This window comes from Manis javanica, chromosome 6, assembly GCF_040802235.1.
Source record: "Manis javanica isolate MJ-LG chromosome 6, MJ_LKY, whole genome shotgun sequence".
NCBI classification, from domain to species: Eukaryota; Metazoa; Chordata; class Mammalia; order Pholidota; family Manidae; genus Manis; species Manis javanica.
The window spans coordinates 11,870,882-12,114,674 of NC_133161.1; the positions used below are offsets into that span (position 1 = coordinate 11,870,882).

A 243,793-nucleotide genomic window follows, 5' to 3' on the forward strand; every position below is an offset into this window, starting at 1 on the left:
GCAACCTATGGATTGGAAAGGTGCTCACCACCACTCACCATGAGGGAGACACAGATCAAAGCCACAGTGAGATGTCACTCATGTCTATTAGGGTGGCTGTTACCAAAAAGAAAAAAGAGTAAGTGCTAGTGAGGATGTGGAGAAAACAGAACCCTCATATGCTTTTGGTGGGAATGTAAGCTGGTGCAGCCACTATGGAAAATGGTAAAACAATAAGGAGTTTCCTTAGAAAACTAAAAATAAGAATATCCTATGATCCAGCAGTCCCTCTTCTGGGTACATGTCCAAAGGAAATGAAATCAGCACCTCAGAGAGCTATCTGTGCTCCCGTGTTCACTGCAGCACTACTCACAATAGCTAAGATATGGGAACAACCTAAATGTCCATTAACAGATATGGATAAAGAAATTGTGATACACACACACACAGTACCCAACTTAACACTGGTTCAATCTATGATTTCATAACTTTACAATGGTGCAAAAGTGATAGGCATTCAGTAGAAACCATACCTTGAATTTTGAATTTTGATCTTTTTTGGGGCTAGAGATATGCATTAAATACTCTTGAGATGCTGGGCAGTGGCCGTCAGCCACACAACCACTAAGGGAACAACCAAAACACCTAAAGCCATTTTGTACCCACACACCATTCTGTTTTTCACTTTGAGTACAGTATTGAATAAATTACATGAGATATTCAACACATTTTTATAAAATAGGCTTTGTGTTAGATGATTTTGCCCAACTGTAGGCTAATGTAAGTGTTCTGAGCACATATAAGGTAGGCTAGACTAAGCTATGTTTGGTAGGTTAGGTGTATTACATGCATTTTTGACTTAGGGTACTTTCAATTTATGGTAAGTGTATCAAGATGTAGCCCCATCACAAAGTGATGAAGATAATGTATGTATGAATGTTACTCAGCTTTAAAAAGGACATCCTGCCATTTGAGCAGTATGAGTGAAGCTGGAGGACATTATGCTAAGTGAAATCAGCCAGACACAGAAAGAAACAAATGCCTGATTCACATATATGTGGAATCCAAACAAGTCACACATACAGAAGCAGAGAACAGAATGGTGCAGAGATGGGCAGGGAAGTGGGGGAAATGAAAAGATGTTATGTAGGATGAATAAGTTCTAGAGACCTAATGCTCAGCATGATACCTACAGTTAATAATATCACAATGAACACTGTGTGTTCATCATACACAATAAAATGGTAACTATGTGAGATGATATATTAATTAGTTTGGCTGCAGTAATCATTTCAACATGTATATGTATATCAAAGTATCATATTGTACACCTTAAATATATACAATATGAGTTTTGTTTAAATAAATACAAATATAAATATATTAAAACAGAAAGAAATAAAGAACAAGCATTGGTTTCAAAGACTCAGGTCTGACACTTTTATCAAAAAAATGCCCTCCCTCCACCAAGTTGCCTGACTAAGCACAGATCCACCCCCCCGTTCTACATCTGTCATATCTGTGACTCAATTTAATTCCTGCACACAGGCAGCCCTTTTCAGTGCTTCCCAGAATCATGCCAACTTTGCCACTAGATGGCGTCGAGGCAACTCCTCTACAGCAGTTGTTAACCTGTGGAAACTACTTCTCTCCATGACCTGTATAAGGCAGAAACGCAGAAACTGAGCAGATTTAGCACACTTAATAAGCATGTGTAATGAAACCAGGAATTATAAACATGTGAATATTCATAGTATTTCCAGCTACCCTCCCCACTACCTTATGAAGAGATGGGGTTCTTGTTGATGAGGTCAGCACCACCTCGTGGGTCTGAGATGGAGGTACTTGGAGGGAGAAGGAGAAGGGTGTTCATGGCCTGCATGCAGCACGGATGGCAGACTTTGAGGAAGATTATGATAAAAACCAGCAGCACTGCTACAGCAGAGAAAGTGGATGGAGGAAAAGCACAGCAGTGAGAGGACTGGGCAGATGAGAGCGCAGGAATGTTTTTGCCCAGGAGTATAAAAATCAGTAGGCAAAATTTGGGAAACCTTCTAGGAGGCAGGACTTAAGTCCCCTTCCCTTGAGAGTGAGCTGGCCCTGGAGACTTACTTTTAAACAAGAGAGTCTGGAAAGGGAAACAGGGGAACTGGACAGTGGAGAAACCTGGCAGACACCACCTTAACCATGACCAGTCATGGTGACATCGTGAACACCCTGATGCAACGTGATGAGAAGGGCACCTCACCTCTGCTGTACTCTCCCCAAAAGACCCATTGCCCCTGTCTAACTATGAGAAAAACATCAGACAAACCCAGACTGAGGGACATTTTACAAAATGCCTTAAGACTAATCTTCAAAACCTTCACGGTCATGAAAAACAAGGAATGATTGAGAAACATCACAGACAAGAGGAGACTATGGATGCCTGACAACTATATGCAGTGTGATATCCTGGATTGGATCCTGCAACGGAAAACGTACATGAGTGGGAATACTGGTCAAGTTTGATGAAGTCTGTAGTTTACTTAATAGTTAACATATATCAGTGCTGATTTCTTAGTTTTTTAACAAACTAAGTTTTTTAACAAATACCTATAAAACTACAAGACCATGCTAAGAATAGAGCCAAGCAACAGAGATGGCAGACAGGGCTTTCTGGGTATCTGCTCAGCCAAAGCTAAGTGCTCACAGGTTCATAAGAACACCTGCCCTCAATGGGACCCAAACCTCACGAGTAGCTCCTGCAAGGGGAATTTACAAATGAGACATGTGTGGCCATTTGTTGAAAGGCAATGTGCTTCAAAGACAGGCAGATTTGGGTATACCTCCCAACTCAACGAATTAGTAGCTGTGTCTTTAAACAAGTCAGTTAACCTCTCAGACCTTCAGGTTCCTCTTTACAAAAATTATAATAATAATGTTTGCCTCACGGGGCTATTGCGATGATAAGAGAACATACAAAATTACTTAGCCTGGTGCCTCAAAAGAGTATTACCTAATTAATGCTATCTTTCTTTCCTTCCTTGGTGATTTCTCCCCACAATCACTCCTTCAAGAAATCAGGACAGCATCTAAAGTCTGCTATTATTCACAGTATGCAAATGCATAAATTGAGTTGCTACTTCTAAAGGAAGTGCTCAGCCCTGTAAGGTTCTAGAATCTCTGGAAAGCAAGAATAAAAATGGGGGACTCATTACCTCAGGCTTTTAAAAACACGCACAAAAGTCAAAAGATAAAGAGGGGTAGGTAAGAGTTAGAGAGCTTTTCTGAGTAATGTCAATATACTTAACTCTTTCTTCTCTTGAGATACCTGAATTCAGATCATCATTAAATAGTCATTGTTCCAACTATGAAAGCAGCAATACTGAGACTAATAATGTTCCTGTATTTAAAATGTCAGTAATGTAATCAAATCAAGTATGTACCTGTGTTTAGACATCTCATTTGCAAGCAAGCCGTACACATACTGAGTCACTTAACCCAGAGCCTCCAGTTCCTTCCTACAGACAGAGTTAGTCATGAGAATTTCCAGATCCTATAATAATAATCAGAGAACAATCCAGATGTCCCAACATGATGTTACTACTGACACCTCCCCCAGAAGACTAACCTCCCACCCACCCCACCCAGCTGGGGAGGACAGGGTGCTCTCTGTGCCCTCCCCCTGCTGTTGTCCTCACCCTTTACCCTTTACCCTCCTGCACCCCCATTAACTCCTATCACTTCCTTGTTAATTTCCATGCCAGGCAAATTCTCACATACCCACAGAGTTTCTTTTCACATTTTTTTTTCTCAGAAAATAAAACTGGCCATTGGCTAGTTGTCTAAATCCCTGGAAAGTTCTGTCAAATTTCCACTTCCCCCATCTACCTCTACACCCAGGAGGAATGGAAGGCAGGGCATACAAAACTGGAAAAAAATTCCCAACAGACCCTGACTGCTTCTCACCTGTCCAGCCCTCTGAGAAACAGTGGGCTAGAACAGAGGCTCCATCTCCAGCTTTAACTTAAAAAAGAATATTATTGGGACTCTTATTTTAAATGCCTTTAGTAAGCTTCAGTTTCACCAGAAGACTCTGGCATTTGAGGCAAACTTACAAGTTACCTTCAATTCATGCTTTAAAAAACAAATACATCCTTCTTCTGAATCCCTTTTCCTTTTGCTTGCATTTTTTTTTAAACAGTTGAAACAACTGAAAATGGCTCATCCACAGAATGCTGGTAACAATGATCAGAGAAACCCACAGTAAAAAGTGTTCAAGTGAAATTTAGGCAATGCAAGAAACTTCTCAAGTCCTTGAAATAGCCAAGAATTTCATATACTTCTTACATGAATTGTATCTATTTTCCCATCATTTTTCTATTGTCCCCATTCCTTCCCAAGAAGCAGCATTCAAAATAAATTTTAAAATGATTTCTTCTTTAAGTGTTGCTATTTTTTGGTTTAAAAGCATATATCACATAAATTTCAGGGCCTAAAAGCCGAGTATTTACATAACACCATGATATTTATTTTAGTCAAGGAAACTAGGCACTTGTAAGATTTTCATACTCCCCTCTCAACACACACACACACACACACACACACACACATCTCTGTCTCCCTCTCTCTCTCTTCAATATATATTATATACATTTTAAAGTGTTTTTCTGATTATAAAAGAAATATGTGTCATCACAGAATATGGAAAATGTAAAAAACTCAAAATTTTCAACCTAAAAATAATTGCTGTTGGCAATTTTCTTTGTATATACATATTTTTTACAAAAATTGGTACCACAGTACATGTTTTTATTTTGATTTAACTTAGTAATATAAGTATTTCTCAGATTATATAAAAATGTTCTTTGACTATAAAACAGTAAATAACTACTACTTCATCATAAAGATATACATTATTGTACATACTTATGGTATAACATATAAGTTATTTGAGTAAGGCAACAGAAACCCAAAACTACACTATCTGAAAGAATGGAGATGTTTATTTCTCACAAACAGTCCTGGAGTTCAGGTGTAAACAGTCCCAAGCTGGTGTGGCAGCTCACAGTGTCAGGAACTATGGAGCCAACTCTAGGATGGGTAATGGCTCCACTGTCCCAGCAATCATTTCATCTTCATGGTCCAGAATGGCCAGTCACTACATCCGGGATTCCAGTCCATAGGAAGAACAGGGCAAAGAGAGGGGAAAGCATGCCTGTTCTACAGGTACCACCTAGAAATGATGGACCCTACTTCTGCTCATACTCTATTGGCAGAGCTTTAGCACATGGCAACAGCTACTTAAAAGACAAAGCTGTAAAATGTGATTAGTTGCCAAAATTCTGAGTAGCTGAAAAATGTTGTTACTATGGAAGAGTGGGCAAAGAGAAGAGATACTGGGCACCATGAGGGTTTCCGCTTCTCAGAGTTCTTATGTCATAGTGTACATTTAATCACTCTCAGCAATCCTTTTCTAATCTTAAAATTCTAACATGAGGAATACCTCCAGCTTTTGTAGTATAAAATATTGGTTTGGATAATCTTTACTGAATATTTCAGTCAAAATAACAAGAAAATACGGTAAATCTGTAAATTTGGAGATTTCTTGCATTTTTCTTTTTTAACAAAAAAAATGTTATTTTAATAAGATTATTTTTAGATATGAAGGGTTACATAACTATTTTATAAACATCAAAAAACTATATAAATATAAATTATTTCCATTCCCATTCTAAAACGTACTCAATATTCTATTTTCAAATTCCTATTCCTCCATAGCTACAGTCCTGCTGTTTCAACCCCAAAAAATAAAAAATAGCATTCTCCTAGAGAATGTGCTGTACCCACACAACTCAGTGCCTAAACTCATAAACACACAGCATAAATTCACCAAAAGTCTGGCATTCCCACTACCAGTCCAATGGCTCCTTTTAACTTTCCACTGAATTTCATAGCAGATGATAAGGTAATCATTTGTGAAGTTGCACTCAAATTGTGTTAATTTCACTATTGGCACTTGCTTTTGACCTTAGGCTGGCTCCCTTGATTTTAAGATCCTTGGAACCATCCTGGATTATGCTGCTTTAATATTTAACACTTCCCTCCACCTATCAACTCTGGGCCTTCCGTTCTTTCCAGAACAAACCTAGAAATGCAGTCCTAGAGTTTCTTGGTAGGAAGGAACAGCTCAGTCACCATCACCCAGAAAGTTAAGGACTCTTTCTCTATACATCTGCTTAAATGTATACTTTTTTTTCATCCTTCTCTTTCCATTTACCCACTGATGAGCCCTTTCCCCAGGATCCTCAGCTAAACCTCAAAAATTTAACTAATGATGTGAACTATAATGTTTGAGGGAACTTCCCATTACACTTCATTAGCCAATGAACAATGTGGTGATTTACATTATCCAAGGATGCAACATACACACAAAATACATGGTAAGTAATGCCTCAAACAAGTTCCTTAGAGAAAGTGCCTGATATTTTTTTTTAATTGCAGAATGAACTTAATACAGGCACTCAAAAGGCCTAGGAAGTCAGACCAACAAATATAAAATTAATTCCCCTGACCACTGGGAAAAACTGCTAACAGAAAACCTTGCTCTCAAACCACTCTATAATCCAGCCACTATTTACCATTGAAATTCTATTTGTTGAAACAAAGAATCTTTGTTGCTTTTGTTTTCAGTTTAGGATGTGAGAGAATAATGAGAACTGAATGTCCTGGAGTGTAAATGGTGGAAATAATTGCACACATGAATCTGGTTCTCAAATTCATCTCTGCAGAAGAAGAGAGATAAAAGAGCATGGTGGCAACTGAATACGGAATGTAGAGGATGAGGAAAAAGATCATCAGCTTCATAGCACCCACATGAGCTTCAGTCTGGGGATTCCAAAAACCAGTGGCATTTTGCTGCATCTTCTGTATGTGTCGCCTCAAGGAATATATTAACAAGGAAGCAGAAGTCAGATTAATGATGAACTGGAGAAATGAGTTCAAGACCAAAGTGGTCATCAAATATAAGACGCCCTCATTGATGTGAAATGCTGTGCCATTTATCCCAGTTACAAATTCAGGAAATGATGATGTCCGTCTGAGCACAACATACAAGAGAGTGGTGAAGGCAGAAATCAGCACACAGGCTGGCAGCAGTCTGGGGATCTTGGCAGAGAGATTTCGTTTCAGCAGGAGAAACACTGAGTAGTGGAAGTTAGTAATCTTCACACAGTACAAGGCATTGAGCAAGGTCACAAACCAGAGACTATTAGAGTCCAAAAACATCCAACACAACATGAAAAAAGTGGTTAAGGAGACTGGCTTTCCAGCATGTGGAGAGATGAAGTAGATCATGTACAGTAGAAACAGTCCCAGCGTAAGAAGTCTGGTGATACCCAAGCTGAATAGGATCCTATCAGAAGAGGAGATTCTGTGGTTTCTGACCCAAGTCTTGCAATTGACCACCGCAATAAACAGATTCACAATGAGTCCTACAGTACTCAAAATTGTCGAGACAGTAACAGCAAATAAAAAGGATACTGGAGGCATCTTTACTCATTGAGGACTCAGCAGTTGTGGTACTGACGCTGGAAGCAGGAGAAATACTGAAATGTAGTAGTAGGCACCAGTACTCAGCCAGGAAAAACATTTCCTTGTTTTTCTCCCCAGTGTGACAAATGAGCCATTAGTGATCTAAAAGCTAGCTGCTTTTACTGACATGCAAATCTTCCAAAGATTGCATTACTGTATTTTCATTCATATCCTGTTTTCCTTAGAAATGCCTAATTAAAATAGCCTAGATGAACCTGGGAGTCCACCCTTCCAAGAGAAGGAGAGTTGGAGAGAGGAATTCAGGCAGGCTCCAAGGACTTTGAATTCAAATGAGAGTTGCAGTCCATCAATATTTCTGTCATCGTTTCACAATGAATGAAGCTTTTCTTCACAGCAACCCCAGAATATGCTGGGAATTCCCATGCCCCATTCCTACCCAGCCACCGCTCATCCACACATCTGAAACACATCCACATGTGGATTACTGAAATCCAGTGTCTCTCTCCCCTTTCATCCGTTGATGTTGCAGCCATTTCCTATCATTCCGGCCATGCCAACATGACTTTTTAATACCTTAACACCTACAGTGGTTTATAGTTATCTAACAGATCAAGGACCTCACACTTCCTCAAGAAAGCCTTTTACAATTAATTCCATCCTTTCATGACAATTCCCTCACCAGCCATGTGCAGATTTGTGCCATAATCATTTGCTTTAATCTGCTCTTGCTTAGAAAGGTATGTCAACCATTTCATGTATTTCCTTTACATATCCGGGTTGATGGTTAGATCACACATTGCTATTTCATCTTAGGCATTTAATTGCCAATTAAAGTACTCTGGTGTCAGATACACAGTAATGCTTTAGTTATAGTTTTGTGGGCCACATACATGGGCATCTCATTGCCTGATTACTCGGTAACTTCTCAGATAGTAAAGAGCACAATATGTTTGGCAAATCACATTATTGAAGACCGTTCAGAGTGTGACAGACCAAGTTTTGGGCTCACTGTACCAGGAGATACTATAATTATGATGTGATCGTGTTGCCTAGAATAATCAGTGAGTAAGCTGGTTCTGTCAGCAGTTATTTCTAAAGGGGTCAGTCTGGGAAAAGTATTAACAAAACCCTTTCTCGCTCTGCATGAGAAGTCGACCTTCAGTTAAATACAAGTATCTCATGGAGATGTCCCAGCTTTGGGCTTCCTTGAGCATGGTCACTCTTCAAATGGGTGTGTCCCTGGGCTTGACCCTATAAGCTACATGTATGAAATTATTACAAGAGAAACTGGCTCCTTTGGGACACGAAGCTTGTATTTTCAGGCAGCTCCTACCCTTACTCCCCTTACTCAAATGTAGATCTCTTCTCCTTGCACCTGAGCTGGATGGTCAGCAACAAAGACTCTACCAAAGAGGAAGGCCTACTGCTGTACTGCTGGCGAGCTGGGTCCCAGAACTACATCCACCTGTACAGACCAGCACCAGAGTGGCCTAAGAAAGCCTTGTAAGTCTCACTAGTTCCTAGAGCCCAGGAAGACCCACTGGCTGGTGCCCTACAACCATGAGTCCAAACTCAGCTACCTGGTGAATCTGTATGGAAGCGTCAGGGCAAATAGTCAGAGCAAAAGGATGACTTAGCTTATTTGACGAAGGCTTTGAAGAACGGGATCAGTCATGAATAAACAGAAACTACAAACTTTGAATTGTTTTCAGGAGAGTACCAATGTTGCTTGGGAGGAAGAAAGAAAGAAACTTCCATTTCTTGGGCTTTCTTTAGTGGTTACTCTGTTCCCAACAGTGCACCAGGCACCTTAAATCTCAGTTAATTCTTAAAACAGTTCTAGGAGAAAGATATGGTTATCCTTATTTACAAGTGAGGAACATAAACATCAGAGAAAGCAAGTGACTGAAATACCATAGAAAATCACTGCGTAAATTGGAAGGCCTTTCTGAGACCGAGCCACAGTAACAGCAAGAGCCACCAAGTGCTTACTCCAGGTCAGACTCCAAGCATTTCACATCTGCTAACTCACTCATTTCCTCCAAAAACCCTATCAACAAAATACTACACTATTTCCAGTTCACAAATGAAGAAGATGAAAGAGAGAGAGGTTAAGAAGCTTCCCCATGGTCACCCAGGCCATAGGCTGGAGCCAGGATTTGAGCGCAGGCTGTCTGGTGTCAGGGTCCACGATCTCAGAGAGCCACAACACTCAGCACTTGAGCCCCATTAGTGATGGAAACAGATTCAGATTTGCCATGTATTCTAACTGAATGTAATCACAAGCTTGGGAATTCCTCAGGATCTTAAGCAATAAACTTCTCACTGACTTGTCAACACTGTTCAGTGATAAGAAGTAAATCAATGCCTATGTAATTTTATTAAAATAAAATTTATCAAACATAAAAACTTCTTACATTATCTTTCAGAAAGCCCTCAAATTTTAAAAGCAGATATTCATTTTGGTTAATTTAAAAAAAACTGGCTGGACTTTAGCACAATCTGTAAGATAAAAAAATTGTTTGAAAATTTATTTTAGCAAAGTAAGCAAAGAATGCAGGGACTTAACCTGCATTAAGTAATTAGCACCAGTCTGGTGGTAAAATGACTTAACCACCAGACTGGACGAGAACTTAGGGTCCCAGGGTTTTGATTTTCATTCCACTGCTTTTGTCATTACACAAGAGTTGTGGAGCCTAGTATCTTGGAGAACTGCAATTGCTGTACAACTCACTGTTACAGTAATACCTTCAACCTACTGAGCACCTTACAAAATGCGCTGTGCTAAAATGTTGGGGTGCACTGTCATGGATCTCCAATACCCTGTGAACTCGGCATCACATTCTGCATTTTAAAATGAGGGAAGAAGATTGGATTAAAGATGGCGGTGTGAGAGGAGAGACAGAGGCTTGCTCCTAAAACTGGATACAATTAGAAAATTTAATTGGCGCAACTAATCCTGTGAGAGCAAAAGGAAAGAGGACGGCATCAGACTGCACACACCTGGAGAAAAGAGCAGACCTCAACGAACCGGGTAATGTACCAGAGCTGTGGCTCCGCAGGACCCAAGACCCTCCCTCACCCCAGCTCACCGGCGGGAGGTAGACAAACGGAGCAGGGAGGGAGTGGAAGGCCTGGGACTGCTGAATACCTAGCTCCGGAGATCTGCGCTGAGAGCACAAACCTACATTTCACGGTGCTCTCATGAGACTCGCATGACTACTGGGATGGAAAGTTAATACAGACAGAGTTCCTGGGGAGACAGGGATTCCGGCTGCTTGTGGAAAGCAGGGATCCATATCTGGCTGCTCTGGGACAAAAACTTATACCTGTGTGACTGGCCCACTGGCTCAGGCAGGGGAAACAGGCACAGTAGCTAGGAGATGGGGAACAGCTCTTTCCTACCCCCAGGCACCAGTACTGCTCCCCTGTGACCCCCAACATTGCTTCAGGGGCTCAGCAGCTCCAGAATAGAGCTCTGGACACTAGAGGGTGCCATATATAAACATGAAACGCCAAAGGAACCTTGTCCACAGTAAAATTGTTAATACAACTCCCAAGAAAGATTTAAATGATATGGACCTCGTGACTCTTCCTGAAAGGGAGTTCAAAATAAAAATCATCAACATTCTAATGGAGGTACAGAAAGACATCCAAGAACTCAGGAATGAATTCAGGTCGGAGATCCAATCATTGAAGAGCACGATGGAGGGTATTAAAAGCAGGTTGGATACAGTGGAGTTGACAATAAATGAAATAGAAACTAGAGAAGAGGAATACAAAGAAGCTGAGGCACAGAGAGAAAAAAAGATCTCTAAAAATGAAAGAATATTGAGAGAACTGTGTGACCAATCCAAACGGAACAATATCCACATTATAGGGATACCAGAAGAAGAAGAGAGAGAGAAAGGGATAGAAAGTGTCTTTGAGGAGGTAGTTACTGAAAACTTCCCTAATCTGGGGGAGGAGATAGTCTCTCAGGCCATGGAGCTCCACAGATCCCCCAAAAGAAGGGACCCAAGGAAGACAACACCAAGACACATAGTAATTAAAATGGGAAAGATCAAGGATAAGGACAGACTGTTAAAAGCAGCCAGAGGCAGAAATAAGATCACATACAAAGGAAAGCCCATCAGGCTAACATCAGACTTCTCAGCAGGAACCTTACAGACCAGAAGGAAGTGGCATGATGTATTTAATGCCATGAAGCAGAAGGGCCTGGAACCAAGATTACTTTATCCAGCAAAATTATCATTTAAATTTGAAGGAGGTATTAAACAATTTCCAGATAAGCAAAAGCTGAGAGAGTTTACCTCCCACAAACCATCTCTGCATTCTATTTTGGAGAGACTGCTATAGATGGAAGTGTTCCTAGGGTTGGATGGCTGTCTGTCACCAGAGGTAGTAAAACCATGGTAGGGAGGGTGGAGCAGCTGATTGCGAGGCAAATGCAAAACTAAATTGACTATCCCCAAAGTCAATCAAGGGATAGACAAAAAGTACAGAATTTGATACCTAATATATAAAGAATGAAGGAGGAAGAAAAAGGAGGAGAAATAGAAAAGAACCTTTATATTGTGTTTGTATCAGCATACTAAGTGAGTTAAGTTAGACTCTTAGATAGTAAGGAAAGTAACCTGGAACCTTTGGTAACCACGAATCTAAAGCCTGAAATGGCAATAACTACATACCTATTGATAATCACTCTAAATGTAAATGAACTGAATGCACCAATCAAAAGACACAGAGTCACTGAATGGATTAAAAAACAAGACCCATCTATATAAGAGACTCACCTCAAACACAAAGATATGCACAGACTAAAAGTCAAGGGATGGAAAAAGATATTTCATGCAAACAATAAGGGAGAAAAAAGTAGGTGTTGCAGTACTAGTATCAGACAAAATAGACTTCAAAACAAAGAAAGCAACAAGAGATAAAGAAGGACATTACATAATGATAAAGGGCGCAGTCCAACAAGAGGATATGACCATTATAAATATATACGCACCCAACACAGGAGCACCAGCATATGTGAAACAAATACTAATAGAACTAAAGGAGGAAATAGAATGCAATACATTCATTTTAGGAGACTTCAGCAACACACCATTCACTCCAAAGGACAGATCCACCAGACAGAAAATAAGTAAGGACACAGAGGCACTGAACAACACACTAGAACAGATGGACCTAATAGACATCTATAGAACTCTACATCCAAAAGCAACAGGATACACATTCTCCTCAAGCGCACATGGAACATTCTCCAGAATAGACCACACACTAGGCCACAAAAAAAGCCTCGGTAAATTCAAAAAGATTGAAATCCTACCAACCAACTTTTCAGACCACAAAGGTATAAAACTAGAAATAAATTCTACAAAGAAGGCAAAAAGGCTCACAAACACATGGAGGCTTAACAACACGTTCCTAAATAGTCAATGGATCAACAACCAAATTAAAATGGAGATCCAGCAATATATGGAAATAAATGACAACAACAACTCAAAGCCCCAACTTCTGTGAGACACAGCAAAAGCAGTCTTAAGAGGAAAGTATACAGCAATTCAGGCATATTTAAAGAAGGAAGAACAAACCCAAATGAATAGTGTAATGTCAAATTATCAAATTTGGAAAAAGAAGAACAAATGAGGCCTCAAGTCAGCAGAAGGAGGGACATAATAAAGATCAGAGAAGAAATAAACAAAATTGAGAAGAATAAAACAATAGAAAAAAATCAATGAAACCAAGAGCTGGTTCTTTGAGAAAATAAACAAAATAGATAAGACTCTAGCCAGACTTATTAAGAGAAAAAGAGAATCAACACACATCAACAGAATCAGAAATGAGAAAGGAAAAATCATGATGGACCCCGCAGAAATACAAAGAATTATTAGAGAATACTATGAAAACCTATATGCTAACAAGCTGGAAAACCTAGGAGAAATGGACAACTTCCTAGAAAAATACAACCTTCCAAGACTGACGAAGGAAGAAACACAAAATCTAAACAAACCAATTACCAGCAATGAAATTGAAGTGGTAATCAAAAAACTACCCAAGAACAAAACCCCGGGACCAGATGGATTTACCTCAGAATTTTATCAGAGATACAGAGAAGACATAATACCTATTCTCCTTAAAGTCTTCCAAAAGATAGAAGAGGAGGGAATACTCCCAAACTAATTCTATGTAGCCAACGTCATCCTAATACCAAAACCAGGCAAAGACCCCACCAAAAAAGAAAATCACAGACCAATATCCCTCATGAACATAAATGCAAAAATACTCAACAAAATATTAGCAAACCAAATTCAAAAATATATCAAAAGGATCATACACCATGACCAAGTGGAATTCATCCCAGGGATGCAAGGATGGTACAACATCTGAAAATGCATCAACATCATCCACCACATCAACAAAAAGAAGGACAAAAATCACATGATCATCTCCATAGATGCTGAAAAGGCATTTGACAAAATTCAACATCCATTCATGATAAAAGTTCTCAATAAAATGGGCATAGAGGGCAAATACCTCAACATAATAAAGGCCATACATGATAAACCCACAGCTAACATCATACTGAACAGTGAGAGGCTGAAAGCTTTTCCTCTGAGATCAGGAACAAGACAGGGATGCCCACTCTCCCCACTGTTATTTAACATAGTACTGGAGGTCCTAACCATGGCAAATAGACAAAACAAAGAAATACAAGAAATCCAGATTGGTAGAGAAGAAGTCAAACTGTCACTATTTTCAGATGACATGATATTGTACATAAAAACCCTAAAGACTCCACTCCAAAACTCCTAGAATTGATATCGGAATTCAGCAAAGTTGCAGGATACAAAATTAACACACAGAAATCTGTAGCTTTCCTACACACTAACAATGAACTAATAGAAAGAGAAATCAGGAAAACAATTCCATTCACAATAGCATCAAAAAGAATAAAATACCTAGGAATAAACCTAACCAAGGAAGTGAAAGACCTATACCCTGAAAACTGCAAGACACTCTCAAGAGAAATTAAAGAGGTCACTAACAAATGGAAACTCATCCCATGCTCCTGGCTAGGAAGAATTAATATCGTTGAAATGGTGATCCTGCCCAAAGCAATATACAGATTCAATGCAATCCCTATCAAATTACCAACAGCATTCTTTAATGAACTGGAACAAATAGTTCAAAAATTCATGTTTATCACTGCACTATTTACAATAGCCAAGAGATGGAAGCAACCTAAATGTCCATCAGTAGATGAATGGATAAAGAAGATGTGGTACATATACACAATAGAATATTACTCAGCCATAAGAAAAAAAAAGATCCTACCATTTGCAACAACATGGATGGAGCTAGAGGGTATTATAATCAGTGAAATAAGCCAGGCGGAGAAAGACAAGTACCAAATGATTTCACTCATATGTGGAGTATAAGAACAAAGGAAAACTGAAGAAACAGAACAGCAGCAGAATCACAGAACCCAAGAATGAACTAATAGTTACCAAAGGGAAAGGGACTGGGGAGGATGGGTGGGAAGGGAGGGAAAAGAGAGGGGAAAAAGAAAGGGGGCATTACGATTACCATGTATAGTGTGTGGGGGGGGCACAGGGAGGGCTGTGCAACACAGAGAAGACAAGTAGTGATTTTGCAGCATCTTACTACACTGATGGACAGTGACTGTGAAGAGGTATGTGGGGGGGACTTGGTGAAGGGGGGAGCCTAGTAAACATAATGTTCTTCGTGTAATTGTAGATTAATGATACCAAAAAAATAATAAATAAATATAAATAAATAAATAAATAAATAAAATGAGGGAAGAGATGATGAGACAGATACTAAGTCACTCACCTAAGGTCAAAAGCTAGAATTCAAACCCCAGTCTGTAGGGCTGCAATGCTTTTGCTCTTTAACTCAGGTCCACTACAAGTTTTATTTACATCAACTTATCACTGTCAGTATAAACTTTATGTTAAACTTAGTGATCAGTTCATTATTTTGAGTTGATACTTATTAAAATACAACTCCATAACTATATAGTAAAAGAGTTCTTACTATATTGACATTTTCCAAAGATTGTTTCACCCTCTCCAGAACAACCAACAAATAGAGGCCATGAGAAGGGTTCCTAAGTGGGACAGGGTGAAACAGTGGTGTCTCTCTCTGATTGATGTTACAAAACTGGTCCCACAGTAGGGTCAGGACTTACCCTGTATCCTTGAGTCAGGCTGAAGGGCTCTCAGATTTCCTCCTGTGCTCTCTGTAGCTCTGTGGGGACGAACGTCCCTTGGATCCAAGCGTCAGATGACAGAGCTCACACCAGAGCACCTCCACAAACATCTGCTTCAGCTTGCTGTTTCCCAGAATGAGCATAAATGAGGGGCCAGCAAGATAAACCATTGTAATTACTTCTCCAGTCATCTTAATCATCTTAGTTCCTGGTAGTAAATGAATGGATGATGTAACTAAAAAGGCAAGAAAGTAAAATAGGAAGAGAAAGAGAAAGGAGAGGATGATTTGGATGGCCTTCCTGTCGGCCTCCGTGCTGCGATCTGGTACTGTTTTGCTGTGTGTCTGTGTGTCTGTGTGTGTGTGTGTGTGTGTGTGTGTGTGTGTGTGTGTGTGTGTGTGTGTGTGTGTGTGTGTGTGTGTGTGTCTTTCTGCCTGTCTGTTGCTGCATCTGCTGTGTGTGAAAATATAAATAAGTATATAATATATATATATTATACTGAGGACAAAAAGGTTTTGCAAAACTGTATCTCCCTTTCTACATGTGAGGCACTCTGGTATTTTTTTCTCTATTCTATTTCTTCCGAAGCTGCTTCCATATCACAAACTTGATTTTACAACCTAGTAATGATCTGTGATAAATGCTATTTGAAAACACTGATCTGAAGGATGGAGAGAGAAATCAATGCCATCAATACGCAGAGTTCAGTGACATTATATAATAACAGATGGCAGGATATGCTCTTAGGGCCCCTCAAAAGGATCTCACAGAGTGGCAGATGATAAACCTACATGAATGATACATAGTCTCTTTTGGGTACGTGCCAAGGAACCGCTTGCCTGAGCCAGGTGAACCTCATCAATCTTGGCATCATGAGTATACAATATGATTACGGAGCACTAGAGAAGACACTCGGGCATAAACAGTCCTCCTTAATCAACCTCCACTTTATCAACCTGGCCCAAATGCTTCCTGAACTCTGTGCTACAGAATTAGAATAAGGCAGTTCCCAGATGTCTCTGGGAGCCCTGTAGCAGGACCTTAGACCAGATGTAGGGCTGACCTCACCATCTACAACCAACCCCATTTTCTTTCTTACTGCCTCAGTGCAATAGATTCAGATTTTTGTTCTTATACCTTTTACATTTCCTCATAATTAGAAATACACTAAGAAGAGTAGAATTATTCTTACATTAGAATTTTCCAATGAGGAGAAAGTTCTGATTATGCAAGGTATGAGAATGCATTTTATGCAATTCTCGTGTTTGATCACACTTTTACCAGCCCTATTATTTTTATCCCCTCCAGAATTAGAGCTTATACATTTTTGTAAGTTGTTATTGAGCAATTTACAGTTAACTGAAATTTTACTTTCTCGTTTTCTTTCCTGGGACAGTATGTTTCCATGTACACCACATTAGTGGGTTTAACCAGAGTTCAGTTTCCCAAAAGACCTTGTTAGATACCATCACTGTCATTATTATTATCCCATCAGTTACCACTGATGAATTATGACCCCATAGAGCTCTATACTGAGGAGCATGGGATTCTACAAACCATTTCCCAAACTCCCTTTCCAAATGCCTTGCTGTTAGTGTCTGCCACTATGAAAATGGAAGATGGGAAGGAGAAAGTGAAAAATCCTGCTCAAACAACGTAGCGCTTGGTAGCAGTTCCTTTGGGGGAAGGATGGACAACTACAGACTCCAGGAACCTGAATAAAGCCATCTATTCAGAGTTGCGAGCCCTGGCCAAGGCAGCACCGCTTCAGCACACAAGGAACAACCACAGTTGCTTCTCCAGCGATGCAGCAACAGGCATGGGTTCATAGGTGCCAGCCCAGAGATGTTATCACTCTCTGATCGCTGGGTATAACCCCTTCTCCCATGTCACTCCTGCAGCATCCCTACCTTCTCTCTTTTCCTCTTCGAACACTTTTGTAAACAACTCTGAAATAAATTCTGTTTGAAATACCTATACTGGATTCCATTTTCCTGACTGACTCAAAACGATGTGGTTTGGAGTTTTAATTGTCTACTAGTTTCATCAAAGATACACATTTCTGTTTCTCATTCTCTCTGGCATTCTGGGTGATTCTCAACAAGAAAAGAAAACTTGTTTAACCTATCGTGCTTTCATACTGTAACTCCTGCCAAGAAGTTTTTAATGCATATTATTTTCATTGTTTTAATGTTGATAATTCCAAAAGGTACATCTTCATGCCAGACTGCTCTTCTGAGCTCTATATTCCCATATCCATCTACCTATTTAACTTTTTTTACTTGGCTCTATCACGGACATCTCAAACTTAACACATGCAGAAAAAAAAACTCAATTTATTTTCATTTAAAAAAAAATCTCATTCCCAATCTTAGTCTTCTTTGTGCCAAAAACTCTGGATTTGAGGAGCCAGTTATTACAGGAGTTGTCTCAGAAAGCCAGCTGTCCAACACCTGGGGACCTTGGAGCCCTTGGGACAGTGTAATTCTGAATGCTATAACAGGAAAGTCACCAATTTTGTGGGAACTTAAGCTCATGTGAGCACTCTCTGTTGGGAGAAGACAAAGAAGCCCCCTTTTCCCAGCTAGCTTGTTGTCCAGGCAACCTAGATTAAACAACTAGGGTTATTTTTCCTCATTAAAGTACTTACAAATTTCCTACAAGAACAATGATATTTCCCAACATCCAGGACAATCCTGGTATGTGCCTGTCACCAAGTAGTTACTAATAATACGGTTTGGTGTTTTACTCACTGAATACTCATGCCCTACACTCAGTCCTTGGAACATAGTAGAACCCCAATAAATATATACTGAATAAGTGAATTTTCTAGAAGTTTTATTTTTGTTTTTAGCTCAAGATTTAGACTCAAAAAGTGTTGTTGGGTTTCAGGAAACATAATGGAAAAATAAGTGAACTAAAAGTTAGATCTTACTTCTGTATCAGCCATTTATTCATCTCACATTTCTTGAGCATCTACCATGTAATAGGCACTCTGCTAGGTACAGAAAATCATGGATTAGTAAGCAAAAGAGACACATCTACAAAAAAATTACACTAACGATGTGACCAGTGCTGTAAGAGATGGATAAAAAAATATACTAATTTGCACAAAGAAGGAAACAAATTCTGCCTCAAATAGTAACAGCCTTGAGAGATGACATCTGGGACAGGTCCTTAAAAATGAATGGGAGTTCACCTGGCAGGCAGGGCAAAGAAAAGGGAATTTCATGCACTACGGAAATAGAAGGGATAATGGTGGTAATAATTTAGCCACTAAATAATCGCAGATTATCTGAGCTAGAATATAATAAACATTCTTAGTACTTAAGTATATGCTATGCAGTTATAAGGTACCTAGAGTAAGTCACTTAATTTTCAACACTTGAGATGAGTTCTATTATTGTCCCCAGTTTTTTAAAAGGGACTAATCTAAGCTCAGATGTTTTCATAGAGCTAGTAAGCAGCAGAGCAGGGCCTCTAATCCAGGCAGTCTGGCTTCAAGATCCATTGCCTTAATAAACCCTAGAGACCACCTATTGACACCTCATTAAAAACAAGGGGAAAGGGGGAAAAAGGGGTATTGCGATTAGCATACTTAACGTAGTGGTGGGGGAATGGGGAATATGGGGAAGGCAGTATAACACAGAGAGGGCAAGTAGAGATTCTTACACTGTAGTAGTGATTCAGAGCATCTTACGCTGATGGACAGTGACTGTAACGGGGTATGTGGGGGGGGATCTGATAATAGGGGGACTCTAGTAACCATAATATTGCTCATGTAATTGTGCATTAATAACAGCAAAATAAAAATAAATAAAAGCCAGTCCAAAAAAATTTAAAAAAACAAGGGGAAAAATGAATCTTGTGTAGTAATATTAGATCAGGAACAAGATCTTAGCTTAGAACCTCTATTATATCAGTTACGTCTGCTCTGGCTGCTGCTGCTCCCCATAAATTCTCAAATCATGGGATGCAGCTCAAATCAAAAGGTGTTTAACTTATATAGTCCTCTGGGTCCCATACCCTGCCCTAAACATTACTCATCATTTATCTGTATGACACATTTTATCAATCAGTGATCCGCCACTATGGTAAATTAGAAAAGCCCTAGAAGATAGCAACTTGCTTCCTTGTCCTAGCAAAGCTTTAAACTAACTGCGTGACATTAGACAAGTTTCTTGACCTTCCTGACACACTCAGGCTCCAAATGAATGAGGAGAGACCAGATGGTCAACATGAATCAATGGTTTAAGGACCTGTTCTGGAGTCAGACCTGAATTTAAGTCTGAGTGCTCATTAATTATGTGACTTTAGGCAAACTAATCTCTCTACATCTCAATTTGCTCATCTACAAAACTGGCATAGAGTATCTATTTCATAGATTTATTATAGTGATTAAGTAAGATAGTGCCTATAAAAATGTAAAATGCAGGAGTGTTCTTTAAATATTAGCGCTATTATCTACATTAATGGGATCATTGCACTATGCATACTTAGGGCATTTTTATGGAAACTTCTATTTTTTTAATGTAATATCTAATACCTATAAAAATGCTTGCAACCTATATGTTATAAAGCAAACAGAATCAGCTTCCATAACCCCTCCACCCAACTTAAGTAAAACATGTATCTGTTTCTTCTTTGTCCTACCACTCTGCCTTCCTCCAGTTTCCTATGGTAACTTATCTTGAATTTTGTATATATCATTCCTTCCCTTTTAGAAATTTTATTACGTAGGTTCCTATCCATAAACAAATTGCTTTCCTGTTTGATTTTAACATTTATAAAAATAACAAGCTACACAAATAGATTCTGTAATCTGATATTGGCTCAACATTGTTTCTAAATGTTATTAGTGATAGCTGTGATTCATTTTCACTGCTATATAATATTCCACTGTGTGAGCATTTATTTATCCAATCTCTGTTGATGAACCTTTAGTTTGTAGTTTTGTCTGTTATGTACATTGCTCCTATGAACACCCTTGGACATGTTTCTTGGACCACATGGGCAAGAATTTCCTTGAGGTTGTACTTAAGGGTCCAATAACCAGGAGAAATTTGAACATCAAAATTTGCCAAAACTTCTTAAGAGGAGGTGCCAATTTGCACTCCCTCTCCCAGTGCCAGCGCATAAGTTTCCATTGCTATACAACATCCTCGCTCACACTTTGTTCTATGAAATGTGTTGGAATTTGCTAGTGCGGAGGTCTTCAAGTGAAATCTCATTGCAGCTTCTGATTTGCATTTTCTTGATTATTGAGATCAACCACTTTTTCATATATTAATGGCTTATTTATTTTTCCTTCTCTGTGAAATGCTTCTGTGGCTTTGCCCATTTTTCTACTATGCTGTCTTTTTCCTTTGGCTTTATAGGCTTTCACATACTCCAGAGCATATTCTTAATGCTTCATAAGCCTTTATATAGTCCACATTGTATTTGTTATATTATTGCAAGTATCATCTAAGTTTGTGGCTTGCCATTTTGCCTTCCTTATGGTGATTTTTGATAAACAAAGGTTATTTTTAAGTTATCACTGGTTTAAAAAACTTCCGTGTCCCCATGATAGAACCATGAAGATACTGTACCTGTATTTTCTTCCAAAATGTTTTACCTTTCACAAATATCTTCAATAACCAAGAATTGATTTTTACATAAGGTTTAAGGTAGAGATCACATTTTTTTACCCTGTATGGATGACAGATTTTCCCCACACTATTTATTGAATGATCTATACTTTACCCAGTGATCTTTAATGTCACTTTTATTGTGTATCATTTCCAAATATGCATGGTCTGTTTCTGGGTTTATTTTACACCACTATTGTGTTTTGTTTACTCCTGCATCCTTAATACATTTATCACTATAGACTTTTTTTGTCTTGCCAACTAGCAGAGCAAGACCTCCGTCTTATTCTCCCTCTTCACAAGCATATTTAGTCTTGGACCCCTGCTTATCAATACATCTTCAGAAACAAGTTGTTCAGTTGCCCCCATAATCTTTTGGGAATACTTACTTGTTTCCATCTATAACAATTTGGAGAGGTTTAACATCTTTACTTTATTGATGCTTCCAATAAAGAGAGTGTATCAGTGTATTTGGTCTTCTTTCAATATATTTCTATTAACTTTTATAAGGTTCTTCAGAGACCACACTTGGGAGACTTGTCATTTTCTGATGCTCTTGTATACACAGTTTTTTAAATTACATTTTCTTTGCTGCTGTTTGCAATTGACTTTTGGATACTTAGTTTATTTTCAGCATCTCTGAATCATTCATGCATGCATTCCTTTATATTTTCTGTAATGAGTATTTGCCATTTTCTTTTCCAATCTGAGAATTTTTCCTTCCTACTTGCTAGAGCCTCAGTACAAGTAGGTTGTTAAAATTGTGGTAAGACATCCTTGCCTTGCTTGTTTTGAGAAATGTTACTTCCAAGAATGCTCTTTTGAGGCACAACTTTATTTCTAAATCATAATTACCACCTGTCATCAGAGAACCTCCTTTATTCAATGTGTTGCCTACTTAGTGCTCTAGTTTCAGCTTCAAGTTTAAAATTTGTCAAGTGGGTATGTCCCTTTTTTCCTGCAAAGGCAATGCTATTGACTGAATTTTCTCCTCAAAATTTATGTTGAAGCCCTAATCCCCAGTGTGCCTGCATTTCAAGATGGGTATGTAAGGAGATAGTTAAAAAAAGGTCGTAAGGTGAGGTCCTGCCACAAAAGGATGTCTTTATGAGACACCAAAAGTTCACCTTCTTTGCCAGCACACCCAACTGAGAGGTCATGTGAGCACACACTGACTGATGGCGACTATCTACAAGCCTGGAACACAGGTTTCACAAGAAAGCAACCATGCTGGCACCCTGATCATGGACTTCCACCCTCCAGAATAGTGAGAAAACATGTTGTTTAAATCCCCCAGTCTAATGTATTTTGTTATAGCATCCTGAAGTAAGACACCCAACAATGCAATATAAACTGTTCTATTTAGGATCTGGTTAGTTGGCAGTGGGAAGCCTTCCCACTTCTGATGATCCAATCTGCCAGGGGAAGCATATAGGCAGGACTTCTGTTCTTATGTGCTATTTAATGTAACAGAGGTTGCTAATTAAGGTCCTCATTAGGGTCCCTTCAAACAAAAACTATTTGATGAAGAAGTGCTTATACTCACTCTTTTTAAGGTTAATTGCTAAAGTTTTGTATATATTTTATGTCTCAGTCCCCTCCCCAAATCTAGAATGAGACATAGGTCAAAAGCCTGAAGGACTGTGGGAGCAGAGGTTAAGACTACTTCTTGCAGTGGAAGGTCATGAGAAAAAGGATACTGGGTAATGATTTGATCATGTCTATAGAGATTAAGATAAGCTGTATGAATTAGTAGGGGTTAGGTTTAACTGCAAAACACAATTAAATGACTTAAACAAAGTACAGATTTATTTGTGTCTCCCAAAGAAGTCCAGAGGTAGACTGTCCAGAACCGGTGTGACAGTTCCATGGTCATCACAGATCCCAGATTCTCCTGTCTTCCATCCTGAAGATCATCTCATGGTCCGAGATGGCTACTGGAGACTCAGCTATTATGTCCACATTTCAGACAAGAAAAAGCCAGATGAGGGTCTGGAGAAGCACACAGGACGAGCCTCCCAACAGTTAGCTCATAGAAGGAACTTTCCTGGAAGCACCACCAAGTGATTTCTGCTTATATCCCCCTAACAGCCCTAACTGCAAAGGGGAACAAGAATGCAGTATTTCAGCTGTGTAGTCACCTCCAATAAAATACAGGCTCTCTAAAAGTAGAAGGGATAATGGATATTGGGTAGTAAATTAATCATGTTTCTTATTTTCTGTGTTTTAATGTTTGGACATCTTAGGGCCTGGCAGACCCTGGGAGGGACTTCTCCCCTTCCAACATTAGCTAACTCTTGCCCATGAGCATGCCTTTGATATGTAAACCAAACAATTATGAACCCATACCCCCATTAACCTCCTTTTATCAGGTTCATGCAGTGCAGGACACTATTCCTCTGCCCAAAATCAACCAAGGGCCAGGTACCTGACAACTAGGGACCACCCCCTATTGCCCAGAGGCTGCTGAAAATTATTCGAACTGTCCAATCCTAAACTTTCTCAGCTTGCCAAACCTGCCTCATCTGTCCTTCCCCCTAAAAACCACTGCAAACGCTCTGGCCTACACATTCCCCTTGCTCCCTCTTCCTCCTGACCTACCCCGGTGCTTCCCCACGTGCTCCCGCAGGGCTTGGTGTGGTCCTGCATGGCGTGGCGTGTGCCCTCCTCTTGAGAACTGTAAGTAATACACTCTTCTTTCAAAGGCAGTTGTCTCCGCATCCTTCATCTTACCATATCTAATTAAAACAAATCCCAGAACATCAAAAACAGGTTAACAACTGGAAATCTTTCCCACAGTATGGTTTTCCATGACAAAAAGCTGGAATCCTATCAACATTTAAAAATTATCTGCTTCAAATGTGTTTGGCATAAGAAAAAAAGTCACTCAACTTCTCTTCTGAGCTCCAGATTCACTGACCACCCACCCAAATATAAGCTAGAAAGTATACAATTAACTATGTTCAAAACTAAACTCATTATCTTTCCTCTTCTCAAAGCTGCTCCCACATCCATGTTCCTTAGGTTCAGAAACAAAATGTCCCTACCCCACACAGCTGCCCAAGCAGGAGCTTCAGGACTGTTTTTTAACTGCCTTTTCTCTTACCACCAACACCTACTATGCCACCAGTAGGTCCTGGACAGAAGCTGTGTTGTTCTTCTCAGTATCCCCAACCCTGAGCCTAGCACAGGATCTGACACGTAACTTGTACACAATGAATGACTCACTGTCAATCCCAAATGTCCCTCATGTCACCTCTCATCCCCATTCTACTAACCTTTCTAGGTTTGTTCAGTAGCTTCCTAACTGCCTCCAGGATTTCCCCCTTCAGTTTCCACTGTTCCTCCTAAAGCACAACTTTGATGAGATGTTCCATTTTGGAAGCTTATAGCTCCCCATTGCCAAAGTTCTCTCTGCAAGCTTTCAGGGTGCTCTGCAACAGCCCAACCCACTTTTCATGTTTTATCTTTCACTGTGTCATCTATTTTTAAAGAATCTTTTTCATGCTGTTTTCTCTAGCTAGCCTAATAGTCTCTCTGTGCCCCAGAGGAATTTATTTCTACCAGCACTACTGTACTCCTCACACCTTATCACACTTAGCTGCACAGGCTCCTGCTTTTGTCCTCCCCACCCAACCCCCATCATCCTGGACTGTGAGCTGCTTCAGTGCAGGAACCTTGTTATCGTCATCCCAATATCCAGGCCTGTATGGGTACCAGATAAGTAGGAGGTGCCCAATTGACCTTAGAGTTTAAAAGATTCCCAGGTTATTAAATAGCCATGGAATATTAAGAACCAACCAAAATAAAGCATTACTAAGTGGCTCAGTAACCCATGGACATTAACAAGAAAGTTCAAGTACAATAAACTGAAGTTACTATGCTCTCAGCTAAGAGATGGGCATGGTGACTGAGTGATACGCCTTGTTTAAAACTACAACAGTAGGAACAGCCAGTATGTTGAGCACTTGATTCCTTCACCATGTGCAACATGAGTTACATGTATTACTTATTGTGTTCATCACAGCAGGCCTATAAAGTAAGACTATTATCCCTGTTTTATTCACAAAACATCAAAAATCTGAAGAAGAGAAAATTAAAAAACTCTCCAGAGGTCATTCAGTGGGTGAATGAAGCAGAGATTCAAATCCAGGCTGTTTGACTACACAGCCTTAACTGAACTATTACGACAAATGACATTGTTTTCAAATGATAGGTATGGCAGAAAAAATGTCAAGATATACACCTGTATGGAACACCAAAACTCTGAGGTCCAAAGCATGGCAGAGAAAAAATGGATGAAGAGTAAAGAGACAAGAGATACTTCATTATGGTGGCTGCATGATTCTCATAACCTAAAAAGCTACACACCATGCTATCATAGACTGTGGGACGAGCACAGAGGCGAAGTGTCAAGTGAAAAGGGACTTCAACACTGCTGACACTTGCCAAAACTCATTCTCTAAAAAGTGAGCCAGCGACTCTCAGCAAGATGGAAACAATTAGAGGAAAGAGTGAAAGGAGCACACACACTGAACTAACTTTAACCAGTAAAGAGACACTACTTGGTAACAAGGAAGCAAGAGGAATACATAAAGATAACCTGTAGAGAAATTAACTGCGACTTGCTCTCCTGTAGGCTCATGAGACTGCAAAGCAGAAAGAATAAAGCACAGGTATTTCTCCTTCACCCGTAATTCTCCCCCCAACTAAATCCTATTATGTATTGAACTCATGGTGTGATTCCGATGCATCCTGCCCAGGGCACTGGTCAAGTTAGCGGTGGGAGGCTCTGGACAGTAGGGCTAATGGAAGTGGGAGAGCGGTGGGAAGCAGGCAAAGGGCAGAATGCAAAATACAAACTTCACATGCCTACATTCAATCTTCAGGTGTGCCTTTTATAAGCTGTGTGACTTTGGTATGTTTCAGGTTTCCTCACCTGGAAAAGGGGTAATAGCTAAATAGAACACTTTTTAAAAAATTTAATGCAGTGCCTAGCACATAGTAAGCACAAAATATCAACCATTAGTATGTTAGTATTACAAGGGATTTATCTATTAACTCATTAACCTTGGAATTCTCTCTCATTTTCTACAATGATTTGCTTGCTGTTACTCCTGTCAATCCTCACAGCATATAATGCAAACCCTGACAGAAAAGTGAGTAAGGTGATCCTGCTCTCATTTTCATGTGAGCATTTCAGTGCAAGCCAACTGAACAACATTCACAACGCCCTACAATGCCACTGTACTAGGCTGAGCAGGACAGGGGCAAAAGGGCAGTTTGAGTAAAAGACAACCCTGCCTTTAAGAACTGCAAGATCTCTTTTGGGAACAAAGAGAAACTATCGTTAGTTTCCCCTAACTGAGCTGCGATCCCAGTCGGCAGTGACAAGTAATACCCAGCACAACCACAACACCGTGTCTATGGTGTTTGGGGATGTCTCTGGATTAATTATTCAGAGATTTTTAAGAAATGGATGTCTCTGAGAATGCATTTAAGTCCTGGCAGCAAACAGTGGATCTGTATGTAGGTTGGCTTTTAAAGCTGGTTGCTCTGGGTTATGTTCATGTATTAAGAGGAGAATGAAGGAAAAAAAGTGGTAAATGAAGTGTCTAAGCTTGAGTTACTAAGATGAGGAAAAATACATGAAAGATCATCTTGTTCACCTCTAGTACATGAAGCAATACTAACTGAAGGTGAATGAGCAGAGCAAGCCTACCTTGGAAATAATGGAAAGACTGTTTTTCCCCAAAATGAAAACTGCTTTATTTTTTTTTCATGTTATAAAATTAATGTATGTTCAATGCTAAAAAAATTAGAATATACAAAAGTGTAAAGAAATAAAGGAAATCACACATAATTTCTCCATCCAGAGATTATCACATTTTGATGTTTCTCTTTTCAAACCTTTCTAAGCATATACCTGTATCTATACCTACACAATTACTTCTTTTTCAGGAATGAAGTAACATGCCATTTGATACTTTTTCTGCCACACATCTATGTATTACACTCATCTTTCTACTTAGCATGGAATCCCAAAATCAATGTCACAGGGTAGTTTTCTGCAGATACTCCCTGACACTCAACATGACAAAGGGAAATCCAAGACGAAGCTGGGCCTAGACGCCCCCAGAAGTCTGTCACTGCTGTCAGGTTCCACCCATTGACTCTGAGACCAACGTGGGAGCAGCAGGCAGTTTCTCCGCAGATGGGGCTGCGTAGGGAGGAAGCAGTTTCTGCTCCAGCAGCCTCGGCAGCCTGGCTGGTGGGGAAGCCCTGGGCCTGCGGTGACCCATGCATGCTGAGGCCTCTGCACCGAGTACCTGACTGAAAGCTCCGCTACACCAGCCTCCAAGCCTCCAGGCAATCTCCAGTGGGAGTCTGCAGAGAGCCCCTCGGCTCACAGGGGTCCTGTGGGACACTTCTTCACCTGTGCCCAGACTCAGAACTGCTTTGGGTGGGTCATCAAGCTGTTTCTTTCCCAAAGCACATTTTCACCACCCTGATTAAGCAGAGACTACTCATCTGCATTAACTTCTCAAAACTTTTAAGGAGTATAAAGATAGGTTTGCTGAGGAAAGAAACAGAGTTGCCCCATTGGACAAATTTTATCTTTTTTATAGTTTTGCTTAAGGAACGTGACATGAAGAAGTACAGACTACCTCACTGTACAGTTTTAGTGTGTTAACTCCAAGAGCAGAGTTCATATGCTGATTAATGGGCCCAATTGGAGAAAAAAAAAAAAAAGACTGCCAGTATGAGAAAATGTCAACTGATTTTCTACTGTTCTTGGGAAGAGAAGAAAAAGCTAAGGAACTCCATCTTCCCTTAACCAAACTGTATTATTTTGTCAATACAAAAAGCTGTTCAAGTATGTAGAACACACCTTAAAACAAGAAGTCAAAGGTCCATAAATAATACAGACTGTGAATTCTAAACCTGTTACTGACCTAAGCTACAGTTAGCACCATGCTCTCAGGCAGAGGGGCAGGACATGAGACTGAGGCACAAACAAACAGACTGGTCTGGTGGCAAAGCTGAAGCCTGAGTGGCCCAGATAGAACAAAGGACTTCTCCGATTTGAACTAGACAACCTGCTTAGCCGCAGCCAACCTTTAAAAAACTGCAGCAAACTAGCAGGCAGACCTGTGGAGGTCTGATGCAAACTTTAAAAAGTAAAAGATGCACTGAGAAACTGCATTCTGTATAATATTAATTAGTAAGTTATTAGTACTCTGGAGTTGCTAGAATCTTATAATAAAAGTAACAGTGTGTACACAATGATCTGTATATGTGCACCAAGAGGCCATGTAGAACAGTGAAAGGAAAATGTCATCCCTGAGGCTCTGACCTAGGGAGGCAATGTCAAAGGCTGTTTATGGGACTCCCCTCAGAGTGCTGTATGAAACTAAAAGGAGAGAATAAGGGTTCCAGAAGATAGGGACTAGCAGAACCAGAGTGCCTTTATCATGACCTGATGGTGAACTATTTCATTCCTACTTATGTTTTGGGTCTTTACTGCTGATAACCTCTATTTCATAAATATCCCTAGGGCAACTGTCCAAAAACAAAAGATGTGAAGAATGTAGGTTAGTCTTGAAACCATTTAGGTTATATACCAGCCACTGTTCAACAACCCCCTTGAATTTGGGCTAAAACTTAGTATGCCACTGGGATCATTCATCTGTCAACATTTATTGTCTATTCTGTTATAAGCACTGGTTAAGGTGCAGGTGCCCAGGAAGATAAAATCCTTGCCTTCTAGTCTATACAGCACAGATAAGAAAATCAATATTCACAACCATGGGACAAATACCTGACAGATAGTGGTGCTCAATAAATATCAAGTAATATCAATACTGTAATACAAGTGGGCACAAAAATCACAAGGTCTTCTCAAAGGACACTTACCCCTGTACCATAAGAACGTGAAAGTTCATTATTTTGTATACTTATACATAGCAACAGTCCCTAAAAGAACAAACTAGAACTAGTGAATGCCATAATAGACACAAGCTACCAAGGTTTATGACACAAAAAGGGGAGGGGGAGCGATAGGAGAAATATTATCACTCATTTTATATAAAAGAATATTTAATTCTTGTCCTTAGAAACTATAGACTATACATGATTTTGAAATCAGACTGTACCAAACAATGGCCAAAGAATCCACTCTATGCCTTCTCTTTTGTCTGGTCGGTCAGAAATATAATGTTATCTGTAAAGAAGCCAAAGGAGAAAGATTATTTTCAGAACATTTTCTCCATCTCATATAATCATTCCCCTGTTATACATACATACTTTAGGGCTGTTAACTAAAAGGATTTTAAACAGAACCCCAAAATATTATAGAACTCTTACTGTGTACATGAGAGAGAGATACAACAGGCATAATGGAACTAAAAGTTGGGCTTCTGCTGTTTATCGGCAATTCAGATCTTGTTAGAAGAGGTGGGATATTCCTGTCTTCCCTAAAGATAGTTAAGGCCCTCTCAGCAATAACTTCCTACAGAAGAACTAACCACATTTTGATGCCTGCCATGAAACCAGGAAGCACATCCTCCCACAGAAGAGGACCGAGGAGTAACACTCCACATGCTGCAGACAGAGATCAAGGACAGGGTTTCAACATGTGGCCCTGTTAGCAAATACTGATTTCTTCATGTTTGTAAGTTTGAACACTCAGACGAAGATACTGTATTTTTAAATTTTAAGACAAAATGATCTTCAATACATTCTTGGGTTAATGTTTACTAATCAACATTAGAGAGCATTTTTATCCAAGAACATGACACTGCTCTTAAATGTTGTCCCAGAGCTAGTTTAGGATGAACAAAGAAAAGAAGTAGTACTTCCTACAATAACTCCACAAGATCTAGATTTTTGTAACTTGAGAATTATTCAAAAATTGGTTACCATATATACAATGACTGAATACATATTATATATACAATGACTTAACATTAAAACAACAAAAGAATGGAATATTTGTTCATGATTACAGACTTACAAGGAAGGATAGAGTTATTTTGGTACAGAATGTCAGAAGAGAGAGTGACAATACTATGTAAAATGGCAAGAGTGCCACTTGCTGGTGGTTAATTTTAAATATGTAGACACTGATTGTTATGACAAAAAAATAATGGCCTTTGAAACTGATAAACCAAATTAAACTCTATTTTCTTCAATTCAAATGCACTAAAGATCTATTCATTTTTACTGTTAGCCATAAACCTATGTTAACTGCTCAATCATCCATGCTGGTGAATACTAGAGACAAGAAAAAAAATGGCAGGTAATTGAAATGTTTCTATTTGTTTCACAATGGTTCCTAACAATTCACACAATCCAAAGTTTGCCCACACATTGTTTATGTGGAAAACAGAAATATCATATGCTTCATAAATATAGGATTGGTAGAGATTTAGAAATATCAACTCTTATTAGAAAGCCTAGTTTTTCAGTGCTGAAATCATGGGTGTCATTTTACACCACACAGAGGTCTGGAAAAAATTTTTGAACAGGTAGGTATCTCTGGAGACATAATCCAAAGAAAAACAGGGTATGCAGGAAATAATATACTGTCAAGACACTCAAGAATTATGAGAGCAAAATGGTCGGAAAGAACTCAGATTTAAAGTCTTGTAACAAGGGTAGAAAGATATTTATGTTAGTTTTCAAGGTCAATAAATATACTTTCAAAGAAACCAGTAAGAAAACAAGTATTATGATTATTATTTACAACCAATTATAATTTATCAATATGTTATGGGGTTAAGACTAACTCTGGAACAAGGAAAAAGTGAAAGATAAAAACATCTATCAATTAAGAAAGACTTAAGTTCTCAGAATTTTATCCTTACGAACTGTGAGAAAATAAATTTCTGTTGTTCAAAAAAAATAGGAGAGAAGATACATATAAACCATTGGTATAATGCGTGGAGAACTTGTATTTAGGAAGCAATCAAGGAAATTTAAACAATGTGATACCCAGTAAAAAAATAAATAATTTCTTACTACTTGATGTGATAATAGTGTAAGTATGTTTTAAAAAGGAATCCATATCTTCCAGAGACAGCTATTGAAATATTTATGGATGAAATAATATAATGTCTGAGATTTACATCAAAATAATCCAGGTGGGGGAAAAGTGGGCTGGAGGCGTACAAATAATATTGACCACCAGTTGGTAAATGTTGAAGCTAAATGATGGAGGTGTTCTTACTTTTCTCTCTACTTATGTAAATGTTTGACATTTTCCATATTTTGGCGTATCTCAGAAGTTCATATAAACATTGAGACATTACTACAATAAAATTCATTTTATTCCCATATACTTATAAAAACAATGTTTCTCAGTGTTAATGTCCATAAAAACAAAAGAATGGAATTAATGCTCAACAGTCTCAAACTATCCAGAGATGCATTTTCAGTAAGATTTTAGTTTTTATATTCATATATTAAAATTGTTTTGGTCAATTATGTTCTAAAAACTATAATGATAACCCAACCAAGAAGAAATGTAATGCTCAGAGACTTAGTATTACAAAATTTTGAAAAACATTAAAAAATTTCTACGTATGTATTGTTACAAATATATGATGAATAAGATTCTTAACTAAATATTACATTAAGTTACTCTTCTGAGAAAAATGAAAAACAAGAGAAAAAGGAATAATAAAATTCCTAATTGTTTACTTTTTAAAAAATGATGAGTATCAAATTACTATGGTATTTAGATCCATTTAATACTTTTAAGAGCAACGTAACTGCATACTGAAAAAACCTTAATGTCAACTTAAATATGACCAAAGGGATATACTGTCTTCAAAATTCTTGTAGAATTTTCAGAGCTTGAAAACTGCTCTAGGATAATTTTAGCCTTTTTTAAGCTTTGTGTGTCCATCTTAAATAATGTAGCTCTGCATTTTGTTTAACAAAAACAACAAGAATTTAAAACAACATCATAAACTAAATAGGTTACGAGTAAATGTGCACAAATGCCTAATGCTACCCATGTTAGTATAACTCAGTCTTGGCACACGGTTCTCCCTGTTTAGGCCATGTCCTTCAAAGACACTAAAGTTCTTATAACACGTAATAAATATTGCTATAGACCCTACTCAAAAGTGACTTGTAAACTAAAACTGTTGAGTATAGACATTATTTTCTAAAGGAATAGATAAATGCAAAACGATTAGCAAGCCCCTAAACCACACTGAGAATTCTCCTGGCGGGCTGCCTTACAATCTCATTAGCATCATACTCACTGTCCCAGTTAAAGTTCCTTACAACACAGCCACAGAAGGAGAGGAAAAAAGAAAAATAGTTATTATCACAAGTTTCTTACCAGCTATGATTGTTGTTGCTTGTCGCCTCACATTATTTTTATCCGTGTATTCTCCGTAGTCTACTTTCCCTTCCACAAAGATTCGAGACCTGATACCAATAAAATTTAATTTTTAGTCTGCAGATTCTAATATGCTTTACAAGAGTCAGATCAGAGGCAGTAAGGAGTACACACTAAGGATGAAACATTATCTTACATAACCTCATTTTTGCTACCATTTATTCAAAGTTCAGAATTAATACTGAAATGGTATAAACAGGCTTGACGTATCTAGGTTAAAAAGGATAGTTACGCCTTGAGCTGACTACAGTCCTTATAAAGGTAAAAAAACAAAAACAAAAACAAACAAAAAAGAGGACAGAAAAAACTTTTCAAAATCTTAAACCAGTATTTTTTTTACAAAACAACCTTAAGACCATGAAAATGGTAAAGCAGTCTAGTAGCAACTTCATCTCCAAGACTGGTTCCCAATGTGGCATTTTCCTTTACCTTTGACTCTGGACTCCCTAACAGACTTGCTGACTTTAACTTATTTTTCAGTTCCTTTCTACAGTGAGATTCATGAGCTTATTCTCAAGGGACTTAAATTACTGAAATTCAAAATAGAGGTTTTCAGCTTAGTACTTCCCTAAGAGTCAATTCCTAAGACTATTTCTGTACTAGTGAGAAGGTAGAACTGATTTTTGAAGAGTAGAAAATGACCGTAACAGCACCTATTTTCAGAGTCTACAACGATCAAAAAAGTACAACATAGAAAAAGATAAAACTGGTGAAATGACTGGCTGCCAAAGGGAATATACACACAGATTCATAAATCAGTTTGTGAGACTGCATAGACATTTTCCTTGAAATGTCCTGTAGATGTCATGTGTATATACATATTCATACATACATAAAAGACAAAGGAGATACATATGAAGAAAAGATTTGCAGTTATTGAAAAGAAATAGAAATTTTAGCTATTTCTGAAATTGTTTTTCATGAAACATGTTTATTTCTATAAAAAGTACATTTCTAAATGTATTAACAATGAGCAGAACTATTGTTCAACATGCCCTTTTGTCCTGTTTGGAAAAGACAAATTTTTTATACATAACTAACCTAAGCACTCCAAAAGGCAACTACTTAGCCTATATAAAGTTACCAAAAATAAATTAACTGCTGCGATTACTATATGCCTCACTGGGCTTCAGACATTCCAGATCCTCTGCTAAGCACAGCCAAGAGGCTGGTCACCCACCGAAACTCCCAAAAGCATATGTTGCATTTGCTCACATGGCACTAGGTTTTTTACTCTGCCTTCTCCCTTGCCTCACCTGCTTCTATTTATGTACACACCTTATTTGCACTAAATTTTAAGTTCTTAGAAGGTTAAACCATGATTTCTACACCTCTGAATTAGTCACACATGGCAACATGTCACACATACAGAATTAAGCACTGAATAAATCTCTCAAGTTAATAAAGAGTAATTAGTAGTACTCAGGAATAAAGGAGTTACGTGTTCCATGAAAAAATGTTAATAGTTTTTTAAACCATTCAATCTGTAAGATCCTTCTTCAACTTACCCCTTTTTCACATACTGATAAGCCACATCTCTGAGGCCTGGTCGGAATACTGAAATTCTGTGCCATGTTGTCTTTTGACTGATATCGCCTAAATCACAATAGGAAACACGGTTATAAATATCAGCAAGATAAAACAAATACCAAAGAACATGCCCAGCAAAAGCAAGTTCACAATCCCTAAGAGAACAGAACAGAATTAGAGAAGAAAGATCTCTAAAAGTAGCTTACTTCTGATTAGGTAACTGACTATTAATAACGTCTATTTACTGCTGATAAAATTAATACCCCAGTCCTTTACACTCACCCATTTGGTATGTTTCATTTTCCCCTGATCGCCACATCTCATTTGTTGCTAGAGAAAATATCGTGACTGGGTTTTTTCCTTCCACCTGTCTCATGACAGGGTCCTGACCCACTCGCCCAAGTAACTGGACACGATTCAGAGCTGCAACACAACGTGTAGATAAAATGAGACTGAGAGACATGTCCAGGAGAGGAACAGCTACAAATACTGCTTTAACTTCACTCTCAGCATTAAGCAAACCCCAAGTTCAAAAAAATCAGAAAAGTAAGTTGAAGGGACAAATAAATAGAGGCTGTGAGGGGAAAGGAGTTGGCAAGAAAGAAGAACACATTTATAAAGAAGGTAGCCTGACAAATCAAACATTAAGTTTTTTATCTTATCTTCTTTAAAAATACCTTTAAAAAAAAACTGTATGGTTAAAAGAACAAATCTGAGATCTGAAAATCTCTATAATCATTAGAGGATATTTCTGTGAAACATTAGCTCTCGCAACCTTACTACCTCAGCCAAATAGCACATAACCTTGAGAGAGTCAGATAACCAAATATGATTCAAAGAAATTCTATGGAAGGAAAAAGATAACAAGAATGAGTAAAAACTGACAGATAAGGAAGAAGTAGGCCCCCTGCAGGCTGATGGGGCAGCACCAAGGCCTGAGAGACAAATATGAGCCAGGGGAATCTTAACTAACAGATTATAACCCAACCAGTGCACCTTTTCTGCAACACATTTGAGAATATTAGCACATTGCTATAAATAACATACTTCAAACTTGGAAATTAACCACTACTTACATCTCTCAAGAATTAAGCTGTTAGCTATTTCAGACTCATGTCTTACAAACTGTTGAAGTACCTAAAGTGGAACAAATGAATTAAATGGCTTTAGTTATTTGAGAAATACAAAAGCAAACATAAGAGCTGCTCACACTCCTACAGCATACATACACAGAAGACAAGAGATGGACTGTCCCTGTTCTCCCACCACACAGTGCCAGAGCGACCAGGGGAACACTTAAGGGCAGCTTACTACAGAAGACCAAGTGTACTAAGAAAGTTAACTAATAGTCCTCTCCTGTTTTCTTTTGTGGCAACCCTCATAATTTTGGTACTTCTGAGGTTGCACACAAAAGATAAAATCAAATATAAATTGGAAAAACTCATGCATTCAATAGACCAAAAAACAATACTTATTTAAAAAAAGATAAATAAATTCAGTTCCTTGATAAAGTTACAAAGATGTAAGTGTCCAAATTAGTCTGTCAGAGAAAGGTAGTCACTGACATAACAGCAGCACTCAAGGATAACATCGCCATTAATGATTACCAGCTTGCTTTACATCTTATCTATTAACCTTCAAAATAAATCTGTAAACTATGTGAAGTTATCCCTCCTTAAAAAATGAAAAAAGTGAAATTCAGAGATTAAGTCACTTGCCCAGTATCCTACAGGGAACATGTGGCAAGTCATGACACCAAGGCCGTCTGACGCCAAGGCTGCTGCTTCTCCCATGCTCTTTGATACCTCCTTAAAGACATTCTGCTCAAGGGTTACTGCCAAGATATGAATACACATCACTGGGCACATTGCTAGGTTCAGAGAGCTATTACATCAGAGAAATGTGTCAAATGTAGCACTGTTAACATAAAAAGTCGATGTTCATCAATCAAATGAACATCTATTCCTAGCATACAGTTGGTTATGGAATCCTTTCACCATGTTTTGGGGTAAAGGGTGGGTCAGAAAATAAAGAGGGAGTTACAACACACTAAATAATCAAAGTGCTAACTAGTCCTGGTGTTATGGTTCTAGAAATATACGAATTTGGGTACTAAGATGAGCCACAGCTTCTCAATCTTACAGAATAATAATGCCTCATTTTGGGCACACAAAAATCAACACCTACTGGCAAAGCAGAAATAAAGGGAAGAATTTTTTAACTGGGATAATTTTTTAAATTAAACTTTTAACTCTCTTAAATCTGGCTTTAAAGAGACCTTAATACCATTGAATTAGGTATTAAGACAGTATTAATTTTTACATGTTTCACATCTCAACACATATAAAAAAATGGTAAAAGTATGTATAGGTTAAAGTGGAGATCCCAGACTATAAGGTTAACTCTACAGAACAGTGGGGGAGATGACACCAGGTTTCACAGAATTCATTCTTCATTTAGTCTTAACAGGATCAACAGTTTAAGTGTTATAAAGGAGAACCTACAGAACTTGGTGCCCAAATGTGGTGAGGAAACGGTAGTGTGGGCTGACTAAAGCTGGCTATTGTGTCTGGAGAGATGAGGAGTCAGATTGGGTGGAATGAGAAGGAATTTTGGACAGTAAATCTGTGAGGATGTTGAGTCTGCAGGTGCTTTTGTCAATACAGGGAGACGGGGGCTGACAACATACAACATTGGAGGTCAGTGGTCAGAAAAGGAACCAAATACCTTAAAGAAAAATGCTGGAAATGATTCTCAGTCTTTACATCACTAAAGACTTTAAAAGCTCTCTAACTGATCTAAATATATGTAATGTGTCTGAAGAAGTAATGACTCCCATTATATATGTGAATAAACAAGAAAATCCTTTTCGACTGAACAAATACACAGGTAAAATCTGTCCCCAACCCTGCATGGCAAATAAGTACACATGAGGTAGGTGGGCTCAAAGGTCTTTTGCCATTGCAGTCAGAAGTCCAAATAAATCTGATCTCCATGGCTGATAACACATCTCAGCACTAAAACAAAAAGTGATTACCTGTAACACAGGCCTTCGAAACATGGCTTATTTTTTTCCTATAATCTAATCTTTAGTCTTTTCCTGAAAGAAAAAGAAATTAAGTATTACACCTTGTATCAAAGAACACAAATTGACTAATCCTAAATTCCTAACTTAGTTCATTTTTATGCAATCCACTTTTCGACCATAACCTATCAACATCCCTGCACATCTGATGATTCCTTCTCCCCCTCCAAAAAAAAACCTCACACCTGTATCGTCTTTCTGATTCTTAACTTTCTCTTCCTCCAACCCATACAAAAAATTGAGTTACTCTCATTTCCATTCCACTGTCTTCTCAAATTTAATTAAAATGCAAGGGCAGAGATTTTGTCTGATTTATTCATTAACACAGCCAATACTCAAAAATTCCTGACATATAATAAAGGCGCAATAAATATTAATATATCGTCCAGGGGCTTAAACATAAAACTTTTTACTACAAAAGTTACTACCTCCATCCCACTAGCATAGAGTTAGGAGATGCCTCGACTTCCCGGCCTCACCGCCGGGATACGCGGGCGCCTTTCTCAAAGGTGCCGCTCGCGACCAACAACGTTGAGGGGCTGGGAAGTGGAAGAAACTGCGAAGTCCTCGGCACGAGTGAGAAAATAAGGGCCGGACACCAACACAGTAAATCCTCCCGAACCCCGCGGAGCCATGTGCAGACCTAACAAAGATGCCGTGGCTTCCTCCGCGCCTCACCTGACGCTCTAGTCTGAACAGCCTCGCATCACAGAACCACTTCCGGGTACAGCAGGAACGTAAGGGTGGCGAGGGAAGAAGAAATCGGAAAGTCCGCCGCGTGCACCGTAGAAAAGCAGCCGGCCGGTGCCTTGGGAAACACACCCCCTTAACGCAGTAGTTCCGAGAGCTTACTTCCGGGCGAGAACGAGTAGGTGAACGCCGCCAAGTGGTGAGTTGGAACTGATTTCGAGTTTCAAATCAAATTACGTAATGCGGTTCTCAGCCGGGCCCAGGAGGGGTCAAGGTAGGCAAAACAAAGGATAGCTCCACTTCTGAGAAACACTGGCAAGGTCCAGGCCTTCCCAAAGCGTTAAGGAAACCAGAAACAGGAACTGGGGAAGAGCGGAGAGCGCATATATAAGAGAGAGCCAAAAAATTGCCCACCAAGATGAAAATTTAATGCAATATTTTTTAAAGTCAAAATTAATGCAAAAAGTCCGTGATGAACAAAAAATAAAATTTCAACTAAATACACAACCCAAGCCATATTGGATACTGAGGCACAAGGAAAATGTATACCCCTATATACATGTTTTTATGTATCTTAAACAATTTTTCCAGAACATCAACATAACTTGAATAATGAAAATCTTAAAGTAGGTATATTAAAACTCACATTGCTTTGTTTAAATATTTTATTTATACCAAAACCAGAATTTATTAGTTTTACTTCCTTGTCTTTAATGGAAGTAAACTGATGAATAATATTTTCAAAATCCATTTCTTTGCTTATTTCCAATTGCAAGAATTATCATGTCTATTTTTCTTAACCAAGTAGAAATCTTAAACAATTTTAATTAACTTCAGCTTACTGATCTTGTCTTTATTTAAAATTCTGATATTTTGTTCCTCATGGATTTTTTCATTAACTGTAATATTTTTTAAACATTGCATTAAGACATCATTAATCTTGATTGCTGGGTTTCTTAGTGTCCCATAAATTTTGCCTCATTCACCCTAGTCCTGGTCCTGCTAAGAGAACGGGGCCCCACAGATCGCAGAATACAGGTTGTGGGGGAGCCTTCCCAGGCCTTTCCATCCCTGGTCCTGCCACTATCCAGCTTCTAGGAAAGGAAGCTACCCTCCAGATCATTCTAACATGCAAATTGCCTCTTCAGGACCCTACTTAAAACCCTTCAGTAGCCCGTTCTTGCCTTTATGGGAAAAAATATGAACTACTTAATATGGTTTCCAACACACACCCTAATCCCTCCTAAAACAATGACTTACTACTTGGTGGCTTATCTAGAGGCTTATCTCCCTTTCACTTCCACCTTCAGGATGTTTAGTTCCTGAAACATACTGTGTGTTTGTAAGAATGGGAATAAGTTAGCATAAGAGTAGCCATCTTGAAGGCCTAGAAACCATTTTCTGAGTATGTGACTTAAAAAGAAAAACTGGAACTGGGTCAGGCTTGAAAAACAATTTAATCATGAACACCGGGTTGTGGGCAGCTGTGACCCTTGGTCAGCTAACCTTGGTCAGTTAATCATACATACCAAGCTTATCGTGCGGAACCGCCCTGACAATTGAGGAGTGGTCCTATCTTGCTCTTGCCTAACCCCAGGATGTATGTCTTGCAAGAATAATGTGCAGCTGTGGAAAATTACTATGAGTTAAGTGCCTTGAAAATGCTATATAAACCCTTGGCTTTGAGTGCTCAGGGTCCTTGTTGAAACCAGCTGTGTCGGGCAGACACTTGGACCCCAGCTAGCTGGAATAATAATAAACCTCTTGCTTGTTGCATCGATCTGCCGTGGCCCTTGTCTCCTCACTGGGGGGAAGCGCAGACTGGAATAAGGCCGGTAGGTCTTACATGTTCTACTGCCTTCAGGCTTGGCATAGGTGTTATCATCCCAACCCCACTTACTGTGTTTCTGTTAATGCCCTCCAATGATTTCCTATTTAAAATTCCTTCTTCGCTTGAGCTGTTTAGCCAAATGAAAAACTAAATTCAACCTTTGTCCAAAATTGGGGATCTGGAAGAGTGGCTGAAATGTATTTCAAAACTAAGCTACTTGGGGTTTTTGTTGTTATTGTTGTTTTAATAGTGCTAAGATTCTCCCAGGCTTGAACTTTGGAATCATCTTTAAAACTTCTCCCCATCAACTACATCCATTCATCCTCATCTAATCACTTGGCCCTAAAAGGTATTTATTCATTATGCCACTAATCTCTCCCTTTTCTTTGTATTTTCAAATACTTTGGAGTGATGAAATGCTTAAAATAAAAAAGGCAGAAAGCACTATGCAAATTGAAAACACCCAGCCTAGGGTAAACTTTATAATATACTTTATAAATAACATCTTAGTGGAGAGTCTGGTCTAATCTGTATTCTTTCTCAGACAGGAATTCCCCAAATACATTCTCTTTACACTGTGTGGGCAAGTTGCCAGTGCTACTAGTTTCCTATTTTTTTTCTTGACAAAAACATATTAACATGTACAAAATTTGTAAATGTGTGATGTCATGGAAGAACTGAGTTAAGCATTTTCTTCTTTTATCAGTAATAGCTCCTCCTTCCCTATACCACAGTGCTTTTGCATTGCTTTGCTCTCACTGTTCTCAGCATCTGAAATGCCTTCTCCCCATACTTTCAAAATTCTCTGTTCAAAGTCCTTTATCTGTTCTCCCATTTCACTGTCTTTGCACACTGTTTATCTTGCATTATAATTAAGTGACCATGAAGGTGTCTCCTCTTCCCCACTGACTGAGAGCTCTTAGAGGACAGGGACTTTGTTGTGGCTATTAATTAGCAATTATGCTTTAAAACAAGGACAGGCTTTGTAGGGCCAAGGCCACAGGCAAGAACAAAGGAATAGGAAGAACCCAGAAGGATACCCAAATAAGCCTGAAATTGGAAGATTAAAAAAAATTGGGGACCTGAAAGAGTGGCTGAAATGTATTTCAAAATAGTATTTTTAAAGAGATACCCCTTCAAAATCTGTGATTTGCATTTTGATGAAGAATTCCTGAAACTGATGCCAGGGTTCTTGTTTGCAGAGTCGAAGAATGAATTTCACAAACACCCAAGGTAAGAGAGCCAGGGAGAGGCTTTTCCTGAGAGATACAGTGAGAGGACAGAGCTCCTGGCTCACGCCAGGGGTGGTGCATTGTCTAGGGGTTTTATAAACAGTTGAGGATTTTAGGGAAAGTGGTCCTTGAATATTTAGAATTAACTTAAACTTCCTGCTCTGATTTCTTCCTGAGATACTGGCATCTTCATCTGGGAGCATATCAAACAAGGCCACCTGCCCAGCCCCCAAGGTGGGCTGAGGTACTGTTTGCTAAAGAGTAAGTTAAGAATCTTACTTAACTTCCTGGGTGTTAAAAGGTAGATCTTTACGGTGGAATCCTTCTTGCCTTTTACTATGTTGTTTATGGCCAGGCCGGCTAAATTAGTTGCTCAGTTTGCAAATCACCTCATCAGGTCTTCTTTATCTGGGGAATATTAACTGATCTTACTGAAGAATGACTCTAGAGCTTAATGTTTAACACAGTTTTGGTAGGGGATTTCCTTGCATGTAGTTACATTGCTCTGACTGTAATTTTCTTGCCTTGCTTTTTCCAGAGGCCCTCACCCTATTCTGTCTAAGCCCATGGTCCCTGTCTCAAAACCTCTCCACAGCATGCACATACACGCACACACATTCTGACTTAATCATAGGTTTGCTGTAGTCCATCCATGGATGCGGAAAGGGCCTTCCTAATGCTGAGAAGTGGTGCCAGATAGCATTGTAAGCTTTAATCAGCTACTGCTACCCCTGGCAGTAGAAGAAGAATTCAGGGCTCTCACCCTTTGCAAAGCTAGCTGAGAAAGAGCGTGTGTGTATACATAAACCAACGACCACAAAGTTATCTTTGGTATTGACTTCTTCCCCACCCCAAAACTAAAGAAAATCTCTGCTAGAGTCATCAAGTGGTAGAGAGCAGGGCTGGCAATGCTGTATCACAGGAGGAGGCTTTCGACAATTTCATTTCTGTAGAAAAATGTTATTTGGAAATTATAATCAACTCTTCACTTTAAGTCAGTTTTTTTCAAGCCTCATAATAACTGTTGGAAAATTACAGCACTTACTACCCAAACTGATTACTGGCGTCTATTTTAAAATGGTTCAAATGCAACTTTAGCAACACTTCATAATCACTAGTTTCTATGGGCTATTTTTTGTTAAATTAAAAAAAATCAACCTGGCAAATTTTTTTGTAATTCATGATTGAAATTGTTGTTCATGTAGAGATATTTTTTTGAAAAGCTTTAATATTCAGATTGAAATGTTAACATTTATCTTTCAATGTTGATCTTTCTACAACTTTAGATAAAAGTTTTCTACAAGTTGATGCATGCTAGACCTTAGTAGAGCACAATAGTATTGCTGTAACTGTGAGTCTCACTAACCTTAGTGTTTGTGTCTCAGATGCATCTGTTAGAAAAGCAACATATTTATCTCCTGAAGTATTCAACTCCTTTAATGTTGCCAGCCTTGTGAGGTTAATATTTGATAGTAAGTTCCTGAGTTACCTTGTGATCTCAGGGCAGAAACAGAACTTCAGGAATGAGGATAGAGATTCTAACTGAAGTGTTGAGGGACGTTGCGTATTTTCCTCCATCCTTGTCCCCACCCCGACAAAGAAATGAAGGGCAGAGACAGAATACTGAAGCAGAGTGAAAGTTTTATTTAAAGTTACTTAAAGAGAGAAAAAGTACAGGCTACCTCAGCAAGAAGAGGCACCCTGAAAGTTTGGAGAGAAAAAGTTTAAGATTACAAGGTTACTTGTTCACCATGTAAGAATTTGTTTGTTATGCTTCAGAAGACTGGAGACTGTTCAGATATAGGCTTGGGGTTGATTAATGACTGTGCATTGTGTCCCCTGTACAGAATTTTATTTTTGTTAACAACCATTTGATCAATAAACATGAGAGATGCCCTCTCAAAAAAAAAAAAGATTACAAGGTTACACACTTAGAAAGTGCAGACGGCCTCACAGAGAGGAGTGCACCAAAAGGTTGGGAGTTCCCCTTTTTAAGGATTCATTAGGAATGTGACTAAGGGCTGGGGGTGCAGACTTGTTAAGTGGTCTTTGATTACTTAGAATTAACTTAACCCAAGGAACTTCCTACTCTGATTTCTCCCTGGGATACCAGCATCTTGCTCTGGGAGCAGATCAAACAGGCTACCTGCCCAGCCCCCAATGTGAGCTGAGTGATTGTCTGTTTGCTACAGAGTAAATTAAGAATCTTACATTTTTAACTTCCTGGGTGTTAAAATACAATCTTTAAGATGGAATCCTTTCGAAAGATGGTGGCGTGGGAGGAGAGACAAAGGCTTCCTCCTAAAACTGGATAGAATTAGAAAATATAGTTGGCACAACTAATCCTGAGAGAGCAACAGGAAAGAGGATGCACCAGACTGTGTACACCTGGAGAAAAGAGCAGACCTCACGGAACAGGGTAATGTACCAAAGCTGTGGCCAGGCTGGACCCAAGCCCTTCCCCGAACCCAGCTCAACAGTGGGAGGAAGAGAAATGGAGCAGGGAGGGAGTGGAAGGCCTGGGACTGCTGAATACCTAGCTCTGGAGATCTGCTCTGGGAGCACAAACCTACATTTCATGGTGCTTTCGTGATACTTGCATGACTACTGGGTTGGAAAGCTAATACAGGCAGAATTCCTGGAGAGACTGAGATTCCAGCCACTTGTGGAAAGCAGGGATCCATACCTGGCTGCTCTGGGACAAAAGCTTATACCTGTGTGCTCGGCCCACTGGTTAGGGCAGTGGAGACAGGCACAGCAGCCAGGAAGCGGGGAACAGCTCTTTCCTTCCCCCAGGCACCAATACCGCTAACCTGAGACTCCCGACTGCTTCAGGGACTGAGCAGCTCCAGAGTAGAGCTTCTGGACACTAGAGGGCGCCATATACAAATATGAAACACAAAAGGAACCTGGTCCAGAGTAAAATTAATATAACTCCAGAGAAAGATTTAAATGACATGGACCTTACTACTCTTCCTGAAAGGGGGTTCAAAATAAAAATCGTCAACATGCTAATGGAGGTACAGAAAGATAACCAAGAACTCAGGAATGAATTCAGGTCAGAGATCCAATCACTGAAGAGCACAGTGGAGGGTATTAAAAGCAGGTTGGATACGGTGGAGAAGACAATAAATGAAATAGAAACTAGAGAAGAGGAATACAAAGAAGCTGAGGCACAGAGAGAAAAAAGGATCTCTAAAAATGAAAGAATATTGAGAGAACTGTGTGACCAATCCAAGCAGAACAATATGCGCATTATAGGGGTACCAGAAGAAGAAGAAGAGAGAGAAGGGGATAGAAAGTGTCTTTGAGGAGGTAGTTACTGAAAACTTCCCCAATTTGGGGAAGGAGATAGTCTCTCAGGCCATGGAGATCCACAGATCTCCCAACAGAAGGGACCCAAGGAAGACAACACCAAGACACATAGTAATTAAAATGGGAAAGATCAAGGATAAGGACAGACTATTAAAAGCAACCAAGAGAGAAATAAGATCACATACAAAGGAAAGCCCATCAGGCTAACATCAGACTTCTCAGCAGGAACCTTACAGGCCAGAAGGAAGTGGCATGATGTATTTAATGCAATGAAGCAGAAGGGCCTGGAACCAAGATTACTTTACCAGGCAAGATTATCATTTAAATTTGAAGGAGGAATTAAACAATTTCCAGATAAGCAAAAGCTGAGAGAATTTACCTCCCACAAACCATCTCTACAGTCTATTTTGGAGGGATTGCTATAGATGGAAGTGTTCCTAAGGTTTAATAGCTATCACCAGAGGAAATAAAACCACAGTAAAGAAAGTAGAACAGCTAATTACTAAGCAAATGCAAAATTAAACTAACTATCCCCAAAGTCAATCAAGGGATAGACAAAGAATACATAATATGATACCTAATATATAAAGAATGGAGGAGGAAGAAAAAGGAGGAGAAAAAGAAAAGAACCTTTAGATTGTGTTTGTAACAGCATATTAAGTGAGTTAAGTTAGACTCTTAGATAGTAAAGAAATTAACCTTGAACCTTTGGTAACCATGAATCTAAAGCCTGCAATGGCAATAAGTACATACGTATCAATAATTGCCCTAAATGGACTGAATGGACCAATCAAAAGACATAGAGTCACTGAATGGATAAAAAAACAACACCCATCTATATGCTGCCTGCAAGAGACTCGCTTTAAACACAAAGACATACACAGACTAAAAGTGAAGAGATGGAAAAAGATCTTACATGCAACTAACAGAGAGAAAAAAGCAGGAGTTACAGTACTTGTATCAGACAAAATATACTTCAAAACACAGAAAGTAACAAGAGACAAAGAAGGACATTAAATAATGATAAAGGGTCAATCCAAAAAGAATATAACCATTATAAATCTATGCTCCCAAAACAGGAGCACCCACATATGTGAAACAAATACTAACAGAATTAAAAGGGGAAATAGAATGCAATGCATTCATTCTAGGAGACTTCAACACTCTACTCACTCTGAAGGACAGATCAACCAGACAGAAGATAAGTAAGGAGACAGAGGCACTGAACAACACATTAGAACAGATGGACCTAACAGACATCTATAGAACTCTACACCCAAAAGCAACAGAATACACATTCTTCTCAAGTGCACATGGAACATTTTCAAGGATAGATACACTAGGCCACAAAAAGAGCCTCAGTAAATTCAAAAATATTGAAATTGTACCAACCAGATTCTCAGAGCACAAAGCTATGAAACTAGAAATAAATTATGCAAAGAAAATGAAAAATTCCGCAAACACATGGAGGCTTCACAACATGCTCCTAAATAACCAATGGATCACTGACCAAATAAAAACAGAGATCAAGCAGTATATGGAGACAAATGACAACAATAATTCAACACCACAAAATCTGTGGGACACAGCCAAGGCTGTGCTAAGAGGAAAGTATATTGCAATACAGACCTACCTCAAGAAAGAAGAACAATCCCATATCAGCACTCTAAACTCACAATTAATGAAACTAGAAAAAGAACAGCAAATGATGCCCAAAGTCAGCAAAAGGAGGGACATAATAAAGATTAGAACAGAAATAAATAAAATCAAGAAGAATAAAACAATAGAAAGAATCAATGAAAGCAAGAGCTGGTTCTTTGAGAAAATAAACAAAATAGATAAATCCCTAGCCAGACTTATCAAGAAAAAAAGAGAGTCTACACACATAAACAGAATCAGAAATGAGAAAGGAAAAATTACTACGGACACCACAGAAATACAAAGAATTATTAGAGAGAATACTATGAAAAATTATATGCTAACAAACTGGATAACCTGGAAGAAATGGGCAACTTTCTAGAAAAATACAACCTTCCAAGGCTGAACAAGGAAGAAACAGAAGATCTGAACAGACCAATTACCAGCAATGAAATTGAACTGGTAATCAAAAAACTACCTAAGAACAAAACTCCTGGACCAGATGGCTTCACTGCTGAATTTTATCAAACATTTAGTGAAGACCTAATACCCATTCTCCTTAAAGTTTTCCAAAAAATAGAAGAGAAGGGAATACTTCCAAACTCATCCTATGAGGCCAGCATCACTCTAATACCAAAACCAGGAAAAGACACCACAGAAAAAGAAAATTACAGACCAATATACCTGATGAACATAGATGCAAAAATACTCAACAAAATCTTAGCAAACCGAATTCAAAAATACATCAAAAGATCATCCATCATGATCAAGTTGGATTTATGCCAGGAATGCAAGGATGGTACAACATTCGAAAATCCATCAACATCATCCACCACATCAACAAAAAGAAAGACAAAAACACATAATCATCTCCATAGATGCTGAAAAAGCATTTGACAAAATTCAACATCCATTCATGATAAAAACTATCAACAAAATGGATATAGAGGGCAAGTACCTCAACATAATAAAGGCCATATATGACAAACCCACAGCTAACATTATACTTAACAGAGAGAAACTGAAACCTATTCCTTTAAGATCAGAAACAAGACAAGGATGCCCACTCTCCCCACTTCTATTCAACATAGTACTGGAGGTCCTAGCAATGGCAATCAGACAACCCAAAGAAATAAAAGGCATCCAGATTGTTGTGATGTTAGACTATTCATTTGGGATTGTTCTTCCTTCTTCAGGTGTGCCTGGCTCGCTATATACTTTCCTCTTAAGACTGCTTTCGCTGCATCCCACAGAAGTTGGGGCTTTGTGTTGTTGTCATTTGTTTCTATATATTCCTTGATCTCTATTTTGATTTGTTCGTTGATCCATTGATTATTTAGAAGCATGTTGTTAAGTCTCCATGTGTTTGTGAGCCTTTTTGTTTTCTTTGTAGAATTCATTTCTAGTTTTATACCTTTGTGGTCTGAAAAATTGGTTGGCAGAATTTCAATATTTTGGAATTTACTGAGGCTCTTTTTGTGAGCTAGTATGTGGTCTATTCTGGAGAATGTTCCATGTGCACTTGAGAAGAATGTATATTCTGTTGCTTTTGGATGTAGAGTTCTATAGATGTCTTTTAGGTCCATCTGTTCTAGTGTGTTGTTCAATGCCTGTGTGTCCTTACTTATTTTCTGCCCGGTGGATCTATCCTTTGGGGTGAGTGGTGTGTTGAAGTCTCCTAAGATGAATGCATTGCAGTCTATTTCCCTCTTTAGTTCTGTTAGTATTTGTTTCACAAATGCTGGTGCTCCTGCGTTGGGTGCATATATATTTAGAATGGTTATATCCTCTTGTTGGACTGAGCCCTTTATCATTATGTAGTGTCCTTCTTTATCTCTTACTACTTTCTTTGTTTTGAAGTCTATTTTGTCTGATATTAGTACTGTAACCCGTGCTTTCTTCTCACTGTTGTTTGCCTGAAATATGTTTTTCCATCCCTTGACTTTTAGTCTGTGCTTGTCTTTGGGTTTGAGGTGAGTTTCTTGTAAGCAGCATATAGATGGGTCTTGCTTTTTTATCCATTCTATTACTCTGTGTCTTTTGATTGGTGCATTAAGTCCATTTACATTTAGAGTAACTATTGAGAGATATGTACTTATTGCCATTGCAGGCTTTAGATTCGTGGTTACCAAAGGTTCAAGGTTAGCTTCTTTAGTATCTTACTGCCTAACTTAGCTCGCTTATTGAGCTGTTATATACACTGTCTGGAGATTCTTTTCTTCTCTCCCTTCTTATTCCTCCTCCTCCATTCTTCATATGTTATATGTTTTGTTCTGTGCTCTTTTTAGGAGTGCTCCCATCTAGAGCAGTCCCTGTAAGATGCCCTGTAGAGGTGGTTTGTGGGAAGTAAATTCCCTCAGCTTTTGCATGTCTGGGAATTGTTTAATCCCGCCATCATATTTAAATGATAGTTGTGCTGGATACAGTATCCTTGGTTCAAGGCCCTTCTGTTTCATTGCATTAAATATATCATGCCATTCTCTTCTGGCTCATAGGGTTTCTGTTGAGAAGTCTGATGTTAGCCTGATGGGTTTTCCTTTATAGGTGACCTTTTTCTCTCTAGCTGCCTTTAAAACTCTTTCCTTGTCCTTGATCCTTGCCATTTTAATTACTATGTGTCTTGGTGTTGTCCTCCTTGGATCCTTTCTGTTGGGGGTTCTGTGTATTTCCATGGTCTGTTCGATTATTTCCTCCCCCAGTTTGGGGAAGTTTTCAGCAATTATTTCTTCAAAGAGACTTTCTATCCCTTTTCCTCTTTCTTCTTCTTCTGGTACCCCTATAATACAAATATTATTCCTTTTGGATTGGTCACATAGTTCTCTTAGTGTTGTTTCGCTCCTGGAGATCCTTTTATCTCTCTCTATGTCAGCTTCTATACGTTCCTGTTCTCTGGCTTCTATTCCTTCAATGGCCTCTTGCATCTTATCCATTCTGCTTATAAATCCTTCCAGGGATTGTTTCACTTCTGTGATCTCCTTCCTGACATCTGTGATCTCCCTCTGGACTTCATCCCATTGCTCTTGCATTTTTCTCTGCATCTCATCCCATTGCTCTTGCATTTTTCTCTGCATCTCTGTCAGCATGTTCATGATTTTTATTTTGAATTCTTTTTCAGGAGGACTGGTTAGGTCTGTCTCCTTCTCAGGTGTTGTCTCTGTGATCTTTGTCTGCCTGTAGTTTTGCCTTTTCATGGTGATAGAGATAGTTTGCAGAGCTGGTACGAGTGACAGCTGGAAGAGCTTTCCTTCTTGTTGGTTTGTGGCCTTCCTCTCCTGGGACAATAGCGACCTCTAGTGGCTTATGCTTGTCAGCTGTGCACAGACAGGGCTTCTGCTACCTGCCTGGTTGCTATAGAGTTTATCTCCGCTGTTGCTGTGGGCATGGCCTGGCTGGGGCTGCTCCTCCAAAATGATGGAGCCCCATTGGACGGGGAGCGGCCAGGAGGCTATTTATCTCCATAATGGGCCTCTGTGCTCCCTGTTGCCCAGGGGGTTAGAGTGCCCAGAGATCCCCAGATTCCTTGCCTCTGGGCTAAGGGTCCTGTCGTGCCCCTTTAAGACTTTCAAAAAGCACTCTCCAAACCAAAACAACAACAGCAACAACAAAAGAGGAAAGAAAAAAAAAAGGAAAAAAAGCGCGATTTTCTTTGCCCTCAGGCGCCGGTCTCAGGCACCCGCTCACCAATCTTGCTGCCTTGTTTCCCTAGTATTGGGGTCCCTGTCCCTTTAAGGCTTCCAAAAAGCACTTGAAAAGGCATCCAGATTGGCAAGGAAGAAGTTAAACTGTCCCTGTTTGCAGATGACATGATATTGTACATAAAAAACCCTAAAGAATCCACTCCAAAACTACTAGATCTAATATCTGAATTCAGCAAAGTTGCAATATACAAAATTAATACACAGAAATCTGTGGCGTTCCTATACACTAACAATGAACTAGCAGAGAGAGAAATCAGGAAAATAATTCCATTCACAATTGCATTAAAAAGAATAAAATACCTAGGAATAAACCTAACCAAAAAAGTGAAAAACCTAATACTCTGATAACTACAAGACACTCATGAGAGAAATTAAAGAAGACACCAATAAATGGAAACACATCCCATGCACATGGATAGGAAGAATTAATATTGTCAAAATGGCCATCCTGCCTAAAGCAATCTATAGATTCAATGCAATTCCTATCAAAATAACAACAACATTCTTCAATGAACTAGAGAAAATCGTCCTAAAATTCATATGGAACTGCAAAAGACCTCAAATAGCCAAAGCAATACTGAGAAGGAAGAATAAAGCAGGGGGAATTACACTCCCCAACTTCAAGCTCTACTACAAAGCCTCAGTAATCAAGACAATTTGGTACTTGCACAAGAACAGACCCATAGACCAATGGAACAGACTAGAGAGCCCTGATATAAACCCAACCATATATGGTCAATTAATACATGATAAAGGAGCCATGGACATACAGTGGGGAAATGACAGCCTCTTCAACAGCTGGTGTTGTGGCAAAACTGGACAGCTACATGCAAGAGAATGAAACTGGATTATTGTTTAACCCCATACACAAAAGTAAACTTGAAATGGATTAAAGACTTGAAGGTAAGTCATGAAACCTTAAAACTCTTAGAAGACAACATAGGCAAACATCTCCTGAATATAATCATGAGCAACTTCTTCCTGAACTCATCTCCTAAAGAAAGGGAAACAAAAGCAAAAATGAACTCATGGGACTACATCAAACTAAAAAGTTATTGTATGGCAAAGGACATCATCAACAAAACAAAAAGGCATCCTACAGTATGGGAGAATATATTTGTAAATGATGTATCTGACAAGGGGTTAACACCCAAAATATATACAGAACTTACATGCCTGAACACCCAAAAAGCAAATAACCTGATTAACAAATGGGCAGAGAATATGAAGAGACAGTTCTCCAAAGAAGAAATTCAGATGGCCAACAGACACATGAAAAGATGCTCCACATTACTAATCATCAGGGAAATGCAAATTAAAGCCACAATGAGATATCATCTCACACCAGTAAGGATGGCCAGCATCAAAAAGACTAAAAACAACAAATGTTGGTGAGGATGAGGAGAAAGGGGAACCTTCCTGCACTGCTGGTGGGAATGTAAGCTAGTTCAACCATGGTGGAAAGCAATATGGAGGTTCCTCAAAACACTAAAAATAGAAATACCATTTGATCCCAGAATCCCACTTCTTGGAATATACCCAAAGAATACAACTTCTCAGATTCAAAAAGACATATGCACCCCTATGTTCATCGCAGCATTTTTTCAAAAGTCAAGATATGGAAGCAACCTAAGTGTCCATCTATAGATGAATGGATAAAGAAGATGTGGTATATATATATATATAAATGGAATACTATTCAGCCATAAGAAGGAAACAAATCCTACCATTTGCAACAACATAGATGGAACTGGAGGACATTATGCTCAGTGAAATAAGCCAGGCAGAGAAAGACAAATGCCAAATGATTTCCCTCATTTGTGGAGTATAACAATGAAGCAAAACTGAAGGAACAAAATGGCAGCAGACTATATATATATATTACTTTGGGGTCTTTTTATTGGATTTTTTGGCCCTTTTCTCTTCCCACACTGCTCATATCTATTTTCCTGCCTAACAGAAGCAAGGGGTAAACTTCCAACCGAAATGGAAACGATTAAATTTCACAACAGTGAAGACCCTGTCCTTCTCCCCCTCAACAATATCTTTGCAGCTACCTACTGTGTTGGTGACTTCCCGCTGATGCAGGGGTTCTTGTTCATGAAGCCGAAAAATGAGCTTCACAAACACTCAAGGTTGGAGAGCAAGGTGCAGGCTTTTATTTAGAGATAAAGTGAAAGGACGGAGCTCGTAGGATTGGACAAGAGTCTGGGGTGGTGCATTGTCGAGGGGTTTTATAGGCAGTTGAGGGTTTTTTGAGAACATGAAAAAAGGCTTAGGGGTGTGGACTTGTTAAGTGGTCCTTGAATGTTTAGAATTAACTTAACACAAGCAACTTCCTGCTCTGATGATTTTTCTGAGGTCTTGGTCTGGGAGCATATCAAACAAGGCCGCCTGCCCAGCCCCCAAGGTGGGCTGAGGTATTGTTTGCTAAAGACAAGGTTAGGAACTTCTAACTTCTTAACTTCTTGGGTATTAAAATGCAATCTTATCTTTAAGGTGGAATCCTTCTTGCCTTTTACTATGTTGTTTATGCCTGGGCTTACTTGATAAATTAGTTGCCCAGTTTGCAAAATCACCTCATCAGATCTGAAGGAGGAAAGACAGCACATAGACCTGGGCCTTTTAGCCTGCTAAGGTGAATCTTACAAATGATTATAAATGATTACTGTCTTGCCAATGGGTTTTAGCCCCAGGCAAGTTCACTATGGATTCGGTAAGAAAATGACAGCAAAACGTTCTTGGGGTGAAAGGGTTATACCCACCTTTATTTCCAAATGGCAGGTCAGTCGCTAAAATCCCGTTCACTCAGAGCTAGTCTGCAGGCAGCAAGCCGGTCTCTGCCTCTGGGCCCCTCTGTCCACACAGCCGTCCTCTGGGCCTCTCTGCACAGTCATCCCACACAGTCGTCCTGCACAGCCATCCTCTGGGCCTCTGTCCTCGGCACTGCCACCCCTCCAGCCTCTGCTCTCCTGCAGCCTTGCAGCCCTGCCACCATGTCGTGCCCAGAGCACTGGACGGAGCTCTTTATAGAGAGTCAACAGCCATGTATTGCCCACAGGTGTGCAGTGAGCTGGTCAACCAGAGCCAGGTGAGAATCCTGGCCACAGGAACTCTCATTTTATCCACATTAGCATTATAAAAATATGTGCTACTATTCTTTATCTGGGGAATATTAACTGATCTCACAGAAGAATGACCCTCGAGCTTAATGTTTAACACAGTGTTTTGGTAGGGAGTTTCCTTACATGTAGTTACATTGCTCTGACTGTAATTATCCTGCCTTGCTTTTTCCGGAGGCCCTCACCCTACTCTGACTACACCCATGGTCCCTGTCTCACTCCTACCATGATGCTAGCAGAGAGGGGAGAGAAAAAGAGAGTCTGGCACCAGGTCCTTCAGGTTCTACTGTTGTCAGGCAGCTGATTCTGGGGAGGTCTCTCCCTGCACACGACATAGAACCTCAGCCCACACAGGGAAGGGTTCTTGACTCTGATAGAGAAAGAATTCTCAACCAGGTCACATGAATGTAGGTAAGGAAGGAATTCATTAAAGCAAGAGTGGAAGTGAATGGCGCAGGAGTGCAGGTAGCAGAGAATGAAGAACAGAGGGAGGAAAGGGAAGTTCACCAAACTTCTGCTCTGCACAGGACAAATCCCTCACCAACTCCTAAAGCCAGGGTGACCTGGTGTCCAATGTGCTCTTGAATCTGCATGGTGTGGGAACTAAGCCCCTACTACCCCAGGATTTGAGGGAGCCACAGAGCACTGGATGGAGTAAGATTATGTTCTGAGAACCTCCCAAAGGCAAAGAAAGGAGATTTTCGGGCAGACTGCTAAAGAGAATGATCTTACATCTACAGTCTCATCCAGGTTACCCAGTGACAGGAACTTTCAAGCCCAAATCAGAGATCTTTGTAATGGTTCCCTACTTGTCTGAAATAAAACAAGGAGAAGAGAAGAGAATCATATTAAGACAAGAAAGCTGAATGAAATAGCAAAGTGACAAAGACATTTATCACCAGAGGTGGAGGTTGGAGAGTTCTTTATCATGGAAAAGAGTTCAGAGACAAGTGCAATCAGCTGATACAACAAGAAAGTTTGAATGTAAGACAGTACACGCTCAGACAGGAATGCAGGTGACCCCAGAGAGGAGGTGCACTTAAGGATTTAGGGTTCTTATGGGGCCTTTTGGGTAGGGGTCAGTGTAAAGCATGATGTGTACAGGCGATTCATAATTCCTTTGAAATTTTGTCTTAAGGATAGGTTTATTTAGATGACTGTGTTGGTCCAGATCTTGGCATTCTTTATTCACGTAGGTTCACTTACACTTCAGAGGACTATCTCTTGTCCTGGTTACAAAGTTACCTCATTGATTAAAGAGGCTAGAAAAAGAGGAAGAACAGGATATAGATTAAGTTAAAGAATCAGCTGGGCCTTTTTCTCAGGCTAAATAGACTTTGCAATGGCATGACCCTTGTCCCATTTCCCTGCTCTATCTCACTACCACAGGCTGTGAGGAACACGGTAGAGGAGCAGTCATAGACCCTGATGGTACTAGCTGTCAATGCCTGAGAAGACAAGTATGACCAAAGAATTCTGGTCTATACATTGCATATGCTTAATAATATACCTGTTTCTAAATCACAAATTATGGTTGACCTTTCACTATATTGCAAGGGACATGCATGGCTGAGGTGGGCGATGCAAGAGATAAATTAACTCAATGTTAAGACATTGAATAAAGATGAATTTAAAAGGTACTGGGCAATACAGAGTGCCAAATCCCACTTAATAGAAATAATTCCTTCTCCAAGACAGAACAAATAATGGTATAATGGTTTATTCAATTTTTAAAAATCTTAATTTGCTTTTAAAAATTGAGGGTGAAGAAGAAAATGAGGCAGGAAAAGAAGCCTAACAAACCATTAGCGGGCTATCTGCACTAATCTGACACACTAGAAGTTATCAAATGACCTTATGACTAATATCATTGCATATTAGAGGCTGGCGATTACTAGCTTCTGGGCCTCTGAAGCGGGGCCTTGCAGTCAAGACCTGTTAGAACCAGCATATTGGCTTCTCTTACCTATCTACTTGTGAAATGGTTTTCCAGCATAAAGTTCTCACTCTTTGTTAGTTGCATATTACAATGAAGAGTGCTTTACACGTATTTGGCTTTAGACAATATAAAAACCTTTATTTACAAATATTCTATTCCTTTAAAAATATTTACAGAGAAAAGGATTTGGATAAAATATGATAAAATCACAGGAAATAAAGTCAAATTCTGGTAAAATCAAGAAGAAATTGATGACAGCCATAACATCAAAACCAGTCATAACAGTCACAAAAGGATCAGGGCAAATAGATTGAGGGAGAACAACCACATCAAATTTCCCTCAAGCCCTTTTCCTCGTGTCTTTGTTCCATAAGTGAATGCCCAGATCAGAAATCACAAGTTATATATAGTCTTATTTCTGCCCACCTCTCTTAATGGTGAAGTCATTTAATAATCACAATGTCAGAGAAAAGAACTGTCTCTATTCAGCTTATACAGTAGAAAAAAACCATTTGCTCAAAGTGGCTGAGAATTCTTTCCAGAATACCATCATATAACTTGGGAAGCATTGTGGAAAGGCAGGCGCATTTTCTTGTGAACTTGTACTTCACACAAAACAAAACTGTATTCCTATGTACATGGAGAGCCCCTGGGACCCCTGGTAGGTGAGCGGCCACAGCAGCCTCTCAGTCCACTGGCTGTGCGGAGGCCCGTGCTTTCCCACTGTGCATCACAAGTGCGAGAAGTAAACAGAGAAAAGAAATGCTACCAATTATTGTACCTGGGACCATAGCTACTAGGAGGCCTTAACAGCTTTAGGATCTTGGCTGTAAATGCCAAATTAGGAGTGGCTCTAGAAATTTTGGGGCATTCAAGTTGGTTATAATCTTTCAACTTGTAAGAGGAAGGTTGACGTGGTCAGTATCTATTTCTGAAAGCTATAGGGTAAAAGGTGCGTTGGTGTGAAATGTGTTCTTATGGGAATGAATTACCATAGGTGAAGCTTGAAGACTTTGCACTTTTTCTTCCCACCAGGCGTTTGGTGCTTCTTGATCCAGTGGGGGCCCCAGAGACTCCAGGGCTACCGTGGGCTCCCTGCGGGGACTGGGCCTGCTGGGCTTCTCTCAGTTCTCTGGCAATACAAGAGGGAAAAAATGTATGTTACTTGATTCTAAATTAGAGATAATATTTATGATCAAAATCAGCATATTAATAGGTTTTTCTTTTTATTTCAGTAATTTATAGAAATGAGCCTGTACACAGAATAAAGAATTGGCTCCTATGATCATCTTAAAAATTGGCTGGGACACATGCCACAACACACAGCAGTTCAGTTTTCTTCAGTCCTACTGGTTGGGGCATAAATGGCCTTTAAAAGTAAAAATATAAAAATAGTAATAAGGGAACACCTCCAGGTTATGCCTGAAAGCTACAGCAGTCCACAAAGCACACCCTGTGGGTCCAGTCTGGCCGGCCACCTGTTTTTGTAAAAAAAAGTCTTATTGGAATTCAACTGTACCCATTTGTTGTTTACACATTGTCTAAGGTTGCTGTCACATGACTTCAGCAGAGGTGAGTCACTGCAGCAAAGTCACATGGCCCACAAAGCGTAAAATATATACTACCTCGCTCTTTACAGAAAAGTTTGCTGAGCCCTGGTCTAGACAATTTCCAGAAGGCACCTGCCCCACCTCTTTGACGGGTGCTCACCTGGCTGATGACAGTCATCTATGCCTCCATAGCTGGCTTCACAGAATGTACACACCACCCCTTAAGAAATACTTACAGTCCTGTGACAGCATATGTATAAGTATTTTGTTCATTAGCTGGGAAAATGGAACCCTAAACTAAAGCAAAAAATATTAAGTGGTTTCTTAGGAAGAATTATCTGAATATAGGCTTAAAATCTCCACAACTCATTGGCAAGAAATTATTTGGGGGACTTTTCAAGGTCATCATTCCACGATGGATTTTGTATCCAAAATAAGTTGGAATTCTAAATTTATTTCAGGCGAGGACCATTTTTCATCTCCTTTTCTGTTTTCAACAGTGTACAGTATATATAATGATCACTCAGAAATGCCCTCAGAACTCTGCTCAAACATCATTGCCTAGCCTTTATACCAACCCCACCCACCTAATTAACTCCTGTTTGTTTAATGAAAGAATAAAATAAATAATATGTGCATGAATACAAGCTTACATGAATAAGTGATCAGACTGCTCCCTTTGACTTAGAAAAACATCACTTCTTCTAAACAAGTATGAAGTGTATCTGCCTGTCCCTGCAATGTAATGGATTTCTAAAGTGGGTCTTGTCCCACCTTAACTAGGGTTATCTTGCAGTCGGTGACCGTCCACCAGTCACTTGTGTACCTGTTGTCAGAATCCTACTGAGCTTTCTTTACCAGTTGTATTTCCTTGTATTTCTCACTTTGCTTCTTTTGCATTAACTGGAATTTTCTCTCACAAGCAGTCTAGTCTAGACCAGGTTGGGAGGCCAACCCCATCCTACTAGTCTCTTTGTGGGCAGGCACCTCGGTATTATAATGTTTCCACTAAACCCATAGAGAAGACACAGCAGACCAGTCCTATCCCTGTGAGTAGTACACAAATAGATTCTTTCTAGACTCCAGCATCCACAATCTACCTTTCAAGTGTGGCTGTCTTAAACTTTTCCAGGTTAAGCTGCTGCTGGAGCTCTTCTGTTTTCCCCAGGGAGGGCCGGAGAACTCGACTTATGGCCAGAGCTGCTGCCGAAGGTCTCTCCTCTGGATCAGGGTGGATCATGTTCTGATGATGTAGACCAAAGGGAAGGAAACAGAAGCTTCACTGTTGAGAAGATCTCCCCACCCAAGCCAACGCCAACCCAGCTTCTGCTGGTGGGTTTGTGACACCTTCTTCTCTGTGCAGGGGGAAGAAATCACAAAAACTTAGCTCCACCTGAAACAGGAGTCTCAGTCTCAGAATTCTGAGGCATCCCTGTCCAGGGGCATCATTCATCCATACCTTTGTCTTTAAGTAACATATTTAGAGCTAGTTGCATAATTAACTAGTCTAATGCCTTAATTCTAAAAAGGGAGAAACTGAGGTCCTGAGATAAAAAGTGACTTGTCCAATTCATTGATAAGGCCAATACTAAAACCCAGGTTACACAGCTCCTAGGTCTGCTTCATTTCTGCACATGTTCATTTTTCACATAAAATTAATTAAGGATGCTCCATCATGACAGTATTTCCATGGCATTTATCTTCCAGTAGCAGTTGTATATAAAGTGAATAGAATAGAATATACGTAATTATTTCCAACAGTTAGCAATGTCATATAGTGAAGAAAGCACTGAACCTTCTACCTGGGGACCAATGTTCAAAGCTAGTTCCACCATTTACTATGTAGCCTTTAGCAAGTTACTTAACTTTGCTGAAACTCAGTTTCCCTTTCTTGATGTTGGGTATAACAATATTCAACTTATGGACCATTGTGAAAACTGTATTATTATTAATATAACATGTATGTATTACACAGCACAGGGCAAGCCCTGAGGCACTTGGTAAGTAGAAGCTAAATCTTAGAGCACTTCACACATAGAAATAGGTGATTAGACTATAAACAAAAACCACTGGAAGCAAGGGTTCACTGTGAAACCTTTCTTTTGGGAAAGCAAAAGTGAGGATTAAGGACATGTTTGTAACTAAATTTGAAGTTTTCAGATAAACTGTGAAACTCTAATCTCCAAAAAGTATATATTTTTAAGACTATTTTAGGGATCCTAACTGATCCTTTTCCTTAAACCGTGAAGTAAGTCTTACATATACATTTTGTTTTCTTAGTATAATTCTAAGCTTCTCAACAGTGTAGGTTTTTTTGTATCTCTCTGTGTCAGTGTAATACCTTCCTTTCCTGTCCTATACATACTCAGATATCATCGAATACAACTAACACATAGATTCCTGGGTTGACATTTTACCTTTCTTCCAATAGCTCAAATGATTGGTGGTATTGTCAGTCATTAATCAATATAGTTGCTTGTGCTTTCTTCCACACACTCAAATTCAATTTTTTAGTAATATTACAGTTATCATAGTTAAAACCCTAAAATAAGAGTAAAAAGACTAGGTCTGATTTTTGAATTAATCAATCATCAAAGGTGAGAATACAATTCCAGAAACTTCTCTGAGCCTTGTTTTCCTAAAGTGCTCACCTCACAGGGTATTTGGGAAGGGCAAATAAAAAATGTAACAGGATTTTAAAACTGTAACAAAAAAGGCTTAGTGATATCCTCTTAAGTTTCCTTGAGAAGCTTTCAATCTGTCCTGTGCCTTTTCTGGGCTTCCGGTCATGAGTCCTTTTTTTCTTCTGTTGATGGCACTACCAACATCTCTGTTTCCCCTTCCCCACCTACTTGCCATTACATCTTTTTAAAAACAGACATCTCCACCTTCACTTCATCTCATTAAAATATCACCTTGAGTAGATTGTGAAGTTGTTCTGAGAGCTCCTGAGGAATGTCTGGAAGGTGGCCCTTGCGGATGCGATGCCATGTGGCACCATTGGTGGGCAATGCCTCTGCTCCTGCAGCTACTGCAATTGTTAGTCCCAAGGCAAATATGTCTGCTTTGGGAAGGTGCTGATAATCCTGCAAAACAGAAGACAGGAAGGCCAGTGAGTTTGCCGAGTAGAGAGCGTCCAGTCTAAAATACAATTAGTAAGAAAGGTTAACTTGAATGCCTGCGAGCTTAAGCAGACACAATTGCAAGGTAATACCACTGTGGTTAGTGGTTTATTTCCAGAGAAGACAGAGGATAGAACACAAATCCACCTGATTAACACTGCTGTACCCTTAAGAATTTAAGGCAGAATCTTAGAACTGTTTTGTTCTGTCAAGCCCGAAGAGGCTTGAAGCAGAGACTGGCTGATCATGGATAGGAAAGACTCTTTGGCTTTTCCTGATGGTCACCCTGGAGGAAGTTATATCCTTTGTAGGCCTCACTCCATGACATCCTAGAAAGCAGGCGATAACTAACGGTCATGTCAGTGACCAGAGCAGGTGGTACTCTCATCAGGTTAGTAGCCTGATAAAGATGGATGGCACCAGTAAAGGCATCCTTCCTACTAGGCAATCTGTGGGTGTAGGAATTCCAAGAAGTACTGGAAACAAAGGACATTTAAAAAGAATAGTACAAATATTGATTAATGCATGATCGAGCCAGCTTTCCTCATCCTCACTGTGTTTTGGAAATGTTTCTCCCCTATCTTTGGTCTCCATTCTGAATAGGAAAAGGGATAATAAAAATCTTAACTATAAATATATACTTTTCATTTCTTGCACTGTGCACCTTCATTTGAAAATCAAGAGGTTCAACAGAGTATGAAATACCCCCCGCTTCCCTAGCCTATACCTCTTGCAAAATCTCATTAGCCAGGAAGCGACTATCACCCTCTTCCACTTTAGGTGTGCTTATTGATGTCACATGACCCAAGTCACCTAAAAACAGAAAAAAAGAAATAGAGCTCTTTAAAGCATGTCTTTCTTAAAACTGAAAAGGAGGCATTATATAAATTTTATAGGAACATAGCACACAGTTCAGGGTATAAGGCAGACCCACCGATTTTATACATCACATTGGCAGAGAGAAACCAATCCACTTCATTTTCAATCTCTACTGGGCCTACAGGAGAGTCACTTTGCATCTTATGACAAATGAAGATGTTACCTGAGAAAATACAGAATTGAAGTAAGCAGTGATTCCTAAACTCTCTTATCACGAAGATTCTTCTCTGTATTTGACATTTCAGCCCCTCTTCCCCCAGTCTGTGTATATAACAAGACAACCGAAGTTTCTTTCCATCCAAGGAATCTGTCACACCACTTCTGAACAGCTCAGGGATTGAGAATACCGATCACAGTGAAAGTGGGCCTTAAACACACCCCATCCTCTGAAAAGGCTCATGGCTTCAAAACAAAGAAGCGAGCAAAAAACACAAAATAGTAACATTTCCTTGAATTTCACCTTAATGAGTACCCACATCATTCATTTCTGCTCGCTTTGATCACTGCTGAATTAGGAAGAATATAGTATAGTCCTAAATACAGTCAGGATTTGCTGTCACTTATCCACACAGCAAACTAAATACTTATTTTCATACTTTTCACTGTCTAGGTAGAATCTTTCTCTCATTGTCCCCTGCCCAGGGAAAAACAGCTAAAATGGCTTGACTGAAAATCTTTTAGGGTCAACGAAAGGGATCCTGCCAGAAGAGCCAGGGAAACTGTACTAACTAGGTTTGATATCCAGATGCACCATGCCCGAGTTGTGGATGTACTTAAGCCCAAGGGAAACCTGCAGAAGGATGTCCTTGAGCTTCAGCTCTTGGAATTGATTGCCAGACTTTGTGTTTTCAGATATAGCAGCCTGTAAACTCCCACCTAGGAAAGAACAACAGACAGTGGCACCCGCAGAATGAGAGAAAAGGTATGAGTCTTTATCTTATAGGTAAAAGCATAGTAAATATTTAATAAATTCTTCATGAATGAGCTCAGTCCAACAAGTCTAGATTATTTCAGTGTCAGTGCAAAACGTAACATTTCCCTTGTGTACCACAGACATGCTGGTAAGAAAAATTACGGGGCTTTTCAAACAGAAGAGAAAATTCCATATCCTGGGTATCCAATATGTGGCCCTATTATCTTGAGTATGCCACAAGAAACATTTTTAAAATCTTACCTAATTATTAACCAGAAGGCCAGGCAGGCCAGTCATATATCTACTATTGGTGTTAATGATTAATTCCTTGTCACTGTCAAGCTAGTAATTATAGGTCATTAGTAATTTATTGTAATTGATTCTAAGTTCAATTCAATTGGATATATCATGAAATGAGAACATCCAATGATGCTACCCAAGGAAAATGGAAGACCTCAATAAATACCTAATCCATTTGAGTCAGAGTATCTGGACATTAACTATAGCCTCTTGATCTGTCACTGTTAATCAATAAAAAATAAGGCCTGGGCTCATCTGACTATCTGATCTTGGATATCTCTGCTCTAAGGTATTGGAATGCATCTGAACCCTTTAATCATTTTCCATTCATTGGCAGCCTCTTCAGTCAAATTATAAAGTCCTGGGTCTCCCAGCAGTTATAAAGTCTATGGCTCCACTCTTGAAGTATATTTCAGAACAAGAGGATCTGATATGATGACTTTTTTTTTTCCCTGAGTAAATTCAGATTTAAAAGTATCCTATGTAAAAATCAAATTCAAAGATTGATCTGTTGTGTTAAGTAATTAAGTTCAGAAAGGAGAAGAATTCAGCCCCGTTCAGAAGCACAAAGAGGCTAACTAAGGTAAAGGTTTTTTCCCCTGGGAATCTCCCTAGAAAAGAATATATGTACTCCGGATGACACTGATCAGAAAGAAGAGGACGCAAGGGAAGAGCATGCTGGAGCTCGTCAAAAACAAAGTGACATCGAGACTACGTTTGCAGCTGAGGTCATGAGGTGTGGCGAGGAGGGGGAAGCCTGCGTCCAAGGCCCGCATGTCCACTGGAACTCTTGTTTCCTTACTGGCCCAGTGCTTCTTTTATTCATCTTCACTTTCCCAAGGTCTGGCATGTAACAGATATTTTCTGAATTGAATGAGTATCCTGGCAACAGAGGGAATTGACTGGTTCAAGGGCCACATGGAAGGTATGGAAGGAAAGCAGCATCCTGGGGGTACTTAGGAACCCTGGAATCCGTTCTGTTAGATTATAAGCAAAGATCTTTCCCATCCCCGGAAGAGCTGCAGGTATTTAGTAAGGGTAACTAGACCAGCTCTAGCAGAGCTTTTTAATTACTTAGGAGTTCTGTAGGTAATATAGAAGTTAGCCAAGTAATAATTAACAATAGTAGAAGTTACTGAAAAGTACCCATTCAGGCAAAGTATTAGAATATTCTTATTTTGCTACAGCCAAAGCTGATAGTGTATCTCTTACAGAAAGCATAATTAACTGTTCTTTACTAATGAGTATTAACAAGGAAATAAACATGTGTTTACAGACACAGCAGTAATGAATGAGCTATGAGCTTCATCCCTACTAATCTCACCCAGCTAATCTGGAGCCTCAACTCTATAACCAAGGTACCACGTGGAGGCAGCCCCTGCATTTTCAGCATTGTGCCCCAGGAGACAAATACCATCTTGTGGACAGCTCTTCCCATGCTACCTTTGGGAGATGAGTTGCTGAATTCCTTCTTTTAGATAAAATAAAGGGACTATCTCCATTTGGCAGGAAAAGAAAAAAAAAACTCAAGAAAAATATATGCTTTCCTGTCTGCTCGTGAGGACTACAGATACCAAAACAAATAGCAAATGCCTTCCAAAAGTAAAGTGTAAAAAGCAGACCAACAATTCAATAGGATATTTTGTTCATTCACTTGTATTCTCACAATCTTGATGTTGCTACCTATACACACAAGCATATTTTTCTGCTGGTAAAGCAGCTCCTTGCTTGGTGGAAAAATATAATCAGCATCCATGGTGTTCCACAGAGGACTTCTGGATATCATATCACTTGAACGAATGTGAGAACCACTGTTCTAGGGGAGCGTGCTCTGCAAATCTCCAGAAGACATCACAAGAAAATACTGCCTTTAGGAGGAGATTAATCATCTACTCCTAAATCAGTTAAAATCCGGATGGTAGCAGAATCAACCTACTACTGGAGAACCTTCAGAATTCTGAGCTGACCCAGAGGTGACTTGTAGGGGATTTTGGCAAGGGTGAAAAGAAGTAACATTTGATTGGTTCAGGGCTCAGGAGTGACAATATGGTAAATGAGATGACTACTAGTCTCGACTAGTTACAATCTAATTTATCTAAGTCATTTTATAATCTAAATTAAAACCATAACTGTACATGTTCCAGCCTGACCACTATGCAGGCGAGGGGTACAGGGGTAAGGTGGGCATGGGAGACAGGGCATGAGAAGGAAGAAGAGGTGAGAAAGAAGGAGGGGTAGGAGACCTAGGTGGGCAGGCAATAGAAGGAATGAGACACCGCTATTCTGCTACCTCATAAATACTTCAGACTTATTATCCTTTATTTAGAGCCACAGGGCAAAGTCTCAACTTGGGTTTTCCATAAGTACATCATATATAGGAGAAGGTATAAGGGCATGCTTTATTTTCCATGATCAGTTCACACTTGAAAGGTTCCATGTATGGGAATTATATTTTGATAAATCAGTGTTACACTTTAATTGGCGTGTACTCAGTGAAGTGAGACCACCGTGATGAATAAACAGACGGTATTCCCTGGAGTCTGTCACAGCTAGTACAGAACCCACTGCCTGGCTTTCAAAGCCCTCTCTTAGCCTTCTCACACTTTACCTGCTGCTCTTATTTCATCCTCCAGGGGTCGCCTCCATCCTGTTACTCTCCTTACTGTCTGCTGGATCAGACCCACTCTCAATACATGCCCTTTGCCTGGGTGCTGTTGCCCTAACAGGATGTCTTCCCTCTACTTCCTTCAACTCCAGTAATCTTCTGTAAGGTCTCCTTACCTCCTTATGAGATCTTCTCAGGCTGCTCTACTAACAACTATTATTCAGTTCTTCCTATATATTTATTGGGTATTGACATGGTGCTGTCATTTGACATACATTGTTGCTAATTCTGAAACTACTCCCTTAGGTAAATATTACTTTCTCTTTACTCAGTGAGATTAAGTGACATCCCAGTGATCATACAGCTGGTGTGAGGCAGAACTGGGTTTTGAACCCACAGCTGAATTTAAAGCCCAGGCCCATTCCACCACCCCAGGCTGCCTTTTGGTCTCATTCATCTTCCCTAAACACTTCTTCCGTATTTGTATATCTGGCTTTGCACCAAATTGTCTCTTGTGTGTTCATTGTAACAGAGCAAATGGAATAAAGCTCCTTGAAGATTTACCTTATCTCACCCTAGAGCTTAACACAGTTTTCAGTCCATAGAAGGCATTCAAATGTTGAAAAGAATTAAAGAGATTTATAATAGGAACAATCACTCCATCTTTTTTTTTTTAAGTTGAAATCTCTGCATGACCTCAAACCAGGTAAAAATCAGTTTTGTTTTGCTTTATTGATTAACTTGTTATTTGGTATTATCTTTGTTGGTAGCTGAAATTCATGGAAATAAAACCATTCTTTACAGAGAGAGGGAGGAAAAAAAGAATAGGGAATCTCAGGTTAAGATAAGAATTAGGAAGCATAAATGATTACATCTCAACTTCTCAATCACAAGGAGAAAGTCCATTTTTTAATCCCAAAGAGACTTGGAAAAAAGGGATTTGGGGGTGAGCTTATTAGAGAAAATGCCCCATGAAGTTCACAGAAGGGCTATAAACAAATCAAGGCTCTAAGGAAACAATATGGAAAGTGCCAAATCATTATTGTGTAGGATGTGTATACCATTTTCTCTATTTCTAGCATTTCATAATGCTATTTAATTACCTATATGTATACTTCTTCCTTTATATAGTGAGGAAGCTATATCATCAGTAACATTCCTCAAAGGCTGGCTGGACATTACATACTAAAAGTGATCTGGTGGTTACTAAAATTACTCAAGAGACAGAGCATACTATTAAAGAAACTTGGGATGGCTTTGTATATGGGGGAGAGTGGAGTTGGTAGAAGAGGAACGTTGTTGTCCAGTATTCCCATATTACTGGCCAGAGTATGGATTGCTACTCCTAAAATGATGGCAAGCTATGTTCAACTTGGTAGCATTTTTCTACTCTACCACTGAACATTTTGGTGAAAAACATTTCCAAGAACACATAATGGCTTTATGTCAACATAGACATAGTGGACAATTCTTAAACATATATTAGAAATACGTTAAACCAAAGGACCACTCTTTGTGATTTAAGTAACCCAGAAAGGGTTTTACCAGTTACTGTGTATATATGGTCCTGAAAAACCTAGCAGAATCTATCTGAAGCCACTGAATTTCGGTCCCAGCATCCCACCCCATCCTCTTACTCTGTGAAAATACTAAAGCTCAAAGGAAGCAGCAGCAAGAAGCATGAACAATCCTCAAACTCAGAAATCCACTTGAAATTAATCAAAAGTTGGCTGTGTAAGTTTATCCCTCCCCCCAAATGGTAGGGACTATGACTTTCCTCTTTTACAACACCTAGCAAATGGCAAAAAGGATGATTTCCCGTTTAAACCACAAGGGTCAAAGTTTTCTAAGTATTAAGTGTGAAGGGAATAATAGCTTCTACGTATCAGTTAACACATCAGCTTTGAAAAAACATAACAGCATAAACCTGAAATTCCTTTTCAACTTATTTTCTCCAGCTCACTGCTTCCAAGCAAAATCATAAAACAGACTTTTAAAATAACATAGACTCTGCTATACCTAGCATAAGCTACATGGAGAAGGCAAAGGTTTTTTCTGAAGACTTGTAAGTTCATCTCCGCCTCTGTAGATACTGGTCCACACACTTACCGTTGCAGTACTCATTCTGAATGATCATGTAGTCATCTTCTGCCCATGCAGAGTAGTAACGGACCACATGGGGGTGATGGCCAAGCACCGCATGAGCATAAACTTCATACAAAGCCAAATTCCTAAGAGACAGAAAAGCATCGACAAAAATGAATCAAGACAGTATACATACAAGTGTTTTATTTTAAAAGACAATGGAAGAACACTGAATACTCAATGCTTGCTTACTATGTTATTTCATTTAATCCTCATCGCTACTCAGTCAGATACAGTAGCAAGGATGAAGGCTTTAAAAGTTCAGTGACTGGCCTAAGGTCAAGTCGATGATAGAAGATCTAAGACCAGAACTCTTGGTCCTGGTGCCAAAGTCCATGATTATTTTTATTCAAACATGGCATATGTAAAGAGGAGTCTCAGGTGGCTACTACCTCAACCGCAGTCAGGCTTTGAATCTGTATTTCACTGTATCAATAAAAAACCCTTGTTGGGCTAAACAAGAATGCCACTAAAGGCCACCTAGATGTGATTGTAGATATTGGGATGGGCCCTCTATCTTCTCTGTGAAGGCTGGACAGTCATTTGAGTCAATATTAAACTCGGGCAACACAATGTAGTCCAGGTTCAGTCTTGGGGAGAGATATTCATTATGGTACTGGAAATCCAATACAAAAAAAGTAAATATAGTACTTGATGAATTTCAGTGAAGAATTCTAAGGTCTATAATTTCAGATTCAGCGTATTAAGTATCATATCCCCATAGTTTGTAAAAAGCATTGGCTAACTGAAAATATGTGTTTTCCTTGTGAAAAGGAAGAACTTTTGAACAATTAGTTCTGGGAATGAAATTTACATTTTTATTAATTTGTCCTTATAGTCTTTGAAACTTGACCACTGAGTTCATTATTAATGCTAAGTATTAATAACAGTGAGTTAACAATAACTTCCTACTTGGCAATATCTCTGATGAATTAAATAGGCACCAGATCATTCCATAAATCTATTCAATAAAATAAAAGCAGTAAGACCAGCAGTAAAAGTCACGAGAACCATGAAAAAACACAACATGATCCCAAATGATCATGATATATTTTAGGAAATTACTTCTCTCTGATCTGGAAAATCCAGAAAGGTCATGTAAGACAACACACAATGGAGGGGGAGCGATTTTTTAAAAACTAGTAAATGGTATGTTTTTTAATGACATCAGTGCTATTATTTAAAATGTTTTGACAACAAACAGCTTTCTGAATCCAAGCTTGTACTTCCAATACATTTCAAAGGTACTCACTCATTTGGTGATCCTGCAAAAGGTTTCATGGAGCGTTTTATGGCATAAACACACCCGTCCAGCCTCTTGATGCACTTGTAGACGGTACCAAATTCCCCAACCCCGATTTTTTCTACCTCCAAGAATTCTTTTTCATAGCGGGAAGCCATGTTGGTTTCTCGTAGAACACATCTCTAAAATATTTTAGGAAAAGAATTAAAATAATTCTAACATATAGTGAGCAATAAAATTAAAGCATATTATATTCCTAAATGTCTCTAAGTTTTCAAAAAGACTTTTGAGGCAAATCCATTGGATTCTGTCTGTGGCAACAGGATGGTAGAAAGAACCTCCCCAAATTCTGACTACCTTCTCTGTATTCTTTATAACTGTCCATTCAGCTCTGTACTGCCGTTCTTTTCTATATTATGCCTTTTTCCACATCGTCTCCTCTGGCCATACTTTTCTTCTCTGTGTGTTCCTAGAGGAAACACAACTAGTCACACCCAGAGCTGTTGTCCTCAAGGAGTGACAGAAGGAGTGGCTAGGATCTGGATGGAGGATATTAAAAGAAAAGTCACCTTCCTTTTACTCTTGTCTGCCTGTCTCCCACTCTGGCTGCTGATGTTTTCATCTCAAGTTGAATAAACCTATTTGCCTTTAAGTTAGGCTGGAGAACAAAATGGTCAAATTATTTCAGTCTGCGCTCAGGAGTAGCCTCTCCCCCTACTGGCCAACTAGCAACATCAGCCATTACCCAGCTGGCCAACAATTGTAGGCAAATGGCTGAATTCCTCTATCAGTTTTCTCATCTGTAAAATGACGATCATAGCAGCTACTCCTCACAGTTCTTTTAGGTATTACATGAGGAAGTATGTATGTGTAACTTAGAACAATGCTGAGTGCATAGTAATTCTCAGAAAATGATAGCTATAAGGACAACAATGTCCATAAATGTGTATGAATCCCAGTCCAAGCTGATCTATCTACACCAAGTCATCTTTTCCTAATGTCCCCATTAGCAAGGTTTTTTTCATCTAACTTTGAGTTTTCAAAAATCTTTAACTGGCTCTTCATTTTCACCATCCAATTGCAATCAATATTCATCAGGAAGACGCTTATTTTCATTGTCCTTAGCTCATCTCAAACTCTGTTTCCTCCATGTCTGGATATGCTAGAGCTACTAGCCCCCTCTCCATCTCCTGTAAAAGTAAAAATTATTTTTGAAGAATGATACTGTAGAATCAGACATGCCTAATTGTTTCCCACAAGTAATCCAAACTTCTGATCAGAGGCTTCAAGGCCACGTACCAAATCCTCACCCACTACCTTCCCATCCTCATCTTAGACACCAAATAAGCCACTTTACAATCCACATCACTCCCCAGTCCTGACCTCTCCCCACCCTTTTGAGCACTGAACATTGAGCATAGGCCTGTTTTCATGAGATCAGAAACATCTTAATGGCAATGCAATATTCCACTGACTTTAAACTATTATTTTCTTGGCCATTCTTCTATTTTTGGACATTTAGCATTCTTTTTTTTTTTACTAGTTAAAGCTGCAATAAACATCTTTGGTAATAATATTTATAGTAGTATTTTATTAAGTTAGATTATCAACTATCAAATGAGTAATACTAGATAAAAGGTTATAAACATTATTTTTTAAAAACCAATAGATATTGACACATTTAAGAGCTAAAACTTTACATGTAAACTTCTGGCTTTATGCCATTTTTCACTGCTCTGTTTTTCCATTTTTGGATCTTAAATATCTTGATTTTTCCCTTCACTTTACCCCATGAGAATAGAATTTTTCTCTAGCCCAAAGATAGAAGCAGTAGCTCTAATTTAAAAACACCCCAAGGTAAATGATTCAGCAGCATATGTATCAGACACTGTCTGAAAAAGTAACAACTAGCTAAGAATATAGGCCCTGATGAGAGTCCAGATAAACTCAACTACATCTCCTAAAAGGGGAGAGCCAAAGAAAGGCAATAGGGCAATAGGATGAAATGACTATGTCACAACAGCTGAACCGGAAGAACTACGCTCACCTTGGCAGGCAGCCCTTGTTCTACTTTGCCTTCCCCTGGACCAGCTTCCTCCTCACTTAAAAAAACAAACAAAAAAAAAAGTGACAGCAATGTAGGATTAGCACCTACTGATCCGGAGCTAGGTTCTGGGGCTATAAGAGTAAACACTTATGGCAACTCCTTCCCCTCTTCAAATTATGTTTGAGGATGAGGATAAACAAAATTTCAATCTAAGAATCTAGGACAGGATAAGAACAAGATATGAAAGGACACCAAAGACAGCGCCCAGTTAATTATTTCAAGAGTAAAAGTCTTTCACAAATGAGAGGCTATGTAAGCTGATTGTAAGAATGAGTGGGAACAGGCTAAGGGAAAGGAGTGGGGGTTTAGGCAGACAGAACAATGTAAGCTGAGAAGTGGAGGCCAGGGAGTGCCCAGAAGTGTGTGACCATAAGTGCTCTTGGCTGCCATGTTCCAGCACTCCCCTTCCCACACCTCCCCCCAGCCCCAAATGTGGCCTGTAAGTACGGCGGAAAGAGCTCTAAACCAGGCTAGGACATTTTCAGTTACTTTTCAATAAGCTGAAGTCCCTGACAAACATCCTCTTTGGCGTGAGCAGCTGCATTCTGGATCTTTAGGCAAGACTGCAATTTCTAGATCGGCCAGCTGTAAATTTTTCTTCTGGAGAAGTACAGGGTAGAAATATGGTCAGTGGAGGACATTAAACTCATAGATATAAATTGACACTGGACATTTGTGACTTAAATACAATGTTCTTAAGTACTTTATCAAATAACAGCACAATAAATAATGGAGAAAAAAATACCTTATCAGAAGCACTAAGTGATGTGACTAACACATCACCACCTTCAGAGCCAGGAATTCAAACTAGCTGTCTTCTTCAGCTAGCTTCAGTGAGAGGTGGTACCCTTAATTCTGATGGTTTACAAGGGATCCTAAAGAGCTAAAACCAGTAGAATCCTTGGTAAAAAAAGAAAAGTGGACTGGTATACTTATGCTGAAGTCTTCTTTACTTAAGATCCAGAAGACAGTGTTGAGACAACTATTCTGGCCATAATACAGTCATTGATCCCAAGGGAAACAACTCAGTGTAACACATTAAATACTCTGCAAACTTCAGATTGTTAGCTGTGCATTTATTTTGCTAAGTACATATGAGCATATTTGACTCGTCCATTTTAGAGGTGCTTTCGTTCTATAAAAAAGCATAGACGAGACATATTAAAGAAACAGCCCTGAGCAATAGGCACCAACTTTAGACAATTTCTACCACTCAGTGGCCTTCGTAGAGTATGCAGCTTGCCTTTCCACTTTCGGCACCTCCAAAAGTGGCAGTATCATTTTCTCTTCAGCCCATCTTCCATCACCTGTACAGTGTAGTTCAGGTCCTTGGCCTGCAACTGCCATCACCAGTCACACAAGCCAGGCTGGAAAGAGCAATGTACTATCTCAAGTGTGAGCTACTCTGTCCCCAGCTGCCAGCCTTCTGTTACCAAAGGAGACCCCGTGAATGTGATTCCACAGCCCATTCAACTCCCTGGTGGAAGTTAGAGCTCTGTTGCTTGCTCTCTCCTGTTCTTTTATAGAGAAGGTGCCTTACAATCCACTTCAGAATGAAAAGATGCTAGAATCTCTGTGACAAAGCAAGTTAAAACCAACACTGACAGGTAGGAAGGAGGGAATGTGTAAACGTGATGCCAGTTTCATTCAAATAGAGGTCTAGTTCCTGATCTAACACTCTCCTTCCCACTTGACCAGAGTAAGATCGGTTCCGAAAAGTCATAGGCAACAGCACACTTACAGATCTCCTCGGGTTTTCCTCTTGCCATTGGACTGAAGGAATTGTTTTCTATAGGACTCTGGGGTGAAGGGGTTAATATTGACCAGAGCCAGCGAGGTCATCTCATCCTTGAGGGGAACAGGTGTGAGCCTCAAATGCTTCGAGCCTCGGGAGGGGACCTTCCCTGTTGGAGAAATCACCGACTGGCTGAGCAGGCCCTGAATGAGGATGACAAAAGGCAAATCAGAATGGGGTCATTTAAAAGAAAAAAAAAAGGTTCTGTCTGCTTCCGTTAGATAGTTACTGTTTGAACCAAGGAATGTTATTGCTGAAAGAGGCCTTGCAGGTTACTCTCTGCAAACTATAGTAACTGGTTCTCTTACGAAACATACAGAATCCCAGACTACCTCTAGCTACTCTGATTCAAGGGATCAACACAGGAATCTGTACTTCTGTCACGCTCCACCCCCTCCCCCTGGGCAGTTCCCATAGCCCGCTATGAAAACCACCACATCTAGTCCTACCTCCAGCTTCTGGAAGATGACTCTTAAGCTTAGACAAAAGAAAATGACCCCAGAAGACCTGGACCTTATGTTCTCAAAGTGTATACTTTAACTTCCCCCCAATTACTCACTCAAATACCTGTTTGATGCAGACTAAGCAGCAGATGTTGGGCTAGAGGCTGAGGGACAAGGAGGTGAATTTCAGCTCAAAGGACTGTACAGGCCATTAGTCAGCAGTTCATCAATGTTTCAAAAGTGATCACTTTGTGGGGGAAAGATTTCATAGACTATCTAAACATGGAAGAAGCCTCCAATTCCACTTAAAATATGGCCTCCAATACTAAGGGTTCCATGAAGTGGGGTAAAAAAACTGAGAAATAACACACTGAGCCCTTCAGATTCAGGGCTTTGCAGTGGCTATGAGTAGCATACTGATAAATAGGAAAATGTGTAAGACTTACCAGTCCAGGTAGGGTACAGAAAGAGAACATAGCCCTACAACCTAGTTAGAATAAAACCAAAGGACGTGGGAAGAGGTCAAAGACAAAGAATTCTGATGAGACAGCAGAATGTCATTCTGACCTTAGTATCGGGGCCAGAGGAATGGCTGTTACAGATCTTCCAGAGCACAGCAGCAGAACGGGGGCCGTGCTACAACCTCATAGCGTAATCATTGTACTGTGAAGCTCTTTTGAAAAGAGTGCTGCTGCTTTGATAGTCGCTGCCCATGACTTTTCAGTATAGAAGCAGAAGTAAGACTATGAGATGACTCACTATATAAAAATGTAAAGAATGTGAGGCTGCAAACAATGACCATTGAACCTTCCAAAACACTAAATGATTGATATAAGCAGAAATGGAGGTAGCTATAGAGCCTACACAATAATCTAACTTTTTTAAGTGAGAGAAAATATGTCATTGCTGGAATCAAGAGTTTTTACAAGGGTTTTACATATGTCTTAGTGGTCATAGGGGAATGACCCTGGGGTTATTGTCAAAGCCATCAATAATAAACTCACTATTTTCCTGTAAGTTTATTGTAACGGTTGAGTATTTGTTCCAGGTAAGTACAACTATGCTGTATATTATTCCTCAGTTGTCAGTGCGAGTCAGGAAATGAACTTAGAATTATAGCAAATCTTTCCCTGAGAAACAGCTTTTTGTGAGGCTGATGTTCATAAGGAAATTAAAACGCGTCTGTCATGTAGCAAACAGTGAGATGTGCACACTGAATGCTGCTCATAATCCTGGTGCTATGCCACAAAGACAACTAAAAGGGCCTAGAAAATTTTCAGATAAAAGGAAAGAAAAATATTCATACTAGGGCAGACAGTATCAGAACTCTTAGTCTGGAAATATGAAAGCTGATAGACTTTGTGAGTTCCACTTATGATATGGGGAAAGATATGTTAATATTGATTTTATTGGTAGAATCACGGGTAATTCTTTTGAAATCTAAGAGAACATAGTTTGGAACAAGATTCACAAAAGGAAGTTCTGCCCGGAAAGTAAAGCAGAACGAAAATTTCTGGAAAGATGATGTGTTGAGAATATAAGTGTGTTCCAGGGACTATAGTTAATCCCATAATTAACAACTCTGTTACCTATGATTGAGAGAGAGAAAGGAAATTTGGGGATCTGTCCTTTACTTCTGAAGATAGTGAGAGGAGAAGGCGACCTCACACTAATAGGCAACAGCATAGTGTCTTGGGACTAGGAAAGACTTTGAAGGCCCAGTTGGTAATTAGTCCCCTGATACCTGAATTTCCTCTGCAACGTTCCTATCAAGTGGTCATCAACTAGAATTCAATGCATTTAGCCACAGGGACCTACTACCTCAGGAGGAGGCTCTTCTACCTCTAGATAAGTTGTCTAGGAGGTCCTTAAGGTGACCTGAAGTTACTTCACAGGATTTCTAGTTCTGTCACTTGGGCAAGGCTGAGCTAAGCCCATCTTCCTTTCCTCTGCATCCTTGTCTTTAGCATAACATCACCAGTTATCATCATCCTGGCCTTTCTCCTCTGACCCTGATCCGAACTACATTCTTTATAAACTTTGTACATTCCCAGTCTCCTTTCCAAGCTCTGTACTCTTCCTGTCACTCAAATATTTGCATTTCCAGGATTCCCAACTTGGATCATTCTCTTCTTATTCTGGTACTCAAGCTACTTGAACTTATCCATACGAATGGCCCTAACAACTTCCTGAATGCTGATGATATCCAAATATAGATCTCAACTTAGTTTTCCTGCACTCCAGACCCATTTCTCCAGTGATGTACGTAACATGTCTGCTTTCTCCAACCCTGTACATCCTCTAGGGTCACCTCTCTTGACTCAAGGTACCGTCTACTCAAACAAACAAGAAGCCTCACACAGCACCCTAGGTCCCTCCATTCCCCTCAACCCCTCCATCAAGTCAGCTGCCAGTTCATAAATGTCTCTCAGTCTGTCTCTGCCCATCATGGTCCTAGTTTAGGCCTTTCTCCTTTCTCAACAGATCGACTGTGAGTCCTGCCCTGCTTCCAGGATCACTCCTGTTCCATTCCATCCTTCGGATGAAGATCATGACTTTTCAAAAATGTTTCTGATCAAAGCCATTTAATGGCTGTCTCAACACTTGCAGGATAAAATCTGGACCTGCCTCCTGCCTACCTATTCTGGCCTCACTGCCTGCACTCTCTCGTGTATGGACCCCTGTCACTCTGAATAACATGCAGTTTTCCAGCTGTAGCATGGTCTTTCCCCTCCATGACTTGGTAGGTGCCTTTCCCTTGGCCTTGAGTTCTTTACCTGGCTAACTCCAACTCATCCTATAAGACCGCTGTCAAACATTCCTTTTTGGAAAGAGTTTTATTTTTTTATCTTATTTTTGTTTTACCTTTTTATTATGGAAGTGATTTTTGTTTTCATCTATTTGTAAGCAATTTTTAAAGATTGAAATATAGTTGACGAATAGTATTAGTTTCAGGTGTACAACATAGCAGTTAATTATATGCATTCAAAATGCTCACCATGATAGGTACAGTTACCATCTGTTGCCATACAAAGTTATTGCAATATTATTCACTATATTCCCTGTGCTGTTATATTTCATCCTCATGACGTATTTATTTTATAACTGGAAATTAAGGCTTCCCTGATGTCTTGAGACTTCATTCCCACTTTGTCATCATGCCCCACCACTCCTCGAGCATACCTGATCTGAACTTATATAGTTCCAGTTGTTTATCTTGATTCATTTTATGGGCACTTTTTGAGGTAGTAAGTGGTTTGCCAACAGAGGGTCTGCGAGCATACCAAGGTGTTCAGTTCAGTTTTAAGTGAATGAATGAAGTAGACATACCATGTCATGTTTTCTTGCCTATGTACTCCTGCTCAGAGCCACATTCTCTCACTCTACACCACCCAACATACATACATTGAAACCATACCATCTTAATTACCCTTCATGTGCTGCCTTCACCTTTATTCTTCTCCTGCCCACTTAGAGCTGCCACTCCCACCCCACTTAGAAGCAATCGTTCCAGAGACCCCGACGACTCTTGAAGCACCTGTCACATAATGCCTATAGGCACATCTACTTTACCCTCCTCTCCCTCTCTCTCTGTAGGATTGTAAGCTCTTGGAGAGCAGAGACTGTGTCTTATGCTCTTTGCCCACAGTGGGGTCTCAAAAAAAATGGATGATTGATTGGTTGGTTGTGGTTGGGACCACTGAAAACCCACAGATGAGCACATTAGAGTGCTTGCCTACAATTCAGACAAGAAGCCTGGTATTCCCTGGTAGCTGTGGTGCCCCTACTCAGCAGGAATTAGAGACCTGCTGACAGTGACTGTACCACCATCAGAGCACAGATGTTACACGATGCTCTGAAGTACCTCAAGCTGAGCCAGCAGAAAGCAGAGCTGATAACAGTTCTAAGGCTCCCACGCCACGGCACCAGTGTATTCAAGGTACTCCTGCCCCAACCCTGGCTTTAATAACATGACAGATAAGATAGGAGAACAATCAGAGCAAGAATAAAGGAATAGTGAACTACTTGGGACCTTTCCCTATTTGCTATCCCGTTTATAAAGAAGTACCAACAAGTTACATCTTAGCTCACATTTAATAGAAGAGCCTGTACTTCGCTAGATCAAGGAAGGGAGAAGATTCCTTCTGGGAAGAGCAGCCACAGAGACATGAATGTGTTCAAACAGCGAATGTGAACATTCTTATATTAGGAAACATTAGCAAATAATCACAAAAAGAGCCAGTCGGTATAAAGGAAAGAACAATAGTCTAAGCCCAGCCATCAGTTTCCTGGGCCTGTCTCTGCCACTGGCTGAGCTAGATCATTTGAGGTCTCGATCTCCTCACATGTGCAGCGCAGAGCTGGGCTCTACATCTCAGTGGGCCGTCTGGTTCCGATATTCTTCAACTAGGAGCTTTTTCCCACCCAAGGTTTATTTGTGACCTGCACCAATGATTCTGAGAGACAGCTGGCAAGACAGTGAGTCCTATATTCAGGGGACTTTAAACTCTTCTTCGTTAGCATGTAACTGAGGATGCACACAGCCTTTGGGGCAACCCTGTCAGATACACATAAATGACTGCATCTCTTTATCAGCTGACCTGAAGAAACACAGATCTTGACACACTCAGGTCTCTCCCCTCCCCCCGCCTTACTTACTCTGGGAGTGAAGGGACTCTCACAACGGATCAGCTTACTCCTGTTTTCTGTCTGGTCTGGTGCTTCAGGGCATTGGCGAGCGTCTGACACGGGAGTCCTCAAAATCTGATCTGGACTCACTTTGCCTTTTTCCTGAAATGTGTCGAGTTCTTGTACATGACTAAGGGAGGTCCTGGGAGGTGTGAACTTTGCCTCTGAATCCTGCACCTCAGACTTCTCTGGGGTTTGGCTCTGAGCCTTCCTGCTCTCTTGTGCCTCCTTCTGCCCTTCCGCCTCAGTCTCTTCTTCACCGCAGGAAAAGTTTAATTTCTGCTTTGGTTCCTTGTTCACTCCACTGTTGTCCATCTCAGCCAAAGAAGTTTAATGCACAGCCAAGAAGGCCTCTGAGCAGGGAACACTCCCACCCCGCAGGAGGAACGAGGGGAGCCCGTCCCTCAACTTCAGCCTGCCCTTCCCTCTGCCCACTAACAGCGACACGGAGATGCACCGCTAGTTTTCTCCCTTAAGTACCAAAGAGCTGTTAAGACCTCAGCTTATCCTTATTTCCATTCTGATTTTAACAGAGCTCCGGTGACGCTTTGAGCAGTTCAATCCAATTGATGTAAAGAACGCTTCTGGATATCCCATGTGTTCTCTCTGAACCCATGTGCTAGGAAACGCTAGGCAGAGAGTGAATTCCTTTGATTTAGCATGGCTTTAAAAATACCCATTAGCCAATTTGGGAACAGGCTCATGATTGGAAAGAAGTTATTTCCACTCCTTTACACCTGCCATTTAGAAAGATTACCCTCTCCTCTCTTCCACCGGCCACCCACCCAGTGGCTAACAGCAGAATTAGAATTACAATTCAGCATCACCTGGATATCACAGATCTTCAAACAGCCTCACACATATATTGGCTGGTGTTCATCTACCCAGTGGAGACTTGCTATAGACCTTTGCCAAAGACGTATGCCCTAATTCAGGCGCGCCTCCCCCACCCCACAACACCTCCACCCACTCCCAGGTATCAGCAGTTAAAGCTTTTAAGGAATCAGACAAATTTTTTAACTGACAAAGGCTATAAAGATCAGCAACACATGGAAGCAGATATGTATCACTTGAAAATGGCAATTACTTTGACCCCAAATGCCTAATTTTGTGAAATGTTTTCTTACTGTTTACACATCTTTAACACATGTTATTCAATTTCCTACTCATAGAGAGGCCCCCACAGAAAGAGTAAAAACCTCTTAGAAGAGAAAAAGCATCACCTATCTCTCTTTATAGGAGAAACTGTGTGAAAGGCAATCCAAGAAAAGTAAAATGACATGTATGGGCCCCTCGGTACCCTCAGGGGAGACTCTGGACTCAAGGAATTATTTCCATTACAAACATGGACCTGGAGGGAGAGGTGCTGAGGGTGAGTGGGGTCTTGAGTGGAGCCAATCCAATTTCCCTTCTCTAGACAGTCTTTGGTACCCATTACCGGGCACCCCTCTTCCATTTTCTCTCTCCTTATCAGTCCCTCGACCCCTTTCTCCTCTCTCCTTTCCCATTTCCAACCTGAACGCACGAGGATGAAAACTAACTGGGGGGATAGAAAGTATTTTTCAGTGAAAAGCCTCCTGGTGCTCAACGATCTGTAGGCGCTCACACCCCAGTCCCACCTTGCCCTCCTCTAGCTCCTCCGCCCGCACAAACCTGCCCGAATCATTCAGCAGGGGTGGGGGGATTTCAGCTCACAGCATGAGTCGCTCACTGCTCACCTGTCAGAGATTCAGCTTCCCACAGGGCCATTGAAACAGAGGCATCCACAGGATCACGGCTCCTAGGTTACTAGCAAGGAAATCGCTTTTAACTGAGATTCCAGTTTGCACATCAGCAGGCCACGTGATCGAATTCTTTCACTGCAGCCTTGGTGTTGATCACACTCAGGCCCAGGCTGGTCAGGCCAGCGGCAGGTGGCTGGGCTCTCACGCAGTATAGGACTAACCCGAGCGTATTGCTGGCCAACAGGGCACAGGGGCCGGTTTACTGGGTGTTTCCCGGGTAGACCGGGCTGTGTTTACCACCAGCCCCTGCCTTTCCAGTCTGCCTTGCTAGAAGCCTCCGTTACCCTTATTTATGACTACACTCTTTGCCTAGGGAGGCAGCTAAGCCGTGGTGGTGGAGGGGCTCTCAAGCTATCAGGGGTGATTCTATGAAAAGCTGGCACCCCTCACCCTCCCTGTGTTGTCACTCAGTGGATGACTGTGGCTAGGGCTTCAGAATAAGAAAGGTAATAATGAGAAGTACAAAAAGGATACTCCCCACTTGGGAAGTAGAATAACAGCAATCAGCTGACCTCGATGGCCCGAAGGGAGCCCTGAGGCGCGCACGCTGCCTCAGGCTCATGGGCTCATGGGCTCACGGCTTTTGCTGTCCCACTTTACTCCTTGTTTTGTTCCTTGTCACTATGTGAAAAAATTCCATCTTTGCTTCAGTGCACATTATTACCACGGGCATGCATCCGGGCAAATTCTTAACAGTCTAGTTGAGGTGAGGTGTCAAAAGTGAAACCCAAGGGATCTGTGGCAATGGGAGGAAAAGGGGGGGCTTCTTTTTCCCTCAGTGCCTGACACACAGGGGTGTTCCAGAAGTCATTGTTGAATAGACTTAGAGAAGATTAATATATCTCAGTTTTGTTTAAAATACTCAATATTTGACTTTGAGAGTTTGGAGATTTTTCTTATTGTATGTATCAAGGGTTGCTGCACTGGGGGAAAAGCAACGTTGTCAGAGGACTAAGACACGCAAGGAGGAAGCCAATTTTGCATCTCAGGGTTGAGTTCCCTAAACCATGTGCTTGAGCAAAGTCCTCATACTGCGGACACCACTGAGTGGTGAGAAAGCTCCTAGACCCAGAGCTCCACTGGGAGCAAACCTCAGTTCTGAGGCCTTTGCAACACTGATAGGAAGAACAGAAGCAGGAAAATCTATTCAAATCAGTTTTACAAGAGATGGGAAGGTGTATTCCCCTTCAGGATAGATTGTTTCTTTGCAGAAGTAAAGCTGAGACCATGGAAAATGAGATATTTGAGAGTGTTGCCTCAAGAAATGGCAGCTGGCCTCAGCATCCGCCAGTCAGGGGAGAGATTTGTAAAAAAAAAAAAAGCCCGAATGAGCCAAAGTGAAGCTCTGCCACATTATTTATTGAAGACAATTAAGACTGAGTTATTCAAACTCTGGGAAATACCGATGTTGGATTATAGCATGTCTGATGGGACTGTCCCATGGCAAACCACTGGTTTCCCAAGCAGGAAATGGACATTTCACTGTCATACTTTATGGCAAGCTGGCAGAGGCCAGGACAGGAAGTGCAGACTTTAAGAGTGTGTACACTGGAAGTGACCATCTGGGCCTGGACCCTGAGGAGCAGAGACAAACCTGAGGGACTCCTGGGTGGTGGAGAAGAGCTGGCCTTTATCACCAGAATGAGCCCTGTAGAGGCGACAGGCAGCAGTCAGGGTCCTCAGACGAAGGCCTGCAGGTCTCATGGAGGAACCATCTCCAGCTACGTGAGGAAACAAGAGCAGGAGGTGATGACCTCTCTAAGGTCCCTGCCTGCATCAGCCCCTTGTATTTTTCCTTGTCCTTATCTTGCTCAATCTCATCACAACCAGAAGTGTTGCACACACACACACACAGTGCCTCTATGGGAAGAAATCAGCAGGGATGGACAGCCCACAGCCGGAGCCGCTGGGTCTCGTGCCCCCCTCCCCTTACTTGCCTCTGGCCAAAACAAAGCAAACTTCTATGACTTTTTTTTTTTTTTACCATTGCTTCATTTTTTTTTTTTGAGAGGGCATCTCTCATATTTATTGATCATATGGTTGTTAACAACAATAAAATTCTGTATAGGGGACTCAATGCACAATCATTAATCTACCCCAAGCCTAATTCTCAACAATCTCTAATCTTCTGAAGCATAACGAACAAGTTTTTACATGGTGAACAAGTTCTTATATAGTGAATAAGTTCTTGCATGGTGAACAAGGTCTTACATAGTGAATAAGTTCTTACATGGTGAACAGTGCAAGGGCAGTCATCACAGAAACCTTCGGTTTTGATCATGCATCATGAACTATAAACAATCAGGTCAATTATGATATTCCTTTGATTTTTATACTTGATTTATATGTGAATCCAACATTTCTCCCTTATTATTATTATTATTATTATTATTTTAAATAAAATGCTGAAGTGGTAGGTAGATGCAAGATAAAGGTAGAAAACATAGTTTAGTGTTCTATGACTTTTTGAAGTGAGGTAAAGAATAATTAAAGCTCTTCCACAGAAGGCAACCATTAGAAACGCTAAAGGCAGAAACTGTCAAAAGTGGTTGTGGCTGAGGAGAGAGAGTGGGTGGGGGCAGGAGGTTGGGGGAGAAGGATTATATGTCCTGGGTGCAACTCGATTATTTAATCTTTGCCATGGATACCTACTTATTAAAATGTTTAAGATATATATATATATATATATATATATATATATATATATATATGAAGATATATAAGAAATATATATCTAGGATATATATATGTATTTTTTAAAGAACTGGTCCATAAAGTGCTTAATCATTTCGCTCACTCCTCTCCTGACATTGAAGCTCTGGAAGTCCCTGGGCTCAGTCCTCGGGACTTTTCTCTGTGCATATTCACTTGCTTACAGTATCATCCAGCCGCTAGCTTTAAGTGCTGTCGGTAAGCTGCTGACCTCTGAATTTGTATCTGTGTAGGAATCCTCTCTCTTGAACTTCAGAGCTGCAGCTGACTCATCAAATCTCCTCCAATATCTAACAGGCACCTCAGCCTGAACATGTCAGAAACCAAACTCCTGACCTTTCCTACCAAACCTACTCCTTCCCCAATTTTTTCACTTCTCAGTAAATGGAAACATGCCAAAAACCTGTGAGTGATCACTGATGCTCTCTTCCTTTGCAACACTGCATCCGATCTACGAAAAGTCCTTTCCATTCTATCTGCCTCCCCTCATGGCACCCCCTGCTTTCACCCTGGCCTTAATACAGTCTATTTTCCACCCTGTAGCCAAAGGGATCTTTTACAGGAATCCTGTAAGCAGATCCTCCCGGGCCTATTTCCCAGAGAATATGCAACTACAGGGTCCCAGGGTTCAGCCCCCAACCTAAGCTCAGCCCCTGTGGTTTGTGATTTACTGTGCTTCCACCTTGGGTCACACCAACAAGTGCCTGCAGCACAGACGACCTGAGAGAAGTGAAGGGAAACTGTGCAGTTGGGGCTGACATTATAGCTGGGGCTAACATCTAAAATAAATATTAGGAAGGCAGGAGTCTGGAACAGATCAGACGCCCCAGGATGTCTCTGGGTTCCCTGGGCCTTGGATCCTTAGTATCTGACTATAGGACTTAAGTTCCTGGCACAGGAAAGGGTGTAGATATTCTTTAGACCATTAGGAAGATTATTTTTATCATCTCTTCCATTCACATTTTTTATTTCATCCTGTTATACATCAGGTTGTCCCACAGTGTGGACTCCTCTCTGGACAACTAGTATTTAGCCCGGTCAACTAAAGTTCTGCAGATTGATCATGGAGACAGTATGGCCCAGTCCTTACCTAGAAGGAAGACTGTTCCTGGCAGACAGGATAACATGGCTTAGTTATATACAGATGCTGATTCTTCTCTAATAAATATGTAATTCTTAAGCAGTTCAAATGAAAAATTTCACAGTTTTCTGGAAGTGAATAAAATTATTTTAAATTTCACATGGAAAAAAATGTCAAATAAATAGCTGAAGTTTTTTATAGAGTAAAGACTATCTCTCCTAGAAATAAAACTTTGAATTGTATACATACATAATTATATGTATATATAATCAATGTGGTACTAGTGTAAGAATAGACAGGTCAGTGGGGAAGAATACATAGATTAGTAAATAAGTAATTTCATATTGTACTTTAAAGGGCAATGTTAAATCATAGGAAGTGAAAGAACTATTCAATAACTGCTATAGCAATTATTGATTAACTATTCAATAAAAAATTTTAAACTCTCACTTCATATCACATATCAGTTTAAACATGGAATCAAATGTGGAAAACCAATCTGTAAATAACTAGAAGACAATAAAATTGAATGTTGATTAAATTTCTGGGAGGGGGTCAACTTTCTAAATGTCAAAGCAACAAACAAAATCACCAAAAGAATTGATAGGTTTGACCACATAAAATTTAGAACTTGTGTTTCACAAAGCAGCATTGAAGCCATCTGATAAATTGGAAATGATATTAACAAACTTAAATCACCAAAGGTTAATATCCTTACTGCATAAAGAATTCATGCAAATTGATAACAAGAGCATGAAGACCACAGAGGATAAATGAGCAAAAGGCATCATGAGCAGACATTGCACTGAAGAACAAGCAATCACCCAGCATAGATTTTGAAACCATGATTAGACTCAATTACAAAACATTAACTTAAAACAAAATGTTTGTTGTACAAACTGGCAAAAAAGATTTTAAATGACAATATCTAATTGGGACAAGAGTTTTGAAATTCATTTTGAAACTGATGCCCTTGTACATTTGTGAATCAACAATTTGGCAATACAATCAGAACCTTAAAACATGAATACATTTTAACTCAGTATTGCCACCTCTGGCAACCTGTCATAACTCAGCAATGGGAATGACTGATTGTCCTTGCCTGTCCTGTCGCCCCTCCTTCTATATTTCATTTCTTGCTGGATAGCTGCCTTCAATGCTAGGCTTAAGCCTGATGAGAAGGGATATCTGTCTGTCTTCACAGCTGTCCCAGTGTTGTGTGCAGGGCTCATCATGTAAGAGACACCAAGTGGTTAGTTCAGAGTGAAAGTTGGCCAACACTTTAGGTGCAACCAGAAAGGAAAGGGTTTGATTGTCCAAAAAATGACAGAACAGTTCAAGTCATACATACAATGGAAACTATTAAAATGATGCATTATAAGAAGTTTCTAAGAGGATGGCAAAATGTTCATGTTCTGAGGTTAAAGAAAAAAGAATACGAAATTAATATGCAGTATAATTTCAACATGTAAACACAGAAAAGAAAGACATCCACATCTATCATCTATTTAAAACTTTTTATTTATTACCATTATTTTTACATGGCACCAAGAATTAAAAATGCCCCAGATGGGAAGTCTAAAAACCACCTACACAGAGAGGGCCAGCAAGGAAACTTGCTTGTCTCAACTATGTTATTGGGCAGAGGGAGGAAAATATTTGCCTAAGAATTTGAACTGTAAGACAGTGTTGGCGCTAGCTTGCATTTTGAATTCACATCACCAGCATGGTCTGAAGCACCTCAAGCAGAGAATTAAACTCAAAGTCAAGTCTCGGGTTGGTAGTGTCTCCAGATGACTGACAAAAGCAAACAAAAATCTCCTCTGTGAGAACTTGATCTCGGTGGGGCTGGCAGCAATTACGTGTCACCATAGCAATATTAACAAGTGAGCGATTCTATATCCTAGAATTGGTGAAATGGGATAAGCAAAATCTTAACAGTGGCCAACTCAGTAGTGAGGTTATAGATCAAAAATACTTTAATATACTTTATATATTTTGTAATACATTGTAGGTATATTTATATAATGTAAATATATTCAGTATTTGAGAAGGTAAAATAATTTTATTTAAATATTTAGATATATGGGGATCTAAGGGAACCCACTTTAAAATATAACATTTATGGGGCTCTAAATAAAATTACCCTTCATTCCTTCTTGCCTTTCACACTCGTTTCCCCACCAGAACTGTTCTAATAGCTAAATTCAATTAGTTCCCTTCCTATCATCTTGTGCAATTCAGTAGACTCAGAGAAGATAAATCTGATGGTCAGGTATAGAGCCTCATTCAGACTGTGAATGTGGGTTAAGAGGGGTGTCATCACGATTGTTAACATTTTTGAGCACCTACTATGTTCAAGACACTAGACTAAGCCTGGCAGGAGGGGCCAGCCCTATAGAAGTGTGAGTCTCTACTTTTATTCATTTGCTTAGTTGCAAATGCTCTTGAGTTATCTGTTAGACAGGCACGTTAGTTACCCAAGATAACTACTATGTCTGAAGATAGACCTGTGGCTGGTGAGCTAGAACATATACATAAATGAAGAAGGCTCTGGGTTTAGGGTTTGAACATTTTAGTCTTTTGTTTATGTAACAGATTGGTTGGAAGAGGGATTTTGTTTCCTGGTGTACATACTGCCTTAAGTTTAAACTAGAAGGTTCAGAGTGGACTTCACACAGAAGCTCAGGAAAATGACTCCCTCAAGGGAGAAACAAGGAAATCAGACCTAAAGCTGATGGCTTTGGAAATTAAAGATTTCCTGTGAACCCCCATTTTATATTTAGAAACAACATTTTGAATGCCTCAGTCCTTGGGGTAAATCTGGTGGCTAAATAATCAGAGGTAAGAAAAAGAAATAGAAATAGCTATTAAAATAATAAAGGCTGAGATGGGGGAGGCAGCCAACTCATCAAGGTTCAGGAAGGCCCAGCAGTTTGCACGCTCCCTGAAGGACCCAGTGCATTTATGCACTAGGTGCTACCCAGGGGATGTTTATGAAGATTCATATCCTTTGTGCCAGAGATACAATGACAACATAGTTTAACCCCTCTTCCCACAGAGATAATCGATGACTGCCCAAGGCTGCTGCTTCTGGGCAAAAACCAAAGACATTACAATAAAGAATCTATGCATTTTATCCTAAAAAATAGGGGGTGCCTTCATCACTTACGTATTAAGTTCAGCCCCTCTCCCACTCCACCAAGGGCATGTAAGTGACCTTCCACTGCTCTCGGTGGAGACTTGGTCCCTGAAATGAGTGAGGAGACCCAGAGAGGGTCCAGCAAAGGCCGGGGCGGGGCACTATCCAGCTCATTCAAGAGCATTGCCGGCCTGGATTATACACACAGAACCACTCCAGGCCAGATACCAAAGCCCACAGCTTTATCCAAGCTTCAGAGCCCCAGGGCTCCCCTCTTCTGCTTCACCTTCCAACACAGGCTAGCTTTGGCCCCTAGCCAGGATTACGTAATACCTATCATGGCCTGTGCGACCAGGGGACTTTCAAAGATAAAGGTGGCGTGTGAAAATTCACGGTGGTACAGTTATCGCGCGGAATCCTAGGGGAGAAGGCACCAGCACCCAGCGCAGGTAGACAGATCCAGGTGGATGCGCGTCCATGTCACCAGACAGCTCCCATACGCGAGCACACTCTTGCATCCATGCACTCTCGAACCAGGCGAGCAGTCCAGGAAGCCTGTGCGAAGGGCGCCTTCTCTGGCTCGGGGAGAGAGTCGGCTCGGTGGGCGCGCGGGCGGGGGCGCGGCAGGTGCGGGGCTCGGGCGGCGCGGCGGCCCGGGCCGGCCCGGAGAGGGAGTTCCCGCAGCCCGCCCCTGCGCCCGCCCCCCGCCGCCCGCGGCTCCTCCTCGCCTCGCCATGGTGGAGCGGGGAGACGCGGCGCCGCTGCTGAGCTGGGCCGAGGGCCCCGCCGTCTCCCCGCCGCGGGCCCCGGAGCCGCAGGCTGGGGGCCGCGGCTGGGGCAGCGGCGGGGGCGGCCGGGTGGCCGCGGAGCAGCCGAGGCGGCGGGAGCCCGAGGAGCTGGGTGCCGCCGAGGGGCGGCTGCAGTCCGGGCGCCTGGAGTTGAGCGATGTGGAGGAGGACCAGGTGGTGGCCGTGTTCGTGGTCACCTTCGATCCCCGCTCGGGTGAGAGACGCTCCGGGGGCTAGGAGAGGGGCGCCCCCCGGGCTTTGGGGCGGCGGGGGAGGGGCTGGCTGCGCGCGCACCGCGCCGGCACACCTGCACCCCCACCCGCGGGCCGGGCTCCCCGCGGCGCGCACAGGGCCTCCGCCAGGTCTGCGCGCGGGACTCGCAGCTTTGTTCGCGGCGCCCGCCGACCCGTTCTCCGCTCCGCCCAGTGCCTCTGATCGCAGATTCCCAGTGCGCGCCCCCGTGACCAGTGTTTGCACTTCTCGAGGATCGTGTGTGTGGCCGCAGGCACGCTGGCTTTTGTTTTCTCGCTGGGCTAAAAGATTCTTCCCGTTAAGGGAAGGAACCCCCATCCCCCCACCCCGCTCGGGGAGCTCCCTGTAAAACTGGCTGTCCTAAGCTTCCAGGTGCTCTGCTGCCCCGCCCGCCCCCCGCGTCACTCCCGGCTCGGTAACTTTACGGCGGCCAAGTTCACTTTCACTGGCAGCATTATTTTGAGGAATTAATGCCGGGAGCATTAAGGAATGGGGCTAAGGGATTAAACTGGAGATTGATTAAAGGAGAAGCCCCCTCAGGGAGGCTCTTTCTGGCCTCTTTGGGGAATTAAAGGGCTATTCCACATAATCTTTATTCTAACCGCCCAGTAAGAAAGAGTGCATCTTAGTGGCGAGAGACTTCCAGGGGTTGAAGAGCGAGTGAGTAAATAGCTCTCAGAACGCCTCGGGTGGTGGGAAGGGGCCTCTCCGTCCCAGCGCCGCGCTGCTCAGCACTGGAGGGAGGGGAGCTGTGGTCACGGTTCCAGGGTTCAGGAAAACCGAGTGGCTTTCTGTCCTTGACTCCAGTGGAGCTGCTGGATGCGGAGTGCCTATTAGCGAAGGAAGGTATTCCTCCGGAGTTCCTTTCCTGGCTCTCCAAGGATGAGCTGTAGAAGCCAGTCCGAAGATCTGGGGTGCAATGCAGTGGGAGCAGAAAGGGTTAGGATCCTGCGATGGACCCGGGATGCGCCTGTCCGGCAGGGCGACCTCACTTTGGGCAGGGATTATAACCCAGGCAGACGCAGGAAGAAATAATGACATGGTGTGGGCAGGAGCCTAGGACTTTCCTGCTCCTGTCTCTTCATCGGCCCATCCCAATGGCTTTCAAACATTTTTGACCGTGACCCACCATATGAAATTAGTTTTTCATCACAATCAATACACTCACGTACATACATATGTAACTGAAAGAGGTTTCATGAAATAGTACTAACCTTTCTACATTTGGTGCTTACTGGTGTTTCCTATTCCATATTTTTTTTTAATGCTCATCACATATGCTGGTTGACGCACATATGGTTGGGACTCCCACATAACAGTAGTCTGAAAAACTACTGTTGTTTTTTGACCAAAGTAACCCTTGTTGCTAGAAAAAAAACAGATGCTTTGTAGCTAATAATACTCAGTATGTCCTACCTCATCACCTGCAGGTAAATAGATGCAAGTGTGAGATTCATTCACAAGTGTTTAAGAGCAGCGAGAAGAAACAGGGACGCTAACAAGTCTGATGTAGTGTGGCTCTGGCGGGAGAGTCTAGGGAAGGGAGGGAGAAAAGAAAACCCTACACTAACTGCAGGTGGAGTTGATAAGACTGCAAAGCACCCCAGAGCCAGACCCTCGCTGGCCTTGTCAGTCACATCGGGTGAGCATGGTTTATGGATGTGTGTATATGGAGTGTTTGTGTGTCTGTGGGTGTGTTTGTGGACTGGTTTTCAAATTAAGCTCCATGTGGAAAGAAGGGGTTGTAACTGATACTTGGACACTTATTTTCTGCAGGCATTTTACTGTATGGTGTTTTGTTTAATTCTAATCAGCATCCTGTAATTTGATGATTGTTTATACCCAATTTAAATATCAACAAACACACCAAGGATGAGTCGGTCATTTGGAAATATTAACGAACCAGTAAATACTTGGCTTTAAAACCCGTTGTCTTTTTAGGACTGCCTGAACCTGTGTCCTCTAACTTTTCATCATCACTGTATCAAGGGAGTAGAGAGGATGGGGAAGAGGTGGGGAGAAGAGAGAGAGTGTGGTGTGCTTTTAACTTTGGTTGATGGTATTGTTTTTTGTTTTGAAAGCTGTTGTTTCCTGCCCATAAATTTGGTTATCTCTCTTTTGTTCCTCTATCCCAGTCCAAAATGATCCTTTACATCCTGTGATAATACCTGTATAAAGTTAACATTATTACCTTATTCTGCAAGTAAAAGGCGGAATGAATGCTACTGAGGTTCCCAGGGCCTCTAAGGGTCAACGTGAGGCTTCAGAGAGCTCCTGCTGTGTCCCTTGTGTGAGGAAGTCGTGGTCTGGAGGGTGAGGTGAGGGTCCTCTATTGGCCAGGGAGCTGGAGACATCACCGGGGCCATACTTTATGGGTCAGTGTCTTCCTCGCTTGGCCACTGAGGCAGCTGTGCTCTGTTGCTGTTTAATCTTGGTCCACCAGGATCTTTTCCCTTCCTTAGCCTGTGATACCCGAAGTAGTAAAGTGAATACTGGCTTCTTTACTTAAACAAGAGCACATCACAGAAGTTATCATGGGGGAGAAATTGTCTAGGTTTCTCTCTGTTGCCTGCTGTCCCACTCCCCCATGTCTCTCCCACCGTGTCCTCAGTTTCCCTCCATTAGAGTACCTCCTCCTTCCCAAACCTACCCAGTCATTTACTGCCCAGGCCAAGGATATCCCATTCATCTTCCCAGCAGGTATAGGTAACTGTCAGCATGTGTCCAAATCAGTGTGTGTGTGTGTGCAAGTGTGCATGCAAGAATGAGAGAAGAGAATCTCCAGCGATGGTGCAGCTGTAAGGGTGTGAGTGGTCTGGGTGGTGAAAGTGGACAGAAGGACTGTGTGGGAGGAGTGGATCCTTGGTGGGGAGAGTGGAGGGCAGTGCACGCAGCCATTTGGGCAGGAATGTGCAGTGAAGCTCAGGCTGGTGCATGGGAATAAGAGAGTCATTCTTCTTTTATACCCTCAGATGCAAGTTTTGGGATGCCCGGAACAGGGGGACTAGTAATGAAATGAGGTAGAAGCTGTCTTACACACACATGTGCACACTCGTGCACACACACACTCTCACACACACTCAGTCTTTATCTGGAGCAGGAAGTACCTTGGATGGTGGTGCTGGCCATCTGGGCCACAAAGCTGCCATTGAAACCAGGCCCAGATAGATTCTCACTCTGCAAGCCAGAATATTCCTTTTTCACTGTGTTCAACCCATATATTTAGAGCCTTGCTTTTTAATTTTTATTTTGCCCTTTGGGTTTCTAGGAAAATGTCGTTACTTTTCCCTGCCTAATTATGGGAAAAGGTTTTGTCATACTTGGAAGTCAGCTTGCTACCCCCATCGCCTGTCTATGAAGGTGACAGTGCTGTCTCACTTGTGACTGAGGACTTGCAGGTGGCCTGGGGCAGATGTGGCTTTGAACCTGTGACATAAGACACCTATGAATCTTCCTCAGTGGCCTGTTTCTTTGTAAAAGACTCACTCTAAACTGCTCCATTTTCCCCAGTGCGATTTTGTGGGTGTCTGGGGGAGATTCCTATGATGTGTGTGTTGTGTTGTGGTAGCTGGGGGAGGGGGTGAGGGCCTGGCTGAGGGGAGGATCCCCTGCCTAGATTGAAGATGTCTCCTTTCCCTTTGTTCTTCCTTGGTAGGGATGAATTACTACCTGTTCCTCAGCTTCTAACTACTGCCTGAATTACATCTGACACCCTATTTAATTTAGTGCATCTAAATGCTCCTGTGTTTATGTCAAATGACTGGTTAAAATCACACACACACTAGTTTTAATCTCCATGCATTCTCCATATAGTGAATGAAATAGAAGTATTTTCTGTTCAACTGTGGATTCAGTGGAGGCACAGTGAGGTTAGGGCCAGGTGCTGTCTGTCTGAGCTTAACTTGGAGTGCCAACCAGGTCATCTGACTCGTGCAAATAATAAATAGCTCCAGTCATGGGTAGGAAAGTGACAAGGAGAAGAATGGAAAATTTGGAGCATTTATGTTGTAATGCAAAGAACAGCCCTAAGAAGGGGTGGCTCACAAGAAGCAAAGAGAAGGCCAGTTCTGGCTGCCAAGAGGAACATCTCTAGGAAGGTTTAATGCTGCCTTGTCCTTTCTCTGTTGTTTCCAACCAGATGTCAGTGAATAGAAGAATTGTGGTCAATTTCCTTAATCCCACAATGGCAGAATCTTTCCCAGGCTGTCTATGATTCACCTGCTGTGGTTTTCAGGGAGAAGTCAATTTGTGGCCATCTGTTGTGAATTCTGTTTCTTCTCTTGCAAGTCTAGGGGGAGTAAAGCAGGAGTGGGAACCATAAACCTACCCGTTACTGAGGGCCCACTGTGTGCCAGGAACTCTGCTAGGGGTTTTAAGAACCTTGCTTCGAATTCTCCCAAAAGTCTTAATGAAATTCACCCAACAATAGTGATGAAAAACCAGATACACGAAGCTGTTAAGTCATTTTAAGTCACAGAGCGGAGAACGCAGAGCCCAGAGTGTATCTCACTGAGTATAGGAGCAACCCACCGGCTCTGCCTGCCTCTGCACACCACTGCCCAGGGGAAAACGATGCAGGGTCTGTGAAATGGAAGGGGATTTTTTTTTTCCCTGTAAAATTGACGCATTGGAACTCAGCCATGAATGGGCATGTGGCTGACTTGAAATCACCAGGGTTCATTTCTTCCTGCCTCGGATTTCTTCATACTGACCCTTTCTATTTTTGCTTTGCATAAACTCTCGTCCTGGGTGGTTTTCAGGACACTGAAAACTATGTAAGACCAAAAGTCAATATGGGCTGTTTACTTTTCTGGCATTGCAGTCTTAACCAAATAACGTGCTGAGGTTTCTTCCTTCTCGGGAATTTGGTGGCCCCTAGGAAGTGGTTATGTCATGTTGGGACCAGGAGAGCTCCTGGCTCCTTGCCCTTATTCCTGAGACAGGATTCCCTCTTACTTCCCTACTGGAATTAGGGCATATGTATATACTGTTGGGAAGAAACTCACGGGAAGAGTAAAAGTCAAGGCACATGCGGGAGAGGGGAAGGCCGGTGCAGGGTTGCACTCTTGAGGTCTGAAGGAGCTATAAAGGACATTCGCTGATGCAGCCACTGCTTGTGACAGGCAGACCTCAGGAGGAAATTCATGACTGGGAACCACCCTACAAGGAGGGAAAAGGAGGAAGGAACGTCCCCCATTAAAAAGAGGTTATCTTAGTTCAAGATCATAGCTTTCTCTACTTTAAATATTTTTAGATGAACTTTCTAATAGGCAGAGGCAGTGACAGCTTGAAAGGAAAGGAGTGACACACAGCAGCAATTCACTGGAGAATTCCGCTTTATTAGGGAAAGGTGCTGAGTTATATAGGAAGGGGCATGAGCTGATTGGGGTGTCACTTATACGGGGCTGGTGGCTGTTGGCTAGGTGTTGGGAGTGGGAGGGGGGAAAGAGGTGACTGGTCTTCAGGTGGCGCCGTCGGGAACCAAGGACCCGGGAGAAGCCAGAAGATCGCCATCTTACTGGTGGGGGCCCTTCACAGCTAATGTCTGTTCTCTCTAGACAAATGATGGTGGCTGAAACCCAAGTATGCCTGGGGATGTGGTCACTTCCCGTCTAACCAAATGGAAGGCAAGGCAGCGTTGTATGTGGATGGGGACAGAGTATGTCTCGCCTAGCATAGGAGCAGATGAAACATCAGGTGTGGGAGGCCTTGGTGCGCACAGCTGCCAGACTGACCTTCAGAGTGGCAGGGTGCAGACCATGTGTCCATCTATGGCCAGGCTCAGCATTGCCCTCTGGCTTCCCCCTGGGGAACTGAGCTGCCAACCGGATCAGCTGCTAGCCAAGTTCCTTTAAAGAGGGGCATGTTGCCAGTGCCTGCGCCTGGCAGCTGGCACGGCACCGCCAGGGGATGGTCCACCAGTATTTGTTGAGTGGCTGGCTGAATGTACACAAGGCGGATTGCCACATGGGTTTCTTATATGGCATGTAAACTCCTTATAAGTTGTCTTTGCAGCAGCTAGAGGTGAAGCGGGACCTGGAACAGGGTACCTGTGATAGGCCCAGTGGGTGGCCCAGGATGAGGGAGGGTGTGGAGATAGAAGGAAAGTTGGGGTTGGGGGAAGGCGCTGGGCAGTGGTGACTCCTCTCTCTGGTTGATTACCCCTGGGATGAGCCCTTCTGCTGAATCCTTCCAGGCCCCAGCTCCCTGGCTGGTTCCTAAAGTGCAGGGAGGGTATTTGGAAGGCCAGGGAGCTTACAGCGCTAAGACTGAGCCTGAAGTAGGTAGCATTCAGTTGGAGATTTTTCTGGCATTAAATAAGCTCACCACGAGGGTTGTTACTTTTCCACAATCACTTTAAGCCTCTGCAAGTTTCATATTTAAACTGCTTTTCAGTTTTTGAGACTAGTATAGTATTTCTGTTAAAGGACGACCCTTAGCCATGACGCTTCTTCATTCCTGTTTATAGCACATCATCACTGCAATTATTTGCTTTTGCAAAGCCCTTTAATGCTTACTGTGTGTCTTTCACATTTCTGTTATTTAGATTATGTTCCCCAATTTGCCTGTTGAAATTTTTTAAGCCTCAGAGAATAGGGTAGTAAAAATCTGTGTATCTTTCACTCAGTGTCCTCATATGTTGACTTTCTGCCTTATTTGCTTTATCCGTGTGCAGTCAGCTCTGCTCTCCTGTGAAATGGGCATTCCTCAGCATCACTGTGCTGTGAAAACCGCAGTGAAAGTCATGGACTTATGGGAAAATAGGGTCAGGGGCAGACACTCAGAAATTGTTAGTGACAGATAAAAAAGATAGAAACCTAATTTAAAAATGGACAGTTTTACATATGATAAATAGTTAATAAACACATAAATACTCAAAATAAGGCACTTTACCCTAAAAAAGATCTGAGGTTTGCAGATGAAGGTGGGTGTTGAAGGAGTGGAGCCTGGGGTTTCTCTGCGGTGGTGGATGCAGGGCTTTGTGACATTTGGTGGAAAGTAGTAGCGCCAGAGGAGATCGGCGGCACCACTGGCGAGGAGGGAGGCTGGGTTAACAGGCAGGTGTGTGCGCGACGCCTTCTGTGATTCCTCTGTGACTGGGCTCGGAGGGCTGCAGTGTTCTGTACTGTGAACCTTTTGATAGTAATCACATACCAGCAAACAGGAAATTCCCTTTGATCAAATTGTTTCCTAAATCTACTGCTTTGGAGCAAATTCAGCTAGCATTATAGCCGAACTGACTATGCATAGATACACTTTTCCTTTTTTGTGGCACTATGGGACAGTAACTTAGAGACATCATAACTTTTCATTTGTAAATAGGTCAGTTTGAATGGCCTAAGAATAGGGCCATTTTCCTATGTGACCATAATATCATTACTACCCCTAGGATAATTAATGTTGGTTAATTCATCTATTAGCTTGTTTAAAAATTAATACATTTTATTTTTTTAGAGTGGTTTCAGGTTTACAGAACAACTGAGAAGTCCACAAAGTTCCTGTATCCCCCTGCCCCCTCTTCCCCTGTGAACATCTTGCATTAGTGTGGTATACTTGCTATAATTGATGATATTGATGAATTATTATTCTCTGAAGTTCCGAGCTTACATTAGAGTTTACTCTTTGTGTTGTGCATTCTATGGGTTTTGATGGATTCCCAATGTTTCGTGGCCACCATAACAGCATCATACAGAATAGTATTACCGCCCTACAAATCCTCATTGCTCCACCTATCCATCCCTCCTTCCCCCCAGATAATTACTATCTCTATAGTTTCTTTTCCAGAATGGCACAGAGTTGGAATTATACAGGAGACGGCCTTTTCAGATTGGCCTCTTTCACTCAGCCATATGCACTGAAGTGTCCTCTGTATCTTTTCAGAGATTGATAGCTCCTTTTTATTGCTGAATAATATTTTATTGTATGGGTATTCAACAGACTGTTTTTCCAGTCACCTGTTGAAGGACACCCTGGTGGTTCCCAATTTTGGGCAATTATAAATAAAATTACTGTCAACATTCATGTGCAGGCTTTTTGTGCAGACATGTTTTTAACTCATTGGATAAATAAATAGGAGCATGATTACTGGATCATAATGTAAGACTATATTTAGTTTTGTAAGGAGCTGCCAAGCTGCCTTCCGAAGTAGCTGTACCATTTTGCATTCCCACCACCAGAAATGAACGGGATTTCCTGTTGCTCCACATCATCATAAGCATTCAGTATTTTCAGTGTTTTGGATTTTTGACCATTCTGATAGGTGTGTAGTAGTCTCTCATTGTTTTAATTTGTAATTCTCTGATGACATGATGGTGAGCACATTTTCACATGCTTATTTGCCCTCTGTACATCTTTATAAAATATGTGTTTGCAAATATTTTCTCCCAGTCTGTGGCTTGTCTTTTTATTCTCTTAACAGGTTCTTTCACAGATAACAAATTTTTAATTTTAATGAAGTACAACTTAATAATTTTTCTTCATGGATCATGCTTTTGGTGTTCTATCTAAAAACTCTTTGCTAAACCCAAGGTCCTCTAGATTTTCTCTTATGTTTTCTTTTAGAAGCTTTATAATTTTGCAACTTACATTTTGGTGTGCTATTTACATTGAGTTAATTTTTGTGAAAGGTGTAAGGTCTGTGTCTTTTTTTCTTTTAAACAAAAGGAAAAAGATTTAAGTGCAGCTCACCCCGGGAGACACTTACCAGGGTGTATGCAGCACATCTGATTCTTATCTGATTTTTTAAAATGTGGACATCCATTTGTTCCAGCGCCATTTGTTGAAAAGATTATCTTTCCTCTGTTGTATTACCTCTGCTCCTTTGGCAAAGATCAGTTGACTCTGTGTGGGCCTGCTTCTGGGCTGTCTGTTCTGTTCCATTGATCTATTTGCCTAATCTTTCACCAGTATCTCACTGTCCTGATTACTGTTTCACGGTAAGTCGTGGGGTCTGGTAGTCAGTTCACCTACTTTGTTTTTCTTCAGTATTGTGTTGGCCCTTTGGGGCCTTTTACCTCACCATGTAAACTTTAAAACCAGTTTGTCAATATCCACAATAATGTGTTGGGATTTCGATTGAGGTTGCATTTAATCCACAGCATAAGCAAATGTGAAAATCCCTTTGCTCAGATTGTTCCCTTTTGTCTCAGTTGTGTGGACACAAGTTCAGCAGGCATATATCAGAACCCATTACACAAAGATACAGATGCACCTTTTCCCTGAGCCATTTAAAGTAAATGCAGGGGTGGTGATACTTCACTCTGAAACACTTACGTATAAGCCTCCGAAGAAGGACATTTTCCTACATAACCTAGGATAATTAATATCAATTCATCAAGTAGCTTTTAAAAACATGCCTCAAAAAATATGTCTTCAATAAAGCTAGGTTTTTTGTTTTGTTTTGTTTTTTTTAATGCTTGTCCTGTGCTAAGCACTGTGCTGTGTTGAGATGTGAAGATAAACGAGCGAAGTTCCTGTGTTTAAGAGTTCAGTGTCCAGGGGAGACAGACATCTAAGACAATGATTAGACCAGGCTGGGATGTGGGCCGTGGTAGCTTTATCTACTTCCCTTTCATTCAAGGAGTGTGTCGCTATTCCCAGAATGGTGTTCTGGGGCCCATGCTCCATTCCTTGATTCACCAGCTTGGCACGGCCCTTTCTCCCCAGTCCAGAGGGACTTGTAGCTGGCAGAGGGCCATTCACTCCCACTGATTCTCTCAGTTCCTGTGCAGTGAGGATTGGCCAGGCACAGAGGAACGAGGCACAGAGGCTGTGGGAACCAGGCCGAGGCTTTAGTTTACAGGTCAGCGGTATTAAGTAACAGATGGTCGTGAATACCAGCGACCCAAATGAATGTAGCTTCATCAAGATGGGAGTTCATCTCTTCTTCATGTAACAGTCAGGAGACGGCTGGATCCTGAATGCTGGCTCAGATCCGTGGAGTCATCCAAGAACCCAGACTCGTGTTAGCTTTGCTCCATCATCCCCTCGGTGATGTGTAGGCTGGTGCCCTCACCTGAGTGGTTCAGGGTGGCTCATCACCACATCCGCATTCCTGGCAGCAGGATGGAGGAAGGCGCAACATATTCTTTCCCTTTAAAGTGCATTTTAGAAACTACACACCTCACTTCTGTCCACATCCTCTTGGCCAGAATTTACTCATGTAGCCATATGTATATGCAAGAAGATACTGAGAAGTGTAGGTGTCATTTGGAAGGCCATGTGCCAGGCTAAGAGTAGGAGGCCCTGTTCCTTATAAGGAAGGAAGAGTGGACATGGAGGACCAATTTGCAACCCCTTATATGCTAGCATTTCTAAAAAAACCAAAAATTCCTTCTATAAAGTTAGTCCCTTAAGATACTCCTTAAAAACAGGTTTATTGGCCAAATAATTTTGGCAACATTAGGCACTGTATTGATTTCATGGAGATTCACCACACAGACTAACATATTAAAGCCTCTGAGAGCTTCTGCAGCAAAGGTGTGTGTCTTTGTTTAAGCTCAGATAATTTGGTCAAAGTCCCTTTAAAAAATGTATTTTTTGCTGAAGCCCTAGTGATTTACATACACCTTGGGAAACATTGATTTGGGAATTATTGGATGCTCCTTGCTTTACAGTGATGCAAACATTTTTTACAGCAGTTCTGCTCGTAGGGATGTAATCAACAGAAATGGGTACCCATGGCATCAGCCAAGGTTTAATCAAAGGAAGAGAACCACTAGGAGATTAATATGAAGAGATTTACTGCAAGAATTTTGTCTTACACAGTTGTGGGAGTTGGTTAGACAGTCTGTATCAGTAAGGCTGGTGTTCTAAGTCTAATGGAGCTTGCAGCCTACTGGGTAGGCAGTTATGGAAGAAGAAGATAAGGTTAGGAAGGAGGAATGCAGGCAGGGTGGACGGGAACCCAGGTCAGTCTGTCACTGACTCCACCCTTGATGATGTGGGTGTCCTGATGAAGCTGACGCCCTTCATTATGGGACGAAACACACAGCTGACTTCTGAGTCAGAGAAGCTGAAAGGATCCAGGGGAAGGTGGATCCAGCATGTCTGCAGGCCTGGCTGCCACGCCCTGCGTGCTGGCCTGCGGATAAGCAACAGCGCCCACAAGCTGCCTGATGCCCCTGCACCCACGTCCTGACGCAAACACTGTATGGCTGCTGCTTCACTTCCGCCTGTGCAGTCTCAGCTGGAAACACATGAGGAAAGGAATTCTGAGAAACATCATTCAGTCTAGCCAAGCTGACGCATTACAATCCCCCCACACCCATGTATTCACTAGGGGACAAGTACAGGATTGTTTATGGTGGTGGTGTTTGTGACAGCTTCAAACTGGAACTAAGCTAAACACGCATCAATAGTTAAGTAGATAAATTATGTTACACGCAAGGACAAAAGTAATAAATGAACAAACTACTGCTCTGTGCATCAAGGTGCTAGAAGAGCCAGGCTAGGCGAGTGAAGGGCGCTGCAGCCCTGTCCCAGGCTGTCCCTTTCCTAGGCTGGCCCCCAGTCACCCACATGGCATGAGGAGTGGGTGGTGATCCTGTAGGTCTGGGGTGGCTCTGGCACCTTTTTAGGTTCCCTGGGTGTCCAGTGCACTCATAGGCCACTAGACTATGGAACAGTGGACGTGGGTGGTAAGGGGAAAGACAGGAATGGTACTCAAAACCATACCTTTATGCCCATGTTCACCCCTCTTTCAGAGCATGGCATGCTTTTTCTTCTCTCAACCCGGCAGACACAACCTTCTGGCCTTTCTGTTTTATGAAATCTTAATCCCCCTTTTCATGCTTTTTACTTCAGCGCACTGGTTAGTTGGTGGGATTCATGATTTGAAAGTGCCCTAGGCTGTTGAACATGGGAGGGGGTGGGGGGTGGTCCTCCATGACGTCCACAGGTTTTGGAGCCTGGATCGGGCACAGGTGGACTGGGTAAGCTGTGCCTCGATGCCCAGCACGGTGATCTGAAAGCATCGTTGGCTGGAATTGTTGATGGCAGTTCCAGTGCCTAGGACAGTAGGGCTTGGAGTTGATGAGAGAGAATGAAATCCCATGGTCCCTCCCACCCGTTTACGCTCCCAGGACCACTGCACCCTCTGGGGCAGGCCACCCCAAGCCCTGCCGCTTCTGTTACCCCACCTCCGACTCTCCACCCTTCTGGGTCAGTTTATGTACTTGTTTCTCCCACCCAGCTGAAGCCCATTGGTGAGGAAGTCAGACCCCAGCGCTTGCTCAGAAAGCCCTTGCTCAGAGTACAGGGGAGCACGTGAGCCTCTGTCTTCAGGGAATTCTTACCGCCCTTGCTGCACTGGTGGCTTGGGGAATTCATCTTCACTTCTGTTTTTCCCCTCACTGAAGCTTGAACTACACAGCTGGACAGGAATTACAGGGGAGTCAGCTCCTTATTTAGAATTGTGCTCATTTTTCAAATGAAATAAAGGCTCTAAGAGATTTTACCAAAGTTCACATAGCTTGTGGATAGTGAAACAAAGCCTTGAACCCAAGTCTAACCTGGCGTCAGTGCCTGCTTGTTTAACTTACTGCACTGCTCCCAGGTGGCGGGTCTACCTGCATGATGGGAGTCCGGGCCAGGACTGGCATTTCAGCTCCGGACGGCCAAGGTGGTACCCCAGCCCTGCCTGTCAGATGCTACTCTGAGCAGGCCTCCTGCATGTCTCAGTGTGTCCTCGTATGTAAAAGTGGAGAAAGATGAAAATGTGATGATTGTACAACTCTTTGCCTTTACCAAAAACCACTGAATTGTTTGCTTTACATGGGTAAATTGTATGGCATGTAAATTATACCTTAACAAAACTGTTAGAAAAAAAATAAAAATTAAATTTCACAAGGAGCTTAGTATTTTTATTTTGACACATTTTGAATATGCAAGAAAACAGTAGACAATATTCCATCATGTTCTCGCGAGCCTCTAGGTAGCGCTGTTACTGTGCAATTCTGATCCTCTTGGTTCGATGGGTGCTTGACATTGCTACGTCTTAAATTCCCATGGTATGCTTTGTTGGAGCATTACCCCCCCCACCCCACAATTGTAATCACTGGTTGCCTTGTCTATTTCTGGACTCTGACCTTGAGGTCAGGGCCTATGTCTTATTTGACTTTGTAGCCCCAACCTCCAGCTCTGTAGATACTTGGTAATTAATGATGAATGCATGTGACCCCAGATTCTGGAAGCAGGTAACTGATGGCTGAACCTTGGAGAAGGGCCTCATTTGGGGACAGAGGAGGAAGAGTTAGTGAAGGAAGCAGAGCTACACAGATCAGAGTGTTCTGTTGTGGGAACCAAGGAAAAAGGGGAGAAGTTTTTGAGGAATTAGCAAATGGCACAAAGAATCAATGACAATGTGAATTAAAAAAAAAAGTTTGGTGTTTGTTCAGGTCATTGGTGGCTGTAGAATGGAAGCAGGATCTCCAGGGTTTAAGGAGAGAATATGAGAGGAGGAAATGGGGCCGAGGGTAAAAACCTGCACTTAAACTTGAGGCCGTGAAGGGACGGGCATTTGGAAGCGACTAAGCAGAGTGGCAGAACGGAAGACGGTCTCTGTGCGGGAAGAACTGTGTGCATTTGAGGGCAGAGACGGAAGAGTCCTTCAGGGCCCGTCTCTAGGCCCTGGGGAGTAACTCGGGGACTCCACCAGCATGTGGAGACGCGCGGGATGAACCCCTGGAGCATCTTGCTGGTTCAGTCAGCAGGACGTTTGTCGAGAAGCCCAGGGTGCTCAGCCCTACCCTGATACCCCTCTGAGTGGTTTTGTCTTGACTTGTCTCCTCCCCTTCCCGCAGGGAACATGGTGGAATGGTGCTTACCTCAAGACATGGACCTAGAAGGCGTTGAGTTCAAGTCTATGGCCAGTGGGTCCCATAAAATTCAGTCTGATTTCATGTAAGTACTAAAGTGCTTCTTTACTTTCAGGAAGCAGGAACTCCTATCATAGAGGTTCTCTCCCTTTCAAGAAATTACTGGACCTCCTTTGAGGTTTGGCTCTAATGGAAGAACGGAGTTGCAGTTCAGTCTGGGTTCACTTCAGACATTTATGTGCTAATGAGGAGGGCCGGGGTATAGTCCTGTGTGAGGAGGAGCATAAGGGTCATGGAGTAGCTTTAATCTTTGGGTCATTGGGCTGAAACCGTGACTGGCCAAGTGTGAGGAAATACCTCCATGTGCTCTGTTGAAAGTATCAGTGACTCAGGAACTGAGGAATGAACGTGGTTCATGCTAATGAAGCAAGTGCCATGCTAGGCAGGCCCCGAGATGCGAGTGCAGTTCCCCGGTCCAGGCTCTGGGTGCTCTGCGGAAGGCGAAGGAAAATATCCACGCATGGCCGCGGGCAGTTGAGCAGCAGCCTTGCCAGAGGCCAAGTCCTGGATCCAGCCATGGTCCCTGACGAGTTCCCCCATCTCTCTGAGCTCTGGTGGTCTCATGTGTGCAGTTGAGAGGCGTGGACCGACCGTTCCCTTAAGGATCTATAAAAGTTTGTTTGCAGGCTGAGTTTGTCCAGTAGAGCCCTGGACACAGTGACTTGTTTTACGTGGAGCTGCATCTCAAAGTTTCCAAAAAGAGCAGAACAAAACTTGTGTCTGATTTCGAGCCACACGGCACATCTGCTCTGTTCCAGCTATTTCCGCAAGGGGCCCTTCTTCGGCCTGGCCTGCTTTGCCAACATGCCTGTGGAGAGCGAGCTGGAGCGCGGCGCGCGTATGAAGTCCGTGGGCATCCTCTCGCCGTCCTACACCCTGCTCTACCGGTACATGCACTTCCTGGAGAACCAAGTTCGGTATGTGGCTTACAGACGAGCAGTCGGGGGAGGGGAGGGGCGGGCACGGGGTCCGCCAGCTGGGGCGTCTGGGCTGAGCCCTCAGAGCTAAAGGGTGTGTGGGCCCGACAGCGGACAAGGGACAGGCCCTTCCTGGGTCATCTGCGCTGTGCTTCTCGCCTCAGTGGGGGCTCTTTGCTGCAAACAGTGCCCCGCTTCATACTCTTCACACTACAGGGAAAGCCGAGGTAGATTTTGCTCTCAGTTTATATGAATTACTGTGATCAGTTTTGTTTAATTAAATAATCTGCTGACATGTACATAATCTTTGTTTACTCTAAACCACAATAATTACCTCCTTACCCAAGGTAGGCAGACGGACTCTAGACATGTTTAAACCTAACCATTTATTATTTGGGGCGGTTATTATAATTTGGTGTAATAGGAAGGGAGCTTTTAACAGAAGCAGCCAAACTATTGTATTTTTTTCATTAAGCAAGTAATCTAATTTCATTTCACGTTTGAGAGAGAACTCTATCCCTAATCCCTGAAGCGCTATTAAAACTTGAGCACATTTGCCTCCTTTCTTGTTTGCGTGTGCGGATACTTTTAAAAGAACATAACCAGCATCACACTATATATACACTTTCATAGCTTATTTTAAAATTTATCATTATTTTCATTGTTCATGTACTCTTCCCTGATCATCTTTGAAATAATGTGAAATTTGTTGTTTGTGGAAAAAATGTGGAACACTTTAAAATTTGCATGAAAGTACAAATGAATTTTTTTAAAAACTTCTAACAATGAAAAATCTTAACAATGAAATATCCATTGTCCGTATTCAGTGAATGCCATTCGAAAGCAGAAATAATTTTACAAAAATAGGATTAATATTTTGTAATGATTTAGTTTTATCAAATAGGATGGCTTGAAATTAATTTTATTTGTATATATCAAAGGAAAAGAGTAATTGATGGAATTATCAAACTTCAAGTGAATATTTTTTCACAAAAAAATAAATTACTTGAACTGTGCCTCCAAAGTTAAGACAAAATTAAGAAAAACACAAAGATAGGATATCATTCTTGTTCTTATTGAGAAATAGCATATATGCAGTAAAAGTGCGCAATCCTTAGTATAGACGTCATTGGCGTTTTTAAATATATTTCAAGTGTATACAAGAGTCTGTGATCTTATTCCTCCTCTTCCCTACTTCATATCTCACTTTTTTTATTGCAAGATTTATTGCATTTAGTTCCATAATTAAGATCCCCACCGTTCTTAAGTCTGTTACATTTTCACAGCTTCATCCAGGGCTTAACTGTGGCTCGCTCCTTCCTCAGTTCCCGATTGGATTTATTACTGGGTTGGATTTTGCCATTAAGTACTTTTTTACCCCCTGAAAGGCTCATGGACGCTCCTTCCTCTGAGATCTGGCTTAACCACACTGGTCTGTTTCCTGCACTCTCGGCGGCCGAAGAGAAGCTGCTTCAGTCTTTCTTTCCTCCTCTCAGGATATAGTCGATCTGCTCTGCTGACTTCTGGGATTAGTTATCCTGATCTGTCTAGATACTCACAGCTTCTTTCTTTATCTTTGATATTTCTGAACTTTTTTTTCTGGGACAGTTTATCTCCTTGGACTTAAGATCGGTGTTTCATTTTTAATTTTAGGAACCTATATACTCAACTTTTCCATTCCATTTTTTTTTGTTCTTTAGGAACACCACTTAGGCTTATGTTTTCTCTCCATTGTCCTCCGTGTTTATCATTTTGATGATTATTAATAGCACTATAATGCTGGAACTGTCCCGTAAGTTTACTGGATCATTCCTTGTGGTTGAGCATTTAGCATGTTTCTAACTTTTTAAAAATTAGATGCCCCTTTACATTTGGAGCTGTGGTACACACCTGCATCTTTTTCTTTATTTGAAATGTGTCCTCAGTTTTGTGTCTCAGTAAAGATACTGTAGAGTTAAAAATAAAAGAACGCTTTTTGTTGGGATCCTGACATTTTTTAAAATTATTTTTCTTGTTGAAAATATTAATTTCCCAAATAGGAAATACATTCTCATGGTTCAAAAGTAAAAAGTTATAGAGGTGTTATATTAATTAGGATCTAGCTAAATAGTAGTAACAGAGGCCCCAAAATGCAGTAGCTCAAATAACATAGAAGATTCTTTCTTTCTCATGTAATAGTGTAGAGGTGGGCAGGTGGTCAAGATGGTAGTCGTTAAGTGGGTGACCCTGGGACCAGTTAAAATTCTGAAGCTTCTGTTACAAACAGGAAGAAGGGAATAACAGATCTGGGGAAGAAATTGTCGGGGTCTGTTGCAGCTGGCCCCCCTGGCCACCAGTATCCATGTACACTTTTCTTCCCAAGGTAAAGGACATTCCTCCCACCTCAGCAGAGAGATCATAGAGTCTCATGCAGTCAATGCCTCCAGTCTAAAATCCAGGACTTCTGTGCCATATGAAACAATGCTTTTCATTAGATCCAGAAATGATTCCTTTTGAGAAAACCTGTAAAAGAGTAGACAAGTCCACCCACTCCCTACCTCCCAAATACGATATAGAAGACAGAGTGGGAGCACAACAGAAACTCTTGTTTGTAAAAGGGAAGGAGGAATACAAGCAGGAATTCAGTGAAATTCTGCAGAGCAGGGATGACAAGGACTCCCTGTCCTGGCGGAGCAGTATGCCGCTTGGCAAATCCAAAGGTCAGAATCTCCTTTTCCATTTTTCTCCGTGGCTTCTGGGTTTATATGCTGGGAAGTTCTTTATCCGTTTTCTGCCATAACCACTTCTGAATGTCGCACTGGAGAACATGCCCTTTTGGGCTGCATAGCTTAGAACATGCTTCCTGCTGGTGTAGCTTTGGGGGTCTTTAAAGGTTGAGAAGTCACAGGCTTTCATAGGTCAGGCATACGACAATACAGATCCTTCAAAAATTGAATAGGCTTCTGGTCTCTTTGCTTCCTAAGGTGGTGCCACTTTGTACCTGCAGCAGCAGGAATGGCCCGTTTGGCTGTACTTACAAAGCCAGAGGATAGCCTGGTTCAGACCAGTAGTGAGGACACCGGGGCCCAGAGGCAGGGCAATGCTTACCTCAGGTGCTGGTCGGGGAAGGCTGGGTGAGATGCAGCGGGCATCTGCGTGGTCACATGAGCTCTGTTGCAACAGCGAAGGGCGTGGGTTCCCGGAGAACTCTGGAGTGTCTTGTCCTTCAGGGGCTTCCTCAGTCTGGCCCAGAAGCTTGTGGATTCAGACCAGTAGCATATATTGTTTGAAATGTTGCCTGGTTTTTACAATGTCATGTCTCTTGGCCGGTTTCCATAGCTAGGTTGGCCTGCATTTCAGCGTGGTAATTTCTGAATCTCTGCCTCCTTCTAGATAAGTCTCCCCTTTTACATCATCTGTGAAGCTCAGCCCTCCTTCCAGCCCTTTCTGCCTTGTTTCAGTACCTTTTGGTTTATCTTGGCAGTATGGCTTGATAATTAATCTTGTTTACTACAAAATCTAGTGTATTTAAATTTTGAGACTTTCATGCAATGGGGGTTTAACAATTTATCCAGGTACTGCTAGTTTATATTTGTGCCTGTGTTTGTATTCTAGGTTCTGTGTTACTGCGTGGTCCACTGCATCAGACAGGATCCTGACTCTAGCTTTCTGTCTAAGAGACTCTAATTTAGTAGTGAGCTTTTCCTTAGAATCGTGGCTCAAATACAGTGTGTAATGTAGTCAAATAGGAAAGAAAATTAACTGAGCAGCAAATCAACAACCTGGAAAATAAAAAATATTACACAAATTACCCTTGCACTAGCCCCCTAAACTTTAATGCAGAAAATAAGAGTATTAAAAATACAGTTAAATGATTGTCACTGTTCTTTCAAGGAATTAAAACCTAATGAAAACACCTTTGAACTGAATCATCTTTGTGTTCCTTTGTATTAATCAGTTTCACCAATTTGACACACATCCCTGAAGACTATCTGCCATCTTCTCAGAACAGTCAAATATAGCTTAGCCACCATGCATGCCCCGTCTAGCATACGAACATTTATAAGATGAAAGAAATGGTTATAAGCAGCCCCCATAGCCATTTATTATTATATCACATGGCTCCCTTCCTGTGCAAAGCTGAAAGGAGCATGTGCAGAAACCCCGAAATTAGACAGCTGTCACTCAGGGAAGAACTTATTTTAATAATCATTTTTTAAAAATATAGTTGATGTTTTTTTTTTCTTCTTAAAATGCAGATTTGCAGGAAGGGCTCTTGCAGGGCTAGCCTAGAATCCCCCCCTCTTGCCCCCTGTTCTCAAGCCCTCCTGTGCACTGCCAGAAGGCTGGGAAGGAAGGGGCCGGATGTTTTGTGAGTGCCACAAGCTATGCAAGGCACTTTTTCTACTGTATTTCATGTAGCTCTCAAAATAATACTGAGGTGATATGAGTATCTCCGTTTTAAGGAGAGGCAAAAAAGTGGGTTTTGAAAAGTTGAGCAACTTGCCTGAGACTCCACAGTGAGGAAATGGCAGCTGTAGGCTTCTCTTCGGAGCTCTGAGTCTCTGCGGAGCAGAGGTGGCTGAGGGGCAGTTGGCGAGCGGTCGGACTGTGCAGAGCCTGCACCAGACATGCTGGTGTTCAAGTGGGAAGGAAGCCAGCAGCGCCAGGCTAGGGGGGCTGCCTGTTTAGCCACCCTCTTCAGGGCCAACCATAATTAGGGATGCCTCCCTTTCTTCCATAGAGCTATATTTTTATTTTTTTTCATTGCAGTATGATAGAACTTGTAGAGTTCCAAGAAAATAAAAATGGGCTCAAAGACTTGAGTGCCTTTTTTTCCTCCCTGTATTTGTCTTCTAGGGCTGCTGTAACAAAATCCCCAAAACCAGGAGACTTAGCGCAACAGAAAAGAACTGTCTCAGAGTTGTGGGGGCTGAAAGTCTGAGGTGAAGGTGTCAGCTGGGCTGGTCCTGAGCTGGGGGGAGATTCTGTCCCTGCCTCTCATACCTGCGGGTGGTCTTTGGGGCTGTAACTGCGTCATCCTGTCTCTGTGTTCATGCCCATGCTGTGTTCTCCTGCATGTGTCTGTGTGTCCAGATTTCCCCTTCTTACAAGGACATTGTTGTACTGATTAGGACCCACCCTAAGCATCTCATTAAATTTGGTTACCTTTGTAAAGACCGTGTCTCCAAGTGAGGTCACATTCTGAGGCACTGGGGATGAGGACTCCAGCATGTCATTCTGTGGGGACATTATTCAGTCCACGCCACCCCATTAGACGTAGTGCTCCGCCAGCCAGTACCCACAATGCTCCTGTGCTCGACTTGGAAGCCGGATTCTCTGTTGTCCAGATGGTCCAGGGCCGCAGGGCAGCGTTTTGGGGTTGGGGGCTAGTTCACAGGGCTCCCTGGAGCCAAGTCTCTGCCGGCCAGGCAGGGTGAGAAGGAAGAGATTCTGAGCTTTTATTTATTACTTGATGTAGAAATTAGGTGCCCTTAGTGACATCCACTTATAATTCTTTTCTCTTATTTGAGGCATTGATGGCAAGCTTCCTCTTACTCTTTTAGAACAAAGCAAGCAGGCATGATTTCTAAACAATGCACAGCTTTAAGCCAGGAATTCGTGGCCCTGCCAGCCCTGCCAGCCCTGCCTGCTCCCAGCTAACAGCCACTCTGTGTGAAGTGCACACAGCCCTAGGCTTACCTTGCTGGAGAGCCCTAGGCATTCGTCACAGCCTGTTAATCCCGCCTATTTTGCATGAGAAAGGGGATGTGTTCATGGTGCTGTCCGGGGGTATCACACCCCTCCCATGAGCTTTTCCGAGGATCTTCTGAAACACCAAAGGGGAGGCATCCTAGGCAGCCTCAAAAAGGGGGCCTTTCTGGTTCTCAGGGCCTCTGCAGGAAGTGTTTCAGCCCTCGGGGCAGGGCGGGAGGGGCAGAGCTGCTCCAGAACTGTTCTCACCGGGCTGTGTGCTTGCAGGCACCAGCTGGAGACGCCTGGGCACTACTCTCATCTGGCTGCGTTTTACGAGGATAAGAAAGGGGTGCTCCACACCGGCCCGGGCCGAGGCGGCAGCCTGCCACCCGTCTGCTGGCTGCCTTCCATCCATCGGTACATGTACCCTGAGATGAAGGTGAGGTCAGCGTGCTCTCCCACAGGCCAGACTTGCATCTGCTACAGAGTTTCTGATAATTTTTTTTAATTGACAAGGGAATTTATCTTTTGGGCTCATGTCATAAGTCTGCTTTTGATAGAATAGGATTGTACCCTAAGCATTTAGGTTCCTTTAACATGTGAGGCAACAATGCACTTTCTAGATATTTCTGTAATCATGGTACACAGCCATATACAGTGATGGGCAGGCCAGCCATGGTGGGCTCCTGTGAGGGAAAGTGAGCTTGATTCTGGTTGTCTGCTTTAGAGATTTTTAAAGCCAGACAGAACTAAAAATATTTGATCTCTTCAGAATTTGATGAAGAGGTAAGGTGTTTCTTACCATATTCTTGATAATACTTTGTCTTTTTTTCTGGAGTACTTCGCCTTTGTCTAAAATATGTTTGTTTAGGGTTAACACATACCCGGCCAAGTGTTAGGTGTTGGGAAGGCACAAGACGACCGTGAGAGCTCCCCTCACCCTCCTCCTGCCCCTGCAGGTGGTCACAAGATACTTCAGTGGAAACCGAGGGCTCCCTGCCAGAGAATTATGCTCTGGGAAGGCATCTTGGAAGAGGAGTTGGTCCCTGAAGGATGTGGCTAGGTGGGGAGTGAGGGAAGCGGGTTCCAGACTGAGAGGGCACGACTGCAGCTGGAGCCGCAGCCTGACACCTCCTGCGAGTTAGGCATTCTGTCCCTGTGCCTGCTGCAGCACTCCATTAAGTAAATGTTATTTTTTTAAGCCCTGTTTTGCAGATAAACCAACTGAAAGTTCAGTGACTTGCTTAAGGCCTTACAGCGAGTTGGAAATAGAGCAGGATTTAAACACAGGACTGGTGCCTGAGCCAGTGCCTGCTCCCTACCCCACTTCCCTGCCTCTGCGGTGATGTGGACCTGGGAAATCACCAGGCCAGCACAAGGATGGGAGCGGACTGCTTTGATTGGGGCTGAATTTTTATGTCTGCTGGTTAGTAGAGAAAAGATTATAAAAATAGGTTGGAATCAGGTTGTAGAAAACCTTAAATACTAGATGATGGAACTTGAACCCCAATAAGTGCAGGTTAGGGTTCTTGTCAGGAAAATATAAACTGTGTTAGATATTTTAAACTAATTAAATACAGGGAAGCAGAATATAGGAATTCGAAGGAGCAAAAAGGGAACAAGGTAAGCCGATGTTAGTAATCACAGACAGCAGCTTCCACCCAGTCTTAGTTATCTATTGCTGCATTATGAATTACCCCAAAGGGAATGGTTTTTAAAGAGCACATATTTATTATCTCACAGTGTCTGTGAGTCAGGAATCCCAGCATGGCTTAGCCGGGTCCTCTGCTTCACGGTCTCTGGTGAGACTGCAGTCAAGGTGTCAGCCAGGGTCAGGGTCTCATCCGAAGGCTCGACTGGGGAAGCCACCACTTCTGAGTTTATGTAGTGGTGAGGGTCGGGGTCCTTGAGGGCCGCAGCACCCTGCTGCCTGGTGGTGGCCCTCAGTTTGCAGCCGTCTGGATCTCTCCACTGTGGCTGGCTTCGTCACAAATCTGCTAGCAAGATGGAATCCAGAATCCTTTGTGACCTGATTATGGAAGTGACAGCCCTGCAGTGTTGCCATATTCTGCTGGTTAAAAGCAAGTTACCCAAGAGGAAGAGGGGATTACATAAGGCCGCAAATACCCGGACATAAGGCTTCGTTGGGGGCTATCTCAGAGGCTGCTCACCACGTGCTCCCAGGGCTGGGGTAACAGAGGACGTGGCTCAGAGGAGGGGCTCTGCACCCCAGTGCTCACTTGGGGAGGCACTGAGCACGTGATGGAGGGGTGATGTTCAGCAGAGCTGGGCTGCTAGGAGAAGCTGGAGCTAGAATCTGTGTCATTCTCAGCTGCTGAAAAAATACCAGTAGGAACTAGAAACTGGAAGGGAATTCCTTCTCTCTTCCTCCTGCCTCCAGTCCCCAGTCATTGCTCCCCCCTGGGAAGCCCTAACAGGAAGCCATCGCTGGTGTGGAAGTCCAGGAAATACAGTGTGATGATTTTCCCACCCCGTGGCAGAAGCTGAGAGACATTAATTAAGAAGCTGTCAGAGGGCCTGTGCTGACCAAACCCAGCTTTTCTCTCACACTTAACTCTCACCCATCTTTCCCTCGGAGTCGAATCGCTGCAGAGCTATCTCCAGACTCACAGGGAGCTGACCGGCCGCTGACCTGGGTGTCTCTGGGTCCCTCTCCCTGAGAGGCCGAGAAGGAAGGACAGAGGGAGAAAAAGCAAAATTACTTCTGCCTTCGCCCTGCTGAGGACGGCGCATTAACACGTGTTAAACTCTAGGAGATGCAGGGAAAGGCCACTTTTTCAGGTGGTGGTTAGATGTGAATGGTCTTCTTTTAAAAACCAATTTGTTAGCACTTATTAAAATTAAAAATGCATGTACCCTTTGATCCAGCGGTCCAGTTCCTTAGGACCCACCCGAGATCTGTTGACCACCAGAATATAATCGTGCCTGTGTAAGGATGTTCAATTCAACATTATTTAGAGTAGCAGAAAATTTGAATGCCCCATATATTATATAGCTATAATAAACAGTGAGTTTGACCAGAAATTGTTGACAGGAAAAGTCTACCGGGAAGTATTTCTGTGTGAGAGAAGCAAGGTACAGAACCATGTACGATATGATCACACTTATGCAAAATAATCCCAGCTTCCGGTACAGATATAGTGAACATGGGGAAATATGGATAAGTATGAACTAGAGTATCAATACATATATTCCCTGGGGGTGAGGTAGGGTATGGAGGGACAATGCTTATGTGCAGTAAAGGAAAGGGCCAGGGAAAAAAATGACAGCACTAAAAAAATGGTATATCTGAAAGGATTCAATTGGTTATTTATGGAATGTCACACACATGTACATACAAAGACATTTCTACTGTTAGCTTTCTATTGAAATGTAACACTTGGAGCAACAAGTTAAAAAGCCGTACATATATAGTTCAGTGAATTTTACTAAGTAAACATATATACAAAGACAACTTATAAATGAGTAAGTTTTTAAAGTAGGGGTCAGATCTAAGACTACTGCAGAGAAGAAAATACCTGGAAGGTGGAAGTAGAGAAAGAGGGTTGAGGCCTCCGGGAGGTCCAGCACCTGTTGGGGGACACTCCCCTAGGGGAGCAGGAGGGGGACAAAGACGGAGGCTGAGCCCCAGGAGTGGGTGCTTTTCCTGGGTGGGGGGATGGAGGAAGGTGAGGGGGCATAGCGAGCCCAAGGGGCTTGCCAGCGACGGCTAGGGAATGAAGAGAAGGCGAAGTGCCAGACATGAAAGGTCAGAGTGAAAACAGAGCTCAGAGCCATACAAGTCAGGAAAGGGAAATAGATGTAAATGAAGGCTGGAGAAATGTTGGTTGTGTCTGTGCGCTCCTCCAGCCCCTGCCCTCTCCCGTCACGGCCCCCAGCAGGCTGGGTTAAGCGCTTGTGCCCCTCTTTCTCCCACCAGCCTGTGAAGCACGCGGGGGCAGGGCGTGGGCCTTCCTTTTCCCTGTTGGAACAAGACTACTTAGCACTGTGCTTGGCACAAAGTCTGCATGTGGTTCTTATATGAACACATACGTGCATCTGGGAATCAGTGAATAAATAAATAAGGTCAGAATTAAGGGTGATTGATCATTGCTTCTAGCATTCTAGTGCCTGAGACACGTCTGGACCTAACCCTGCCAGGCCTTCATGCAGTGGAAGCACATGTTTAGGGCCACCCAGAGGGGAGGCTGGGAAGACCCTGAATGGGCATTTGTTGGTTCCCATTCCTGTCGCGTTGGCTGGTGGAAAGCAGAGGAGACTGACCTGGAACAGTCAGGGGAAGGGAAGCAACTAGAAGATGCCAGCATTTCACAAAGGGTGCTAGCTGGAGGGATCTGGCCACTTGGTTCCTCCCCTGGAGGTTTGGGACATGGTGGCAGAGCAGTTGGCAGAGGGGCACAGACAGGGACCCTCACCTGGCAGCCTTCCTGCTGGTATGGGGCAAGCAAATGACACCCATGCAGAGCCGATGCCCAGGAAAGGGAAGTCCTCTCCCAGGTGGCCTGGAGGCTGCCTTGAGCTCAGGTGGTGGGCACCCCTGGGCCTCCCAGGTGTTAGGCCAGCGGCGGCGGCCTCAGAGTCTGCACTTCTCCTCAGGCACACTCACGCCTGCATCTCCCAGGTGACAGGGTGACAGCACTGTTGCTTCTGACCCTTCAGCGTGGAGGTGGCCTTCCAGGGCACTCACAGGGTGGCTGGCTTGAAGCTTTTCTGTTTCATCCGTGATCTGCTGCTGCATATAGGGTGTTCCTACATGCTGAGTATTTCACGTTTTTTCCTTCCATTTTACAGGTAAGGAAGGTGACCCAGAAACGTTGGTTAACTTTCCCAAGGCCTCGCTGTTCATGAATAGCAGAGCCAGGGTTAGAGTTCAGCTTTTCGGGAGTCAGAGCTCCTGCTCTTAAGCCCTAGGAGATCCCTGGCTCACGGCTCCAGAAGGCAGCCTGCAGGTTGACAGGCCCCTTGCGCTTAGCAGGGAAGGCAGAGGCTCGGGCCGAGTGCAGCGGGTTATCTGCCAGTGGACACTGCAGGGCCCTCCTGCCCGGAGCCTGTGCGGACACCTCGTTCCCCACAGTGGCCGGAACCCCGGTGTTTAGAAATGCAATCTGGGACTGTTTGCCCTTCATTTTGCTCCTTCCAGAGCTTACAGTGTTTTTGAGGTGAATGTTCTCACTGAGGTGTTCTGATGCCTCAGAGATCCTTTTATTTCTGACTTTAAAAAAATTACGTTCATCTTTGTTTTGTCTGTTCCTTTCCTGAACCAAGCTAGGTGGTTAATGATCCCCTGAACTCAAACTTCCATGTATCAGGGAGCTATCAGATAGAGAAATCTAGTTCAGAGGTAAGACTTTCAAAGTGTAAAATGTTTTGTATGGCAGGAACTATCCCTTAGTGTATCTGTTTGGTTGTACTTGGATTTTTGGGGGGTGGGGGTGGGGAAGTGGTCAGCATACACCTGTATTGAAAATTTTTTGCAGTATTTCTAACACAGTTTTCCTCCCCTTGTCCCCAACACCCTTCTTGTTTTTTCAGATCACACACCCGGCGGGCTGCATGTCTCAGTTCATTAAGTTCTTTGGAGAACAGATCCTCACCCTTTGGAAATTTGCCTTACTTCGGAAGCGCATTTTGATATTTTCTCCCCCTCCTGTGGGTGTTGTGTGCTACAGAGGTAACTAAAAGCCAAATTCAGGGGCTCTTTCTTATGTTTCCTGGAGCAGAAACTGCTTTAGTCTTTTCACTGTTGACCAAATTCAGAAGAGCCGGGGTCATATCACGGGCTCCTGGGTTTTGAGCCTGGGAGTGACGTGGTTGGACTTGTACTTGAGAATGTGGCGGCTGGTGGAAGTGCAGGAGTGGACTGGCTGGCAGGTCTGGTGAGAGAAGGGTCTGGGTTGAAGCAGAGAAGATGGATTCTAGAAATATTTGAGACATAAACTTGACAAAAGTCGGTGTGAGATTGGACAGCAAGGTTCTGATGAAAGAAGAGCTCTTCATCGGATATGGGACCTGGGGGTGGGAGTGACAGAGCTGACTCCCCACAGATGAGGGCATGCCGCCAGGGAGGCCTTCGGAGATGTGCTCCAGGCCCCGGAGTACCTGGGGCAGGACCCTGGGGCGGGGAGGTTAGGCTAGAAGGCTCTGTCCTCCCCACGGGCCCTTCTCCCAGATGCGGGGCCCCCTGGCCCCGTGTTCTCCGGTAGGGTTGGGTTGCTGTCCTTCAGTGACGGCCTTGAGAGTGGTGTTTGGACTGTGCTGTTAGCCGCGGGATGGACAGAATCACCTGGGAGGAGTGTGAGAGGGGAGAGCATGCCAGTGTTCAAGATGCAGGCACAACAAGGGAAGCAGTGAAGATGGAGGACAGAGGACACTGCAGGGGGACAGGCAGAAGTAAGGGAACTAGAAGATACCAGGGTTACAGAAGTTTTGAGAAAGGGGAAGGTGAAAAGTGCCAGATCTTAAGCAAGACCCATTGAGAGCAAGACTGAAAGTCATCCACTAGATTTGGTAAGACATTGTTGGTGTGACCCTGAGGTCAGCTTCTGCTGCAGGAGCGGAAGGCATGTCCCCCGCCCCCAGCCCCAGGGCCCCCCAGGGCCTGAGAACACCAGGAGCCCAGCATCAGGGCCCTCCACCCCCAGCCCCGGGCCCCCAGGGCCTGAGAACACCAGGAGCCCAGCCCCAGGGGCCCCCACCCCCAGCCCCGGGCCCCCAGGGCCTGAGAACACCAGGAGCCCAGCCCCAGACCCCAGGGCCTGAGAACACCAGGAGCCTAGCCCCAGGGCCCTCAGCCCCAGGAGCCTAGCCCCAGGGCCCCCCACCCCCAGCCCCGGGTCCCCAGGGCCTGAGATTGCCAGGCCACCTGGCTCCTGGGTACAGGACAGCCCAGAGCGAGGTCCCCGCGGGGTCCTGAGGCAGCACCCGGACAGCCGTGGGCTCGGGCAGGAGGCCAGGCTCCCCCTCTGTCCTCAGTGTATTGCTGCTGCTGTCTGGCCAACATCTCCCTGCCCGGCATCGGGGGCACCGTGCCTGAGCCCAAGCCTTTCTTCTATGTGAACGTGGCGGACATCGAGAGCCTGGAGGTAGAGGTGTCCTATGTGGCCTGTGAGTATGGGGCCCTCCCTGCGTCCCGCCCGGCCTGGCCCCGCAGCTGCCGGGCTCTGTCCTCCCCGAGGGTCCTTCTCCCAGATGTGGGGCCCCCAGACCCCATGTACCCTGGTAGGGTTGGGCTGCTGTCCTTCAGTGACAGCTCCCGGTTCTCACCTCCTGACCTTGGTGTCCCAGGTACCACGGAGAAGATTTTTGAGGAGAAGCGGGACCTGTACGACGTCTACGTGGACAACCAGAATGTGAAGACACACCACGACCACCTGCAGCCCCTGCTGAGGATCAGCAGCGCCGACCGCGAGAAGTACCGGCGCCTCAACGAGCAGAGGTGTGGGGCCGGGGCTCTAGGCGCAGCCGAGGCCTGCACCCCTGCAGAGAGGAGCCCCCAGCACTGCCCTCCCGGCGCAGCCGTCCAGCATGCTGCCTGGGAGACAGGGCGGGAGGGAAGCCCTGTGGTGAAGGAGCCAGGCACCCAGCGCACTGTCCTGGCCACAGGGTAGCACGTACGTGTGGGGTGGCTTCTTTCTGATGCACTTTGGACTCTGAAGCCTCAGGAAGAGAGCGAGCAAGCATTTATGGAGCACCCACGCTGTGTGGGTCGCAGTGTTGAAAATTTGCTTATTCATTATCACATGTAATTCTCAATAATCTGGGTATCCTGTGAAATACATGGTATAACCATCCTTACTATGGGCAGTTAGGTAGGATTGTCACTTGTCCCAGGTTATGTAGGGCAGAGCTGGAGCCCAGGGTTTTGACTCCAAGCCCTGTTCATTTCTTTGCCCCCCCTTCCCTCCCTGCTTGTGGACTGGGGATTCCTGCTCTGGGCCACTCTCCTTTCCAGGAGGTGGCGGCCATGCAGGCGCCTGATCTCCGGTGGGGGCCCATGTGGCTGCGCCAAGCCTGATGGTGGTCTCCTTCACAACAGGCAGATGCTGCTATATTCTCAGGAAGTAGGCGAAGACTACAACCCGTGTGAGGAGGACCTCTTTGTGCTGTGAGTCAGCCTGGGCAGTGCTGTGGCCTCCCTCACTACCTCGTAGTACTGACTGTCTGAGGCCTGGATCCCTCCCGTGTCACCCACTGCAGGCCAGGGGTGTCCTTTATTGCTGCTGGGGGCCCTCAGAGCCAGGCTCCAAACAGAGCCCCTGTTCCTCAGGCCCTGCAGTGCCATTAAGGGGACTCAGCAGAGTTCACAAAAGAAGCAGGGGAGGGTTATTAAGAGAAGATAGGCATCCTGGGGGTGTCCTGTCGGGCGTTTACATCCAGATGTCCACTCCCCAGAAGCTCAGTCACTCCGGATTCAGGGCCTTCTCACCATTGCTTCCTTTAAACAGTAGTTCCCTGCATTTAGTTTTATGGGATCATCCGAACATTGAACTTAGAACCTAATAAATTCTCTTTCCCCGGATCTGTTGGTGGTCGGGGCAGGAGCCGTGGCTCTATCCCTTGCAGCATTGGTCTCCTCCAGAGCAGCTGTGTGAAATAGTGCACAGTGATAAGAGCAGAATTGTAATTGAACGGAAAGAATTCTTCCAGCTCCCTTTACAGGACACCTACCCCATGTCCTAGGATGATGGTAGGGACTAGCACATGCAGCTAGACCCACTGGTAGCTTTGGGGTTGAGAAAAAGGACTGCACCTTTGTTGAAATGCCAGCATTCGTTCTAATTAAGGGTGCTTTCTAATGCATGCCTGCAGCATAGATGTAAAAGTAGTTGGGAATTGGGCAGAGAGCCAGCGGTCTCATTTACGGCTGACACATCCATTGTATCTGAGACCCCTGAGCATCCAGAGCTTCTCTGGGCATGAGACGCATTGGCCAAGTCCAAGACGTCTGTGTAACAGCTAAAAAGTTTAGACAATCAATGCCTTTCCTGAATATGGCTCGGCTATTCATATAGTACCATAAGTCAGTGACACTTAAATCACACTCCATGCCTAATCCTCCCCACAAAAAAAGTAATCAGAGGCAAATATATAGGATGAAGGGGAGCTGTGGCAGTATTGCTACCTGCAGCTGGGCTTCCGGGTCTCTCTTACCCTCATGTGCAGCCCGCCTTGCCCACCTCCCCACCTGCCCAGGGCCCCGTGCTCTGCCTTTGCTGGGCAGCTGGCAGTGTGGCCTGGTGTGGTCTCAACGCTCGCCCCTGCCGCTGGCTCTTATCACCTGCCGGGGCTTTGGAGGTGAATTTCAATTTCTTGCTTTAAAGTCCTGACCTCAGAACTGCGTTAGCGGTGTTCTGTTTCACTGTCTCTTCCCCTTATGACTGAGCAGAACGAGGAGCTCAGCAGATGCCCCCACCCCCAAGCTGAAGCTGTTTAAGCCCCTAGTGACCTCACCAGGAAAAAGGGTCCGGCAGCCGGGTTATCACTTGCCCAGACTCTCTGAAGCACATGATTGCCAAAAAGTTGGAAGAAAGTTGCTAACCTTGGCAGCACTTTAATAACTTTTAACTTTGATCCTGTTTTCTCTTTTTCAAAGATATTTCTGATTTCTGAAACCATTTAAAAGTACATTAAACAAAGCAGTGTAGTTTTGGTCCCTTGTGTGGATTATTTGGTGAGTTTTTTGTCATTTCTGCCCTCCCGTTCCTGTGTCTCTGTTGTGAATGCAGGTTTTTCCTAGAGCAAAACAACCGGATATTTCAGACTTTACTGGAGGTGTCTGCCAGTCAAGACAAAACTCTGACAGCCGAGCATGCCCGGGGCATGGGGCTGGACCCCCAAGGAGACCGGAGCTTTCTTATGGACCTGCTGGAGGCCTACGGCATTGACGTCATGTTGGTCATTGACAACCCCTGTTGCCCATAGGAAGACTGGGCCCGGACTGGTGAGCCACCCTCATGTGGGGATTCACCCTGGGCCCCGGCTGGCCTCGTTTTTTATTATGTTGACACAAAGGAATATGGTTTATACTTTGCAACAAATGTAATTTTTGCAATTTCCATTCTTCCCTTCCTGCCTAGTGAGACTTTGGAGTCTACCGCTTTGTCCCAGAGCTGCTGCCTGGTTTGATCCAAGGAGTCATCAAAGTAGATTCTCTCCTCTCCTTATTGAGCGACTCCTTATTGAGGGGACGTGGCGAGGCTGTATATCCCTAAGAGCAGGCCGAGCTCTGGGAACACGGGGCGGGGGGGGAGGGGGGGACTGTTCAGGAAGTCGGTATGATTTTCATCTCGATGTATCAAGAATGACAAAAGTGTCCATCCAGTGTGGCCTTGAATGTTTATCTGCTGAAGGCAGACGCTAGACCAGAGGACCTTTCAAGTTTTTTGTATCAGTTCTGGGAGTCCAGTCTTGGGATCAGATCCCTTTTCCTGTTTACTAGGGCTAATCTATGTCTTTTCTGTTCACTTGAGTTAGAGACCCCAAAAAGGGACATGGGGATGTTTCTGACACCTAGTATGAGCTTCCCTAAGGACAGGATGAGGTTGCTTAACAGTCAGCTGAAAATAAAATTGCAGAATGAAGCCTTAAAACTTTTCTCAAAGTAAGTTAATGGTGGCCACTCAACGTCATACTCTTCTTTCTCCACACCCCCTCCTCTGGGATGGGTCGGTGAATTTCGAAGGGCCAGTACTGACCCTGGAGCTGGCGAGCCTATTCATCTTACAATTTGGTTTCCTTGAGGGGCTAACCATCCTCTGGGAGTAATTCGGGTATATTTAAAGAGAAATGTTTGTTGCCACCAAAGGTAGAGCAGCTGAGGGTCAAGCTATGGAAGATGTTTGGTTCCCTGGATGAGAGCTCTCTGGAGCATTGACTCTGGATCACAACAGAGCTTCACCAGATTCCATAATCTCGCAAGGATCTGGGCTGGGTAACTGGGTGTCCAGAAGTTGGAGCATTATTAAGACTGTATACCAATGTGGAGCCCTCACAAACTTCTCTTTAGAAGAGTCAACATTCCTGGAGCCAAGTATTGGGACCAGAGATGTAACAGATAGGTTAGCAAATTGATGGTGCCTTCATCCAGGGAGGTAGTCAGGAACCCCCGAGGGTCGGTGATGAGCTGCTCTGCTTTTCTCTGAAGTGTTTTGGTGTAGGACAGCTCCTGCTGCTCGCTGCCTGTTCTCTGGCTAGGCATTCAGTACATGCCAGCTTAACAGCCACTGTTGGTTAACAGGAAGTCAGCTCCTGTGAGTAGAGTTTAAGTCTTTTGGACCATCATTAGAATTTTGACCTGGGCTTCTGGGTTTTTGTGACAAATAATTTCTTCCCCTTCGCCCTTCCTGCCTGGCTCTGTTCTTGGAATAGCCATCAATGTATCCATGTCTGTGACCAATTCCAGCCAGGCTAATGGCACAGCAGAGAGAAATGACTTCCATGGGGCACATGTCTTATCTCAAGACTAGCTTTTTAGGGCTCGTTGCTTTATTCAAAGATATTTTCACTATAGCTCCTTGGTAATGGAATGCAAGGCTAAAGAAATTCACATGTGGAGATCCAAACACACACTGATTAATCAAAGTTAGTGTCTTCTATGTAAATATATAGATAAGTTTGGGCATCGACATATAAAGTGTACAATGAAAAACATTCTTCTCTGCAGTGTGGGGTTAGCCGTCATTTCAGTAATATGTATGTTTACAAAAGAAAAAAAGGGCTGTGTTAAGAAGCTGAAGCTTCACGCCCTTTTCCTTGAGGAGCAGCCCCCTCTTGCCTTTCAAGAGGATAGGTCTTCCTGACTTCAGTCAAGTAGTGTTTACTTCAGTGGCATTTGAAGGTTCAAGGTGTTCTAAGTTGGGGGTGGGTTGTCAGAAGCAGGGTAGAGGTGAAAGAAAAAGGTGGACTTCTTGGAGGACATGGGCAGATCCTCTTTCTCTGGAATTGGGGCATTTGTTGGAACAGTATTTTTCATAAGCACTTCTCTTTCCTGCACATACACTTTTGTTTCTGTGGTGTAATTCTAAGCACACAAGTGCTGATGTCAGTGCAGTAACGTGACCACGAGGTTCCTGCATTTTCCTTCGACTGGTAGGTCAGGGGGTCTGGGCTCGTTTTATATCCTTGTTCTAGGCAGCTGTCTGGCTGGCAATCACGGGCATTCCCCCTCCCCCTCCCGCTCACGCAGAGCCCACCCACCGAGAGGAACGTGCCTGGAGGCAGTGCCATGTGTTAGGTCTCCTGGAGTCTGTGCTCAGCCGAGCCCAAAGCGTGTTGGCTCCTGCATCCCTTCCGTGCAGGAACCAGGGCATGAGGCCTCCCCGTGTCGCCAGCTTCCTCCTGGGCCAGAAGTCTCAGCAGCATGGCCCTTGGCTGGGCAGCATGCTCATTGGCTCCGCAGGCACCTTCCTCACCATTTCTTGCCCCCTGCATCTTCCTTGCCCAGGTAGTGTGATATAGACCCTCTTGCTTTCGCCGCCACCTTTTGCAGCTTCCTCGGTACCTGACTCTCCTCCCATCCCCCTGCCTCCTCTCTGATATCTCAAGTCTGCGGCACAGCCCAGCATCACTTGCTGCCAGTTCTCTAAGAGGGGGATTCGTGGTGAAGTACCAGGTGGGTGTCCCTGCACAGGGATGGCAGAAGCTGCAGGCCCCATGCATCTGCTTTTGCTCTGATGTCGGTGAGCGTCCTTCCCTGCCTTCAAGGTCCACAGTTCTGTAGGGCCAGGGCTCACCACTGCCCTTCTGGAGCAAGAAACCTAGGATGTGGGTACCTTGACTCATGGCCTTCTTTGCCTCCCCTGCCTCAGTGGGCTCGGTCCTTCTAGGAAACTCGAAGCCCGATCTAATGTCACACTGAGAGCCACGTGCCAACCTGGACATGCTGCTGACCTGAGACACCCGGGCTGCCCTGTCATCCCTGAATCAAATTAGAAGAAATTCCAGGTGGCAGATTCCTGTGGGGCTTACAACTCGTACTATAAAATGAATACGTCCAGTAAAATAGGACAGAAACTCGTTAAAAGTGGATTTTTTCAATTTTGCAGCTTGGCAGATGGTAATATTCAGCCTTGGGGAAAATACTCAGACTTAGGACTCCTTCAGAAGGAATCAGAAATAGTAGGTTTATCTCCTACCAGACCAAAAAGCAATGGGCCAAGTAATTTGTTTAGGATTAGCGGTGGCTTTAGTCAGGCATGGAGGTCTGTGTGGGCCTGGTGTGGATCCGGGCTAAGTGTTCCACTAGGACCCTGTTCAGGCCTCAGTTATAAGATTGCTGTGAGTTAGAAGGCCTTTGCTTCGCCTATCCATCATCCGTGTGGCATCTCTTCCGCTTGGCTGGGGAAGGGATGATGAATTCAGTAACACTGATAGGAATAATTTAGCATAGGAATTTGCTGCCGTAACTTACCTGGTTTTGTTCCACATGAAAATCAAGATGGAAAATTTAAGTGTAACACAGAGCACAGATAATTTTAAATACCACATGTGACAACTCATTTATCAGTGTACCTACCTACGATATTTTAGCTTGAAGATAAAGGGAAAGATGAATTAAATCATAGCTGAATCACTGTTTTTCATCCTGGTGGCTATGAGGACGAACGTGCTATCTGTGTTGATACACTTCAGACACAATAAAAAGATGAGATTATTCACCTTTAAACTGGGGCCTTTAGGGAACCTTTTGTAAAGGGCACTAATGAATTAACCTTCTGGTGGCAGTACAGCAGCCCTTTAGGAAGAGGTGCGGACCTCAGGGCTGTGGGGTTTATTCGTATTTTTTATGAAACTGTAGCCCAATGAATAGATTGAGATGCTTTCTCCACTCCCAGTACAGATCACACCTGTGGGGCAGGACAAGAGGCGGGCACAGAATAAAGTAGTAAGACAATGTTCAGCTTGCCTGTGAACTTGCCTCAGTGTGATGCCAGTTCTAAGGCCAGAAAGTTCACGTGGGGGCCAGCATGTCATGCACTGGCTTTGGCCTCCCTGTTGGGTGCCTTCCTGACGGGCTCAGGATCTGAGTAAAGTCCAGCCCTCATCATAGTGCCCTGCGGTGAACGCTGCCTGCACGGGCTCACCTTGGCAGGCCCAGGCCCGTCCCTTCTCTTCCCAGGAAGATCCTTTTCTGATTCAGGTAGGGGAAAAGGAGTCAAGGGCTCCTTTTATTCCCAAGTCATGGATGTTTAATATTCCATTTTCATTACTAATATACCTCTGTTGCCAGGCACTATTAGAATTCTGAGTGTTGTGGGAAAAGGCTAACTGAATTACTTATGTTTTTCTTATAAATGATGGAAGTTTATTTTTATATCAATATTACTGTGTGATAAAATGAGTATGCAGATGTTAAAATGGAAGGACATTTCAAAGCTACAGTCCTAGAAGAAGTGGGAAGTTTTATAATTTGACCCCAGCTGAGACCCCATGAAAGTTTTATTTAAATGTTTTAGAGTATGAACAAGGGGACTATGCTATGAAGTCTTAGAGTTAAACTTAAGTGTCCTAGCGAGGTTGATGTACAATCAGTAACCTTAAGGGAAATTCTTGTACAAAAGGGGGAAAAATGTGATAATGTGGATTATCTGGCCGCTTAACTAGAAGTGGGAGGTAGTTTTATAACTGGCACTTTAATTCATTTTTGCAGCTGGAATACAGGGACAGTTGAATGAAACTGCACATCTAGAAAGGAAATAAGAATTTCTAGTGCTATATAAAAGATGGAGAAATAGAACCCCATTTTTATCTCTTTAGAGTCTATTCTAGAAATTCAACCATGACATGGGCTTTGAGGTAATAGGATCTAAATTCAGAAAATTGATTGATTTACCACAGTAGTAGGACAGGTGTGAGTTCCTTATGTTTGTTGTAGAATGCCTACTTAGATTAATGATGCATTTATTTTGCTTCGCAAGAACAGCTGGGGAAACGGGGCTTGGGGAGGGTATTACAAATTAGCCACGATGATCAACAAAATGACAAATCCATAGAGAGATCACTGAGTTAGCTGGTTGTTAATATATCTCATTGACATTGGAGTGAAAACTCCTTCCTTTGGTCAAATCAAGCAAAGGTAAAAACAAAAATTTTGAAGGCAGCACCAGGAAAAGTTTGAGTCTGGGGGGCCCACAAAGACCTAAGTGAGGAAAGGTGTGGACACTGTGCTTGTGAACAGACTTTGAAGATCTTTGGGGGTAGACTGTAGAGGAAAACAAAATTCACCTTGTTTACCCCACGCTAGTTGGCTAAATTTTTCATACATATGGGAAACAAACCATTTTTAAAACAAATAGTTGCAGCCTTGGAAAAGCGGTTTTCCAATTTTTTCCACACTAAGATCAGCAGAGCCTCTGTGTCGCCTTAAATGTCAAATCCCAATTTTGGTTAATACCCCAGTATCAGAGTTACAGCAATAAGAGACACTGAATCTATTTTTGTTTCTTTACCTCCTAGTATGAATTAAGAAGACCATTAATAAATTTTACCCTGAAACCTTGTGCACATAAGTATGTGGTTCTCTCTCTGTTTTGAAAGGTGATCATTTTAATAGCCTAAAGAATGCTGGGGTTAATCCTGAAGCTAAGAGTAAATGTTTATTAAATTTATTTTGTTCTGTGGTACAAATAACATCTGTGTATATCATATCTGTATATATCTGAACCAAGCTGTGTGCAGAGAGGTTGATATAACTATATTTACAGAAGACAATTTTTATAATTAAAATTCACATTTTAACATCAACATGTGTACTGCAGTCCTTTGCTTGTCCAAGAAAAGTGGTAGACAGGAAGGATGGCCCAGGGCATGAGCGGAAGCCACGGGGCTGAGCACGGATCTCACTAAGAGTGGTAATGGAGGAACTGGAGGGCTGGCGCCTGTTCCAGAGGCCATGGCCTGGATAAACACTCTCAGGGTAATGGGAACCTGAGTTAGGAATGCCTTTGCCAGCTAGAAGGCTTAGGACTGTGCATGTATGCATACATCCTGAAGTTTTATTTCATTTGTAGAGTTATATTTTAAGGCAGAAGAGAATAAATTTCTAACATTGTTGTCTCTGTGTTCAAAGCCAGGTTCTTGCTTTCCAAGCTACATGACCATGTAATATTACCTACAGCTTAGGGTTGGCAAGAGACCTGAGTCAATCAGTTGCATGTATAAAGCATTGGCACATAGCAGTTAAAACCGTGCATGCAAATGGAGCCATGGGGCTGAGCAAACGGCTTTATACTAAACTCTATTTAATAGGAATAACCTTAGCTTTTAGGTGAAATTAGTTTGACAAAAGGTTTGTGCTACGCAGGAGGTAGAGGACTCAGATTTACAAACACCTCAGCCCTCCAGGAGTGGCTGACTAGTATCACTCTCATAGCTGCATCATTAAATGTCCTCTACATGAATGTCAGAAACACAAGGTAATAGACGATAAGTAAACCACGTTCTCACAGGAAACAGTCTGCATCAAGAAAAACACTGAACTAGGGTATATTTATATTTAAAAATGAATACAAATATTAACCTAGATTAAATATCCTTCCCAATCATGTTTCATTATTTTGAGGAAAAAATTAGCATCACTAACACACACATGCTGGTAGCCTATCAAGGAAGAATGTCAGATTCTGTGCCAGTTCTTAACACTCTGCGACAGAACCAAGATCTGCTAAATTCTGTCTCACACAGAAACTTCCTGTGTTTTATAGCACAACACGCCTGCTCCCTGTGGGTGAGCCTTACACTACATGTGTGGACCCGCTTGGGTTTGTCTGTTTGTTTTATAAAGCACAGCTTTGAACACCGTTTGGAAGAAGACAGAGCTAAACAGGTAAGCCTGGTGGTTTGTACTAGTCATTCATGGGTTTTTATAGTCACTTTATAATCCTTAAAAGCATAAGATTTCTCTTTCCAAGGGATTCCTGGGCACGCACTGTCCTAAAATGGGTCTGTCTGAGGGTAAGCCTGTAGCTGAGGCCTGCACCTCCCCTTCCACACCCCTGGCTCCCCTCTGTGCGCCTTCTTTGCAAAAAGAAAGGCTTGTGTTCCGGTCATCTTACTCCGGGAGGATATAAAAAGTAAAAAAGATTATAATGCCTCACTAACAAATTCTTAGAAAATCAGGTAGTTTCTAGTTCTTTGCTTTCAACCAACTAAAGGACGATCTGACCAACCTGTTGGTAGAGTTGGGAGATCATGGTTAGTAATTTCCGGTGGTAGGGCGCTCTGATCTTTGGCGTGTGACTCCGAAGGAATTCAATGAGCTGCATGACCCTGAAACAGGATTCTTCCTATGGCCGCTTCTGTGCTCACATCCACAGACAGTGAGACAAGTGAGGTAACTGGTGGTGGAGTCCCACCTCAGCTATATATACAACATGTGTTATTGGATAAATGAACTGATCAGGAAAAAAACATTGAACATTACCTTTTAATCAAAAACTTACTGTTTTCTTCTATTACACTTTAATACTTATTACAAGTAAAAAATTTCCAGCATACAGATAGGTTTCTTTGCTGAAGGTGAAGTGGTATTGAAGTACACGTGCAAGGAAAAATCAGTTTAAAATTTTACACTGATTTATTTTTGTAAATGGATGGTGTCAAATTGCTATGTATTTAAATTACACTGACTATGTTTAAAAGAGAGATATCATACTTTTATTTTAAAATATCAGTATTTACATGACACCAGAAAGTATTCTGGCAACTCTTAACTTCCCATGAAAAGTTTCAGATGTCAACCCCAAAATACGAGCGGGGCACATGTGCAGAACAGTGTGTGGACTGCTGCTTTCCGCCACTATTGGTCCAGGTAAGGCTGGGGGACCTCTTGTAGTAGAATCACCGGGGGAGGGTGACTGCTTTTGAAACTAGATTTCTGGGCCCCAAGTAAGTCAATTTTCAACATGCACTCCAGGTAGTTCTCATGCAAACCAACACTTAGGAAGCCCTACTAAGAATTAGTACTTTGTAATAGTTCAGTCATGGCTGAAGGAAACATCTATTTTCGGAGAGAATGGAAACAAGCTATCTAAGCATCAGAGCTCATGAAGTCGCAGTACCCATGGAGAAGCCTAGAAATAGGACAGGGTGGCAGGGACAGCAGGCCCTTCCCTGGAAGTCCTAGGATGGCCAGGGAGGAGCAGTGGGGGGGCTGTGAAGTGGAGGAGCCTGCTTTTTACTGTGGCTGCACTTTGGGGTGATAAAGTCAGTGAGTGGGAGACTCCTGGAACTAGTCTGAGGGAAACTAGCACTTGGGAGGGATCACTGACACGCAAGCAGTGAGCATGCACTAAAGGGGGAGCGCTGTGAGAAGGGGTACTTGCCATGCAAACGCCCTCGGGATCCTCTGACAACACTGGGGACAGGTGAGGCAGGGGCCCCCTTTTGGTCCCAGTCTCCGAGCGCCTGTGACCTTGTGCCCACTCAGGGGGCTGCGCTCTGCAGCATCTGTGCCCTCTTCCTGGGGTCGCAGAAGAAGTGCAGTTTCCTGGGCAGCAGCTTCACCTCCACGGGCATGGCTTCGTACTCCTCGCTGTCAATGCTGAAAGAGCCCCCCGTTCCCTGCAGAGAAGCGGACACTCAGAAAGCTCCACACCCGTCAGGTGCAATTCTTCCACCCTGTCCCGGAGGAGTTAGCCTCATGTTCTTTCCTGTGGTAGGCATAGTGCTGGTTCTAGGAACATTCCCATGCTACCCTCCAGGAGAAAGGCTTTATTTTTTGGCCTCAGTCTGCACCTCACCCCCTTCCTCAGCTCCCGCTCTTCCCCCGCCGCACCAGAGTAATTTGAGATTTGCGAAACGAGGTTATAATTTTCAGCTTTTGACAGGGTCCTGCCATACCTTTCAGGAATCCATATACACAGGTCCTTCTCAGCCCTAATCTCCCTCAAATGAAAAGTGGGAAAGGCAGCTAATTCTCTTAGGAAAGCCATTATGTCCTCTTGACTAGGACTTACTCATTAGCTTTGTATCTTAGGTCCAGCAACATTAATATTACAGATTCTATAAACCCTTCCATAACTCATACATTTAATTCAACATTTACCATGTTGAAACTGGGGGGTTACCTTCGGTTTTGCCTACAGTCCTTTTTGTATACAGTAGTAGGATAGCTGTAGGTCTTCAGAGGCAAGCTGTAATAAATTCTAATCCTCAGGTATTACTAATAATTAACTGTACAATTTAAATTATATTTCTAACTTTTTCCTGCACCTCTATAAGTTATTCTACTAAGCTTAGCACTTCACAATACAGAATAATTTAGGGCCATCCTGAAAACGTCTTCCAGATCCCTTATAAAAACTGTGAAGGTAGAATCCACTATTGACATTTGCCAACTAGAGAATTCTGTGTATTCTAGTAACTTTGTATAATGTGCACTCAGAAAAGTAAGAGCCCAGGAGCCCTTGAAGATAACTTTACAGAGCCCTGGCTTAAAGATGCTGAAAGCCTTTATGACCTTATGACCTAGGGAGACCTGAAAAGATGAGAGAATCCCCTTATTTAAAGGGCTCGGCACATGTTGGCTGCCTAAATGAGGGTCTGTTAATAGAGAGGAAGAAAGGGATGAAGCAGAAAGGCAGGCAGACCGAGAAAAGACCAACAGGGCGATGAGCCCCTGCTCACCTCAGGGAGGCGCAAGGCGCACAGGCTGGCCTGGAGACACTCGGCGCTGTCAACGTGCAGCCTGGGGTTTCGCACCCTCTTACTCCTGTCAGTATAAGGAAGAACAAGCTCAGAAACCGGTGCTGGCACCCGCATTAGCGTGCAAGAACTCAGCAAGTTCTTTCTGACTTGATGGCACTGAATAGATGGACTTGTGATCTACTGAACCCTGGATTTGGTGAATTTTTCCCACAATGAGTGACCTCTACTTAGTATTGTGATATATTCTAGATTAAGGTTTGCCTGCTGTAAAGAACTGTGCATGAATTTTTCTTTATTTTCAAACAGTTCCATGTGTGCCTCTTTCTTGGACTCTTAAAAATACCAGTGAAATCAAATTTTTTAAGAAAAATACTGAACTTTTGTTATTTGGTACTTCATATGGGTCTGTTACTTGAAGGAGAAAATATTCTTTTATTTATGTGAACAACCAGTCCGAGAAGTTCTCTCAGGATTCTCTGTATTCATAGTAACAGTCCACTGAGTTTTACTCCACAGCCGTTCAGTCAAGGTGAAGGTGTAGTTTGCTGTCAGGCTGCTTACGCACACACCTGCCTCATTCCATATGTGCTCTTCCAGGCTAGTCACGGTAAAGGAAAAAATGAAAGCTAATCCAAGTAGTCCATGCTTTAGCATTAATTGGTAATAGTAATTCTTTAGTATATGAAACTTCCCAATGTTCCATCAGATGGAGCTGCCCAGGGGAAACATGGGCACTTCCTGTAGACCAAAAAACTGTTCCTGCTGATGAAGATGATGGTGGTGACATGTAATACAGTAACTTCACCTAACTTATGTGATATGAGCAGGCCTTCTGTTTTTGAATGTTAGTGCTATAAAGGAGATGTGAATATAAATAACCCCATTTGCCAGATTCTCCATTAAGACTGTGTAGCTTCTGGACATTCTCTAGGAGGGGAAGGGAAAGGCTTTTCTTGTCTCACTTTTACTACAGATACAGCAAACAAACCAAAGGCCACAGAACCAGCTATTCAGCATCTGAAGAATTTACTGAAGGCGAGAACAGCACAAACTAATGAAAGACCCGGTGCTGGTGCAGATAAGGCAGTAGCCGTGGAGACCAGGCCGCTGCAGCAGAAACATCTGATCCTTCAATGGGCACGAGAGGGCACGAGAGACAAAGCTCTTACAAGGGAGCCAAGCAGACACCAGTTGGCATGGTAACACCCCAGCTCCTCAGATGCTCTGAAGACTGCTGGAGGACTTGGAGCATTCTTAACCAATCACACTCTGGCACAGGAAGGGCTTAACAAATCAGACAGGGCCTGGAAGGTTATTTTGTAGTGGAAAATGGAAAAAAGCCTGGAAAGTGTCCAAGATACTCAATACCTTTTCAGGTTTTTCATTAATGCTCTGGGAATAGGACAGGGTGGACTGACATGAATAGTAACTGATACTGTGGAGTGTCTCACAATGAGAAGGACTTTTCCCGTAGTAACATACTGTGAAGTGCCTCACAGTGAAAAAACTTTCCCCACACATTCTCTCATTTGCCACTCAAAAACAATCCTGAGATAGAGGTGGTTACATTATTCCATTCTACTTACAGGGAAAGGATTCAGGGAAGTTCAAGATTTGTCCCAAGTTATGAGGCCCGTAAGTGGCAAAATCAAGATGTGTATCCAGCAGTTTTGACCCTGAAGCCAAAATTCTGGACACTATACTGAGCTTCCCTGAATTCTCTCAAGTGACAGGCAAAGACAGGGAAGGCCAAGCTACGAGATGTGCAGTGCACACATCAGCCCAAATGAAAATAAGGCTACGACTCCCAAACAAGACAAGTCCTCATGGGGTCTCTATCGCGGACTTCGTGGGCACTCTGAGTAGTAAAGTCAGAGGACACAAACTACTTAAGCCATGTTCCTGCAAACCCCAGTCCACTTACCCCACAGTTATGAAATCTCCTTTGCTGATGGTGTTGGGCTCAATGCAGATGTTCATGAAGTCATCTTTGCCCTAAAAGGTGAGGAAGAGTCACGTTAGCACTGCACAGTTTGGCTAGTGCAGCCCCTTGTCATCCTTTAGCTTCGGGAGTTCACACTTTGAAGTTGTGTATTACACAGAGGACTTAAATTGTAGTGAATATAGTTTCAGTCCTTCTTACATTAAGACCTTTACTGAGGTCAGAGAGGATTAAAGATGGCGGTGTGAGAGGTGAGACAGAGAACTCCCAAAACCACATATAATATGAAAATATAGTTAATACAACTAATCCTGAAAGAGCAACAGGTAAGAAGGCTGTGCCAGACTGCATACACCTGGAGAAAAGAGCAGACCTCATGGAACAGCGTAACGTACCAAAGCCTTGATCCGGTGAGACCCAAGCCCTTCTCCCACCCCAGCTCATGGGCGGGAGGAAGAGAAATGGAGCAGGGAGTGGGTGAAAGCCCAGGACTGCTGAACACCCAGCCCTGCAGATCTGTTTTGGGAGGACAAACCCACATTGCATGGTGCTCTGGAGATTAGTGGGGTTGGAAAGCTAAGACAGGAGGAATACTTGGAGAGACTGAAATTCCAGCCATTTGTGGAAAACAGGGATCCACATCCGGCTGCTCTGGGACAAAAGAAAGGCAGACAGTCTGAGAGACTTCCTAACAGCAAGAGGGCTGTTAAAGGGACAAGGATTGCACAGAGCTTGCTGCTCAGGAGAAAGGATAGGTGGACAAAATTGTCTGGGCACACACTGCCCAGCAGGCTGGGAACTTTCAGGAGCTTCAGGCGCTCCATCCCCCCCAGTTAGCTACTCAGCTCCGAGGCCCCCCACTGTCATATTCAGCCTGCTGTGCCTTCCTCCTGGCTTGCTGGCACCGGCTCGCAAACTAGCAGTCCCTTGCCCTGGCATCAGACCAGCCAGAGAGAGGCCCCACCTATGGCAGCTACAAGCGCAAAGCACAGAGGCTTACACCTGTGTGCCTGGCCCACTGGTTCTGACAGTGGAGACAGGAACTGCAGCCAGGAAGCAGGAAACAGCTCTTTCCTTCCCCCAGGCACAAGCACCGTTCCCCTGCGACCCCTGACATCACTCCAGGGGCTGAGCAGGTCCAAAGACAGAGCTTCTGGGCACTAGAGGGTGCCACATACAAATATGAAATGTCAAAGGAATCTGGTTCAAACAAAAATCTCACAAACACCAGAAAAAGGGCCAAGTGAAACTGAACTCACCAATCTTCCTGAAAGAGACTTCAAAATAAAAATTATAAACATGCTCATGGAGGTACAGAAAAATATTCAAGAACTCAGGCATAAATAGGACAGAGATTCAATCATTAAGAAATTCCATATCTGAAATGAAACATACAATTGAGGGATTTAAAAGCAGATTAGATGCAGTAGAAGAGATGGTAAATGGAATAGAAATCAGAGAAGAATATGAAGAAGCTGAGGCACAGAGAGAAAAAAGTATCTCTAGGAATGAAAGAATATTGAGAGAACTGCGTGACCAATCCAAATGGAACAATATTTGCATTATAGGGCACCAGAAGAAGAGAGAAAAAAAGGGATAGAAAGTGTCTTTGAGGAGGTAACTGCTGAAAACTTCTCCAATCTGGGGAAGGAGATAGTCTCTCAAGACCTTTACTGAGGTGTATATTTTACACACCACAAAATGCATCTACACTGCTTGGTTGGTTGGTTGGCTTTTACTACATACAGAAATGAAATAAAAACTCAGGTGTGGAGGCTTGTCAAAGCTCAGAGTGGGAGGTTTGAGAACTTCCCTTACAGTCTCTAGGCTGAAAGCAGGCCAAGCTTTCAACCCCTATATCCCAGCAAGTCTCCATCCTCACTGTGTCAGCATCACACCACACCTGGTGGATGTGCTTCTTCCTATCCAGAGTCCAAGTATCTGTATGGTTTTAACATGCAAGTCTGAGTTGAACAGCTGTGATCCATTTATGCCCCAGCAATGGTTTTAAAACTTTTCATCCTAACCATAGAACTTGCGGAAGAATTGAGCTATAAGGAAGTGGTTATAAAAACAGACTCAGCTCCCCAATCTACTACCAGTCAGTGACTAACAGCACAAACCTGGCCCCCTATAAATCAATCCCAATACTTATGTGTCTGCTTCACATAGAGGTTTTGTTTCTTTTTGGACAGATTTTAAACTCTATAGCCCCAGGATAACCCACAGACCTCTGAGAGCTAATAGTCTTTGCTTAAGATTCAAGCCTACTGCCAAAGCACAGCTTTCTCTCAAAGAGGAATTACAAAATATAGAGGGGACACCTTTGCTCTAAATTCACCTTTTATTCAACAAAAAACAGTAGCCAACTTTGGCCTGAACAACTGAAAGAAAAATTACAATCAACCAAAAAGAGTTAAGACTGGATAAAGCAGGTCTCAAGGGGTGGAGGGGAAGATTGGGACCTCAGTTTGGGACCGACATGGTAAGATTAAAATGTACATTAGACACCTAGGAGGATAAGTTAAGTAGATAGTTATACAGGAAAATCTGGGGTTTGTCTTTTGCAAATACTGTAAGTACAAAATCAATGTATGGTACTACACTGACATCAAATGAAAAAATCTTATCTCAATAGAGGTTGGAAAGTTACTTGAGAAAATTCAATATCCACCCATATAAACTCTTAGAAAAGTAGGAAGAGACGGGAACTTCCTTAATCTTCAAAGGAATATCTACAAAAAACCCCATCCAACTCTAGAGTGAAGCAATGAAACCTTTCTGTCTACATCAGGAATGACACAATGACACCTGCTATCACTACATCTATTCAACACTGTACTGCGGTAGTAGCCAGTGCAGTAAGGTAACACCTTAGAAGGCTAAGTATTTGAATCTAGAGAAAATCCAAAGGAATCCATAGATAAACTTAGTATGATTAATAAGAATTTGGTTAGGTTGCTGAGTCAGCATCCATTATAAAAAAATTATGTCCATCTACTAAATCAGTCAAGCAATGAAATTTTAGAGATACTATTCACAACATCAAAAATTAAGATAACCAGGAATATATCCAACAAAAGACAAATGTTACAGCGAAAATCCTAAAAGTCCATTGAAAGACATTAAAAACTTAAGAGATACACAATGTTCATACAACGGAGGAGTCAATATTGTAGAAATGTCATTTCTCCTCAAATTGATTTACAGGTTCAATGTAATCCTTATCAATACTTTAATAGATTTTTATGTGGAATTTAACAAACATTCTACAGGTTTACAGAGGTCAAAGATCCAAGAATAATCAACAGACTATTAAGAAGAAAAACAGGGACTTGTAAAATGATATTAAGAGAAGCAAAGTACTAGTATATATAGAAACAAAGAACATTAAATAAAGAAACTATGAGTATTTCCACATAGACAAACACAATGTATGACAGAGCCTTACTGCAGATTAGGGGGTGGATGCGGGGCAAGTGGACATGCCAAGAAATGGTGCTGGGACAGCTGGCTTTCTACATCAGAAAGAATATAAAATTAGAGCCTTACCTTCATCATTCACAAAACTCAATTATAGGCAGAAGTATTTCTTTTGTAAATAAGATGAAATAATTTTAACCAGGTTTTCATTTAACAATATGTGAACATCTTTCCATGTCAATTAATATAGAGAATGTTAAGTAAATGTACAAAAATGTATTTAATCAGTCCCTTGACTAGTTTGTTTCATATATTTCGCTGGTACAAATACAGTGAAATGCCTGTATAAGAGATCCTAATTTTCACATATTCCGCATATCTAAAGCCTCTTTCAGACTCTAATTTATCATTTAGAAGAATGTACTTCTAAATGATAAATGCACATTTTGAGCTATTGTATAGCATCCTCATTGTCTTGGGATATTTTATTGCATTTGCTCTTATTTTTTTTTTTTTTTTGCATTTGCTCTTATTTTTACAAAGAGATGAATGAATGTGCTGCTACTAGTGATAAGCACAGTATCACATACTTTTATAACTGGCACAGATAAAAAGCACTCAGCATTCTAAATGTGGCTAATCTTGAGCTGCAATCACATACTCACTGAACTCAATCTATTCACTGGTATTCAATCATCAGAGGAAAGAACAATGTTGAAGAATATGAACAAAATACTGGAAATATGTATTATCAGAGATTGGGTATAAAAGAAATGTATAATTAGGTATCTTTTATAAATTGTTCTGGAACAGAATCTATTTTTTTAACCTTAATATATTCACCAATGTTTTCAGAATTCCATAGGTAAGAAATATGGGACTATCTACACTATGCAATCTAGTTATTTCTGTAGGATAAAATCCTAGAAATATATTTAATAGGCCAAGCGTATGCTTATATTTTAGGTGCTTCAAATACGCCAGCAGGAATGCCTTTGAGAAAGGGTGCTGCGATTTATATTCCCATCAGAAATACAGGAGTGCCCATTTCTCCACCCATACCAACAATGAATATGCTTTTTTAAACCTATGACAACTTGATACTCTTTTAGTTTACATTTCTTTGATGTTGAGCACTTTTTCTGTTTCCCTACCTATAGAATGCAAATAAAAGTTATATCTACCTAATGTCGTTATGATTACATAAAATTCTTAAGATAGTGCCTAGCGTGTATTATATATTCAGCAAATAAAAGATTTTTTTTCATGTTTCTTTTGTAAATTTCTATTCCTGCCTTTTTCCTGTTTATGTCACTCCTTTGCCTACTGAGGCTGTTACAAAGGAAAGTATTAACTCCTGGTTTATCATATTCTAATATTTTCCCTAATCTGTCTTTACAAAATTTGCATATAGTTTCTTTTTAAATTGTCAATAGACAAATGCATCAATATATTTACTTTAAGTGCCATGATTAGGAAGGCCTGTCCTCCCCAGGTTTTTACTGACAATTACTTAGATTCCATTCTAGTGCTTTAATGGTTTTATTTTTTAAATTTAATGCTTTCATCCAACTGGAATTAATTCAGGAGGTAAAGGACACTATGTCATCTAAATGTACAGAATGGGCATTTATTACTTTCATAATTAGAAAACAACTCAATACTCGGAATAGTAACATTAGAGTCAAACGTCTCTCTGCCTTCCTACCTTCATCCCATTCATACTCTTCACTACATTCAATCCCACAGGCCCATTTTCAGACTGACCGGATTAGTTATGAATATACTACTTGGATTTGCATCAAACCTGATCAAAGTAATCAGTCCACAGTTAAGGCTAACTTGTGCTGGCATTCTCACTGATACAAACTACTAAGGCTTTCTCTGTACCAGGGGTCAGTGGCCTTCCTGTGAATGGCCAGAAGGGAAATGTTTTAGGCCCTTGGGCCATAGAGGCTCTGCTGCAACTCCTCAGCTCTGCCACTGCAGCACAGAAGTGGCCACTGACAACGTATGTTTGAGGGAATTGGCTTTATCCCGATGAAACTTCACTTACAAGTACTGAAACTTGAATTCTGTGTGCTTCTCATGTATCACAAAATATTCTTTTGATTTTCCTCCAACCATTTAAAAATGTAAAATCAATTCTTAGTTTTGTGGGCTATACCAAAACAGGTGGCAAACCAGTTTGCCAACTCTGTTTATTTCAACATTTTGTAAGGGTATCCACCACCTATAGCAGTGCTATCCAGTGGAACCCTCTGCACTGACTGAAATGATTTCTAACTGTGCTTCCCAATGTGGTAGCTACAAAGCACTTGCAAGGTAGCCATTGTGACTGAAGAAGTTTTAAATTGTATTGAATCCTAATAAATTTGAATTTCAACTTAAATAGCCACATCTGATGACTAGGAGCTATAGTACTGGCTAGTGTAGGTCGATAGACTGGACTCAAAATAATATACAAATATGAATACAGATGTGTGTGTGTGTGTGTCTGTGTGTGTGTGTTTCCCACCACCCGCCTCCTGGGGACCTAAATTACCTATTTTATAGTCACAAAAATCATAGGTGTTTACTCCAGGAAAATTTGCACAATTTTGATTCTCATGACAAATGGGAGTGGCTAAGTTTTTGTTCTAAAGGCCTTTTGCCCTCAGTTCTCTCAAGGCAGAGAGCTCAGTGGCTGCTACGGCGCAACGCCCAGACTACTTGATCAGAGCCTCGTCAGCTCTAAGTTGTGTCTTCTCATTGTGTCTTAAAGGCACACCACATCCTCTTTTGCATGATCCTTTCCTCTTTTTGCCAACAGGGTAAAAATAAAAATACTGCATTAGTGGAAGAGCATGTAGCCTTTGTCCCTCTTCCCAAATACTAAATGCTGTTGTGATGAAAAAGCACACTTACCATCAGGTCAGGCTGATTGTTCCGTGTCATGATGGACAGTTCAATGGCAGACAGCTGCACTTCTTTCCAGACCTCTGGGCTAACCTCTTGGGAAAGGGCTGTGAATGCATCAGATCCAGATCAATCTCACCACTCTGCCAATGGCCAGCTGCCAGCTGCTCAGCTCAGCCTCCTGAGCCTGTCTGCTGACTCTCCACCTTAGTTTTATTTCATACGTCACAAACAGGATAAAGAGCCTAGCTCAAAATGCAATCTCTATGCCTGAAACATCCCACCAGAGTCACCATTAATAACATAAAGGTCGGTACAGAAAGAGGGAGCCACTGTTTGGTCAAAAATGACAGGCTGTTCCCATTGATGGGACATTGTTCTGGTGTGAGGCCTGCTCAGGGGAACACAGAAGGATGAATTCAGCAAGCCCTGAAAGGCTTTTGCTCTAGGGAGTCTACCGCTGAGTGGGGTTGGCAGTTCCCAGACTGTCCAGGGCTCTCCGATTTTCAGCGACCATGGCGCTCACCATCTTGGGGCCGTGCCCAGAATGCCGCGAGCCTGCGTAACGTTCTCCTGTACACAGACGGCCGTGGGGGGGCCTCCTCTGCCTCGCTGGGTGGTCTCTCTGTAGGTTCCGTGTACAAGATAGAGGCTTGATGAGTCTGAGGCCACTCCTTTAAATGCAAAGAGAGAAAAACCTTGTCATGCACACACAATTCCAGACCCTGGGAGCTTCTCTCTGCAGAGGTTACTATTCTACCTATATCTCCTAGAAAGCAAACTAACAGTCTCCCTGGATGGAAGTTCCTCCAATTTGGAGCATGAGACCCTCGAGCTTCCTTCTGTTCAAGGCCTAGTTTGAAAACCATGAACTTAGGGACTGCTGCCTGAACTGCCGTCTTTAACAGGACAGGCCAACTGCTACTACTTGTCCAAAAAATCACCACTACAGATGAGCACAGCATCATCACATAATAGGTGTATGTTGCTTTACAGATAGACGGTCACACAAAAATGGACCTGATGAAGTCTAATTGCATTGAATACCTTCCTCACTTCTGGAATCATATTCCTCACAGAGGACAGAGGGTTTCACCAAGCTTCACAATCCAGACAAGGCTTCTCACTCCTGCTTGGAAGGCCATCCTTCCCACACTCAGGACTTCTTTTGTCTTCTACTTCCTGGCACCCCAAGTCCAGTGTCATCCTGGGTCTCAGCAGGGTCCACAGGAATAATTAAACGACACCCTAGCCTCTCGGCCTTTGACGTCACCTCTAGTCGAGTTTCCCACTGCCACCCATTTGCATGACCAGAACTACTCCATCCTGGAAACCTAAAACCTCGATAACCTCCTTTCTAATCACATCCCATACTCTGTCTCCTGGTTGATTCCTTTGTGCCCAGTATGTCTCTTAGGGTGAACTCCCTGTTCTCAGGTTTGCAGGTGGTGAGTGACAAAAGTAACAGCACTGACTCTTCTCTCCCCGAGAAGGCACGGACCCAGCCCCCTCCTTTCTCTCTCCCTCTCTGAAAAGTGGCTGTTCCAGGGACTCACACAGCTGCGGCTGCTTCATGCAGCGAGTTTGGTTACCACGGCAGTCTCTGCCCTGAAGGAGACATTTTAAGCAGGTAAATTTAATTTGGAGTATTCAGAAATCAGATTGTGACCACATATCTAAACTGTGTCCTTCACTCCTGCTGACATTTATAAAGCTGAAGTTTTGATCTTTATTGGCCTGGTTCCTGCATTTGTTTACATAAATTGTTTCAAGCTCAGAAAAGGAAGAGAGGGGTGTTATTTTGGGGTCCTTGAAGATCCTCACCACACCAAGTTTTCCATGACTTTGAGAATTCCAGTCCCTGACCAGCAATTTTCCCTCAGGGCCTAATTAACACAAGATTACATCACTCTTTTCCATTCCATCATTCCTGGTCCTCCTGTCTGTAGTCTTCCATAATAAGGACCTGAAAAGCTCCAATTCTCAATCAATCTTGTCTCCAGGTCTCTGTACTCCTACACCATGGCTCGGTATTATTGGAGAGAAAAAAATGGTCTTGCTGAGTATCGACGTGGGAAAAACAGTCGCCCAAAGGAGCAGATCAGTGTCACGACAAACTCTCAGCCTCAGGTCCTCAACGCCACTTGCTGATCCTTCTCAACCTCCCTATTGTCATCTTTCTTCAAAACGCCCTAGACCACCACCACCAGCTGCCTCACCACTTTGCTTCCTCTGCTTCGGCGAGCACATCAGGACCTCGGCGAGGACCTCGGCGAGGACAGACTTAATACCTCTGTGCTCGTCTTCCTCCGGGCCTCTCCCCTGCTGTCCCAAGGAAGATGGCGTCCCTTCCCCTGTCCAAGGCTAGCCCGGCATTTTGGATCCGTTCCCTCTACTTGCTCATGGTTTCTGCCAACTCAGGGTTGTTGTCTCTTTTCTCTCACCTCTTCCCACTCTTTTCTTTTATTTTGCTTCAGGGTATAAGGACATGAATATCTTTCCAATTAAAAAAAGAATACTCCATTGAACCCATATTTCTCACTGGCCTTTTCTATCTGCTTCCTTCCAAGTCAGACTTCTTGAAGGCATGTTCTCCCTCTGTTGTCTCCACTTCTTTACCTCCCATTTATTCTTTAACTTTCTTCAATATGCCTTAAGCTCCTCCACTTAGGAGCTGCCAGATTCAATGGATCCTTTCCTGTCGTTAGACTTCTTGCTGTTCTTAAAATGTCACTTTCTCCTTGAAATTCTCTCTTCCGCTGGCTTCGATGCTAATCCTCTCACCTAGGTTTCCTCTAGCCATTCTCAGTCATCTTTTCCTGCTCTTTAAATGTTCACAGCCCTTGGAGCTATTCTGGCAATCTAGTCTCAATGGACTTGGTCAAACCCATAGTTTCAATGCCGCTCATACACTTAGGAGCCTAAATCTATTCTTCAGCCCAGATCTCTCTGCTGAATTCGATACCAACCTCACAACTTCATCTCCACTTGTCTGTGCCAAAGGTACGTTAAACTCAGCAGGTGCCAAACTGAAAATGGCATCTTTCTTCACAAATCCTACTCTAATTATTATCAATACTAATGGTAATAATTAGTTACCAAACTCTGATCCCTCAAACCAGAAATCTGGGACTCCTACACTCTCCTTCTAGCTTTCAGAAGAATTATTCTACCTCAGTATCTCTTTAATCCACCTCTTGTCAGTACTCACTGTTACTGTTTTGTCTATGCCTCATCACTTCTCACCAGATTACTTAGCAATGTTCTACCCGATGCCCTTGCTTTTAACTACCCAAATCCAATCTCTTATCTACAGTGTTGCTGAATAATTTTTCTAAAATGCAAATCTGCTCATGCCATTTCCCTGCTTAAGTCTCAATAACTCCCAGGGCTTTAAGGATGAAGATCAGATCCCACATGGCAACTTGCCATAATCTGCCCCTACCTAACCCTCAAACTCCCTTTCCTGCCATTTTACTGTACTGGCCATAATTAAAGGCCATATTACACCACTGGGACTCCACCCATCCTGGCCCCTTACCCAAAATGCCCTTTATCTAGTCCTGCGTGTATTTCAAAACCAGCAGAAGCATCGCCTTCCCTGGGAAGACTTTGCGGGCCCCCGGTCAGATGTGAACAGCCCTCCTCTCTGCTCCCATCGTGGCCTTTCTGTGTTTCTCTTGTAGGACTTGCCAAGCTGCTCGTTTCCCTGTACCTCGTTCCTGGCACATGAATCCTTCTTAGGGTGGGAAACCTAAGAAATCTATTCGTCTTATTTGACTTTGTATTCCAGGCAGATAGCAGGGCTTGCCGCATGATAGATATTCAAAAATCATTTGCTAAAGAAATGATGGAAACAGTGTACATTCTCCCAGATTCTATAACTTAAATATGTAGTTACTCTATTTCTTCCTAAATGCACTCACTACTCCACTATGAAATTATCTCCCTGAGCAATAGAAGGAATGCACTTTACTAAGTTTGCCTTAGGAATAAAAAGGCCTTGCTCTCCCAAGGTCATTTTAATAATCATGTAAACTGGCTACCCCTAGTTCTTCAGTGGCTTTATTTTTTTCATTTCTTTAATCCAACTGAAATTTATTTGGAAAATAAAGGAAGCTACGATTTCCAAATGACACATATTACTTTAATAATTAGAAAAACACTTGATACTCTGAATATTAACATTAGAACCAAACTCTTCATTACATTCAAACTTCATCTTTTTTCAGATTGGTCAGCCAAATTGGGAATATACTCCTTTGATTTACATAAAAGCTGAACACAATATGTAGTCCACAGATAAGGAAAACTTTTTTATTAGCATTGTTATTAGTATACATGGTTCAGTTTCTCTCTGTCAACATTTTTCAGTGTATGGTCCACAGCATCACAGCCCAATAGAATTTTCTCTGATGATAGAAACATTCTATCTCTGTATTGTCCCATACAGTAACCATGATCCTTATTTAGCTAGCATAGTTTGAAACCTACTATACTATACACAAGCCCATGCAATTAGAAATATGCAGATACAAATCTTCAATTCATTTCCAGATACTAATATAGACACCCTTACAAATAATTGATGAGATATAGGTCATTCTGTTCAAGGTTTGGCAAGAGTGAGTAAATGAACAGACAAAGGGAAGTAGAATGTTAAAAAGAAATTAAATATGGGTTTGGTAATAGAGGGAATGAGTTGGTAGATGAGAGGTAACTGCTTATCAAAAAGGAATGCTTTCTGCTTTGTACAGAATTAAGTATCCCCCATTTTAGTATTGGTGGATACTAAATACATGGATATAGACATATATATATATATCTGTAGCAGAAAATTAAAATTTAAAAATGCAAATACACATCACAAAATAACATAGGGCACATTTCTACATTGTAAATTGCATTTTACCTTAAGGGTGCTGAAAAAGTGAGCTGCTTTGGTTTTTAGAGGCCCAAGATACCAGTATCTGAGAAAGATCAAGATAAAAATTGATGAGAATATGTATCAGTGTAATAGATACCATTCACAACAGACACTACATTAGAATCGCCCCTCTACTATAAGCACTGTCCAGAGGACACATCTACCAGAGGTGTTCTACGAATTACACCTCTACTCATAGCCTTGTAGGCTTGGAGACTGTGGTTTAGCAAAGGAGAGCTTTACAAGTACATTTTTAATCTGCATTTCAATGCCATGTCAAACAGTATGTAATTAGGTATACAGTAGGTAGATCCTTGCAGTTTACAAGGATATATAATCAGTCTCCTTGAATCCCTAAATTGGCAAGCATTGCTGTAATACATACTTTCAACCATAGAATACAGTTGAGCATACATTCAAGAAGATGAGTGGAGAATGATAAAGCTGCTAAGAGATGTAGATGCTGTCTGATCTGATATGTCACTCATGAACCAAATGACTGTATCCTGTATGTCATGTTCTCTCTCACATAGAAACATACAATTAAAATTTGTAAATCGGCATCATTTCACATTACTCATGTTATGCAGCATTAAAATGGCAAATGTTAAATCTGGGAATGAAGAGGGTCTACTTCGTATTGCTTAATACATAAAAGCTACTGAAGAGAGCAAGATGCCTACTTGGAATTAGAAAAGTGGCATAACGTAGATTCCTCTCTAAAACTTACCTCTGTCACCTACCAGCCCATCTTCACTGCTCCCTATTTAATTCTGATCAATATGCATTTATAGACTGCACTTAACTATCTATATGGAGGAAAACAGAAGAAATATAGAGTATAAAATTTCTGCCTTTGAGGGCTTGTAATTTGAAAAAATGAGGCCCCAAAAAGTAACAGAAAGCCATTGTATAAACTGACCACTACTGATTGGTAGTGAAAGTCAAAAAGGGACAAGAAGTCATCAAGGACCTGAAACCACTGGGGCAGCCACACTTACATAATGAATGGCCCAGAACACAGTAAAGGCATGGAATTTAGGAAGATGGGATGGATGTAGACACAAGAAAGAGGGAAGGAAATCATTCTAGACCGAAGTTGCAGCAAAGGCACAGAAACACTGAGAATAATAGCCAGAGCAAAGCTTAGTGTAAAGATACATACGTGACTATGTAATGAGGGGTGGTGGAAGATTAAATTGTGCCTTAAATGCCAGAACAAGGGGTTTTGATATGATCCAAAGAGCAACGTGGAGCCATTCTGATTATTATTCAGGTTAATTGTGTGATGCTACTGATGAGGGCTTTGTCATCTGATTTCTAACGCTTACATAATAATTTGTTTCTTTTCCCAGCTAGCCAGATAGAAACACATCCCGACTGAGTTTCTCAGCTGTCCACAGTTCCCTTCATCTCTACCAACAGCAAACGTTGGCACTGTGCTTGCAGTCTCCCCCTGGCCAGCTAAGGAATTGTTTCTTGCATCCCTACTGTTTCTTCCTTAACACACAGAGCAACTCAGTGGCCAGTCCTAGTTGATGTATTAGACAGCAAGGACCAGAATTTTTAAATTAATTGCTCAGAAATCAAAATATGGGCAAGTGTGTGAGATACTCCTAAAGGGCTGACCTATGCTTGTGCTTATTTACTGATTAATGCATTTTAGAAAGGAATTTGTTCTCACCAGACTTTTTTAGAGAAAACTAAGCAATTCCTCTTGGTGAGTTGTGGTATTGAGATTACAAATGAAACACAAGGTAATTTGTGGAATCAAGATAATCATGGCATACTTGCAAATGAAAAGATATGAAACATTAAATAATGCAGTGTGTATATAACACAGTAATCTTTCTCTTTTGACATTCCACCATCAAGAACCCCCATCAGCCGGAATAACAAAGTTGAAACAAGTGAGAGGAATTTCCACATAGAAGTGTGGCAGAAATGGCCACAAAGTGAAGGAGAGGCTTCTTGTACAAGCCATGTGTGAGAGCAATCATAATTCATTTAAACTATACTAAAATTGCTAGCCTGTTTTTAAGAAAAGGTAGAGACACAAGAACACTCATAAGATAAGAAGCAAGCCCCGTGCAGTGTCTCCTTGGGCCCCCCAGAAAGCCTTCCCCATGTTAGCTCTCCACATCAAACAGAACAAGGCACACGCACTTTCCAAACCAGTCGTTTCAGTTTACACAATGAAGTCTGCAAAAATAGGCCCACGCCCATTAAAAGCCAGCAATGGCCCCATTCCCCTCATTAACAGGCACCTTGCTTCCCGCTCACCACACAGCCAGGCATCCGCCTTCCTTCTCTGAGAGGTGACCTGTGGTCTCTCAATCTGCAATGCTTTCCAAAAGAACACTTGTCAGGGACGGTCCCCCAAGCAGGGCTGTGAACACGCCCCACGCTGTGGCCCCCCTACTGCCTTCCACCTGGTACCCAGTAAAGCAGCCTGAGGAGGGCAGGCTATCCAGCCCCCCCTATTCTAGCCTGAGTCTACCCCACACTCAAATACTGTCTGGAGATGTACTCTTCTCTTCAGCCGCTGCTGAGTTAGTGGGGAGGAAAGCAGGGTGCTCCCCAGCCTTCCTGCATCCCAGATACATGCCACCTGTTACTCAGACAGAATTCAAACTCCAGGCCCACCAAATTTATTCCTAGAAGATCACTGTAGATTGAAACCTCAAAGACGGGAACACAATAAGATTTTTTTAAATCATCACAGATCAATATAGTAATCCTTTACTTGCTAACTTTGACGCCAGCATCTCTGAAAGATCCCCATCGAAGGCCAGTCATTGCAAACACAGGTTGTTCCTTTTCACCCTGGAAGTCAAATACATTCCGATTAGTGATTACAGTGACTTGGAACTCTCTCCAGGTAAGTAAGTACCCAGCAAATATTCGTGGCCTACTTTTCATCAGACCAAATTCTAGGATGTTCAAAGTTTAAGAAATCAACCCTGTGAGGACTCAGTCAAGTACCTGAATAACCCACACTGCAAAGTGAAACTAATTGTTATATATTAGGCCTCATGAATCTGCTGGCAGGGAACATATTATCATATTTCAGATTGTAAAATAAGGACTACCTAACTATGCTGGTCCTTGGACTGATTAGTAGTCAGGTCAGCCAGAATTTCTCTCTCATATATGTGTCCAAGGCAAAGATAATAATCAAGCCTGCATTCTCTTTAGAGGCCCACATGCTCTCAAGCAAGATTGAAATCCTGATACTCTCGAATGTTTCACCCAAACATCTGAAAATAGCTATTTCTCATAACAAGTCAGAATACAAAGGGATTTGGATTTAGTCCAATGCTGTATAGTCAAGTATTGCACATTACAATCAGTGAGTTTATAACAATCAGTGAGTTAAGCAATGTATAGAAAACACACAATACAGCCACTGCCTCTAAGATGTATACTCCATGACGGACCTTTCTTCAAGTACAAACAATATATACACCAGGACTCTACAAGGCCTTTCCGTAGCTCAGAATGGCAGCCACAGCCCTAGAGCACCCCCATTCTAAGGAGAACCGCCAGCGTCAGCACAGCTCCCCAGAATTTGCTGCTTGTGGGCAGAACCAGATGAATTTCCACCACGTCCTCAGCCCAGCCAGCATACAGGCACTGGAGGAGAACCCTTGGCGCTGGAAGCTGTGGCCCAGAGAAGGTACGCTTCGTCTCCTCCCCCAGGGAGGGTTGATACCCCCTCAATCCCAATTTCAGTCCCATTCCCACTACACTGAAACCACATGAGGGACTGCTGGGAGAGTCATACACAAGCAGGGGCAGCCGGCAAGCTGAAGACACCGGCCTGTCGTTCCTCGGGCGTGTATCTACTCAAGCAGGAGATTTTCTTTTCTGCCCTCTGTACCTGCTCAAGCAAAGGGAAGGGCAGCTAGACAGAGACGGTAGAGCAAAGAGGTGATGGGAGGCAACTCACACGCAGGGACCCACTGGTCTCTGGGGTGCCAGGGGAGTATTGTGGAGGACAGCAGGGCTTGGAGCCATCCTAAGGTATGCTAATCACTCATTCATTTTTCTCATGGAATTACCACTAACAAATACATATCAGGGACTAGCGATAAAAACTGTCTGCCCTCAAACAGCTCAAGGTATGCTGGGGGTATATACAGAAACAGACAGTAACAATACAACACAGCAAGTTCACATAACAGATGTGTATCGAGTAGTATGAAAGTCCAGAGTGTGGGCCTATATTACAGGTGCGTGGGAAGCAAAGGAAATAATAGACAGTCAGGAAAACAACATACATTTAAGAACAAAACAAACTTAATTTAAAGAATAAGGATTAAATAATGAAGACTGGGGAAGGTTAGGGAGAGGCTGGGAGAGAAAGAAAAACAAGAGCAGAAAGGCCCTTCTAGCCTAAGAGAGAGAAACAACACTGAGTTTGCTTTATCTACAGGAGCATTTTCCCAAATGTTCCATCAGATGTTAGTAAGTGTTACATCTAATGATAGCGATAATGATGATGATAGAAGATACCGTGGTACAATAAATTGGAAAACACCAATCTTAGTTGGTTTGAAGCAAGTTATGTTTATTGCAATTCTTCTCAGTGTCTTTAATATGTTAATATATATTATACATCTCCAAAAGAAGAGATACAAAAGACAATAGAAATTGTACATGCAATACAAATTTTCTTGAGTTGTCAACTGTGCGATCCTTCTGTGGGAGGGCATTTTGCGTAATTCACGTCCCCTGGGAAAGGCTGCATGTAGTGTAGGCATGAAGTGCCGAGACAAGTACTCAAGGTTTCCTGACTGGTGCTCTAGGAGTTTTCTCTTTTTCATTTCGGGGGAAGAATTTCAAGAATTTTCTGTTAAGATTAACTGATTTGAGGTGCTATGTGCTAGCAAGCCATGGGAATGGCTTGGGATTATAGGAAATGAGTGTGAGATGATCTAGAGAAGCCCAACTAACAGGCAGACGGGTGCAGAGCTCTCTGGATTCAGAAGAGGGCTGAGGCTGAGTAATGGAGAGACTGGTCCCCCGTGGAGCACACACCACACAGGAGAACTAAGCAAGCTCAGAGGACAGAGTAGAAGCTGACAAAGCAGCAGAGCACCTTAGCCCTGCGAAGGCTGGCCAACAGTCAGAGTATGAGATGGACACTGAAACCAAAGAAAGGTGCACAGCCAGCTCTTAACAGCAGAGGAGATCTGCTGCCCCAAGTCAGAGATGCCCCAGGAAAGAGGAAATCTCTGAAAGAAAATGGACTCGTGGTTTGCAGAGGAAATTTAACTGGGGACGATGGCTGGAATAAAAGCTTAAGAACAGTGAAAAGAAAGCAATTCCTGTCAAGTAGACAGGGGCCTAAATCTAGGAACTTTAGGAATTCTAGAGGAAGAGAAGGAAACAAGGTAGAAGGAGCTCTGAGGTTCTGAAGCAGCTCCGAGCATCAGCTTAAGAGAATGATCAGAGCAGAAAGGAGCCATGCAATTAGCCAGGAATGAGCAGCGGGGAAGGGAGAGTCCAACCTCTCACCCCCCATCCATCTCACTTGCTGCTGGGCTGGCAGGGTCTAAGAGGCTGACTGAAAGAGCAAAAAGAAAGACCTAGAAAGAACTCCATAAATCTTCCCAGTAGCTACCTTAGAGTCAAGCACAAGGAATTATAGGTGAATACATGAAAAATTGTGGGATAGAGCCGAGTGTCCACCCGGACAAAGCAGTGAAGTGGAGAAAGCAATGGACCATAAGACAGAAAGTGGAGAGCCTTTCTACTTCTGTCTCAGCACGACCAGTCTCATTTGACCAGGTAACTCTTTTTCTTTTTTTAATCTGTCAAATGAAGACACTAACACACACCTTGCCAGGGCCTCGCTGAGTTGGAGGTCCACATGAGATGTGAACACACACTGAACGATGTAAAAAGCTAAATATAAAGCATTACTATAGCTTCCAAGGACTATTTGTTTTATCTCTGGAAAATCTTCAGTTACATGCTTAATTGGGCTTGGCCTTGTTTTTTAAAAGAAGAGGAATCTGGTATCAGGCTTCATCTATAATGCTTTCCCCCATATTCTGAAAGTTATTTCCAAAAATAAGGAAAAAGGAGAAACTCAGTTTAGCTGCATGGCTCAGAAATGACAGCAGAGGCTGTTGTACTAAACTGATTTTAGAAGTTTCCTCTTGCTGGGTTATGTCATCAATATATAGGGCCTGTGGTAAATCTGATACTTTCATCAATTCACAAAATCAGTATATTTGAAAGAAAAAGATAAAAGAGACAAGGCATTTAAATACAAGCACAGTCAGCAATTTCCAGGTAATCTTAATTACTCTGGAATGTTTTACTTCTCACCCATACATAAGCTACAGTAAATCACTCAGTTATTAAGAGATACATCTTCATTCCTCTCTTCTGGCAGTAACAATATTTCAAAATAGTATTGTCACAGATGTGGACGTATAACGCCTTCCTAGGCTAGAATTTCAGCACAGTCCTTCCATTTTGTGAGAACAAGTTAGCTTCATTATATGCTAAAGAATCAACTGAAATTTAGATGTCTCTTATCATGATAATGAGCTCATGGTGGAGAGTCCAAATCTCACTGCACGAAGAACAAAGGAAAATAGGTTCACCAATCGTACATACAGCCAACACGATATAACAGTGAGATTTTCGGGCTGGAGTTGGGAGTCATGACACAGTGTAGACCCTTCTTTTGCAGATACCAGGCGACTTGAATGCACTGAATGGTCACAGCCTTTGGAGGACAACCTCAAGACATTTTCAAGACCGAATCTCAGGGAAGTACTCAGGGCTCACGGTTCACAGGATGGTTTGGCTTTATGGCTCAGCCTTCTTGGGAATCTGCCCTTTTTTCAGGGGGCTACGGTGGGGTTGAGGGAGGAGTTTTGATGATGAAGGAATCGCTACTTAACTACTATCCAGTGAGATTATCTTTTTTCTAGGAATTAAGTTCTTTTCAATTTGAGGATTTTGATCAAGAATCAAGAATGGCTACTGGGTCTTCTTCCCTCCAAAATTTCTGTTTTGGAAAAATGTCCAACCAAAAGAAGGTTTTATGTATACAATGACCATTATTTATACCTCTCACCCAGATTTTCCAACTGTCAACATTTCCTCATATTAACTTTATAGTGTATGTACATGCTTTATAATATTGTTAATCACTTGCAAATGAAATGCAGACTCTATTGTACTTCTCCCCTAAATATTCCAAAGAACAAGGACATACACAAACCTAACCACAACACCACTGCCACTCTCAAGAAATGTAACATTGACATATAACATAGTGAAATATCTCTAATTGTTTCAATAATGTTTCTTATGGTTGTCACTGTTTTTCATTTTTCCAATCCAGCATCTTGTCATGTACTTAATTACAGTATTTCTTTCATTTCCCTTAATCTTGAACAGACTCTACCTTCTTTTGGATTCCATAACATTGACATTTTTGAAGAGGACAGATCCATTGTTTTTAGAATGTCCCAAAATTTGGATTTGATTTTTTCTTATTATTAGATTCAGTTTGACTTAGATTAATGTTTTGGGCAGGAAACTACCTAGTTGATGTTATATTCTTCTCAATATATCTGCCACAGAAGGAGGCAGATAATGTCCATTTGTCCTATTATTGGTGATGATGTTTGATCATTTGGTTAAGTTGGTGCATGCTAGATATCTCTCCTATAAAAGTATATTTTTCCCTTTGTAATTACTAAGTGAGCTGTGATACTTGAGACTGTGTGGATATTTGTTTCCCAATGACCTTTTATCCAGTGGTTTTAGCATCCACTGATGATCTCTGCATGAATTTATTTCATTGGTGATTGCAAAACAGTAATTCTCTAACATTCCTTCTACAATTACAAGCTGGCAATTCTTCTGTAACTTAACTATGGACTCAAGATTCTTCGTTTCTTCTTCAGTGTATTATATAATCCATTAGCATTATTATTCTTTTTAATGTTCAAACTGGCCCAGAATTGACCAAAGGGCTATCATGTGCCTGACTCCTCTGTATCTGGGTTGTCTCCATCAGTTTTTCAGTTGTGCCTTGCCTTGTTCTCGCCCCGCCTCTGAAAGCCATCTCTTCAGACTCCTGGTAAATTTTATGAGGGAATGGTATTTAGAAACCAAGATCTGGGTGCAAGGTATATGCATTGCTATTGGGTGTCATTGCTTCTAAGTCCTTTCAGTGGAGGTATATTATTTCTAAAGTGTATATAATATCCAGTGGGCATATATTTCTAAAATATGTATTTCTAAACAATTCATGAGTTCTTATAGAAATCAATAAGAAAGTGTTAGACAACCCAACAGAAAAATGGGAAGTTCTGCTCCCAGCTAGGATGTAGAAAGATACAAAGAACATTGTCCTCACCCTAAAAATGAGAAAAAGCCAGACAATCTATAAAATCATAATTTTCTTAAGCCCATCAGAGAGCTGAGATTGCAAGACAAGTAACCTAAATTCCAAAGACAAGCCCCCCCAAGGACAAATGGCACCTGAGAAAGGTTTCGCCTTTGGCAGAGCGTGGGAGAAAAGAAGCGGCTACCAAGCAAACAGCAAAGATGAAAACAGTCACTGTCCTAGGTGGTTTATATTTATTACCTCTTTTAATACTCAAAACAACCATATGAGACAGAAATTTCTTATGGTCCTAAGGTAATCAAGACAGGAACTAAAAATAGTGATACACTATATTGACAGGAGACAGAGAAGAATTCTTACATATAACAAGAAGATCAAGAGATAAGGTTTAAAACTGGTAAGTCACAGAGTAGTACCACATACTTAACACTACTGAACTGTACACCTGAAAATGGGTATGATGGTACACTTATTTTTTTATCAGAATTTTAAAAAGCATGAAAAGCATATTAATTAGTGATATCTAGAATAAACAGGTAAGATTATTATTCTTTGGGGAGCTAAACTTGGGATAGGAGAGGGTAAAAGGGACTGTTGATTTCATTATCTCATTTGCACTGCTACATTTTTTTTTCTTTAACACGTATGTGTGTATTACTTTGTTAATTTTTCACACTTTGAAGAAAAGATTTTACCTTGATCTGTAAGACATCAAGTGGAACTGTCTCTCCTTTCACAATGGCAAGTGTAGCATCTGTAATGTGTCTAGAAGATAAGAAGGAAACGATCATATTGTGCAAAATTATTGACACCTCCCCCACCACACACACACACACACACACACACACACACACACACACACACACACACACACACACACACACACACACAACCCTGCCCAGAGTACTAATAGCTATTAGCTGGGGTCAGGAAAAAGACATATTCCTTCAAAGTATTCCCAAAAGGCAGAACAAAGGAGTACAAAGGAATTACTGATACAAATACAGTGGGCAGGCTCTGATACAGCCTCAGAAAGAAGGCTTTGCAAAGAGAAATTTATACAAAGCCCCACACATTTATTTATTTCACATTTATTGAGTCTTTACATTGTGTCTGACTCTTATCACTGGAAAATATGGTATCTACATAAATAATAACATCTTTCATTCGCTGTAAAAAATTCACTTGAAAAAACAATGACTTTTTACTCTAATAACCTGAAGGGAGATTTGGACAGGATTTGTTGGAGTTACATAAGCAAAATATAATCCAGAACCTAAGACATATCCTTTTACTTTTCAGGATTACCAGGATGTACTTCATTTTAGTTGCTGATTCTTTTGTTCAGACACAAGACTGTTGCTACCTATGTTCTCATGTTCAGTTGAAAAGTCTATAGGTAAAAAAGGCATTTGCTATAGACATCCATTCAAGACATATGAAATTATGCCAGGCTCAGAGGCAATTCTAGGGTTTATACTCTAATTAGATCTAAGGTCAGACACACATTAATATACAACAAATAGTCATCAGAAGGAATGTTAAATCAACAAGTAGCCAGACTATAAGATATTTGCTCTCGGAGCAGAAAGAAAGAGTAAACCTACATCAAACACTTTCTTCCCCCAGCCTGTCCACCCCTGTCACCTATCTGCTGTCTCTGCATGGTTGGCCATTCCCATCCTTCAGATCTTGGCTGAAATGTCACCATTTACCCTAACCATCCTAGAGATATGTCCTTCCCTGGCATTCTCTATTACTGAAGTCTGTACTTTTCCCTTCATAGGTTACAATTTACAATCTATACATTTTTAGTTACATCTTTACCATCCCCCTCCTTCCAGAGATTGAAAGTTCCACAAGGTTAGTGATCATTTATATTCATTTATTGACCTGTATAAAATCTACAGCTAGCAGAATAAGCAATCACTACTTGATGAATAACTTTATTCTATAAAATTTCAGTAAGTACAGAGAATAATATCATGAATTCCTGTATATTCCTCAACCAGCCTCAACAAGTATCAATTCATACCCAATCTTATTTCGTTTTATAACCCCCATTTCATGCAATCTGTATAAAGCAAATGCCAGATATCTTAACACTTCACCCATACATATTTCCTTATGTATATCTAAAAGATAGCCACTTTTTAAAAAAAACATAAAGTACTATCATATCTAAAATATTTAAATAAGCCCTTTTTAGCAACATGTATTTAATCAATGTTGAAATTTCCCCAGTTAATACATATAAGACTGGTTAATTTATTTCCATTATTTGTTCAGATTAGGATCCAAATAAGATCTATACATTGCAATTGGTTTATCCATCTCAAGTTTCTTCTATAATATTCTGTTATTTTCCTTATTTGTTAAAGAAGTGGGTCTTAATGAGTTTCTGAGGATTTGGATTATACTGATGGCATACCCATGGTATTAACATGTGTCTTCCTTCCTTGAATTTCCTGCAAATCTGTATCTAGAAGAGAAAATCTGTATCAGACTCAGCTTTGAGGTTTTGGCAAAAATAATCCAAAGGCAGTGGTGTGTACTTCCTAAGCACGTACAATCTGGTTGTCTCTCTTCCAGTGATGGTAGCAAGCACTGATAATCATTGGCTAGATTTATTAATGAACAGAGTTTCAAAATAGTCATCTTTTAATTCTCTTATGGCTTCTAATTTATTACCTAGTCCACAATGAGAAAATTTACCTCATCAAGAATTTGGGTACCCCAAAATATGAGAAAGTAAGGATAAATGTTTGAATTTTTTTTTTTACTTAACCAATTTTCAAATAAGTTGATTTCTTAGTATCCTCAAAAATGACCAATGGGCTTTTCATTTTTACTGTTCTTTAGTGTATTATGAACTCTTAAGTAGATTTAAATATATCTGATTTAATACATTACAGTTTTTAGCCTTACTGATAATCAAATTGTCCCAAATGAATGAATTGTAATGGTGGGGTACTAGGATCAGTGGATAATTAGAATAAATGATGAGAAAGAATAGCCACAGAAGGTCCACATCAACGTGAATCAAACTGAGGATAGACTAATAGCTCTTGCCTAGAGCTTATTTATGTGAGTAGAATTATTTGAGTTCGAAAGGACTATTTTAATATTTTAACTTATTTTTAAAGTCAGATTTATTGAGATATAATTTATACATAGTAAGTTTCATCCTTTTAGGTATACTGTTTACAAATTTTGCCTTCAGTCATGTAACCACCAACATGACCAAGATATATAGCATTTCCAACATCCCAAAAAATTCCTGCATGGCCTTTTGTACACTCCACCCACCATCAGCTCCTGGCAACTACTGATTTCTGTTCCAGTAGTTTTGCCTTTTCTGCAATGTCATATAAATTGAATTTAAAAGTATGGAGCCTTTCCAATTCAGCTTTTTAAAACTCCTACAATGAGTCTGCGATTCATTCATGTTGTTGGCTTTATCAATGGGTGGTTTCTTTTTATTGCTGAGTAGTGTTCCATTGCAATGGATGTACCACAATTGGCTTGTCCATTCACCAGCTGAGGGTCATTGTCACTGTTCACAATTTTTGGCAGTTACAAATAAAACTATTATAAACATTCATGTGTAGGTTCTGTATGGATATACGTCTTCATTTCTTTGGGGTAAACATCTAGAAGTATAATTGCTCATATGTTTAAATTTATAAGAAACAGCCAGACTTTTTTCCATAGTGCCTCTACCATTCTGCGTTTCTACTAGCAATCTGAGAGTTTCAGTTACTCCATATATTTGAAATCCATATATTTAACCCATGTATTGAAATCCACGAACAGAAATATCCATTTATTTACATTTTCCTGATTTCAAAACATCTTAAATGTTTTGTAGTTTTCAGCATATAGATCTTACACACATGTTAGACTTATCTGTAAGTACTTCATGATTTTTGTAAGGGCTTAGCAATGTATTACAGTCTTTATTGTTGTTATATAGTTATATTTTAGAAAAACATAGTAATAATAAAGTAAAAGATTTATTTAAATACAGCTGTAAAACAGGAGTCATTTAGATATTATTTTAATTTCCATTCAAAAAAGTATAGGTTCTCTCCTAATATGGCCCCTCCTAATCTATTCTGCTCTGTACAACTCTGGGTAATAATATGAATTTGGTACAGAAATCACCTTTCAATGGTAACTGATTGGAATATCTATAAAATGTTCTTCCCTTTCTTTAAAAAAGGACTTTTCTAGGTGAAACAATTAGCAACAGAATAGATAGTTATCTTCTTTGATATCTTCATATTTGTTTTAATTATAGAACCTGGTATTAATAATTATATAGTGATCCTATTTGTTATTTATTTTCCATCCTAAGTACATTATCAATAAATATGCATAAAGTCTTCAATATATTAGGTAGTTTACCTAGACATAATTACATGTTTACCTAACTAGTCCTTTCTTTAGCTTTTTTAACAATCTTCTGAAGGAAGTATTATTCTTGTGCATTTGATAGACACAGGTGAAGAAACTGAAGCTCAGAGAAATTAAACAGAACTCCCAGGATGACAGAGCAAGCAGGTGGCAAAATAAAATTTGACCTCAGTTATAACTCTAAGATGCTCTCTTCACCTTGTGAAACTGCTCTGGATGTACCAAAGGGTTATCTGTGGATTTGAAAAGACAATCCCATGTCTAATATCCGGGTGCTCTACAGGCCTCTCCATCAGTGTGACCAGGCCTGAGATGTAAACACCTAAGTCAGGTATCATATCTACTTGAATCAGTGTTTCTAAACAAGTTGGTACAGTTTAAAATACTTTAAAATCCACAAAATATACATGTTAACTCAAATGCTTGAATGACATTCTGCGTTTCCTAGTAAACAAGTTAAAACTAAGAAACAACCTATTTTACTTCCTTATATTCCTCTATCAAGATGTCTTTATTCCATTTTTTTCCCCCTACAATACAGAAGCTATCTAGGAATTAGGTAACACTTTAGAAAATGAGATTCCATTTAGGAGAAAGTCAGAAGCATGATCACAAGTTGAGAGTGATCTGATATGAATGTATTGACTCTGAGGGGAGCTAGCAGAAAGGTTCCTAAAGCACTGCACTTACTCTGAGTAGTACCAAACACTCTGAGAGGCTTCGGAGTGCTTGGGAGAGACTAACCTTAAAAAAAAATGTTGCAACTAAAAAGACTATATCAACTTTATTCCTCAAAATTGGTTGGCAGAAAACAGCTAAAATGCAACCTTAAATTTATCATTCTCTGGCAGTAACTGAAAGTTCTAAATAAAGCAGCACTATAGCAGCAAACAGCTATTTTTTAAGATTATTTACCTAAGAAAGTCCAAATTCAAGAGTTCTTTTTCTTCCATAGTGATTGTGGTATAACAAATTTTGACAGCAGTGCAAAAAGCAAAGCCTTGTTCTTTTAAATAGCTTCAGGCATCTGCCATGTTAGAAGGTCGACAAAATTCGAAACCCAGGGCAGACTTACTTAATTACCTAAGAGCCCTGGGGCGTGCCTATAAATTAAGTTTTGTAGATCTTTAAATTACAAATAGAGGCAACAACATTAGTTTAACTGTAGGGGAAAATCAGCTCCCCCCAAAATGAAGATTAAGATCTTGATAGTGGCCGGGCTACGTGTAAATTGGCTTTTGGACAGGCAAGAGGGTCTCCAAGGAACATGCTCTACCTCTGGCCACTGACATATACAGGAATGTAGGCTAAGTAACTCAAATAATCTATATTGAACACAAAAAGACAGACTAGCTCTCTAAAGTATCCACAACCCAAACCAAGAAAGATTTATCTCAGATAAGCAAAAACATTTGACTAATTTGTTGATTTAACTATTGCACCTGGGAATAAAAAGCATGGCAAACTGAAATGCCACTTTAGGTTCAGGACGACTGGTGAAGAGCTGAACACTTCCCATTAGCTTAAGGCTCGAAGCACAAGAGATACTTTAATAAAGGTCTAATACATGCCTACACTATGCCTAGCATTTGATATATGAACCAAGACTTTTATTTAAAAAATATAGAACTGTTAAAAGATATAAGATGACTGTGGTCTTGAGTAAATTCCTTTACCTGTCTGTGTTTTATTTCCATTATCTGTAAAATGAGGATCGTAACACCTTACCCATGATATGATTAAGTGAATTTAAAGGCTAGGTGCAATGATGGAGGCATGAGAGGTGAGACGGAAACCTCCTCCCCAAACCACATGTAATATGAAAATATAACAAATACATCAAATCCTGAAAAAGCAACGGGAAAGAAGGCTGCAGCAGATTGTCTACACCTGGGGAAACCAGCAGACCTCAAGGAAAAGGGTAATGCACCAAAGCTGTGATCCAGAGGGACCCAAGCTCTTCCCCCACACCCACCTGACTTACGGGAGGAAGAGAAAAGGAACGGGGAAGGGGTGGAGGCCTAGGACTGCTAAAAACCCAGCCTTGAAGATCTGCTTTGGGAGAACGAAGCTACATTACATGGTGCTCTGGAGATTACTGGGGTTGGAAACCTAAGACAGGAAAAATATTTGGAGAGACTGAGATTCCAGTCACTTGTAGAAAACAAATATCCACATCCAGCCACTCTGGGACAAAAGAAAGGTGGGCAGTCTGAAAGACTTCCTAACAGCGAGAGGGCTGCTAAAGGGGCAAGGATTGCTCAGAGCTTGTTGCACAGGAGAAAGGACAGGTGGACAAAATTGTCCAGGTACGCTCTGCCCAGCAGGTTGGGAACTTTTAGGAGCTTCAGGCATTCCATTCCTCTGGCTGGCTACACAGCTCCAAAGCCCCCACCATTATATACAGCCTGCTGCACCTTCTTCCCAGCTGGTATCAGCCTGCAAACCAACTGCCCCTGCCATTGTGCCAGACCAGCCAGAGGGCAGCCCCACCTAAGGTAGCTACAAGTGCAAAGCATAGAGGCTTCTCCCTGCATACTCAGCCCAGTGGCCCTGGAAATGGAGACAGGCACTATAGCCAGGAAGCAGGAAACACCTCTTTCCTCCCTAAAAGCACCAGCACTACTCCCCTGTGACCCACACCATTTCACCAGGGACTGAGCAGCACTAGACAGTAGAGTTTCTGGCCACTAGAGGGCACTACCTACAAATATGAAATGTCAAAGGAACCTGGTTCAAACCAAATCCCATAAACACCAGAAAGAGGGCTAAGTGAAACAGAACTCATCAGTCTTCCTGAAAGAGATTTCAAAATAAACATCATAAACATACTCATGGAGCTACAGAAAAATATTCAAGAATTCAGGGAGGAATTCAGGAATGAGATACAAATGTTTAAGAATACAGTATCTGAAGTGAAACATCTAATAGAGGGATATACAAGCAGATAAGATGAAGTAGAGGAAACAGTTAATGAAATAGAAATTAGAGAATAGGAATACAAAGAAGCTGAGGCACAGAGAGAAAAAAGGATCTCTAGAAATGAAAGAATATTGAGAGAACTGTGTCACCAATCCAAATGGAACAGTATTCACATTAAAGGCATACCAGAAAAAGAGGAGAGAGAAAAGGGGTGGAAAGTGTCTTCAAGGAGGTAATTGCTGAAAACTTCCACAATCTGGGGAAGAGTCTCTCAGGCCATGGAAGTGCACAGATCTACCAACACAAGGGACCCAAGGAAGACAACACCAAGACATATAATTATTAAAATGCAAAGATCACGGATAAAGACAGAGAATTAAAAGCAGCGAGAAAGAGAAAAAAGACCACACACAAGGGAAAACCCATTAGGCTATCATCAGACTTCTCAACAGAAATCTTACAGGCCAGAAGGGAGTGGCATGACATATTTAATGGAATGAAGTAGTAGGGCCTCAAACCAAGAATGCTCTACGCTGCAAGATTATCATTTAAATTTGAAGGAGGGAATAAACAATTTCCAGATAAGTAAAAGCTGAGAAAATTTACCTCCCACAAACCATCTCTACAGTATCTTTTAGAGGGACTGCTACAGATGGAAGTGTTCCTAAGGCTAAATAGCTATCACCAAAAGAAATAAAACAATAGTAAAGAAAGTAGACCAATGAATTACTAAGCAGATGCAAAATCAAACCAACTATCCAAAAGTCAGTCAATGGATAAACAAAGAGTACAGAATATACCTAATATACAAAAAATGAAGAAGAAAAAGGAGGCAAAAAAAACACAAACCTACAGATCATGTTTATAATAGTATACTAAGTGAGTTAAATTAGACGTTAGATAGTAAGGAAGTTACCCTTGAACCTTTGGTAAGCACGAATCTGAAGCCTGCAATGACAATAAGTACATAGCTATTGATAATCACCCTAAATGTAAATGGCACTAATCAAAAGACACAGAGTCACTGAATGGATAAAAAACAAGAGCTGTCTATACGCTGCCTACAAGAGACTCACTTCAAACCCAAAGACATATACAGACTAAAAGTGAAGGGAGGGAAAAAGATATTTCATGCAACTAAGAGGGAGAAAAAAGGAGTTGCAGTCCTAGTATCAGACAGACTTCAAAACAAAGAAAATAACAAGAGACAAAGAAGGACATTACATAATGGTAAAGGGGTCAGTCCAACAAGAGAATATAACCATTATAAGTAACTATGCACCCAACACAGGTACACCTACATATGTGAAACAAATACTAACAAAATTAAAGGGGGAACTAGAAAGCAATACATTCATTTTAGGAGACTTCAACACACCACGCACTCCAAAGGAAAGGTCAACCAGACAGAAAATAAGTAAAGACACAGAGGCACTGAACAACACATTAGAACAGATGGACCTAACAGACATCTACAGAACACTCCACCCAAAAGCAGCAGGCTACACATTCCTCTCAAGTGCCTATGGAACATTTTCAAGAAGAGATCATATACTAGGCTACAAAAAGAGCCTCAGTAAATTCAAAAACATTGAAATTGTACCAAACAGCTTCTCAGGCCACAAAGGTATGAAACTAGAAATAAATTATGCAAAAAAAAAAAAAAGCCCACAAACACATGGAGGCTTAACAACATACTCCCATACTCCTAAATAATCAATAGCTCAGTGACCAAATAAAAAGAGAGATCAAGCAATACATGGAGACAAATGACAACAATAACTCAACACCACAAAAGCTGTGGGATACAGCAAATGCCATGCTAAGAGGGAATTATATTGCAATACAGGCTTACCTCAGGAAAGAAGAACAATCTCATTTAACAGTCTAAATTCACAATTAATGAAACTAGAAAAAGAAGAACAAATGAGTCCCAAAGTCAGCAGAAGGAGGGACATGATAAAGAGAAGAAATAAATAAAATTGAGAATAAAACAATAGAAAAAATTAATGAAACAAAGAGCTGGTTCTTTGAGAAAATAAAATAAACCCCAAGCCAGACTTATTAAGAAAAAAAGGGAATCTACACACATAAACAGAATCAGAAATGAGACAGGAAAAATTAAGATGGCCACGACAGAAATAAAAAGAATTACTAAAGAATACTATGAAAATCTATATGCTACCAAACTGGATAACCTACAAGAACTGGACAACTTTCTAGAAAAATACAACCTTCCAAGGCTGACCCAGAAAGAAAAATAAAATCTGAACAGACCAATTACCAGCAATGAAATTGAACTGGTAATCAAAAAACTACCTAACAACAAAACTGCTGGACCAGATGGCTTCACCACTGAATTTTATCAAACATTTAGTGAAGACCTAATACCCATCCTCCTTAAAGTTTTCCAAAGAATAGAAGAAGAGGGAATACCTCCAAACTCATTCTATGAGGCCAGCATTGCTCTAATACCAAAACCAGGCAAAGACACCACAAAAAAAGAAAATTACAGACCAATATACCTGAAGAACATAGATGCAAAAATACTCAACAAAATATTAGCAAACTGAATTCAAAAATACATCAGAAAGATTATCCATCATGATCAAGTAGGATTTATTCCAAGGAAGCAAGGATGGTACAACATTTGAAAATCCATCAACATCATCCACCACATCAACAAAAAGAAGGACAAAAATCACATGATCATCTCCATAGATGCTGAAAAAACATTCAACAAAATTCAACATCCATTCATGATATAAACTCCCAACAACATGGGTACAGAGGGCAAGTACCTCAACATAATAAAGGCCGTATATGACAAACCCACAGCCAACATTATACTTAACAGAGAAACTGAAACCTATTCCTTTAAGATCAGAAACAAGACAAGGATGCCCACTCTCCCCACTTCTATTCAACATAGTACTGGAGGTCCTAGCCATGGCAATCAGACAACACAAAGAAATTAAAGGCATCCTGATTGGCAAGGAAGAAGTTAAACTGTCCCTGTTTGCTGATGACATGATATTGTACATAAAAAACCCTAAAGAATCCACTCCAAAACTACTAGATCTAATATCTGAATTCAGTAAAGTTGCAGGATACGAAATTAATATGTACAAATCTGTGGCATTCCTATACACTAACAAAGAACTAGCAGAGTGAGAAATCAGGAAAACAAGTCCATTCACAGTTGCATCAAAAAGAATAAAACACCTAGGAATAAACCTAACCAAGGAAGTGAAAGACCTATACTCTGAAAACTACAAGACACTCATGAGAGAAATTAAAGAAGATACCAATAAATGGAAATACATCCTGTGCTCATGGATAGGAAGAATTAATATTGTCAAAATGGTCATTCTGCCTAAAGCAATCTATAGATTCAATGCAATTCCTATCAAAATACCAACAGCATTCTTCAACGAACTGGAGAAAATCATTCTAAAATTCATATGAAACCACAAAAGATGCCTAATAGCCAAAGCAATCCTGAGAAGGAAGAATAAAGCAGGGGGGATTATGCTCTCCATCTTCAAGCTCTACTACAAAGTCACAGTAATAAAGACAATTTGGTACTGCCACAAGAACAGACCCATAGACCAATCGAACAGACTAAAGAGCCCTGATATAAACCCACACATATATGGTCAATTAATATATGATAAAGGAGCCATGGACATACAATGGGGAAATGACAGCCTCTTCAACAGCTGGTGTTGGCAAAACTGGACAGCTACATGTAAGAGAATGAAACTGATTACCGCCTAACTCCATACACAAAGTAAACTTGAACTGGATCAAAGACCTGAATGTAAGTCATGAAACCATAAAACTCTTAGAAGACAACATACACAAAACTCTCTTGAATATAAATATGAGTAACTTTTTTATGAATGTATCTCCTCGGGCAAGGGAAACTAAAGCAAAAATGAACAAATGGGACTACATCAAACTAAAAAGCTTCTATACAGCAAAGGATACTATCAACAGAACAAAAATGCATCATACGGTATGGGAGAATATATTTGTAAATGACATATCCAACAAGGGGTTAACATCCAAAATGTATAAAGAACTTACACGCCTAAATACCCAGAAAGCAAATAACCCAATTAACAAATTGGCAGAGGGTATGAGGAGACAGTTCTCCAAAGAAGAAATTCAGATGGCCAACAGACACATGAAAAGATGCTCCACATCACTAATCACCAGGGAAATGCAAATTAAAACCACAGTGAGATATCACCTCACACCAGTAAGGATGGCCAGCATCGAAAAAACTAAGAACAACAAATGCTGGGGAGGATGCGGAGAAAGGGGAACCCTCCTACACTGCTAGTGGAAATGTAAGCTAGTTCAACCATTGTGGAAAGCAATATGGAAGTTCCTCAAAAAACTTAAAATAGAAATACCATTTGACCCAGGAATTCCACTCCTTGGAATTTACCCAAAGAATACAACTTCTCAGATTCAAAAAGACATATGCACCCCTATGTTTAACACAGCACTTTTTATAATAGCCTAGATATGAAAGCAACCTGAGTGTCCATCAGCAGATGAATGGATAAAGAAGATGTGGTACATATACACAATGGAATACTATTCGGCCATAAGAAAGAAACAAATCCTACCATTTGCAACAACATGGATGGAGCTGGAGGATATTATGCTCAGTGAAATAAGCTGTGGAGAAAGACAAGTACCAACTGATTTCCCTCATTTGTGGAGTACAACAATGAAGAAAAACTGAAGGAGCAAAATAGCAGCAGGCTCAGAGACTTCAAGAAGTAACTAGTGGTTACCAAAGGGGAGGTGTGTGGGAGGGCAGGTGGGGAGGGAGGGGAAAGGGGATTGAGGGGCATTATGTTCAGTACGCATGGTGTGGGGGATCACGGGGAGAACAGTGTAGCACAGAGAAGGCACATAGTGGATCTGTGGCATCTTACTACACTGATGGACAGTGACTGCATTGGGGTATGGGTGGGGACTTGGTAATATGGGTAAATGTAGTAACCACATTGTTTTTTTATGTGAAACGTTCATAAGAGGGTAATCAATAATACCTTAATAAAAATAAAAATAAAAAGATGACTTCTAAAATTATAAAGACAAAATCCACAAAAATCACCCTAGTCAAAATCCCAAAGCAGGAGAAAAAGAAATCCAGAACAGAAAAATCTCCTGAGTATTATTGTTGTTATTGATTCTAGAAGGTTATAACCAGAAATGTCAGGAGATTTTAATTCATTCAAGAAATATTTATTTATTGACCTCCCTCAGTGTGTCACAAAGCTTAAAGATCAAGCAACTGATTAAGCCTGAAAACGATTTGCTCAACGCCAGAACTCAAATTTAAGATTCCTATCTTCTTGAAAGACTAAAGCTACGTTTACATAATCCTTTCAAGAGAAAAGAACAATGTAACAACAATGTGCCCAACTCCTGAAGACAGCCTTAGACTCATGGCCATTTAACTTAGATGTCAGGGCCGCACTGCTTTCCACTTCATGCATACCCGGAAGGGACTATATTCAGCTGGTTTAGCTACTCAGATTATCGAGACAATCAAGCCAAGGTTACCACTTTAGGCTTCACAACGTATGTGCTATTTGTCATTGGGTCTGTTTAAAGCAAACAAATTAACAGTGTCAATCTCTCTTCACTGGAGAATCTTGCAACAGAAATAAACATAAAAACAGGCTGGATCAGGACACTATCTTCATAACTGACAAAGGACATCAGTATGCATCTCCACACCTGACCTGGGATTCATTGTTAGATCACCAGGCCCTACAACCCAACAGGGAAACTTCCCAATGAATCCAGAGGTTGAACTCTGATCTAGGTCCTCCTCTTAATGATTTGAAGTTTCAGGCTACCGAACTTGAAAACATACTGTATCACACAGGTGGATTTCCCAGTCCCAGGCTCACTCACACACAAATGGTACCATCCCACATTGACAACCTACTGGACTTTGTTTCCACTTTCGGCAAAGAGGGTCTGACTCAAACTACTGGTCTGTCCCAGTGGGATAAATCCAATGGGAATCTTACTGAAGGTAGCCTGGGGGGGAGAAAAAGAGGAAAGTTTTATTGTTATAGTCAGAAAATCAGGCTGAACACAGAGGAACAGATGTGTCTGTCACTCAGACTATGACAAAGTAACACCCCTGGGTCCACCACCCTGCCTCCTTTCCCATACCCCCTGACCTGTAGTCAGGTTATACTAAGCATTTCTAGAATGAGGCTGCCCATGAAAACATGATTTTGAATTTGGAAGCAATATTTAGGTACTTATTAATGGCAACTGAGTGAAAGAAATTTGACTAAGAGAGGGCCTTGAAGATATTACAAAAATGCACTATTGTGACAGAGACTGTATTATACGTTGTCACAGTATTTGAAAAAGTTGCAGTTAAAATTCAACTAGAAATATCTAATATTCATTTAGTAACTAATGGCAGGTGTAAGTGTTTTCTAAACTATCTCAAGGCAAAGAGAATAAGCACATTCAAGTAGCAGAAGGTAATGGCACTGCAGCTGATCTAATTAAATGCCACAAATAAATAAACAGTGTATGGTTTCTAAAGACAGTAGACTATTTTGAGCACAATCTACTATTACCAAAGGGACTGGAAAGGACCTTCTTTCTTGTTGTATTTATGAAATATTTTTAAATCTTGTAGAAAAGTGCATAAAATGTCAGAAACACTGATGTGCCCAAGACCCAGATTTAATAAATGTTGTATTTTGCCATATTTGCCTCTGATGTTTTAAGAGACAAAATGATACAGGTACAACCGAAGTCCTCTTCCCACCCCTCTTCCCAAAAGAAACCATTATCCTAAGGATAGTGTGACTCCTTGCTGTCCACGTATTATTCTTTTACTACATATTTAGGTTCCTTTAACAGTAATGTAGTATTGTCTGCTGAATTTCAACTCTGTAGAAATGTGTGACATATTCTGGCAACCTACTTTTTTTATTCAATATTTTCCAGATTTAACCATTTTATAGATATTTATAGATCTATGGGTCTTCCAGTATATGGAGATATCATAATTTAGTTACGAAGGAGTTCATTAAAGAAAAGATTCCATAAGAAAATTTTGTATTTTAAAAAGGAACCTTTATGGTAAAAGCTATTGGAAACTCTGGATTATTAAGGTAGGAAAGCCCACCAAGGGTCACTGAATGTGTCCTGTGACATAAAACAGCTGAACTTTATTTTCTAAAATCCACGGAAGGACAACTGTATCCACCTTAAAATACAGAACGGGGAAAAAAAAGATGAAAGAAGAGTGATAAAAGGAACAGAAACGTAAAAGCTAAAATGCCATAGCTCTTTCTTTAAATAAACTCACCTCATCTGCTCTTCGAAGAACTCCAGTAATAACCTAAAAATGTAAGAAAAAAATTATGATAAACAGCATTAATATCCCTTATCATAAAAGTACTGGATTCAATTTTCACGGCCACAGACTTGTTCCTGTTTTCTTCCTAGAAACTATGTCAAAAGGTGTACAACTCTGAAAATAAATAGCATTCTCCAAATTTAGGGATCAGAGCTAAATTAGATTTTATGCTTGACTTAGGATCAATAACACAATAAAGGTGAGGATAAAATAATCATAAACCCTCATTATATTAGCAAAATTATGTTTGAGTTCTATAAGATGGGTATGTGTGACACACAAACCAATTATATAGGGAGCCTAGTTCACTAGTAAAAAGTACACATACAGGAAAAAATAACATTTTGCTACCGTCCAAGAAGTCTGAGCTTAATAAATGTTTATTAATGATAAACAGGAAGACAAGAGGGATAGTTATCCCTCTATTAATTAAGATATTTTTTATTTGAATGTTTATGTAATTTAAAAAAACACATCACACATGCCTTGTAAAAACTGTGGAGAATACGTGAAGAAAAATTACTTTCTCATAATCCCACCATGCAGAATAACCATCTTTAATCAGTTGTTTGTTTTAGTATATTGACCTTTTTTTTTATCGGTGCATATTTTTATATGACTGGGATTATACCAAATACATCTTAAAAACATTTTGTAAAGACTGGTGTAATCTTCTCCCTTCATCTCCTGCTTCACTGAATTCCAGGATTAAATGGGGCTGTCATGAGGTCTACTTCATTCTTTGTCAGCATGCTATCAGTATTCTTCATACTTCATTAAAAAGCCATAAAAACAATTACAAGATCATTAGCACAGGCTTTTACTAAGGCTCCCATAATTGCCAAGTCAAAGAAAGCCCCCCAACCCCACCTCTGCTGTTAGCATCTGATCCCTAACATTGATGAAACAATCAAATGGAGGCAAAAGGGGATCAGAAATGAGGTACAGATGTGAACTGTGGTACACAGGATAGACTGATTGACCTGCACTGGGCTCTTTAAAGGATGCCAATATTTAACGAAGGTTCTAGTCCATTGTCCTGGAAAAGACGAGCATTTCGACGGCAATATACTTACTGTCCTTACTGGACCAAAGCAAGCATTAATGTGATGGAATTTTCATACAAAGGCATACATCTAAACACAACCTCTGCCTCTAAGCATACTATTAGGAGATAACATTACATGTAATAGAAGTGATGTGAGAGTGGACAGAAGCATTTAAGGTATCAGAAATATACAATCTATGTTCAGGGTTCACATGAGCGACATTCTGGTTACTACATTCCCTCCATTATCAAGTCCCCACCACATACCCCATTACAGTCACTGTCTATTATCATAATAAGATGCTATGGAGTCACTAGTTGTATTCTCTGTGCTATACTTCCTTCCCCATGACCCCCTGTATATTATGTGGGCTAATTATAATAACCCTTAAGCCCCTTCTCCCTCCCTTCCCACCCTCCCTCCCCAAACCCTTTCCCTTTGGTAACCGTTAGTCCAATCTTGGTTCTGTGTGTCTGGAGCTGTTTTGTTCCTTCAATTTTCACTTTGTTGTAATACTCCACAGATGAGTGAAATCGTTTGCTACTCACTTTTCTCTGCCTGGCTTACATCACTGAGCGTAATACCCTCTAGCTCCATCCATGTTGTTTCAAATAGTAGGATTTGTTTTCTTCTCATGGATAAATAATATTCCATTGTGCATATGTACCACTTCGTTATCCATTCATCTCCTGATGGACACTTGGGTTGCTTCCATATCTTGGCTATTATAAATAGTGCTGCGATAAACATAGGGGTCCACATGTCTTTTTGAATCTGCGATCCTGTTTTATTAGAGTAAATCCTAGGAGTGAAATTCTAGGGCCAAATGCTATTTCTATTTTTAGTTTTTTGAGGAACCTCTACATTGCTTTCCACAATGGTTGAACTAGCTTACATTCCCACCAGCAGTGTAGGAGGGTTCCCCTTTCTACGCATCCTGGCCAGCTTTTGTTGTTGCTTGTCTTTTGGATGGTGGCCATCCTAACTGGTGTGAGTTGATATCTCACTGTGGTTTTAATTTGCATTTCTCCAACGATTAGTGATGTGGAGCATCTTTTCATGTACCTGTTGGCTATCTGAATTTCTTCTTTGGAGAACTGTCTATTCAGATCCTCTGCCCATTTTTTAATTAGGTTATTTGCTTTTTGGGTGTTGAGGCATATGAGCTCTTTATATATTTTGAATGTCAAATCCTTATCAGATATGTTATTTATGGATATATTCTCTCATATTGTAGGATGCCTTTCTGTTCTACTGATGGTGTCCTTTGCTGTACAGAAGCTTTTTAGTTTGATGTAGTCCCATTTGCTCATTTTTGCTTTAGTTTCCCTTGCCCGAGGAGATACGTTCATAAAAAAGTTACTCATGTTTATATTCAACAGAGTTTTGCGTATGTTGTCTTCTAAGAGTTTTATGGTTTCATGACTTACATTCAGGTCTTCGATCCATTTCAAGTTTATTTTGTGTATGGAGTTAGGTGGTAATCAGTTTCATTCTCTTACATGTAGCTGCCAGTTTTGCCAACACCAGCTGTTGAAGAGACTGTCATTTCCCCATTGTACATCCATGGCTCCTTTATCATATGTTAATTGGCAATATATGTGTGGGTTTATATCTGGGCTCTCTATTATATTCCATTGATCTATGACTCTGTTCTTGTGCCACTACCAAATTGTCTTGATTACTCTGGCTTTATAGTAGAAGTTGAAGTTGGGGAGTGTAATCCCCCCAGCTTTATTCTTCCTTCTCAGGATTGCTTTGGCTATTCAGGGCCTTTTGTGGTTCCATATGAATTTTAGAACTATTTCGTCCAGTTTGTTGAAAAATGCTGTTGGTACTTTGATAGGCATTGCATTGAATCTGTAGATTGCTTTAGGCAGGATGGCCATTTTGACAATATTAATTCTTGTTACCCAAGAGCATGGGATGTATTTCCATTTATTAGTGTCCTCTTTAATTTCTCTCAACAGTGGCTTGTACTTTTCAGGGTAAAGATCTTTCACCTCCTTGGTTAGGTTTATTGCTAGGTATTTTATTCTTTCTGATGCAATTGTGAATGGAGATTCTCTTTCTGCTAGTTCATTGTAAGTATATAGGAACACAACAGATTTCTGTGTATTAATTTTGTATCCTGAACTTTGCAGAATTCAGATATTAGTTCTAGTAGTTTTGGACTGGATTATTTATGCTTTTTTATGTACAATATCATGTCATCATTATATTGTATGTAAACAGCGACAGCTTAACTTCTTCTTTACCAATCTGGATGCCTTTTATTTCTTCGTGTTGTCTGATTTCCGTGTCCAGGACCTCCACTATTACATTGAATAAAAGTGAGGAGGGTGGGCACCCTTGTCTTGTTCATGATCTTAGAGAAAAAGCTTTCAGCTTTTCACTGTTAACCATGATGTCGGCTGTGTGCTTCTCATATATGGGCTTTATTTTGGGAGGTACCTGCCCTATATATGCATTTAGTTGAGAGTTTTTATCATGAATGGATGTTGAAATTTGTTGAATGTTTTTTCAGCATCTATGGAGATAATCATGTGGTTTTTGTCCTTTTTATTGATGTGGTATATGATGTTGATGGATTTTCAAATATTGTACCATCATTGCATCCCTGGAATAAATCCTACTTTATCATGATAGATGATCTTTTTCATTTATTTTTGAATTCAGTTTGCTAAATTTTGTTGAGTATTTTTGCATCTATGTTCAACAGGGATATTAGTCTGTAATTTTCTTTTTTCATGGTGTCTCTGCCTGGTTTTGGTGTTAGAGTGATGCTGGCCTCATAGAATGAGTTTGGAAATATTCCTTCCTCTTCTACTTTTGGAAAAGTTTAAGGAGGATGGGTATTAAGTCTTCACTAAATGTTTGATAAAATTCAGCAGTGTAGACATCTGGTCCAGGGTTGTTATTTTTAGGTAGTTTTTTGATTACCAATTCAATTTCGTTACTGTTAATTGGTCTGTTCAGATTTTCTGTTTCTTCCTGGGTCAGCCTTGGAAGGTTGTATTTTTCTAGAAAATTGTCCATTTCTTCTAGGTTATCCAGTTTGTGAGAATATAATTTTTCATAGTATTCTCTAGTAATTCTTTGTATTTCTATGGTGTACATCATATTTGCTTTCTGATTTCTAATTCTGTTTAATAGGCCTGAATTGCTATATACTTTCCTCTTAGAACTGCCTTTGCTGGATTCCACAGAAGTTGGGGCATTATGCTATTGTTGTCATTTGTCTCCATATATTGCTTGATCTCTGTTTTAATTTGGTCATTGATCCATTGATTAATTTAGGAGCATGTTGTTAAGCCTCTATGTGTTTGTGAGCCTTTTTGTTTTCTTTGTACAATTTATTTCGCAATTTATACCTTTGTGATCTGAGAATTTGGTTGGTATAATTTCAATGTTTTTGAATTTGCTGAGGCCCTTTTTGTGGCCTAATATGTGGTCTATTCTGGAAAATGTTCCAAGTGCACTTGAGAAGAATGTGTATCCTGCTGTTTTTGGTGGAGAGTTCTGTAGATGTCTGTTAGTTCCATCTGTTTTTGTGTGTTGTTCAGTACCTCTGTGTCCTTACTTATTTTTTGTCTGGTGGATCTGTCCTTTGGAGTGAGTGGTGGGTTGAAGTCTCCTAAAATGAATGCACTGCACTCTATTTCCTCCTTTAATTCTGTTAGTATTTGTTTCACATATGTCGGTGCTCCTGTGTTGGGTGCATAGATATTTATAATGGTTATATCCTCTTGTTGGACTGACTCCTTTATCATTATTTAATGTCCTTCTTTGTCTCTTGTTAGTTTCTTTGTTTTGAAGTCTATTTTGTCTGATACAAGTACTGCAACTCCTGCTTTTTTCTTCCTAATGTTTGCATGAAATATCTTTTTTCATCCCTTTACTTCTAGTCTGTGCATGTCTTTGGTTTTGAAGTGAGTCTCTTGTAGGCAGCATATAGATGTGTCTTGCTTTTTTATCCATTCTGTAACTCTGTCTTGATTGGTGCATTCAGTCCATTTACAGTTAGGGTGATTATTGATAGATATGTACTTATTGCCATTGCAGGCTTCAGATTCATGGTTACCAAAGGTTCAAGGGCAGCTTCTTTACTATCTAAAAGTCTAACTTAATTCACTTATTACATTATTATAAGCAAAATATGAAGATTCTTCTTTCTTCCTCTCCACTCTTTATATGTTAGTGTCATATTGTGTACTCCTTGTACATTTCTTGACTGACTTTCTTGGTAGGTGATTTAATTTTGCATCTCCTTAGTAATTAATTGGTCTATTTACTTTCCTGTGGTTTTGTTTTTTCTGGTGACAGCTATTTACCCTTAGTAGCACTTCCATCTAGAGCAGTCCCTCTAAAATACAGTGTAGAGATGGTTTGTGGGAGGTAAATTCCCTCAACTTTTGCTTATCTGGAAATTGTTTAATCCCTCCTTCAAATTTAAATGATAATCTTGCCAGGTGGATTATTCTTGGTTCAATATCCTTCTGTTTCATTGCATTGAATATGTCATGCCACTCCCTTCGGACCTGTAAGGTTTCTGTGGAGAAGTCTGATGACAGCTTGATGGGTTTTCCTTTGTAGGTGATCTCTTTTCTCTCTGTGTCTGCTTTTAATACTCTGTCCTTGTCCTTGATCTTTACCATTTTAATTATTATATGTCTTGGTGTTGTCCTCCTTGGTCCCTTGTGTTGGGAGATCTGTGTGCTTGTACGGCCTGCGAGACTATTTCCTTCCCCAGATTGGGGAATTTTTCAGCAATTATTTCTTCAAAGACACTTTCTATCCCTTTTTCTCTATTCCTATTCTGGTACCCCTATAATGCAGATATTGTTCTGTTTGGATTGGTCACATAGTTCTCTTAATATTCTTCATAGAGATCTCTTTTTTTGTCTCTGCCTCAGTTTCTTTGTAGTCCTGTTCTCTAATTTCTATTCCATTTACTGTTTCCTCTACCTCATTTAATCTGCTTTTAAATCCCTTGATTGTATATTTCATTTCATCTACTGTATTTTTAAGGTGTCTATCTCCCTCCTGAATTCATACATTAGCTCTTGAATATTTTTCTGTAGTTCCATTAGCATGCTTATGACTTTTATTTTGAATTCTTTTCAGGAAGATTGGTGATTTCAGTTTCACTGAGCCCTCTTTCTGGTGTATGAGGGATTTGGGGTTGAATATGGTTCTTCTGCCTTTTCATAATCCTATTGGATAGTGAGAAATATTAAGTTTCTATAGGCTGCATCCTCTAGTGCCCAGAAGCTCTGCTCTTCAGCGCTCCTCAGTACCTGGAGCTATGGCAGTGGTTGCAGGCGTGCAGTGCCAGTGCCTCCCTAAAGACCAAGCTCTTTCCTGCTTCCCAGCCACAGTGCCTGCCTCTGCTGTCAGGGCCAGTGAGCCAAGCATACAGAGCTGCCTCTGTGTTAAGACCCTAAGCTGTCATAGGTGGGGCTGCCATCTGGCTGGCCTGGAGCAATGCTGGGGGTCGCAGGCAAGCAGCACTGGTGCCTTCCGGGAGGACAAATCTCTTTGCTGCTTCCCAGTCACAGTGCCTGCCTCTGCTGTCAGGGCCAGTGAGCCACATGCATGGAGCAGCCTCTGCATTAAGCCTGTGTAGTTGCCATTGGCACAGCTGCCCTCAGCTAGTCTGGAGCAATGGTGGGGACAGCGGGTTTTCACACAGGTGCTGGTGGGGAGGAAGAAGCAGCAGGCTGCTTATCACAGTGGGAGCCCTCAGTGCTGCATTGCCAGCCACCGAATGGAGTGCCTGGAGCTCCTGAAAGTTTCCAACCTGCTGGGCTGAATGTGCTAGGACAATTTTGTCTACCTGTTCCTTCTCCTGAATCCTTGCCCCTTTAGCAGCCCTCTCACTATTGGGAAGTCTTTCAAAGTGCCTGCTTTTCTTTTGTCCCAGAGCAGCCAGTTGTGTGAACCTGTTCTCCACATGTGGCTGGAATCTCAGTCTCTGACTTTGGTTTTCAATCCCTCAAATCTCCAGAGCACCATGTAATGTGGATTTGTGCTCCCAGAGTAGATTTCTAGGGTTGGGTATTTAGCAGTCCTGGGCTTCTACTCCCTCCCTGCTCTGATCCTCTTCCGCTGGTGTGCTGGGGTGGGGGAGTGCTCGGGTCCCATCAAGTCACAGCTTTATTACTTTACCCTTTTCCATGAAATGTTCTCTTTTACCAGATGTAGACTGGCTGGTGCCCTCTTACTTCTGGTCACTCTTTTAGGAATAGTTGTATTTGCTGTATTTTCATATTATATGTGGTTTCGGGAGGAGATTTCTGCCTCACTTCTCATGCTGCCATCTTTTTTTGCTCTCTCTGACAGATGTATTTTTTTAAACAGAATCTTTATTTAGGTTTATTTTCTGAGAAACATTCCTCATCACTGGAACTATGATTCCATAACAAAAAGGGCTACTTCTTAAGAGTCCAAAATATAGAAAGCTTATTATACCCATCACCATTTGTCTCCTGTTTTATTCAACTTCTTCAAATTTAAATTCGATAAAACAAAAATACTTCTATGTTCTGGGTATACAGTTTACACAAAGCAATGAAATAAGAGTGCATGAGAAAAACATAGTAAGAGAAAATTATTTTTGTTTTAGAGAGCAATAATCTTAAAAGAATAGATTACACAAATAATTTCCTTAAATTACAACCTGTTTATACCATTGCTCTCATTCCTATTCTCCTCCCTTCAAAATGGTCACAGACAGAAAAACAGCCATACCTCCTGCAATGTCCCATCTCCTCCGGCAACAATGATCACATCTGTGTTTTCCATCAGTTCCAGCAGTTTCTTGGCTTGGCCTTCATAATCTGTCTGAAATACAAAAGAAGCCTTTGGTAAACTTATCCTCCTAGGGCCACAAGGTCAACGATTTAAAGATATGGGATATTTTATTTAAAGTTTTACATTGAGTCTTAAATTCTTCATAATTGGTGGACATTAAAAAACTAAACAGCTATCAAAGCAATTATGTATAGTTTTTATAGTTTTATACTGTTAGAGCCAAAAGGGATCTCAGAAACCATCTTTAATCTTACTTTAAAAATGAAACTCAAACCCAGTAATTTGTCTGTTACATAACAAGCTAGTGAAAGGACTCAATTCCAGCCCAGTGCAGATTCTCTTAGATTATTTACCTAGCGCCTTTCATCTGAAAGCAGGAAGTCAAAGCAGGAAGGAAGTACACACAAGCAGAGAAACAGATTTGGGAGTTTGAGAGACCCAGACTAAATCCCGACTCTGCCACTGTTTAGCTGAGTGGCCTTAAACTCTCAAGATTTTAATTTCTGTATCAATGAAATTATGTGTGTTGGGGGAAGGGGTAATAATAGTTTCCTCATACTGTTGTTGTAAAGCAACCAGCAAGGTTCATAATTGGTACTGTACTGAATAGGTTATGACGGTGTTGCTATGACTGTACATGAAGAAGTACACATATGATTCAAAGTAATTACAAAATAGTACCTAAGCCTCTCCATTTGTACTGAGAATATTTAATCTCAGATACATATATAGACTTCTATGAACCATCTAAGCTTTAACCACCTCTAAAACCAAACATTAGACATAATGCAATTAATACTAAAATAGAAAACATCCCCTAGTCTAGGTTAGTGTGACACTCACTAAACTAGACATGTTAGTAGGCAAAAATTAAAGATTTGTATTTCAGGTGGGCTAAAACACCTGAGGCACAGTTAACGCAGAGGAAAAATGAAGTCCCCAAACTAATACCATTTAATTTTATAATGAATGGTCCTTCTTTTACCCTAAAATAGAAATGACTAGCTTTATAGTTATATATTTTCAAATATTTAATTTTTTTAAAAAAGTATATCAATCCTGTTTAAAAGGGATGGTTTGTGTGTACCCCAAAATATGTGATCACTGAGAATCAGCAGGGATTTGCCAAGAACGAGGCAAACAATACATTAGAATACAATTAATGAATTAGTTACCAATTGAACGTCTATGCTCAAAGTGAGATGCTCAGTGGAGTGACATCAAATTGGAGGTAGATTCCTAATGATATTTTTTAAGGCTCTCCCTTCAGCCTCTTCCTGTACAATACTTTATGGGCAACAGAGATGAAAGGTAACTGACTGAATATATAACTGATACAAATCTGCCAATCTGGTCCCTGCTTCCTTCTTCAACTTTATCCTCTCTTGCTGTCTCCCCTTGCTCATTTCATTCCAGCCACACTGGCCTCCTTTCTATTCCTCAAACACACCAAGTACACACCTGCCTCAGGGCCTTTAAACGTGCAGTTGTGCAGCCCGGACTCTTTCCCTCCTGCATCTGCATGACTGTTGTTTCTTTCAAGTCTCTCTTCAAAGGTCACTGTATCCACCTGGTCTTCCTTGACCTTCTGAACTAAACTAATGCCCCATTACTCTAGTCACCTTACCCTGCTTGATTTTTCTTCTCAGCACTCATACCATCTGACAAATTACATGTTTATTTGTATATCTGGTTTTATCTATGTCCCTTCCTTTCACATTTTGAACAGAAATTCTTTGAGGACAATAGGGCAAGGATTTTTGTTCAGACTGTATCCCCACAACATAAAATAGGGCTAACTCATAGTAAGCAGTCAGTAAACATTTGCAAAAAAATTTTTAATAAATACGAATATAAAGAGCCAAAATTCAAAAATATTTTGACAGATTTAACAGTCCATAATGTAAAAGATTACATTCATAGGGATAACACATTTGAGGTTCTGATCTTTAGATGAAAATTCCAAATGTACCAAAAGAAGAAGGATAAAAAAGAGTGGCCTAATGATGAAAATTTAAAAAAAAGAATCAGGATACCAATCATATATCTTTCACAAAAATTAACCCAAAATGGATCATAGACCTAAGTATAAAATGCAGACCATAAAACTTTTAGAAAATAACACAGGAGAGGATCTCAGTGGGCCTGGGTTTGGCAATATGTTTTAGGTACATCACCAAAAGCACAATTCCATGAAAGAAAAAATTTGTAAATTGGGCATCCTTTAAATTAAAAATGTCTGCTCTGTGAAAAACACTGTTAAGAGAATGAAAAGACAGCTTTAAAAGGCAGAGAAAATATTTGCAAAACACATATCTGATAAAGGACTTGTATTCACAATACGCAAAGAACTCTAGAACTCAACAATAAAAAACAAAAACCTAATTCAAAGAGCAAAGATATGAACAGATACTTCACCAATGAAGATATATAGATGGAAAACAAGCAAATGAACAGGCTCAGTATTATATGTTATTAGAAAATTGCAAATTAAGAGAATAAGAGACTACTATACACCTATTAGAATGGCTACAACTCAAAACACTGACAACACCAGATGATGAGGAGGATGTGAAGCAACAAGAACGCTCATTCATTGCTGGTGGGAATACAAAATGCTACAGCCACTTTGGAAAGCCACTTGGCAGTTTCTTACAAAGTTAACCATACTCTCATCATATAATCCAGCAGTTATACTCCTGGATTTACCTATATGAGTTTTTTTTACCCAGATGAGTTAAAAAATTATGTTCACACAAAAACCTACACACAAATGTTTTTACAGCAGCTTTATTCATAATCGTCAAAACTGGAAGCAACCAAGATGTCCTTCAATAGGTGAATTAATAAACTGTTGCACATCCATATAATGGAATATTACTCATTGATCAAATGAACTGAGCTATCAGCCACAAAAAGACATGACAAACCTTAAATGCACATTACTAAAGGAAAGAAGCCACCTGAAAAGGGCACATACTATATAATTCCAACTATATGATGGTATGAAAAAGGCAAAACTATAGGCAGTAAAAAGATTAGTCGTTTCCAGGGGTTTGGGAGGGATGAATGAATGTTTTGTATGATACCGTAATGGTGGACACATGTCATTATACATTTGTCAAAACCCACAGAATGTACAACCTAAGGAATGATTCTTAATGTAAACAACAGACTTTAGTTAATGACAATATATCAATATTGGTTCATCAATTGTACTAAATGTACCACTCAAATGCAAGATAGTAATAACAGGGGAAACTGATGGCAAGAGGGAAGGAGGCAGGCTTATAGGAGCTCTCTGTGCTTTTTGTTGAAATTTTCTACAAACCTAAAATTATCTTAAAAAAATTTTTTAAGTAGCTAATAAGAAAAAAGTATATGGGCCTTCAGGGGACAATGAGTCCAATATGACTCAAAAGCATAATGTATCAATAACAACAGCAGAACAGTGTGACCTTAAATTGCTCAAAAGAATACAATATAGAATGAGAGGTGTGTGGGTCCTGCCTTATTCTCCCGTAGATAGACCACACCGGCAGTGCTGTAATCATTTCTGGGCACAAATTTCAAGAGAAAAGAAAACTGGAGAACATCTAAGGGAGCAAAAAGGATGGCCACAGATTTGAAACCATGTGCCTTGTAAAGAAACTGGGAATGTTCACACTGGAGAATACTTTAGGGAGAATCAGGATAACATTCTTCATATATTCCAATGACTGTTACAGAGAAGGACTGGGCTTGTTTCACATGGCCGCTAGGGACAGAACTAGGACCTAGGTCAGTGATTCTCCATCCAACCACACATTAGAATCACCTGGGATGTTTTTTCCCCTTTCTTGTAACTACAAATGCCTAGACTCTACACAGTTATAAATGGGAAGTGAGTTATAAATGAGATCTAAGCAGTTATATTTGTAAAGCAATCCAGGTAAGTTAATGTGCAGTCAAAGTTGAGAACCACTTATTTATGTGTAAAGACTCCTAGGAAACAAATTCCTTCTCAAAATAAGGAAGAACATTCTAATAGTGTTCTCTTGAGATGAAACAGGTTGTCTCAGAGAGTAGTAAGTTGCTCAAGGTAGAATATACATGCTTTAAAGTCAGCAGGCCTGCACTTAAATCCCATCTCTGTCACTATTATTTGTTTAACTGGGCAGATTTCTAGATGTTTGCATCCTCAGTTTCCTCATTCATAAAATAAAGAAGCTAACACTCAACTTTTCTAGGCTTTATGTGATTTAAATAAAATCACTGATGTATAGTGCTACAAATCCATTTCTAATGCAATGGTAACTAGGTACCCTGCCAATGCAAATTAAAGCTACAGGGTAAATATGAAAAACATCTCTGATGCATTGATACATTAGAATAAGTAAGTAGTACTAAACCAAAAATGAGCACCTAAACAGTAAATGCCTTGAGGGTGTCTCATGAATCAGGTGGACCTGAACTTCGGTTTTCAAAGCTTCACCAGGTTCTAGGGAAAGGAGACAAATTCCAGGACCTGCTCAAGGTTGGCAAGTTTAATAGGAGAACCACAACCCACCCAGAACTCAAAAATCTATATATATCACTTTAAGAGTAAATTAAAAATCATACTGACCTATTCCAGGGGATGTAAGGAAGATTTTCTGTTCTAAAATTTGGTGTTAAATGGAAGGCATAAAAATCTTCCCTGAGAATGCATGACTTTGAGCTAGTCCTCACACAGGTAACCCAAATTCATGCTATCTGTGTAATCTGGAAAACTTCAAGTTAATAATTCAATTCAAAAAGTTCCCATGAATAACATATATTATACATTGAGAAAGACACAACCTTCTTTCTGTAGTATTTCTGTGAAAAAATACATAACCTGAACCTAACGATGAAAAAGCAACATAAAATTAAATTGAAGGACATTCTAAAAATAAAAAGACATGAACTCTCCAAAAATGTGAAGGCCATGAAGGAAAAAGAAAAGCATTAAAGAACTTTTTTAAAATTAAAATTGACTAAAGAGATATGACAACTAAATGCAACATGTGATCCTGGCCATTCTTCCTTTTGTTATGAAGCACATCTGTGGAATAACTAACTTGATTTGAATAAACTCATAAATTAGGTTGAGTATTATAGCAATATTGTATATTATTATATAATATTGTAGCAGTGCTGTATTTATTTTGATAATTGTTCTGTGGTTATGTAAGAGAATGTAATTTTTATGTATTTAGAGGTAAAGGGACATTACTTCTATAACTTTCAAACAATACAGAAAACTAACAGAAATATATACATGTATACACATACACACAACACATATGTAGACAGAATGTATACAAACATGGTAAAATGTTAATATTTTGGGACTTGTTTATACTGCATATGGAAATTTGTATTTTTTTGTAAGTTTAAAACTATTTCAAAATAAAAGTTAATAAAAAAGAAAGGAAATAAACCCTGAAGAATGCAGCAGTTTGTACTGAGGTATAAGAAGAGGTATAGTATTTCTATCAGTTTTTAAATCTCATTCTTTCAAATTTCCATTTTCTGTGTATTTTGACATGCACATATCAGTAATTGCAGATAATTTATAAATATCTTAAGTTGGAAAAAATCACAAATATGTGGGTCCTGTACATCTCAACATTGGCTAGGTAGCATAAGATGATATTAGAGAATTGTTACTTTTACTGGGTATAATAATGACCCAGTGGTTTTTTAGAAAAGTATCCTTTTTAGAAAAAATGCATACTGAAGTATTTATGAGTAAAATGAGATGATGTCTGTAATTTACTTCAAGGAACCCAGCTACCATATGAAAATGCCTGGTGAAGACCACAAGAACCAGGCAACAGCCAGCATCAACCTAAAGATGTATGAGTCAGGCCATCTTAGACCATTCCTCCTTAGCCACACCACTGAGGAACCCACACAAGACCAGTGTAAGAACAGTTCTGAACACACACTTCTGACCAACAGAATCATAAGCAAAAAAATACTTGTTGAAGCAGTTTGACATACAACAGTAGACAACTAGTATAACTAGTTATAGATAATTAGAATAAAAATCTATTGATAATTTACAATCGAATGGTAATGCATTAAATGGTCCAGTAAAAAGACCAAAAAAAAAAAGATCTTCAAAATGTCCTGTTATCATGCCTTAAATAATGATGGATCTAAACTATAAGGATACAAAAAGGCTGAAAGTAAAGGGATGTAAAAATTAGACGAGGCAAAAACTAAACAAAGTAAGTTAGAGTACTTATTAATAATAGTAGGTAAGATAGACTATGGCAAAAGGCAGTATTAGTGCTAAGGAGAATCATTCTATGTCAGGGTCAAAATGTGAGAAAAATGAAATAATTTGAAACTTGAGAGCATCTAGTGACAAGGTCTCAAAATATAAAAAGCAAAAATGGACAAAACTATGTAAAATAAATAGACAAACTCACAATCATAGTGAAAGATTTCTAACACCTTTCTCTTAGTAATTTATAGTTAAAGCAGAAGAAAAAATCAGCGACACAGAAGATTTAAACCACACAATTAACAGCTTTGACTTAATGGACATATACAGAACATGGTACCAAATAACTGATACATATTTTTTTGAGTTATTTGAAAACAAAACAAATGCTAGGCCATAAAACAAGTTTCAATATATTTTAAAATGCTGAAATTATATGACTACATTTTTTTTTACCACAATCCAATTAAATCAGAAATCATTAACAAAAAGTTAACTACAAAGCCTTTAGATTTGAAAATTTGAAAATATGCGTAAATAACTCATAGGTCAAACAAAAATCATGATGGAAGTCAGCAAGTATTTTTAAATGAGCATAAAATATATCAAAATGTATGCAGTTGAAGCAGAAGAGTGAAACTTATAGCTTTAAATGCATAAAGAAAAGGGTGAAAATTAATGTAACAAACATTCAAGTTAAAGTGTCTGAGCAGCAGGAAAAAAATCCAAGAAAGTAGAATGACAGACAATAAAGACAGACCAGAAACTAAGGAAACAAACATAAATGAGAAAAGCCAGAAAAGATGGTTCTTGGCAGTGATTAATTAAACTGACATACCTCTCACATGACTATTGAAAAAGGGAAAAAGAGGGCACAAATAAGCAATATTAAGAAGGAAAATAAGATATTGCAGATGTTACAGAAATTTAAAAAAAGAGGATATGAACAACTTGATGCCAATTCATTTGAAAGCTGAGATGAAATGAACTTCTTGAAAAATTTACCTTACCAAAAATAAACTCAAGACAAAATAGATATTGAGTACTTCTAGAGCCAACTGAAAAATACATATACAAAATGTAATATACAAAAGAATTTCCTTCAAAGAAAGCTCCAGGCCCAGATGGCTTTACTTGTGAGTTTAACCAAACATTCAAGGAACAAATAATATCAGTCTTATGTAACAATTTTAGGATCTCTTACATGTAGAGTCTGTTATACACATTACAGACACTCAAATAAATCTTAGTTTTCTTCCCTTTCTCCCATCCCTGGAGGCAGACAGCAGGAAAACCGTATCACACAAGTTAGAGAAGAGAGTTCAACATTGCATGGTAAATTGGACTAAATGACCTTTTAAACTCCATGACTTAATGAAAGTCTTTAATATTAAAAATAGATAAACCATAGACTTACAAACATGGTAACATCGACTTCCATTAAACACACGCACCTATGTACATACTACATACATTATCACTTAAAAGTCAACAAAATGGAGTTTTGAGACATTTTCTGAAATAACATGATTCCTTACAACTTATTTTTATCCTCTTTTCTTTTACCTAAATCCCACAAATTCCAAAGCTTTACCATTTAAAATTCCTCACCAGAAATAACTCCTCACCCAATAGAAAATGTTTACCTGTTTGAGGAACTACTAAGAAACTATATTACTCAAAAAGGAATGTTATTTTCTCCAAGAAAAGAATTCTTACAGCTACAACAACTTTCATCTTGTAAGAGACAAATCCTATCTTTTAGATGAAAGGAATCAAGTTCATGCCTCCATCTAATCCTATTCTGAAAATAAAAAGCTTTGAAAAAACAAAATTGCTTTTATCAATTATCAGAACAAGGACACATATTGACTTCCTATTCTTATCTTCTTAAGTGATAGGTGATTTTTGCTAAGAAGTCAAGAGAGACGATATGTTATAAGGAGAGGTAGCTTGGATAAAATCAACACTCTGGAGCAGTCCTCACCTTAACGATAGTCACATCCATGCCAGATAAATGTAAAATCGGGGCAGCATTTTTTTCAAATAGAGTCCTTGCTTTGCTGTAGACAAAGGAAAAAATGCAAATATTTTAACATGAGTTCTCAAGAGGAAGAATAAAAAGCCCAACTACCCTCTTTAGAGTAGAACAACAAATAAGCTAAGGAACATGGGTTTCCTTTCTTTGTTCAAGTACAGGAAGTTGAACAATTGAGTAAAGAGTTTCTACAGATAGAAACACAGATTCTTGTACTCTGGGGCCTCCAGGAGTTTACCCTTTATCTAATACAATAAGCTCTTATCCACCTGGGTTGCTTACAGTTCACAGACTAGTTCCTCTAGGGGAAGTAAGTGTGCTAGATATGACTCCACTCAGGCAACAATGTCTGATTCATCAACAAATATTTATTGAGCACCTACTATGTGTTGGACACAGATTTAAGAGCTATGGAGACAACATGACAAAGCAGACAAAAATACCTGTAACTTATGTATAATGTAAAGAATGAATTCACTCTAACATTTTTCATGAGGGAATAAATTGAACCAAACAGAATACTGCTTAATTCTAACTCAGTAGACACAACCTCTGGGGGAGAAATACACATTTATAATAATTTCAAATACTAGGCATATTTCCATTTTTTGAGTTTTAAACTTGTAGTGAAACCCCCAGAGAAATTATTTTTCATGATGGTAGAATTCTGCTAGGAAAGGGAAAAGTTCAAAATGATCAAATGTAGCTACATAATCAGCAGCTGGCCCAAAACCCCAGGCATAGTCATGCCTTTGTCTGTGGTGTCCTATCACTTGGTACACACCTCTGTTAGGAACTTTCCACAGCGTGATGATTGCTGATTTGCAAGACAGTCTTCAGGACTGGACTGGAAAGCCTTGCAAAAACAGACGCCACCACGGGGAAGACAGTGTAGCACAGAGAAGACAAGTAATGACTCTGTGGCATCTTACTACACTGATGGACAGTGACTTCAATGGGTATGGGGGGGGACTTAATAATATGGGTGACTGTGGTAACCACAATCATGTGAAACCTTCATAAGAGTGTATATCAATGATAACTTGATTAAAAAAAAAGCAGACACCACATTTTATTAATCCTTGAATTCCCTGGCCTCTAGGATATTTGGCACAGTCAGAAGATACTTAATGTGTATCAGATACATTAATTCATAAACGAATGAATAAACCCACCCCAAATGTAGAAATTTAAATTCTGAGGAAAAGGAAATGACATAATTGTGATGTCTCAGATTAACAGAAACAGTTAAACATCCCTTACAGTAACTTGTGTGTGTGTGTATGTATATATGTATGTATGTATGTATTTAGGTATCATTAATATAAAATTACATGAGCAACATTGTGGTTACTAGATTCCCCCCATTATCAAGTCCCCACCACATATTCCATTAGAGTCACTGTCCATCAGTGTAGTAAGATGCTATAGAGTCACTACTTGTCTCCTCTATGCTACACTGCCTTCTCTGTGCACCCCCCTATATTATGTGCGCTAATCATAATGCCCATTTTTCCCCTTATCCCACCCTTCCCACCCATCCTCCCAGTCCCTATCCCTTTGGTAACTGTTAGTCCATTCTTGGGTTCTGTGATTCTGCTGCTGTTTTGTCCCTTCAGTTTTTTCTTGGTTTTTACACTTGACAGATGAGTGAAATCATTTGAAACTTGTCTTTCTCTGTCTGGCTTATTTCACTGAGCATAATACCCTCTAGTTCCATCCATGTTGGTGCAAATGGTAGGATTTGTTTTCTTCTTATGGCTGAATAATATTCCATTGTGTATATGTACTGTATCTTCTTTATCCATTTATCTACTAATGGACACTTAGGTTGCTTCCATTTCTTGGCTATTGTAAATAGTGCTGTCATAAACATAGCGGTGCATATGTCTTTTTGAAACTGGACTCCTGCATTCTTAGGGTAAATTCCTAGGAGTGGAATTCCTCAGTCAAATGGTATTTCTAGTTTTAATTTTTTGAGGAACCTTCATACTGCTTTCCACAAAAGTTGAACTAATTTACATTCCCACCAGCAGTGTAGGAGGGTTCCCCTTTCTCCACATTCTCACCAACATTTGTTGTTGTTTGTCTTTTTGATGCTGGCCAATCTAACTTTTGTGAAGTGATATCCCAATGTGGTTTTAATTTGCATTTCTCTGATTATTAGTGATGTGGAGCATCTTTTCATGTGCCTCCTGGCCATCTGAATTTCTTCTTTGGAGAAGTGTCTGTTCAGATCCCCTACCCATTTTTTCATTGGATTATTTGCTTTTTGTTTGTTGAGGTGCATGAGCTCTTTATATATTTTGGATGTCAACCCTTTATCGGATAAGTCATCTATGAATATATTCTCCCATACTGTAGGATGCCTTTCTGTTCTAATGATGGTGTCCTTTGCTGTACAGAAGGTTTTTAGTTTGATATAGTCCCACTTGTTCATTTTTGCTTTTGTTTCCCTTACCTGTGGAGATATGTTCATGAAGAAGTTGTTCATGTTTATATTGAAGAGAGTTTTGCCTATGTTTTCTTCTAAGAGTTTTATGGTTTCATGACTTAGATTCAGGTCTTTGATCCATTTCAAGTTTACTTTTGTGTATGGAGTTAGACAGTAATCCAGTTTCATTCTCTTACATGTAGTTGTCCAGTTTTACCAACAACAGCTGTTTAAGAGGCTGTCATTTCCCATTGTATATCCATGGCTCCTTTATCATATATTCATTGACCATATATGCTTAGATTAATATGTGGACTCTCTATTCTGTTCCATTGGTCTATGGGTCTGTTCTTGTGCCAGTACCAAATTGTCTTAATTACTGTGGCTTTGTAGTAGAGCTTGAAGTTGGGAAGCAAGATTCCCCCTGCTTTATTCTTCCTTCTCAGGATTTTTTTGGCTATTTGGGATCTTTTGTGGTTCCATATGAATTTGAGAACTATTTGTTCCAGTTCGTTGAAGAATGCTGTTGGTATTTTGATAGGGAGTGCATTGAATCTGTAGATTGCTTTAGGCAGGATGGCCATTTTGACAATATTAATTCTTCCTACCCAAGAGCATAGGATGAATTTCCATTTATTAGGGTCCTTTTTAATTTCTCTTAAAAGTGTCTTGCAGTCTTCAGAGTATACGTCTTTCACTTCCTTGGCTAGGTATTTTATTCTTTTTGAAGCAATTTTAAATGGAATTGTTTTCCTGATTTCTCTTTATGCTAGTTCATTGTTAATGTATAGGAATGCAACAGATTTCTGTGTATTAATTTTATATCCTGCAACTTTGCTGAATTCATATATTAGTTCTATTAGTTTTGAGCTGGATTCTTCAGAGTTTTCTATGTACAATATCATGTCAGTTTGAGTTCTTCCTTACCAATCTGGATGCCTTTTATTTCTTTGTGTTGTCTGATTGCCATTGCTAGGACCTCCAGTACTATGTTGAATAAAAGCAGAGAGAGTGGGCATCCTTGTCTTCTTTCTGATCTTAAAGGAAAAGCTTTCAGCTTCTCGCTGTTAAGTATGATGTTGGCTGTGGGTTTGTCATATATGCCCTTTATTATGTTGAGGTACTTGCCCTCTATATCCATTTTGTTGAGAGTTTTTATCATGAATGGATGTTGAATTTTGTCAAATGCTTTTTCAGCATCTATAGAGATGATCATATGGTTTTTGTCCTTTTTGTTGATGTGGTGGATGATGTTGATGGATTTTCGAATGTTGTACCATCCTTGCATCCCTGAGATGAATCCCACTTGATCATGTGTATGATCTTATTTTGATGTACTTTTGAATTTGGTCTGCTAATATTTTGTTCAGTATTTTTGTATCTATGTTCATCAGGGATATTGGTCTGTAGTTTTCTTTTCTTGTGGTGTCTTTGCCTGGTTTTGATATTAGAGTGATGCTGGCTTCATAGAATGAGTTTGGAAGTATTCCTTCTTTTTCTATTTTTTTGGAAAACTTTAAGGGGAATGGGTATTATGTCTTCTCTAAATGTCTGATAAAATTCAGTGGTGAATCCATCTGGTTCAGGAATTTTGTTCTTGGGTTGTTTTTTGATTACCAAATCGATTTCATTGCTGGTAATTGGTCTGTTCAGATTTTCTGTTTCTTTCTGGATCAGTCTTGGAAGGTTGTATTTTTCTAGAAAGTTGTCCATTTCTTCTAGGTTATCCAGCTTGTTAGCATATAGATTTTCATAGTATTCTTTAGTAATTCTTTGTATTTCTGTGGTGTCCATAGTGATTTTTCCTTTCTCATTTCTGATTCTGTTTATGTGTGTAGACTCTCTTTTTTTCTTAATAAGTCTGGCTAGGGGTTTATCTATTTTGTTTATTTTCTCCAAGAACCAACTCTTGGTTTCATTAATTTTTTCTATTGTAGTTCTTTCTTCCCAATTTTATTTATTTATTCTCTGATCTTTATTGTGTCCCTCCTTCTGCTGACTTTGGACCTCATTTGTTCTTCTTTTTCCAGTTTAAATAATTGTGACTTTAGACTATTTATTTGGAATTGTTCTTCCTTCTTTAAATAGGCCTGGATTGCTATATACTTTCCTCTTAGAAATGCCTTCACTGTGTCCCACATAAGTTGGGACACTGTGCTGTTGTTGTCATTTGTCTCCATATATTGCTTGATCTGTTTTAACTTGATCATTGATCCATTGATTATTTAGGAGCATGTTGTTAAGCCTCCATGTGTTTGTAAGCCTTTTTGTTTTCTTTATGCAGTTTATTTGTAGTTTTATGCCTTTGTGATCTGAGAAGTTCGTTGGTACAATTTCAATCTTTGAATTTACTGAGGCTCTTTCTGTGGCCTAGTATGTGGTTTATTCTGGAAAATGTTCCATGTGCACTTGAGAAGAATGTGTATCCTGCTGCTTTTGGGTATAGAATTCTGTAGATGTCTGTTAGGTCCATCTGTTCTAATGTGTTGTTCAGTGCCTCTGTGTCCTTACTTATTTTCTGTCTGGTGGATCTGTCCTTTGGAGTGAGTGTTGTGTTGAAGAGCTCATGTGTTTTAGAAGTATACACATCATTCTGATAGTGACTCCTAGTTAGGTTCGGAGTCAAAAACACAGCCTAGGAGATGCAGAAATTGCAAAAAGTCCCCAATGACATTGGTCTCAAAGTTGAATAAATGTTAAATATACCAATCAGTGGATCTGTGTTTTACCCCAAATATTTTCAATTCTCAGGAAAAAAAACTAGTACTTTCAAAACAATCAATACCAAACATATAATTTTTACATCCATATTTACTCATTCCTTGTTCAAAAAAAAAGTTTGTTTTTTTTTTGACCAGAGGTGCATGCTTGGATTTTCTAAAGAATGCTTTATAATAGGAAGAGAAGGAAAGGCAGCTAATGAGGAGCATATGCACAGACCAAATTCAACATTCTTAAACTATAAAGAAATAACTGCCAAACAGCAGACTGAACACAAAACAATTATAATGAATTACAAAAGAAATTGAGAAGTTTGCACAAATTTTCTGAAGAACCATTCAAAGGAATACGTCAAATGAAGGGCCTACCTAAGCATTCATAAACAAATTACCCAAATATCCCTACCATTTCTACTGCTCTGAATGCTTACCTGTCTAGAACTACAAAGAAACTAAATTAATTATGAACACGAAAAGCTACATGGAAAAATTCTCCTCTCCATGCTACCATTTCTGGGGTTTTACCCAATAATAAAGGGCTGAGCTTGTGATACTGAGAACATTTCTCCTTCCAGGGCAGCTTTAATTATTAGAATGACAAAAGAGGTTCAGTCAGAACTGCATCAGATCTATCTCTGAGAAGCTAAACTCTGGAGAAGTCTCAATCTGCTGAACTGATCACTTCCAACAAATCTGCAGACTCCTCTAAGGAAATAAGATTTGAACATTTAGGCCTTCATTCACATCTTTATGTGATGCTATGGATACAGAAAATGTCTAAAATGAAAATGAAGACTTTTTTTTCCTTCTAATATTTCAATGTAAAAGGTTGAAAAACAAGTGTTACCAGTAAGAAATGCATTATTTATTTTATAATTAAGGGCAAGATTGCACCAGAGCTAAATAAAAAAACTTTATATACTTACAGCAATTTCCAGGTTCAGGCACACACACAAAATAATTACTTCTGATGTATTATTTATTAATGCTAACCACACAGTTATCTTCAAGCTCTTGTGTAGTTTTAAACTAGTACTACATAATGAAATAGCTACATGATAAATTATAAATTATGTGTCAGGGCAGATAAAATGACTAAAGCAGTACACTTAAATAGTGAAAGCTTCAAAAAAAAGATGCTGGGGAATTTCAGAGTGGCAGCTTCCTAGAAGCATGAAGGCATCCACCCTGCTACAGGGGATAATGACTTTAGAAAAATGTGCCTTAGCCTCACCTTTAGATAAACGTATTACAGTTTTAAACAAGAATCCACCTGTAAAAATGCAAATACATTGACATGTAAAAATGTAGACAGGAACCTAAAACTGCTCTAAAAAAGGTCATTAATTTTTTTAAAAAGTAACTATCTCTTAGAAGTAGAAACTCAAAAGTGATTGATTATAGCTTACTGGGACTGTAAAGGAATAGGACATAGAACAGTTAACTTAAGGTCAGTAGGAGAGGTACAAATGCTATTGGAAACTGTGGGAGAGCAAAGTAGAGAATTTTTTGAACTTAGCCTATGGGTCTCAATAATCACAATAACAGCAGTTTATATTTATTTTATCCAGTGCTTACTATGGAATGGAAATAATGCTAAACATGTCACAAGCATCATATCTCAATATGCTTAAGTCAATAAGATGTGTGCTATTATATTTCCCATTTTACAGATAAGTACACTGAGGATTTAAGCACCTCCCAGGGTATCACAGAGCAGTAAAGAGGATACAGAACTGATCCTCCCTACTCGAGGCACAGAGTTCTCTGCTAGGTTCTGCCATAGGCCACCACTGACATTCAGGTATGTTGGCACATTGATTGGGTACTGTTAGAACCTATTCATTTGTTGAGATTGTTTAGTATTGGTATTAGGTGAGAATGATCAGTAGGCACTATGACTGCTTTATTTATTTGGGAGAGCAGTGGCTTGAACAAAGCCAGGCAAATATCATTCATATAGGCAGAGAAATAGAGCCGTTTAGGCAATTTATAAAAATCTTACACAGAAAGAATACAACTTCTCAGATTCAAAAAACATATGCACCCCTATGTTTATCGCAGCACTTTTTACAATGGCCAAGATATGGAAGCAACCTAAGTGTCCATCAGTAGATGAATGGATAAAGAAGAGGTGGTACATATACACAATGAAATACTATTCGGCCATAAGAAAGAAACAAATTCTACCATTTTCAACAGCATGGATGGAGCTAGAGGACATTATGTTCACTGAAATAAGCCAGGTGGAGAAAGACAAATGTCAAATGATTTCCCTCATTTGTGGAGTATAACAATGAAGCAAAACTGAAGGAAGGAACAAAATAGCAGCAGACTCAGAGACTCCAAGAATGAATTGGTGGTTACCAAAGGGGAGGGGTGGGGGAAGGCGGGAGGGGAGGGAGGGAGAAGGGGATTGAGGGGTATTATGTTTAGTACACATGGTGGGGGGGATCATGGGGAGAACAGTGTAGCACAGAGAAGGCACATAGTGGATCTGTGACATCTTACTACACTAATGGACAGTGACTGCATTGGGTTATGTGTGCGGACTTGATAATATGGGTAAATGTAGTAACCACATTATTTTTTCATGTGAAACCTTCGTAAGAGTGTATATCAATCATACCTTAATAAAAAAAAAATCTTACACAGCTGAATTCAAAACAAATAAGGCATGTGTTGCCCTCATATCTGTGAAGCTACACTCATTACCTCCCAAGAAGTCACTGGAGAAACTTATTTCAGAGCCTGTATATTTTACTCGGCAATATTAATGTTGTTACAAGCTGGTCCCCACTATTCTTTTCATTGTTGTTGTTCTTATGTTACTGTCATGACTTAGATCTTACAGAATCCAAACTAAGACATATTAATTAATTTTCTGATCCTGAGAGAAGACAAAATAATTGTCCTGGTCATTAAGAAGAATAAAAGGTATCACTTTACCACACCTCCACCCCCAACCCTTTTATTCTTACCATTTAAAAAATCATAATTTTAAATTTTAAATGATTTCTTCTAAAAGCCATCAAGGTCTTTTTATTCACATTTCCAGCTGAATGAGAGTAGCATCTAACATTGTTAAAAAAATAAATAATAATTTTTTTGGCTTATGGTACTTTTGTAAAATTAATGGACTTTATTGTTTAGAACAGTGCTTAGGTTCACAGTAAAAATGACCAGAAAGCACAGAAAGTGCCTACATAAACCCCTGCCCTGCTACACACACACACACATAGCCTCCCCCACTTTCAGTGTCCTACACTGTGTGGTGCATTTGTTACAATAAATGAGCAGGGACTCATGGTTATCAACCAAATTCCCTACAGTTCTTCACACCTTAATTCCCACAGTTGCCTCACATGACCCTTCCAGGCCAGCCGGAACAATTTACCACCTGTCCTCTGATATAGCAAGGGACATAGCAGTCACTCTTGTCTCCAGGCCTGGCCTCGTAGGCCATTTCCTCAGTTGGGAAGATGGAGCGTTCTAAGACCTAGCTCAAGGTTCACTCCTTTGGGATAGACTTGTTTCTGGTCTCACAAGCTGAGAGAGCTCTTGGCCATCTCGGAACATCTTGTAACAGAGATGGCCTGACATCTACATCAAAGCAGTACTTGTTCCCAAGGGGCCTACTGCCAAGGAGATAAGACTTATTTGAGGGTGTTAATTCTGGAATGATTATTAGCCTTCTAATTGACAAGTTTGCTAAGCATCAGTTAGCTTTACAGTAATATCTCATTAACCATTATTTGTACATTACAAATGAATCTTACAGCCACAAGACTATTGAACCTAATTCTTCCAATTGCACAGAAACCAACGAGCTGCCTGATAGTCTGTGATTTTGCTCCCCTCAGCAAAACTGAACACGTAACAAATCACAAGCTGAACTACCCTCTGCAGGCTGCAGGATTGAGAAAGACAGTGGCCTTCTTCACTTGCGCGTTGGGAGGAATGAGCTGATTGCCAAACACCTAAAAAGGAAAAAGAAAAGTTCTAAGTAAATGTCCTTTTATTCAATTAGTGATCACATATACTCTTTCATTACAAAAGAATTTACTTCCAACAGATGTGGTATCTACTTTGGGGAAAAAAACATTCTTTACGATTTCATACTGACAAACCCCATAAAATAACAACAAAAGTGTACCATTCTTTAATGATAATAAGCTGGATTCTGTATTATAATTTAAAAACCCTGCTTCACCTACTAAAGGTAAGTAACTTTTCTCTATAAGATATGGCTAAGTTTACTGTGAATGCATAGGCAGTAAGGCCATAGTCTATCAGAATCCATTTGTCTTTGTTTTCAGAGTACAATCTTGTTCTTCAACTTTTTACTAAAGCTTATTTATAAAGAATCTTTGTGTTAACAACTAACCTTCGACTTTTTATACATACACAAAATAAATTTAATACTCTATTTGCCTCCTCCTCTTTGCAACCATATAACTATACAGCACCAGCTGGCACAGGAAAAGAAATTAATATTTACTAAGCCCCTAATGCTTGCCACTTGCACACACATTATTCTTAGCTCTCGGAAACTTAGGAGGTATTAAATATTTTCTTTTTAATAGACTAGAAAACTAAGATTCAGAAAGATTGTCACTCAAAGTCACACTGTTAATAAATTACAAGCCTAGAATTTACATCTAACTTTGAACTCAAACTTTTTCTACTCTATCAGCAATAAAGAGAAGACAAGGGATGAGGCCAAATGAAGAGGCACAGAAAACTAGATGTGAGGAGTCAGAATGGGACTAACAGGAGCTGATGCTATTACATCTGGGTTAGAGAAGATGGCCAACAAAAAGAACAGGGTAGGAAAGCACCCAAAAGGGCAGAACTTCAAGTCTTAAATGGTAGGTAATAAGTCTGGAGGAAGAAGGCAGAATTCAAGTGCAGAAATACCAAGATAGAAGAAAAACAAAAGTTATACTAAGATTTTTATTAAGTACCTGACTCTAAACCCACCACCTCCCTGACAGTCCCGTGGAGATCCTTTCTCACCATTGCCTACTTTTTGCCTTAGAAAAATAAACTTTTTCTGAATATTTCAAATATGCATACTTACATGTTTCTTATAAAAAGTTTCTGGTAATTATAATTTCTACTATTTTCACTCTCACTGAATTAGACCTTAACATTTTGCTGCCAAATCTCCAAATATTGTCATGTGCTCTTTCTCCATCCATGTTAAGATATGGCTAAGTTTACTTAGCCATAGATACTATTAATAAAGTCGTCCTATTAGTGATTATCTTTTTTAAATATGTAGTTTAAGAATTAGATTACTTTTTTGTTTCATTTCAAAGGGCTCTAAGTTGTTTTGGAAATCAATTCAAATAAATTTTAATATTAAATTCAAGGTGATTCCCCACCCCAAGCTAATTTTCTATTAGCAACTGGAAAATCCTCTTGGAAGAGGACCCCTCTCTCTGTCTTTAAGGGAGAGTAGTCATGTTACTTCTGGAAAACGCCCAGAAATTATGAATTAACCAGGTTCTCTGGCCTACCAAGTTCCAGATTATTCCTTCCTGTCCTGGCTTCTTAGTCTCTACAATTCTTAGCTACCTGCAACTCAAGTCTCAAGATTACAGGGAGTTAAGGAGCTTATGTAAGACTATTGTGCATTCAGCGTACATGAGACTGCAAAAAATCATATCCTTTCAAGAATTTAGACTGTAAAGGGAAAGACATAAAATGGAAAAGTTACTAGAGGAGGCTATGAGGATGAATCCACTTCCTTTTCTCAGATGGAAGGAGCTAAATGTGTGTTGGGAATGGAGAATTAGAACAGTGGTAGGAGGTAAATGTATGAGAAGAGGAAATAACCAGAGGAACACAGTCTCTGAAAAAAGTAAGAAGAGACAGGATTCAGAACAGAGGGGAAGACATTTATTTACCTAAAGAAGAAAGGGAGGGCTCTATGACTACTCTCCCTTAAAGACAGAGAGAGGGGTCTTCTTCCAAGAGGAGTTTCTAGTTGCTAATAGAAAATTAGCTTGGGGTGGGGAATCACCTTGAATTTAGTATTAAAATTTATTTGAATTGATTTCCAAAACAACTTAGAGCCCTTTGAAATGAAACAAAAAAGTAATCTAATTCTTAAATTACAGATTTAAAAAAGATAATCACTAATAGGAGGACTTTATTAATAGTATCTGTTGTCTCCGCCATCCACTAAAACACTTCAGAAACAAGCACAAGGTTTGCCATCCGCCTCTCTTACTATCTACATCATACCTTTGTCATTTTTGCGTTCATGCTTCTTTTCTGGTATTTCTGATATCATAAACTCAAGTGGCATATAACAAAGAGGCCACTCAGTCATGGAAATCATCTGAGTGGTATGATGTACAAATTTGGAAAGAAGGGAAGAACAAAAATGTGGTTTTACAATTCAACTATAACTAATACAGCCAGATATATGAATATTTAAGTGCAGTATCATGGGACTAGGATAACAATGCAATGGTATGAGTCTGCTGTGCTGAAGAGATGGGCTTGAAAAATATGAATCAACAATTTTAACATGTAACTTTGAGAGTTAATGCCCATCCTGAACTAGTATCCTTGGGGGCTATTTGGATCAGGGATAATTAAGTTTAGGCGGATCTTCAAGGATAACCACAGACATGAACAGATTCCCAGAGCTCCAACCAGTGCAGGCATGTGTTCTCAGGACTAATCCAGAAGTAAACAAGTCTAAATGGGTGGGTGTTAGAACTGCTCTTCACCAGATGGTTAACTCCCTGGAGCTCTATTCAGAGTTGGCTCTCAGCCCGATTTCTCCCCTGATAATGGAAAAAAATATCCCAAATGCACTGATGCAAGTCCCCTGGAATGGCTTGAGTTTCTGCACCACAGAGATAAGGCAGGCTTTAATTTTATCACATTACATGGCATTACCTGAGCTTCTTGACAGGCTGCTCTCCTTAGTAGGTTATCACTACCAAAGTAAAAGAGAGAATGAACATTAGCCTTAATAAGTAGGTTAAGATCCAAAGAAATAACAATTCGCTTTTTAAAAAAAATCTGTATAACTCTTCTCTATAAAATAGCCAAATGCAAGTTTCTTAAAGACCTGTAACAAATCACGGGCATATCTGCAAAAGCATTTTCTTTGATGAGATCCTGTGTTAAGTATTTCCGCGTTACGGTAGATAGAATAATACCTGCTCCCTCCACATCCTAAAATGTCCACATCCTAATCCCTAGAGCATAAGAATATGTTCCTTTATGTGGCAAAAGGGAGTTTACAGATGTGATTAAATTTAGGTCCTGGAGATGGGGAGACAGATAATCTGGATTATGTGGGTGGGCCTAATCTAATCACAGGGTCCTTAAAAGCAGAGAAACTTGCCTGGCTGTGAGCAGTGGCAAATGTGACTATGGAGGAATCGTCAGAAAGATGCCACCTTGCTGGCTTCAAAGCTGGAAGTCAAGGAACACAGGAACCCTCTAGAAATTGAAAAGGCAAAGACATGCGTTCTACACTAAAGCCTCCTAGAGGAATGTAGGCCTTGCCAACTCCTACATGTAGCCCAGCAAGACCTGAACTGGACTCCTCACCCACAGAAACATAAGATAATAAATTTGTTCTGTGTTAAACCACTAATTTAAGGTAATTTATGAGGGCAACAAGAGAAAACTAATGCACATATGCTGCATTTTTCTAATTCAGTGGAAATTACTCAGGCCATGTGCCAAAAATAAATGTTATGTTTACAGTAGTTTCTTCTGTTTTATCTAAACCTCTTATTTTTTATATCACCATTGGACACTCATTCATATCAGAAATGGAAAATTTTAGCATGAGAAATTTTAGCATGAGGCAAAATTTTGTCTTGCAAAAATGAAAACATTCTATCAGAATATGATCTAGAAACACCAAGGTTTCTAGAATGCATTTATGCCATTTATAACATAAGAGCACTCTATGTGGCCAATTGCCTATCAGGCTCCAGAATCTTCTCCTTGTAGGAATCAATCCTAAAGCATGTTGCTGGCACTGCTAAGACAATAACTTCACAACAGCTAAGAAAACCAATACCCAAAAAAGATGACCAGTAAACAATTTATAGGAAAGAATTACAAGGAGAAAAGTGTTAGTACATTTAAATTGTCTTTCTAGATCTTTCTCAGAACATCAAAACCTAATTTTGATACATAAGGCTGAACTAAAAGATATTAAACCACCATTCACTTTTTGCCACTGTTTCAGTCTAAGGCTGCTCAATGGTCTTTCTTTCATAGACAGGCTGGAGAACAACCCTAGATTTCAGAGAGCAGTCAGCTTCGATAAGTAGGCACTAGCCACGGGCAAGCACTGGTGCTGCCCAGCCAAAACCTAGAACAACTTTCCATTAAAATGATGACAACAGTACCTCTTAACAGAGATTTTAGGCACACCAATTCCTTGTGAAGTCTGGCCTACAAGGCGGCTTTTCTGCCAGGCTCTGTCCCCACTTGCATGAGTGATGCTCCACAACTACCCTGTGGCAAAAGGGGGTCAGACAGCTTCCCTCCCCTCCTTCCCAAGACTCGCAAATACTCGTGTTTTGCTCTCCTCCCTGCACATCTCTCCATCAATTGCTCTCCGTGAATCATTCTAACATCAAGAACAACAAAATATATATGCACAAGATAAGATAAATTCAGGGTACAAACTAGTGAAATACTTAAAAACATGTTGATAGCCCTTTTAGTTGACCTGACACCTTACATGCATGATCTTCTATAACAACGACCAGGCAAAAATACTGAAACCTCACTAAGTGCTGGATCACAAAATAAACTAAGTTCCTTGTAGTAACTTGGGCACTGTTGCTGGATTCCCCTGGACGGGGCTAAACCTCAATCCAACTGCCACACCCACCTGGGGGTACTGCTTCTAGCCTCACATGACTGTGCTTCTCTAGCCACTTGCTTTAATGGTTTCTTTTTTCCAGCAGATGGGATAACCTCTGCCTCCAGCCTCTTTTCCTATGAACACATCCTGTGGACTATTCTGTATTAGCCTTCCATGCTTCTGTAATCGCTGCATGCCATCTGTACATCCCCAGCCAGTAGCCCCCTTCCATGAGGGACAGCCTCTGAAGGTGCCAGGCTCCTCTGGGTCACTGGCAGCCACCACCTTCCTCTCTGCACTCCAGTACACTGATTGCTGAAAAGAGAATGGCCCCAAATATGTATGAGAATATGGGTAGCACCTAAGAACATTTTTTCCCAATGTCTTGCAGAAATAGAATTTTGATGGTTAACTTGTGATGAAGTACATTATTAAAGACCTCAGCTCTCTTGAGCTTACTAATTAATGCTGCTTGATTCATCAGAGTGCTATTCAAAAATCAGAAGTTTCTTTGATAGTTAATTCCCTGGATTTTAACGTGCCAAATGATATATGCTGTCAATGCCTCCTTTGAGGAAGCCGGAATTATGTATCAATTTAGATACTACAAAAGGAAATCTCATTATAATGATGCCTAATTTTTTCAAATAGGAAAAAAGGTATTAACCATCTTGATCTTGCTCTCTGAACCTTGCTATTTCTAAAAATCAAATGTATCCTCAAAGAAAAAAGATGTCTGCTACTGATAGATTGTGATGGTCTATAGCAAGCTCTGAAAATTATTTGAAAAAAGAAATTCCAAAAATGTTTCAGTAATAGCAATCCTGCTAGACCTAAGAAAAATAACTTAAAAATGAAGGAGCAACTACCACGTGCCAGATTCCATGACAGCTGTTTTCACACATCTTTCATCTTCATGACTACCTTGCAAGGCAGCGGCTGTATATAGTCTCATTTTACAGATGGGGAAGTTAAGGCTCAGAGGAGACTGCATGCCTGAGATCACGGTGTTACTATGTGGCAGCACTGGAATCCAAACCTGTGCCAACCTGACTCTAAAGCCCATGCTTAAATGCTTTTTCTTCTTAACTGAACAATACCGAACAGGCAATGCTCATTTAGATGCATACTTTATAGCACATTTATTAATCACATTGCTTCCTAGTCTCATCAAATGAACTTTTAAAATTTACATTCATATAATTAAAAAATAAATAAATTCAGCTGTGATAAACTCGCCAGAAGTAGTTGGTGAAATTTAACACAAAGTGCAGGGTCCGATACAATGAACAAGATTTGGTCCTGACCTGAAAAAGCTCAGGATCAAGTGGCAAAGAGCTCTTGGCATGTATTGCTGATACATAAAAAAAGGGTTACTTGATAAACAACATGCCAGGCACAGTCCTAGGTATCTGTGATACGCTGGTGAGTAAGTCCAGCATTCTCACTGAAACAAAGTTTACAGTTTCAAAGGGAAAAAAGACAATTCAACAGGCAGTCATAATGTGATCTGACTTTTACATGGTCCCTAAAAGAGGCACAAAATAGGGATGTCTAACCTAGTCTTGAGGGAATTGGATAAAGTGTTTTTGCAGGAATTGACACTGACATTGAGATCTAGGGGAGAAAGAAAAAGTAGGCAGGCAAAAAGAGGGAGGAGAATGGAGGCACAGGAAACAGCATGCTAAAGGCCTGCAGGTGCCAGGACTGACCACTGCAGGAACTGAAATAGTTCAGGACAGCTGGAGGCGGCGTGGCAGAGGACGGGCCGGAAAAAGGCAGCTGGGTTCAGGCCAGATCACTGAGGGCCTTCTAAGAAGCTATTTAAGGAATTTGGATTTTATCCTAAGGGACATAAGACGTCATTAAAGCCTTCTAAGAAGAGAACTCACACGACCACATTTACATTTCAGAAGGCTCATCCTGGCTGCAGCATGAAGGAGGCAATGGTCAAAGATAAGACTGAATCTAGGGAGAACGGGAGGGTTCTTCAGGAATGCAGGTCCGCAAGGATGACTGGCACCAGGATCATGGCAGTGCAGACAGAGAGAAGGGGACAGATTCAGCAGGCACGCAGGAGGTAAACTTAAGGGCTGGCTTGTGGGATTTAAGGGATGGGAGGGGTCAAATACTGTCCACACTTTTGCACAGTCATCTGGCGGAAAGCAGCACGATTCAGAGATGGACTGCAGCAGGAAGTACAGGTCTGCGGGAGGAGGCCGAGTTCTCTTGGGATCTGTGGATCAGAGATGGTGATGAGAGTCCAGGTGGGAGTGTCCAGAGGACAGTAGGAGATACGCGTCTGTAATTCAAGCTGGTGATCTCGACAAGGCACACAAGGTCATAGAAGGGGCTGGCATGGTTAAGATTATCCGAATGAGTCATGTGAGAAGTAGCAGCAGCAGGAAGAGACTCCTGAGCATTGGGACCGCTGAGAACACCACACGCATCTCGAAGAAACTGCGACCGCACCGATTGAAAGCCAAAGGCCAAATGTGAAGGACAACTGAGGAGAAAGGTTAGGCACCATTGTCCCCCCTTATCGTGCCCTTGATGCTGCCTCTACCCTTGGCAAGCCACATGTTTTGCGGTTCCTAAAAGATACAATGACCTTTCCCCCCTCCAAGGATTTGATCACTTTATCTCTTCTCCCTGGAAAAAATAAAAGGCCAAACACAGTATCACCCACAGCCTTGCCCCACCACACACAAAACTGCTTGTCTTCTTTCTTCCTTGATAGTAGCTGTTTTGAAATCATGGATAATTCATCATTTTCTCTTCCACAGCACACAGCACAGACTCTTGTGATAAAAGGTACTCAGTAAATAACTGTTTAATAAATAAGGTGGCCAATGTTTGAACAGCAGAGACTGACTCGCTCTGCTCAGGCAGGCAAACTTCGTCCTGTGGAAAACCGAAGGTTATTCTTTGTATGAGTTTTCCTTTGTATTCTTTCAACCTTGAACCAACGGATCAGCTGGGATGGTGCTTGGGTGTGATAATCAAATCACTATGAGGAATCACTGTGGTCAGTACAGGAAAGGAGGGAAAAAACAGTCCCGGGAACTTCCCTAGATCTAGAAGAGCCAGGGGGCATGTGTGTGTGTGTTTGGGGGGCGGGTAATGAACTGGGACCCTCTACAAAGGAGGCACCACAAGAGCCATTCCAGGGCTGGAGTCGGCTACCAGACATTTCAGATTGCTGATGGGTAAAGGATCTGAATGTGAACCAAAGACCCTGTTACAAAAAAAAAAAAAAGTACTGCATATAAATTGCAAGCCCATGCTCTCGCCAACACACCGTGCTGTCTCCTGAGCAAACTGAAGTTTAACACAATTAAAAATGTAGTCATATCAAAAAGGGTCCCCAAAGATCTTCTCAGTACTAAAATGCAGGTTCATCGACAGAAAGAAATTAGATGCTTCTGGATTAGAAAATGAAAAAAATCTGCTGATGTCAATGCCTGAGGCTTTAAAAGAGTATGAACATGCCTGCTGCCACAGGAAATGGGATGCTCTCAATTTATTCCGAGCTGTAAATGTTTTATTTATTACTTTAGGACTGCAAAATAAGATAAGCTGCTATTTCAATAACAACTTTGCATGGAAAGAAAAATCACATTGATCCATCCTATTTCGCAAAGAAGGTATTTCCCGCTACAGTCTAGAGGCAAATGTAATAGCAGTTTCTGCCACCAGCTTTTCCCCCGGTGCAAGCAAACACAGTTTTTGCTTTACACAAAACAGACTTCAAGTTTAGGTGTTTATAACAACAACTTATCCAGCTTTCTAAAATAATTAATCATTTTCTTGCCAGTGGCGGTGCCCACTGATTATCCACGTTAACAGCAGGGATGGATGGAAATGCAGGCAAAGATAAAAATGAACCTCAGAGGGGAGTCTCCTGTAGACAGAGAGGAAGAGCTTCCTCAAACTACACGCTGCTCCTTGCCCCAGACAGACAAAAGCTGCCGCAGTGAGCAGTGCCCTACATGGGGAATATTGATCGTCTCTGCCCAAGGGGACATGTCACCAAGCAGGAAGACGTGCAGCCTGCTGAGAAGAACGTGGATCCTTGGGCCTAAAGAATGTTCATCTGGATAGAAGAAAATGGCTAGTGTGATAGGTTAGAAACTCAGAACAACGAAAACATTAATGATTTTTAAAAGGATCTTGGGGCCTTCTGGTCTGGTCTTTCTGTTTGGCCAAAAGATGGTATCTCTTCTTGTTCTCCAGACCTCCCCAGATGCGCTACCTGCTACTTCAAAAATTTGTATATTTTTACCTCTCCTGAGCACAATAACATAAAGAAGTTCCCTAATGCCATGCAACTATAAAGGGTCAGGAAGAAATCCTATTGATAACCACATAGTAAGTGGTAACTGTCTTCATTTCAGGGCCCCTGAGAATGCATAAAAGAGGAGAGAAAATAAGGAGTCATACAGGCAAACACTGGCATTAAAATACTGTTATCCCTGTTGCTGATGGTGAAAAGTTTAGCAAAAGAAAAACACAGTTAACGAAGTCTACCCTCAGATGTAAAGGACAAACGTCAGCACTGCTTCCCTCTGGACTAGTGAAAAGTACACCAGACTTGGGTTCGGGAACTTTGAGGCCAAATGGTACCTCTGGATGGATACTTGGTGGCATATTTAACAATGCAAGGATCAGCATTTAATACAATATAAAACAAGCCAAGAGCATTTTCCCAAGACTGTATTTGCTAAAATAGGAAGGGAGGGAGGAGGGAGAGAAGGACGGAGGAAGTCATGTCCATAGTTCGCTAGAATGAGTAACTCAGCCTTGATATTAAAGATCTAGTGAAAATAGCTACTCTGAGAAATGAGCCAACACAAAGGGGCTCAGGAAAGTCAGTTGTCCCAGCAGGACTTTGCCAAAATATGTTTAACCCCATTTAAGACATGAGGTGTGTGATTTATCCCAGAGATATTAACCCATTATTTAACCATAGCTTCCTGAATACTTACACCAGCTTTTAGGCCTACAACCCCTGTTTTTACTATCTTTATTTCCTTGTCAAAGTATAAAAGCCCTATAGCAGCCAGGAAAATAAAATGCCTTTATTAAAGGCATCCAAGCCCAAGTTTCATATCCTGACAATCTAAATTTTGAAGGTTGGATGAGCCCCTAGAACTATCTCGTCCAATGCTTTTAAACTTCCTGGTTGAAACCCCCACACCCTGACCCCCATCAACTGATATGACAACATTCCATTACAAACAAAGTTCACTACAGCAGTGGTTCCCACCTGAGCAAAGACACACACACACACACAGAGCAGAGGCAGTTCCAGCCCACGTCTCGACACCCCAGGTGATTCTGGTACGTTCACTTCATCAGGGTACCCTTCCTCAGAGGTCTCCTTTGAGCTCATAGAAAAATAACTGAATGATCTAGACTGAGAAAACTTCCAGCCTGGGGTTTTGCCAACTGTTAGAAGTTACTAAAAGACTTTGCACTAGAACTTAAATAAGTCTTCTGAATCTCAACATGGCATTTTTTCTCTCAATAGTCTGCTTCTGTTCTGTCCTCTGAGGGCATTCCCAAATGACAGAAAGTGATGAATAGAGCTCTGACCACTGTTTAATCACATACACAGGCAAATGCCACCATCTAACGTCAACTCAAGTCATGATTAATCACTACAATGATACACTTTTTTATTTCCGGCAAGTAGGCTTGGGAAAAAGCCCGACTGACTCTAATCCCACTCTATTCATTAATTCAAGAATAGACCCAATCTGCCCTCAGCAGGAAGGCGCCACCCACAGTAACACTAACGGCCTCAGTGCAGCTCTTGCTGAGTGCTTTCTCACTCTCAGAAATACAGAAATCCAAAAGGCACCTTCTTCCCATCTTGCCAGTCCCCAGCCGTATCAGCATATACGCCTGTGTCCTTAAGTGGAACAAGCCACTGCTTGTAAATATTTCAAGTACTTTCTACTTTTTTGAGTTTTCTCCACATAATTTGTTCCCTGTCCAGTTCAGGATAGGAAACTGCTTCATGAAAAATGGCAGCCCTCGAGGGGTTCTCTCACACAACTGAGCCTGCTCTTCAAGGGCTTGTCATCACTGGGCAGGGGTGGCTATGGTTTCTGCGGTATTCCCTCACTCTCTTGGCCAATGAAATGGAAGTGGTGGGTGCCCTATTGTCGCTTCTTCTCCTCTTAGAACATGAAATCATACCATTTTCACAATCGTATTCCAGCCTCAGCTTCCCATAAAATACCAATTTCTGCTCCTGCCCTGCATCCTCACAAGGAGCTGAGCTCTGCAGACAGTCTCCAGCTGGTTAAAGGGCAGATTACACCATCGGGTGGTGCTTTGGCTGCCACTAAACAGCATCATTCTTTGAGCTGCTACCACCAGCCATCTTTTCAATCATTTCTACCACTACCCAATTCTCACAAGTATCCTGACATTCTTTTGTGGCTCATTCACTTCTTCCACTTCCTGCTCTTTTTCTCCATCCATTTATTTCAACACCCCAATTTAAACCCCATTCTGTGCTGCTAATGTTTCTTCTATTTCTGTATAACATTAACTTTACCAGGCAACTAAAATACTAGTTGTTTTTGTTCTAGCAACCATTAGACATTTGCACATACAACTAAAATATACATACTGAGGGAGGGATCGCGGAAGATGGCGGCGTGAGTAGTTCAGTGGAAATCTCCTCCCCAAAACACATATATTTATGAAAATACAATAAATACAACTATTCCTAAAAGAGACACCAGTGGATGCAGTACAACAGCCAGGACACATCTACATCTGCGAGAACTCAACATTACACGAAGGGGGTAAGATACAAGCCGCAGCCAGGCGGGACCCAAATGCTCCCCTACCCCAAAACCCGGCGGGAAGAAAGAAGTCGGAACAGGGAGGGAGTGAAAGCCCAGGACTGTTAAACAACCAGCTCTAGAAGTCCACACCCGGAATGCAGACACAAGGGGCACGGGAAGCTGGATATTAGAGAAACAGAAAAGCAAAACCGGCGGCCAGTTCCCCGCAACCGGCGCCCCTGAGACAAAAGAAAAGTGAGTGCTTTCCGCAAGTCTTAAAGAGACAGGGACACCACAGCTGGACGAAGTCGTCCTGGCACACTTAGCCAGCAGCTTGGAATCCTGGGGAACATTAGGCGTCCTAAACCCTGGGGTGGCAGTGCAGCTCTGAAGTCCCTCACGGCACTAAGCACCCTGTCAGTCATTCCTCCAACTGGTGCAGACCCTGACACACTGGCACAGTAGTGGGAAAGTGGCAGCGTGCGCCGGGGGCGGCGGCGCCAGGGTACCGGGAGCGGATCACGTGTGCCAGTGGTGCCAGAGAAACATCTTGTACGAGCCGGTGGTGGCAACGACTGAACAGCCCAGGTGCACCCACATGTGCTGGCAGCAGTGGCGCCACAGGAGCCCAGGAGAGGTCTGCACAGGAGAGGCCTGTGCACACCTGCAACAGTGCCAGAGGGAGGAGCCGCACATGAAGCAGCCGACCGGAATCCCAGCCCAACGCACAGCCGCCCAGGCCAGACCCAAAGGCTGCTGCTCATACACAGCTGCCTGGCAGGGGTGCTGCTATTACGGAGGAGCGCACCTGGCATGCCTGCCACTCCCCGCAGGGCTCCGTGCTGCTCTGATGGAGACCCCGCCCACAGCAGCTTGGGGGATTAACCATGGGGCTGCTCCAGGAGTGTGGGTAACCGACACAGGCAGTGGAGAAGGGCAAGGCATCCAGCAAGCAGGAAAGGACTTTCTTCTCCCAGATGACACACCCGCAACCAGCCTACAGCTACTGCTATCACCATGAAAAGGCAAAAAAATTTAGTCCAGACCAAGACAGTACAGACAACACCTGAGAGAGGATCTGCAGAGACAGACCTAACCAGTCTCCCTGAAAAAGAATTCAAAATAAAAATCATAAACATGCTGACAGAGCTGCAGAGAAATATGCAAGAGCTAAGGGATGAAGTCCGGAGGGAGATTACAGAAGAGAAACAATCTCTGGAAGGATTTATAAGCAGATGCATAAGATGCAAGAGGCCATTAATGGAAAAGAAACCAGAGAACAGGAACACATACAAGCTGATGCAGAGAAGATAAAAGGATCTCCGGGAATGAAACAATATTAAGAGAACTGTGTGACCAATCCAAAAGGAACAATATCCACATAATAGGGGTACCAGAAGAAGAAGAGAGAGAAAAAGGGATAGAAAGTGTCTTTGAAGAAATAACTGCTGAGAACTTCCCCCAAATGGGGGGAGGAAATAGTTGCTCCAACTACGGAAGCACACAGAACTCCCAAGAGAAGGGAATCAAAGAGGATAACACCAAGACTCATAAAAATTAAAATGGCAAAGATCAAGGACAAGGACAGAGTATTAAAGGCAGCCAGAGAGAGAAAAAAGGTCACCTACAAAGGAAAACCCATCAGGCTATCATCAGACTTCTCAACAGAAACCTGACAGGCCAGAAGAGAATGGCATGATACATTTAATGCAATGAAACAGAAGGGCCTTGAACCAAGGATACTGTATCCAGCATGATTATTGATTTAAATATGAAGGAAGAATTAAACAATTCCCAGACAAGCAAAAGTTGAGGGAATTTGCCTCCCACAAACCACCTCTACAAGGTATTTTAGAGGGACTGCTCTAGATGGGAGCACTCCTAAAAAGAGCACAGAACAAAACTCCCAACATATGAAGAATGGAGGAGGAGGAATAAGAAGGGGGAGAAATAATCATCAGACTGTGTTTATAATAGCTCAATAAGCGAGTTAAGTTAGACAGTAAGGTAGTAAACAAGCTAACCTTGAACCTTTGGTAACCACGAATCTAAAGCCTGCAATGGCAATAAGTACATATCTTTCAATAATCACCTTAAATGTAAATGGACTGAATGCACCAGTCAAAAGACACAGAGTAATAGAATGGATAAAAAAGCAAGACCCATCTATATGCTGCTTACAAGAGACTCACCTAAAACCCAAAGACATGCACAGATTAAAAGTCAACGGATGGAAAAAGATACTTCATGCAAACAACAGGGAGAAAAAAGCAGGCGATGCAATACTAATATCAGACAAAATAGACTTCAAAACAAAGAAAGTAACAAGAGATAAAGAAGGACACTACATAATGATAAAGGGCGCAGTCCAACAAGAGGATATAACCATTATAAACATATATGCACCCAATATAGGAGCACCAATATATGTGAAACAAATACTAACAGAATTAAAGGAGGAAATAGAATGCAATGCATTTATTTTGGGAGACTTCAACACACCACTCACTCCAAAGGACAGATCCACTAGACAGAAAATAAGTAAGGACACAGAGGCACTGAACAACACACTGGAACAAATGGACCAAATAGACACCTATAGAACTCTACATCCAAAAGCAACAGGATACACATTCTTCTCAAGTGCACATGGAACATTCTCCAGAATAGACCACATACTAGGCCACAAAAAGAGCCTCAGTAAATTCCAAAAGACTGAAATCCTACCAACCAACTTATCAGACCACAAAGGTATAAAACTAGAAATAAATTGTACAAAGAAAGCAAAAAGGCCCACAAAAACATGGAGGCTTAACAACATGCTCCTAAATAATCAATGGATCAATGACCAAATTAAAATGGAGATCCAGCAATATATGAAACAAATGACAATAACAACACAAAGCCTCAACTTCTGTGGTACACAGCGAAAGCAGTCTTAAGAGGAAAGTATATAGCACTCCAGGCATATTTAAAGAAGGAAGAACAATACCAAATGAATAGTCTAATGTCACAATTATTGAAATTGAAAAAAGAACAAATGAGGCCTAAGATCAGCAGAAGGAGGGACATAATAAAGATCAGTGAAGAAATAAATAAAATTGAGAAGAATAAAACAACAGAAAAAAATCAATGAAACCAAGAGCTGGTTCTTCAAGAAGATAAACAAAATAGATAAGCCTATAGCCAGACTTATTAAGAGAAAAAGAGAGTCAACACACATCAACAGAATCAGAAATGAGAAAGAAAACATGATGACGGACCCCACAGAAATACAAAGAATTATGAGAGAATACTATGAAAACCTATATGCTAACAAGCTGGAAAACCAAAGGAGAAATGGACAACTTCCTAGAAAAATACAACCTTCCAAGACTGACCCAGAAAGAAACAGAAAATCTAAACAGACCAATTACCAGCAACAAAATTGAATCGGTAATCAAAAAACTACCCAAGAACAAAACCCCCAGGCCTGATGGATTTACCTCAGAATTTTATCAGATATACAGAGAAGACATAATACCCATTCTCCTTAAAGTTTTTCAAAAAATAGAAGAGGAGGGAATACTCCCAAACTCATTCTATGAAGCCAACATCACCCTAATACCAAAACCAGGCAAAGACCCCACCAAAAAAGAAAACTACAGACCAATATCCCTGATGAACGTAGATGCAAAAATACTCAAAAAAATACTAGCAAACAGAATTCAAAAATACATCAAAAGGATCATACACCAAGACCAAGTGGGATTCTTTCCAGGGATGCAAGGAGGGTACAACATTCGAAAATCCATCAACATCATCCACCACATCAACAAAAAGAAAGACAAAAACCTCATAATCATCTCCAAAGATGCTGAAAAAGCATTAGACAAAATTCAACATCCATTCATGATAAAAACTCTCAGCAAAATGGGAATAGAGGGCAAGTACCTCAACATAATAAAGCCCATATGTGATAAATCCACAGCCAACATCATACTGAATAGCGAGAAGCTGAAAGCTTTTCCTCTGAGATCGGGAACAAGACAGGGATGCCCACTCTCCCCACTGTTTTTCAACATAGTACTGGAGGTCCTAGCCATAGCAATTAGACAAAACAAAGAAATACCAGGAATCCAAATTGGTAAAGAAGAAGTTAAAGTGTCACTATTTTCAGATGACATGATATTGTACATAAAAAACCCTAAGAAGAGAGGCGGAGCCAAGATGGCGGCGTGAGTAGAGCAGCGGAAATCTCCTCCCAAAACCACATATATTTATGAAAATATAACAAAGACAACTCTTCCTAGAATAGAGACCAGAGGACACAGGACAACATCCAGACCACATCCACACCTGCAAGAACCCAGCGCCTTGCGAAGGGGGAAAGATACAAGCCCTGGCCAAGCAGGACCCAAGTGCCCCTCCCCCCAGCTCCCAGCAGGAAGAGAGAGAGATCTGAGCGGGAGGGAGAGGGAGCCCAGGACTGCTGAACACCCAGCCCTGGGCCACCCGGACCAGAGTGCAGACACAGTGCATGCGTGGGGTCCTGGATACTAGGGAAACAGGGCAGCAAGAAAGGTGAGCGGGTACCAGAGGCTGGCGCCTGAGAACAAAGAAAAGCGAGCAGCATTTTTTTTTTTTTTTTTTGGCGAGTGCTTTCTGGAACTCTTAAAGGGACAGGGACCCCAATACTAGGGTAACAGGGCAGCAAGACCAGTGAGAGGGTCCCTGAGGCTAGAGCCTGAAGACAAAGAAAAGCTAGCGGCTATTTTTTTTAATTTTTTAATTTAATTTAATCAATCAATTAATTAATTAATTTTTTGTTCTGTTTTGTTTTGTTTTGGGGAGTGCTTTTTGGAAGTCTTAAAGGGACAGGGCGGGACACTTAGTGCAGAGGCAGGGAATCTGGGGATCTCTGGGCACTATAACCCTCTGGGCAGCAGGGGGCATGGAGAGCCCCTCACAGAGATAAATAGCCACCCAGCCGCTCCCATTCCAACCCGGCTCCACCATTTTGGAGCAGCAGCCCGAGACAAGCCATGCCCACACCACAGCAGAGATGAACTCCATAGGAGCTGGGCAGGAATCAGAAGCCCTGTCTGCTCGCAGCTGCCCAGCACAAGCCACTAGAGGTCGCTGTTCTCCCAGGAGAGGAAGGCCACAAACCAACAAGAAGGGAAGTTCTTCCAGCCGTCACTAGTCCCAGCTCTGCAAACTATTTCTATCACCATCAAAAGGCAAAATTACAGGCAAACCAAGATCACAGAGACAACATCAGAGAAGGAGACAAACCTAACCAGTCTTACTGACAAAGAATTCAAAATAAAAATCATAAACATGCTGATGGAGATGCAGAGAAATATGCAAGAGCTAAGGGATGAAGTCTGGAGGGAGATCATAGATGCCAGGAAGGAGATCACAGAAGTGAAAAAACTGGAAGGATTTATAAGCAGAATGGATAAGATGCAAGAGGCCATCAATGGAATAGAAACCAGAGAACAGGAACTCATAGAAGCTGACATAGAGAGAGATAAAAGGATCTCCAGGAATGAAACAATATTAAGAGAACTGTGTGACCAATCCAAAAGGAACAATATCCATATTACAGGGGTACCAGAAGAAGAAGAGAGAGAAACAGAGATAGAAAGTGTCTTTAAAGAAATAATTGCTGAAAACGTCCCCAAACTGGGGGAGGAAATAATCGAACAGATCACGGAAATACACAGAACTCCCAACAGAAAGGTCCCAAGGAGGACAACACCAAGACACATAATAATTAAAATGGCAAAGATCAAGGACAAGGAGAGAGTTTTAAATGCAGCTAGAGAGAAAAAGGTCGCCTATAAAGGAAAACCCATCAGGCTATCATCAAGACTTCTCGACAGAAACCTTACAGGCCAGAAGAGAGTGGCATGATATATTTAATGCACTGAAACAGAAGGGCCTTGAACCAAGGATACTGTATCCAGCACAATTATCATTTAAACATGATGGAGAGATGAAACAATTCTCAGACAAGCAAAACCTGAAGGAATTTACCTCCCACAAACCACATCTACAGGGCATCTTACAGGGACTGCGCTAGATGGGAGCACTCTTAAAAAGAGCACAGAACAAAACACCCAACATATGAAGAATGGAGGAGGAGGAATAAGAAGGGAGAGAAGAAAAGAATCTCCAGACAGTGTATATAACAGCTCAATAAGCGAGCTAAGTTAGGCAGTAAGATACTAAAGAGGCTAACCTTGAACCTTTGGTAACCACAAATTTAAAGCCTGCAATGGCAATAAGTACATCTCTTTCAATAGTCACCCTAAATGTAAATGGACTGAATGCACCAATCAAAAGACACAGAGTAATAGAATGGATAAAAAAGCAAGACCCATCTATATGCTGCTTACAAGAAACTCACTTCAAGCCAAAAGACATGCACAGACTAAAAGTGAAGGGATGGAAAAACATATTTCAGGCAAACAGTGAGAAGAAAGCAGGGGTTGGAGTACTAATATCAGACAAAATAGACTTCAAAATAAAGAAAGTAACAAGAGATAAAGAAGGACACTACATAATGATAAAGGGCTGAGTCCAACAAGAGGATATACCATTCTAAATACATATGCACCCAATACAGGAGCACCAGCATATGTGAAACAAATACTAACAGAACTGAAGGGGGAAATACACTGCAATGCATTCATTTTAGGAGACTTCAACACACCACTCACCCCAAAGGATAGATTCACTGTGCAGAAAATAAGTAAGGACACGGAGGCACTGAACAACACAGTAGAACAGATGGACCTAATAGACATCTACAGAACTCTACATCCAAAAGCAACAGGATATACATTCTTCTCAAGTGCAAATGGAACATTCTCCAAAATAGACCACATACTAGCCCACAAAAAAAGGCTCAGTAAATCCCAAATATTGAAATTGTACCAATCAACTTTTCAGACCACAAAGGTATAAAACTAGAAATAAATTCTACAAAGAAAACAAAAAGGCTCACAAACACATGAAGGCTTAACAACATGCTACTAAATAATCAAGGGATCAACGAACAAATTAAAATAGAGATCAAGGTATATATGGAAACAAATGACAACAACAACACAAAGCCCCAACTTCTGTGGGACGCAGCGAAAGCAGTCTTAAGAGGAATGTATATAGCGATCCAGGCACACTTGAAGAAGGAAGAACAATCCCAAATGTGTATAGTCTAACATCACAATTATCGAAATTGGAAAAAGAACAAATGAGGCCTAAAGTCAGCAGAAGGAGGGACATAATAAAGATGAGAGAAGAAATAAACAAAATTGAGAAGAATAAAACAATAGAAAAAATCAATGAAACCAAGAGCTGGTTCTTTGAGAAAATAAATCAAAATAGATAAGCCTCCAGCCAAACTTCTGAAGAGAAAAAGAGAATCAACACAAATCAACAGAATCAGAAATGAGAATGGAAAAATCAAGACAGACTCCACAGAAATACAAAGAATTATTAAAGACTACTATGTAAACCTATAAGCCAACAAGCTGGAAAACCTAGAAGAAATGGACAACTTCCTAGAAAGATACAACCTTCCAAGACTGATCAAGGAAGAAACACAATAGTTAAGCAAACCAATTACGAGCAAAGAAATTGAAACGGTAATCAAAAAACTACCCAAGAACAAAACCCCTGGGCCAGATGGATTTACCTGGGAATTTTATCAGATGCAGAAGACGTAACACCCATTCTACTTAAAGTTTTCCAAAACATAGAAGAGGAGGGAATACGCCCAAACTCATTCTATGAAGCCAACATCACCCTAATACCAAAACCAGGCAAAGACCCCACCAAAAAAGAAAATTACAGACCAATATCCCTGATGAATGTAGATGCAAAAATACTCAATAAAATATTAGCAAACCAAATTCAAAAATATATCAAAAGGATCATACACCATGACCAAGTGGGATTCATCCCAGGGATACAAGGATGGTACAACATTCGAAAATACCTCAACATCATCCACCACATCAACAAAAAGAAAGACAAAAACCACATGATCATCTCCATAGATGCTGAAAAAGCATTTGACAAAATTCAACATCCATTCATGATAAAAACTCTCAGCAAAATGGGAATAGAGGGCAAGTACCTCAACATAATAAAGGCCATATATGATAAACCCACAGCTAACATTATACTGAACAGCGAGAAGCTGAAAGCTTTTTTTCTGAGATCGGAAACAGGGATGCCCACTCTCCCCACTGTTATATAACATAGTACTGGAGGTCCTAGCCACGGCAATCAGACAAAACAAAGAAATACAAGGAATCCAGATTGGTAAAGAAGAAGTTAAACTGTCACAATTTGCAGATGACATGATATTGTACACAAAAAACCCTGAAGACTCCACTCCAAAACTACTAGAACTGGTAATGGAATACAGCAAAGTTGCAGGATACAAAATTAACACACAGAAATCTGTAGGTTTCCTATATACTAACAATGAACCAATAGAAAGAGAAATCAGGAAAATAACTCCATTCACAATTGCATCAAAAAGAATAAAATACCTAGAAATAAAAATAACCAAGAAGTGAATGACCTATACCCTGAAAACTACAAGTCACTTAAGAGAAATTAAAGGGAAACTTATCCCATGCTCGTGCCTAGGAAGAATTAGTATCATCAAAAAGGCCATCCTGCCCAAAGCAAAATACAGATTCAATGCAATCCCTATCAAATAGCCAGCAACATTCTTCAATGAACTGGAACAAATAGTTCAAAAATTCATATGGAAACAGCAAAGACGCCAAATAGCCAAAGCAATCCTCAGAAAGAAAAATAAAGTAGGGGGGATCTCACTCCCCAACTTTAAGCTCTACTACAAAGCCATAATAATCAAGACAATTTGGAACTGGCACAAGAACAGAGCCACAGAACACTGGAACAGACTAGGGACTCCAGACATTAACCCAAACATATATGGTCAATTAATATTTGATAAAGGAGCCATGGACATACAATGGCGAAATGACAGTCTCTTCAACAGATGGTGCTGGCAAAACTGAACAGCTACATGTAGGAGAATGAAACTGGACCATTGTCTAACCCCATATACAAAAGTAAATTCAAAATGGATAAAAGACCTGAATGTAAGTCATGAAACCATTAAACTCGTGGAAAAAAACATAGGCAAAAACCTCCGAGACATAAACATGAGTGACCTCTTCTTGAACATATCTCCCCAGGCAAGGAAAACAACAGCAAAAATGAACAAGTGGGACTATATTAAGCTGAAAAGACAGCAAAAGACACCATCAATAGAACAAAAAGGTACCCTACAGTATGGGAGAATATATTTGTAAATGACAGATCCGATAAAGGCTTGACGTCCAAAATATATAAAGAGCTCACCCACCTCAACAAAAAAAAACAAATAATCCAATTAAAAAATGGGCAGAGGAACTGAACAGACTGTTCTACAAAAAAGAAATACAGATGGCCAACAGACACATGAAAAGATGCTCCACATCGCTTGTCATCAGAGAAATGAAAATTAAAACTACACGAGTAAGGATGGCTGCCATCCAAAAGCCAAACAACAAGAAATGTTGGCGAGGCTGTGGAGAAAGGGGAACCCTCCTACACTGCTGGTGGGAATGTAAATTAGTTCAACCATTGTGGAAAGCAGTATGGAGGTTCATGAAAATGCTCAAAACAGACCTACCATTTGACCCAGGAATTCCACTCCTAGGAATTTACCCTAAGAACGCAGCAATCAAGTTTGAGAAAGACAGATGCACCCCTATGTTTCTCGCAGCACTATTTACAATAGCCAAGAATTGGAAGCAACCTAAATGTCCATCGGTAGATGAATGGATAAAGAAGATGTAGTACATATCACAATGGAATACTACTCAGCCATAAGAAGTGGAAAAATTCAACCATTTGCAGCAACATGGATGGAGCTGGAGAGTATTATGCTCAGTGAAATAAGCCAAGCGGAGAAAGAGAAATACCAAATGATTTCACTAATCTGAGGAGTATAAGAACAAAGGAAAAACTGAAGGAACAAAACAGCAGTGGAATTACAGAACCCCAAAATGGACTAACAGGTACAAAAGGGAAAGGAACTGGGGAGGATGGGTGGGCAGGAAGGGATAAGGGGGGGGAAGAAAAAGGGGGTATTAAGATTAGCATGCATGGGGGAGAGGGAGAAAGGGGAGGGTGGGCTGCACAACACAGAGAGGACAAGTAGTGATTCTCCAACATTTTGCTAAGCTGATGGACAGTAACCGTAATGTGGTTGTTAGGGGGGACCTGATATAGGGGAGAGCATAGTAAACATAGTATTCTTCATGTAAGTGTAGATTAAAGATTAAACAAAAAAAAAAAAAAGAAAGAAAGAAAGAAAAGGGGGATTACTCCTTGATAGGATAAAACTATTGGTAAATCAAAGATCAACGCATACTTTAAATATCCTTAATGTTGATCACTTAAAGGGTGTCAGATGATCAGCTATGGAGGTACTCTTTTCTGATAATATTCCTTTCTCTTAAAAAAAAAAAAAAAAAAGCAGTTCCTGTGTACTGACCTGCAAAGAGTTCTGCACAGTGGTATAGAGGGCATGTCAAAGTGTGGGCAAAGGGTCTGTTTGTTTCTATGCAGAAGATCAAGGCCTAGCTTGGCTACCCAGAAAATGAACTAAGATATGATATGAGGAGGAGCTTCCGGCATCAGCACTCTCTGGAGGACTCGTGCCGGGGGATGATCATCAAAAAGCCTCCACAGGGATCCGGACGATGCTGCGGTTGTGGCTGCATCCAGCCCACCGTCTCCTGGACTTGCCATTGGAATGAGGAGGGAGATGTCTAGGCTGGCATGTGCATACAGTGAGACAACGAATTTGACCGGATCTGTACTGTTGGAACTCAACCAGGAGTTGGGAGGGGTGCAACTTGTAGCACTCCAAAATCTTATGACTATAGACTATCTACGGTTAAAAGAACATATGGGATGTGAACAGTTCCCAGGAATGGGCTGCTTTAATTTGTCTGATTTCTCTCAGACTGTTCAAGTACAGTTGGACAATATCCATCATATCATAGATAAATTTTCACAAATGCCTAGGGTGCCTAAATGGTTTTCTTGGCTTCACTGGAGATGGATGGTAATTATAGATTTGCTTTGTTTATGTCACCGTATTCCTATTATGTTAATACGTGTGTGCAAATTATTTAGTAGTTTAAAACCTATACATACTTAAGGTACTCTACAAGAAGATATGTCAAAGAAGTAATCAATCCTCCCATGTTTTCTTCCATATGCTACCTCTATAGCTTTTCTTCTTCCTTCCTAATTACAACCCTTAAATAGAATTCATGCCTCATATCGAATTTACTGAGTATCATAATTCCTCCAGGTGGTAAAGATACCTCGAGACAAGTGCTGGGCATAGAAGCCACAGGGTATAAATCTGCAAAGAAGTAAAAAGCTAACCTTTTCAAACAACATGGCTTCTCTCTCACTTACCAACTTTACATTTCCCTGTATGGCCCCGGAAGATGACTGGTTAGCCAGAGACAGGTAAGATTCCTCAAGGGAGGAACAACCTAAGACAGGCACAGTCGCAGGGGGGCCATTAGGTGAGAATTCAGGGATCAACAGAGGTGAGGCTCAGAACCTCACCCCCCCTGCTTTGAGAGAAATCTTCTGCATCCGTGGATGTTTTGCTGCCCTTGTCTAGCTTGGATTAATACTTAGTCCATAGGCACACACCTGATCATCTACATTTGCCCTCTTACAGCACTAAATTATGTTTTCTACCTTTATCTTGCATCTACCTACCACTTCAGCATTTTATTAAAAATAAAAATAATAATAATAATAAAGGGAGAAATGTGGGATCAACATATAAATCAAGTATAAAAATCAAACAAATATTCATATTTGACCTGATTGTTTATAGTTCATAATGCGTGATCAAAACCGAAAGTTTCTGTGATGACTGCCCTTGTACTGTTCACCATGTAAGAATTTATTCACTATGTAAGAATTCATTCACCATGTAAAAACTTGTTCGTTATGCTTCAGAAGATTGGAGACTGATGAGAATTAGGCTTGAGATGGATTAATGATTGTGCATTGAGCATTGACCCCCCTATACAGAATTTTATTGTTGTTAACAACCATTTGATCAATAAATATGAGAGATGCCCTTTCAAAAAAAAAAAAAAAAGCTAATCTTTTCAAACAATATTGCCTCTCTCTCACTTACCAACTTTACATTTCTCTGTATGGCCCCAGAAGATGACTGGTTAGCCAGAGACGGGTAAGATTCCTCAAGGGAGGAACAACCTAAGACAGGCACAGTCCCAGGAGGGCCATCAGGTGAGAAATTGGGGATCAACAGAGGTGAGGCTTAGAACCTCATCCCCTCTGTTTTGAAAGAAATCTTCTGCATGCATGGATGTTTTGTTGCCCTTGTCTAGCTTGGATTAACACATAGTCTACAGGCACACACCTGATCATCTACATTTGCCCTCTTACAGCACTAAACTATGTTTTCTACCTTTATCTTGCATCTACCTACCACTTCAGCATTTTATTAAACATAATAATAATAATAATAAGGGAGAAATGTGGGATTCACATATACATCAAGTATAAAAATCAAACGAATAATCATAATTGACCTGATTGGTTATAGTTCAGAATGTGTGATCAAAACCAAAAGTTTTTGTGATGACTGCCCTTGCACTGTTCACCATGTAAGAACTTATTCACTATGTAAGAATTTGTTCACCATGTAAGAACTTGTTCGTTATGCTTCAGAAGATTGGAGACTGTTGAGAATTAGGCTTGAGGTTGATTAATGATTGTGTATTGAGTCCCCTATACAGAATTTTATTGTTGTTAACAACCATTTGATCAATAAATATGAGAGATGCCCTCTCAAAAAAAAAAAAAATCCTAAAGACTCCACTCCAAAACTACTAGAACTAATATCGGAATTCAGCAAAGTTGCAGGATACAAAATCAACACAGAGACATCTGTGGCTTTCCTATACACTAACAATGAACTAATAGAAAGAGAAATCAGGAAAACAGTTCCATTCACAATAGCATCAAAAAGAAAAAAATATCTCGGAATAAACCTAACCCAGGACGTGAAAGACCTATACCCTGAAAACTACAAGACACTCTTAAGAGAAATTAAGGAGGTCACTAACAAATGGAAACTCACCCCATGCTCCTGGCTAGGAAGAACTAATATCGTCAAAATGGCCATTCTGCCCAAAGCAAAATACAGATTCAATGCAATCCCTATCAAATTACCCACAGCATTCTTCAATGAACTGGAACAAATAGTTCAAAAATTCATATGGAACCGCCAAAGACCCCGAATAGCCAAAGCAATTCTGAGAAGGAAGAATAAAGTGGGGGGATCTGGCTCCCCAACTTCAAGCTCTACTACAAAGCCAACGTAATCAAGACAATTTGGTATTGGCACAAGAACAGAGCACAGACCAGTGGAACAGAATAGAGACTCCAGACATTAACCCAACCATATATGGCCAATTAATATATGATAAAGGAGCCATGGACATACAATGGGGAAATGACAGTCTCTTCAACAGATGGTGCTGGCAAAACTGGACAGCTACATGTAAGAGAATGAAACTGGATCATTGTCTATCCCCATACACGAAAGTAAATTCGAAATGGATCAAAGACCTGAATGTAAGTTATGAAACCATAAAACTCTTAGAAAAAAACGTAGGCAAAAATCTCATGGACATAAACATGAGTGACTTCTTCATGAACATATCTCCCCGGGCAAGGGAAGCAAAAGCAAAAATGAACAAGTGGGACTATATCAAGCTAAAAAGCTTCTGTACAGCAAAGGACGCCATCAATAGAACAAAAAGGTATCCTACAGTATGGGAGAATATATTCATAAATGACAGATCCAATAAAGGGCTGACATCCAAAATATATAAAGAGCTCACACACCTCAACAAACAAAAAGCAAATAATCCAATTAAAAAATGGGCAGAGGAGCTGAAAAGACAGTTCTCTAAAGAAGAAATTCAGATGGCCAACAGACACATGAAAAGATGCTCCACATCACTTGTCATCAGAGAAATGCAAATTAAAACCACAATGAGATATCACCTCACACCAGTAAGGATCGCCATCATCGAAAAGACAAACAACAACAAATGTTGGCGAGGTTGTGGAGAAAGAGGAACCCACTACACTGCTGGTGGGAATGTAAATTAGTTCAACCACTGTGGAAAGCAGTATGAAGGTTCCTCAAAATGCTCAAAATAGAAATACCATTTGACCCAGGAATTCCAGTTCTAGGAAATTACTCTAAGAATGCAGCACTCCAGTTTGAAAAAGACAGATGCACCCCTATGTTTATCGCTGCACTATTTACAGTAGGCAGGATATGGGAGCGACCTAAGTGTCCATCAGTAGATGAATGGATAAAGAAGATGTGGTACATATACACAATGGAATATTACTCAGCCATAAGAAAAAAACAGATCCTACCATTTGCAACAACATGGATGGAGCTAGAGGGTATTATGCTCAGTGAAATAAGCCAAGTGGAGAAGGACAAGTACAAACTGATTTCACTCATATGTGGAGTATAAGAACAAAGGAAAAACTGAAGGAACAAAACAGCAGCAGAATCACAGAACCCAAGAATGGACAAATAGTTACCAAAGGGAAAGGGACTGGGGAGGATGGGTGGGAAGGGAGAGACAAGGGCAGGGAAAAAGAAAGGGGGCATTACGATTAGCATGTATAGTGTGTGGGGGGCACGGGGAGGGCTGTGCAACACAGAGAAGACAAGTAGTGATTTTACAGCATCTTACTACACTGATGAACAGTGACTGTGAAGGGGTATGTGGGGGGGACTTGGAGAAGGGGGAGCGTAGTAAACATAATGTTCTTCATGTAATTGTAGATTAATGATACCAAAAAAAAATACATACTGAGCACCAATTATATACAAGTTATGCACATCTATTTACATTAATAAGAGGAAGACAGAAAACAGATTATACAGACAGTATGGTATTCAAGAAGAAAGCATAGGGAGAGAGTCTCATCCTATCTCTCTCCTTCCAGACAAATTGTTCTCTATAGTTCACTGCATTAAGTGTATTTATCTTGGGCTCCAGGATACAGGACAGATCTGGACAACTTCTGACCTGTAACTCATAAATTAGTAGCTACTATTGTCACCATTTCTGCTATTCCCCCATGACATGAAAAGTTTGAAATATGAGTGTGGGGAAGATTGAAGTTCCTACGGGCAGGATCCTCACCTGAACCTAAACTACTTGTTGATGTAACTGGTCTGCTGCTAAGTTACTGCTTCTACACCAATAGGCAATAAATAAGCCATTACTGCCTGAGTCACTACATAAAGAGCTCTGCCCAGTGCTCTGGGTGGAGGCAAAGGAGGATTATAGACCTGCAGACAACTGGATGCAGATGTAATTCTAGTGCTTGACCTATCGCCAGGAGAATAATCTGGGTAATAAATCCTTTTACTGCACAGACATTCCATTGTTATTCCTCGGTCTCACTGAATCCATAGTGAACTTGCCTGGGTCTGAAACCTATTTGCAAGACAATTGGGAATGTTGGCAGGATTCAGTGCTGACCAAGGAACAGAACAGGTTGCTCTTATGGGAGGAATGCTTCAATGAGCTGCCCCTATGAATGAAAAAGACATTCGAGTGTTCCCCCAAGGGGTCCGAGGTGGCTTGCCTACTGGAGTGCTGAGCCCCACCCAGGAATGGAGGCAGGTGGAAGTGATGCATGAGGCAGTAGAGGTGGCCCTTGGCATAATAAAGAGGTCCTTTGAGAAACAGAGTACCCGTGAGCTGGCGTAACTGTGGGTTGGCTGTTTCTCACAGTATTAAAAAAGTCTACAGATGAGAAGAACATGCTCCTGAAAGAGACATAAGAAATGGCAGCATGAGAATGCAAGCTGTGAGCTGCTGTGGATTCACTGAAGAATGAAATGGCATTGATAATAGAGGAGGCAGCACAAGAACGTTGGCTACAAGGTGCTGTGGAGGAAGTAAGATTAGTTAAAAAATGAAATGTTGTTTCTGTGAGGAACTGTGAAGAGGTAAAGGCCATGGAGGAAAAGGATGGACCCCTGCAAAAAGCACAAGAAGAGGAAGTGCAAGAATGTGAGCTGTGAGGTCCATAAAGGAGGTAGAGGATTCTTCAGAATGAGACAGCAGCACTGCCAGGTGCTCTGAGGGAGGCAAAGGCCATGGAGGAGAAGGATGTGCTCCCGAGGGAAGCACAGGAAGAGGCGGCACAAGAACGCCAGCTGTGAGGCAGTGAAGTGAAGGTAAGAGAGCTGCTGAAGACTGAGCTAGCATTGCTGTGAGGCCCTGTAGAAAAGGTACAGGGTGTGGCAGAGGAGGCACTTGGGAGAGTGGAGAGAAAGGTGCCATCAGCCAGGAAATGGAGAAGCTGGGGAAGGATGAAGGGGTGGTGCCAGAGGCAACGACCCCTCCTCTATTGAAAGCACATCCGGTGGTTGTAAAGCAAATAAAGCCACAGCAACAGAGGGTTCCTCTGGGAGAGGTGCAGCCTCCTCCCCAGGTCATGGAGCACTCTATGCTCCACCCCTATAGTCAGGCTGAGCTGGTGGATTTGGCTCCCAGTTTCAGCAGAAGCCATCAGAGTCAATATCAACTTGGCTTCTGCATCTTTGGGATTCAGGGATGGATGGAATTGTTCTGTCTGGATCAGAGATGGGAAAGCTGGTTTCCCTGACAGTTCATCCTGCCTGAAGATAGCAATTACAAAATGTACATTAGACCCCAGGAAATCACTCCCTCCTTGATTGGTTTATGGCTGCACTTTGTGCTGTGTGGCCTAATCAGAGTGATTTACCATCTTCCCCTGCTAGATGGCAGACATATACTCCAACAGGTAGTATGGGAGACAGACAAGAAAAATGCCATCTATAGTCCAGAGAATTATGGCCCAGATGAGGAGCCTTTTACTGCAGGGATGAGAAATTTGCTTCAAACGGCTCCCACATTCCTCTTTGGGCCCTTAGTGGCCATTCTTGCCCCTCACCTAGGGCAACCCATAAGTGAGGTTACCTGTACAGTAGCAGACTTGGGAGAGGCTGAAGCAATGCCAGCATGGAAAGAAATAAGGTCTGCTACTTAGGGGAAGAATTGAAAGGGCCCTGTGAAGGTTATGAGGACCTAGATATGGATTGATTTAATACAGGCAGGAGCAGCCAGAAGAATATTAGATGGGAAGTGAAATAGAATCTTATTGGAGCTGTGGCAACAAATGAAACCAGAGCAGCAGTTCCAGCCACTGAGATAGAGACAGAGCTACAAGCCTGGCCTGTGTGTTTGCAAGACTTCCTGCTGGAGAGTAAGCCAACCTTGCCTTAACACACATAGAAAGATGACTGGGGGACACAGTTTGATTGAGGGGAAGGTTGAGGTACCTCCGTTAAGGGACCATGGGGGCCACATATTGAAATAGCTATCCATTGGTCCTCAGTGAATATACAATACGTCCCAGCTCTAGTAGACACAGGTGCTGAATGTTCACTGATTTATGGCAACCGTGAGCAGTTTCTCGGGACCCCCGCTATTATAGATGGATACGGGGATAAGGCTAACAGAGTGAAACAAGCCCAAATCCCTTTGGGAATGGAGTGTCTAGTCCCAAAAGAATATACTGTGTATATCTCTCCCATCTCCAAATATATTTTGGGGATTGAAATCCTGCAGGGCCTATGGCTGCAGACCACTGCAGGTGAGTTCAGGCTGAGGATACGTGTGGTGAAAGCAGTTCTAAGTGGACATGTTAAGTGCCCACCCATAGCTTTGCCTGTGCCTTGGTGGGTGACTAATACCAAATAATATTGCCTGGAGGACATAAAGAAATTGGAGAAACCCTCCAGGAACTGGAAAAGGTGGGTATTATAAAGCCCACCCATAGTCATTTCAATTCACCAGGGTGGCCAGTAAAAAAAACAAATGGCTCCTGGCATATGACCGTGGATTACAGAGAACTGAATGAAGTCATACCTTCTATGCATGCTGCCATCCCCTCTATTGCAGACCTGATGGATACCCTCAGTCAAGAACTAGGAACATACCATTATGTTGTAGATCTTACAATGCCTTCTTTTCCACTGACATAGGGCAGGAAAGTAAGGAACAACCTGCCTTCTTGTGGGAAGGATGGCAATGGATTTTCACTGCTTTCCACAGGAGTACCTCCATAGCACCATCATATTTCATGGACCTGTAGCACCGGACTTGGCAGCATGGGAGAAACCACCAGTGGTGCAGCTGTACCATTATGTTGATGGTATCATGTTCATGTCTGATTCTCTTGCAGATCTAGAAGGTATAGCACAGCACTAGACTGCTGCAACATCTACAGGAGAAAGGATGGGCTTTGAATAACACCAAGGTTCATGGACCTGGTTTGTCAGTCAAATTCTTGGGGGTCATCTGGTTAGGTAAGACTAAAGTTATACCAGAAGAAGTAATAAAGTCTGGGTCTTTCTTATCCCTACAACCGTGGCATTGTTAAAGGAGGTTTTGGGTCTTCTAGGCTACTGGAGAGTGTTCATCTGCACCTGTCACAGATTCTGAAGCCCTTATACCATTTGGTTTGAAAGGGTGTCAGGTGGGACTGGGATGAGACATGTGCATCTGCCTTTACTACAGCAAAATGGGCAGTCAAGGCTATGCAGGCATTGAGTGTGATAGACCCATCAAGGCCCTGTGAGCTGGATGTTCATGTGACTGAAGACAGTTATGGCTGGGGTCTCTGGCAGTGGCTTGAACAAACTTGCCAACCTATTGGATTCTGGTCACAATGCTGGAAAAGATCAGAGGTACTGTACACCTTAACTGGCTGCCATGTATCATGCCTTGCTGTCTACAGAACCCCTCATTGGAATGGCCCCAATAAAGGTAATAACCACCTATCCCATTGCAGGGTAGGTATGAGACTGGACCAAAAAGCCACAGAGTAGTCGGCACAGACATCTACATTGGCCAAGTGGGGTGCGTACCTATAGCAGCATAGTGCTTTCTCTACTAGTCCCTTGAGGGAAGAACTCCAATGCTTATTAGGGCCAGTGACACATTAGTGAAAGGCAGGAAGAATTTACTTTAGAACCATTAGTAGCAGAGCCCTTATCGGGAGGGAAGAGCCTGTATACCTGAAGATGCGTGGTACACAGATGGCTCCAGCAGCAGGCCGCCCCCAAAATGGAGGGCCATAGCTTTTCATCCTAAGATTGAGACAATATGGATAGAAGATGGTGAGGGGAAGAGCAGCAGTCAATGGGCAGAGTTGTGGGCAGTAAGGCGTGTGATCACCCTGGAGCCCTTCCTAATAGTTTTCAACACTCATCTACCGAGGCTTGCCTGTGGCTACTGACATGGTACTATGCCAACTGGATGGTTGGTCAGCAACCCCTCTGAAGGCAAGAATTGTGGCAAGACTTACAGACCTGTGGTCAGACTAAAACAGTTATAGTATATCATGAGACAGGTCATTTGCCACTGGCATCCCCAGGAAGTGATGAAGCAGATGAATTGGCCCAGGTATGCTGGTTAGAAGGAAAGCCTGCCTCTGATCTGGCCCAATGGTTACATAATTTGTTGCATGTGGGGCAAAAACAATGTGGGCTGTAGCCCATCAGTGGGGCTTGCCTTTGATCTTTGAAGAAGTCAAAAGAGCCTGGCAGAAGTGTGTCATATGCTCTAAAAGGGACTTACCAAGTTCCACAGCAACACAGGACAACAGCTAAGGAGCTGATACCCCTCATAAGGTGGCAGATAGACTACATTGGGCCTCTGTCTGTGTCAGAAGGGTACCAATATGCCATGACTTGTGTGGACAGAGCTACTAGAATTCTGGTTGCTTTTCCTATACGTGCAGACCAACAGATGGGCAAAAGAGGCCCAGAGCATCTCTTTGCAGCTTATGACCAACCACAGGTAACAGAGAGTGATCATGGCAAGCACTTTACTGGATATGCACTTATAAGAATGGGTCCAACAGTTAGAAATCAAATGGAAGTTTCATATGCCACACAATCCTACCACAGCAAATATGACAAAGAGGTATAATGGTTTGTTGAAATCTGGACTCAAGTCAGACACCAATAGTCTACGGGAATGATCAGTCCACTAAAGTGCTATGGTGTTTGAATGAGAAACCCTGAAAGGGAGCCCTGAGCCCCACAGACCTGCTAACACATATTGCTGCCTCCCCTACACAACTGCAAGTACAAATCAAGGAGGAATTGTTGAAGCCGCAGTTTGGCCACCAAAATAATATCTTGCTGCCAGCACCAATGACACTAAACCCTGGAGACTCCATTGAGTGGACGTGGCCTTGGACATTTCAGCATATGGACCAATGATGGCTGGCCCTCCTGGCACCTTGGAGACAAGGCCTGAAAGCTAGCCTCCTAGTATTACTGGAGTAACAGCAGAGTGGCCCCCAAAGATCACAGTAGTATATACTAAATGGCCAGAAGGTAGGAGCATCTTACTGGGGAGTTTTTTCTATCATTGTGGCCAGTGCATGAGCCTCCAGTAGCACCATATATAGACCCCTCCGTAACCCCCACAGGGAGAGGGGTAAGGGTATGGTATACTAGACCTGGACAGGACCCCCTTCCTGCCACAGTCCTATCACAGGACCACTCTTGTGCATGCATCCTACCTGATGGACAAGATTTGTCTGTGTTGGTGTCATTAAAACATGTGTCTTATCACTCTTAATAAAGTCTTTGTGGATTGGGCATATGCCCGAGCAAAAAACTGCTACTCGCTGGGGTGCATGAACCCCCTATCCATACCACTACTAAGTGTGTGTCATGAACTCATTTGAGGAGAACTGGTTTTGAACATAGCTAGAATAACCACCTCATGCTTAAGAATTAATTTAATTTTTGTTACCTGTATCAAAATTTTGTCGTATCATAATTTTCGTTATTATCTGTATGTTGCTGTTAATCCTCCAATGCTGTTGTTGAATCTGGCTACAATGCTCCAGCTTTCTCACACAGGGACCATCGTGGAAGACTGAGTGCGTAGATTGTGAGGCGAGAATCCCGGAGGGGTGGAGTGTGGGGAAAACTGAAGTTTCTATGACGAGGATCCTCACCTGACCCTAAACTATTTGATTATTCAACTGGCCTGCTGCTAGGCTTCTGCTTCCACACCCTAGGCAATAAGCTATTATTGACTGAGTCACCATATAAGAAGCTCTGCCCTGTGCTCTGGGTGGAGGCAGACAAAGGAGGATTACAGACCTGCAGACTGCTGGATGCAGACGTAATTCTAGTGCTCGACCTAGCGCCAGGAGAACAAGCTGGGTAATAAATCCTTTTACCCCAAGAACGTTCCCCAAGAACGTCACACTGAATCCATAATGCACTTGCTTGGGCTGAAGGCCATTGGCAAGATAGTGAGTTGCTACCTGGAGAGGGGTTCATCTTAGCATCAGCTACAATTATCAGCTCTGCAGTGCTTACAGCAGCTGAAACCACTGATTTCCCTAAAAATAACATAAATTCAATAAAACAAAACATAACTTAAATATATCTCCTGCTTTCCATCTCAGTCCCCCATCCTTATAAACATATGGGGAGGAGGCAAAATTACTTAGGTTTTGTAAAAGAGAAGAAATCTGTTTCATAAATAATATGACAGAAGACTTAAATGGAAAGGGAATATAATTAAACTTCATTGCACTTAAAAAACAAGAGATCCTGTCTTCCCTATCAAATATGGGCTTACAGGCATGTTATTTAATTGCCCATAAATGAGCTTCTTTAAATAGCACCTATTAATACTCCAAATGTCAGCATCAGCTTATGCACAAAGACAGAGACAGAGATTGAGAGATGAACCTTGAAATGCCTAAAAAGCAAAATAAACTGTTTTCTTAAAAATGCAACAAAATCTGAAATGAGAAAAGCCATGATGGGCAAAGCCCTCGCTAACCCTCCCCAGTTGCTGAACCGGCCAGGCCCTGGACCACTGACTGCAAGCTCAGAGGCTAATCTCAGCTGGTTTCAAGGTGAAACATCTGCTTTGTCAGAAACCCCCAAGACACTGAAAACCAAAGCCCAGGACTTCACTGAAGCCATAATCAGCATCAGAAGAAAAACTACTGGTCCAGTCAAGTGTGGCTCATGCATAATTTACCCTGGAATCTAGCACATCTCCCCTTGGCTATCCTGTCAGGCTCTCAAAGTCAACATATCTCAAAGGGAATACAATACCTCCTCCTTAAACCACCCTCCCCAGCCACTTTCCCCTTTCTGCATCACCAGTTATCCTGGTCTTGATGCCAAAAGAAAAGATTTCTCTTACCTTCTCCTTCAACCAAACCCCAACCCACATATCTGGTAATAATAACAGCTAGCATCTATCAAGGCGTAACTGTAAGCCAGGCACAGTACCAGGCACCATCCATTTATTCCTTACAAGTAATAGACAAACAGATCTCATTATCCCCATTATGCCGATAAGGAAAATGAGGTGCGGAGGCTGAGTAGACTAAGTGCCTTGATAAAGGTCACATGGCGATTAAGGGGTGAAACCTAAACCAAGCAGAAGTCCACCTGCCCATGGTACCAGTGCTCAGGTATTACATTCACACCACCACCACCTCATTCTGCCATTCATTTTTCCACTATAAATGCCACCTCTCTGGTCCCAGCCTTTCTTACCTTCTATGTAAACCACTGCAATGCCCTCTCAGCCTCCATGCTTTGCTCCCTCCCATGTCTCTTGCACAGGGGGGCCAGACTACACCTTCCTGAGTGCCACTTTGTTCATGACTTTCTCTTCTTAAACATCTTCATGGCGTCTCCCTTCATGCTCCCCAAATACTATGAACTGCCTGCAGACAGCCTGCCATACACTGGCTTTCCCCCTTCTACTGAAAAACTGACTCTATGGTCAAATTCTTTGCCAATCTTCAAAAATCCACATGCACTTCCATTTTCTGCTGATGCTAAGTTGTTAATGTCACCTAGAACACTGTCTCACTCACCCTGCAGAGCCCAACTCAGCGACAACTTGTTTCAATGTGTTCTCCGGTAAAGAAGTCATAAAGGAAAGGAAGCACTATTTCTGGTGCAGAGCTTTCTTTGTGCCAGGCCCTATTCTAAGACAATCTGCCCAACAACCCAATCAGATGGGTCCTACCGTGACCTCCAGTTTACAGACAGAGAACTGAGGCACAGAGGGGAAGCTCTTTATCTAGGTCCCATAGCTGCAAGGTGTAAGGTTGACCTTCAAAGCCCTATGGTTACTCCTCCTCTTAACCATGTTGCTCCAGTGAACTCTCAGAAGTCATCCTGCTTAACTTTCTAATGGGTAGATGAGGCTGTTAACATCTGAATCCACTGATCAATCTTAGTATTTCCAAGAGCAGGACAGCCAGATACCATGTATTTCCTAATGTGCATATGGTAAGAAATCCGCAACACACCTATGAAGGATTCTTGCTGAAAAAAAATAAACCTCAATCTAATTATGCCTCCAGAGCAGTGCTCTTCAAACTTTGGTGTGCACACAAATCTATCCTCCCATGGATCTGGTTAAAATGCAGATTCTTGCTCAGCCGGTCTGGGCCTGAGATTCCACATTTCTAGTAAGATCCCAGAAGTAGCCTGTGCTGTGAACCATGGCCCACAGTTTCAATAGCAAAGCTCTAGAATCAGGATCTAATCACCAGGCTACAAGACAGGAGAGAGAGATGGAGGAACACATTAAATAACTCCTGGCTGAGACCAGAATGAGGGGAGGGAGGCATCTGTCTCAGGTATAAAATTTAAAGGAGTGCCAAAAAACAGAGCAATGGAGATACATATTTTAAGACAGTATTCTAAAAATCAACATGAATGGCAAAGACTCATGATGAATACAATATCACAGTTTCTAAGTAAAGACAGAATCAGTATTATTGATTTTTCTTTGGCCTCTGGCTCCAGTATGGCTCTGAACGGCACTCAACAGTGTAAGTTATCAGCCAAATCTAGAGTATGGAAAATTCCACAGGACAAACATAGAAGGCTATAAAATACTCTAATACTGTAAAAGGAGGAGACAGCTATAGTCTATAAGGCTTAAGAGATAGATACCAAATGTAATGTGTAAAACTTGCTTTGATATTGATTTGAACAAAACCATAAAACAGACTTCGGGGACACTGGGTGAAATATAAACACTGACTGAACGTTAGATGACATAAAAGATTTTGAATTCTGTTAGGTTCATGACAATGGTATTGCGTTTTTTTTTTTTTCAGTCTTGACTCATTAAAAATAAGGTACTGAAGTACTTATGGGTAAAATGATATGAGATATAACATCTCAGATTTGCCTTAAAATATTCCCTCCCAAAGAAGGAGAGGAGAAAATTGAAATGAGATTAGTCAAATGTTGATATTTGTTGAAGCTGGGTGATGACACATTACACTGGGGATTCATTCACTATTCAAATTTTTAGGTTTAAAATTTCCATAATAAAAAAATTTTAATCCCTTTTTTTTTTCCTTAGGAACCCCTAACATTTATGTTGTACCACTTAAACACAATATAGCACAGTGCCTTATATTTATAAAAAGTAGCTGTTCTTTTTAATATGTGCCAGGAGCTGTGATTACCTCATTCAAGTATCACAACATTGTGAGATATTACATGGATGAATACCAGCAAAGTCTAACAAGCTTGAATAATTTGCCCAAAGTCACACATCTAGCCAGTGACATGGGCAAGGCTGAAACTCAGACCCAAGCAGCTTGGAAGCCCAGATCTGAAGCACTGCGTTATGGCATCTATCAGCTTGGAGTTCTTCCTCTCTCTCGTGCTACTGGAGCCATTCGGAGTGGTTAGGACGAGGACAACCTGGTTTTGAACCATGGCTCCAACACTTACTAGCTGTGTGGCTGAGGGCAAATTACTTAATCTTGCTACCCCTCAGTTTCTTCATCTGTATAGGGCTATTAATCTCACCCTTAGATGACATTAATAACCATCTCATAAAGTTGTTAGGAAGATAAAATGAGTTAATAAATGTAAAGTGCTTCGAATCATCTCTGGCATATGGCAGGCACTAATGGCTAGAGATTACCATTATTATTATTAAGTTCTCAATAAAACTGAATGACTCCAAATACACTCCTCAAGCCAGCTTAAAACCATTCGTTTTTACCTCTTCTAAACAATTGTTTTGATCACAGAACTTGAAAGGTGAGCTCCCATCAATGCTTATGAAGGCAATGTACAGTAATCAAGATTACTGGTCCTATGTTTGAAGGAAAAAAACTCTGATATTAATAAAAACCTAGGGACACACAGCCCTGGACCATCACTACAGAGTCATATTTGCATTCCAGTTTCATGTTGAGGGATTTATAGGGGTTATGGGACTTAAAAATCTCCAAGAAGGTACCAGGACTTTTTGCTGAGGGGCTAGATGCTCCACAGAAATAAACAGGAAGCTGTCCTGGGTCACAGGCCAAGGTGGGTGGCAGAATCGGTGCCAGAAGCCCTGCACCGAAGGCCTACACTGAGAACGAGGAGCCAGAACCAAGCCAGAGCACGGCTGCCGCTGACTGCTGCACCATGGGGCTCAGGTGAAAAGCTGTGCCAAGGCTGACCAGCCAAAACCACAGGGAAAGGGGCCTGAGATGAGGGCGAGGCAGGGTGAGCAAGGACAGGATCCCCAGCAATGAAAGGACAATCAGAGCTCAGGTCAGGTGGACAACCGTTCAGACATGGCCTGCTGGTTTTCACTGCTTCTGTCCTGCCTCTTTGGTGGCTAGGTTCTATCAGTCTTTCCAAGCTGTCTTCTTACACATGGAAGATGAAATAAATAAATGCTGGGCTCTTAGATTGTTTGGCAGATCCTTGTCTCCCTTCCCCATTGGGTGTCTCTCACATCACTCCTTGCCCAGTCACCAGCAGTAATTCGTTTTAACTCCCAAAGTACCGAGTACATAGTACATCCAATGTCCTCATAGTTAATAACATTTGTTGAACCCTGTATCTATCAGGTGTGATGCTGGGAGCTTTACAGTTATCTCACTGGATCCATCAACGCCCTGATGTGGTACAGCTGCTACCCCGTTTACAGGTGAACCCAAGGCTTTGAGTCCCCAATGCCACATGGCTCCGAGTATCAGTTCTGTCTGACTCCAGGGACATCTTTTCTACTACACTGCCTCCTTTCTTGTGTTACTTCGTGTTAGCAGACTCTGCCTCTAAAAGGGCAAGGAGTAAGTAAGAGCCTATTGCGGCAACCACTATCGTGATGAACGGAACACCCTAGAACAAAATCTCCCCCAGGGAACCCAGAAAGCCTTGGAAGAACAGGTGAAGAGGAATGAGCAATACTTAAATTCTCCGTACCTTCAGCAAACAGGGTCATTTCCTCCACTTCAATTGTTCTTACTGTGTCCTGAGAGTGGTCCCTGCTGCCCCTGTCAACTGCCGCAACTGTCATAGGGGAACTTATGCAGAAGGAAAAATATCACGGGTTTTTTCCCTTGAAACTTAGGAGAAGGGAATGGAATTCTCAGTGGGGAAGAAAAGTTATAAATACAGTCACAATATAATATAATCTGCAAATAAGTAATACCTGTGTCAAAGAACTAACTAAAGGCAGTCCCCAAAACTGGCAGAGATAAAAATAAATTGATGCATGTAATTTTTTCCAAGTCTGTTGGAAAAAAAACTTGTTTCCTTAAAAGCAAACATAGTTTACTCTAATAAACTGTGGTCATTATTAAAAATCTTAAAATCAACATTAAAATGCAGGCAGTTATTTTATCATGTGACTCTTACATAGGAGATACTATTTTACTTTCAAAGGGAAAAAAATTCAAATACATATAATAAAACAATTTCTTTGCTTTTTAAAATGAGAAATACAGAATACTGTGTTCACTAGTTTTAGGAATCAAGATCATGGAACTTAAAACTCTTTAAGCATAAAATAATTATTATTATTATTATCTGCTTATCTTCTAGAATACTATTCAACAATAAAAATTAATGTATTTTAGATAAACACACTATAAATCCCAAAGCCACTATGCTGAGAGAAAGAAGCCTTACAAAAAAGAATATATATTGTGTAATTCCATTTATGTAAAGTTCTGGAACTGAAAAAAAATGAATTGATGGTGGGGAAAAAAATCAAAACAATGGTCGCCTCAGCAGGTGGAGGGCTGGGATTGATAGTGAAGTGACATGAAAAAAGATCTGGAATGATGACAACATTCTGGAACTCACTAGAACTCTCCGTTATACAGCTGTATACATATGCATCTGACAAAACTCAGTGAATGTACTTAAGATTTGTGTATTTCATTGCATATAATTTTATAACAAAGGAATAAACATGCCATAAGCAAATAGTGAACTCTAATTACTGATACACATGTTCAAGTATTAAGGTAGAAGTACAATGATGTCCACCAATTTGAAATGCATCAAAAAGTAAGACTGAGACAGGGTGGGACAAATGGATAGGTATATGATGGAAAAAAAACAACAAACAGCAGTAAAATCTAGAGTCCAAGGAATAGACAGGCAGGTGTTTATTGTAAAATTCTTTCAAATTCACCATTTATTTGAAAATGTTCATAGAATATAGGAAAAATATACTCATCTATATATTACAAAAAGAGGTTTAAAAATGGAGGGAAAAAAAGTAAAAGGCAGAGCGGGAAAGAACACTAAGGAAAAGGGAGACCCAGTTAGAAATGGAGCCAAACAAAGACACGCAGAACTGAGAGGAGAGAGAACAACTGAGGGCACTGAGGAGGTGTGAAACGTGTATCTTGGTCCCTGGGCAATGCATACGGGTTTCACCACTAATTTACACCAAATGCTGAGAAGTATGTTCTATTCAATAAATGAGTTTTATCCATCTGAGCAGTTAAAGAATACAAGAGGAACATAACAGAACAGTTGTATAAAGTTAGATGAAAGGCATTTAAAAGGTAATGTCATTAATAAATCCAGCAGAATTTATACACTGAAGTAAGCACTGCTCTCCAAAGTTGTTACCAGCAAAGAAAGTACATGGGTTTAGAGTAGGATTAACAGGCTCCAAATCCCAATTTCACCAAGAAGTAGCCATCTGACCTCAGACAAGTTACTGATTTCTCTGACCCTGAGATAAATTATCTATGAAAATTTATCTACAATATGGAAATAACATTATCTACTTCTTTATCTATGATATGGAAATATATTGCCTTCTCCACAGGGTGATTTGGAGGATTAAATGAGACCATACACATGGAAACAACTAGCCCAACGCCAGGTATGGAGAAGTTATTCAATACGAGCTGTTTTTCTGTCTCTTATCCTGATAAGGCTCCATTACTTAAAATAGTTTTGTGACACGTTCAGTGATTGGCTAAATGAACAAGAGTACAAGTGAAGGGAAGAACTCATCGAAGCGTAGAGGGATAACAGGAAACAGACCTTCCTTTAAGGACTGCTGGGACATTGAGGTTGAGTTAGTGGGTTATGGAGGGTTAGAAGGGATCAGAAAAGACTGGAGAGGAAGGAAAGACAGAGTCCTGATGGGCCTTTTGTGCTAAAGAATCAGGTCTTTGTCCTCTAGGCATTGCAGAGACATTCACAGGTTGTCAGCAGAAGAGTGAAGTGATCTGAGTTCCCTTTTAGAAAGAATATTCTGATGGCTGACTGCATTGCACAATTTCAGGACCACTATTCACACAGAATTCACAAGAAGATATGGACCAGAAACATTTTATGACTCCAAAATCCTATCTTACCTGAAAACACTAGTGTGGTTATGATCACCTAAGAATTGGGTAGGATGAGAAAGGACTGACATTAAAGGGATAAAGAGAGCAAGAAGACACCCTAAAGGGAACTAAAAAGGATATGATCAAAGAGAATCAAATGTGGCAGATAGGGACTGAAAAGTATTTAATTTAACAACTAAGAGGCTATTAATGACTTTGTTAAGAACAGGTTCAATCACCTGGGATAGAAACCAAATTTCAGTAAGCTTATTTTAAAGTGGAAATAGAGACTACAATGTGAGGTATACATTCAAGAACATTATAAACAGGAGAGACAGGGTAGTAAATAAATGGGAATACATGGTTGAGATGACACATTTAAGCCAAGAAGAGTTTGATAAATAAAGAGAAAGAAGAAAGAAGGATGAGCTTAAAGATAAGGGAGAGGAAAAGGATAAAAAATGGGAGAGAGAAAGAATGGGAGATGGATCAAGGTTGGAGGGGATGGTCTCATGCAGGAGAATGGCAATCTCATCCAATGAAACAGAAAGAAAGAACATAAATGTGAGTGCAGGGGGCAGGGAAGAAATAATATTTGAGACCTGGAGAAATAGTTGACTGAAGAAGAAGAAAAAGGAAGAGTGTTTCTAAAAGAAACAACATGTAAAGGCTCTCTAAGAAACTCTGAAACATAATGAGCTCTGAGGAAGGTGCACTTCCTCTGAAGTAGCCTGAAAGTTCTATGCACTAGTGTAGTGGCAAAGATAGAGATGTGCACACATGCAGCCATGTCATATAGAGCTGCTAAGAATTTTAGAATTGAGTCTAAAAGCAATAGCAATCTGCATTTTTAAAAGATTCCTTTGGCAATCGTGTGCAAAACAGATTAGAAACAGACAAGAATAGATGCAAGGAGAACAGTTATGAGGCATTTAATGAGAATCCAGGCAGGAGATGACAGTAGTATGGTGTGACAATGAGGCCAGACAAAAGAAATCAAACACATTAAGAGATCTAGAAGAAGTAAAACCACTTACACTGTATAACCTGAATGTGGGAAATAAGGAAGAAGGACTAATGGAGGACGATGTTCAAATTTCTAGTTTGGGAAATTGGATGGAAAATGGTGCCCATCATGAAGAAGGAACAGATTTGATGGGAAAGCTCCTACCTTTATCTTTAGTCTGCTGAGCTTGAGGTACCTGTGAAGCATCCAAGCAGGCACACTGAGTAAGCAGCTGAATGCCTATATAAATCTGGAGCTCAGAAGAGGCCTTTATGGACTATAAATCTGGCATTTATCTATAAACAACTGAAAATGATGCCATTGTAGAGTAAGAAGAGGGCCTAGGGCAGAGTCCTAGAGAACTACTGTTCTAATGCATAGGTAGGGGAGGCATAAGAGATGAGAAGAAGGAACAGTCAGACATATAGGAGGAAGAATAGGATGCTAAGGAAAAAGTGTTTCAGGGAGGGTCAACTCTGTCTAAAGCTGAGCAGCCAAAAAAATGAGGAATAGAACTGGTGAGAATAATTCTAGAGAAGACTAGATAGGAGGCAGCCTGAGGAGGAGGGAGGGAAACACAAAGAACCTAATCAAAAAGTTTACCTGTGAAAAGGGGCTAGAATGAGAGACTGAAAAGGCCAGGGAGGCATGTGAAAAATGGAATTGAGGACTGTGTGATGTGCTAGATGAAGGAATTTAGAATAGGAGAAAAGTGAAGAGAGCAGGGAATAGTGATAGATTTGGGGAAGATTAGAGGGTCCAAGGGCCCAGGAGGTCTTAATAACACTTAAAAATAGGCACGTGGAGCGGAGCCAGGATGGCAGTGTGAGTAGAGCAGCGGAAATCTCCTCCCAAAACCACATATATCTATGAAAATATAACAAAGACAACTCTTCCAAGAATAAAGACCAGAGGACACAGGACAACATCCAGACCACATCAACACCTGCAAGAACCCAGCGCCTCACAAAGGGTGTAAGATACAAACCCCGGCCTGGCAGGTCCCGAGCGCCCCTCCCCCCAGCTCCCGGCAGGAGGAGAGAGGTCTGAGCGGGAGGGAGAGGGAGCCAGCCCCAGCCATCTGGACCAGAGTGCAGACACAGTGCATGCGCGGTGCCCTGGATACTAGGGAAACAGGGCAGCAAGAACGGTGAGCGGGTACCGGGGGCTGGCGCCGGAGGACAAAAGAAAAGCAAGCGGCCATCTTTTTGTTGTTGTTGTTGTTGTTGTTGTTGTTGTTTTGTTGTGGCGAGTGCACAACCAAATTCAAAAGTATATCAAAAGGATCATACACCATGACCAAGTGGGATTCATCCCAGGGATGCAAGGATGGTACAACAATCGAAAATCCATCAACATCATCCACCACAACAACAAAAAGAAAGACAAAACCAAATGATCATCTCCATAGATGCTGAAAAAGCATTTGACAAAATTCAACATCCATTCGTGATAAAAACTCTCAGCAAAATGGGAATAGAGGGCAAGTACCTCAACATAATAAAGGCCATATACGATAAACCCACAGCCAGCATTATACTGAACAGCGAGAAGCTGAAAGCATTTCCTCTGAGATCGGGAACCAGACAGGGATGCCCACTCTCCTCACTGCTATTTAACATAGTACTGGAGGTCCTAGCCACAGCAATCAGACAAAACAAAGAAATACAAGGAATCCAGACTGGTAAAGAAGAAGTTAAACTGTCACTATTTGCAGATGACATGATATTGTACATAAAAAACCCTAAAGACTCCACCCCAAAACTACTAGAACTGATATTGGAATACAGCAAAGTTGCAGGATACAAAATTAACACACAGAAATCTGTAGCTTTCCTATACACTAACAATGAACCAATAGACAGAGAAATCAGGAAAATAATTCCATTCACAATTGCATCAAAAAGAATAAAATACCTAGGAATAAATCTAACCAAAGAAGTGAATGACCTATAGTATGAAAACTACAAGTCACTCTTAAGAGAAATTAAAGGGGACACTAACAAATGGAAACACATCCCATGCTCGTGGCTAGGAAGAATCAATATCGTCAAAATGGCCATCCTGCCCAAAGCAATATACAGATTTGATGCAATCCCTATCAAATTACCAGCAACATTCTTCAATGAACTGGAACAAATAATTCAAAAATTCATATGGAAACACCAAAGACCCCGAATAGACAAAGCAATCCTGAAAAAGAAGAATAAAGTAGGGGGGATCTCACTCCCCAACTTCAAGCTCTACTATAAAACCATAGTAATCAAGACAATTTGGTACTGGCACAAGAACAGAGCCACAGACCAGTGGAACAGAACAGGGACTCCAGACATTAACCCAAACATATATGGTCAATTAATATTTGATAAAGGAGCCATGGACATACAATGGCGAAATGACAGTCTCTTCAACAGATGGTGCTGGCAAAACTGAACAGCTACATGAAGGAGAATGAAACTGGACCATTGTCTAACCCCATACACAAAAGTAAATTCAAAATGGATCAAAGACCTGAATGTAAGTCATGAAACCATTAAACTCATGGAAAAAACATAGGCAAAAACCTCTTAGACATAAACATGAGTGACCTCTTCTTGAACATATCTCCCTGGGCAAGGAAAACAACAGCAAAAATGAGCAAGTGGGACTATATTAAGCTGAAAAGTTTCTGTACAGCAAAAGACACCATCAATAGAACAAAAAGGAACCCTATAGTATGGGAGAATATATTTGTAAATGACAGATCCGATAAAGGCTTGACATCCAAAATATATAAAGAGCTCACCCACCTCAACAAACAAATAACAAATAATCCAATTAAAAAATGGGCAGAGGAACTGAACAGACAGTTCTCCAAAAAAGAAATACAGATGGCCAACAGATACATGAAAAGATGCTCCACATCACTAATTATCAGAGAAATGCAAATTAAAACTACAATGAGGTATCACCTCACACCAGTAAGGATGGCTACCATCCAAAAGATAAACAACAACAAATGTTGGCGAGGCTGTGGAGAAAGAGGAACCCTCCTACACTGCTGGTGGGAATGTAAATTAGTTCAACCATTGTGGAAAGCAGTATGGAGGTTCATCAAAATGCTTAAAACAGACTTACCATTTGACCCAGGAATTCCACTCCTAGGAATTTACCCTAAGTATGCAGCAATCAAGTTTGAGAAAGACAGATGCACCCCTATGTTTCTCGCAGCACTATTTACAATAGCCAAGAATTGGAAGCAACCTAAATGTGCATCGGTAGATGAATGGATAAAGAAGATGTGGTACATATACACAATGCAATACTACACAGCCATAAGAAGAGGGCAAATCCTACCATTTGCAGCAACATGGATGGACCTGGAGGGTATTATGCTCAGTGAAATAAGCCAAGCAGAGAAAGAGAAATACCAAATGATTTCACTCATCTGTGGAGTATAAGAACAAAGGAAAAACTGAAGGAACAAAACAGCAGCGGAATCACAGAACCCAAGAATGGACTAACAGGTACCAAAGGGAAAGGAACTGGGGGGGGTGGGTGGGGGGGGAGGGATAAGGGAAGGGAAGAAGAAGAGGGGTATTAAGATTAGCATGCATGGGGGGGGGAGAAAGGGGAGGGCCATACAACACAGAGAAGACAAGTAGTGATTCTACAACATTTTGCTATGCTGATGGACAGTGACTGTAAAGGGGTTTATAGAGGGGACCTGGTATAGGGGAGAGCCTAGTAAACATAATATTCATCATGTAAGTGTAGATTAAAGATAACAAAAAAAAAAAAAAAAGGAAAGGAAGAGAAGGGGGATTACTCCCTGACAGGATAAAACTAACTAATCAACGATTAATGCATGCTTTAAATATCCTTAATTTTGATCTCTCAAAACTTAAAGGGTGTCAGATGATCAGCTATGGAGGTATACTTTTCTGATAATATTCCTTTCTCTTAAAAAAAAAAAAGAGCAGTTCCTGTGTGGTAACCTCCAATGCGTTCTACACAATGGTATAAAGGGCATATCAAAGTGTGGGCATAGGGTCTGTTTGTGTTTATACAGACGAACAAAGCCTAATTTGGCTACCCAGAAAATGAACTAAGATACGATATGAAGAAGAACTTCCAACATCAGCACTCTCTGGAAGAGTCATACCAGAAGATGATCATCAAAAAACCTCAACAAAGATCCAGGCGATGCTGCAGTTGTAGCTGCATTCATCCCACTGGTTTCTGGACTTGCCATTGGAATGAAGAAGGAGATATCTAAGCTGGCCTGTGCATACAGTAAAACAACAAATTTGATTGGATCTATACTGTTGGAACTCAACCAAGAATTAGGAGAAGTGCAAGTTGTAGAGCTCCAAAATCTTACAACTACAGATGATCTACTGTTAAAAGAACATATGGGATGTGAACAGTTCCCAGGAATGGGTTGTTTTAATTTGTCTGATTTCTCTCAGACTGTTCATGTACAGTTGGACAATATCCATTATATCATAGACAAATTTTCACAAATGCCTAGGGTGCCTAACTGGTTTTCTTGGCTTCACTGGAGATGGCTGGTAATTATAGATCTGCTTTGGTTATGTAACTGTATTCCTATTATGTTAATGTGTGTGTGCAATTTAATTAGTACTTTAAAACCTATACATGCTTAAGTTACTCTACAAGAAGATATGTCAAAGAAATAATCAATCTTCCCATGTTTTCTTCCATCTGCTACCTCTATAGCTTTTCTTCTTCCTTCCTAATTACAACCCTTAAATAGAATTCATGCCTCATATCGAATTCACTGAGTATCATAATTCCTCCAAGTGGTAAAGATACCTCAAGACAAATGCTGGGCATAGAAGCCACAGGGCATAAATCTGCAAAGAAGTAAAAAGCTAACCTTTTCAAACAATATGGCTTCTCTCTCACTTACCAACTTTACATTTCCCTGTATGGCCCTGGAAGATGACTGGTTAGCCAGAGACGGGTAAGATTCCTCAAGGGAGGAACAACCTAAGACAGGCACAGTTGCAGGGGGGCCATCAGGTGAGAAATTGGGGATCAACAGAGGTGAGGCTGAGAACCTCACCACCCCTGTTTTGAGAGAAATCTTCTGCATCCATGGATGTTTTGTTGCCCTTGTCTAGCCTGGATTAATACTTAGTCTATAGGCACAGACCTGATCATCTACATTTGCCCTCTTACAGCACTAAACTATGTTTTCTACCTTTATCTTGCATCTACCTACCACTTCAGCATTTTATTTAAAAAAATAATAACAATAATAATAAAGGGAGAAATGTGGGACTCACATATAAATCAAGTATAAAAATCAAACAAATATTCATATTTGACCTGATTGTTTATAGTTCATAATGAGTGATCAAAACCAAAAGTTTTTGTGATGACTGCCCTTGTACTGTTCACCATGGAAGAACTTATTCACTATGTAAGAATTTGTTCATGTAAGAACTTGTTCGTTATGCTTCAGAAGATTGGAGACTGACGAGAATTAGGCTTGGGGTGGATTAATGATTGTGGATTGAGCATTGACTCCCCTATACAGAATTTTATTGTTGTTAACAACCATTTGATCAATAAATATGAGAGATGCTCTCTCAAAAAAAAAAAAATTTCAAACTTGAAATAATTGAAAAAAAAATAGGCATGTGGAGGCAAACTGGAAAAAAGAAGGCTGAAATGAGAGACTTGGAGATAGAAGTTCCATATTTCAGAAGTGGAACAGGGGCAAGTGATGATAAGGTTTAGTATTCAATCAATGAGAGTGGTTGGTCTTGAAAGAGGGCGGAATAGAAGTGAAGTCTCAGGAATGGATGAAGTCAGGGAAATAAAGGACAGGGTGATAGAAGGGCCATCCACATCAACACTCAGGGCATTCAGGAAGATAAAGAGACTTCCAGGGAAAAGGACATTAGTAAGCCAGGCACCAAAGCCTAAGCCTAATATGAGATCTCAGAAAGCTGGAAGGTTACATTTTACGATACAGCCAGACAGTATGAGCTTCAAAGGAGAAATGATTTGTATAAGAAGATGGAAGGCTAATGGTTTAAAACAGGTACTGAGGAGATAGAAGAATGCCAACCTCACCTCACAACCCTTTTAAGGGTCAGGACAGTTTCTATTCCAAAGAGCTGCAGGTAAGACTTTCTCAGGGTAAAAACTAGATTAGGATAAAGAATGTGAGGGTTGTATGTGTACAAGTTAAGGGTATACAGATTTTTAAAAAGAGAATAGAAGGAAACTACCTCAACATAATAAAGGCCATATATGAAAAGCCCACAGTTGACATCATATGCAACAGTGAAAGACTGAAAGCTTTTTCTCATAGATTAGGAACAGGGCAAGGATGCCCCTCTTGCCACTTCTATTCAACATAGTATTAGAAGACCTAGCCAGAGCAACTGGGCAAGAAAAAGAAATAAAATGTATCCAAATTAGAAAAGGAAAAAGTAAAATTATCTGTTTGTGGATGACATGATCTTACATGTGAAAAATCCTAAAGATTACACAGACAAAAGAAGCTGTTTGAACTAATAAACAAATTCAGTAAAGTTGCAGAATAGAAAGTCAGCATACAAAAATCAGTTGTGTTTTTATACACTAATAATGAACAATCCAAAATTCAAATTAAGGAAATAATTGCACTTATAATAGTATCAAAAAGAACAACATATTTAGGAATAAATTTAACCACGGAAGTGAAAGACTTGTACACTAAAAACTACAAAACATAATTTAAAGGAAGAAGGCACAAATAAATGGAAAGATATTCCAAGGTCATGGATCAGACTTAATATTGTTAAAATGTCCATACTATCCAAAGTGAGCTACAGATTGAAAATTTCAGTGGCATTTTTTGCAGGAAAAAAAATTCTAAAATTTAGATGGAATTTCAAGGGACCCTAAGTAGCCAAAGAATCTTGAAAAAGAAGCACGAAGTTGGAAGCCTCATACTTCCCTGTTTCAAAACATTTTACAAAGCTACAGTAATTAAAACAGTGTGGCATCTGGACAGACATATATACCAATGAAAAGAGAGCCCAGAAATATTCTTGTATATATTATTAAGTGATGTTCAACAAAGTCACAAAGACCACACAATGGGGAAAGTACTCAAAATGGATTAAAGGCCTAAATATAAGACCTAAAAATATAAAACTACTAGAGGAAGACATAGGGGAAAAGTTTCATGACATTGGACATAGACAACAAGAGCAAAGATAGACAAATGGGATTACATCAAACTTAAAAACTTCAGTGCACTGAAAAACACAAAAGAGTGAAAAGGAAACCTACAGAATGGGAGAAAATACTTGCTAATCATGTATCTCATAAGGGGTTAAAGAACTACAATTCAACAACAACAACAAAAAACCAAATAGCCTGATTTTTAAAAATGGTCAAAGGAATTGAACAAACATTTCTCCAAAGAAGATAAACAAAATGGCCACCAACCATATGGAAAGATGCTCAGCATTACTAATCACTAAGAGAACTGCAAATCAAAACCAAAGATGCCACAATTCACCCATTAGGATGAACACTATCAAGAAGAAAAAAAACCCAGAAAGTTGCAAGTGTTGGTGAGGATGTGAGGAAATTGGAACCCTTGTGCAGTGGGTAGGAATGTAAAATGGTGTAGGCACTATGGAAAATAGTAAGGAGGTTCCTCAATAAAGTAAAAATAGAAATGCCACATGACCCAGCAATCCCACTTCTGGGCATATACAAAAAAGAACTGAAAACAGGATCTCAAAGACATATCTGCACACCCACGCTCACTGCAGGAGCATTCTTCACAATAGCCAAGAGGCGGAAGCAACCCACATGCACATCAACAAGTCAATGGATAGAAAGGGTACCATATACATACGATGGGATATTATTCCATCTTAAGGAAGAAGGAAATCCTGCCTTAGGGTACAACATGAATGAACCTTGGGGACATTATGCTAAGTGAAATAAGCTAGTCACAAAAGACAAATACCATATGATTCCACTTTTCCAAGGTTCATAATGTACTTCAAACTTACAGAAACATAAAGTAGAATAGTGGTTGCCAGCCAGGAGCTGGGGGAAGAAGGAAAACAGGAGTTGTGCTTAGTGGGTATAGAGTTTCAGTTTCACAAGATGAAAACATTTTAGGATCTTATGCACAACAGTGTGAATATACTTAACACTACTGACTGTAAACTTAAAAATGGTCAAGATGGTAAATTTTATGTGTTTTTACCACAATTTTTTAAAAAAGACTATTAGTACTAAAGTATGCATGATAAAAGTCTGAGAAAAGGACGAGTAGCAGTACAATAGGGGTTTGCACTTTAAGCAGCAACCCTGAATGTCAAGGGTGGAATGTCAGAGCAAAATGAGGCCTCCAGGTTCCTACCACACTTCTGGTTGTTTCAAATCCAGTTCAGAAGTTCAGCCTTCAAGGTGCTGGAGGCTTAATAGACCTTCTTAAAGTCTCAAGACTACACTGGCAAGAAATTATCACAGCACCTTACAAATATCCTGAACAGGGGGACAGTTACTTCTTCAAATCTTCACCTAATAGTAGATGTGGCAGTAATCCTCTGTGAATGGGGGTTCTCCCCAGTTGACCTAGCCATGCCTGGACTGGGTGCTCCTGCAAAGGAAATCCCATGGCAGAAGGCCTAAGGAGCCTTTCCCTTGAGAGCTCAAATGCAGTTAGAAAAGGCAAACATTACATCTTCATATTGCATTGGTTAAAACCTTCCCATCACCCTTTCATTTTTTACATACTATAAATTTAAAGCTTCTTAGGTCTGTTCTTTATATGACCCCTAATGGAATTCAAGTGCTTTGCCTTGCGAATACTTAGAAAGAAAAGGGGGAAACACTCCCTCCCACCTACAGCTGCAAAACACTAGACACCACGTTGCATCATAAATGATCTCTGACAGTGGTGAACTGAGCATGGTTCACAAACATTATCAGTACGAATCTCCTTCCCAGGGTGGACGCTTCCGTTACAAAGGCTGTTTTCTGTTTAATCAAGCAGTCACATAAGACACACGGATTTCAGAGTGTTACTATATACTTAAGATGTAGCTCCTAATCCCCAAAAGACTGATTGGTTCTCTTAATAATCTGTATAATTTTTACATACAAACTCCTTTCATTTAAATCTCATTACCATGTTAAAGCAGAAAATGAGCTCTGGCACCTTCCTACCCCCTTTATGCCCCAAGGCTAATAAACCCAGGACTCTTGAATTCCTTATTCAAACAAAAGATTTGAAAGTCTTCCTCTCCTTTAAACCAATCAAGGCGAAAGGGCTATGGAAAGTCACAGGCGCTGAAGGAAGCCTCCTCAGTAAGGGCCAGGAGGCCACAGCAGGAAGCTGAAAGAATAGAAGCCCCAGGAAACCCTGAGTCCAATCCCTGTCTTCATTAACTTGGGAGACGACCTTTCTTTCTCCAGGCTGGGCCTCAACTTCTTCACCTTCCCATCCCTCTGCTATAATCTATATCCACTGAAATCTGAGTGTTAATAGCTCTGTACAGTTAATGATTTTCCAGAACTGGTTGCAAGAAGCCTTGTCTTTGTGGTTTTAACATTTATTTTTCTTTTAAACCACGATGTATTATCGAGACAAGCACAGCTGAACAAGATTTTAACCCAAAGCCTTTTGGAGTATTTTGTCCCTGGAGGTGAAGACGGGGTGGGGTGGGGCTGTCAGATACTTACCAGTGTTTTCCATAGAGCCAGTGGCCTCCCCAGGTCAGCAGGCAGATCCCAGCTGTAGTTTTCTTCCAATGATTTCGAAGTGTTTTAAAGAACACAGTCATCTTCTTCTAGGGATTTGCTAAGTTGTAGAGGCAGAAAAGAAAAATATAACTACCCAAGGTAATCAAGTAGCATCCCCAAGATTCTGCCTTCTCTGTTCATCCAGTTTTCCTTCCCAATGCTTCTCCAACCTCTTTCCATCTTCTCCACTCTAGTTCCATCAGCTTCACCTTCTCACCCACTTGCCTACCTTTCTTTTTCTTTCTTTCTTTCTTCACTTCTTTCCACCTAAACTATTTTTCCCTTCTCTGACTTCTTTCACTTCACTGTATTAGAAGGAAGGGGGAAGGGCAGAAAGGGAGGAAGGGAACCCCAGGCTTTCCGTTTTTTCTTTCTTCTTACAGTCCTGATACCACTGTTGAAGAGGATTTGTCTATCCATTATATACAAAGGACTCAAAAACAAATTAGTACTGTAAAGGGCTTATACAAAGTAGAAGAAAATGCTAGATACTCAGTAAGCAGACAACATGCACAGAAAACTCAATGACGAGGAAGTGCACGTCTGTGTAAAAATGTTCAACTTCCTGTGTAATCAAAGGCATGCATATTACAAAGAACTATCACTATTCACTTGTTAAATTTTTTTAAATGGTCACTGGTGACAAAATAAAATGAACTACACACTCTCACACACTCCTGTAAGGAAGGTAAATTAGCACAACTTTACTAAAAAATACACTAAAAAATAAAGTGACAACATACATCCTTTTCTGTTTGTTTTCTTCTTAGCACTTATCATGTAATGATCCTTATTTGCTAATTTATTAGCTTCTCCCACTGGAAAGCAAACTCCATGAGAGTAATGATTCTGTACTGGTCACAGCTGTGTCCTCAGTGACTAAAATAGGATCTGGCACGTAACAGCCATTCAATAAATAATTTGAATGGGATGGGATGCAAGACATATTACCCCAAAATATGACAGCTTGGCAAACTGAGTATTTTAACCTGAAGGAGTTTGAGAAAAATGGCAGGAACAGGAAGGTCACTCTGACCTCCCTACCTCAGTCTTCCTCCCTGAAACTGGTCATAAAATTCTCACCTAAGAGGTGCCCACCCTAAATTCTGAACGAAGCAGCAGCATCTCTAAAGACAAAGAGATGCCAGGAAAATCCTAACAAACAGACCTTTTTGTTAAGTTTCCGTTTACTTCAATTACGGCATACTCCATAGCCTATCACCACATTCCTCCATGACATGACTGCCCACCCATCATCAAACCTCACATAAAATACTCAAGTCTGTTTCTTTGGGTCTTCAATTTCTTATGGAGGCTCCCATGTCACACAAAACTTGTTTGTTTTTCTTCTGTTCATCTTTGTCAGTTTAATTTCTAGACCCAGCTAGGGACCCTAAGAGGGTCAAGGAAAACTTTTTCCTCTCCTACATTAAATTTTCCATTCATTGACACCCTCCCCCCAACTCCTTGGCTCTAAACCCCCACTTGCTCACTTGTAGGGGGTGAGAGAGAAGAAACCAAGCCAGGTTTGTACTTAAGCGACTGGTTGAATAATGATTTCAATCATTAGACTTGGAGTGTAGGTTTGTGGAGAAGGGTAGTGTGTGCAGCTTAGGAGATATTGAGTTTGAGATGCCTCTGGGGCATCCGAGTAGACAGGATCAGTAGATGTCTGAATTTAGCAGTTTGAAACCAGGAGAAATTGTGTAGCCGACATAGATTTGGGACTCTTCAGTGTGAAGGAGGTCAAGTTAGAGTGCAGATAAAATTACCCAAGGCGAGGGTAGAGAGTGAGAAGGATGCCAATAATAAATTAGAGAACAATCTAAGAGTCGATAAAAGTCTGTTTAAAGGGCAAACGTGACCCAGTGGAACTCCCTTTTTGTCACAAATGAGTCATTCGTACATTAAGAAAATAACGTGGAAACATCCAGGCAACCCAGTGTATGGGCACTGGTCCAAGGGCCCGAAGGCCAAGATCCTGGGGAAGCTCTGTCACTTCTGACAGTGAGAGCCTGGGTTAAGTCACTTAAACTCTGCCTCTATTTCCTCGAGTAAAAATGAAGCTACACTCTGATTAATTCATTTGGCTAAAAAGACACATCTGATAGGGTTGTGAATGCACTCGGTAAATTTTTCTCTAAGTATATAAGTTGTCATCACAATAGACAATATATTAGCTAAAAATGCATATTCTCTTGGATACCTAACAGAATTCGTATTCCCCAAGTCAATGAAAGTCTAAATTTTTATATATTCAAATTAACATCTCTCATCTGAAAAAGGTTTTTGTTTTTAAGGGACTCATAACTTACTGTATTCGACCCTCCTCACCTGCAAGGTGGGGATTTTCTCCCTACCTTGAACCCTTCCTGGGCAGGTTCTGTCTATGCATCTCTGGCAAACCAGCTAGTAAAGCATCTAGAATAAATAAACCAATCACTCTCTCAAGGATCATAAACTATTCGCCCCATTTTGCAAATGAGTAAGCTGGAGCCCAGAAGAAATAAGTGAGTAAGGGTCACGCGACACAGGCCCGCTCTGGACCCAGGGGCCGGCGGGACGGCAGACTCCCGCAAGGGCCGTGAGGCCCGGCCCCCCGCGCGGGGCGCTCCCCCGCCGCTGCCGCCCGGCCCTGGCTGCAACCCTCCGGCCGCGCTGCCGCCCCGGAGCCCCCTGCCCGCGCCCGGCCCCCGCTGCCTGCGCCCCGCCCCGGCACCACCGCGCTCACCCCGGCCGGTCCCGCTCCCCGCCGGCCTTTCCTGTGTGCTCTCTCAAGATCGTCCCGCTCGTTTAAGGGAAACCGCGGCCGCCGCCCTCGGGTTCCGCCGCGGGCTCCCGACGCGCAGGGACGGTGCGGCCTGCGCTGCCTCCACTGAAACTTGGTTCATCCACCCTTCCATCCATCCACCTGTCGCTCAACAGTAGTGAATGTAAAGCCTACCAAAGCAAACGCTGTTTCAGGACCCGGCACTGAATCGGAAAAACACTAGATGAACAGGGTAGTATTAGATAATAAGCGCCACAAAGAAAACGAAACACGTGCTATAAAGGGAGTGAGGTGGGAGAGAATTATTTCAAGTCAGGCAGTCTAAGTGAGACCTCTCTGAGTAAGGGTCACTGATGAGACCTGAAGGCGAGAAGGAGCAGGTCACACAAAGATCCAGAGGCAGAGAGGGCTGCGGGAGGGGCCAGCCCAGCAAAATCCCCAAAGCCGGAAAGAGTATGGCAGGTCAGGGGTCAGTGTGGGTGAAGCGGAAGCAGCTAAGTCTGGGGTGAAGCTGCGGAGGGGGCAGGTCAGGCCGCGGTGGTCAGGAGTCCAGACATTATACCAAATGGGAAGGGAAAGCCTGGAGGGGATTCAGTCTGGGGAACGATGTGATCTGGTTTACATCTTGAACATCTCTGGCCACAGTGTGGGGAATGGATTCTAGAAAGCTAGAGAGCTCCGAGAAGCCAGGGCCAACGCTGACGTCCCGATAGCAGTTCTAATTCTCTCTCCCCGACCTCCCCAGCGGGTGCGGGGAACCAAGCCAGTTAATCTAGATCTCTTTCTTACCTTCTTCCTCCACATTCCATTGACCAGCATATGCTGAGTGTGGAGTTTGTGCTACCCACATACAGCACCCTTCATGGTTCTTGCCCTCTTAGAGGGTCCCCATTTACTACATACAGGACATACAGCCTTCCTATCACCCCCTAGATGAATGTTTTAGGGAAAATGAGAACATCCAAGAAGGTTATGGCGCGGTAAAGTGTACCCTCCCAAGGTCTAATCCTCACTGTGAGCTCCTTAGCCCTCTTTCCTGAGCCTTCTTCCTTCAACTATGGGGCTGAGAACATCGTCATAAATCTCTTCCAGCTATGAAATGCTGTGAAATTGAAGGAATGGGAGACGGCTCTTTTCAACGTTCCTCTTCCAACTACCTAGAATATTTGCATTTGAAAAGGAGTCCCCGAACTGCTGCAGGCTGGAAAAATCTGGAACTGGATGCTGGATGGTTCAATGGGCAGAGTAAGTTTTAGGCTTCAGCAAAATAGAGGGTTCCCAAAGAGAGAAAAATTAGCTTGCATGAACTTACCATAATTTTCCAATCAGAAAATCTAGAAAGAAGCTTTTTCTCAAAACTTGCACATATATGTGTCTCTTGTTGTTTTAGGGCTGATGTTATTTTTGTTTTGGATTATAGGCCATACATAGAGGTCTATACTCATTTCTGTTTTTAGGACCTCTGAAAACCAGAATCTAATCTTGCTGGGACATCTCTGTCACATATGGATGTGAGT

General features: G+C 41.1%; 5 protein-coding genes across 16 annotated transcripts; 1 reads left to right on the top strand and 4 right to left on the bottom strand.

Moving 5' to 3' along the window:
• Positions 1-6,612: 6,612 nt before the first annotated feature.
• TAS2R4 (taste 2 receptor member 4) lies at positions 6,613-7,617 on the bottom strand. The gene has a single exon (XM_017647146.3). It carries the CDS (start codon positions 7,510-7,512, stop codon positions 6,613-6,615), a length of 900 nt encoding a protein of 299 aa, XP_017502635.3. The 5' UTR covers positions 7,513-7,617.
• A 15,561-nt stretch (positions 7,618-23,178) lies between these two features.
• Positions 23,179-38,187, bottom strand: SSBP1 (single stranded DNA binding protein 1). Of its 5 annotated transcripts, XR_001850535.3 has the most exons (9): positions 38,097-38,187; positions 37,371-37,433; positions 35,410-35,470; positions 34,616-34,756; positions 34,312-34,399; positions 32,744-32,832; positions 29,544-29,611; positions 23,989-24,125; positions 23,179-23,336 (listed from the first exon to the last, which is right to left on the bottom strand). XR_001850535.3 is itself a non-coding variant. In XM_017644094.3 (7 exons), exons 2-7 carry the CDS (start codon positions 37,392-37,394, stop codon positions 29,568-29,570), a joined length of 447 nt encoding a protein of 148 aa, XP_017499583.1. In that variant the 5' UTR covers positions 37,395-37,433; positions 38,097-38,187; the 3' UTR covers positions 29,470-29,567. The 5 variants fall into 5 exon arrangements, 4 of the variants coding, with proteins under 4 accessions (XP_017499583.1, XP_017499584.1, XP_036850473.1 ...); XM_017644094.3 differs by lacking the exons at positions 23,179-23,336; positions 23,989-24,125 and having other exon boundaries at positions 29,470-29,611; XM_017644095.3 differs by lacking the exons at positions 23,179-23,336; positions 23,989-24,125 and having other exon boundaries at positions 29,470-29,611; positions 38,062-38,149.
• Positions 38,188-55,023: 16,836 nt separating this feature from the next.
• Positions 55,024-78,511, bottom strand: WEE2 (WEE2 oocyte meiosis inhibiting kinase). 3 transcript variants are annotated; one of them, XM_073238322.1, is made up of 11 exons: positions 76,645-76,989; positions 71,489-71,685; positions 69,688-69,742; positions 67,650-67,822; positions 66,362-66,483; positions 61,164-61,310; positions 60,490-60,597; positions 60,283-60,368; positions 59,349-59,519; positions 57,534-57,676; positions 55,024-56,015 (listed from the first exon to the last, which is right to left on the bottom strand). In XM_073238322.1, exons 1-11 carry the CDS (start codon positions 76,987-76,989, stop codon positions 55,859-55,861), a joined length of 1,704 nt encoding a protein of 567 aa, XP_073094423.1. In that variant the 3' UTR covers positions 55,024-55,858. The 3 variants fall into 3 exon arrangements, 2 of the variants coding, with proteins under 2 accessions (XP_073094423.1, XP_073094424.1); XM_073238323.1 differs by lacking the exon at positions 76,645-76,989 and adding an exon at positions 78,393-78,511 and having other exon boundaries at positions 55,027-56,015; XR_012132075.1 differs by having other exon boundaries at positions 55,881-56,015; positions 57,534-57,788.
• A 5,301-nt stretch (positions 78,512-83,812) lies between these two features.
• On the top strand, positions 83,813-122,665 carry DENND11 (DENN domain containing 11). Of its 3 annotated transcripts, XM_036994573.2 has the most exons (10): positions 86,104-86,395; positions 100,236-100,335; positions 101,069-101,227; positions 107,189-107,342; positions 112,457-112,595; positions 113,897-114,028; positions 114,209-114,359; positions 114,960-115,028; positions 116,650-116,864; positions 117,001-122,665. In XM_036994573.2, the coding sequence occupies exons 1-9, from the start codon at positions 86,128-86,130 to the stop codon at positions 116,843-116,845; spliced, it is 1,368 nt and encodes a 455-aa protein (XP_036850468.2). In that variant the 5' UTR covers positions 86,104-86,127; the 3' UTR covers positions 116,846-116,864; positions 117,001-122,665. The 3 variants fall into 3 exon arrangements, with proteins under 3 accessions (XP_017502236.2, XP_036850468.2, XP_036850467.2); XM_017646747.3 differs by lacking the exon at positions 86,104-86,395 and adding an exon at positions 83,813-85,842 and having other exon boundaries at positions 116,650-122,665; XM_036994572.2 differs by having other exon boundaries at positions 116,650-122,665.
• Positions 122,666-124,332: 1,667 nt separating this feature from the next.
• On the bottom strand, positions 124,333-242,392 carry AGK (acylglycerol kinase). 4 transcript variants are annotated; one of them, XM_036994574.2, is made up of 16 exons: positions 242,238-242,392; positions 239,447-239,564; positions 191,131-191,170; positions 188,110-188,189; positions 179,005-179,080; positions 170,717-170,809; positions 162,864-162,896; positions 161,469-161,563; positions 148,840-148,909; positions 142,505-142,584; positions 139,744-139,801; positions 135,358-135,505; positions 134,841-134,938; positions 128,493-128,563; positions 126,548-126,632; positions 124,333-125,482 (listed from the first exon to the last, which is right to left on the bottom strand). In XM_036994574.2, exons 2-16 carry the CDS (start codon positions 239,545-239,547, stop codon positions 125,345-125,347), a joined length of 1,266 nt encoding a protein of 421 aa, XP_036850469.1. In that variant the 5' UTR covers positions 239,548-239,564; positions 242,238-242,392; the 3' UTR covers positions 124,333-125,344. The 4 variants fall into 4 exon arrangements, with proteins under 4 accessions (XP_036850469.1, XP_036850472.1, XP_036850470.1 ...); XM_036994577.2 differs by lacking the exon at positions 242,238-242,392 and adding an exon at positions 241,867-242,155; XM_036994575.2 differs by lacking the exon at positions 242,238-242,392 and adding an exon at positions 241,841-242,155.
• Positions 242,393-243,793: the final 1,401 nt, after the last annotated feature.

Excerpts from the sequence above, each read along its gene's own strand:
- TAS2R4 (XM_017647146.3), bottom strand. The coding sequence starts at position 7,512 with ATGCCTCCAGTATCCTTTTTATTTGCTGTTACTGTCTCGACAATTTTG.
- SSBP1 (XM_017644094.3), bottom strand. The coding sequence starts at position 37,394 with ATGTTTCGAAGGCCTGTGTTACAG. Across the intron at positions 34,400-34,615 it reads AAATGAAACATACCAAATGG|GCGATATCAGTCAAAAGACA; the intron begins GTGAGTGTAAAG and ends ATTGTGATTTAG. Across the intron at positions 32,833-34,311 it reads TATCAGTATGTGAAAAAGGG|GTCTCGAATCTTTGTGGAAG; the intron begins GTAAGTTGAAGA and ends TATTGGTATCAG.
- WEE2 (XM_073238322.1), bottom strand. The coding sequence starts at position 76,989 with ATGGACAACAGTGGAGTGAACAAGGAACCAAAGCAGAAATTAAACTTT. Across the intron at positions 71,686-76,644 it reads AGAGTCCCTTCACTCCCAGA|GGCCTGCTCAGCCAGTCGGT; the intron begins GTAAGTAAGGCG and ends ATCCTCATTCAG. Across the intron at positions 59,520-60,282 it reads CTAATGAGATTTTGCAAGAG|GATTATCAGCACCTTCCCAA; the intron begins GTATAGGCTAGG and ends TCTGTTTTGCAG.
- DENND11 (XM_036994572.2), top strand. The coding sequence starts at position 86,128 with ATGGTGGAGCGGGGAGACGCGGCGCCGCTGCTGAGCTGGGCCGAGGGC. Across the intron at positions 114,029-114,208 it reads AGAGGTGTCCTATGTGGCCT|GTACCACGGAGAAGATTTTT; the intron begins GTGAGTATGGGG and ends TTGGTGTCCCAG. Across the intron at positions 114,360-114,959 it reads CGGCGCCTCAACGAGCAGAG|GCAGATGCTGCTATATTCTC; the intron begins GTGTGGGGCCGG and ends CCTTCACAACAG.
- AGK (XM_036994574.2), bottom strand. The coding sequence starts at position 239,547 with ATGACTGTGTTCTTTAAAACACTTCGAAATCATTGGAAGAAAACTACA. Across the intron at positions 161,564-162,863 it reads TTCTTCGAAGAGCAGATGAG|GCTACCTTCAGTAAGATTCC; the intron begins GTGAGTTTATTT and ends TCTCCCCCCCAG. Across the intron at positions 128,564-134,840 it reads ACAATCAGCCTGACCTGATG|GGCAAAGATGACTTCATGAA; the intron begins GTAAGTGTGCTT and ends CTCACCTTTTAG.